Source organism: Trachurus japonicus, chromosome 14, assembly GCF_045865225.1.
Source record: "Trachurus japonicus isolate A0001 chromosome 14, Traja_1.0".
NCBI classification, from domain to species: Eukaryota; Metazoa; Chordata; class Actinopteri; order Carangiformes; family Carangidae; genus Trachurus; species Trachurus japonicus.
In genome coordinates, this window is record NC_140920.1 from 28,434,988 (window position 1) to 28,723,345 (window position 288,358).

Consider the following 288,358-nt stretch of genomic DNA (forward strand, 5'->3'; position numbering starts at 1 on the left):
CTTAACTAATGTGTACTTATTACTGTATAAAGTGTTACAGAGAAGTGAGCTGGAACAAGAAATAAAGGCAACTAAGTTTCAATAATAAACACATTTTAAAATTATAACATTATAAGAAAATGATTAAATTCAGTTTTTCTAAAATTAAGCAGAAAGATTATTGATTGCTGGTTGGTCTCTCTTTCACAAACCGTCTTTTTCTTCCCAGCTCTAAACCACAGAGAAAGACATAGATGACTTGTACCTCGTGGTCAGACATGTTGCCGTTGAGTCCCTCTGCGTCAGGGCCGTCCCAGGTGGAGATGTAGTTGTCAGTCAGAGCATCCCACACACTGTAAAAAAAAAAATACAAGTAACTTAACAGACATAAATGAAAAACAACAGCAAAAAGCCACTTTGGAGCTTTGAAGACAGTCCTGTTTTAAGTTGGTGTATCCACACATGATGTAATTAGACTGTTATATAACAGCATTAGACCAGAGTTTGGTGTGTTGTTTTATCCCCCTGCTTATAAAGGCGGTCTCCTCGGCCCCGTCTTCCTCAGCCTGCAACTCAGTCAATATTTCAATGTGACAAGTCAATGATGGTGGTCAATGTGCAGAGCTGGAGGCTGCAGAGGAACAATGCACAACAGAAAAAAAGCACAGCTTACTACTGGTTTAAAGGTATCCTTAGCAGAGATTTAGATAAAGCTTCTCACATCATTGTGCCAGTGGTCTCTGCCTGCAGCCGGAGCAAGTGTCCGACGTCTGAGTGGGAATGACATAAAACTGGAAGAGAGGCGGCCTTTGTCTGGGAGCTTTTGTGTTTTTTCCTCCTCCGGTCAGAGGTTGGCTCAGGCCGGCTGCCCTGCTCCCAGTGGCACTGCCCACACCCACTCACACAGTGGACACCATTGAGCCTGCAGCTTACCTCACCGGCCATGTCTGCGTGCCATGGATGCACAGAGCAGCACAACATTTCAATATGCTGCTTCCCTGTGGAAACTAAGCAAACTAAGAAGAGCTTATATAAGAGAATCAAAACTGTTCTAATACTGACAACAATCTGGGGACAACAGATGATTGTTTATCCACCATGAATATGTTTCATCTGTTATCTTTAAACTGCTCAACGCTGAACAAAAAAAAAAAGATGCTGAGTTTGAGGATGAATATATTTAGCAGCATAACCCACCAATTTACATTAGTCAGGGATGTGTCAAAAAATGAAATTGTGTAAAACACACTACAGCTGATAAGACAAAATAGCTGTGAAAGGCCCTGCACACTGTGTGCTTTACTTATCCTGTGTTATAGAGCTGCAGAGAGGTGGAGTTATGTTTGGATAGAGCTAGGCTAACAGTTTCCCCTTATTTCTAGTCTTTATGCTAAGCTAAGACAGCTAACACCTTGTTACATCTGTTCTATTTTGATATTTTGTTTTCATTTCATTTTTTTTTTTTTTTTTTTTTTTACTTGGTTCCTTTTAGGCTGCATAGGTACACAGTCTATGCTCAGTTCCTCAGTTAATAGGTTTGATTATAAAGACTTTTAACTCTCTTACTCTCTGTCCAGATAACGTTTTTTGTCTCTGTAAAAGAGAGACTGTCTACACACCATACAAACACATAGATATGCGACCATTCACATACACTGGACACTGGTATCAACAGGAAGCTATCCACAGAAAATGCTACAAGCAAGACAGATGTAGATGTAAATTAGAAGAACAGCTGCAAAGACAACAAGGACAACACACTTGTATTTCATTATCCTGGTTGTATTCACCACTGTAGTCAAGTCTGATAAGACCAAAATAGGGAGTGAACATCTACCATCATGACTTCCAGACTAGCACCTACAGTACCCACTGGTGAGTTTTCAAATGAAAACATGGTCAGGACAGGAGTGTTTCCAAAGTGGCCATCTACTGTAGCTCTCATCTGAAGCATCAAACCGTTCCATCATGTGAAGCTGAACCAAAACACCACAACAGAGCATGAACAGCTCAAGCTGCCAGCATGACACAGGGGAACCAGTCTGGTCATCTGGCCAGCAGGAGCCGGGACTCCATGTTACAAAGCCGTCCCGCTGTGTTTGCTGGCCTGCAGCCACCGAGGAGAAATCACTCTGTTTAATATTTTAGTTCCCCATCAGCTTGTTGGACTCACTTATATCTGGACTCTAATCAAGCAACTGCAGGGATTAGGCCAAAAAAAATGTGTGACAGACTGGTTTCTAGCTTAGAGTCAGACTAGGAGAGATGATTCTTCTCATATTCCACAGGAAATCACCAGGTTATGAAGATTAATAATATCTGACTTTATGCTTGTGTTGTCTGAGTAGCAGAGACTCTGTATTTGAAACCACAGCATGGGGGGCTGATGCAGGAATTATTATGAGGGAGGAACAATGAGAAGACATTGTTGACATTGATGAACAGTGACAAAGAAGCCAGAGGAGACTGGACCAGTTGGTTGGACTGGAATAACAGATCTATACTTGTCTCCTCACGTGTGCAATAACACATCAGCGGATGGCATTAGGTAGGTTTAACATGCAGATTAGTGTAGTGCTGTCAAATCCCATCCACGCACAAACCCTGCGTCACAGCGGGAATGCAAACGTGTTTTGACCGGCTATTTAATATCATGTGCTTCCCTTCCTAAAAGCTCTCCTTCTCTTACACCTACAATGAGGCTATTTTTAACCTGATTCATATCCACTCAGCGTGAGGACGTCTGTGTTTCCGCCTCAGAGCAAAAGGAGGAGGATCTGGCAGTCAGCTGGTGGAGAGGCAGAGACACAGCCGCCCAGGCAAAGCCAACTGAAGCATACAACTGCTGCACATTGAATAATTCAACACGCAGCCTGACTATTGAAGCTGGGGAGGGCGGCGTCACCCTGCTGATTGACTGCTTCTTTGGGATGTTGCGATCTGCTTGTGGAAAGATTTTGGCTTCTGGTTTTGTATATGTGTGTGTGTGTGTGTGTGTGTGTGTGTGTGTGTGTGTGTGTGTGTGTGTGTGTGTGTGTGTGTGTGTGTGTGTGTGTGTGTGTGTTGCCCCTGTTTGGATCCTGTCTTGGCTGCGAGTGTGTATCTGTTGTAAATGGCCAGGGTAGCAGCATGTTGACTGTGTTGGTGTGTAATTAACATAAAGAGCTGGAGGAACAGGCTCTGTTTTGTATATGCTTGAGAGCCTGGCTGTAATTAATCACTAGGCCTTAATATTTGTTTTCCTTCCTTACTATTATTCTGATGGCCCTGCAGGATGCACTACCAACCTCCAAGCCCTGAAATGTGACATTATGCAAGAGTTCAAACAGTCAAATGTAAATGTATTAGTTCTGTTTGTTATCTGTGTGTGAGTGAAATTGAAAAATATGAATATTTTCTTTCTTCTTTTTTCTTCGTCTCTCCTATCTATTTATCTATTTACTCACTTCCATTGCCTCTCTTTTTTATTATTACTAGAATCTGATATTGCCTTTAAAATCAAATCCAAGCACTGATAAACATCATACCTTATTAATAATAGTATCACACTTGGATTGAACAGCTTTCTCCTTTGCAAACTCAGAATTCCCATTGCAGCCACTGATAACTGCTGTATCGAGGAGACGTAGAACTGATCTTAAGTAATTAGTGTAGCATAAAGCATGTGTTAGCAAAATATCAGCAATGCAGCAACATGATCCACTGGAAGGTCCTAGTTAAAAGGCCAATGTGTAGCCTACACAGTGTGCAAGGCTTCAGTTTCAACTGGAGGTGTAAGTGTTGGGACAACGAGTGTAGGAAGTGTTATTTATTCTGACATTTATTTTCATGATGGACAGATATATCATTCATTCACTACACAACAGCTGGTGGTTGGGTTTTTTTAACGCAACAGTGTTGGATCAATACTCCGTTAAGGAATCAGAAGGACAAAATGATATAGCAACATTTCTACTGTTTACCTCCTCTCCTCCTCAGAGTAATGATGGCCTGAAGAGGAGCTGGTGTCACATGACTGACTTCAACTCATCCTCTACTGAACATGTCAGAGTTTAGACCTGTGAGGCCTCCTGAGGGTCTGGGGACATCCCATGGTACATCTATCAGGATGATGCTGATGATACAAGTGGCCAAACCAAGCCGTAGATTTAAGACTACGGCCCTGTTCGTTCTCAAACATGGCACTATTTGCTCTCTCTATTTCTCCCTCCAGCAAAAACACTGTACTAACACAGACACGGACCAAAGAGTAATAACCACTCACTCACTCACACATCTGTGCATGTGCACAAATCAGAAAACCTGCTGTGTCATTCCAGCCAAACACATGTTGTTTCAGCGCTGGAAGTGATAAGAGATATAATCATAGTTTTGGTTCTTCCTGTTGTTGTCTGTCTGCCATCTGTGATGTAATTTGTATTGCATTTATTTCTTGTTTCTGGTCTAGGTCTAAAAAGACATAAAGAAAAATAATGATGCTGATGTCCTTTTGCTTATTGAAGGATGAATACAAGCAAAAAGCAAAAGACAACTGAGCTTCATTTAAAGGAGACATATTATGCCCCCTTTCCACAAATTAAAATAGTTCCCAGGTGTCTTAAAGACATGTCTGTGACATGCTTCAGTCAAAATATCTCAAGGATCAAACATCACAGCTTTTTTCATCCTCATAAAACAGCCCTGTTCAGAATGGCTTGTTTTGGTGCCTGTTCCTTTAAATGTGGGTGGGATTATGCAATTTCGAAAAACTAGTTACATCACTGGAAGACAACTGAGGGAACAGCTCGTAAAACCACATGGATTTCAGCCTAAGGCGCCTAAAAATTACAGATTTTTTTGTCAATTCTCACATTCTGGGAGCCAGAGGGCAAGACAAATAAGTTAACGAGTCTTCAAATAGTGATATTTCCATAATATGCCCCCTTTAACAGCTACACAGTATCAACAGTGGTCACTCACTCTTCATCCTGCAGTCGCTCCTCATCCTCCTGGTTGTGTGACTGGTTGCGTATGGGGGCCAGGCCCTCCGTCTTGGTGTTGTAATTGTGGAAGCAGACGTTGAGCTTCTCATCAAACTCGTTGACCAGGTCCTCCATCGACTTGAAGCTCATCATCTCAGAGAAGTTCTCCAGCTCGGAGAAGTCCTCCCGGCTGATGGGAGCCAGTGGGATGGTGGTGGTGGTGGTGGTGGTGGAGTAGGAGGAGTGATCCAGCGCTGGATGGTCCAGCTCATCCATCCGACATGGCCGGAGATCCTCAAACTCCTCATCCAAACAGACCAGAGGGGCTTCCATGGTGTCCCCTCGTCAGGTTGAAGTCTGAGCCCTGAACACAACACAACACAACACAACACAGAGGCGGAGAAGAGTTGAAAGTTTTTGCTAAATCAGCGAAGCCTGTAAAACTGACTGTTTCACTTTCTCCTCAGACCACTGCTGCAGTGAATATGTTTAAGAACAAAGACCAGATCAGCACAAACGTCTCTCATGATTTTTCTTTTTTTCAATCTGTCCCCATCTGCTGGATTTACCAACATCCCAGAAGGGTTTATCCGGCGCCTCCTAAATCATGCCTGCTTTACCTCAGGTGGAGTGGCACCACGCTGTCTAGACAAAAAGGAGATGGAGGTAGATGTGCCAGAAGGGGACCAGGTCCCAGGGGAGGACCCAACCAGTTGGCTTTACTGGTAAACCACAGTTAATTAAGTAGCCTCTACTGGGAATGAAGTGATGAGGTTTGAGGATTCTGGGACATGAAATCAGAGGAAGATTTGTCAAAGTATGACATGTTTTACAGAGGGCAGGGGTTTCTTCTGGGGTTTAGATGTTACGTATCTGGTGTAAAGATGTATTTAACAACTTTAACAAATGGTGTCATAAATTGTGTCAGATAATTATACTGCTGCTCTGAGACCAGTGAGATAGACTCATGCTTCAATGTCAATCCAAGCCTTTCTATCAGTTTTTACACAAGGACCCACTTTACAGCATAAAATCACAGCCTCCTCACCAGCTCTGGGCTTCACACACACACTTGAGTTACTTCAAACTATTTGGATTAAATATAGCGTCTTCCTTCAGGAGGTCACGGGAGTTCCATGGTTTAATTTGTGCTCTTTCATCTTCATTTTATTATGATGTCCCTTGTGTATTTGGTTTAGCTTGTCACACAGGCAGCTGACACACCACTGAGAGAGATATAATCAAATCAAACTGCTCATAAGAGGAGGTAAATATGTTGTTGAGACTGAGAAAAACAGACAACAGTTCAACTTATTAACTGGAAGAAAAGCTTTGACATTTACAGCCTACAATATGTTTGATATACGTAGGTTCTTCTTCTTACTCTAGAATTAATATATTCAGTGTGTGTCTATAGCACCACAGAACGAACTTCACATGAAATATCTACCCAACACAGTGAGTACTATGATACATTTCAACTTGGGGTTGAGCTCTTACAAACAATTAACATCAGTCAAGTGCAGCCAAGTTTAGAAAAAACATTAAACTTCCTCCCAGAAACACTGATGATTAGATGTATTCAGAGTTCATTCCACTGCTCTGAGCAGCTTGTAGAGTTATATACTTGTGCATATTGTTATCAGGACTGGGTAGTAATAAAGTACATGTTTATTGTTAAATGGATCCCCAATAGTTGTCACAACGGTGACGACTATTCTTCCTGAGGTCCACAAGACAAACAAACAAACAAAATATTAGATTTTAAATGAACAGTTAAAGGGATAGTTCAACATTTTGGCAAATTGGCCCATTGCCATAATCCCTATAGTTTTAGGAGTAGGTTCAAATTGTCGGTGCAAGCTACTTTTAGAACGGCGGAGCAGAGACGCGAGCTGCTCAGAGCTACGCTACGGAGGCTAATGGAATTTCTTGGTTTCCCTCATCAAACTCATCAAATACACAATCCAAGGGACAAGTTGTGATCTGCACATTCTATATTAGCTATATTATAATAAAAATAATCTAATAATATATCATAACACATAGAGTCATGTTGAGTACTGTATATTAGTTATGTTAGTATCTGTATTTTACTTGAGTGTTATTTTTATTGAAAGCTCCTGATAGATTTTTACTCCACTACATTAAAAGATTTATTTATTTTGCTTAGTTATTGTGCTTAGTTCTTTCCTACTAGAATTCATCACATCATCTCAGAAGTTGACAAAAATTGAATATAATAAGAGAGAATAAATGTCAGTAACCATAGAAAATTGCTGCGGAATGACTATTAAGTTGTTCAAAGGGTGTAGTTCTGCAAAGAAAAAGAAGCATCCCTCATTCTCCAGGTGGATGAAACGCTGCAGTCAGACTTTTCAGAGAAGTTGTGCTGCGGTCAGGCCGACAGACACGGGGTAATTACAGTAGTGAGGACTACATTTTATCCTTTGTGCTTTGCTGGACCGTGGCCTGGCCTAAGTGGGTGAGCACAGAGGGACGAGCCTGTGCAAACCTCCTCCTCCTCCTCCTCCTCTTCCTCACCACACTACTCAGCAAAGTGCTGCTATACCGTCTACAGCCGGATATTGTTTTCCACAATCTCATCCTGGCTCCCTCTATAGCTTTCTTCTCTCTGTGTCCCGCTGCTGTGTTTGTCTTTGTTTGTGTTTTCATCTGAACTCTCGCTATTCCTGAGTTTCAGAGGGGTGAAGTAAAGTCCCTGCCTCCTTTCCATGACAGTGATTGACAGCTTGTGTCTGTCAACAGATCACTGACACCAGGTCGTCTGGGCTCCACCGTGACCGTGGCCCTCAGCAGCTGACTCTAACCTTGCCATAGGGACTTTTTGTGCTGCTGATGCACTGCTGCTTGAAAATTTGGCACCGTGAAAAAACAGCCAATCCAATTTCCTAAAAGCACTTTCCAGTCATCCGGCGCCCTTCCTGCTCGGAGAGACGGACCAGGAAAGTGCTGGAATATTTTTTTGGTTCTAACAGATGTGAGATGAGAAATCAAAGCAGCCGCACGGGAGCTGGCAGCAGTGTGGTGGAGCCCTGTGGAAAGTGTTACAGTACTTAGAGATGTGTGCAGGTATACTGCACTGTATGTGGTGTTGTGGTGGGATGTGTGTCAGCCTTTTTTTTGTTTGTTTTGTGTTATTTGTATGTGACCTTCACAGAGTGGTGGTGGTGGTAGTGGTCTCAGGTGTATCTCCCTCCTCCTCCACAAGGATACAGGTATGAAAAAAGAGCCGTTCATTCATGAGCTGATGTCATTTCATGCAGTGGAGCCAAATCTCATGCTCTGTTCACTGTGCATGAGGAGGGACACCATAATAATGTTATTGATTTTAAAGCATTTTTTTTTACTTTTATTCTAACAATTATTCGTCACATATCAGACTGTGTCTCTCTCTGATATTTACTATTTTTGTCAAATTCTTTATGAATGAAGCCTGATGTATGTCAACAATATGAAATGGAAATACATTTGTTTTGGCCTGTGGCTGATTATTCATTCAGATCTACATAAAAAAAACCGCTGTTAAATCGTCCTATGTGACTGTATCAGCGAGGCACATTTGCCTAAAAACATTACAGACTGGATACTGAGGCAGAAATGGAAATCATTCAATCAGCAGGTCCAGGTCATCGGCTCATCAGCGGAAGAAAGGAGAAGAGAGTGGGGGAGGGACAGAGGAGGAGAGAGTAGAGAGGACGGAGAGATGGAGGAAACCATGGTTACAAGGCAAAGGATGGGACGGGATGGGAAGGTGATGCACAAGCTAGGACCGGACCTCGCAGCGGGGTGGGGGGGTCAGGGCTGAGTGGGCGGAATACGGACGGACAGGTGGAAGGAAGAAGGAAGGATTTACCTGCAGTGGATGGATCCGCCGTTCGTTCCGTGCGAGGTGTGTGTGTAGGCAGCAGCCGCTTACACCAGGAGGATCTGCGTGTTCCTTCGCGGAGACGGAGGAGCAGTCATCCCAGGGTGGAAGAGAGGAGGAAATAAAGAGCTGGTGGAGGTGGAGGAGGAGGAAGAGGAAGAGAAGAGGGGGTTGGGGGGAGTAAAGATGGCAGCAGCGTGGTGTGTGAGCCTCGGTCTGTGTCCCTTCCCTCACCCGTTATCCCACAGCCACCCTTGTCCGTCCTCCCACAGCCCGTTGTTTTCCAATCAATAGGCATCCAGCCCTGCTCCCACTGCGCATGCGCAATGCCCAGGCCTCTGACGACATCACCCCCCTCCCTCCCTCCCTCCTTCTCCCCCTCCTTTCTCTCTTTCTTCCATCACTCTCCTCTCTCTTTGTCCCTGCCCCCCTCCCTCCCTCCTTGCTCGCATTAATTCCCCAATATTCATGAGGAGAGGGGGGGGGGGGGGAGCAGGAGGTCTGGTTCTGTAGCAAGGTAGCACATCTGCACACCTTGTTTACTGTGTCACCAGCTTCCCCCTCTGTTGTCTGCATAGAGCCCCCACCTCAATAATCTGTAGAATTCACTTGAACACAGAAAGAAAGAGGCTCGGTGGTGAGTCACTGATCTGCTTCAATCCAATAAACACACTATAGGCTTTATCTCCAGGAAGATACTCCCATGAAGAGATTTATCAAATTAATAATCAAATCATATCACATATTATCCCACGTCAACTTCCACAGTAAGATCAAGGCATCGCAAGAGAGAAGAGAAGGAGAGAGGCACTGTCTTGATAACAGCAGTGGCAACAGCAGTGTCATTTAATTAAATAAATACATTTTAGGCTGAGTGGTGGTGGTAATTATGTCGATCCTGATCCTTTAGGTCTGGAGTCAGTGGATGCTGCAGTATGGGGAGAGAGGGATGCACAGAGTTCATGGTATGCATGGGGAGAAAGAGAGGGAGAGAAGTGCTCAGTGCATCATGGGAGTTCCAGCAGCCTTGGTCTATAGTGGTGTAACTAAATGATGGCTCAGGCCTTTAGTTGGGATGATACGCTACAATACATTAGCTTTATAAGATATGATGGAGCTTTGTCTGTCAGGGCTTCATATGTTTGGAGAAGCAGATATTTAATATCGTCTGCATGGTTTTTACAGGGAGCCGCTTCAGTCAGTAGGTTATTCCTGCTGCAGCAGTGGATTATCTGGAGGCTTTTTACTGGGTTACTGGAACACCCTGATAATAAAGAGTTACAGTGTAAAGGTAACAAATGCATGGACTAGTTTTTCAATGTCCTCTTGAGACTGGATGTTTCCAACGCTTCTAACGTTGCACAGGTAGAGTAGGCTAATGACAGAACTGGGTTGCAACAGTTTTTTCAAGATTTTTAGAAATAAAGTGAAGGTTGAATATTGATATGTGTGTGACTATTATGTCTTAAAACATAGTTTGTTTTTGTTTTTTGTTTTTTTAAATAGAGGTTTAATTACTGCAGTCTTAAAAGCCTGTGGTGCATTTCCTGTTATTAAAGATAATTGTGTTAAATGAAGGGAATCTTGCTGACAAACAGATAGAAATACCCTCCTCAGTGGGGGGATACAAATTCCCACTTAGTTTTGGTGCACAACAAAAATTACATGGCATAATTACTATAGCATGTAAATGATAAATTGTCTCATTTCTGTGAACACAATCATCCTTGTCTAATGTTCATTATAGGCTCCATCATTCATAAGAAACAGAACATGTGTGTAATTCCTCACTTCCATATTAAGGCACTGAGAATTATCATTTATTATTAACAATACTGAACTTTTATACATATTCTCTGTTTGAGAAACGTCACAACATGAAACTTCAGACACATTTGGTGTATATTGTAATGTAATCATTGCACAAGTATTCAATCTCAGAGTTACTGACAATACTAATGGTCGTTATCTATAATGAAATTAAGGATTAAATCAGTTTAGACAATTAAGAACCAGAGCAATGCCAGTGACCTCTGTGTGATCTTTGAATGGGATTTAGAATAAAATGTAAACATCAGACAATATCTGAAAATTGAACCCGATATGAAATGATGATGATATGGAGACTGGCTCCAGCCATCACCATGGCCTCAACTCTAATATCTCCATAATCCCTGGTCTCAATCTGTGGTCGGGCTTTAGACCTGCTGCCTATAAGCTTCAGATGTACGAGCATGAACACATGTAATCACGTAACGGTTCACATGTCATTATCACACCCAGAGTGCACTCAGACAGGGACGTTTTAGAATATGTCTATATCTCAGAGGCCTGGGACATCAGCCTCAGCCTCGCAGATATGAGATTTGACAGATTTAGCTTTTTACACTGATGTTTTGGCTTTTAGAAAACGGAGGAAATAAGCAGCCAAAGAGGACACGCGTATTTAAAACCACATAGTGTACTTTGGGCTGTAGCTCTACCAATTCACTACCATATTTGGTTATATTTCCTGATGGTTAACTAATCACTGAAAATGATCAGAGTGTGTCCTCCCAAAATAGGAACCATCATTTTGGAAATTGGCAGCAGATACAATCAAGTGAAGACAGACTGCTGTAGAGTGGAGAGGAGGAGCTGCTCAGCACCATGGCACAGGAAACCACTAATTACTTAACATACTGTATTTACTCCAAAATGCATACAAAGTACAGAAAGTACATGCTCTTATGCAGTTAATGGATCTCTGAAAAAAAAAACTGTTTGGTTTGATAAATGCATGTAACGTTTAATTACCTCTAAAGTTATCATGAGGTCGTCCTAATGATTGTCGATCAGCGCTATCATTGTTCATCAGCTCATCCTTCATGAGATATCTAATCTAACATGTGGATCAACAAATCAAAGCCTGGTGTGTGTGTGTGTGTTAGTGTGTAAGCTACTGTCAGACATTGTATGGACGTTGGAATATGATTATAAACCTAAACAAAATGTGCAAATGTTCACCAGCATGAACAAGTGAACAATTGTGTTTGTGACTTCATGTCTGTGGGTGTCTTTGTGCGCCTGACTGTGTTTTTTTTTGTGTCTACTATCCAAAACGCTTGTTGCTGAATTTACAACAGATTAGCTCTGACAACTACTGTAGCATGGAAAAAATCTAATACTGAGGAGTTCAACCACAGATCAGACAGATTTATAGAAATAAAAGACGTGCAAATAAACTTTCTTACTTCATAATAAGTTTTGGCCTCTAAAAAAGGGGTCTTCAGTGTTTTTCAGGACAGAGAGATGGAACAGTGACCTGTACTATATTAAAAAAAAACTGTGTAAACTGGGCCCAGTAACATGTATAAACATAGTTTGTTATTATGCATTTAATACTAAGCTTTTCAAATAATGCACAAGTTCATATATTCATGTTTTTTTTCTAAACATGTACAAGGTACAGTGAGTAGAGTGGCCATGGCTCTGCCATTTATAAACAGACCCTGTTAACCTTTACTTTACTTTACTTTATTTTCTCACGACCACGCAAGTAGTATGGAGCACAAACAGTAAAACAGTACAAATAATCAGACCTATACAGTACCAATGCCAATATCAACAATGTCTGTCAATTGCATGATAATCATGCAGACAAGCTATTTAAATTTAAGTTTTTATTTTAAACATAATTGGAAAAAAAATGTCTAATCAACCAAAAATGTTGCGACCCCCCTGCTGTATCGCCGCAGACCCTCTAGGTGTCACGGACACCTAAAGACCTCTGCTCTAAAATAATCAGTGTTGGGGAAACTTAAACTACAGTTTTTTTTTGTTTGTTTGTTTTTTTTTGAAGAACTTTTTTATTGAACCACGGCGAGTGAGACATACAGCAACATCCGTACAACTTTTTAAAACATAATACCCCCCATCCACCAACTTAAACTACAGTTGAACTACATAGCTTGCTGTGACTTGCTGGTAGTTATATTCATATTTAGTACTGCATCAAGTATTTCACATTTTTTGTAGTTGAACTACTCAGTTTACAATTTTGGCCAATAACATGAAATATTTTTTATTTTTTAAAAAGACCTATATACATTTATATTAACTAATTGCTTGGATGTGTCTCTTGTCTACATACACCCTGAGGAAGGTGCAAGCCGACACACATTGGTGTTTTTTTATTTTTTTTACCCACTAAAATAAAGGATTTTTAACTTTTTCAAACCTACCTGAGTCCCTGCACTTTTTTTCTTTTTTTCTTTCATACATTTCACCAGAACTCTCTTTAAAAAAAGGAATGAGCAGCTTTTTTGTTTTGGCAAAAATGTTTTTACTGCCATACGGAACCGGCTGTCTCAGACTGCTCATGTGTCGTGTTAACAAGCGATTCTGCCCTGGCATCTAGTGCCTCTGAAGTTCCTGTCATGGTTTTAAACATTGTTGTTGAAGACACACTAGAATAGTCTACCTCTTTGTATTTTTTACATTTTGGTGAACCTACAGTACGTTGACCAAAAATGTCAGCTTTTTTTCTTCAAAAAAAATAAAACTAAGTTGAGAGCCATATTTCTGCTGGCATGTGATTTTTTTGGAGGCTATTATATTTTGTTTCATATAGCTACACCACATGTAGATGTATTTATTGTAAGTTCAATGAGTATAATGAGTATAAGTTGCTAAAGCTACTGTATGTTTTTTAGCTGTAGTTTTACAGACTACATTTCATCAGGGGTAGAAATGTAGTTTGTTCAAACTACTGCCAGGCTGAACTACATAAAGAAAGAAAGTAGCTTCCCCAACATGAAAATAATCTGTTTCCATCTCAAACTGCTGCTTTCTCACATGTGGATGAAGGACTAAACTGAGCAGGTATAGAGTGAATCATCGACACCATCCTCAGTCTCCCCTCTGAACACAGCCAGCCAACAAACACACTATCCCCTCACTGGTGTCTGAGAGCAGCTGCTTCCTCCTCACACAACACAAGGAAGAAAAGGACGGAGAAGGAAGAAAGGAGATGTGGCCCTGTCAGAGGCCTCCCATTACTACAGCAACACAGCTCACACAGCCCAGCATTGCATAGACTCTGGTTGCCATGGTTATGCTGTAATTGCACTGGCAAAGGAATTACTCAACAGGCAACAGGAGAGAATGGACTGTTTTCACACCCGTACTGTCCCTTTAAGTTTGGCCTAAACCCCAAAGGTTTATGAGCAGCTCTGGCTCTGCCTTTGTCTGGGAAGAATTAACAAAAGTTGGGACAGTTGTAGGAATCAATTTCATGAACGTTTCATTTATTTCTAGTGAAGCTTCAAGGTCACCTGTTTATTTGTCTGTGAAAAAGGAGATATTCTCTATGAGATTATATATTTTTATGTTTTTGAAAACTGTTGAAATACTTTCATTGGGCTGGTCGTGTATTTCCCTCCATGTGTTACTGTAAAGTAAACCAGTGGATGGAGAATACTTTAGTCTTGTCTGACCAGTGTGTATTTTGCTGACATCTAGTGGTGATCACTGTGACACTGCATCAACAAGCTGCTCAGCAGACAAATGGTTATTCATCATTATAGTAGATCATTTAGTCATTCATTACAAAAACACCACAGAAACCTTTATTCCTATAAACAGGCAACATACAAACAGGGAAAACTCTTTACTTTATTCAAATATGTGGTTTGCATCTCTTCATCCGACTGAGGAAATCTGCTGGTAGTTTTAACATTCAAAATAAAATCTGACGTCATCCATGATGATCACATTACGGTAAGTCCTTTAACAATAAATCTCACTGGTTAAAAAAGGAAGAACAGTCCATCAAAGTGCTGTCAATAAAAACAAACCAAAGAACATAAAAACATCAATAGCCAACCTAATGATTGAACAATGGACAACAACAAGCCCTGTCACATGACCCCAGAGATCATTAATAAATGAAAGTTTCATTTGGTCTGTTGTCTTTAGGGAATAATGAGTAAAATACCGATGATTTATTGACAGTAGAGCTGTTTTTACTTTAAACCAATGGAAACCGACATAATCAATAAACAGGCCAAATGTTTTTGTTGTGTGATAACTGGCAGAATGTCCTCTCAATTATTGTTTTCTTTTATAAATTCACTGTCTTTGCAGTAGGCGAATGAATAAACACCCTACATTTAAAACCTAAAGGGCTTACTATACTGTTCTTTTTCAAATCATGATTGTTTCACAGTATAGCACAGTGTCACAGGAAAAAAATTTTTTTTTTCAAATGATTTAAAAGGTGTTCCACAGATGAATTAGAAAACATTCTCTCACAGTCCGGTGTTATTTCCTCACAGGGTTGTCGATCCTGAAGCCTCCTCCAGTGAAGTGAGGTTTGTTGCTGAGCTGAGGCAGCAGCTCCAGCTGCTCCACTTTGGTCTTGGTCCGCTGCTCACTGTGGAAACACAGAGCAGCGAGTCATCAGAGTGAGCACACTGAGCACAGCTACTTCATCACTCTCTATCAATCTCCTGCCCCCTGCTCCACATTCATTCTGCAATTTTGTGTGATTTCAGAGACGTCACCTGAACAGCTTTTTCTGGCTCAGGTACTTCTTCTTGATGTTTGCCAGCTCATTGGACAGTCTCTGATTCTCACTCTTGTACTCATTCATATTTGAGTCGAGCATCCTCAGCTCTGCTATCAGCACCTGTGGAACAAGAACAGGTTGAAAGAAAGGCACAATTTCCTGCTTCTATTTATGGATATTTTCTTTAAATACTTACTGTACATGCACATTGTACAATATATTTGTATGGGTTTGCTGTTACAATCATATAAAAACATCTGCTGATGTGAACCAGGTCTCAAAGCAAAGACCTCAGAGTGGGGGTTAAGCACTGTTTAAAGTTTAAAGGGATAAGGGAATTGGCCCATTGCCATAATCCTGATGAGTAGGTTTGTTACCTGTAATTGTCGGTGGAAGGTATTTTTAGAACGGCAGAGCTGAAAACGCTCTTGTGGACAAGTTGTGAACTGCACATTCACCACGTTATGAGATAATAACGAAACGTTACGAGACAGAGTTATTTTCAAGGCAAATGCAGAGACGGGAACTCGCATGAGCAGTTTTGCATGAATTTCCCTCTAAAACAACTCTGTCTGGTAACGACGTGGTGTTATTATCTCATAGCGTAGTGAATGTGCAGGTCACAACTTGTCCACCAGAGCGTTTTGGAGCTGTTGGATTGTGTATTTGTTGAGTTTGATGAGGGAAACCAAGAAATACCATGAGCCTCCATAGCCTAGCTCTGAGCAGCTACTCCTAAAACTATAGGGATTATGGCAATGGGCCAATTTGCCAAAATGTTGAACTATCTTTTTAATGGGTACAATACAAAATAATGTAATGCAAATACTGTAATGTAAGCTTGACCACATTGCATTTGTGCATATAGTGACTTTTCTAACCAACTGCTCATTCCAAAGAATTTATTTGGAAACAGATGGAGTGAAAAACAGAGAATTAAAAAAAAAAACTGTAGAAAAACATATGAGAACCAAAACTAAAGAGCGGGATCCCTGCACTGTGGGATGATGGGTACTACATGGACCTTGAGCTTCTTGGTTCTCTCTCTGACAGTCCACTGACACAGTTGGAGCTGCTCGGCTGCTTCTGGACCAGGCTGCCGGGCCAGAATGTGCTTCAGCTCCATGTACAGCTTCTCCTTTTCCTTGATGGGGGAATGGGAAGATGAGTGAGAGGGATGCAGGAAAGAAGAGAGGAGTATGTGTGAGTTAAGTTTACATAGTTAAAACTTATAACAACTATTCTTGAAGGAAAATGTTCATAAAGGTTATTCAAAGTGTTGTATTATATGTTGTCTTATCAACACTGAGAAGTGTGTGTTTGTGTTCATAGTGTCCACCTGTAGGAGCAGCTCCTGTTCCTCCAGCTTTTGGGTCTTGGCAATGAGTCGTTTCTGTAAGGACTGAATCTTCTGCACCAGCTCATATTTTCCGGGGTCACTGCCCTGCAGGGGGGGAATCATTTACAAGCTGTTAGCACCTTGACCTTTCCCTCTCCTAACACTGAGGTTTACCTTACTCAAACAGTTTGTGAAGAACAAATGCCAGTGGATGGCTTCAGGCTCTTCCACACAGACTGTCCTTAACAAGTCCTTCACCTCCAGTCGTCTCCAGCGGTGAATATTAATGGGCTTGAGCTGTTCCTCCAGGACGCTGCTCCTCATCCTCTCTCTCAGCAGCTCCCTCTGCAGGTGGAACAGCTCCCGCCTGCAACACAGGAGAAGAGGTACATGTATGTACAGTATGCAGAGTATACACAGGAATTTTGAAGTTAATTTAAATACCTTTTTAAGACTTTTTCAAGACCTTCTCAATATTTTTTAATACCTCACCCGCCACTTCAAGCTGTAACCATTTACATCAGTGACACTTTTAACTTACTGTAACAGTTTTAATTTGTGATAAAGACTATAGACCACTATGACACAACAGAATTCAAAATAGGCTGGGATAATAAATCAAAGGCAAAGTTTATCAAAAAAACATTGCTCCACTCTCAAAAAACAAAAACAACAATCTTCTTTTCTTTTTCATACACCAGTTCATCTTTGTTTTTTAATAAAACAAATAAATTCCCATAGCTAATTCAGAAAAAACACCTTCAAATTGATAAAGTCATGAAAATACTTTACAGTAAAATAATTTTTAAGGGTCTTAATTTTCCCAAAATTGATTTATCACCTTTTAGTACTTTTCAAGACCCCGTGGGTACCCTGGTATGTATGTGTATATATGTATAATTACTGTATTAGGTGTCTATGTAAATTACATTTATGTTTTTGTAACATAATAGACAGGTTTAGACAAGGAATTCATTATTATTATTATTTCAGGGGTGGGAGTCTATAAGTTTTACTTCTTCTCACTCCTTTTCAAATATGTATTTCTGTGTGTTACGTATGTTTAAATGTTTTGTCTTATTTTCTTTTTTATTATTTTGTCTTTCATGTTCGAAATAAACACTTCAAAAATCCTACCTATCTGTCTCCACCTTGCTCCATCTTGCTACTATTCCTCCACTCTCTGTCGTAGGTCACCACACTCTCTCTCCATCCTGCTCTCCGCTCTCTTGCCTCCTCTCGTCTATTTCACATCCCTCTCTTTTCTCTTTACGCTGCTCAGCCCCTCTTCTCTGTTTTACCTCAGGTCTTCCGTGTTGGGCATGGTCTTGTCCAGGATGCTCTTCTTGTGTTGCAGCCTCTTGACCTCCAGCTTCAGCAGACGGACGTCCTCCATGCGCTGCTTGTAGTGGAAGTCTCCCTTGCTGAGGATGGACAGCTGGATCCTGATCTTCTCGTGCAGCAGGGCTCGCTCGTCGTTGCGGCGCAGCAGCTGTTTCCCCAGGGTGTCCCGCTCTCGGATCACCTTGAGAGAAGTTTCACGGACAAATAAATCAAACACTGGTCTCTGACGTCGTCCTTTCCTCTACCTCCTGCTTCTTCTTTACCTGTTCGAGTTGCTTCCTCTGCTGGATCTGCTCAGCATCGGCATCTGCTATGATCTTCTGCAGTTTTTGCTGTTCTGCTTTTTGACTGTCGACACGCTGCTTAGTTTCTTCCAGCTGCAGCTTGATCGTCTGCAGCTCTCCCTGTAGCAGAACACACAGGCTGAATTGCTGTTTCTCAGGGCTTTACCAGCTTGATCTGCTTTATTTTATTACATTTATTACATTCGATTTTCTTTCTCTTTTTCTCAAAAATACATTTATGGAAATTATTATATTCCCATTTTTGATATATGACTACCAATGTGGGTGCAATGCAAATGCATAAATTGTGCATCTATATGAATGAATGAATGAATGAATGATTTTTTTTGTGTGTCATGCCACCACTGTGGCCCATCCCATATGGGATTACAAAACACATTTACTATAGATAGATAGATAGATAGATAGATAGATAGATAGATAGATAGATAGATAGATAGATAGATAGATAGATAGATAGATAGATAGATAGATATAATATCCTAAACCTGTCTGTATGTGTATCCTTGCCCACCTGTGGGGGTGGGGTGGTTGTCTATTTGTTGGTTTTGTTTTTTTTGTTTGTTTTATGTCTGTTTTGTTTGTGTTTGTTTCATTTTTGGTTTTTGCTTTATGTTTTTTGGTGGAAACTCTAATATAAAAAAAATCATATCATATCAAAAAAAGTTTTATTAGCAGTAACAACTAAACTACTTCACCTTCCAGTGGAAGAACACACAGAGAAAGCACAAATTCAACTGATCACAGCTGTAGATGACTCAGCTTTATGAACCAAGTGACAGGCGACAGACTGCAGTACCTTGAGGGATTCATTATCCTTCTCCAGGCGCTTGTGCTCCTGCTGATCTTTGGCCAGGGCCAGCTCCTTCCCAGTGATCTCATCCCTCAGCCGCGTCACCTGGTTGTTCATGGTCTTTATCTTCCTCTTGATCTCTGTGATCTCTTCCTGAAGCAGAGAGAGACACTGGTGAATATAGAATGTAAACAGGAGAAGCTACAGAAAAGCAGCCTGCGTCACTCTCACCTGAGCCTCGATGAGGTTTTTGCTGTACAGGTTCCTTTCAGACACGACAGACTCCAGCAGGTTCTCCTGCTGCTTCAGCTTGCTCTCTGCCTCGGTGACCTTCTTCCTCCAGTCAAATATCTCCATCTCTCTCACTTCAACATCATTCATTTTTAGTTGCACCTGGTGAAAGGAGACAGGTTCAAATACAGGCCACAACAGGAGCTGATAGTAGCAGACTGAGAGGTAATAGTGCTGCAGCCTATAAGACAACACATGGAAATAAACAAATGTGCTGCAAATTCCAAAAACATCTTCATCAGTTTGACAGCGAATGCACTGATGATGAACCAGGCTGAATAACAAGTGTGTCTGAGCCGATACATCATCTTTTTTTCTTTTAGGTTATTGTGAGAGAGACATGAGAGTGATGGAAGACAGAGAGGATAACAAACTGCAGCACATTAATGTATTTGCACGTGTTTTCTTGTTTTGCAGGGTGTTGAGCTTTCAGGGCCACCATACTGTAAGTCAAGGTTGAGCACGTTTTCCAACCTCATCCATCAAAATCAGTTCTGTTAACTTGACCAGAGCCTGTACGGTAGCTCTTCTGTATGACCTGCCTTCTGCATGAGGCTGCTGGTCTCATTGATGTAGCGGTCTCGTTCTTTCTCCAGCTGCTGGATGATCTTGCGTTGCTTCTGAGCCTCTTGTCTGTATCCACTGATCTCGTGCTCCAGGGTCTTCTTGTCCTGCTCCAGGAGCTTCACGAGGTTCTCCTGTTTCTCTGTCGACTGTGCGGCTTTGATCATGTTCTATTGATGGAGAAAACAAACCATGAGTTGTAGTATTTGTGACAAAATATAAATGTGGCTGTGGTTTATATATGTTTCCATTTGTACCACTGTATCCCAGACAGGAGGTAGAAAGGGAAAACACACTGTAAGTCATGGTGCAGCATTTACCTTATGTATGATGTCTCTCTCTCGAATCAGCTCGTCCATGGCCTTCTTGTCTGCTTCCACTTGCTTTTGGGAGGATTCAAGCTCTGTGGGAAAAGACATGGGTGTTCTCCTTCAAATTAAAACTGTTTATTTGTCTTTTTAAAGAACAATTAATGATATAACACATTAGGATTGTTGTGGAACAAAATACATCAGTGTGTGATTCCTCCATATTGAAATAGTTACAGTACATACTGTAATCTATAGAGAACAGATTCAATGCTTAATATACTGGTTTCTGGTGCACCATCCTTATTTTTATTAGTGTCAATCTCCCTATTGTGATTTTTTTTTACTTAACTCTGCTGTGCTTTACTGTTTCTAAATAGCACCACATTTGAAAGCCTGCACCTCAATTTTGTTGTACTTGTGCAATGATAGAAAATATTTTCTGATTCTAATTCTGATATATTACACTGCAGCAGTATAATATAATTCTTGTGGCATTTGGTTTTGTTGTTCCAGCCCAAAATCAGAGAAATCTAGGAAGGGGAAGAATGATTACAACTAATATATATTTTACCAACATATAAGCATGTGAGAAGGGATCTGAGAAAAACTGTAAACTTGTGGATTTTCCTATGAATATACTATGTATGTAAAGGAATCTTAACAAATAAGATATTTTAGACATCCATTCATAAATATTCATACTTTTTTTAAATCAATATCATTAGCTCTTGTCCTGTATTCTTGTAAATTAGGATGAATGTTGAAAGTTAGGTTTCATCATCTTTTTAGTGAGACTGATAGAGGGCAGTGGTGAGAGAGGAACACAGTGGCAACTCAGACAATAATCAAGTCAGTGCATGTGTGTGTATTTGATACGATACCTTTCTCCAGACCAGTGATCTGAGCTTTCAGAGTCTCCCTCTGCACGTCTATATCAGCTTTCTGATCCTCCATCTGGTGCAGCTTCTTCTGGATGGCCTCTCTCGTCTTGGTTTGTTTGGCAATCTCCTGACGCATCTGAGTCACCTCCTCCTCTCTCATCTGACAGGTGGGGTTGTACAAAGCATTACTCAGACATAACAAGAATGAGGGAGGGTTTTAAGGGTTAATTCTGCTGCTGTGCACTGTGGGAAGTAACAAAAGCACATGACAAAGATGAAACAGTTTTTTTTCTTTTTTGCAGACTCTGGAGTGAGATGCAGTTGGAAGCAGTGGAACAAAAGTGTACCTTGAGCTCGTTTGCACTCTGCTGATTCTGCAGGGAGAGATGTTCTTTGACTGACGAGAGATGCTCACACTCCTGATTCAGCTTAGTGTTTTTAACCTGCATCTGCTCCAGCTCCTTGTTGGATCGTTCATTCAGGATCTGTCACAATCACAGGGAAAGAGGACTGTCATTGATCATCAGTGCCCCATTGCTGTGGGCATGTGTGTGTTGTGAACACACGCGGGTGATCCCAGCCCCAACCAGTGCGTCCAGTCGGTCGTTGTTTTAAAGAAACAGAGAAAACCATCACAGTGCCGGGCCCCTCTAGACCCTGGCCCGGGGGACTACCGCACTCCCAGCCCCCTCTGAACCTCCGCCCCTGCAGCTCAGTGTTATTAACCATACAAGTGCATGTAAATTGGTTTTATAACCATATTGTGTAAATAAATTAAAGTTTTAAATGTTTTTAAGACCTATGGTTTTCGTTTGCCATTCATCTATAAGTTTATTTGAATAGACTAAAGTTTATGCAAAATACCAAAAAGAACTTACATCTCATTTAAAATAGACCTAGATACACATAAATATATCCAGATCAATAAACCCATTACACATTTTAGCTGTATTATAATACAGCTAAAAACTTCATATGAGTCTATATTTCAAAACTAAGATAATAAATCGCTTTGTATGTGGTTTCAAAATAAAGACCTTCCATCCATGAACTGTTCACCTTTAGCTCTTTTAGCTGCTGCTCCAGTCTCTGCTGCTCCTCTTTGGCCTTTTGGCCCTGCAGATTCAGAGCCTTGATGTCCCCCATCTTGGTCTCCATGTCAGCGTGCAGCCGCTTCACCTCCTTGTCCAACTTTTCCTTCAGCCTCGTCTCTCGGGAAATCTCATTCTGTTGCACCTGGAGCTCCTGCTGGAGCTGTGTTGGGACATATCAAGAAGCAGAAAGTTAGCATCAGAGCTGGATTTAAATTCAGTTTCTCAGTGAGGGTCTCCACACTAAAGCACTCACTTTTCCCTGTATGGTTCAACTCAGTCACTTAGCATTAGTGGCACCCAAAAGAACAGTCCTACTGGAACGTCTTCATTATGCTGAAATACACTATGAGCAGAGTATTTCTTTCCCAGTTTAGTTTGTGTATGTGATGAAGTGCCAAAGTGTTGTATGAACAGTAAATACAGACATCTGCAGACAATAGTTAAAGATCTGATTTTACTCCTTTAATTGTTTTTAAATATGATCATACAATTCATGTCAGCAGAGTTTCAACACTGCTTGTATGCCTACTATTGATTTAACGTCAGATAATTAGAATAACATAAGAACGAATTGGAAAATTGTGATATGAAGTGTTTTGTTTTTCTAACAATTTTTTATAGGTTATCAAGCTTGTTTTATTGTGTGTTTTATTTCATTTATTCAGAGTCATCCTCTGTGAGGGAACATGAGATGTGGGGGTTTGAGTTTTATGTATGTAAACTTCGTAATCAAATATGAAAAAATATAATAAAAAAAAAGAATAACATCAGAACATTACATTGAATTTTATCCTCAGGCACTGCTGTATGTCCATTCTTTGCTGCTGTATTTAAGTTACTTGTGATTATCCTTCCTTTTATGTAATTGTCAGTCCTGTTTTGTCATAGCCTACCTACTTCTGTCCACATCCCATAAATTCTCTCACATTACTCCCGTCTAAGCATCCCTGCACTGGCTCCCTGTAAATTCCAGGATCCAATACAAGACCCCCACCCTTCCATACAGAGCAGATCTCCTCTCTTTCTACCACTCTGTGAGGTCACTGTGATTTGCTGAAAGCCTGCTACTTTGTGTCCTACATACAGTAGCAGGTTAAAAACCAAAGGTGATAGAGCCTTTCAGTCGTGAGTTGCCCAAAAATGGTGGAACTCTCTTCCTCTTGGGTTAAGAGCCGCCTCTTCTGCTGACACTTTTAAAAAAACAGTTAAAAACACATCTGTTTAGGCAGGTGAGGCATTTGAGCAAACCTAACAGTGTTTGTATTGTTTTTGCTGCATTTCATGAATTGTGTTGCTGATTTTTAGTTGTTATTTATCTTGTTAATTGTACAGTATGATGTCTGTGTTTTTATTATATGTATTTTATCTTGTGAAGCACTTTATGAGTCTTCTCTGTGAGGAGTGCTTTATAAATAACATTTAACTTACTTACTTATTATGCACCATGCACTTCATGCCTTGACAAATGTCCCTGAATGGAAAAACAAAGTTCATCTTATCTTATCTCACATTATCACTTACCTTAGAGATATTCTGTAAGGCACTCTGTCTTTGAGCCTCTATGTCTTGCTGGGTCACTGTGGCCTTGTTTAGTTTTTCTCTCAGAGCCCCCACAGTCGTCAGCAGCTGATCCCTCTCCTTAGTCAACTCCTCATTCATTTTTAGTAGTTCACTGAAAATCATCATTGCATCATGATTAGGTCCATTCACCTGACCTACAGTATCCATACAAACATCAAGCGGGTGGAAATAGGAATAAAACGGCTCACTTGAGTTTTTGGTCCATGGAGAGGTTGGTTTGTTGTTCTGCAGTTTTCATCAGGTTGGAAACTTCTTCTTTTAAGTTTCCGATGGTCTCTTTGTCCCTCTTCTCTTTATCATGAGCAGCGTCTACCATTTTCCAAGCTTTATCCAGTTCCTACATTGTGGACAAAGGAAAGCATGCTGAAATAACAGAATCTGAAGAGTTAGAAGAGAAAATATGACCAAAGCATAGATAGGTCATGCCATGCTGCAGTGTATCTTATCTGGTTGTGTCAGCGTACCCTCTTCAGTGAAGCTATTGTTGTCTCATCATCCTGGGACAGTTTCAGGGCAGCTGAGACTTTTGTCGAGGTGGATACAATCTCTGCATTCAGCTCCCTGCATTTGGACATGAGCCTCTTCTCATTCTCTCGGGACTTCCTCAGAGCATGAATCAGCTTCTCGTACTCCACCCGGACGGTGTCCAAGCTCTTGTCCCCGAGCAGCTCAGAGAGGACCATCTGGAACTCCTCCAGAGACTCAGTGGAGTCCCCTCCTGCCGGTCCCGTCTCCTGGAGGTAGAGCACAGAGAGATAGATTTTAATCACCATTCAAATCAGGCCTCAGTATTATAGTAATAAAATGAATAAACAATAAATAATAAATAACAAAGGCCTACTAAAATAGAAAAAGTCTATGTAAGCAGCATAAAAGTGAATAAGAATAATAATGAGTAGGTGAAAGTTTATACAAATGTGAGAGAAACGAAAGTAACATTGTCATTGATAGGCCTATTCATATTATCAAACAGTAGTTAATTGATTATTAATCATAGGTACTGTTAATTGATAACGTGCCATACGGTATTTCAACAACTTTAGGCGTTTTCTGCTGATTAGATACAGTTATAATAACTGTATGATACTCATGTAACATAAGGTGAAGTTGACCATGTTAGTCTGCTGAGGCCACAGTCTGAAGAAAAGCACTTACCTCCATTCTACGGAGTGAAACGTCGATATAAAAAACCTCACACCCCTCACAGCAAACCTAGCCCTTAGCTTTAGACCTGTTGACAAGTGTTGCTCAGCAACCGCTGATCTCGCGAGACAAGCCGCTGGCCTGGAGGTCGTCCTGTTTAGTGCCTTGAAGGCATCTGGTCCTGTTACACTGTAACAATGGGCACTAACGCGTCAATGTTTCTCCAACAGAGAATAAAAGATAATTCTGATTCACACACATGTTGTTGCCAGTGTTGCTGTGAGGTGGAAATGAAAAGGCCCAGGCAGCTTCCATTTCAGCTTAATGGATAATAAACAGTCACTGTAAGGAGCAGTGAGCTTGGCATTGTAGTGCTATAATAATAATAATAATAATAATAATAATAATACTATTGTTATTATAAAATTATTGTAAAAGGGCAACAAGCTTGGCCTTGCTGTCTTATAATAATACTCAATAATAATAATAATAATATATTATTATTATTATTATTATTATTATTATTATCATTATAAAATCATTGTAAGAGAGTAACAAGCTTGCCTTGCTGTCTTACAATAATAATAATATATTAATATTATTATTATAAAAACATTGTAAGAGAGTAACAAGCTTGGCCTTGTGTTATCTTGACTGACCTGGAGAAAGTGATAAGTCGGTGGATTTTTGACGGTCCATGTGTAGGACATAAACAGGCTTGTAACTCTGAAAAACCTTTGCAACGCACACCCACAAGTGTGATTCATAATAATAAACTATGGTGCTGTATTAGTGATAGTGTAGCTCTGATTTATTAGGTGTTCTGGTCCTGGAGCTTAACGATCTCATTAATGTTCCTGTGTGACTAGTCAAAAATGTTGAGCATGTTGTTTTTGTTGTCACTGGGATAAAATGAATACCAGTATTCCTTTGTCTTACTAAAACTAGATAGACTACTATTTGTATAGTTTCACCATTTAAGAGACACAAATTAGTATTTTTACTGGGTACTCCAGTTTATTGTGTTATAGTAGTATCCAGTCCTGCATGTGTATTGATTTATTTAGTCAAGTCTTTTTGGGGCTTTTTGTCAGAGTAATATACAGTATGTGATTGAGTTAGCACTTTATTTCATCAGGCATGGGCAACTCATTCCACAAAGGGCCGGTGCAGCAGGACACCAGACCTGACTCATTTAATCAACTGATCTCAGAAAGTTGATTGAAATTAGTTGTCCATGCCTACAGTATGTTTTATATGTAGGCTACACAAAGGAGCAGTCAGTAAAACAGCTCCACACCCTGTTGATGTTTGATCACGTTAATGACCAGTTTGCTCAATAACATGAAAAGTCATCTTAGAAAATTTAAACATTTTAATAAATAAAAACTGATGTAATATACACCATTATGAATATACAACTACAACAAGCATACCAAGACATCTGAAATACAAAAAAACCAACAGTTCAATTTACTTTGCTTTAAAAGCTTCAATCTTTAGGAAGAGCGGGGGTGAGCAGGAATTACAATAGCCATACATTCTTGTTTGAGATAGTGCCAACAAATATAAAAAGCATCATGAATAGTGACTTCTCAGAGATGGTCAACATAAAGAAAAAAGAAAAAAACCTAACAGTTACGTATCTGGATTTCAGATTTCCATGAAGAGACATTTTGAGGTACTGAGTTGTCTACGCCTGTAACTAACAGTGAACACACGTTTGTTGTTTTCCAGGTCACGATAGCAAAAACCTGTTAAAAATGAAAACACTAACTCAAACCAGGTCTGCTCAGGAAGGCTGAACAGTAAAGAGGAGACAATGAGTTCACTTTGTTCTTCTTCCACCTGTATTGCATTTGTGATTTGTTTAAAAAAAAGAAGAGATAATCAGCTGGATGTAGCTCGTACATCATGTTCATATACAGAAACTCCAAAAAAGTTGAGTTGAGTGTTTGCAGCAAACATTTTTAACAAGTTTAAGAGACAATATGTAGACGCTTTCTCTGGTCTTCAAACATAGTAACACTGCAGCTCCCTTGTGATCGGCAACCTCCATGAGCGCATGGAGGTTGCAGGGCGTGTTAGTATGTTGACGTGACCTGACAGAAAGACTGCAGGAGGATTAAATGTCTTTGATGAATACCGTATCAAAGGTCATGGTGAATATATCTGATCACTCAGCACCAAACACAACGTGTGGATACTTTTTGCAACCACAAATACACTTTTGAAGCACTGTGAAGTTCAACGAAATCAACTCAAAATGCTGTAAACTCAATCCCAAGAAAAACAAAAAAATCTTTATGACACATATATTCAAATTATCGTTCCTATTAAATTTCCCATGCTTTCCAATGTTTGCCGCTCAAAATGTAAATCCCATCTGATCTGCATATTCCCTGAAACAACAGCAGTCCTAGAAAACCCTCTAAAACACATGACCGGCACCGGATCGAACAACGATTTACTGGCCAAGCAGCAATCTACAGTACAGTACAGGATTGTGTAGCTACATTTTGTCTGAAGCAAGGAATTAACTAACTTAAAAAAAGCACCACAGATGTTATTAAATAGCACCAGTTGTCAGAATATATGATGTGTTTTTTTTTCTTCTTCATTTTTTGGCAATGTACAGCACTGAATTGAATGTAACCAATCAGGTCAGACGTAAGTTTTTAGCAGCTGCTGCAATGCTCATCTTTACCGTTCATTGCTTTTACTTGCACATGCTTCTGTTCCGAACCGAAAAACCAAAACCAATTGTTTTGGATTCTCCCTTTATGTAAGTTCAAAGTAGCATCAAGAAGCACTGTGTCTGTTACATAGGCCTACATAATGTAAATATATACGCTGTAAAACATCTCTATCTGCACAGTTTGTAAATTAGATGAATATACATATATATTTCTGTGCTCTGCTCTCATACAAATTGCAAGGGAGCACCGTAGTAGGGAAATAAATTCTCACAATTTATCGATAACAGGAAAGAAATAAAAAATAAAAATTGAAAAGATGAATGTGTGACCGCAGAGGCCAGCCTGGTGACTGACCACGGCATATCAATTAATGCACAACAAGCCAAATCAATGTAAGCTAAGGAAAAGAAACAATGATCATGGTGGCATGACGACGGCCCACATGATTACAAAAAATCACACCGAATGGACTCTGCTATAAAAACTAGTTTGCTGTATCCTTCTCTGAGAGTCTGTGAGTAATAGACATAGTGAGATATACAGTACAGTGACAGCCAGTTGGTGCACCATTGTCTTTTTTTTTTTTGTTTTTTTTTTTGTACATAGCTGGAAACCTCAGATACATTTCTCTACTCTGTGTAAGATTTAGCATTGCTACAATATAAAGCAACAAATGGATATAAAACTAATAGAATATAGACCTATACATTCTTGCATTCATTCTTCAACTAAGTTCTAACATTTAGAAGATTTCCATTACTCACATACAGTATACACATATACACATTGGTCTGTTATGCAATGTTATAATGTGTCACTGAAGCAGACCCTACACTACTCAGTTCCGACTCCATCTTCAATATAGATGATGTGCATCATATTTTTTTTCCCCCTACAAAAAATATATATATATGACAAGGTATGCTTATTTGAGATATTTACATGGTGTAACTAAACTTTTTTAAATCATTATTGTTTCATCTTTTAAATCTCAAATTTGTAATGCCATTTTGTACACTCATGTTTGGACAAAAGTTGGTAAGATGTCATGTTGCTGTGGCGACGGCAGGTACCAGAAAGGCTGATTTAGGCTTCTTCCTGCTGTGGTCTCTCAGTACAAGGTGATGCTACTGCAATTAGATCTGGGCTTTCTGGCCTTTAACTCCTAGTGGGTGTGTCTATTATAATAACCCCTCTGCTTTTCAAACATACAGTATTATTGTGTTATTTATCTCAGGACTATTTCAATCATTCAACATTTCTATTGGTCTGTGAACTATTCAAGACTGGACAAGACTGGTGATTTGTGATGACCTACACTGCTATGTGTCCTGCCAGGATAAAATTGTGAGCACTGTGATGTCACTACAGTATGATGATATCATTAAACTCTGTACCACAACATAAGTAAATTGTTTATTTGGGCTCAAATTTACTCAAAAACTTTCTTTTTTCTCTTTTTTTTCTTTGTATTCTTTGTTGTTGAGGAAAGGATATGGCAGTTTTAGGTTAAAAGAAAACAATAAACCTTTTTTTTTTTTCCTTTGTGTGGCATGTGTTAGCACCAGAGCTTCTTCATTCCTAGCATATGGCATAAAAAGCCTGTTCAACAGCACAACGTTGAAGTGAAAGAATGAAGCTTCTCTTAATGCATCTGAAAATATGTAAATCCAGAGCGGAAGGGCACCAGAGCCGGACTCTCTGGTTCTTCTCAACTGAGGAGTGTGAGTACAGTACTGAGATTTTTTTTTGTTTGTTTTTACAAATCGTCATTTTAATGAGTGATTAAAAAAATGTGTGATGTTTCTCTTTTTTTTCTTCTTTTTTCAACAGATACAAACACAGCTAATTAGAAACCATTTCAGAGTCAGATCATCACTGAATATAGAGTATAGTAGTGCCGGGGGTACATACGACAGAATGACAGTATATATGTGAATTATTATGCAAAGTTACCCTCACTGAGCTGTTGAATCCAACACTCTCTAAAGTCACATCTTCAAGTCTAGTCTGCAGTTTGACAAGCATCACAGCTGATTTTCCTTTGACTTTGACTCCACTTGTTTTTGAGGAAATACATACTACAAAAATATCAATGGATAGACATCACCAAAGTGGTAAGAGGCAAATCTACCTGCACCTACATCGTCTACAGACACGTCTGGGTTCTGCATCAGCTGCAGCCGCTGTATTTACCTGTGTGTGCTTTTATTGCATCCCAAACACTAACATAGAAAAACTGCCTTTTGTCTCAAACTGTTTAAAAAATCTCATCAATTTAGGTTTATTATACCTGTACAGACGTGTGATTTGTTGAATTTAACATTAGGATTGTGTCTTAAAGTGGTCGGTGGTGTTACTGGATTCTTTTTTTCTCTAGTGCACCTCTAGAAAAAGGCTTTTATAAATGCCTTACGCCTCACTTTGCTCTAGTAGTGGCAATTCCCCCATTATTTTGTTGGTGGCATCCAAATGTTCATACCATGCAAATGATACCTTTCACTAGACTATGTACATACTACGTTAAGAGGTATACTGTACTTCTTCATTGAGGCAGACCTGACCTCGCCCTTGTTCTGATGTCTCACACTGTCCTCCTCCCCTCACATAAGTCTCATTAAATCCCTATCGGTGGTGAAACAACTGTGCGAAGCACAAAGCTACAATTTCCCACCACCGGTTCTTAAAGAGCTCATCTCACGATTTTGAATTTGAAGTAATTCTCTCAGCATTCAATCAAAATATACGAAAAAACTAAATAATATCATTGAACTGTCAGTGTGTACAACGAACAACGATGCACATTGACCAATGTACATTTGAGTGCTTTAGTTCATTTATCATTTAAGATGTGTGTGTGTGTGTGTGTGTGTGTTTGTATGTATATATACGTATATGAAATAAAAAAGGAAATATATCTCATATATTTTTATGTTCATGCATATTATCGACCAATTGTAATAAAATATGCAATTCTTCTTTTTACATTTTACAATATATAGACTTATTATATCTATAAATTTTAATAAAGACTCTTCTGTATAATTTAAGTATTTATACATCTGTCAGTAGTGGTTTTCTTTAAATGTGGGATAATAAAACATGAAACAATATGTTGAGTATTAAACTGGAAAAGTGCATCAGTTATGATTTTTGCAGATATAATATAATATGTCATTGAATTTCTCAACAGAAACATAATAACAGGGGTTTATATTGGGACAATATTTGGTACAGTATATACAGGTTTAATAGAATTGATTTTGCTTTAAATTGTTGATTTGAGGTTCCAGGACATAAACGCCTCTTCTATTGATCGACATCTAATATTGATTCCATCCCATAATCTTTTATCACTGGTAGAAAGTCATTGTTAAAAATGCTCTGCCAAAAAACGCCTGATTCAGAAACATTATTATCTTTGTTCATTTCTTATCGGTATAAATATAATAATTTAAGTCCTAATTAGAGAATTAACTGATCACAATCACACCGCCCCGTTGGTTCTCTCCTCATACACAGTGTATGCACTTCTAGAACTTATCATGGCAAAGTCTTTCAACAAAACAAACCCAGGGCTGTCAGTCATTCATCTGAAAGGATCCGCAGCAGCACACACACATCAGTAGGTCTGCAGTGAAGCATCCAACAAACCAAAATAGCTTCTGAAAGGAAACTTTGGCTCTCCTCTTCTTCTTTGATCTAATTCACCCTCCTAAAGACTGCAGAAAAACAACGTTCAGCACTAACGGGGCACAATTCTACAGCAGATGCGTGATCTGTTGAATATTATGCATCAGGGCACCTGCGGGTGCTGTGCCGCTATAAAGGCCTTTATAGAGGAAGAGCTCCTTGTTTCTCTTTCAGTGTGATTTTGAATTCAACCACCACTCCAACAAGCTCCTTCTTTTAAAACAAGCAGCCTTGCTTTATATAAAAACAAAACAATGGTTGTGAAGATGTTAGTGGCGTTTGTAATTATTTAAGAAAGGAGTAATTCGGTGTCACCTTATTCTAGTCCTCTTTTATGCGTCAGATGTCAAATATCAGCGCGTTGACAGAGGTGGGCAGTATTCTCATTAATCAGATGTTGTTTAGGTAGAGGATCGTCAGTTATGATGCATTTACATGCCACTTCATTCTGACTGAAATGACTCATGCTGACTGTGTGTGATCTTTGGAAGAAGAGACTGTGGCTTCACTCAGTTTACAGATGTCGCTGTTCCATTTGAACAAATTGTATTTCAAAGTTATTTCCACAGTAAGTGCATGACACTAATTTGTTTTTTTTATTTAATTCCATCATAAACAAAGGCACTAGAGTCTTTACTAAAATGGTTGTTGTGTTGTTAACTACTGGGGTTGCTCTGCTGGATATGGTTGTGAGTCAGGACATTCTTCAAAAAAGATCAGAGGTGTAAACTGCTCTCAGGGGAATTGGGATTCTCGGTTTAATTGAATAGATGTGAATGAAAAGATGTAGGCCGCATCTCCTTTTGGGTTCCTACACTGTAAACTCAATGGAGAGAGGAGATGTCAGTTGTCAGAGCAGTGAAATACGAATTCTGCCCATTCTGCAAGCAAAATATCTTCAAGCAACCAATTGGATTGCCTTAGAAATAGTATTAATTTTAGAGGAGTGTGTTGGAGTTTCAGCTGTGTCGGAATCGGCTCAAAATCACAAATAAAGAATTTACCTAAATAAATCCATAAATACATAAAAACTGCTGAACGTGCCTCCAAGCAACACAACTCCAGCAGAGTCCAGAAAGGACTCTGTTGGAGTGTGGTGTTAGAGAGGGAAAGATATGTTAACACAACCTACACAACTGAATACACACTTTATAAAAAAAAAGAAAACACACAAGCACCTTCTTTGAGCTGAAAAAAAAAAATTAACACACTCATCTTTCATTGAATGTTTCAAATTCGACTGTGAGCTGCAAGTCACTTTGTGTTGCCTTCAGTGCCACGTGCTGTTTTTCTTAAAGCATGACTCAGCGTTTTCGTTCTTGTAAATGACAAAGCGTGTGAAGAAACAAAAGTACACAAGGCTGAGTGGGAAATGGCCAAAAGAGGCAAGTACTTACATACGTACTTACAGTACGTGCGCACAAACACACGAGTAAAAAATTTCAAATAGAAAAAAAAAAAAAAACTAGACACAAGTGAAGCAGGCAACCTACCAGAAGCTCCATTAAGGCCAAACTGTTGTTTTTTATACCCTCTAATGTGTACGAAAAAATACTATCATACTATGGCACAAAATCCTATCCTCCAATATGTGTGGTTTATTCTTTTCTCTAACTGGGTTGTTTTTGGCATGACTATAGTTTGAATAGGATTTGGAGCCCTCTAAATGACCTATAACTAGAGAAGGTGATGTGAAGGAACGGACACGTACAGTTTCTACTGAGACGTACAAGATTTTGCTCCAGTGCAAACAGTTCTGAGATATGAGAAGCTGAAGTGCTTAATTGGAGCAATCACATCACTTTATATCAAGCTGTCCAGTCCATCAAATGGTTTTCTCCATGTTTCTCCAGCCATTAAATGAAAAAGTGGATATTTCCTTTTTCATTGTGAAAAGTGGTTGCTGAATGTGAAACCCTGTGTGAGTCACTGCTGGATGACATCTGAGTCAAGACATTACTTTTACTGAGGATCAACAGAACCCTCTCTCATCTGTCATTTACAACAGAGCAGAGCAGATGTGAGGATAAATAAATGAAATGAATAAACGTATGTCATCTGTCAGACTAGAAGAAGCACATCCATAAATGGGAAAAAAAAAGAAAATCAAAGAGAACAAACTATGAGGACTACAGAGATGGGAAGAAAAAAAAAAGCTAGTTTGTTCTGACGGCTGATCCTGGTGGTTGTGTGGTCTCGTGTCCTGTGCTCTGAGGTATACTTGGTAGGAAGTGAGAACACCCATATTTGTGAGGCGAGTTTCTCGGCAGATAAGAGACGTTGCTGGCGGAGAGGATCCGGTGTGGGGGGGTGCTGTAAACAGAGACCTGCAGGGGGGTTTGTGGGGGGGAGGGGGGATTGGCTCAGCACAAGAAACATGACACCAGCCTGGACGACGTGTACGTCAAATGAAAAATGGTAACACTGGTGACTGAAATAAAAAAAAAAACGGGAAAAACAATGAGGGTCGGAGCTTGAGTGTTGCCTCTTTTTGACTTTGCACTGGAGTAAAACTTTGGAAAACTGTGGCAGCTATCGATTTGATTTGATTCGCTAGTTTTTCTAAACATACTTTTAAAAAGGGAATGCAGCTTCATTTGAGCGTTCACTGGACATTCTTGTGCCTTTGGGCGTCTCAGTCGGTAAAATAATCCAAACCAGGACATCACGCTGATAATGCTGCTGCCTCATTGATGGTGAGTTGAAAACAGCCTTGGGTTTTGGTTCCTCCAGATACATCTGGAGAACACAGACTGAACTGACCAATGGCAGTGAGAATATACCAAATCTGAATGCTGAAATCTTGTGCAATTCCCCTTTTTACATAATAAACTGCAAACATCTTTAACTGATAGTGTTGTTGTTTGTTTTTTTTACCAACTGGGTGTAGCTTTTGTTAGCTAGTGTTATTTTGGAATGGAGGCGTATTGCATGGTTGTGACCTTGTCCTCAAAGACTTTCAAAGCAGAGTGGCATGGTCTAGGTCTATGTTGTCCATGCAAGCCAAAATAGCCTTCTGGTCCTCCCGAGGTGGTCGGCGGTACAGCAGAGCAGAAAAGCGAGTGTATGGGTCATGAAGGATGGGCCGTTTCCTCTTCTTGCGGAGGTAGAGAGCTTCTTCGGGCTGGAGTACCTGAGAGGTGTAGGCCTGCTGGGTCTGGGTCTGAGAGGTGGAGACATCTGGAGGGAGGGGAGATGAAGTGAAGGTCACTGCTACCTGAACTCACAGTGACGTTTAAAACACTGTGCCATACTTTTGCAGAGCATTAGATGTGAGCTTTCATACAAGTCTCATCCTTGCAGAATCAGACTATACAACCTTAAACTATAGAGCCAGCGGGCCGTTAGCTTACCTTAGCCTATAGACTAGAAGCAGAGTGAAACAGCAAAGCACTGGCACATGTGAATGCAAGGCGTAAATGCGTAAACATTTCAGCCACATTCAGAAGAAAAACCTACGAAGAGCAGTAGCTAGCCAGGTCTCCCTTACACAAAGTCATTAAAATGGCTCTTGTCTCTTTTTATCTGGCAACTTAGATGCTGAAAATTGAGTCAGCCAGCAGTCATCAAACAAATACTGTATCTGAACAGTATCAAGGAACAGATCACCTTAAGGGGGACATACTGTATTATGGAAATACTTTTTGAAGCCTCTTTTACATGGCTTGCCTTCTGGCCCCCAAAATGTGAGAATTGACAAAAAAAAATCTGTAATGTTCAGGCTCCCTAGGTTGAAATCCATGTGGTTTTACAAGCTGTTCCCTCAGTTGTCTGACAATCAGTACGTTTACATGACACTTGAAAAAAACAAATTATTGCCTTAATCCGACTATAACTGGACAACTGAAGTGCATGTAAACACCTTAGTCCGACTGAAATCGGAGTTGAGAACTCCGATTAAGACACCCAGATAATGCGATTGGAATTCGATTATCTCCGTCATGTATACACCTTAGTCGGAGTAGAACTGGACAATGCATGTACGCATGCTCCACAACAGTAGAGACGGCACCAAGTGGAGCAGAGAAGCCGCCTGAACCCGGCAAAGTAAAGAAAAAAAACCAACGTCTGCGCAGATTCAATGCATTTCACATATACACAGCGCAACCAGCAAGAGTGTTTTATTAGAGAGAGAGAGAGAGAGAGAGAGAGAGAGAGAGATGAAAAAAGGAAGCCCGTATCCTATTCTCAGCGCGAATCCGGCCCAGACTGACGCGTCTGGTCGGGAACTGCAGTTGAAAATGTATTAATAAGCTTACTAAGTTGTTTATATTCAGTTTTTTACTAGGTGACAGAAAAGTCAACAGGACAGGAGGCGTATTAACCCGCTGAAACAACGGGTGACGCCCCATGAGGGGGCGGACCTCGTCAGTTATTCGATTTTCTCAGTTGCATGTATATTGAGACAAGGACAGAAGTCCGACTTGACGCCAAAATCGAATTTTGAGCATAGCTCGATTAAGCTCTGCATGTAAACGTACTGAATGATGTAACTAGTTTTCGAATTTGCATAATACCACCCCTACCTGGTAGCAGTAGAAGGGGCGGGGCAAGCAGTGGTTCATTTGCATTTAAAGGGACAGGCACTGAAACCAGCCGTTCTGAACAGGGCTGAAAAGAGCTGTGATGTTTGATCCTTGGGGGATTTTGACTGAAGCATGTCACAGACATGTCTTTAAGACACCTGGGACATAATATGTCTCCTTTAATACTAGGTGTAAATGTTGCTAAATAGTTCCTTAGCTGTTGAACAATCCCATTATATATAATACAAATACCAGTATTTGTCCATACCATAGTGTGACCTTGCTCCATGGTGGCTGTGGTCAGTGAGACTCCACACAGACACTGTTGCAGCAACACATGCAGCATTTGTGGAGGCTAACTGACTGACAAGAAAAATGCACACCAAAATGCAACTGTTGTGTGTGTGTGTCTGTCTGTCTACAGTGTAATGTTTCTGAGTGATGATAAAGTACACACTGAATACAGCTTTGGTTGGAGCAGTTTTTAGAAGCAGTTCTCCTCACCGAGGGAAAGCTGTCGGCTCAACCACTTCACACTGTTTGTTACCTGTCGGTTAAAAGCGACAAGGAGGACATGGCTCTGTTGTTAATCAGTGACTTTTGACTTATTCCTCCTCTTATAATGGCTACTGGCCTTGTAATTTTTCAGTTTACTTATCAACTGGTTTTGTCTCTTAACTTTTGGTCTCATTAAAGATCATCTTTGGTGCAGACTGCAGAGTTATCGACCCAGCTCAGATACTGTGATGCAGCTGTACATCAGCTTCATGTTTCTATGGTCACATTTTGCAAGAACATTGATGTTCCATTCTTATTGGTTATTCCGCCTGGCCAGTGAAAAGGATTGTTGCATTAGCATCAACATAGCAGCAACATTAGCATCATTTGCATTAGTGTTAGTGTAAGAATATTGAGCTGGTGTGAGTAAAGGGCTGGGAGAGTTGTACTCATATCCCAGCTGCTGTGAGGACAGGGGTAAGAGAAGATCACAGTTACAATAAAAAAACAACCATTGACAAGAATTGGGTTTACCAAGCGACTTATGTTATCCAAGTTATTTTCTTTTCTAAATGGCACGGGCCAAGGGCTTCAGTACAGAGGTGACCTAGAATGTGCCACATGCAGACAAGTGAATAGGGATGGTGCTGTTACAGTAAGAGTTCATAATGCTATTTTAGGGTCCTGAATGGGCTGTTCCAATGTGTATGCTGCTGAGCTGTTAAGATAAATAGAAGGATGTGAAAACATATGTTTGTACACGTAAATCTTTATATATGAGATGACAAAACCAGGATAGGGTCAGTCTGCTCTCAAAGGTGCAGCTTGGACCTTTGAAGGCAGCAGGTGCTAGATTTGAAGATAGGCAATGCTGCTTCCATTTTGACCATATAATATCATGTGGCAAATCAGCACTGACTTGATCATCTTGATTAAATGAGTTAAAATTGAGTTTTGCTCCTTTTACTGTAAGTATACTCTCTTCTGTGCTTAACTTTGTGAAATCACAGTTTATGTGTAATATTAATGTTAGTGTGGAAATACAGTAGCAGCTGCTTCGTTCTAAATAAGTTCGTAAATAACTGTGATAGAAAACTCTGCTCTAACTTTTCTGCCATGACAGAGACATCTGTTTACCAGCTATGTCTCAGTTAGTGTAAGTACTGATGCAGACTGAGACTAACCTGTAAGAAGTAAAAATGACAGTGTTTTCTGTAGTCATTTTGAAAAATACCACACAGCTTATAGAGAACAGAGAGATCCGGGTTCACACCTGCTTTCTTTCTGGTCTTGGAGTTATTGTTGTTCAATGTCATCTTCTTGGCCTTTTTAATACGTTGGTACCTCAGTGCATCAATCCTCTCAGACCCCGAAAGGGCACTCGGCGCACCTCGACGTTTTCTGAATAAAGAAGAGAGAAAGGGGACAACAGGTAACTCCAGGCCGGAGATCAGTCGGTGGACTGTTTCTGCACTACGGAGCGCAACAAAACCAGAAACCTGCACAATCTCAAAGAACAGCACCGCTCGTGCTAAGGAAGAGGTTCAGCACATTGCCAAAGGATCAATGTGAGATACCAAAAGAGCTATACTCTGAAATCCAGCAAATGTTGTTGTATGTGTTGTTGTTTTTCAAAGGTTTGAGAAACAATGTGGTTAGCTACAATTGCCATATTGTATGTACAAATTTTACAAGGTGAGTTCATAAATCCAGATGCATATTGTACACCTAGATATTTTGCTGCCCTTCAGAGGCATCTAAGCTATTTTGCTCAAATTGATCCAAACAATCTTTATACAAAAACAAAGTACCATACGGTCCCTGAAAACCATCTATTTACCTCTCGGCATAGATTAGGACAGGTGAGGAAGGTTTTTGAGAAGATACAACATTTAAAGGACTTGCAAAGTTGGTTTCAGAGAACAAAATTCAGCAAAATTTAACAACATGTTTCAACAGAAAGCAAGTAAGACTTTTTTACAATTGTTGACAGGTTGACAGATTGGATGTTTCTTCTCAAAATGAATCTGTCCCACTCTGAAAATAACAGATGCAAATGATTCCTCTGCGTGGAGAGTTTTGGTTTTTTTTCTCAGCCACTCATGATTGTATCTACAGACCTGCCTCACATTCGCGGAGGCACTCTAGAGACAGCAGCCGACAGGTTTCTGCCACAAACAGACACTTGGTTCTCTCAAGGCACAGAAAACAATTAGCATTACAGAGAAGACATCCCACCGCGGCTGCAGAGAGAAACCGAAGTTCATTAGTAGAAGGGGAGAATCACAGCTGAGCAACAAAGCATCATCAATATGTATTCATAGACATGGATACTGTCTACAATGGGCTTCACCATGCTGACAGGGGGAGAGATGGCGGGAGGGGAAAATGACTACTTGGGAACAGTCACATAATGAAAAATAAGCCAAAGAAAAGCGAAGCACTAGGACAACAAATGTAACAAGAATTTATCCATATAATTGTTTCTTTTTTTTTTCGAAACGGAAGAGCAATATTTAGCGATGGCATGCATGGCAGTTTGCACATGGAACACGACTTTAAAGGGGAATACATTCAAAAGCACTTCATTGGGCAGGTCTCTAAAACATGAGGGGGGCTCTCACCCTCGCTGGCCCTCCTCCCTCCCACTCTGCAAACCCTCGGCAAAAACAATTGTTCCTCAAGATAAAAGAAGTGCGTAAGGTTTCTTTTGTTTTGTTGTTTTACCAGGATCACTCATTTTATATGGTACTGTAGTAGGAACTGTTCTGCAGTCCAAACTTGCAAGAGCAATTTTATACTCAGAGTCAATGGTTTGCCTCATGCCACAGATGCTTCATACAGGGGATTAAGGCCATGTGTCCACCAGGAATCTCCTAAACTATGTGGGCTAAAGAGATCATTATGAGAAGTACTGGTCATGGCTCCTGCTTCTGCTATGTGGCTGTTCCTGTCTTGTGCATTTCTGTTACAGTAAGAGCTAGAATAGACACATACATACTGAGATACATATATATACAGTACATATATACGGACATGTGTGTATATATATATATGTTGCAAAATAAAGAACTCTATGCTTCCATCACTGCCCGGAATATACAACAGCATTTTCAATGCAAAAAAAATAATAGCTGTGGATGACAGCTCCCAGTGGACACACAGCTTAAAGGTGACGTCATAACGCCAATCTTACAAAATATTTCTTGGAGACTGGGGTCCAAAATATTTTTCTATTGGTGTCATTCAACATAAGCATCTGTAAAATATAAAATGGCAAAATGTGTCACGCTTGAGGAGAATGCTAAGAGTGGTGATGTCGGAGTAAAAGTGTCTGTGTGGAGGGAAGAACACAGAGACAAGCAGTTCATAGATGTGTCTATGTGCCTCACCTTGTAATGATCTGTATGGCAGAAAAAGACACAAGACCAAGACAGATAACACAAGAACAAGAAGTAATTGTGCCTTAGTAAAGCAATAATGACAAATAAACATGACACAAACGGCAGTTTCGATTACTGTGTGTGGCCGTCTGTTTTACTATGAAGGTAAACAAAACTAAGCATTTAATAGATATTAATGTTATTATTTAGCATGAGACTAACAGCAAACGCCACATCATCATCGGCCTAACTGTGGGTGCTCTCACAGATTACTTATTCTGCTGAGTCAGCTACAACTGCACACCCAACACAGAGCTTAGAATTTGGACCTGTGTACGCTCCCACTGTTTTCTTCACTTTTTCTCACTAGCAGGACTCTTTGCTGGATTCTGGTCAAGAAAGCAGATGACACTGATCTGTCAAACTCATACTGGGCACATATTGAGAGTGTGAATTACCTTGTGTGGCTGGATTTAAGTTTAACATCCTGCTAGGTAATGAAGCTCAATGATGAGTGGGAGAAACAGCAGAGACATCTAAGGCTGTCGCCTGAGTGTGGGCTTCATTGTGAGCTTTGATAAAAAAATCTTTGGCAATTAGCTCAGTCTTCTGTTGGGTGAGACGGGCACCCTGAGCAGCATTAGCATACTGTTAGTGAAACTGTGTGAGAGTGAGCAGCAACTGATTGCATCCCTAAGAAGATGGATGAACGGGGAAAGACGACTTGTGCTCTTGACCAGCAGTGAGCCACCATGACTGTGGCTTGGAGGTCAAGCAAGTGGTAAAATAATCCACTTTGTAGGAGGAATAGGGGTTACTCCTCAATAGCTGCCGCTTGAAGAATATAGTTGAGTGGGTAGTTCTACGTCAAGGATGGCGAGTGGGCCTCCACCTGACTGGAAGGCACTTAACTGGTGTGGTGGGAGGAGGACGAGTGAAAGCGGGGATCCAGGTCTTGTCCATGATAAGATCTTGATTGTTAAAGGGGAACTATGCAATTCCGGTCGCTTCCCCGCTGTTTTGCTAACCCTCCTCCTGGACATGTGCATTTGCTTTCAACGAAGCCGGCAAGAAATCAAACCATGGAGCTGTGGATATCGTTATGATGTGTATATTTCTGAAGTGTTATCTGTCATAAAAGAGAGATTATGGGTTACAGGGCGTGTTTGTGCCCGCAGAGACAAGAGCTGGGACACCGGGTCGGAGGCTCTGATCTTACAAGGTTGGCTTTCAGCTAAGAGACATTAGGTGGAAGGCAGAGAGCCTCAATTCATTTATTTAACCAGCACTATTGCTCCTAATTCAGGTTAAAATGTAGTATAGTTAAGATAAATATATTGCATAGTTCCTCTTTAAAGTCATTTTTGCTAAAAAGTGCTTTGCAATGATTCAAATGATTCAAAGGGAAATGAAGGAGAGAAACACCAATGACATACCGAACTCATATGAGATACAGTATGATCAACCACAGTAAAATGATCTTATCTCTAAATGTCTGTGTGTAAAAACTGTTGAAAAACTGTTTGATTTTGATTATGATCTGGTTGGAGTACAGACCAGCTACAGTAGATACATCAATAAATCAATAATATATTGGGGTATGTTTGTCTGTTGTGACATATTTTCATTACAGATTTTAAAAAAAAGTTGTATGTGAATGTGGTCAGTTAGCAAACTACTCAAGCATGAAGTCATGTTGGTGATACATCTCCGACCTTATCTATTAGCTAATAGATGGCATATGCATATCAGTCAGAATGCATAATGTAAAGACTGCAGAACTCAAAATGCATAGCCACTCCAAGAAAACGGAGAAAGGAAAGAACTGAAATGAACGGACACGTGTCGACTGAGGGAAAGAACAAATCAAAGAAAGACTCAAAGTCTTGTATTCCCCTTTAAAGGACGAGGTGATCAAAAAAGTCCCACCTGCTAACCCCCCCCTTTCAGACATGGATCCAACCCTTACCTATTGCGGTGTAGAGGACCTGGTCACAACAACGCTGCCCAGATAGCTGAGATCAATCAAAAACAAAGCAGGTAAGACTCCAGGAGCCATCAAGAACCACCAAAGTGCCCCTAATTCATAATGATGGAAACATTGCAGTACATGAGAAGCAGACAGGCCCTGTGACACACTTTGCCCAACAACCTTTCCTTGGTAGTCAGACCTGGGGGGAGTCCTGGGGGACAATTAAAGGAGTTGGGGAGAGGAGGGTTATAGAAAGGGAGAGGGGGAAGTGGGGTAGGAAAAATTGAATTGGTCATGCAGTCAGGTTACTAAGGCCGAGGATGAGCCGCAGGGCCTGCCAGGATGAACTCTTCTTAAAGCAACCCTCTGCATGATAAAGGCATCTTCAAAGGCTTGGAGCTTGACATAACAATGGGTGTTTGCTTTGTCTGGGGAATCAACTGAAAATTATGGGATTCCTCCTGTTAGGTGAAAGCAGGGTAACGCATGACACAGATGGAAAAAAACATAGACCCTGTGGTGATGTCTGCAGATTCCCAGGCTTTTAGGGGCTTGTGCCAAACAAATTACACACTGTAGTGGTTTTCATCCAGATTGACTGCAGCCCCAAAAGGCCTGAAATGTAATCTGTGAAGCTAACGTCTGTTCTTGTCAAATCAGAAATTGGAAATACTGTTATACTAAAATGTATACTTTGTGGTTACTTTTTTCAAATGTTTGAGGTATTTTTTTAAGTGATAATTTGGGAAAAACGCTTCACAGATACAGTGGGTGAAAACCTCTAACTTGATGTAGGACATGAAAAGCAGCATTGACGAAATTGAAACTAAACTGAAAACTTCCATAGTTTCGGCTGCCGAGTGAATCATCAGAACAAAGGGGTTTTTCTTTAGACACACGGCTTTCATTTTCATATAAAAGTAATAATTAATTAATTTTAAAAAAGGAACATAAACTAAACTATCAAACTAATTTGGCAAAGAGATGATAAAAAAAAAACTGATGGATATTAGACAGCACTCCAGTAACCAAAATGTCAGAGCAAATTCACACGTCAAAGCATTATGGGCTGGGGCAGATGACTCATATGGTATCCCTCTCTGCATGCCTAATGGACCTACCCTGAAGCTGACAACTGGGGTGGAGAGGGCTCAGATGGAAGGATCTCCTCCTCAGTCCTCCTCTGAGATGGCATCTGCCCAAATAGGTTGCTGCTTTCCATGGGGGGTGATGGGGACTGGGAGGCTGGGTAGCTGGTTGCAGAGGTGGCAAAGGCCATGTGGGGATGGTAGCTGGGGCTTGCTCTCCTGCTACCGTGGCCTAGAGCAGGTGAGGAGGAAGGGGAAGATCTCCTTGAGAAGCTGGCTGCGGAGGGAGGGAGGAGGGTAATCTCAGACATCTCTGGGGGTATGTGAGGTTGGACAAAGCTGGGACGTGGCCTGGGACGGACTACAATCTCTGGGGAGCCCTCGTGAGAGCTAAGGGGGCTTTGGGTGAGGGGCGAAAGTCGAGAAGGCTGAAGAACGACCTGATGCATACCAGGATCCATCCTACGAGCCTGTCTGGGACTGAAACGAGGGGTGGTTTCGAACCATCGTGTGTCCAGGCTACTGAATGTGCTAGGGACAATATGGGCCATTGGATCGGTGTAAGGCAAAACCGGCACACCCATTCCGTGGCCTGTGTGTCTTAGCTGCCCTAAATGTGCCTCTTGCATAGCTAAATGCTTGGCTGGGGAGCCATGAGGCCTGGCCTTGCTGGGAGACTTGCTTGCACGGCTCTTTGGGGCTTCCAGTGGCAGGACAGCTGGGTAGGTGGGCATCGGGAGGGGGGAAGGCTGGAAAGCACTGAGGGGAAGAACATGAGGTGGAGGAGGGTAGGGAGAGTCGTGGCGGAGGTGTAAAGGGTGATGTGGTGGGAAAATGAACTGGGGCCCTTCCAGGCTCGCAAAGGTGAAATCCAGTCCCTGCCAAATCTCCGGTGAGCGAGAGGAAGAGGTGAGAGTCAGAGGAAGAGGGAAACCAGAGACATACTGTGGGAAATCACTGTCCCCCATTTCTTCAGGAATCATGGGGTGACCAAAAGGACCTTCAGCAAGATAGGGAGGGGAGGACATGACAGAGCTGAGGGGGCTGGTGTCAGGCATGTAAAAAGGAGGTGGGGGATCGTGATCCCCAGGGTGGCCTAGGTAGCCATAGAAAGCCCTGTGGTGGAGAGCGCCTCGGATCTGCCCTGTGGCCTGGAGCCGACTGCTCTCCATGATGGTCATACCTTCGAAGGGCCTGTGGAAACGAGGGCTGTAGGCCGGAGGCTGCAGGTAGGATTCCTGACTGGAGATGGGGGAAAACTGGTGGGGCCGGAGAGGGGCCATGACTGGAGGCAGAGGCCTGGGGTCGTCATTCTCTTCATCCGACTGCCGGAATTCGGGGTAGAGGTCTGATTCTTCCACAAAGGGGAAGCCCTCAATTCGTCGGGGCTTCACGGACATCTCTATGTCACTGGGATCGATCACGAATCGTCCGTCCGGACCTCTGCTGATGAGTTCGATGGGCGTTGTTGCTTCAGCTTCATGCTTGGTAGTGCCGTATTTCTTACTTGTTATTGCTCTTTTGGTCTTCTTGTATAAAGACAATTCCTCTTTCTTCCCAGGACTCGGGGGTGGTTTCTTCCCACGCTGGTCATGACTGTCTTCAGATGATTCTGATGGGGATGCCTTTGAATGGATGCTCTCTGGGCTCTCCTTCTCTGAAGATGACCTACAAGACACAGCATGCAAGACAAGAGATGAATATTCAAAAATGTAAAAAATAAATAAATACATGAGTAATCTGTGAAACAAAGCAACATTGATGCTCAAGTCCAGCTACATTTGAAAAAAAAGGACAGAAAACCACATCCAAGGTTGTGAGAGATAAAAGCACAGGTGCAGGTCTACAGGTGTAGGTCTACTTTATAACACCTGTTGTGACCAAAAGGTATATCCTGCCTGCAAAATATCTTCATATCCAACCAGAACATGAATAACAGGTATGGATGCAGTAGTCTTTGGGAAGAAGAATGAGAACATTAACTTTATTGTTTTCTTTCATTAATTAGTAACTTAACCTGTGCTTTCTTTAAGTCAAGACGGTGCACACAAGGAGGACACATCACACATTGACTGACGCCCTGAATGAAACAGGGTGAAATCTCTTCATGCATAATTCCATTCATAGTAACAAGTAACTAGTTTGTTAGTTCCCACACAGTCCCCTGAGGGCAGAACAGTTTCAGTCATTGCAGTACACCACCAAGTTAATACATTTTCAATCATATGAGCTTTCAGTGCACATTGGATTTGATATCAAACAACTACAAACTACTTTTAAACCTTGTCCAAGAACTCCTCAGGAGAACCTTTTTAAATCAATGTGTTCACTTGGATTCAAGACAAACTAATTAGATTTTGGAAGTCAAGGTCAAAAAACACAAAACTGAACTTCACGCAAGGTCTTCAAGTGTTATTAATTAAGATCTGAACATTCAACGACTGAGCTGATATTCTGCAGGACTGTGTGTGTGTGTGTGGTTTGGTCATAGTTGGTTGACATACCATCTGTCATCTGATTGGGCCTCAAAAGTGGCTAATTCCTGATCAGTTCCCTGAAGTATGCCATTATATTTTCCTGACTTAAGCCTTGCCCAACAGTGAGAGGAACACAGGAAAGATAGAAACCAAGAACTCTTCGACTAAGAAAATGCTTTGTTCAAGAAGAACATCCTCAAGCTGGAGCTGAGAGCAACTCTATTTCTTTTTTTAACACAGTCTATAAAATAGACCTGTCTCTGTGTGTGTGGCACATATTTAATATCCAACATCTAACAATGCCTACCACGCTGTGCTAGAAAAAGCACAATCAGACACTATGCTACAGCCTCTCTGTTGGATAAATGTTAACATCAGCCATCAACCATTTCAGGGCAAAAAGTAGTAGTAGTCTATCATTGTGTCAAAAGAGGACTGAATCGGGTTTTGTATTAGATCTGAGCAACACTGCGTTAACAGGGTTAAGGTAGTTGAAATTGATAGCAATGTCACGCTGTGTTTTTAGCAGACAGGTGGAGAAGACGTGGTACTGATGTGAAAACCTGCTGTACTGGCCCCATTGAGGCAACTGTCTTTTCCCTTGAGGCTTTGATATGACAGCTCTGGAAGTATGATCGTCACTATAAGGTTTAATGAGCTCAGGAGTTACAGAACTTGTATTCACAATCAGTCAGTTAGTACATAACAGACATTAATATACATAATGTGAAGCTTAGTTTCCATTTGCATTTGATACTGTTGATATAAATGGCAATAACAAGTATTTTAATAACAGGGATGAAATAAAAACACACTTTGTTTTGAAGCCACAATCACTTTATTTAGTAGTAAAATGAAACATGTAGCCAATCCTCAATGGGATCACTAAATATTGTGCTTTTTGGTTTTATGAAACAACAATGACTTCTCATCCAACATGATCAATTAATCAAATCTTTTATTTTAATAATTTTTTTTGTAGATTTGACCATTGTTCCTACTGGTACAGTAAGATTTGAATCAATTCATTTACACCGCACAATTAAAGGTGGACCTGACCTGAGCTTTCTGACAAGTGAAAACATTTATAATATGTTGTTGAGCTATCTCAGATTAGATAATAAACTAGAACCATGAGGAATAGTGGCCAAAATGATCAAATACAAGCGGTATAAATCATAATCTGCTCATCATGTGCTTGGTACACACATCAAAAACTGCTGGTATTCTTCAACCCGGCTCAAGCATTTCAAAAGACAAAGTAAGGCAACACAGTTATTACGGCCTCATTAAATGGCCACTTTAAGATTCTGCAATCACTACTAACGCTGTAGAGATATTATACTGTAGCAATGTCTAAGTAAACAATGGTACACTTTATGTCAAAAGCAGCATCGGAGCTGAATGTTGCTGTTGTTACAAACTGCAGAATAAAAATCAGAACACAGGGTAGGTTAACAGACTGAATCACAGGTGTGGCTGTGACAGCAGCTGGGATGGGAGAGGAGCAGTGGTGAAGTCAGGAGTGTCAAAAACAAAATGTGGATTAGTGATTTCAAAGGTGTTAGTGGTAACAGTCACATAGGGCTCGGCAATAGTCACAATTTATGAGCAGTGTGCTGTGCAAAAAACAGGGATTATGTTATAAAGCTGGGTTTATTCACTTCATTACTGACAGTTTGGACAGATCTTGGCTAACAGCTGCTAACTGTATTGTCTATCTTCTAATTTAATACTGTCAGAGAGCAAGTAAGTTCATGTTTGTTCTTTTAACATTGAACATGCATCTCAATTAGAGTCTCAAGATTCAGATTTTAACTGCAGACGAAACATGTTGTTTATATTTAAAAAAAAAAAAAATTAATCATCTTAAACATACAGTGAAATGAATTTCATTTTACTGCAATAACCAATGGGATCTCTTCACATTTAAAGGAATAGTTCAACTGTTTGTTCAGGAAATAGACATATCTCTTTCATCCTAAGGGTTGGAAAGGAGGAATGATACCAGTCTTTCTTTGGGTCTGTACACTAAATATAAAGTCGGGGCTGGTCTGGCTCATTCAAAATAATAAAAGCTCCACATTCAATTTCAACTCCTTCATTTCAATCACCACACAAACTGAAGGTCAAAAAACATCAAACAACAAGTTGTAAGGCTTATGTGCCAAAACTTCTATGGATCATCCAAATTGTTTTGACTCAGCTGAGAATTGAAAATGCCTCATCACCAATGAGCATGCAGTCTGATTGGACCAGGCTCTAATGATGCTGGTGATAGGAGGTTTATTTACAGAAGTACGTACTTCATTTGGGTGTGTAAAATGCTCAATTAAAATGAAAACAAAAATATGTGTATTATGATTTTCTTTTGATAGGATATTTCTGATTAAATTGGCATCTGAAAAAGGATCAATATCAATATCAATACCAATGTCCAACATGTCTAAGTGACGCTTCTTGGCCGGGAGCAGTGAAGTCCTTGAGTTATTGTCAGGCGACCACTGTTCCTCTTTTTTCCAGATGTAATACTGAGCTCGGCTAACAGTCCTCACTGAACTTCACATTTAGAATACAGAGAGGAGCGTGGCATCAATTCTGATTCTCCTCATGCTGTTGAACAGGTCTGCAAATACTAATTTCAATCTGATTCCCTGTGTATTTGAGCTTGATGATCCTTCATTGTTCACGTATAAAAGATCATGACCAGTACTGTTGTTGCCTGAGAGGGGTGGGGGGGGGGTGACATTTGGCCAGAAGCATGCAGCCAGGTCAGGAGTCTTGGGGGGGCAGGGCCAAAAAAACAAATTACAAAGAGGAAGGGGTGCAATACAGTGTGCAGGAACAGGGGGACAATGGCTGGCACACTCACTGAGGACTGGCGGGTTGGGGGCTGTACCTGGTTGTGTCCAGCCCCTCCCAGTAGGGCTCAATGCTGGGAATGAAGCTAAGTGGACTCCTGCAGAAGTGGGGAGATCAGACAGTGAGAAGTGGGGATGATATGGAGTTAAACACGAAGCCTGTCAATAAGAAGCATCCTTCATTAAAAAAAGAAGAAGAGTTTGATATTATCACCGGGCTGAAAGAGACAGGAATGGGTTGAAACTGCAGAGAGAAAGAATTGTCAGGGGAGAGAAGGTAACGGTAAAATGAGAGGGAAGAAATTTAAGTAAAGATGTGTCCACTACACTTCGAGACCATTCTCCACTCATCGGCTCTAAGACTTTACGGTCAAGATTAGCTCCTTGCAGATAAAATGAGAAGGTGGAGAGGGGTGAGGAGGGAGGAATCAGCGAAGCATGCATTTTTCTTCTTCAGTGGCAGCATCTCTGCAGAGTGTTGAAATCTTCACCTACACATGTAACAATTCATAGTTAAGCATCCACACATGCACAGCAAACCTGTAACTGGATTGTACAGTGTTAAGTTCAAGCCCCTGTGAGTAGAAATAGGTATTGCAATATAACTGGTTACCACTGAGTTAGTCATATTTGAATATACCTCTCTGTACATACTTTTTTATACTCATTTTTTTAAACTGTTGTAATTTAAAACTGGTCTCTGTAGGATTGTAATGTAATGGATTATGTTCAGTCACTGTGAGTTAGCTCCTGTTTCTGCCAGCAGGACGGTTGATTTGAGATAAACTGGAAATAAATGACAGCGTGTAATTAGGCTAATGAAGACAGATATCACCTTTGGACAAAGGAGCTCTATGGCACAGAGGAATAAGATATGCTTTGGTACACACACAAACACACACACACGCACACACACACTAATGGGATTTGTGAAATAACACCAATATCATCCTTTCAACATCAAATGACATCAAAAATATTCATATTCCTTCTCTTATTCTGCATTGTAGACTGTATTTTTTATCATGCTCAGTAACCCAGAACAACAAGGGAAGACATGTTTTAAAAACTATACTATACTACAAATTTAAAAAAAAACTGAAATCTCTCACTGACAAAAGTTCTTCAGTGTTATATTTTGTGGAATCCTCTTTGACAGTGATTACAGCTTCAGTTCTTCTTGTGTAGGATTTACAAGTTTTTCATACCTGGATTTGAGCAGGTGTACCACAGGTGGCCTCAACTCAAGTTCTTAGTACATCCCAAAGATCATTAAAGGTCCTATTTAGTACAGGTAGATGCTGATGTGGATGATAAAGCAGGTCTATATACTTTACAGTATATGAGTACTGTGAAAGTATCAGAGCGTCAGTCCACAAAGAAATGCACACAACCTGTATTCAGAAATTGAGCCTTAAAACCAGCTGTCAGGACTTCTGTGACTTTGTGATGTCACAACAGAGCAGTCACCACTCTCAGCCATGTCCCAAGCACTGCCCACCAGGACTATGATCCAACCTTTCAGGTACATTTCAGTGTACCTGGAATTTGCTACATTTTTATTATATCATTCAGAAAACAGTCAGCCAATCAGGAGAGAGACTAAAAGCCTCTTCTCTTCTGATTCGCTCACTGACCTGTTGTTACTGGAGTTCCATACAGCAATCTGAGAAAGGAGATGTAAAACGACACTAAGATGTTTTTTTATTCCTAAAACACAACCTTTAATGTTCTCTTCTAATGGATCATGAGGTGGTCACACCTGCAGTCAACTTTGTTTTTTATTTGGTTACTGTGCATTCATCTGTGGGTTCGACATTTGCTGTAGAATCATACGATCATTTACTGCCAACTGTCTACAAACTAACTTTAACTCTGAGTGTTTGTGTTATTCTCCTCATGTGTACAGCTGGTCTGATCTGCCAGTATAAATGCTCCCTTGTGTTCTTTGTCTGTTAGATCAGGTGGTTTGTTACTTTGCTATCACAGCCTGAGTTTAACTCTGTTAAGGACAGTCTATGGCCTCTTCAGGCCACAGAACATTTGCTTGTTTTCGTAAATTCATTTGTCTCATTTGTTTTAATAAAAACCCTAATACCTTTGAGTTACACTGTGACTCCTTGTGCCTTTCAGCTCAGAATGAGGGATTTTTTACAGCCAAGAACAAAGACAGTGATCGATATGGGTGTGAAGACTTTTGAAAATCTGAGATTTCAGTTTTGGTTGTTTTTTGTAAAGTTTTTAGACATTTCTAAAAACATATTTTTTCTCTGTCATAATAGGACGCTGTGCATGAGTGAGTGATATAGTGCAGATATATTTGCAACTAAATCGATTATACTGTAGTATACAAATGTAGAAAATGTAATGAATGATATTATTTGTCACTGAAAAAACTGAAATGGCAGCACTCACAAAATTGTTCTCTGATATTATTTGTCCACAACAACCAGTGTGCAGTCATTTAAAAGGACACTAACTCAGAGCAGACTTTTCTCAATGCAAACATTCGGTCCTGTCTCAGACGGACACTTTGTATTCAGATGTAAAGGGAACATGTTTGACTCGAGCCACAATTAATGTTATTAGCTCCATATCTGCTCTTCCTGCTCTGGCGTGTAAAAACTGCTGCTGTGAAATAAAAGGTTTGGAGGGCATGAGGGGAAATGACTCTAAAGTGTCTCTGATATTCTTTTTATTCTCCTTCTTAGTGGGACAGTATAAATGGAAATGGAGACGTGAGGCCACAGGGTAGGAGCAAGACAAGAGCAATATGTTTTAGTTATGCTCAGTTCAAAGAAGACTATCTGTCACACTTATTTTCTGAATATAACATCAAAAGAAAACCCTTCCCTGACTTTCCCTCGAAGGCCTTGATTAGTCTTCTCTTATCAAAGAGATCAGCCCTGTCTGATGCCCCGACTACAAGTTCAGTTACATTCAACAAGATTTTCTTTACAGCATTTAACTTGATGAATTAGCCTCAAATACACTCTAACTCTGGGTGTGCAGTTTGTGTGTGCGGAGGCTAAATCTTCAAGTTCTTAACCTTCCTTTTATAAATGTGATTCTGTTTTGTTTTTTTGTTTGAATGAATGAAAATATTGATATTATGATAAATTCATGTTGCACATCTGCTGTTGTTCCCAGATTTTTCATTGCTGAATGCAGCTCAAACTAAATGACAGGTAACTAGTTATGATTATTGATCATTTATGATGGTTGGATTGTGGTTATTGTGTGGTGAATTTAATTATAAGTTATGTGCATAGGGGGGTTTTACTTACGGAGTTTCCACGCTTTTTCTGCAGTGGGTTATGGAAAGAGGGGGGTCTGGAGAATAAAGACAGAAAAAGACCATTAAACACATATTTAATTATTAGAATAAGTTAAGAATACTGTGAGTTTCATTATTAGAATAATATTTTTCAGTATGTAAACATAATAATCACAGGCAGCAAACATGCTCTTTTCCTGCAGGGAACCACTGGAGCTGTCCACAGTGTAAACACAGGGAGGTTGATGGTCTGTTTTCTAATACAGTGGTGGGTTTGATTTTGCATCAGCCCTTTAGTTCCCTGCACTTCATTGTTGTCTCTTGGTATTTAAGGTTCATAAGTTTCCTAAAAACACAACACTAATGTTTCTCAGGCAGGACCTCAGAGCCACTGACAGAGTAACAAGAACGTAAATGTCAAACAACTGAAACGGAACTTTTCCAATTTTAACGAAACAGTTAGTTCTGAAATGGCCCAACTAAAACAGCATGGTCGCAGTTAAAATACATCAATCGTATGGAGTCAAACACAGTTGAAGATTTTCCATGAATGCAACGATATGAAATAAATGAGTTGTCTTATGTCTGTTTTGTTCTAAAACAGTGTTTTTCAACCTTGGGGTCGGGACCCCACATGGGGTCTCCTGAAATTCAAATGAGGTCGCCTGAAATGTCTAGTAATTGAAACAAAAAATTACTGACAAAAACATTTTTTTTAACTAATTATTATTCTTTTTAAAATTATGATTAAAAACACCAGACACAATCTTAGACACAATTGTATTCTATACTTTCACTTTCGCAAATATAAATCGAGTTCAAATAAAATGTGCCATATAAAAATATCTGAGCTTGCGCATCTCGCTCGGTCGCTGGAAATTTGTGATGTCAAAATGGGATTTTCTCATCACCTCTTTTCCTCTTGAGCTTCCTCCGGCGTTGTTTGTTGACGAAGCAGGCAGCCATCGTGCTGAACAGGACGGCTGCTGCCAGGAAACAGATGGTGGCCACAATGCCCGCCACCACAGGCCGAGCCAGTCCGCGCTCCTCCACCAGCTCCGGAGGAGGGAAGAAATCTGTGAGGGGATGGGGGGAGAAAACAGTCAGACACATACAGTACAGTACAGGTGTGTGTGTGTGTGTGGGGGGGGGGGGGGGCATGACAATTAGAAACACAGCACGTAGGCACGGAGGAGGATTAATGTAGCACAAAGGAACATTAGTTTAATATAACAAACAGTGAAGAAAGAAATGTAAAACTCCACTTTGCTCACTAGACTTCTAATGCAGCGCTCCTGCAGATTAATGCCAGTGTCAACACTCATTTTCTGGCTCTGTAATAGGAGGTGATATTTACAGAGAGATTACTGTGCAGAACCCAGTCGACTGACAAAGAGCCCTCTCTCCTTTGCAAGAAAACACTGTGCTCTAAATTGGCAGGATTCATGAAGGCACCTTTGCCTTTTCCTCACTCAAGAAGCCCAGTGTTCCTGACTGTGCTCAAATATACCAGCGCTGACCTTTACTACCGCATGTGTCTTTGAAATGGGCGTTTCCTCAAGGTATATGTCATAATGACTTAGCAGAATGTGATTTTTTTTCTACGTGAAGAAATAAATAAATAGAAGCAAACATTGTTTCACTCTGTACTATAACTGAAAGGACCTCTACCTGAGCTGTATAAGGGCTGTGCATGCTGGACTGAGAGCTAAGGTGAGCTCAGAGAACATTTTCTTCTTCAGCATAGAGATGTGAAAACACGCATCATCCTGCACAGTGAAGCTAAAACACTAAAATATACTGTAGTAAATAACAGCTGTTACCTCAAGCCCATCTGACACTACAGCAGATACAGAGGGGCTCATACATACAGTATGTCCCTTGGTGGCAGCAACACTGTCTAATTAGTTACCTGAGCCATCATTCAGAAGTCTATATACACATATTGTTACTGTATATATTATACATGGCTGTCAGTTATAAAGATGAAGCAGCACGCAACTCAGACAAGAGGGGAATCTAAATGTTCACTTGTATCAGACACAGCTGGAAACAACATGACAGGCCACACAATATAACTCAACTCAAATTGTATTTATATACTGTAGCACATTTAAAAACCACCTCAGTTGCCCAAAGTGCTGCACAACATAAATATAGTCTAGTGCCAGCAATATAAAAAACAGCATAACTAACCAAAATAGATTAAATATAAAAAAATAGGGCAATAAAAACAATCAGTAAAATGAGGTAAAACAAATAAAAGCTATACTAATGATAAAATGAGAATAAAAATAAAAAGTCAGGGTGTCAAGGTGAGTTGAAGGCCAGTGAGAAGAGGTCGGTCTTTAAAAGTGATTTAAAATGAGCTTCTCTAATCTGAAGTGTTAAATTGTCACCCCTACTCTTCAATTAACTGCTGTTTTTATTAACCATAATAATTATAACAATTTAGAGATAACCTGATACATGCTGATACTTGATGCTTTAGTTTAGGAAACACAGCATGTGTTTGCTCTACAGGACTTTGTTGTGGTGCCCACTGATGACACGTGTTGACGTGCTGCACTGCAGTCAAACGATGGGATGTGTAACTCCATTAGTCTCTCTTCGTTAACTTGGGCATCACTTAAAATTTGAATTCCAACCTCTCCGGTACATCAGCAGTTCCAAATCTCAGAGCTGTCGCCCACTGCTGGCTCAGACAGGTATCACAGGATGGCAAATAATTCTAGTGATGGCTGGTTTGACAGTTCAGTTTCTGAATACAGGCTGTGTGCATCTCTCTGCAGACTGAGCACTTTGATGCTTTCAGTGTTAGTATAGAACCTAGAGCTGGTTTACAGTCATTTGTGTTGGCTCAGTTTACAAAAGAGAAAAGCAAATGAATTGAACTCCAAATCTCTGTTTGTCTGGTTTGTCATTCACAGCAGATCAATATTTCCCATTCATTTAAGCAAATTGTATTGGTCTGGTGCAGCTGTGCAAAAGGGTGAGTGCAATTCTATACAAATCCACAGAACAAACACAGTTTGAACAAAATAGTGTGTTTAGTTATCAAACTCTACCATACATACAGTACAGTATGTTCATAACGTGTTTGTCATGTCTGCTACAGTAAATTGTGAACATGGAACATGATCACTGCAGGGGATGGAGCTGTGCCAAAAATCTCTGGCCAGAACAACTAGACCTTTAGTTTTGTTTTGTTTTGATGTTTTTACAAAAAAAAATGTCATTGCTACGGGCTGTTTTTCGTTTTTGATATTGCTTTGTACACAAGGACGTACTTTTGTGTCAATCATAATGCAATTTGTGACTATCACAGTGAAAAATAATTTGTTTGTCTAAAATGGTACAACATCTCATTTTTGTGGCATCGGCCAATTATCTGACACAAACACAAACAGGTTTTGAATGAAATGTTCTGGATGATTTATGACCTTTTGCAAACATGCAGCAGAGTTTGAATGAACCGTCAAACTGTTGTGACAACTGCATGAAGACTGTTTGTTAAAATGAGCCAAAACAAATGAGAAAACTGTATAAACCAAGAGCACAATGACATCTAGTTGTATCCTGGGTAAATGGGTTAACCCATTTAATCCCATCAGTCACAAAAGTGACCGTAAAAAATATTTAATATTGCTCTCAACTTTTTAAGTTGTTGCAGGCTGAACTACATCATGTATTTGTTTTCTATGGCAGAAAGCAGAAGAAAGGAAACTGAGTCAAGAGGTAGGAGTTGGATTGAGGTGATTCTTTGCCTTCTATTTGGTCCTGAATGGTTTAATCATCATAGTTAAAGGGATAGTTGAACATTTTGGCAAATTGGCCCATTGCCATAATCCCTATAGTCATGGCAGTAGGTGCATTACCTTTATTCGTCGGTGCAAGCTATTCTTAGAACGGCCGAGCGGAGCGGCGAGCTGCTCAGAGCTACGCTACGGAGGGTAATGGGATTTTTTTCCTCATCAAACTCATCAAATACACAATCCAACAACTCCAAAACGCTCTGGTGGACAAGTTGTGACCTACTGTACACATTCATAGATAATAATGGAACGTTAACGAGGCAGAGTTGTTTGAGAGGTAAATGCAGAGACTGCTTGCTGAAGAACTGCCCCTGAAGGCAACGCGCATCAGCGGTTTTGCATGAATTTCCCTCTAAAACAACTCTGTGTGGTAACGTTGTGTTATTATCTCATAGCGTGGTGAATGTGCAGCTCACAACTTGTCCACCAGAGCATTTTGGAGTTGTTGGATTGTGTATTTGATGAGTTTGAAAAGGGAAACCAAGAAATCCCACTAGCATCTGTAGCTCTGAGCAGCTCTACTCTGCCGTTCTAAAAACAGCTTGCACCGACAAATAAATGTAACAAACCTACTGCTATGACTATAGGGATTATGGCAATGGGCCGATTTGCCAAAATGTTGAACTACAGTATCCCTTTAAAACAAGAGGAGAAGAAGATCGTAACATTTTGGCCTTTGGTCTCTGATCCTCAGTTCAACGTGACTGTGAGCTTCAGCTTGTTCCAGTCTGAGCTGCATCACAGCCAGACAGTCGTGTATGAACACCATCATCACAATAATAAAAGCTCAGCTGATGTTTCTACCTCTGTTTGTTTGAACTCTGCTACAGAGGCACCAAACTTCACATCCGACCCTCTTATCAACACCGGAGCTGTTTCACTGCTCCACATGATCGTGACTCATTCAGTGAGGACTTGGGGGCACAATGTGTCAAAAGTTGTTATGAACTAGTTTGTGTGTGTGTGTGTGTGTGTGTGTGTGTGTGTGTGCTGCAGAGGAGCATGATACAGCAAAATGCAAAGTGCTATAGTGATGTGAAACAGCTGATCAGCCAAATAAACAGCAGCTCTACCTGTGAAAGGACAGGGCGTTTCTGTGTCATATTTTTAGCATGATGTTCACACACAGCATGCACAGAGATAACAGTCAAACCATCACCAGTCAACAGAGAGATGATCAGCAGCCTTTCATCACCACACGGTGTCTATCTTCACCAGAGGGGGGCAGCAGAGTTCTTCCAGGGCTCTGATGCATGGGCTTCCTGAGCGAATCTTTTCTATAAATGTTACCAATAGCTGCTCTTATGAAATGATGTGTACTCAATGACCTTTGCAGGAGGGGGGTGGGTTGGAGGGTAGAGGGGGGTAGGGGGTCACTTTTTGAGGGGTTTAATTTCAGACATTTCAGTCTTTCATTTCCACCAAAGAAGACAAGCTTTAATGAGCACAGAGCCGCGCGACGCAATGCAATCTGCGGGAGACAGGCAGGGGGATGATGTCATACTTTTCAGGATGCTACAAAGCAGCGTGCATGTAAAGCAAGCTTAAATTTAATAGTGCTGAGTGGGCGAAATGTAAAGTTGGGAGCTGCTGCGTGTGCAATACATCCAGAGCCCCTCCTCAGCTCCGAACTGTTCAGATATCGCCCGAGGTTACAGAGGCAGGTTGCAGCCAGAGGTTGTCAGGATCAATCCCAGCGCCGATGTGTGAGAAAAAACTCCTCTGAATTCACATCAACATCTGTCTTTCTTACAGCTTTCCCGTGCGTGTTTATGTGATGATGTGACGGCTTACCTGTGCTGGACACGCCTACTACATTGCTGGGCTCGCTGATCATGTCGTCCATGACGGCCATGACGCGGAACTCGTACCAGGCCTCCTGTTAGGAGCAGAAGAACAGAGAGGTACGGCCATCAGAGGGAGAAGAGACAGGATCTACTGTGATGTCTGGTGGCAGGAAGGTTTGAACAGGCTGCAAGATCCTCCAAAGACCTGAAGCTGAGCCTCAGGGCTTTGTGGGGCAAAAAAAAATAGTGCAGCTGAGTCTAACAGTCACTATTAAGTCTTAGTGCCATCATTAACAGTACTGTATATGATGTGAAAGGTTGAAAATGAAGGTAAAGGAGGATTATTACTGGGCCAGAGCACGATGGAGTCACTTGTTACGGTTAAACTCAATCTGGTGTGATTCTGTTCTCTGATCCAAGGGCACACCAACGTTTTCACACACTTTACACACACACACAAAATTATGATAATGCCATAGAAATGTCATCAGGGTAGGGATGTCATGATTACAGATTTTCTTATACAATTATTGGCAGAGAAATAATCACGGTATTACGATTATTACGATTATTCTGCATAAATTAATTTCACAACACCATGAATGTGTAAAAATCAAATAAAATCAAAATGTAATTACATTACTATTTATATACAATATTTTAAGTACCGTATGTATTAAAGGGACAACGAGGAGTTTTGGAAAACAAAGTGTTCTCATACTACATTTACCATGAGTCTCCGCGCACACTGTGAAATTCTTGGACCGGTGCAACACGGCCGTCTTGTCAAGAATGTTTTCATTGATCAAGACTGAAAGTCGGAGGTTCGAAGACGATCAGATACAGTCGTAGTTCCGACCATAAACGGCGATTAGGCGGCGTTATTCCCATGACCCGCCGGGCAGCGTCCGTGAAACCGAAAGTAAGGAAACACTGGTCGGCTCGCCCAGCGTTTCCACCATTAATTAAAATAACAAAATAACGACAGAGACAGAACGATAGATTTATCGAAAATGGAGCCATTAACAAGTGTGGGTAGCGTAGATTCATCCACATTAACGTGAGACTTTTTTATAACCAAATAGAAACTCCTCGTTGTCCCTTTAATACAGGACCAATAATTAATCCCCCAGGGGAAATGTTTGAATTTACTTCAGTGATTATTTGTCATGTGTACCAAATGTTTAAAGGTCCAGTGTGTAAAATGGGAGGGGGGGGGCCGTGACATCTAGCGTCTAGATCGCAGCGCTTACTCGCTCGCACTCACCCGTCCCGTCGGCAAAGTGACGATGGCCTCAGAGGACAAAAACTTGTGGGACTGGGACGACTGGGAGTATTTCAGGAGCATGGAGCGATGAGGTGAAGATCTAAACCGTTTCACGGTATGTCTGCTGTTTCCTACTCCTTCTTCTTCCCTTCCGCTTACTTACTACTGAAATGTGATCTCTGACTGGCTGGATTTTCCAGGCGGCGCAAGATGGCGACATTCTCTAAAGCAAGACCCTTAGTATATATAAAAGAATAATTATAAGGCTACGAAAACAAAACAAATTTTATTTTATAGCAATCATACAAAGTATATTCAGATTTTGCCAATAAACCTTGCCAATTATTACACACTGGACCTTTACATGTAAGTTTATTTTTCATTCCATGTGAGTTGCGCTGATCTGCTGATACAGTTCTGACATAATCTTTTTTGGAAAGTTATGGTATTGAGGAATCTTTACGATTAATTGATTGTGCCGTTGAATATTGCGATTCATTGTGCAAACAAGTAATCGTGACATCCCTACATCAGGGTTATCCTGAACAGAGAGTTAGAGAGGCTTGAGCATTTACCATTTACCACACTATGGTCTTATAAAAGATGGCAACAATTTGCAGTATGAAATGTAGGATACAGCAATACTGTAACATGCTACTTCCATTAAGGCTGCATTTAATTATTTTTTTTTCATAAAGGTTTTTAGGTGTAGTGGGGGTATAGTGAGAATCCTTTATAATGAATACGCCATCAATATTGCACATCAGAGTGTGTCTGAACCAGTGGTATGGAGCCATACTGCATGTGTCTCCAGAGGGAGCTGTGTGAAGTCTGATGACAGTGATGTCACTTGAATCAGAGTCAGCTGACTCGGGAAAAAAAAAAAATCTGGAGGTGTGGAGTTGGAGAGAAGTGAGCTCACCAGAAGTATCTCTGCTACTAGAATAGCACACCTGAACCTGTGAACTGTCAACGACGGTGAGTGTGATGTACTGTATGTTGCACAAGGAAGAGGAATGTATACAATAAAAAAAAAGATGATATGAGTTTGATCCTTTCTTTTTTAACTGTGCAACACGAGCCTGCCTGTGTAACAGACGTGGAATAAGGGACATTCACTGATATCCAAGCAGCACAATGATGATGAACTTAAATAAATGGAAGCAAATGAGTTTCGAGTGGCTTTTCGACTTATGTGAAAACCATCAAGAGGTTGAGCGATAATGAGAACAACATGTAAAAGAGAGGGGGGGGAGAAAGAGCGCTTCAACAGCATGACAAGAATCTCAATAGAAAATGAATGTGCTGATTATGTGAATATCATAATGAAAGATTAATGTGGCTGAGATGGATAAAGCACCTATGACTAAGTCGTTATGAAAAGACACATTAAGCCTTTTAGGATCTCTCTTTCATTGATGTGCTGCCGCTTGATGTTGCTACGGCAGCTCAGTCGGCGGCTCGCTCAAGGGCACTCCGGCAGGCCGCAGCACCTACAACCGTATACGTTAATCCATACACGGTGACAACTGAACAGAGGGATCACTCGGCTGATGTGGCCAGAGATTTGCAGCAAAAGTTACACAAGCTAGGTAGCGCTAGGTGCAGCGTGTGCGTGCGTGTGGAGAGCTGTGGAGTGTGTGTGGGTGTTTGCTGTGCAGCGGAGAGAGAGAGAGAGATAAAAGCATCTGCATGGAGCTGAAAGTGGTGGTTAGATTAAAGAAAGAAGCTTTAACGTGTCATGGGAGGAGAATTAGCCGACAGGAGCGAGATGTGAAACGCCGAGACAGAGGCACAGTGTCAGAGCTCATGAATCAGTCATATGGACGATACAGTATGTTGGTTTTCCTTTGCTCCTGGCTTTGAGAAAATGATTGTCCCCTGAAAGGCAGATTGTGTTCATAATTAATATTTTAGCAGCATGTGTGTGTGTGTGTGTGTGTGTGTTGGACTTCATGTTTCAGCTGTGGCTTCAGTACATGCAGGTGTTCTGCAACGCCACACATGAAATAAACACGAGAGTTGCTAAGCAGTAAAATCCACCGAGATGGTCAGAAAAGTGAGCCTAGTCGGCGTGCACTGTTACTATGACAACCAAGGTGGAAAAGGCAGCACAGTATTATACATTATGCAAAAAATCTGATCTGGGTACTTTAGCGCATTAAGGAACAAATCAACTTTGCCTTTGGAGTGTGAACGTTGCCTCACGTTGACTAGTTCATTACACATACAGACACTACTGACTCTATTGACCACAGGTGTGAATGTGAGTGTGAGTTTGAGTGTGAATGGTTGTTTGGCTCTATATGATTGTCAACCCTGTGATAGACTGGTGACCTGTGCAGAGTGTTACCCACCTTATCTTGGTTTGTTGGCTTTTACTCAGTCTTGTCTCAGTCTCAGTCGAGCTGGACCAGTCAAAACCACAGCTGCAGTCACCTTTTGTTTTTAACTGTAAATGTCTCTCTGTCACTCACTCACTTTGGTTTATGTAAGGTAATTCAATAACTTTAAAGGGATAGTTCAACATTTTGGCAAATTGGCCCATTGCCATAATCTCTATAGTTATAGGAGTAGGTTCATTACCTTTAATTGTCGGTGCAAGCTATTTTTAGAATGGCAGAGCAGAGCTGCGAGCTGCTCAGAACTATGCTAAAGAGGCTTTCCACGTTTCCCTCATCAAACTCATCAAATACACAATCCAACAACTCCAAAACGCTCTGGTGGACAAGTTGTGACCTGCACATTCACCACGCTATGAGACAATAACGGAACGTTATGAGACAGAGTTGTTTTCGAGGTAAATTCATGCGAAACCGCTGATGCACCTTCCAGTTGGGGGCAGTTTTTCGGCAAGCAGTCTCTGCATTTTCCTCGAAAACAACTCCGTCTGGGGAAAAAAACCAAACTTGATCTTTAATCTGTGTATTTTCTGGTGTTATGGGGAAATCCTGATATTATTTTATTTTCATACTCTATGTTCAGTCTGACAACAACCCACCACTTCGGTGAAATGTTGTATGTTTCAGTCACTATGAGAATAATGTACCTTTATGTTATTAAAGGTCATTTTAGACACTTATCTTTGAGTCCAAATGAAAGTCAACAGACAATTAAGGGCTCCTGAATTATCTGTTGAAGCCACTCCACTTTGTTAACATAAGTAAGGCTGTGGGTTATTGTCACTTTAACGCGTGTATGTGGAAGTGAAGCTGTCCTCTAAGAGGCCTCTCAAAATCTTAGTGTCTTATCTGATTGCTTTGAGGAGATATCTATTTCAGAGGGTAAGACGAGGAGCTGAGATAAAGGATGGAGGCGGACTTGCAGCAGAAGACAACACACCTCAGTGAACAGAAAAGCCCCCTGCATAGAGGGGACGTGTTGACCTGGGACATCTTAATGAAAGTGATTTCATCTGTGCTATGGCATCTGTATAGGGTTTTATTATGATGTCGTCATACATATTTTAAAAGGATGAGTAACGCTTGGTTGTTACAGATGAATTGGCTGAGTGGGAGTTGGTTAACCAAACAGTAAGCCTGATTAACCAGCAACTTACCCGGGAAATACATCACTTCTCATTCAGCTTTAACGGCTAATTCAGGGCTCTACTTCCTGTTTCCAGTCAAGAGAGAAGCATTTGAGAAGATTTATGTCAAATGTGTGTTTGAGTGTTTAACACAGCCTGAGGAGGGTTTTGCTGCATGGTCCACATATACTGTCTGAGCTGTGTTTTTATATCATAGAGAATACAGCCTTGGTCTGGAGAGGTATGTAACATCTTTTCTGTGAGCCCTTTCTAGGGCACTTACAGAAATACTTGGACATTCATAATTTCAGCCCACGAGTGTTACTACTCTACTACTACTCTTGTGTCACTATTTTCAACATTTTTATATTTATATTGTAAATCAAGGTCAATGAAGTTACCATGTATGGTTACTCATCCGTCAAGGGTAACACATTTTCAGTATTTTTACATAATGTTCATTTACAGTACTTTTAGAGTATTTTCATTGACAGTATTTTCACAGTATTCATATTTACTGTATTTTACTGAATTGCTATTATCTGTATTCATTTGCAGTATTAGTACTGTTGTTCAATCATAGTATTGTGGTATAAGTGCTTTTTTCAATTAGTTAAGCTTCATTTACACTTCACTGTAAATGGGTTCACAGTGGGGGGAAGAATTAGAGTATGACCAAATATTTTCCCATAATCCTTTGCAATTTACAGTTATATATTGTATACATGCTTTACAGTATCTTGCTGCAAATCTTACAGTAAAATATGGTTCAATTAGAAATCAGTTATAGTTTATCAATATCAGCAATTTTGGAAAACGCTGAAGTTGTATGCTCCAGCTCACTGCTGATTGGACCAAATATGTTTTTTCGCCCACTAAAGGGTTAACGCACCACTATCCCAGATGTCTGTGTGGCCTCCTTTGCCTGCAGCAGTCAGATGTAGGTCTTGTGTAGTACCGTGTGTAAAGCCCACAGTACCTGTCCTGTCTGTTACCTGGATGAGGTCTCGAGCCAGCAGCTCCGTCTCCCCAGCAGGAATGCCGTCGTCCAGGACCTCCCATCGCTCCCCCAGGCGAAACTCCATGACATAATGCTGGATAGGTGCTGTGTGATTGGCAGGCGGGATCCAGGTGAGCAGGACTCCCTGCTGCGTGCGATTGGCTGTGAGGCACCGTGGTGGGGTAAGCAGCACCAATGGTTCAGGGGTACTTATAGGAAATACTGGAAGAGCACATCAGGGTCAGAGGTGGACAAAGCACACACATGTCAGAGCACAGATCCTTTGGTCAAACATTACTCCACTGTAGTACAAGTTAATGCTGTGTTTAAGTTTATTTACTGGAGAACTTTATTTTAGTTGTAGCAGAGTATTTAAAAGTATAGTACATTTTTATTTTATGTCAACACATTCCACAGCACTAATGAACCTGTACAGTAGGACATGCAGAATAAAAAAAAGTAGAATATGCTACAAAACTGATAGAAATACTAATAAAACCAGTAATTGTTGTGAGTTTTATTTTGTTTTGTTTTTTTGAGAAAGTAAGGACATTAAAGGAGACATAGTATGCCCATTTTCACAAATTAAAATAGTTCCCAGGTGTCTTAAAGACATGTCTGTGACATGCTTTGGTCAAAAGCAAGGATCAAACATCACAGCTCTTTTCATCCTCTCAGAACAGCCCTGTTCAGAACAGCTGGTTTCAGTGCCTGTCCCTTTAAATGCTAATGAACCACTGTTTGCTCTGCCCCTTCTACTGGTGCCAGGTAGGGGTGGTATTTTGCTAATTTGACAACTAGTTACATCACTGGAAGACAACTGAGGGAACAGCTCATAAAACCACATGGATTTCATCCTAGGGAGCCTGAAAATTACACATTTTTTCATCAATTCTCACATATTAGGGGCTGGAAGTTCAGACAAACACCCAAATCCTATGTTAAAGAGGCTTCAAAAAGTGATATTTCCATAATATGTCCACTTTAAAAACATAAGGAGTCTTTCTATATTTCAAAAATTTCAAAACTAAGCCTCCGATAATGACATGGTCTCTGGTGGAGGATCTTTTTGGTCTATTTCCTGTGAAGTCTGGTCTATCAAATTTTCAAAGTAAAAAAAAAAAAGTTAATTCCACAGACTAAAAGCTGCTAAGTGTTTAAAATTGTAGCGGAGTGAAAGCCAGAAGCTTTCAAATGAATAATTCCCAAGTAAAGTACAGATACTTGAAAAAACTACTTAAGTGCATTTGTCAAATGAATGTTACTGTCCAGGCCTGATCAGGGAGGATGTGATGTGTGTTAGAGACTTTGTGAGGGACACCAGCAGTATGGTGGGAATGAATCATTTCTCACTTTGACGCTGACATGTACAAGCATCTTGAACTGTGACTAGATGTGATTAAGGTTTTATTCCAAATGCATCTCTAACATGCATAAAATTCACACTTCATCTCGGAGCCCCTGAATCTTTTAAGACCATTTCATAAACATTTCATCTCTCCAGCTCCCGTCCCGGCCATATCTATCCTTAAAGTCCACTCCGTGCAGCCAGTCTTCTCAACTTTGTATTTTAAAGTTTGCTTTCACTTTCGTATGAGCTGCATAATGAGTATTATGACGGAACATATGAGCATTTCTTTTTTCAAAATAAAATTAAGCTCTAAAATACTGTATAGGTCAGGATATTTGACTTGCAAATGCATGGTGGGAGACTGTCAAAAGAACCACTGAAGGAGGATAAAATAACAAGCAGCCCCTGAGCCCAATGCTTTGTCTTCTTTGTTTCTGCTCCTTGGCTGACACAGAAGGTCACACAGTGTGGTTAGTTATCCCAATTTTCAGTGTGTCATTTATCTTTAAGTAATAATCTGTGACAGCTTCATTTACACTTCAAATAAATATATCTTTCTCTCCTATGTGAGGAAAGGAAATAGGGTCAGATCTGCTAAGATCACAGATAAGGGGCACTAAATTGCATGATCCTTGAAAAATGTTGCATGTTTGGTTAGTGCATGCATTATACTGTAGGTGATCTACTAAGAGTAACACGCGCAAACCGCAGCATTTAAATGAGTGTTTTGCGCATGGTAATCACTTCCTCCATGGAGCGTGTGGACAGAGAACTGGATGGCCGCAAACGCAGAATGAAAATTGGATCAGATGGATTAAAGAGATAGTTCACCCAAAATTCAAATTTCACTCATTATCTACTCACCCTCATGTCGACTAAGGGCTGTGAGAATTTTCAGAGTCCTCCGTGCCTTCTCTGAGTTACGGGGGGTCCGCGTAGCAGTATTTGTCCAGATAATGGTTGTCAATGGATACCAACTTTCTTCGTCCAAAAAGACACACCAAAAAACATCCAAATACCTCCATGCTGCTCGTCGGTAATGTCCCTCTTGTATTGAAGCCCCGACATGAGAAATTGTTCCGCCGGTCAGTGAAAATCACGCGAGATTTGCACTGACACAGGAAGAGCAGTGAGCCGAGACACTGGGAGCTTCCGCTACAAACAAGCTCAAAATATAGACTTATTTAATTTTTTTCAGAACAATTTCTCATGTCGGGGCTTCAATACAAGAGGGACATTACACACGAGCAGTATGGAGGTATTTGGATGTTTTTTGGTGTGTCTTTTTGGCAGAAGAAAGTTGGTATCCATTGACAACCATTATATGGACAAATACTGCTGCACTGACCCCCCCGTAACTCAGGGAAGGAAATTTGAATTTTGGGTGAACTATCCCTTTAATAGAGAGACAAATAAACATATTGTCAAGTTGTAGCAGAGGAAACGTGGGAGATTATCTATGAGAAAGTAAATGTGGTTCGTAAAAGAAAGGGGGAACGGATGAAGTGAGGAGAAGATGAGGAAATATATATATAGGACAAAACAAAGTTTGGTTTATCCTAAAACCTTTGCAAACGAGGAAGAGCTGCTGTGATCAGTGTTTGGCAGCGGGTGCAGCTCACTGTCTTAGCTGAGCAGGTAACTGGGATACCTGCTGTTATTCACTGAGCTGGAGGAGTGCACTATGACACAGAGCTCAGGTGGGACACACTTGGATCTAAACACCCTGACCAAAGGTACAGGTAGCAGGCAGTTCAGCATTCCAATAAATAAAGTATAATGCTGCTTTTGAATGTCATGGTTATGTCACACTAATAATGAATGACATCCACTATACTGATAATATAATATCACTTAATCTGAGTTTAACAGAGTCAGAATTTGGTGAAATCATGTCTTGTCTCAGGGAAATCCCAATTAGAGATCGAGTTTGGTCGGATAGTTTAAGACTTTATAAATTTTACAGCTGTCCTCTAATTTATTCCTATAGTGACTTAACAGGAGGGTTTATAACCTCGAAACCTGATCTAGAATCAGTCTCTCCTTTGCTATGACTGTGAGTGTTTTTCATTTTTGTTTCTAGTGTGATATTTTCTGAGGGAACACCTGTAGACATGAGGGTAAAATGTGAAAATGAAAGGTAATAAAACATCTGCTGCTACTGAATTCTTTAGCAGCTCTTTGATAGAGGGTGTTGTTTGGATTTTCCAGCACTGAAGGCACAAACCGTTAACGTGTCAGACTTCATTTACAGCACCGCGCCGCAGCACTAATCTCATCTGGAACATTAGCTTCATCAAATTTCATCACATTATTATTCCTATTATTAAAAATTCATCATGCAAATTCTTTACGCTTTTCACCGTCTTTCTGCGACTGAACATCATAATCCAAGAGATTTTAATTTAGACAGATGCTGATTTCTTCTTCGCCTGGAAAAGCGAGTGAAGCGTTTCTCACCTAATGTGTTCACAGTGACAACCTCGCTGAAGGGGCCCGTGCCGAGCTTGTTCGTGGCCAGGACGCTGAACTGGTACGTGGTCTCCGGCTCCAAACCGGGCACCAGCATCCAGTCGTGGCCTCCAGGCACAGGCACGGAAAGCCAGTCATGTGGACCCAGATGCTCCCTCTTCAGCCTGCGGGGGAGAGGAGAGGGGAGAGGACACGCAGGAAAGAATCACATCATACATGAGGGTGTGGAGAGGGAGGAAAAATTGGAGGTTTTAGATTCTGGTAAAAGTTCAGAGTTCAGAACCACCATCATCATCATCATCATCATCATCATCATCACACTGCACCGATCTCTGCAGCAGCTCTGGCCCCATCACTGATCTCACATTTAGAAATCATATAACACCAACTGTTGACTTCATTCACAACACAACTATCACTCAATGGTAATAAGCCCATGCTCCACTCAGCTTTGCAGTTTGCCCATGCCACACACACACACACACGCACGCACACACACTCCACTGCACCTGACCCCTAGATGTAGCACAAAACTGTTCTCATGCAACAGGGTATGGACTAGTTTCTTTATTATTTATGCCCAGGGACATGGTTTACTGAGAAAACTTCATAGTATTGTTTTAAAATATCATAAACTATGATATTAGAAACATTTGCACACCTGCATCAGATCACAGAATGAAACGTGATGCTGCTACATGGTTCAGTGTATCAGCACATGCATGTGTCTGTATCTGCTTATACAGTCTGGTGTTTATGTACTTTATGTTCCCAACAGCTGCACAGTGCTCACTCACTGCTATAACTAATACAGTTTAGTACAGTTAGACATCTAGCTCTCCATTAGTGAAATGTGTCACAGTTTGTTCTAAAACTAAAAGAGGTCTTCAACAGGGGGCCCGTGACCCCTAGGGGGTCCACGGAGGTGCTGCAGGGGGGTCATGGAAGTTTTGGCTGATGAAGCAGTGTTTTATATATTTTAGTTTCCACATTTATCACTCTTTTCTTGAAATCATTTTCCAGGATTTTTCCAAGAGATTTTCAGCTGCTACAGTATTGCATTATTATTATTATTAATATTTTTATTATTACATATTATTATATTTATGTACAGCCTATGGCTCTAAATAATCTCTTACATGCTCAGAAATTATATGATTGATGAACTCAAAGTCGCTAGTTTTCTTGCTAGGTACTTATTTGGAAAAGTCAAATAGAGCTCTGCTAGCTAATAATTTTCCAGGACATTTAATTTTTTCTTCTCATTTTCCATATGTTTTCCATGACTGGAACATTGGTCAATCGTTTTCCAGGTTTTCAAGGACATGTGGGAATCCTAAATCTTTCAAATAAAAACATCAATTTGAATAGCTTGTCTGCATGATAATTATATTATCATATCATATTATTGGAAAAGCTTAGTAATGAATGCACAATAACATGGTATGTCACATGGCATTGGGTCCAAATCAATTGGAAAACTGAAAAACGTACGCTGAAGACACCTGTTCCAAAAAGTCCTGGCAAACCTTGTGTTGTCAGTGTGTTTGGACAGTGTTTGGAGAGCCACTCTTCATCCGCAGCAAGATAAATTCATTTAAAAGTTAAAATCCTCTTTAAAATCACAGCAGGACTGCAGAGGCACGGCCCACCTGACAACTGACTCTGAGACGGATGCAGCCCAAAGCCGCTCCACTGACAGGTTTTTGGCATCAATATGAATATCATTAATTTGAGCTGTTTTTTTTTCTTAAAAGGAAAGAGTCAGACAGAGAATGAACAACAGACATGTGAAAAGAAAAGCTGAACTGTCCCTGCTCTCAGTTCAATCCTGTAGATATTAGTTGGCCTTTGTATTGTCACAGGGTCGGATGTGACATTCCGGGTCGCCAACGTTCTTCTTTTGCTTTTCAAGTGGGCCATGAGTTGGAAAAAGGTTCTGTTAGAGTGAGTCCTGGTGAAGTGCAAAGACGGGGAAGATGATCTAGAGCAAACTCAAGTCCAGTGGCAGAATTCACAGTAGTGGCAGCAAGTAAAATCACACACTCTTTGGGTCCCATCTTACTTCAGACTGATGTAGATGTCAGTTTCCTTTGCAGCAACAAATACACTTGTGCTCATCAATGTTGGCATTAATGTAGTGGTGTTAAAAGGAGTTGTGATCAGGTACACTGGGTCTGATGCTATCTTCAGGCAGCAAAAAGTGACTGCATGATTGATATTTCAACATTTTGGCAAATTCGCCTATAGCCATAATCCCTATAGTTTTAGGAGTAGGTACATTACCTTTGATTGTCGGTGCAAGCTGTTCCGCCTTTCCCTCATCAAATTCACAACTCCAAAACGCTCTTGTGGACAACTTGTGACCTGCACATTCACCACGCTATGAGATAATAACGGAACGTTACGAGACAGAGTTGTTTTCAAGGTAAATACGTAACTGGAACTACATTCCCGACACGGCTGCCTGGCGGAGTGATTTCAAAAGCGAAAATAGTTCCGGGTATTTGCTTCATGTGTTGTAATGTTACATAATTATACGTAATTATTTCATAGTGTGGTGAATGTGCAGGTCACAACTTGTCCACGAGAGCATTTTGGGGTTGTTGGATTGTGAATTAAGTTTGATGAGGGAAACCTAGAAATACCATGAGCCTCCATTGCGTCCATCGCATCTCTGCACCGCCGATCTAAAAACAGCTTGCACTGACAATTAAAGGTAATGAACCTACAGCTAAAACTATAGGGATTATAGCAATAGGTGAATCTGCTAAAATGTTGAAATATCCCTTTAAGGGGAAATTGTATAGAGAGTAATATTTGCTACACTGCTTGTTACACACAAACAGCGTGTGTTGTAACTGCACTTAGACGCTGCGATGAGTCAGGTGGAGCAATACAGCCTGAGAAGGTCAGAGCTCCTTGGTGACATGTTGTGTGTTGTGTAACATGGTGTGTCATTATGTCTCCTGTATGAAGCTCTGCAGAGAAACATCTTTCTCACCACCTGTAACCCCCCCCCAAGTTTTATCCACTCTTCACCTGAATTTGTCAACAGTTTCCTAGTGAATCGAAGATATATTCACACGTAACTTCACATGTTTCTAACGTTATTTGTGCCGTCACTTCACTGCAGAGCTGTGAGCACTGCAATGTTCACTCAGACCTTCCTCTACCCGTCACTGGTCGGTGACAATACAACTGTCTTTATACAGTACTACAGGCCTTGATGCCCAACTCAGATTTGTTGCCTACTATATCAGATTTTTTTGACTGCCTATTTATATGCTCTGTCAGATGTGACCCATATCTGATATCTGCTTTTACACCTGCTTTGCTTGCGTGAAACAACCCGCTGACGAGGAAATAAACTAGTGAACCTTTTTTAAAGACTGGAGATTTATTAGGTCACGTTATAATACACACACGAGTCTGGTTCTCTGAGTTTATATCCACATACATCTAGTCTGTCCTTACAAAATAAAGTTAGTGAAGTGCCTGTGTGGAGCCGACCTGTTGTGAGATGTGCATGATTGTGTGGAGATGACAGTGACAGTGACAGTTGTGCCACCATCCGTCACCATCATCTCTTTTGCCCTCGATCCGCATATAAATGAATGTTATATGAAAACAAGAACTAGTGATGGAAAAAAAACAGACGCAGACACCACGAAAATGAAACAGTGTAATAATTCCTGTGACAGTGACCACAGCTGGCCACAGCTCACAATGGTAGTCCAGGTCAGACCCACGTGTTAATCACAGGTTACAGAGGTTCAGCGAAATGTGTCGGCACGGGAATTAATATTAGTTAGATCCGATCTGTCTGTTTAGACAACGGATGTACTGGCAGATATCCAATTTGTATCTGTATTTGTATGTATTTGTATTTCCACATATGACAGGGGCCTGATATTGTCCAATCTGACAATATCCGATTCCATGTGTTTTTTTCCCGTTTACACGTTCGTGTTACAGATCCGATCTGTGCCACTTGAAAGGAAAAAATCGGAGTTGGGCCACTTGAACCATGTAGTGTAAAGACAGCCTAAGGGATCAACTGGCCACAACTCTGTGAAACATTGCACCATTATAATAGCTACAAGAGCCATAATGTGTAGATGTAAATCACAGTTTATATATTCAGCCTTTTATATAAGACTGGGTTGTATAAATGCACACAAATAATGTATGTATATTTGATGTTCATGCTCCTTTGGTCAGTGTAGTGAGCGACGTCACATGCAGCTACAGTAGTCTGGATGAGAGCTGTGTTAGGAGCAGAAGCACATAGTTTTTCTACTGTATGACCAATGTAATTAGATTTTTTGTTAAAGTATAAACTTTTAAAAAAAAAAACAGAATTACATCTCCTTTTCATTCATGTACGATTAAATATTGTTCCCACAGCTCCTTAGTGGCGTATTTGACTTCCAGAAGGAAAGCTACCACAATAGCAATACATCAATGTGTATTTGTGCTACTTCTAGTGCACTAGCTGGGAGACGGCACTGTGGTTGGTTGATTGGATGACTCTCCTAAAACTCTCCCATGAATAGGAGAGATTAAGTACAATTCCTCACACATCACATCACACCATTCACAGCGCTGTGTTTTCCGCTGTTAAAACAAAACAAAAGATATTACATGGCTTTGTGCCACACACTTCAGACAGAGCTGTGGATCATTATAATAGAGCTGTTTCTCCTTTTTGACATTACTTGCTCACAAACACACACACACACACCTATCAGCCCTAAGTGTATTTAGGTGAATCATTCCCACATAAATAAAGTGATAGATGCTTACAGTATACTAACTGTACTTTTTACTATTTGTATGATTGTAGTCATTTCTTTTCTATCTGTTTTTGATGATGTCCTCTTAGCTCTAGAATAGACGTGGCACCGCAAACCTCGTTGCATGTTGTTTGTTGCAATGGCAATAATGGCTATTTGATTTGATAATGAGCCAGTGATGGCTAAAATCTCAATTTATCTGATGAATGACACTTTACAGCTCAGGCCTTTTCCTCAGTTAAGCAGCAGCAAAGCAGCAGCAGCAGCAGCGGCGGCGGCAGCAGCAACAACAACAGCAGGAAAGAGAGGTCTGGGTCATGTTCAGTTTAGTTGCAACAGGTTCGAAGCGTTCCAGAAATCCCAAAGATTACAAGCGAAAAACTCACTCACACTGGACCCGCCACGATTTTCCATCTCAACTGTTCTGAACACAACCCTGGAAAAGACATTTTTAAGAAACAACACAGGAGGTATTGGAGGAAGAAGAAGAAGAAGAAGAAGAAGAAGAAAAAAAAGCAGGAAGCAAAGCATGCTGGGATGACTCACACATGGCCATACCAGACTGAGAATGTCTGTTGGAAGCCGCCATCGTAGCCCACCTCCCAGGACACATTAGCCCAGGTGGAGGATGCCACCACGTGGACGCCGGTGGGGGCATGGGGGCTTGTGCCTGTGGGGAGGGGAAACAGAGAGAGAGAAAGGAGCCGTTAAAAGGGCGCATTAGTCACCGAGCAGCCCTGCTGTGGTGCAGAGCATTCATTTTACTTGTCAAAGAAATTTACTGGGAGCTCAACCTATAATGTATTTCTCAGCAGCCTGTAGCCCAGCGCAACGCTGAGCTGAGAAAAAAATAACTGAAAATAACTGGGATATAAAAAGTTTGCTTGATGTCATCTAAAAAATGTTCATTTACTGTAACGTTAGCAGATGCAGGTCACCTGGGTGATACAGACTAGAAAAGCTGCTGGCATCCGTCTATTCTGATATCACCTTCCTTCTACACCTCCAAAACACACACACACTCTTCCATGTGCTGCTTAGCTACCTGCCTTAAACTGCTGACGTCCACACCCCACTAAGTCTTAGCTTAGTTATATACTATTGTTTGTTTCTAGTACAACCTCCCTTCTTCTCACTCTCCCTGAGTCACCAAATGTCTAGTAAAGCAATTTAGTGTTTACTAGTGTTGTGGCCAAGACCACCTAACCAGAGACCGAGTCAAGACCAAGACCAGAGCACACCAAGACCAAGACCAAGATTTTAAGGGGGTCGAGACCAAGATATTTACATTATTCCTCAACTAAAAAGAAAAGATCATTCATTCATTCATTTTCTATACCGCTTATCCTGCACTAGGGTCACGGGTGAGCTGGAGCCTATCTCAGCTGACTTTGGGCGAGAGGCGGGGTACACCCTGGACAGGTCGCCAGTCTATCGCAGGGCTAACACACATATAGACAGACAGCCATTCACACTCTCATTCACACCTATGGGCAATTTAGAGTCACCAATTAACCTAACCTGCATGTCTTTGGACTGTGGGAGGAAGCCGGAGTACCCGGAGAGAACCCACGCATGCACGGGGAGAACATGCAAACTCCACACAGAAGGGCCCCAGCCAGCCGGCGGGTTCGAACCCAGAACCCTCTTGCTGTGAGGCGACAGTGCTAACCACTGCACCACCGTGCACCGTGCAAGATCATTTTAAATGAAATCTAAACCATATTTAATGTAAACAAAGTTTGGATTGGACAGAAGAACACAGCACAGAAGCTGCTGAAGTCTCCTCCACTGTTGACTCTGGTACAACCAAGTTTTCAGATGGTTACACAAGCAGATACTTTAGAACAGTTTTAATTATCTTAAAGTTATTGAATTATTTTACATAAACCAAAGTGAGCGAGCGACAGAGAGACATTTGTGGTTAAGCTCAACCGAGACTGAGACAAGACCGAATAAAAGTGTAGTCGATTCCGAGACAAGACCAGGACTGGTCTTGAGACCACAACACCACTTCTGCCCATACACGTCCAAAACACACATGCACTCATCCATGTGCTGCTTACCTGGCTAAAACTGCTGACTTCCAAACTCCACTAAGTCTTACCTTTCAGTTATAGACTATGTTGTTTAGTTATATACTATATTGTTTGTCTTTAGTGCAGCCTCCCTTCTTCTCACTCTCCCTGAGCCACTCTGTGACCACATGTCTGGAATAGCAATTAAGTGTCTACAATTCTAAACCAGAGTTACTCACAAGACTAAGGAGTGTGCCACAGTGGACTCATTTGTGGGGTTACAGGTTACATATTTGCTTAATTAGCGAGGTAGCTACAGTGGGTGAAATCTGATGCTAGATTACAATTTTGATGGCAAATGAACCAGAAACTCTTTTGTCTACTCTGCATGTGTCTGAAATGAAGCACACACCTTTTGAAATGCTATAGTACTGTATGTGCTCTCAGTAAATGTAGGACTGGGCAGGTGGAGCAACAGCTAGGCCTGTCACAATCATGATATTTACTTGAGATTTACTTTTTTTGATCATTTTATGCCACTAATATAGTGTATAAAACTAATACACATGCAACTTATGAAGAAGAGATATTTTTGGCATAAAACATCAGAACATATAAATAAAAACTGCATTTCTGTTTTACTTTAGGCTTTGTAACTAAATCCATGATGCTAATGTCAATAGATGTTCATCAAAATGCAGTTGTCGAATATTAGAAATGAAGCTCCTTGAGATAAACAGTGTATGGCTCCACTCACGTGTCATTAAACCATAGCAGCAGAATAAGGGGGCACAACGTGATGATGTCATTAAAAGAGGACCAGTCAAACCTCAAACGGTGGAAAACAACAAGGAAACAGTGATGGAAATAGTTTCATCCAGCTGTTATATACAGATTATGGAGAATAATTGCTGTTGGCTCAAATAATTGTGATCAGGCAACTATGTAATAATTGTGACAGTCCTACCAACAGCAGCAGCAAAGTGACAGCACTTCCTAAATGAAGAGAATCTAATGCTATGTACATCATACCTTTGCATCTACATGTGTGTGTGTGTGTGTGTGTGTGTGCATCCGTGTACATGTTTTGTACCTATGACTTGGACGTGCGTGCTGGCAGTGATGCTCGTGGCAACATTGGTGGCGACACACTCCCACTCCCCGTGGTCCTCCTTGGTGAGTGACTTGAACTGTAAGCTGCCTCGGGGCAGAACATTGTGCTTACTTTTACTGGGCTTCCCGACCTGCAGTCAACCCAGGAACACAGACAGAGTCACAGGGAGAGAGACAGAGAGGCAGAGATAGACAGACAGAGAGAGACAGAGAGAGACAGAGAGAGACAGACAGAGAGAGACAGAGATAGACAGACAGAGATAGACAGAGAGGCAGAGATAGACAGAGAGAGACAGAGGTGCACAATGAAAGATTCACAACTTTGAAGTGGCCACAATAAAACAACACAAGACAATAGTTTAGCTGTCACTCAGAAATAACATTCTTCATTCTGAAATCTACTGCAGTAATATTGCTTTCAATATTTAACTGAAGTACGCAATTATACAGAATGATGAGTTCTGGATTTGGTAAGTGGGTGACAGGAACAATAGCTCATCACAGAGTAGTGAGTGAGCAAGATTAAAGATGCCTTATAATCAGGCAGACAATTGAGAGAATCTAATATGTTCCCTTGATTGTGTATTTTACAGACGTCATTAAAATGTGATTAAAATGGCACACAGAAGTTTGAGTAATTCCGATCTGAGAAAGCAATGGAAAACGCAGGAACGTAGTGTTGATGATAAAATAGCTTGATACAGAACAGTGGACAAATTATGTGCAGAGCGTGGAGAGACGGAGGAGGAGGAGGAGGAGGAGGAGGAGGTCTGACCTTCCTCCATGTGATGTTGGGGAAAGGGTCTCCCTCCGCCTCACAGGGGATGACCAGCTCTCTCCCGGCCTCCTGCCTGTACTCCCCTCCAGGAACCACTGAGAATTTGGGAGGGTCCTGTCCAGAGGGAAAGTGAAAAATTGATGAGGCGGGCATTCTCCTGCAGAGTGGTTTTTGCTAGTTTAGGAATCATTTATGACCGAGCATTTACCTTTAGCACCAGGGGAGCGGGAGTGGACCATCCCATGGAACCCAGGGCGTTGTAAGGCATGCAGGTATAGGTGCCGAGGGAGTCCTCTGTCACCTCTGCCACACGGATGCTCCCATCCTCCATTTGGCTCCAACCAGGGTACTGTGGATGGAGGAGACACGGACAGTTTGTATCAGGTGTTGTTCAGGCCGACAACTGTCGTGGAAATTCTCTGCTGCTGGTGAAAAATGAAATAGAGACTTGCCGACCGACAAAGTTTTATTTCCTTTGCAAAGAAAAGGTCAAGCAACATGCGAGTGGTTCAGAATGAAGAGAGACCCCGAACATGGGGAAAACCTAAACACTTATAGCTGAGGGAAGGTCCACTTCTGGGGTGTGTTTGTGTCCTTTGGCCGGCCCCTTCTCTGATTGTGTTTTCACATGTCACCGGTCTCCCGAGGTATGGAGTTAAGAGATACAATTTAAAATACAAAAGGGTTTGAGTGTGAATTAGGAAGTGGGAAGTTGGGCATCACAGATGGTTAAGTGTAAAGGAACTTGAATTTACAATTGCAGAAGGAAGTCTGGGAAAGCAGAAGGTTAGGTGTCTTAGGCGGTTTAAACGCAAAATAACTTGATTTTATAATTACAATAGAAAGTATCTCACAAAGGAGGTAAAAAAAAAATGCTATTACACAATAAACAACTGCTCCTCGGATTTGGAAATGAAAAAAAAAAGTGGTACTGAAGAAAAAAACACAGTAAATGAAGATGTGAACCAAAGACACGCTGCACTTGTTCGGACTCACCGCCACGCTGCACAGGCTCACCTTCTCTATCCGCAGGGGGAGACCATCTTTCTTCCACTTAACCAGTGTTACAGGGGGGTTGGCATCGACAGGACAGCGGATGAAGCCGGACAGACCAATGGCCACGTAGATGACAGATGGCATGTTTACCACGCGGGCAGGATCTGGTAACAAACACAGAGAGAGAGAAAAAACATGAGTGGTAAAATATGTCTGCAGCTTTGGGAGGTCTGGTGGCCTGGTGATTCTAATAGCTGTGTAGAGAAGATTGGGAAATCACACTTTATGGGATGTGGGCTCGACATAAAACGATAAATGAATTTATGTGGAGCACAGCTGGTCTCAGAGCAGCGTTTGTGTGTTTGTGGAGACACAAACAAACCCCCAGCACATCAGGTTTATTCGGCGACTGCAATTAAACGAGCAGCGTGGTGTACATGACGACACGCGGCAGAGCAGACAAGATTTTAACATGATCGAATCTCACTGCAATCTGTTCTCGTGCATGTGTGATACACTCAGCGTTCAGCATACACAGCTGCGATAGTTAAAAAGCATCAAACTTTCTTTATGCAACTTGAATGTAGAAAAAAATCACACAACTGCAGAGAGCTGTTAAAGTCTACAGCAATGCAAACTTTGAGATAATGCCAGGATGCTAACATGCTGTGTATGTATCTGTGTCTCAGGGACAGTGATGAGCAACACTAGGCTCCACAGGGAACTGTTCCCACTCCTGTTCCTGTTCACTCTGTATATGGCTGACTTTAAAGGAGACATATTATGCCACTTTTCCACAAATTAGAATAGTTCCCAGGTGTCTTAAAGACATGTCTGTGACCAATACCCCAGAGATCAAACATCACAGCTCTTTTCATCCTCTCAAAACAGCCCTGTTCAGAACAGCTGGTTTCAGTGCCTGTCCTTTTAAATGTAAATGAACCACTGCTTGCCCCGCCCCTTCTACTGGTACCAGGTAGGGGTGGTATTATGCAAATTCCAAAACTAGTTACATCACTGGAAGACAACTGAGGGAACAGCTCATAAAACCACATGGATTTCAACCTAGGGAGCCTGAACATTACAGAGTTTCTTGGCAATTCTCGCATTTTAGGGGCCGAAAGGCAAGACAAACACCCAATGAACGATCGTTCATGAACTCATTCATATTTTGGGTGAACGTGAACTGAATGTACTGAATTTCCGCTTGATGAACGTTCTGGCATTTGTGAACAGCGCTCTCTGACAGTGTGACTTCAAGAGTTTGCCAGATTTCCATAGAGCCTTCCAGGTGAAAACACAGCTAAGGCAACACCAGACACCACAGTGTCACACCGCTAATGTAAACCCTGGTTGAATAAGGATTTAAAAATGGATATGAAGATGAAATCTGACACATGTTTTCAGTGTTAAAACTGATCAAATAAATGCTGTCTGTGGTTCTATATGGGCTGTGGCAATATTTTTTTTAAATAAGCTCGCAGCAACGTATTGAAACATAAATCAAAAAAGAACTATGAACTAGTTCATTTTTGAAACTGTGAACTATGAACTGAACTAGTTCATTTAAAAATTTGTGAACTGAACTTTGAACTAGTTCATGTAGAAAGTGAACTTTCCCAACACTGTCTGACTCTGACCACATCCAGAAATACCCGACGATACAGCCGTTACGTCATGAATCAGTAACAAGGCAGAAAGAGGAGTTCAGGGATCTGACCATGGCCTTATTGAATGGAGCGATAAGAACAGAACACCTCCAAGACCGAGGAGATGGACTGATGTCCTCCACCAGAAGAAACACAGCTGACTCTTTTCCCTCAGGAGGCGCAGGTCCTTTGAGGTCTTCAGTGAAATGCTGCTCATGTTCTATCAGTCAGCGGTGGATGTCATGTGGTCAAACATGTGGGCTCTGTGGTTGGCAGGAGTCTGGACTCAGTCAGGACTGTTGCTGAGAGATGCATGCAGCACCAGCTACCGTCTCCAAGGGTCGGGGCAATGACTATCATTTAATGTCACCGTGGTATTTGACTTGCATGTGGTAACTTCTTATTTGTAGCATGAAATTAATAGTAGATCTAATTTGCCTGTTAGTTTAAAGTATGTAACTGCCATGCAGCTGCTGCTTGTAACACACACACACACACAGAAAAATTGTCAAATTTTTTGGTCACTCCCTGCACATGCACTGAAGCAAACATCCCACCTCAAAATTCCACCCACCCTCCTTCATCAACGCTTGTATGTATCTATCTATACATCAGTCTATGCTCACAGTGACAGTGCTAACAATTGCTAATTAACACTAAGCAAAGTGTGCAGCATGACAAATAGTGTTACATTTGCAGATATCCGACTATAATTTTCAAATTTAGAGAGGAGACGCTCAAAGCATCACAGCTGAAGACCTAACTGTCAGGTTGTGAAAAATCACATGATATTCCATCATACTGCAACACCTCAATCAGACCCATTGGATCAGCTGTGATAAGTTTACCTGCTCTACATTGCTCACTCTCCTTTCATATTTTTAAAGTCTTAAATAATTGGAATTGGACATGGTTGTGCTGCAGCCTTTGGGCAAACGCAGGCACACCAGCAAAAGTCCATCCATCCATCTGATAGAGTAAAGAGGTAGAAAAGAAAAGAGAGGGGGGGGAAGGAGGGAGGGGGGGGGTTAACCAAAGCTCTTTCCTCTTCTTAAATCCTGAATTCTGGGGAAGGGCGAGAACCGCATGGTGCCTAAATGAGGTCAAGGAGGAGAGCTTCAAAGCAGGCACTGAGTGATAAGGGGAAGAAATGGTCGGAGTGAGAGGAGGAGGAGGAGGAGGAGGAGGAGGAGGAGGGGCGGGCGCTATCAGCGGAGCAATAGAGGAAGGATGAGCGAGGCTGTGCATGAGCGTGGGAAAGAGGACAGGTGAGAGATAGAGAGAGAGAGAGAGAGAGAAGGGGAGATGTGACTAGATGACGTAAGGTAGAGAGGAGCCGGCGGAGGAGAGAGGGAGCTGAGACAGCCTGACAGGGAACAGGTGTTACAAAGGAGAGATGAAAGGGGTGAACGAGTGGCCGTGCCACGACGTGGTGGTGATGGAGGGACCGGCACACGGAGAGACGAGTCTGGAGCAGGACCGGTGTCCTCTGAAGTCCTATAACCACTGGCCCAGCTGGACACAGAGAAAACACTGCCACCAGCACCACAGACAAGAATATCAGCCAAGTTTCTAAATATAACCCTCAGACAGCGCTATCGCTCACGACATGCTGGTTCACACTGCAAGATGCTTTAGGGAAGTTATTCACTGGCAAGCACTTCAGGGAAATAGACAGAGGGAGGACGGAGAGAGAGAAAAGAAAAGAAAGAGAGTGTGGGAGAGAGATTTAGGCAGGACGAGGCAGAAGTGTGAAGAAAAGGGCACGGAACAAATGGAGGAGAAAAGATGTCGAGGACTGAGAGAAAGAGATGGAGGGAGAAAGAGGGAACAAAAGGAGAAGATGAGGAAGAATGGAGTAGAAAGACAGAGAGAAAGAGGGAGAGTGAGAGAGAGAGAGAGAGCGCTGCAGTCTGACAGAGCAAAGTCCCCGGTCTTACAGCAATGATGTAATCCTCCTCCTGCTCTCTTCTCCCTCCCTCTCACAACTGGTGTTGCCTGCCTCTGTTTGTCACACAGACATGCGAGCACACACACACACACACACACACACTCTAATGTATAGCCATCGATGGAAGTGGGAGAGCGAGGGAATGTGAAACGTCTGTTGCCTTGACTACTGCCAGCGGCCGGTCACCGGTCGACGAGGCTGGAATCTCAAAGCCTGCTCCGGCTCCAGATGCTTCTGTGAGGTGACTGGTTCACCCAGCCTGGCGGTTCTACAGCCTGGCGGTTCTACAGCCTGGCGGTTCTACAGCCCGGCGGTTCTACAGCCTGGCGGTTCTACAGCCCGGCGGTTCTACAGCCTGGCGGTTCTACAGCCGGGAGTGACGGATGAGAGGGGCCAGTGTTTTATCGGTGGAAAGAACGAGGAGGGAGCGACCCGTAATGAAGACAGAGGCGGGGAGTGGGGAGGGGGGAGTCAGAGATGTGACGGTGTGAATATGAATATATACATGAAGGATTACATAGGAGAAATGAAGACAGGGAGGGGGGAGAGAGAGGAGGAGGAGGAGGAGGAGGGAGAGTCAGGGAACAAACCTATGAAGAAGAAAAGTGTGGTGCGTTTGTCTCCAGATCAGAATGTGAGCAACCAGTGTCTGTCACATTTAACAGGAAATGAACAAATGCATTTTTATTAGAGGTTCTATAAAAGAGACTGAAAATAATAACACAGCAGCAATCTGCTAAGTTCTATATACAGATACTGTTGAGGAATGGTGTCCTGAGCAGAGAATGAATCACACTCCCCTGTGTGTGTGTGTGTGTGTGTGTGTGTGTGTGTGTGTGTGTGTGTGTGTGTGTGTGTGTGTGTGTGTGTGTGTGTGTGTGTGTGTGTGTGTGTGTGTGTGCTCCTCCAGTGTTTCCCCTACACTCACTCAGGGTCTGAGCACCTCTACTAAAATATCACACCATCATTAGGAGCAACAGGTCGAAGATTTTCACTCGTGGTGCAGCTCACAGGGCGACGAGACGGTGAGAAAGTGAGACATGAAAGAGCCTCATTCTGGTGTCTATTAAAAATTAGGGGATGGTACAGTATATACTCACTACATTTGCACAGAATGTATTCCATATATCTCCTCCCCCACCTGAGAGTCCAGTGTAAAGTAATTACAGCAATCAGTGGCTCCACAGGCTGAGGAGAGCTACTTGACTTGGCTGCATCGAAATTAATAGGTCACCGCATCTGTAAAAGAAGGACTGACTAATCAAAAAGCAGTAGTAACACAGAATAATAACCTATGGTTTTCTAAACTAGAACAAAAAAATACCATGTCTGTCAACGTGGGAATCAAACCCACAACCCTAAGGTCAAGGCAGAGCTGATTAGACAGACACGTGATCATCTTTCACTGAGCTGTAACCACATAACATGTATCACATGTGCGTTATGTATAGATAGATGTGTGTGTGTGTGTGTGTGTGTTTATAAACATGTTAACGAGCTCCAGGTGGACTGTTTATAAAACTTAACGAGCTCTGGCCTGAGGCTCAGAGGTTACCACGGCAACTTGAGGTAGTTGCCAATGACGATAGGGCCCCCCAGGCTGAGGCAGACAGAAACGTGGAGAAAAAGAGCGATTTTCTGCTTTTCAGGCTTACTGTGACAAAACAGTAACTCCTATCAGAAAAAAACACAGACCATCATCACTGTAAAGACTTCCTGAACGATTTGGAACGATTTTGGTGTTTCTGCAGTAATAATCTCTACAATTTGTCCTTTCCTTCCTGTTGAACTCACACAGGGATCAGTCAGATGAAGGTGTGGATGATGATGGAGGAAATAGACTTTTTAGACTTTTTTAGCATCAGGATGAAGATTTACGTTGAACACATGAAAATTTAGAGTTCAGCCATCATCACAAAAATAAAGCTGTGACACTCACATTGCACTGATAGGTAGGCAGAGGCAGTCGGTGGTTGGCCCAGGCTGTTGCTTGGTGCACAGGTGTATTTCCCAGCATCCTCTGGTTTGACTTGGGCGATGATGAGGGATCCGTCGATGAGAATACTGACTCTGCGCTTCAGGTCACTGAGAAGATGAAGAGATAAGAGGCGTGAGATTCAGAAACCAAGGTGTGCTTGCTGAGGAAAAACATCTGCTTGATTTTTTAAATAGGATTCAGAAAGAGCGGGGAACACTTAGCAGCAGCGATCTTTCAGAGTTGTCTCAGTTTTACTTGGTTTAGATTCGTTTCTGAGAAAATGTTTCAACAGATTTTGTCATCTGCTGGAGATACACATGTTATACTGTCACTGCCGTGTGATGCAATAGTCCTGCGGGGGTGACGACAGCGTGTTTGGCCAGCGCCACAATTTTCTCGCTCTTTTTCGCTGGTATCCCAGAGGATGTGTGGCGCTGACTTTCATTTGAATGGCGTGATTCAGTGCAGAGCAGCTGGCTGCAGAGTCTGCAGCTTGAAAACCAGCTGAAAATCACACTATTCCCCCACGGATTAGTTACTGCTATATAGCACAAAATCATTAGAGTATGCCAGAGTGTGGGCCAGAGATTTATTGATAACAATGCCAATGGAACTTGTGGAAGATTTCAGACTTTCACACCCACACAGCTCCGTGTTAGCACAGCAGTGCTACAGATCCCGGTTCATGGTTGACTGAAAAACACTGTGCAGAGTTTTCAGGTACACTGCTGCTGTGAGATCTGAGGTGTGAAGTCTCCATCACCAGCTTCAGGTTCAGCGTTGAAATACACAATACACATTTAAATTGAATAGGATAATAAACTGCTACTGAGAATTTACTGACAACCGTTTTTTACTACTTCTGCTTCACTGATGGTTTTAATCTGCAATGGTCTATACATCACAGCTAGAGCTAAAGTCTATTTTGCAGATTGTGGTTCTTCAGAAAAACATATGAACTTGTAATGGGGCAGCAGTGGTGCAGGAGGTAGAGTGGGTTGGCCAATAACAGGAGGGTTGGCAGTTTATAATCCTGATCCAACTCAGTCTCTCTTGTGTCTTTAAGAGCCATAATTGCTAATAATGGTTCCGTAGTTATCCTTTAAAATATTGAAATGCGACCAGGAAATGGCTTAGGAAAGACAAACCAAAAATAAATAAGTGGATTGATATCATTTATAACAGATACATGATGGAGAGAATTACTTTCAAACAAAGGAACCAAACTGATATTTTTAAACAAAACCGGTCAAAATGGCTCAGCTATGCGTCAACTGTAAAAGCTAAGCTAAGTTGAAACCCTTTAATAGAAAATGTTTTTCCCTATTTCCAAGTAGGATCTTTATGTTTACAATGTATGATGTGCTTACAGTATGTTGACATGCTGTCCCTGTGACGGTGGATGGCCCCTTTAACATTCTATATGAGTATGAAAGTATGAAATTAAAGGTTATTCAGTGATGTAAATCTCCTGGTGTTACTATCCTTTTTCTAAATGTACGTCTGTGATGGGATCAAACCCTGAGATCTAGGTCTGCTGACTGATGACAGGCCACGTGTAGTCGTCAAGGCAACCGGTATTCTGAATTCCTTCACTTTGGTCTCTCCGCCATTTATTTCAGACTGTGTGCAAAGAAGGATGACATCCATGACAAAGACAACACGTGCTCATGACTGACAGTACTGCGAGGGCCTTAATGGACAAAAAGTCTAAACTGAGAACATTTGCAAAGTTGATCACGGCGGCTGCTTCTCATGCAAACTAACAGGAAGACTGAAAAAGATTTGGAGAATCCACTGTTGGAAAAACAGAAACATGTCAGAGAGCTGTTAATGCTGCTCTGATGGAAACACAGATGTCACATTTCAGGGATTTGTCAAATCTTTTGTCAAACTACACCATTTAGTTGCCAGACAGTTATTGTCATTAGGGAAATTAAGACTAAAGAATTTCTTTAAAGAAGACATTTTATGCCCCCTTTTCCACAAATTAAAATAGTTCCCAGGTGTCTTAAAGACATGTCTGTGACATGCTGTGGTCAAAATCCCCCAAGGATCAAACATCACAGCTCTTTTCATCCTCTCAAAACAGCCCTGTTCAGAACGACTGGTTTCAGTGCCTGTCCCTTTAAATGCAAATCAGCCACTGCTTGCCCCACCCCTTCTACCGGTCCAGGTAGGGGTGGTATTATGCAAATTTGAAAACTAATTACATCATTGTCAGACAACTGAGGGATTTCAACTCAAGCCTGCAAATTACAGATTTGTTTTGTCAAGTCTCACATTTTGGGGGCCGGAAGGCAAGACAAGAGCCTTCAGAAAGTGATATTTCCATAATATGTCCCCTTTAATACCACATAATATGTAATCAATAACTTTTTCAGGGTTAAAATGATCAAAGAATGACAGAATGAACAGTAAGACTTACAATTATTTATCATGCACATGGATTTACTGGCAGAACGTCTTTACTTTCTAGCAAGATATGGATATAATGTAACATAAGATATAACAATGAAGAGACGGTTGACTTCATGTTCCTTCCTAGTATCTAAATGTGTTGTAGTTGTGTAGGTAGATTTAGCAGATGAGTGGTTCTGCTGAAGTTCAGCTTTCTGCTAACAGAAGCTACAGACTCCCAGCTGCAGATGTGTTACTTGTGTTGCCTGCACTGGTGAAGCACGTGCTTATACCAAACACTGAAGAACAAGTTCTACTGACCACTTGAAGCTGACTCAAAAGGTTAGTCAATCCCTACAGACTCTATTTTTTACTTTCATTTACGTATTTTGTGTTTCAACTTTCTGATTGGACCTTACTGGTCAGTACAACAGTATTATGCTGTATTTGATATTTCCATTATATGCAAATGAGTAATAGTTTTGAACTAACTTGGAATGACAATACCTGTAAAAGAGGAGGAACTCTGTTTTGTTCTGCAGATGCAGAAGAGTTCATCCCTGTCTGCAGTACTGAGGCAGACGTTGATGTAATGTGATGCATTGTGACTGTGCATCATAAAGTTAACTTCAAGCTTTGGTGGCTGCAGGGCCCTTTATGGTTAAGCAGAATAGACAAGTGCATTGTCTCTGTCTGAACAGCTGCCAAGCGTCAGCAGTAGAAATTTCAACCCAGGCCACAGCGGGGGGACGTGACTGCTGGTGAACACGTCTGAAGATCCAGCGCACAAGAGAAACAATGCAGTTTATTTACTGACACAGTTTATTTACTTGAATGGATCTTCAGCCTGAACTCAGTCTTTTCTCTATGTCATCATTTGTCTAGTTTTCAGACTTTAACAACCTGTGACCTGGTTTAGGTGGGCAACAACACTTGTGCTGCAATTGTGTTTCATTTCTGCAACCTACTGTTTAGCTACTATCATTACATCAAAGGTGCATCAGTGCACAATAGTGTTTTTGTGAATGAAATGTGTTTAGAGGTTTGCAAAAAAAGGTGAAATGAGATCTGCAGCCTGTGGTTTCTACATAGGAGTGACTGATTCAATAAAAGGGTTCAGGTCACAGAGGAATTGCTTTGGAAAGAAGCAAGAAAGTTTAATCTTTACTTTTTATTTACAGTTAATATTGAGGTTTCGTTTCCTTGAGTCTGTTTACGTGTTTATACTCAAAGTTCGACACTTTTCTTTGGGTTATGAAAAAGCTATGTCACTTCTGTTCAGTGTGTACCCACCACAGAAACAGTGCTATAAATACAAAGAACTATTGACGGTGGAAAGAACGTGACAGGTGACATGATATTACAGACAATAATGAACCCGATCATAACTTTACTTCTTGAAGAAGACGTTGTCCTCCTCCCAGAACCAGGTGTAGGTCAGGTTGCGAGGGTAGGCCTCCGCCTGGCAGGTGAAGAAGGCGTCCTGTGAGATGTTCACTGTGATGTTCCCCGGTGGTGATACAATAAACGGAGGGCCTGGTGGAAGGAAAGACAGACAGACAGACAGACAGACAGACAGACAGACAGACAGACAGACAGACAGACAGACAGACAGACAGACAGACAGACAGGTAGACAGACAGACAGACAGACAGACAGACAGACAGGAGGACAGTCTTCAAAAGCAGGATCATACTCATTAGAACCAGTGGTGGGAAATGAATAACGTGTTATAATTGCGAGCGCTACTTTTTTCAGTAACGAGTAATCAAAAAAGTTAAAGTTTTCCCTGTTCTTATGCCTTTAACGTTACTGACAATAAAATGTGCCATTACTTGACTAAAGAAGTCATAATGCACCTGTTAAAGTGTGTGGTGGCCTGGGAAAACCCGTCGGAAGTTACTGACGTTCTGTTGTGGCAAATAGCCACAATAGGTGGAAAAGTACTATATCTACGATTTTGATATTTTGTGTGATTCTGGTACTTTGAACTCCCTACTACTACTACTACTACTACTACTTATGTTTTGTAAAACACCCATCTTTAGAGGGTTAAAGCAGAGACGTTCTAGTTAAAGCCAATTTTCTTACTTTTCAGTTTTTTGGTCATAATAGATTAAAATGCCCATAACTTTTGATCTGAAAATGGAATGAATGAATGAATGGAAATATCAAAAAATGAAAGAAAAAAAATCCCAGGCCACCACAATCTTTTCTGTCCATCAACTAGTTGGAAAAAAGCCCTTTATCTGCAACTAGATAAACGGTAAGTTAGGGTTATGGTTATATGGGAGGAGTCCAAGCAATTTAACATATTTGAACATTTTATTAAAAAAATTAAGCAATAGTCACTTTTCCTGAGAAGTTGTTACTTTCATAATGTAGTAATTCAGCAACTCAGTTGCTTTTAGGGGGAAAGTAACTATTAACTATAACTAATTACTTTTTAAAAGTAACATGCCCAACACTGATTAGGACAAATACCAAATGTCACATGAGGACAGACTGACAGTTCAGTCTTCTTGTGTTGTAGGACAGGCAACAGTTTATGTCCATTTCATTCAAAGAGCAGCAGTGTTTAAGACAACTGCACATTCAGCGCTGCATGAAAATACATTTTGTTCACACACTCTTTTGATCCGTTTGTTATCTGTCTGGCCACAACCCTGCTCCCTCCCACCCTCCACCCCCCTCTCTCTGATATCCACTAATGTCAGAACTGGAGGTTAGATCCTCCCTGGTTTGTTCTTTTACCAGCACCATGTAAAAACACAAAATACAAAATATATATTAATAGTATATTTAATTTAACCTATTTATTAAAGGTCCAGTGTGTAATATTTGTCCAGGTTTATTGGCAAAATTTGAATATACTACCAATTAATATATTTGTATAATTTGTAATTTAAATAATCACTATAAAATAAAATCAGTTTGGTTTTCATAGCCTCATAATTCTTCTTTTATACATATAGCAAGAGTCTTGCTTAGAGAGTGTCGCCATCTTGCGCCGCCATGTTTGTATGGAATGGAAAATCCAGCCAACCAGAGAGCACGTTTCAAGAGTTTCATGTTCATAAATAAACAATATAATTATTTAATAGATTAATAATAGAATCGGAATGCAAGACGTCACTGTTTTCCCCTCATTTTACACACTGGACCTTTAATGTACATTTTCTTAAAGTTGTACTATCCTGAAACCATATTGCCCACAAGGGGAAAATGGGTCAGCCAGCCTGACATCCCACAGAGATCATGACACAGGAATTAGTGCACGTACCAAACAAGGGTCATGTGTACAATTCCTGGCCATACTGTTTAGACAGGGATCAACACCAGCACATCCACTCTAAATTCTTTGTTCGACCCGTCACAGACCTCAGAGTCATATCACACACTTACTCTGCACTCAGTCAAGGATTATGAGAATTTATGGAGTGATCCGTTCCGTGCCAGATGGACAATCCCCCAGACACACATGGATATATTTATACCATGATCCTTGATTTATAGTCATCTCCTCCCTCTGACCATCACCATGTCTGTAACAATGCCAGTAGTCGAGCAACTATAAACAACCTTTTCTTTCTTAATGTGCTCTGAGTTCCAGCGCCTACCAGAGTGCTGTGTTTATCTGACACATTAGTAGCAGCAGCAGCTATAAAAGATGGAAGACCTCATCTGAATGTGTCTAATCCTGCATGACAAGATGAGTGTAAGCATCACACTCACACAAAGTACAGCGGGAAATTGAAAAGGGTTCAATGATGGAAATGGTGGTAGATGTCAGTGAGACTGCTGCAGAGGGAGCATGTACCAATGGACCTGAACACCACTGAGATCCTACATGAGGACATGAGGTCCTGAGTGAAGAGATTTACAAAGCTTAAACTCAGGACAGAGGGACGGTCAGGAAAAAGATAAGCTGGCCCCAGATGAGGAGATTGACAAGAGAATTGGTGATGGAGAAACTGATCAAATGAAAGGATGGCTGAGGAGTCAGCCGTTAAACCTTGCTGATCTAGGAGCAGTGGAAGAAAAAGCTGACAGGCAAACATGGAAGAGGGGAACCTGTTGTTTCAGGGACTGCTGTTTTTTTTGTTTTTTTACAATTAAAAAGAAAAACATAAACTATATGCTTGTCAATTCAGGACAATCTTACATTATGCCTGCTCACTCTTCAAACAGATTCTTAACAACACAATGGCTTTAGCTGTGTGAGCCAACCTGGGACATTGTCAGCCAGTCACATGTTAAACCATGTGGATTTCAACCTATGGAGCCTGAAAATTACAGATTTTTTTGTCAGTTCTCACATTTTGGGGTTATGGAAAGACAAATATGTTAAAGAGCCTTCAAAAAGTGATATTTCCATAATATGTCCCCTTTAATATGCGTCTCCAGTGTCCACATAGAGATCTAATCACATATCTACGTGGGTTAATTAAAAAAGAAAAAAGAAAATAAATAGCATAAGTGTTTGGCCAATCAGATCACAATCCGTCCTCCATGTGTGTTTACACCTGTACTTCCATGTGGTCAAGCACTATCAGATTGCCATCCGCTCACTGAGTGAAAACACATGTTCATGCCAGGTGTAAATGGGGTGTGATGGCCAGATGGAGACTGTTGTGTTGCTGTTCTCATCCAGGAACTGATTAACCTGGCAGCTGATGTACTTTGTTCTTTTATCTGATAATATTTTGAATGTGGTCATTTACTTCATGTCTCAGTAATAGGGCTGTTCACTTGTCTCACCTCCAGTCTGTGCAGTTTCCTGCTGCTCAGTCTGAACACAGTTAACGCTGCTGTTTTCTTCATAACAGTGACTAACTACCTGCTGTTCACTGAAACTTCCACTAGTTCTGCTCCAGCACAGCTCTCTGTTGCTTTCAACAGGCTTTGACTGATACTGCAGTTGTTTAAACGATGTTCAGATCTGTTAGTTACTTTAGCTCAGCAGGTGCTGTCTCTTCTAACTTCAGATTGTGATGTTTCAACTTCAGTGATGTCTGCTACCATCTGTGCACACAGAAGCCTTCAGCGATGACAGACAATTACTACTACTAGTCAGAGAAGAATCTTTTTATATTGTACACACACACACACACACACACACACCACTGTTTCTTGCCATATTAAAGTGACAACATGGCCTTACACAGATTTAAACTAGTTAGTTAAACACATAAGGCGTTTAAAACGTGACACTATGTTGTTTAATCACTTCATAGGTGAAATGTGAGGGCCTGCAACTTTTCCCGTTAAAGGGATATTTCAACATTTTGGAAAATTTACCTATTGGCATTATCTCTATAGTCTTAGCAGTAGTTCATTAACTTTAACTGTTGGTGCAAGCTGTTTTTAGATCAGCAGAGCAGAGACGCGAGATGCTCAGCTAACGCAACGGAGGCGCACGGTATTTCCACGTTTCCCTCTTCAAACTCATCAAATACACAATCCAACAACTCCAAAACGCTCTCGTGGACAAGTTGTGACCTGCACATTCACCACGCTATGAGATAATAACGTATAATTATTAAAAGAGGAAGTAAGCAGGAATTCCCCCGTGTTTATGTTATATTTTTACCTTAATTAACCAGAGTAATTGTGATAGTTAACTACATGACTTCTGACTTGTTACGAGTGAGAATGGAGGCTCTCTACCTTCCACCTAGCGTCTCTTGGCTGAAAACCAACCATCAGTGTGTAGTTATTCAGTCGCCGCCCCGGTGTCCCAGCTCTTGGTGCATGCACCCCGCAACACAAACGCGCTCCGTAACCCGTAATCTTTTGTTTATGACAGTTAAGATTACACAAACACGTCGTAACATCTTATGTGTTATGTCATTATCCACCACTCTGATTTTTTGCGGGCTTGCACATGGGCAAGAGGAGCGTAATCAAAACAGCTGAAAAGCGACTGGACTTGCATAGTTCCCCTTTAACATTACAACACATTAAGCAAATACTCGGAACTACTTGCACTTTTGAAGTCACTCTGCCCAGCAGCCGTGTAGGTCATGTACAGCAGTTCCGGCTTCACATTTGCCTCGAAATCAACTCATATCAACAATTCATAGTGTGGTGAATGTTCAGGTCCCAACTTGTCCACCAGAGCGTTTTGGAGTTGTTGGAATGTGTATTTGATGAGTTTGATGAGGGAAAGGCAGAAATACTGTGCACCGTGCAAAGCTCACGTTTCTGCCCCGGCAATCTCAAAACAGCTTGCACCTACAATTAAAGGTGATAAACCTACTGCTATTCCTAAAACCATAGGGATTATGGCAATAGATGAATTTGCCAAAATGTTGAAATATCCCTTTAGGAACTCAAATAGTTTTGAACTAGACAAAAACTTATTTTCTAAATGTTTTCTACATTTTCTACATTTTTATCATGGCACTAGTATTATTAGTTGCCTTAGTTATATAAAATATCTAAGAATATACTGGTCATGGTGATCTATAGATTCAAATGCCTACATTAAGTGTTGAAACAGAACTGTACCTATCACCTCTTCTCTTTACTATCCCTGTCACCCCGCCAACACCTCTGCACACCAGTGGGCCATAAACACAGACACCCTGTACTCTGGTTGCTACACTATGACCATTAAATTGAGTACTTCCTCCTGTTGATGGAGCTACACAAACAAACACCGGTGCATTTATTCTCATATTTCCTCTAATTTGTTCTTAGCACAGTCACAGACACAGACACACACACACACACACACACAAGCACAGCTGAGCTGAGCCAGTGTTGCAACTATAAACTGCTAGTCCCATATGTTAGTCCTGATCTGTAGCCCACGGCCTGATCCTTTAACAGGCAGCCCGTTACCATCTGCCAGCCCCATAGCAGGACAACCAGGACTAGGTCTGTGCTGGATGACTGTGTTGTTGGTGTTTTGAGTGGGTGTGTGCGTGTGTGTGAGCGTCTGTATGTGTGTGTGTGTGTCGTGTGTGCCAACCCGCTCAATTTGGGACCAGCTGAGTGCTGGAGATTTGTTGGCACTGTAGTCTCTGAGCTGATCTGCTGCTCAGTGGCTTTCCAGGAGGGCCTCTATTAATCTGCCTCACCCGTAAATTATACAAGACAGGTCAAACAACCACTCTGGCTCAGTCCTGCTTTGTAGTCGCGCGCAAAAAGAAATATGTGTATGCGTTCACTGTCTGTTCTCTGATGAATGAACGCAACTTGCAAGTGACACAAACACACACACACACACACACACACACACACACACACACACACACACACACACACACACACACTACACCAGGGAAGCGTCTGTTATTTGATTAGAACTAATGGCTCTGCTTTTTCGCTTTCATGAAAGATTTCTGACTGCAAAGTCATGTCATCTACAGTAGAGCCTTAACTTAGAGATATGGAAGCCAACACAATAATATTAGATAATATATGCATTCAAGTATATATTTATAAAATACAATACTACATAGTATAGAATTCATACCAACTAACAAACCAATATCAAAACCATGTACCATTGGGTGCGTCATAGACATCTTAATCCCATTTCTCTTTTTTACCCCTACCCCTTCCCCTACCCCTTCCCCCTCGCCTCTTGAAACGGAGCTACAAGGGGTAGGGGTAGAAAGTCAACCCCTACGAATTGTTAATTACTGATCGTCTTTTCTCCCGGGACGAGGACGTAGTTTGGCCGGCGGAGCAGCGCTGCAGACCGGCTGCTGCCTCTGTGAGGAGCCGTTCCTCCTGGAGCTTCACTTCTCCGAAAAAACGTCGGAGCAAACTTCTAACCCGCCGTCATTTGGATAAACCGCACATTTGGGACCTAAACAGTTACTTTCTCGCATGAAAAAATATTAAAACTTAATCAAGTGACGTAATAACAGCGCTACAGTGAGAAATAAAACAGCTGCCGGCTGCCGCAAGATGCATTCTGGGAAACTTTTCATACCCCTCCGTTTGGAGTGTGCCTCTGAAAAATCTCTGTTTGAAGGGGTATATAGCCCTATACCACTCCCCCCTACCCCTCTGTCCTAACGGGAATTGGGACACCCCTACCCCTACATGTGAACGCGCAAAACGGAGGGGTAGGGGTAAGTGGTAGGGCCATTGCAACCACAATGTAATACAGGATAAACACTTTTTTTTGTATTGCTGTAATCATGTTTCCTTATGCATGAAAACATTACACAAGCTATTGAGAAATAGTACAAGCATGGGGTCTTTGTAACATCAGCCTTCATGTACATAGTTTACAGAGATTTGTTTCTTCTTATAATCCATTAAAGGGACAACGAGGAGTTTCTATTCGGTTATAAAAAAGTCTCACGTTAATGTGGATGAATCTCCGCTACCCACACTTGTTAATGGGCCCATTTTTGATAAATATATCGTTCTGTCTCTATCGTTATTTTGTTATTATTAGTGGTGGCGGAAATGCTGGTCGAGCCGACCAGCGTTTCCTTCGTGGCGAGTCATGAGAATAACGCAGCTGAATCACCGTTTATGGTCGGAACTACGGCGGTATGTGAACCACTTTGAACCTCTGACTTTAATTATTGATGAATGAAAACATGAGTCCGTCTTGCGCCGGTCAAAGAATTTTACGGTGGCTCATAAGTCTGAAAACGCTTCACTTTTCCAAAACTCCTCGTTGTCCCTTTAAAGCTATCGCCTCTCACATTTTAGCAAGAAATGGATAGGATTTTTATAATACTATGAACAGTGCGGGGTTAAAAAGGTCAGAGCCGTCAACCAGCGATTATGGATGCATACAACTCTGGGAATATTAAAGGACTTATAAGCAAGTTATACCACAGCATCACCTCATTGAAGAAGGACTACAGACTATGTGAAACAACGATGGGAAAAAGAGTTGAACATTGTGAGAACAGAGGACATGTGGCTGAACGCTCCACAGTCATCCTCCACCAACTCTTGGAGAATATGCCAGATGGGTTGAGTAAATCTGATATGTACCTTCTTAGAGTCATGCTGGCTGCAAGTAAAAAGGCCATCACAAAATGTTGGCTCCAGAAAAATGCTCCCACTGCAGATTATTTTGTTAATATTGTAAATCGACATGTACTAGAGCAAATGACTTACTCAGTCAGACTCCAAAAAGAGCTAGGATGGCAAACGATGGCAAAAATGGCAAGCCTATGGCCAATGAGTGAGACTGTATGCCCGTACTGGGTATAATACTTTGTCTTTTGGATTTAGTGATCACCTATGGTAATTGTTCAATGTTTTGTATTTGTCTTTTGTTTTACCTTTCTGTACTAAAAGACGAAAATGATCTACGTATTAATAAACATTGAATCCCAACATTTAGAGCTGAGGTTGATGGGAATGTTGGTCATTTTACAGGTGACAAATTCAAGAAGTCACCTGCCAAAGCTTGTTGATACACTCCTAACTCATGTTTCTACACTGTGCTATTACAAACCTGCTATTACAAGTGTGTAAACATTTCACAATTAAAATGTTGAAATAAAAAACTGTAGAGGGCATGTTTGGTGAAATGCATGCAGACAGGGGGCATTGGATATGTTTCCATTAGCTTTCATAACAGGAAATCAGTGGTGTCATCAGGACTCTATAATGTTTTCTATAATGATGTAAACATGTCTTAACTGGTTTATCGACTCCCCACAAGAATGACAGCAACTGATGGAGTGAACTCAGTGAAAGTGTTTGGGTTTAGATGAGGTCATGACCACAGCTGTGTTCATCTGGGGCCGCAATCTTTAAATTACACAATCTCCAATCCCATGTTTGCCGCACTCATCATTTATCCTCTGGTGAGGCATATCAAATCTATGGCCGCTGCACAGACATAGTGTGTTTACTTTCAATTGAAGAAAAAAAAACTAAAACTACTGACTTTGAGCACTGATGTGTACATGTTGTGGCAGATCGTGGACGATAAATGATTCATTTGCTAAATGTGTCTTGATTTTGTAGCGAAGTGTGGACTGATACAGACAGATTGCTTTACTTACAGAAGCTGACATTTCATTTAGAGCTGGAGGCAAAAAGCTTTCCCATCCTTTTGATTCTTTTTTTTTTCCTCCCCAGGCCTCTATAAATAATATGATGTCTGGAGTCTAAGTAAAGTAAATAGCTAATGTCTAATAGCTAAATGGCTGTAAACCAACTACATCACAGTCACATGACTGCAACAACACCATCGTTAAACTTCAACTTGTAGTTTGCTTTAGCTCTGACTTCTTCTACTAACTGATTTTCAAGCCTGCAGGTTTCACAAACCTCCAAATTAACTTTTCCACTGGTTGCACTGCTGCACCAGAACGTTATTGCTCACACCTTACAGTATGTAAACAGACTATGGTGTATTTCCTCATGAAGCAGACTCAGAGGCTTCCTTTTTAATTATTCTAAACAAAAATGTCACTAGATTTTGGCCCTCACATCTAGGGATGGGTTCTTTTCACATTTGAATCGATACGATACCTGTACATAGTAAAATATTTGAATATCTATTTCTCAGCAGCATCACAACTCCTCAGCCTTTAAGAGTATTTCATGTTTTAGGGATTGGAAATGATTTTCTAATAATAAAATAGTCATTCAATGAAAAAATAAATAAAAAATAGTTCATGAGACTATCATCTTGTCTGAAAAATGGAAATGTTCCCTTTTTACTGTGGCAGAAGGGCAAATGGAAAGACTCCAGTTCACTTCACATGAATCAATACTCAGTACTTTAGTGGGAATTTGGTCTGTGCTAATAAAAATACCGAATTCAGTACCCATCCCTACTCACATCACACATCATGAAGACCCTGGAGTTGCCCCTTCTCCATCTTCTGAAGTCAACAGTTTATCTACAAGGAACAATGAAGTCTGTGATGCCGCCCTTACTGTATCTGCTCCAACAAACTCATTCTTACTTGTATGAGCCAGGTGGTTACGTGAGGGTTATATGTTTTTGACAGTACATTCAACACTACCCAGCCTCATATACTTAAAGACATGATCTCAGGTTTGGAGGCAGTGCAAGACCAAGGAGATGGTCATTGACTTTTGGAGTTGCAGTGGACATAATGGGCCTAACATAAGCTAAAAACCACTGAAGAAGTTATAAGGACAAGGAGAACAACCAGACCATGGGTCACATGGTCGGCTCCAGATGCTCAGTGAATGGACACCAGGAGAATTGGAGAAAACAGTTTCAAAAATTCATTTTGTAACAGTACAACTCTGTATATTGACATTTTACTGTGGCAAAAGTAAAAGGACAGTGATTATGACTGTGTGTGTGAATCCTGAACTCTGTGTTCTCATGAAGATACACAACCTAGAGTATCCCTCATTTAGATAAAGGGGTTGTAGGCCTACCTACACTACAATGCACATCCCAATCCTGAGTATAGACCAGCACAACACTCTTCACATACACAGCTCCAAAGGAGTATTACATAACCAACTAATCTGCAGCATATGTGATGTTTCTATGTAATAAATCAATTTCCAGATTTCTATTATCTACAGCAGAATGGCTAGGGATGTACCTGAACCCAAATACGTTATTCGGAAGTACACAAATAATGCTTTGATCCAGAATAGTTTTTCTGTCTGAAGTTTCTCCTCATTGCTCTGGAGCTTTTTTGTAAAGAAAAAGAAACGTTTGGATGTGTGTTTTGAGCATGCTTTTGAGGCAACTACAAGAGATTAAAACAAAACGGAACAAAAAAAACATGTTGGTGCGCACGTTACGGCAGGCCCACTTCCAGTTTCTTCCTGAATACGAATAACGAATCCAAAGTTGTTTTTTTTAAAGCCCGAATACGAACCCAAATACAAATAGTGCACTGGCTGTACACCCCTACTACAATATATAACATACAGTTTCCAAAACTATCCAAATCTTTCATGTGACCATACAGTCAGCATCCTTCACACAACAGATACATGTGTCTAAGTACTGTATGTACGTAGTCGCCAGTATGAGTATGTATGAGGCAGAGAAGTCAAGTCCATCGGAGGTCTAGCAATACAAATTCTACTTGACAAAGTTTGTTCTTCTCCAGGCAGAGGGCGGGATCAGCTGATTTGGCGAGTGGAATAAAGTGTCTATTGAAGCCTGGGATTTGAAGCAAGATGATCAAACTTTTGATTTGCTTGCTTCCCTCAGAGTGATGGATAAAAAGCCTGAAGTAGCTAAGTGTAGCTCTAAGTAACAACAATGGAGTGCAGGGATTTCTGGGGATTCTGTGGGATTCCAGCGAGTCTCGTCCGACGAGAAGCCGAAGTTTGAATTAAACAGAACTTCACACATCTGTTAGATCGGTGAGGGATTTGACGCTCTTTTTCTAACAGCTGTAACTACATGGATTTTTGGACACACTGTATATTTCACTTATGTTGCAGCTACACGAGCACTTTCACTGGCTTCCAGTCTAACCTATGAAATTGCTAACCACTTTGAAAACATCTGTTAAACAAGACATGGTGTTAACATCCTTTACACCTGCTTAACATCACCATGTTAGCACAGCTTTGTCAGCCATTTTCATGATGTTCTTGTTCCTATCATTTTATTTCCATCTGCTTATTCAATCTGCTTGACCTGGACACTATAACCCATTTTCACTAAACTTGATTAAGTACAAGAAGGAAATAGGTGGTGTGAGGCCTCTGTTGCTGCACTTAGATAAATCTTACTCTATGTCCTTGCTGTTTCACAGGTCTGATGGTTTGTTGTGTATTGTATTGATTTCTGTGAAACATCTCCCTGTGGTGAATAGCACATCCAGAAATTCTCTCCATTCTTCTTAATTATATACAGAAACTGATGCTCTTTGTTTGTTTTTTCTCTCTCTTTCTTCACTGCTTCTCTCCCACTCTGGCATCCTCCTATAACTCTTCCCGACAGTTCTTTAATTATGCTGCACATGCATACTCCAGCTAACACAAGAGACAGTAATAGTGGAAGTATAACTGTATTTACATAATGACTGTTGTAGCCTATTGTATACTCCAGTCTTTTATACGTGTTTCATTTCATTAGTAAGTGTAGTACCACCCTGTTAGGTATTGATGTGATGTGAAGGAGTAGTGTTCTAACAGAAAACTGATTATTCTAGGGTAATAGTGCTACTGTGCCTATTTAGGGAATTTTTATTTTGGTCTGTTTTATGTGACTTTCCCTTCATCAGGATACGATTCTCTGCTTTTGTTCCTGTCACCATGTATCTTTTCATGTTGTGCTGACTGCTACTTTGAAGTTTGTTGTTTTTTGGCATCAGCTTCTCATCAAAAGTCAAATCCTCTGCACGGATGATGTGGGTGAAGAACTTGACCTGGTGAGAGTGTGACTTCTGTTATAAACTTCAGTTGTGACTCAAACTGATATCGGAGCTGTTTTCTGTTTCACAGGGCTGCAGAAAATCAAGTGAGTAATAGGATTGGGTAATTAATGGAAATCTGTGTGTATATCAGTGCTGTGAGACTTCCTCAGATAACCGATGAGGCTCTAACACACCATCCATCCATCTGTTAGCTTTACCGCTGTGCACAGGGAGATCAAGGCTGCAGGCCTGAGGTTGGACCCCAGGAGCTTCTTGCTGTGAGGTAACAGGGCTAATAACCACTATAACCACTGCACCACTGTGCCACACTTCTTACAGACCAAAACATCATAATACATACAATAAATACTGGATGAGGGTGAGATGATGGAGATTATAAAATCAATTTTGCCTGCTGAAATGCCAATCAAATCTCACCAAATTATTTCTCTATGAATAAGTAAATACAGAAGCACAGATATGTTTTCTCTCTCCTTCAGCCAGCATCACATTTAAAGTTTTAAAGTTTTACATTTTTAATCTCTGAAAACAAACCGTAAGGACAAGTGATATATTTTTTTAGTTTGTGCCATAAGACAATATAAAAATCCTACACAGACCTTGTACTAGCAGCCGTGTGGTGTGGATGGCCTCTCCCTGGGGACTGAAGGCTCGACATGTGTAGGCCCCACGATCCTCCCGGGTGATGGATAGCACCGTCAAACTCCCATCAGACACCTGAACAACCAACGAACATTCTCTTTATCCACTGAGTCTCTTGTACATGCAGCATATACATATACATACACACGGGAGGTGAAAGTTTAAGTCAACTGAATGTTTTGGAAAGAAAAATAAAAAGATGTGCATATATTGAAACCTTGAAACAGAAAAATGATAGAACAAGTCAAATCACCAGAGGGCAGGCAGCACACTCCTGCAGGGGAAACTTTCATGTTTGGCTGTTTAATATCAGTAGGGGACTTTTTCTGTGCTGCACAGGAACTAAAAGTTCAGTTTGACTTGGCTCAACCAGCTTAGTCTTGAAAATCTACTTTTTGATAGTGTCAAAGAATGTTTCTCGTGACAAAACAAGACCTGTGTTGGCACTTATCTGCAAAAGCTTTTAAATAGCAAGTCCATACTTCCAAAGAAAGCATAAAGACTCATCCAGCCTTTGTCTCTCCCGCCCCACAAACTTTCGACTCTCAGCATTAAATGTAAATTAATTTTTCAATCCACATCCTCCAAGTAGAAAACCATTTCCTCTGACAGCAGAGACTAGAACATGATGCAGCAGCTAAATGTTAAATGTGACTGCACATTTATTTTCTCTTTAAGAAGTCAAAAAGTTGAATTTGCTGTGGTTTCACATTCATCCAAAGTCAATACAGATTTATATAACATATAACATATATAACACATAAATATTTATATTTCTTCTCATAAAAGACACCAGAGTTCAGACTGTCATATTAAAACCAAAACCAAACCAAGAACCAAAGAAAACACTAGAATTACTTTGCCTCCACCACTAGTTTCAAGTTACATTACTGTTTATCCAGAGTCATAGAAAATAGCCTATTAACCATTTCTGCGTGAAGTCCTGTAATAATGGCTAAAAAGACTTTTCTTTTGACCATCAAAATCAATTCAGTTCATCTTTGAATCCAAGTGTAAACGTTTGAGATATTACATTCACAATGATGTCAGTGTGACCTTGTGTCTAAGCATCTCATCCTTGAGTCTGAGTCAGCCTTTGTGCCAAATTTGTAGCAATTTGACAGTATTTCCATCAAGGCGTTAGAGACACACAGAACAGATGGACAACTTGAAATCAACATGGCTCTGGCTCTGGCTGTCACTAGTGTGAATGCATACCACAATGAGCACTTAATGTTAGCAGATGTACAGTTTGCACAAATTCAACCCAGTCTGAAGACAAAGACTGTATTGGTAGGGCACACTGCTAAATGATTGATCTAATGGGGCAGAGGCATTTCCTTTTAGTTGTCAATGTGAAGCTACAATACAAACCCAAATGTTCCATTTTTATTTATATATTTGCTAAAAATGAAAATACACATGAAAATACAAAATGTTCTGTAATCTAAGCAGACTAATTTTTAACTAAGTATATATTTTTGGGGCTTTTTCACCCTTAATGGACAGCACAGTCAAGAGAGAGACAGGAAATGGGGGTAATGAGAGAAGGGGGTAATGACATGCAGGAAAAGGGCCACTCAATGCAGGATCTGAACCAGGGCCCCATGCAGTGAGGACTAAAGCCTCAACACAGGTGGCTGCTTTACCAACTGAGCTAAACACCGCCCCAGCAGACATTTGTTTGTTTGTTTGTTTGGACAGCAACAGTAAGACTCGTCCTTCTGGCGACCCCGCGATCATGTGACTGCACGTAAGTTTGTGTCAATTAAGATATTTTTGACGCATTTTATTTGAACTCGATTTATATTCGAGAAAGTAAAAGTATAGAATACAGTTGCTGAAGATCGTGTGTGGTGTTTTAATCATAATAATAAAAAGAATAGAGCCTTGGTGAGAGAGGTAAAGAAGAACCCAAAGATCACTGTGGCTGAGCTCCAGAGATGCAGTGGGGAGATGGGAGAAAGTTCCACAAAGTCAACTATCACTGCAGCCCTTTGTATTGGGCAGGTGATGAGCAGTGCCTGGTTTTCTCCACACATACCGCTTAGAATTAATGCCAAAAAGTTCAATCTTCGTCTCATCAGACCAGAGAATCCTATTTCTCATAGTCTGGGAGTCCTTCATGTGTTTTTTGGCAAACTCTATGCAGGCTTTCATATGTCTTGCACTGAGGAGAGGCTTCCGTCGGGCCACTCTGCCATACGGCCCCGACTGGTGGAGGGCTGCAGTGATAGTTGACTCTGTGGAACTTTCTCCCATCTCCCCACTGCATCTCTGGAGCTCAGCCACAGTGATCTTTGGGTTCTTCTTTACCTCTCTCACCAAGGCTCTTCTCCCACGATTGCTCAGTTTGGCTGGACGGCCAGGTCTAGGAAGAGTTCTGGTCGTCCCAAACGTCTTCCATTTAAGGATTATGGAGGCCACTGTGCTCTTAGGAACCTTGAGTGCTGCAGAAATTCTTTTGTAACCTCCAATGAAGGAGTATAACCATCTCAAGGAGGATCAGAAGAAATGGACAGCATGCCAGTTAAATATGAGTGTCACAGCAAAGGGTTACTTATGACCATGTGATATTTCAGTTTTTCTTTTTTAATAAATTTGCAAACATTTCTACATTTCTGTTTTTTTGTGTCAAGATGGGGTGCTGAGTGTACATTAATGAGAAATAAAATGAACTTTTTTGATTTTAGCAAATGGCTGCAATGAAATAAAGAGTGAAAAATTTAAAGGGGTCTGAATACTTTCCGTACCCACTGTATGTCTACTAAAAGCCTGTTACGATCTGGATTTGAAGTAAAAAGACTAAATTATTGAAAATGTTTAATGTGAGACAAAATAAGAAGTGTAGTCTGTCTCATGGTGTCCCAGCTGCTTACCCTGTGGAGCAAGTGTTGGGGGTTTTGTTTTTTGGGGTTCAGGTTTAGCCTGTGACACTTCGCTGTGGGTCATACTCTTCCCACAAAGACTGAAATCTGTCTCTTCCAAGTTTCTCAGTTCATCTTTGGAAAACTGAACTTAGATGAGACATGACTCCAGACGACTGTCTTGTGGCACCATGTTTGCTGGATGTGTAAAAGGAGAAAATGTTTGGCACGAGAGTTTGCCTCATTATGCAGTGTTGTGTGTAAGGATCACAATAAACCAGTGGTGCGCTGGAGTGAGTTGTGCAGATCATTGAATATTTATCACAAGCTGAAACTGCTGTAAGGCAGAAAACTGCAAGAGCAAGTCAAAGACTTCAGAGTCTGCAGTGGCCAACTGAAACCTTCTGTCCATGTATGACAAAGACCCAGCACCTGAAGCTGATCTCTGCTTCCTTAACACTGAGGACAGATTTCTTCCAAATCCATTGGTGTTGTCACTGTACCATTACCCTGCTGTAAATACAGACTCAAAACTTACTTTTTATCCTTAATAGATAAATCTAAACCACCTTGGCAGTTGTAATGAACTCTACTGCCTCCTCCTTCATAAGATGTGATGTTTGGTGTCCACTGCTCTGTATTCAGACACTTTTCATTAATTGTTTTCGATTCAACTCCCTCTTCTCTGGATTCTATTTGCCTTGTTTGCTTGAAATTCCTGTCAAACCCCCGGCTGACCTCTGCCGGCCTGCTGTCAACTGACAACTTGAATTTTAGCACAGTGATTTATGTGTTGGAGAGTTCCTCTAGGACTTGACAAACAATGCTGGCCTCAGTCACCTCAAAGACAGGTGAGAGGATGATGTATTATTCAAAGTGAAGGTATGAGAGTTGAGTTGTTGTGAGTCATCTTTTGAGAACGACAGCACCGGACCTTATTATTGCTGTTGCTGTTGTCAATCTGGAAAAGACGTACCTTATACTTGGCACTGCTGACCATGAGGTTGCCTTCCCGCAGCCAGCTCACAGAGGGTTTGGGGTTGCCGAAGGCCATACAGGTCAAAGTGATCTCCCCCCCTTCCTTGGCCTCCACGTACTGAGGTGGTGTATCTGTGAATGTGGGGGGTGCTGAGGGGTCAGAGGGGAGGAAGGAGAAAGAAGATGGTTGGTTAATATGGGTTTTCTTTAGACTTCTTGGAACTACAAGCTAAAACAGAAACCGACTGAATCTATATGATGATGATAACTCCTAGTTCAGGGTGTAGTGACTCATTTGACCTACACATGTTTGGCCTTAACAAACATTAATCTCCAGGACAGGTCAAAGAAGCCAAAAACTGCAGTTCCTCTCCTGACCACTAGAGGGTGTCCCTAACAGTGAGCAAATGTTAAAGGGATAGTTCAATATTTTAGCAAATTGGCCCATTGCCATGATCCCTATAGTTTTAGGAGTAGGTTCGTTACCTTTAATTGTCGGTGGAAGCAGTTTTTAGAACAGTGGAGCAGAGCCGCGAGCTGCTCAGAGCTACGCTAGGTTAATGGAATTCCTTGGTTTCCCTCATCAAACTCATCAAATACACAATCCAACAACTCCAAAACGCTCTGGTGGACAAGTTGTGACCTGCACATTCACCACGCTATGAGATAATACAAGACAGAGTTGTTTTCCAGGCAAATGCAGAGACTGCTTGCTGAAAAACTGCCCCCGACGGATATGTACATCAGCAGTTTTGCATGAATTTACCTTGAAAACAACTCTGTCTCGTATTGTTCCGTTATTATCTCATAGCGTGGTGAATGTGCAGGTCACAACTTGTCCACAAGAGTGTTTTGGAGTTGTTGGATTGTGTATTTGATGAGTTTGATGAGGGAAACCAAGAAATCCCATTAGGCTCCGTAGTGTAGCTCTGAGCAGCTCGCAGCTCTGCTCCGCCGTTCTAAAAAATAGCTTGCACTGACAATTAAAGGTAACAAACCTACTGCTATGACTATAGGGATAATGGCAATGGGCGAATTTGCCAAAATGTTGAACTATCCCTTTAAAATGTTCAACTTTACAGCACAAAAATACATGTTTACAGCCTGTTTTGGTCTTGTGGCTAATTTCCTGTACAGGAGGTGAAGGGTGCAATTACACTCCAGTGTATTGATACAGTACGGGTTGATTAGCCTCGGCCGCTGTCACCACACTTCACAGTGAGTCAGCGTTACTCAGTGCTTTCAAAGCCCCAGGCAAAACTCCACAGATGAACACAAAACTGCACACAGCTACAGTAGTTTAATGTAACTGCATCGACATACCATAATATCACAGAGGCCTACCGGTCCATTGTGGTTGCCAGGAGACTGAGAGCTGAGTGATCAACTGTCACACGTTTGGTACTTGATGAACATGCAGTGGGAGTATGGGAATAAAACTCCTTGAAGTTAATTACATTTTCAATAATAAGTTTCCATTACTTTTTATCTACATACACACAGTGTTCTCAGTGCAGCGCTGATGTGTCTGCTGAGTTCATTTGTAAAACTCATCAGGTCTTTCACTGTAATGGGGGCAACAACCTGGATGACTGTGTCATTATGCATTATAATTTTTCACTTCTCCAGTGTTTACAACAGAATCCAGAATCATATTTTCTAGACAGATCAGACTTACAGATCATGGTTTCTGATACTATATAGCTTAAATGATTCTTGGAACATCTGTAAGAAACTTGTACTGTACCCTGAGATGTTTGCATTGTTCTGATGATGAATCCCAAAATGTTAAGTTATCTACTTTATACCTTTGCAGTTTAAAGTAATATTTACTTGAGTACAGGACTTCAGTATATTTTTGAGTATCTGTACTTGACATTTATTTTTAGTCCGCTAGTTTTTCTCCATTGTATTTACATTGGCTACTGTACAAATCTGTCTGAACAATAGGGACGTGAATCTTTGGGGGATTCGAATCCGATTCTTAGGGGTCACGATTCGATATATTCTCATATGCACATGCTCATAAATGTGCATCACCTGTGACAATGGCGCTGCTGAAAAAAAAAAAAAAGAAGGACGGCAGGCTCCGCTCTCCAGCCGGTTCACCTGTCGCTCAAGATCTAACCTCCATCTGAGCGCTGATCAGCTGATCTGGAGCACAGTGGATGTTTGCTGCTCAGCTGTAGCAGCTGTGTGTGTGTGTGTGTGTGTTATAACGGCAAAAAAACAAAACAAACATTGGTCTCGAGCGTCCTCCCAGTCGACACAGACATTCAATAGAGCATTTTAATCTTATCAGTTTATGGTTAATAATCGGTTAACCAGCGTCTTAAGAGTTTTGGCTTGCTGCAACAGCGTGTATGGAAGCCTGTGAGGGCGCGTAGAGCAACGGAGGAAACGTTAATAAAAAATTTTTTTTTTGAAGATTATGAATCGATCCAGAATCATAGTGGATAAGAATTGCGATTCTTACATGACTCGATTGTTTTCCCCCACCCCTACTGAACAATATTCACTTGTATTGGAGTCATATCTGAGCAGCAGGGTCTGTAGTCTGACTGCAGTAATGGAGCTGTAGACGTTGTCCACCTCTGGACCTCGCTGAACGGTTACCTGAAATGTATCCTGCGAGCCAGTCAACAGATGAATAAATAAAACCAGCGAAATGCCTCAATCATTGCAAAGATCTCATGAAAGATTTAAGCGCTTTTTCAAGGAGAAGACATTTAAATCTTTAAAGGTTTTTCTTTTTTTTTTTTCCTCTGTAGGATAAAAAAACTTCTCATTGGCCCGTTGAGGGACCGGCCGGCCATGTGTACGTAACAGCAGGGGACCGGTCGATCAAAAGACTCACCCAGACACTCCTCAATACTGCATGTTTGTGTAAACCTTCATAGCTTTGCCTTCTGCTCTCCGCTCGGCTGAACACGTCTGATGATTTTAAATGTGTAACTGTACAGAGAGCCAAAGTGCTTGTCACAACAGGAGAATGAGCCGCTCTCACACACGCACCAGCGGAACATGCTGGTAAACTCCAGTGCAAAGAGACTGCAAGCATCATTTCAATAAATAGGAGAAGTTGTTCTTGTCCTTTTCAAAGAGAAGACTTCCTTGAAGTCGGAGCTCAAATGTTGTGTTTATATGCTTCTCCAAGCGCCAGGCCTCAAATTAAATATATATGATAATGGCTGATAAATTAATTTCTCATCACTAATTCATTTGAGATTTTTTATTTTTTTATTTTTTTAAAAGTTGTTCACCGTCTTTTTCGGGGCTTTTACTCTTGGATCGAGAGTGAAGATGAAGAGAGATGAGCCAGCATTTTGTAAAACCATTTTACTAAATCCTCTTCAGCTCATAGGCTCTAGATTATACGGAGGGATGATCATAAAAGACAATTGGCGTGTCCTCCTACCCAAACATGTTTAAGCTGTGCTTTCTGACTTCCGCCTCCCCGTTTAACCCCATCTGACTCTGTTCAATCCACACACACACACACACACACACAGACACACACACACAGACAAACAGATACTGTCGGCGATTCAATACAGATTTTGTTTGCTCATAATTCCTGTTTTGATATTCTCAATCTAATCACTTTAGGACTGAAGCTGATCTGCTTACACTTGTAATCCTGTAGTCTCTCAATTGCTAACATGCCATTCCATCTGCAGCCATAAGCCAGGCCATAGTGCTAATTCTATGCCACACACCACAGAGACTGGAACAATGGGGGTCCTCCGACCACGCAGCCTTACATTTATCTATTCATCTCAACCGTTGAGTATATTGGAATTATTTGCTCCCCGACTCAACGCTGGTCTCAGAGGGCTTGTGTCTATTTTGCTATTTTCATTTACCTGCAGTGGTTGGAGGCAGCAACCGTCATCAATTTTCAGGCCACCATAAGATGTGTATGTAGCTGATATGTAAATGATGCACATGGAAATGTGAACATCTTCAAATTAAAATACGAACAGATAAACGTTGGGCTGGGAACACTGTGGGATCCCCCAGGTGGAGCTGGAAAGTGTTGCCATGGAGAGGGACGTCTGGAGCCCGCTACTTAACCTGCTGCCATCATGACCTGACCCCGGATAAGCAGAAGAAGATGGATGGATGGATGGATAGATGGATACACTGTATGAAATGATACATATTACCACAAGAGAGTAGATTATATCTTTTGTTACTGTATTATTGTAATACAATGATACAGTTTAGATCCAGTTTACACGCATCTAAAAATGTAGTTTATGCTTCCAGTAGTGAAGGCTTTTCGTATTTAATCCTTTAGCTATAAAAATAAAAACAATATTTCAAATAATTTCCCACCACACAACTCATTCACTTCAGCTTTTGCCAAGAGTTAGATCAGTCATGTGAGCTGCAGTTAAAAGCAGGTACTGTACAATGCCCTATAAGTATATATATATTAGTCCTTAGTGATGCTTGAATCACAATTGATTCCCAGTAACTGATTGGAAGCTTCAAATGCTTCAAGGTATTATCCTAAAGTTTGACACTAGAAGGTTGTCTAGCTGCCTTTTGTCCCACAACAGTCTGACTGACAATTCATCAAGTACAACTGTTTGTTCATTGTTAGTAATTCTTAGAAAGCTTCATATTTTCCTCTTCTCCTGTGATTCATTTGAACTGTTGGTTTATATATTTTGTGGTTTTAAGAACCAAAAAAAACATCTCACCATTGTTCTCCTAGGCTTCTCTCTGGAGCTTTAGTAACAACATGATGAGCCAATCAGAGGAAATAAGGCTCTGCTTCTCTCTTGTAATTGGCTGACATTCTTCTGAGTGACTCAAGAAACATAAAGCAGATAAACATCCAGGAAAACCAAATCCTGTAAGGTTGAATGGTGGGGTCCAGAGGTGGATTTCTCAATCTTTTACATTTTCATTGTAGTAACATGGAACCTAGACCTGCCTTATAATCACATATTATCAAAGGGATAGTTCAACATTTTGGCAAATTGGCCAACTGCCATAATCCCTATAGTCTGAGGAGTAGGTTCGTTACCTGTAAGTGTCAGTGCAAGCTATTTGTAGAACAGCGGGGCAGAGCCGTGAGCTGCTCAGAGCTATGCTACGGAGGTTCATGGAATTTCTTGGTATCCCTCATCAAACTCATCAAATACACAATCAACAACAATCAACAACTCCAATAACGTTCTGTTATTATCTCATAGTGTGGTGAATATGCAGGTCACAACTTGTCCACGAGAGCGTTTTGGAGTTATGGCAATGGGCCACTTTGCGAAAATGTTGAACTATCCCTTTAAGGTGAATGTGTTCTTTGGAGTCTGTAAAGAGGACAATAACTGAAGTCAGGATAAAGTGGATTATTCTACAACATAAAGAAAACCCTATTGCAAACCAAACCTTTGCTACCAAATAAGTGTGTGCATGTGTTATCCAGAGGGGATGCTACAGTACCACATTTCTCTTTTTTCTTTTTTTATCACATTATGACAGCATTATGAGCCGTGCTGAGATTTCTCTGGCAGAGAAATCTCAATCCTGTGTCCAGACAGCTCCCACCCAGACACATGGAGCAGTGGAGCTGCTGCTGAGCTGAGCTGCTCACACTTTGATTACCTGTGTCTGTGATTAACTATATACTGAGCATTAACCATACAGAGCATCCGTAACGAGCTTTGCTCTCCTGGATGAGACACTGCGAAGGAGCCAGAGCGGTTGGCTCTTTAAAGACATGCATGTCTGGCAAAGATGTCTCTGTTCACTCAGCGAGCAGCTCTCAGTGGCACGATACAGGGATAAATATTTATCTGCTGTGAAAATCACCTCGCCTTCCTGAGATTCCTCTACTCCACCAGCTCGTTACTGTTATTGTTCAGTAAACCAGATCGAGAATGTCTGTATTCCCTTTGGCCATTATTTGATAAGGTTGGGAATGTTCGGGCCCAGCTGTGCAGTCAGCAACCACCACTGTTGGAGCTGCTCTGACACGGTGCCAGTTCTTTCCCACATCACTGTGTGGCAGGTAAAAAGCGATGGAGGTGTAGTAACTGGTTGTTTTTCCTCTAATAGCTCACTTGCAATGCATTCCCCGTAGCTGTTTCACAATAAAAGCCTCCAAGCAGCAGCGAATGTTTGGTTTTACGATCAGTATAGTAAAACAGGGCTGATGCCTTAGAGAGCAGGAAGGTTAGTTATCATATCATAGGTCTGACTCTGAGTAAATATCCATCGACGTGTCCACAACTCATGGAACCACTCACTTTTGATAAATGTTTTATAAGCCGTAGTTATGGTGATAGACTCCCTTTTCACTGCTGAGCGATGTCATTACATGGAGACAAAGCATCTGGACAGATGCAGAGGAGAAAGCGTGAGCTGTTAGCGCCGAACATCTGTGTAGGACACTTTGATTTGTGGTTGTGTGTTTTTGAAACTTATGTATGGGGCTGGGCTGTAGCTCACTGTCAAACCTCAGCACAGATTAGCTGCTTTAAAGGGAAAGTTCAGGTTTTTCAAAATATGGCTATATGAGATCGTCCAGCCCAGAGACAGAGCTGCATGTTGCTGTTGCCCAGACATGACCCAGTGCACTGATGCTCCCTGCTGCCTCATCTAACCGACAGCACTCTTCCACGATGCATGAGTACCTGACACAACCCCACCTCAAATAACCCAGCTGTCATTTAATTCATTCACTTGGTGAAATAATTTCAGGTGTCTAATTACTTTTATTTAATTAATTATTAACTGTCATAACTTTGGTCACTATACGTATAAACAATAAAACCTGTCTGACAGACAATTAGTTTCATGTGTCATAAAATACAAATTGATTTGAGTTCATTAAAGGGACAACGAGGAGTTCCTATTTGGTTATAAAAAAGTCTCACGTTAATGTGGATGAATCTCCGCTACCCACACTTGTTAATGGGCCCATTTTCGATCAATATATCGTTTTGTCTCTATCGTTATTTTGTTATTATTAGTGGTGGTGGAAATGCTGGTCGAGCCGACCAGCGTTTCCTTACTTTTGGTTTTGCGGTGAGTCATGAGAATAACGCCGCAGAATCGCCGTTTATGGTGGGAACTACGACGGTATGTGAACCTCTTTGAACCTCTGACTTTAATTCTTGATGAATGAAAACATGAGTCTGTCTTGGCTCATAAATGTAGTGTGAAAATGCTTTGCTTTTCCAAAACTCCTCGTTGTCCCTTTAAGTATTTAAAAAGTTAATAAATAGGAATAAAAAGAATACAATGAATAAGATATTGAAAGGGTCTGCATTTATAAATAATTTGATTAAAACATGTCATAGTAAAAGTCTTAGTTGTGATATCTTGATCATTTTATTTTGAAAGTACAGTATGGTCACATGACTGAGGTCTGCTGGATGCTGAACTGTGGGACTGTGGGTCAGGAGCAGATCCACATCATGGAGGTCAAAGTCATGTTGCATGGACAGAGTTTGTCTACACTGTTTTCAATTAATTATGCTGTTTCACTTGTTTTTCATTTTCGGTTGTTGACCATATGCTTCAGACGTACAATAGTGTTTATTCAGTCCTGTCATATAAGCATAACCCCCATTTTCACAGGACTCATATGAAGCCCTATGTTTTTACTTTTGTAGTTTTCACTGTGTCTTATGATTTCATGATGTTGGTGTTACAGAAACATTTTATATAGTTCCATCTCTAGTGGTGTTATGTAAGGGATAATGTATAGTTCGGAGGTTGTTATGGAGAAATACACCCCGACAGGAAGTATGGAACCCCAACGCAAAGTCAAGTAATTTATCTAACATCACTATTAGTCCCAAGCTGTTTAATGACGGTAAAAATGAAACACAAGGTAAATATCCTCTATAGTTTCTCTTTTCTGTGCTGCGCTGATCAGAGCGGCGTCCCTAGCAACGGTCTGATATACTTGACGACAATCATTATACAGAAATAGGACAGCAGAACGCAGCGATGGACCAATCAGAGAGCAGCATTCAATAGAGCCGTGTAATAATACTGGTTAACAAACAATTTACTGATGTTTTATGGAGTCATTATAAAGAAAATGGTTTTGTTTCAAGCCACCTCTATAATTCATTAGTGTGGCCTCTCCAGTGGACTGGAGAAATGCTACAAGGCATCAAAATTAATTCATAAATTATATTCTTAGTCCAAAACCTCAATAGGAAAAATGAAGAGATACTAATAAATCAATTGTGGCATGTTGATGGCATAATTATACTTAATGTCTCATTCAGTGTCACACAGTACGTCTCTGTGGCAGCACAGTCAGCACAACCTCTGGTCACACATATAACAGACATCCCATCATTGAGAACATATCAACACAAAGCACCGATGAAGAAGCAGTTATTATTATTCTGTCCTCTTTGTCTACCTACTGTAGGCTCACTGTCCAGTAATAAGTCTTATAAAATATGTGCATAACAGGATGATTTTTCTAATGCAGCGTTTTGTGTTAGTGGTTTGGACACAGTGTATTAATCCGGTGTGGGATAAGCAGTGGCCGGTGGTCATGTGTAAAATCTATTTTTAGGCTGTGACGAGGAGGGAACACAGTGACATTATTATCACATTTTCCTTAAACACCTCAACCTGCACGGAGGTAACGTTATGTGTGTGCAAAAGCAGCTCATTAGAGGGAGGGAGAGAGATGAAATAAGAAGAAGGGGGTAGATAGAGAAACACAGAGGTAAAAGGGGGGGAGAGACCATGAGAAAGGAAGAAGAGAGAGAGGGGGACTATTGTGCAGCACTGCAGAGTTCTGCTGCAGAATACAGGGATGCACGCGGGAGGGTGTGTTGAGGCTATTTTGGGAGGAGCAGCCGAAGACTAACCCTGGGAGATACGAACCTTCGCCTCTCTGGCATCACCTCGCGCTGGACGGGGACTGAACTGTGAGCGAGGACATCAGCCTAAATCATCCGAGGAAAAACAAAGTGGACGGAGTTGTCCCCAAGAAGACGGAAAACTGGGATACTTCCCTCTGGACTGTGAGAGGTCACTCTGATCCTCCTCGTACTCTCATCTAGTATGTGTGTACCCTGCACGTATCTGAGAATTGCAAACATTAACCACTCAATTCTCTGCACATAAGTTCACACAATCATTCTGATTTGCAGAATAATGACATCACTTCCTGTGTCTGTGCTCCGCTCGCTCCAGTCTGAGGGCGATGTAAGTTCACAGGAGCAGAGACAGAGGTGTCAAAGTGTGGAGCAGCAGCAGCAGCAGCAGCAGCAGCAGCAGGGTACAGCACTCTCACCCACGGCCCATATGCATCTCACGCAGAATCTATATGCATCACTTACTCCCTCAACAAGGCTGACAGCTAAAGTGCACAGAGTAATCACTGACAGCCGCTGATGTTTGACAATGATAGGGGAGAGGTGGATTGCAAATGCAGAAGGGTGGGGGGGGGGGGGGGCATGGGGGAGGGGGGGGGGCTATAAATAGAGGACCGCACTGCTGCTGGAGCTCCATCCAGCATGGGGATGTGTAGACCTGTTAGATGTGTGGATGTGTAGCTCAGGTGGATCATTTTCACAAAGGCTTCTCTGCCTGGAGTTTGGGCCTTTAAAGGGATAGTTTGACATTTCGGCAAATCTGCCTATTGCCATAATCCCTAAAGTTTTAGGAGTAGGCTCGTTACCTTTAATTGTCGGGGCAAGCTGTTTTCCAATCGGCGGGGTAGAGATACACGTTCCGTTATTATCTCATAGCGTGGTGAATGTGCAGGTCACAACTTACTGTAGGGGTAGGTTCATTACCACTAATTTTCAGTGCAAGCTGTTTTGAGAACGGCGGGGCAGAGACGTGAGCTCTGTACGGCATGCAGTATTTCCGGGCTTTCCCTCATCAAACTCATCAAATACACAATCCAACAACTCCAAAATGCTCTCATGGACAAGTTGTAACCTGCACATTCACCACACTATGAGATAATAATGGAACGTTACGAGACAGAGTTGTTTTCAAGGTAAATACGTAACCGGAACTACATTCCCGACACGGCTGCTATGACAGAGTGACTTCAATAGCGAAAGTAGTTCAGAGTATTTGCCATTTGCAAACTGTTGAAATATAACTTTAAGCTTAATATCCTCTGCTGTAAATGGAAACCTACCTCCTGCCTGGACAATATACTTTATTTTCTGATCCTACCTATGACTTTGATATTAAGATAATATGTCTGATGAGACAGGGGCAAAAAGGTGAAATGCTGCATCATGTGCATGCAGAACAAATAGCATGATTTTACACATTATACCTTTAAAAGAGACATAAAACTATAATACACATTCAAATGTCTAAAAACAATTTAGATTATAGGTTATATTGAGTATATTGTTGACTTCTGTTATTACATAATCATAAACACTGACTTTAAATGTGAAACTGTTTTATTGTCTTGTCTGTTCTGTCTTTTTACTGGTTTAAGATGAAAATAATGATAACTCAATTTCATTGCACAACATGACCCACTGCTTCACCTAGAGGCAGAAGCTACAGGCTGTTTGTTTATGAAAGCTACAGAGGTCCCCTATATGACACACACACACACACACACACACACACACTGATGACTCATGTTATCCTGTACACACCCATGTAACAGAATAACATAACAGGCAACATATTCAATTTCTACACAGCCCCAGTGCAGAGCCAACCAGCGCTGCCATCAGTCTGGACATCCTGTCCTCCTTCCTGTCAGACAGCCAGAGGTGGGATCTGAATCAGGATGACATCTGCAGCCAGTAGCAGCATCAGGGACTCCCCTGAGCCCTGGTCACATGACCCCTGCCACCACTTGAGTGCTCCACGAGGAACACTCCCTTCATCTTTATTTCATAGAGCGGGCGTCACTGGGTTCAGCCACCTCGCATTCCCTGTCCGAGACTCAGGTGCAGGGACAGTCAGGAGGGACGCTCCCCTAGTTGCCTCCTCCTGTCCTCCATCAGGACATACACGTCCTCAAACAGGAGGACGACTGCACTGCTGAACGGTCACCAGCCACCTCCCACCAGCTATGAACATATTCAGTGCAACACTCAGCAAAGATGAGTCAGTTCCACACCTCATGTACAGTATAGCCTACCATCTTATAGGCTGCTATTTTTAAACCAAGCCGGCTCTTACTTTACAAAGAGTTTATTCTAACACTGACTTTCTCACTTTGTCTTCATTATCTTAGTAAAAACACGTGAAACCCTAGAAACCCACAGATTCAATAAAACGTATCTATCTCATCATGTAAACATTCCCTGCTTTAAAAAAAAAAAAAAAAAAGACCTGCAGGGCATCAACTTTGTGAAGTTGTTGTGGGATCGTGTTTCAAAGCTGGCTGCAGACCAACTGCTCTCAGTAGTTTGTGATTTGGTTCGACAACAAACTGTTTTCTCTCTATTTTTGGTAAATCACTGACCGCAGTTCAGCTGTGGTCAGCTGTATATGAACAACACCACGAGGGACGGTCCAAGCGATGGCTCCAGCGCCCGGTACGGACCAGCATGATGTTGCCGTGGTAATGGAAATGAAAGGATCAAAGATCGCTCTGCAACATTTGCAGCTACTTCACTTCTTTGGAAACCGAGGTCACTGTGAACACTGCTACACTATGACCTGAAGGAAGTTGGTATTTGTTTTAGAGACAATTTAACATCCAATGATGAGTTTGTGTAGATGTGTGTCTTTGTGTGTGTTACTTCAGCAGCACAGACAGCACCATGGATTTATTAGCGCACAGCACAGTGAGGCTGTAGGAGAGGGAGGATGGAGGTTAACAACAGTTTAAGCTGATGTACATCAATAAAATGGAGAAAAAACATTCAAATCAGCAGGAAGATTCTCAGAGTCTACAAACTTCTACAGTTGTCATTAAATATAAATAACATGAAAATGTCAAATATGGGGAAAAATATAATTATATCTCATAATCAGGGATGGAAATAAGGGCATTGTAAAATAACGCGTTACTAACTTCTTTCAGCAAAAGTATACTGTTTCCCTCGTTATAATATCGTTACCATTACTGACAATAAAATATGGCGTAACTTGACTAAAGAAGTTCCATCACAAAATAATACACCCCCCCACCCCCCGGTCACCCCGCCTCATGGCCCAACTGATGAAAAACACATGCTAAAATGCCCTCTTGGGAGCCAAAATGTGTGTTAAAGTTCCCTCTTCAGTGGCAAGGACGCACTGTATGTGCCTTTTTTTTCGCCCATGCCCTTCAAAAAGTCTGTGCACGCCACTGTCCGTGTGTACGTTATACAGTTATACACTTTTTTTTTCATCCATCAACTTGACCAAAAAAAGCTGTTTATTTTGAACTAACCAACTACAATACTGAGTGAGTTGGTTAGTTCAAGATAAACAGGAGATTAAAGGGACATTGTGTAACTTCTCCTGTTCTCTATTCACGGAGACACCGGAGTTGTCAGCTCACCAGAGCTGTTGGCTTACACTGATGCTGCATTCACGTGCAGACGGGCAGACGGCCGTCAGTAACAAACCAGATGTCATCACAGAAGTCAAGAGAAAGTCGATAAAACGTTTACATAGAGGCTTGTTTATGCCGTTACGTGCAGTGGCTGTTGTCCGTCTGCCGTCTGCCCAATTTCACGTGAATGCAGCATGAAAAATACGATTGAGTTGCTTAACTGCTTAACACTAGATGGGAGTAATTCCTACACAATGTACCTTTAAGGTTATGGTTAAGGGTTTAGGGGGGGCAACTCATATATTTGAGCATTTTATAAAAAAGTAAAACAATAGTTACTTTTCCTGGTAATCAGTTACTTTCATAATGTAGTAATTCAGTTACTAACTCAGTTACGTTTTGGGGAAAGCAACTAGTAACTATAACTAATTACTTTTTAAAAGTAGCGTGCCCAACACTGCTCATAGATGGGCTGCAACATGAGGAAATTTATACATAGACACTGCATCATCACATCACACCGTGGCCGTCCCTTCAGCCCTGTCTGACTGCTACAACGTGAAAGAAGTGCCGTGGCTCATTCCCTAATGTGGCGATGAGGCATTAAAGGCCGGCGGAGGAGGAGGAGGAGGAGGAGGAGGAGGAGGAGGAGGAGTGATGAACACACAGACAGAGACAGAGGAGAGGCAGACAGAGCCTGGGCCTTCAGGAGAGAGGAGAGGGGAAGTGAAACAGAACAAGAGCAGCACTGATGAAACTGAGCTAATGTGCCATGACCAGAGAGGAGGAGGCGGGGTCTTTTGGTGCGTCTGTTACCACAGCAACGCGTGTCATCATTAGCTGTCCGACTAAATGATTTGATAAATACAGGCGCTACCGTACCGAGAAGGTGAGAACACGTGTGTCTGAGAGAGAGTCCTGTGAGAGTCCCCCTCCACATCAAGGTGTTTTTCCTGCTGCTCCTCTCAGTGACACAGAGGTTTCCTCAGGGAACACTCCCTCCTTTCACTTCTTCATATGACAACTGTTAACTTTTACAACAGCAGCCCTGCCCGGTTCAAAACTGTATGAAATGTGGCTTTATATTCAGCTCTTTCTCTCGCTTCTGTTAACAAACATACTTTCTAGCCCAATCACTCCCAACTCAACCGGTTCGAGGCAGATGGCCACCGTTGCCGAGTCTGGTTCTGCTCCAGGTTTCTGCCAGTGCTGATCTCAGAGGGAACTGTAGACAATATCATCAGGACAAAGTCTCTACAGTTGCTCTGTTTGAAAAGTGCCCTGAGATGATTGGTACTTTACAAAGTAAAGCTCTTAAAATGAATAAATGGTTTTATATTCACAAAAGTGAGGATTTGCTGCTCAGCATATTTGGACAGCCAGTTAGACAAATCATCACCTTGAACTCAGAAATATAAAGATTTTTTTTCTCATTATTATTAGCAGTAGAGACAGTGAGCTGAACAATATGCGAAAAAAATTACATTATGAGAATTTTGGCAGATATTGTGATATGAAAAATTGCTTCTGCCAGAGTTGTCAATTTTGCACTTAATTTCCAACATATAAAAACGATGATGATGTGATTTTTGCTGGGGTTAATTAGCATGTTCCTTTACACCCAGACAGTATGGGAGCATACTGTATAGCAGCATGATGTTTAATTTATGGTCCATTGCGATCTGCAGCTCCTGCAGTCTGGATATTGCACTTGGCCATATTGTGATTTCAATCACTGTATATTTCAATTAAATGTCCAGACCTTGTAGAAAGATGTCAGGAAATGAGAGAAACAGAGCAACAAAGGAGTCAAAGCAGCAAAGCTGTGATTCATGGTCAGCTACTTAACCTCCGAGCTACAGGCCCCTGATAGCAGAGCTGTTAATTAGGAGACTGGACAAATAATCAACAGATTATTGTCAGCACTTGTTGTTTGCAGCTAAAAGTGCACGATACAGCCAGTGCAGCTGTGCAAAAAGCCACGGGCCTCCGAGGACACCCTCACCGAATCCTACATGTATGAGCTCTGATTGGTCCCATTTTAAAAGCTTAAAAGTTCAACATATTCACCCAGGGCATATCTGCCGCTCTAGGCAAAAAAACAACTATACTGCCTCTGAGCCTTACATTTGCAACATACTGGGCCAGACCAGCAACAAAACACATTGCAAAGAGTCTAGTGCAACACTAGTGTACTTCAAGTGTTAGCACCTGCTGTTTCTTCCATTGATGTGTTTTCTTCTTGTGGAGACACGCATGCCGGTATTGTTCTGACGGTCTCTTGGTTTGGTGGTGGACTTGAAGCCTGTCATCCTTACTAACAATCCCAGGAGATTGTACAGTATTTTAACAATGTACCTCTGACAACCAGACAGTTTTGGTCTTTTAGACACCAAACAGGACAGACACAGACTGAAAAGGACAATCAGGACTGCAGAGAGAATCACTGGTGTCAAACTGCCCTAGTCAAGAAAACGAACAGCAAACATCACCGCTGACCCATCACACCCTGGACACAACTTGTAGTACACACTTTTCCCGTCTGGTAGGCGCGACAGAACTCTGTGCAGTACACCAACACAACGAGACACAAGAACAGTTTCTCCCCACAGGCTGTCACTCTGTTGAACACCTGATTCTGTCATACATTGTCAACAACCACCTATATCATATCACCCATTTCCTCATCACTGAATAATTTAATGTCCCACTGTCACTACCATATCCAATACAACCCTGCTGTAAATAACATACAGTTGGTAGGGCAAATAAACAATGAGGTAGTAGTGCAATGAGAGATAGAGCGCTTCTCCCCATGTCGTGCTGCGCAGCGTTCTAAGGTTGGACAACCCTGGGATGAAACCATATGAAACAAGCTAAGTAGACAGCAATTTTTTCCAGCAAAAACTCCTTTTTAATTTTTCAATATGGTTAAAATGTCTACCTGGGGTACCTGCAATAGCGACTCAGGATATCTGGAACGTATTCCCGGAGTCATTTTTATCCCATTCCCCAAACCCAATACATCAATAAACATATTTATGTATACAACATACATTACTTTAACCTTCAAAGTTATCTAGCAAACGTAACATTACCGTTGTCTTTTGAACTTTGTGAAGGAGAAACAGGAAAAATCTGTGGAGATTAAGCGTTAGCTTGTAGCTAGCGTCGTTAGCTACTAGCTAGTGAGTGACCAAAACAATGGGCCTCATTCACCAATATCTTCTTAAGCACCTTCTTACGCCGGGATTCCACTGGATGCGGAACGATTCAGAAACGGGTCCGCTACGGAACGGCTGCGTACTCCGACTCCGTCAACTCACAACGGTTCCGTCCGTGGTGTTGATTGTTGCGGCTCCGCCGCACAGCGGGAACACGTGATCTCGCGATAAAGCAGGTTGTAGTTTCCATAAAGTGAACCACAAAATCAAAAACAATTAATTTAATCCAGAGGAGTTGTAGAGAAACAACTCGGTGCTGACCTGACTTGATTTTACAATCACTATTTCCTTGTCCATGGTGTAAAAACCTCCGAGCTGCTGACTTCAGGCCGGTCGCTGCCCATTACAACGTTTTCAAGGTGTAAAGCAGGAAATATGCTCCGCTGTAAACATGGTGTATTTTATTTTGAAAATTAACCGGGTGTTTTATTTTGTATTTTGCCCGCGATTTCCTGTCATACACGACCTGCTCTGTGCTGATTGATGCGCCGTGCTCCGGCGCCTGGCAAAAATAGAAGCTCTGCGTATCTTTTGCGAGGGCTGCCGGATGCCGGTGCCGTTCCGGACCCACCACGCAGCGGACCCGGAGTCGGTGGACGCTCACACGGTGATTATAATTAATACGTATCGGCTCCGCCGCCGTACCGGAGCGGATCTGCAGCCGTTCCGCATCCAGTGGAATTTAGGCGTTAGATTCTTTCTTAAGTTGTTCTTAACTCATTGAGTGCCGCGCTCCTTTCCAAAGTTTTAGTCAAGTGTACCGGCAAATTAGACCATATTTGACTTTTTATTTTAGAGCCATAGTGTATTCTATATTATTGCCACCAACACATACTGTGGCTCATTTGAAAGGTTTAACTTTATCCTTCAAATGGCCACAAACCGTTTGTTTCTACGTGCCTCCGTTCCTGAGAAAAGTCAAGCTAAACATGGCTGGGTTTCACCAAAATCCCTCCTTTTTTTCTAGAAAAGGAGATAGAGCGTCTTTTATGAAAGGTGCTCTGTTTGTGTCTGTCGCTCTTCTCACACTCGCATTTCTGGATCAAAGGGCTCGTATAAGATAAATATACACAACAATTGTTGTTCTATTCACAAAACCACCATCGGGGGCGGGGGGGGCGCCACTAAACAGCAATAACACAGACGCACCGTGCCGTGTCACAGCCTCTCGCCGCGGAACGTGAGGGTCTGCCGGCCACAGCGGCTCGCGAACACCGGTCCCGCCGGTGGTCGCGGTCCTTCTGTGGTACGGGTCGGTGGTGCCGGTCTGCTTTGGTCCAGAGACCATCAGATTTTACCGCGGGAGGACTTTGGGGAGGACACGGTGTTGCTCCAGATGAAGACCGGGCGGGACTGTCGGCTGAGAGCTTCCTGGTTCAGCTCCCAGCTGCTGCAGCCTCGCGGGTGAGAGCGGAGCAGCAGCGGAGCAGCTGCTCTGCATCTGCATGCAGAACTCCGTTTGCAGAAGCTGAGTTATGATAAAAACTTCCAGATCATGAGCTGTCATGTGACTTTGATCGTCATCTATTTCAGTTCTCCTCGTCGTAGAGTCCCCAAATTTACATATAATGTGTATTAAAGTGTCTATTTTCATAATTTAAAAAAAAAGCAAAAAACGAAAAATTTCGTTTTTGGCACTCAACGCATGGGAACGAAAAACGAGAAATTACGTGGTTGGCACTCAATGAGTTAAGAGGTTCCTTAAGAAAACCCTACGTCAGATTCATCAACGCGTTCGTAAGCCTCAGAATTGTTCGCAGCTGTGTTCTTATGCCATCTCCTCGTAAGTTGAGGGCGTGTGCCAGGTGAGTCTAATTAACATAGGATTAGCATAGGTAACCACCCCATCAATGCCCGTAAAAGGGCATGAGACTGCAGGGCCGTGTGCACACAGCACCCACCGGCACTGAGCAGAGGAGGTGAAGTGAGAAAGAAAGTTGAAATGCTCAAATGAAAATCTGGGAGGGAGCACCAGACTGCAAACGTAAAAAGAACTTTAGAAGTAAAGTGGCGCTACTGCAGCAGGAATGAAACAAAGAAACAAACAAAAGGCTTAGCCTATATTTAGTTTATATTTTTATATTTATATTTAGTAGCGTCAGCAGTGGATGCAGCTCTTCGGTTGTTATCAGAGAGACCACACTCTCACGTGTGCCATCATAAATATCATCATATTATCACATATGAAAAAAAAAAACAGTTGTGTGAACACATACAGTAAGTGCACTGTTGCAGCCAAAAAAAAATCATATATATATATGTGAGGCGGCCACAGGTGCATCATGACTGACACATTTCTCAGCAAATACAGAACATGTACTAGTCTAGTGCACTCACGGTTTCCGTTGGTTTTGCTCATAAGTTGGCCACATTACACCGCCCTCCCCATAGTGCCTAGTTTGCCTATATGGACGAGCTGGCTGTGCATGCACCTTCAAACAAGCAAGCGTTCATCATTACCACTGTAACAGCTCTAATCCATGTGTGAATAACACCGAGTGTCTGTGTTTCGAAATCCACTGCTGTTTTCTGTCATCTCTATCTTTGTAATCTTTGTTTTGCTTTGCTCTAATAATTGGTAATTAATCATTGGTTATTAAGTTGTGTGTACCAGCCTGACAAACCTTTGTCGTATAATTGGATTTACTAAATTAACACTCTATTAATTTGGAACTTTAATCATCCTCTAAAATCCTGCAGAAGGACACAGTCTATCTGATCTGATCTTTTTGTGCATTAGAACTAGTGTTGGGAGAGTCTGACCTTTAAAGTCCCAGTTGACTGCAACATTGTGTGTGTGTGCATGCCCGTGTTTGCACCAAGTGTGTGCACATCTCAAAGTTAACAAGGCCCTTAAAAATCTTTAGTGCCCACTGCTGCTGTAGCTAGTAGTGACACTAATAATGATGATTATTACAACATCCACACGCCTGTAGAATCAGACACAAAACATTCAAGAGCTGTCCACATTGTACTACACTCCCCCACCCCACCCCCACTGGTCTGCCTGGTGTTTATGTTGGAATAACATATGCTGATGGTTCTTACCATTGACGGTTAGATGCACCCAGCTGCCGTTGTGGAAGGTGTCATATTGCTGTTCCAGCATCAGCACCTTACACTCGTACCAGCCCTGGTCGTCTGAGCGCACGTTGTCTATCCGCAGGGAGGACTTGCCATGCAGACTGGCCCGGCCTGGCCGAGAGCAACGGAGGTGCGTTGTCAGCAGGAGGAGGAGGAGGAGGGGGGGGTGGCACAGAGGTGAGAGGGATGGATGGATTGAATTTAATGAAGGAAATAAAGGGGAAGGAAGAGACAGGTGGAAGAGGTGAGGGAACAAAGAGGAGAGACAAGAGAAACACCGGATGAATTTTAAAAAGAGAATCAACCTTTGAACAGTTTGTGATGTACGGTAAATATGCAGGGATCACAGAGCGCAACCGGGCCGCGGAACATCACTTTACATAAGACGGAGCCGCTGCAGCACTGTATACACACAGGGAAATGTGTCACTTAAGCCTCAACGCGGCGGAGACGTCCTCATCTCCATGTCTATTTTGGAGATGCACTGAGGCAAGGACAGGTCATTACTTCCTGTGAGGAGTGGGAAGTGGCCAACGAGACAACATGACACAACGGGACCCTCGGGGTTAAAAAGGAACTCACGGTCTGTCACAACTGATATCGCTGTGACCGGCGTCAGGAATAGCCGTGTTTTTTTCTTTAAAGATCAAAAGCTGAAAGAGGGGGATTGATGATGTTGCTCCGGGCAAATCTGGCAACTAGATCAGAACAGATGGCAACTGGCAATAAGGGCTAAACAAAGTGCTTTCAGGGAGCAGGGGCTGGCTCAAAACATCAGCATTATCAAAGCCTGGCTATCCCTCATTAATCCCCTCACTGTCTCCGATCTGCTCCACTTTGTGGCTATTCATGACTCATTTCTTGTTTGTCTCCCCAAATCCTCTCTTTAGCATGACCCCCCCCCCCCCCCCAGGTGAATATATCAGCTGCACTGGTGTCTCTGGGTGAAGGTAGATGGTCAACAAGGGGTTTGTTCCCCTGCTTCTGTGTGTCTCTATGTGTGTGTGTGTGTGTGTGTACATGTGTGTGTGTGTGTGTGTGTGTGTGTGTGTGTGTGTGTGTGTGTGTGTGTGTGTGTGTCCTGGTTACATGCACTATTTATATATCAGATTATATTTGTCCAGCTTCCCACCATGTCTGTCTCCTCTCTTGGCCGACTGTAAGGAACTGTGAGAGTGAGTCCATGTAATTGTGACCTGTGTGTTTAATACTGTATCCGCGGAGCCCTCACTGTCAGATACAGATACAGTATTGGATACAGTACTGTCACTGTCTATCTGCTCTTGTCTACAAGTCAACTTTGCTTTAAAGGGGACATATTATGGAAATACCACTTTTTGAAGGCTCTTTAACATAAATTTGGGTGTTTGTCTTGCCTTCTGGCCCCCAAAATGTGAGAAATGACAAATAAATCTGTAATGTTCAGGCTCCCTAGGTTGAAATGCATGTGGTTTTATGAGCTGTTCCCTCAGTTGTCTTCCAGTGATGTAACTAGGTTTTTAATTTGCATAATACCACCCCTACCTGGGACCGGTAGAATGAGTGGGGTGGGCAAGCAGTGGTTCATTTGCATTTAAAGGGACAGACACTGAAACCAGCTGTTCTGAACAGGGCTGTTTTGAGAGGATGAAAAGTACTGTGATGTTTGATCCTTGAGGTATTTTGACCAAAGCATGTCAAAGACATGTCTTTAAGACACCTGGGAACTATTTTAATTTGTGGTATATATGTATAAGTATATTATAATATGTCTCCTTTATGGGACACTACAGATGAATAGGGTAAACATTTTAACTAACACCGATCACCATGAAACTTCACAAGTTTATCACTTATCACTAAGTCAAATATTTTTTGTATTACAAGTTTTGTCCTATTTTTTGTTTAAATATGTAAATTAGGTAACATCTAATGAAATATGCGCTCATTTGCATACATTTCCTGAACCGAAATCTGAGCAATGGATAAAGCCACTTTCAAAATTCTTGTTTTATTTTGTAGACATATTAGAGTCAGAGGGGATTTTGGATATCTCTTTTTGTCACTCTGTAAATGAGAAAATACTGTCACCAGCCCTAAAAAAAAATCATACTTTAGCCTGTTTTTAGGAATAAAACATTGTATAAATCAGGCTTTGAATGATATATCAACAAGCCCCTCTGTAAAAACCTTCAGAATATAGAAAGGGATCAAACTGGAAGGTCTGGTGTCGGTAAGTGCTGCTGAAGTGGAGATTTCTAGCTCAGAGTCTGAGGAAAAATTCATTTTGAGAAAACGGCCTTTAAAGACTTGTACTGAAAAATTCCATACATTGTTAATGTAAATCATTGGTTGCGGAAACGGAAGAAATTACCATTTTTGGAGCCTACATCACCGTTCAGGAGAGAGAGAGCTTTACAATGATCCCTGACATGACATGGGTCAGACACAGCAGTTTGTCACAGTGCCAAATTTAGTGAATTTAGGAGAAATCTATGGACGAAAGAGACCAAATAAAGTAAAATAACCACCTTAATAAATAATAGCCCAAAATCTCAAAATTGATCAGTGCATGAAAAAACAGTGTTTTTGCCTGTAGTGTCTTGCATACTGCAGTCACCCTGTGTGAATCTTCACTGTTATTTTTTTAAAGAACATAGTCACAGTGGCTTCAGAAAGTAATCAGACCCTTTCATTTTGAGCTTGTCAGCGTTATGGAGGTTTAATTGTAAATGGATAAATCTGCCATTTTTACTCCACGCTCTATGACCCATAATAATGAGGTGAAAACAGGTTTTTTTTTAACTTTTGCAAATTTATTGAAAATCAATTTGAGCTGATTGGGCATTTTAAAAGAGGCGGCCCATTGGCCATAATTTGGAGAATATGTTTTTTCTAATAATGTCCAAACACAGCAATTCTACGTGCCAAGAAGTTTTGGGGCTGACGCAGTCTCACACAAACCTAATGAAAGCATGTCCCTCACACTGTCCTGTGTGTTACTATGTCCTATGTGTCACTACATAAACACAGGTGTTGTTAAGTGGGACAGATCAATGGCAGAGCATGAGGAGCATTTCTCTCTACGGTGAATGTGTTGTTCAACCTTTGCTTGAAAACATATTAATGGAAACACATATACTATAGTTGATATTAAGGCTAAAAACTTTAACTTTACTCTGCATGTGTTTCAAATGGACAACGTTTTCAGAATTCAGTGGAGCTAACATGCTGAAATGGTTGGATGAATTCTTAAACCTTGTAAGCATGGAAAAGGCTGCTTCCGCCTTGTTGGACCTTCACAGGAGGGAGGACGGCTTATGGGACATAATTAGAGACTTTATGACAGCACAGCACCTTGCCCTCACCCCACCATAATGTTGTCCCATTGATTCAAGACTGACTATTTTGTACTGCACTAAAAGCCCATTCAGTCCACAGTCGGGCTGTACAGTAGGCTACAGTAGGCTATATAGTAAATGGTATATAGCGTAGAGTGAGTGTCCAGCTTGTTAGAAGTGAACAGCAGAGTTTCCCTGAGGCAGAAGCAGCACCCAGCAGGACGTCTGCTCTTTGCAGTAATTATGACACAAGTCCAGCAGTTGTGCCTTGTTCTGTTCAGCGTGTGCGGCCTCTCTTCTCAGGCTGACGCCGAGCTTTTGCTCCTCGTCGCCGCTGTGATAACATCAGAGGCCGCGCGTCTTCTGTGGGTTCACTTCCCACCGCCGCAACGGCGCTCATCAAAGCCAGCGCCAGTGATAAACTGCAGGCTGTCCAGGCTCTCACCAGAACGTCACATATTTACTTGTCCTTTTTAAGAAACAGACTGACTTGTTTGACTACATTGGTTTTATAACAAGTTTTGCAGCAGGCGAGCTAATTTAAGTGTGAGCCCAAAATATTCTGCATTACGCTGACAGAAGAAGGCCAGAGCCGATTAAATAGCTTCAGAAAATGTCTGCGGGGGTAAGTCGTTTTCAAATGTCGCCATCCTTCTGGCCCGGCTCACAGATTTTCTGTGATGATTGGAAAGATTCAACAATGCAATCTGGGTACTTCCTTCCACTTCCTCTTTGATTCTCCTTTCTTCCATTTCCAGTATCATCTTCATTTCCTTTTGCTCTCTTTTTACGTGACTTATCAGTTTGTATCTGTCTCTTCCTGTCTGCACTTTCTCATGGAAATGTTTTATATTTGGTCTGCCCCTCCCCTTCTGATAAAAAATAAGACAAAGGCTCATTTCAGACCAGGGCCATACAGATATCTAGGAAACAGTGTCTCTGTGGTTGGCTCCTCTTATTAACCCTTGACATCAAAAGAGTGCACAATGTCAGCCTCTATGTATCCTAGCAGGTCCTGACCGGAGATTTTACTCCATGATGTCATGTCATGTTCACAGTGAAGCACTGTGAGAGGTTGGCGTCAGCCTGCATCCGGCTGCAGAACTACAGACATTTCTTTGAAACAAAGGCATAACTTATGGACTCAGTAAAAAGGCTGAAGTCTGTGATGAGTCTGCTAGGACGGGAAAATGGAAAATATGGGAAGAGAAGATAAAAACAGTGAGACCAAGCAGAGGGGGAGCGTGTTGTACAGTAGTATGCAGTATTTACCGGACATTTATGATGTTTCACAACTTCAGTACCATCTACAGTACTACCATGTCTCAGTGATGGTAGTTCTGCCCAAAGAGAGAATAAATGCTGGCTGGTGGATTCCAGACAGTCATGTCTATTTTATTTAAACTATGGAGTGTTTTTTTTTCTTTTATAACCACTCTACCATAAAGCCTTGGGGCCAGTTGCACAAAACAACACAACTTTTCTACTAAACCATAATACTTAAAGTTTAATTTCTCTTTAGTTGAGGAAGTTACATAAGGGTGTTGTACAGAGTCCCCTTTGTTTCCTCAGTAAAGACAAAAGCTCAGTAATTTACAGCAGTAAAAGAGATTTCTGCTGTATGTTATCACTGGAGAGAAGCTGGAAAGAGTAAAGGAGTGCATAACGAGTCAATGCTTCATTGTTGAGGGTGTCCAAAGTGACCAAGTAACTTTAAGGCATTCCTTAAAAGGATAGTTCAACATTTTGGCAAATTGGCCCATTGCCATAATCCCTATATTTTTAGCAGTAGGTTTGTTACCTTTAATTGTTGGTGCAAGTTTTTGGAACGGCAGAGCAGAGCTGTGAGCTGCTCAGAGCTACACTATACGGAGTCCAATGGGATTTCTTGGTTTCCCTCATCAAACTCATTAAATACACAATCCAACAACTCCAAAACGTTTTCGTGGACAAGTTGTGACCTGCACATTCACCACACTATGAGATAATAACAGAATGTTACGAGACAGAGTTGTTTTAGAGGTACATTCATGCAAAACCACTGATGTGTGTTCCCGTCGGGGGCATTTTTCAGCAAGCAGTCTCTGCATTTGCCTCGAAAACAACTCTGTCTCGATAGTATGGTGAATGTGCAGGTCACAACTTATCGTTTTGGAGTTGTTGGATTGTGTATTTGATGAGGGAAACCAAGAAATTGCTCTGAGCAGCTCACGGCTCTGATCCGCCATTCTAAAAACAGCTTGCACCGACAATTAAAGGAAACAAACCTACTGCTAAAACTATATGGATTATAGTTAAGGAGAAACTTTAAAGAGAATACTTAAGGGGGGTTGTACAAGTGGTCCCAGATTAATAAAACAATTAATAAATCTCTGCTCTGATTCTCTGTTACAATGTTGACCTCTAGACTTCCTTTCAGAAATCACTCAAATGATAAAAACTGATATTGGCTACATGTGTTCAGGTTTCCCCAGGTTGAACTGTAAAAACTTGTGAGTGTTGGCTTTTCCTCTGTACTCCCAGTTAGTCTAATTGAGTTTATGACTGTATCTTCAGTGCTAATGTTAACATTCCAACATGTTGGCGATGGGGAGCACTAAGGTTATCAGCAGGCTATACACGTAAGTTAACATGTCGGCACTGTAACTGAGCATAATGAGCACAGCATTTAAGTAAAAGCAACTTCTGAGTGCCTTAGAGCCGTTGCTGTAGACTCTTAGTGCAGTTTATTACAGTAGATTGGGTCTGTTATCTCTAACTGTGGTCCATTCCATGATGGCTGAAGGTAACCTGGTCTGATGCTCAGAAGTAGCTGCTGTCTGAGGAATGAGAATGACATAAATGACGGAGCTGCATCACTTCAAGTCTTAGGACAGTCTCCCAGTTAAGTGTTTGTACTGGAGCTACAGGTGGTGATTATTAGGCTGGCTGACATTGAATTCATAATAGTTTTTGGGTGATTACACATAATTTATTTGAATTGATAAGTTTTAATTATGTATAACTTCAGCAGCATGCAAATATTGACGCTAATAAGACTAAATAAGGGGCTCAAAAATATTTGATATCAGATGAAGGTTGTGCTCAGTGACAACACAGTGTGTGAGGAGGATGCAGAGATGATACATTTCTGTATTTTTACCAGCGTCCTCTGGTCTGTCAGACTATTTCTTCTTGCTGTGTGAGGCAGTTGGGATAAGCAGTGTAAAAAAAAAAAAAGGAACCTATTCCTGTATCTGATGTAGACGGTGGCAGATCAATCAGCTGGCTTTCAAACAGATGTGGAGATTAGTTAACACCCTGTTAATGGAACAGTTTCTAATTAGAGTAAACCTGCTATATTTGCAGCCTGTCACACAAGCACAAAATGTGAGCACCACATCACTCACTGGTGATCAGTTCAATTTAAACAATGAGACTTGGGGTTTGATCAGTTCAGAAAATTCCACCTTACAGTCCAATCATGTTTTCTGCATTTTATAAACATCTCAAAGGTTGGACATTAAAGGGATAGTTCAACATTTTGGCAAATTGGCCCATTGCCACAATCCCTATAGTTTTAGGAGTAGGTTTGTTACCTTAAGCTATTTTTAGAATGGTGGAGCAGAGCCGCGAGCTGCTCAGAGCTACGCTACAGAGGCTAATGGGATTTCTTGGTTTCCCTCATCAAACTCTCGTTACAAGAAAGAGTTCTTTTCCAGGCAAATACACAATCCAACAACTCCAAAACGCTCTGGTGGACAAGTTGTGACCTGCACATTCACCACACTGAGATAATAACGGAACGTTACGAGTCAGAGTTTTTTTCGAGGCAAATACAGAGACTGCTTGCTGAAAAACTGCCCCCATCAGGAACGCGCATCAGAGGTTTTGCATGAATTTCTCGTAATGTTCCGTTATTAACTCATAACGTGGTGAATGTGTGTGTTCTAAAAATAGCTTGCATCCCAATGGGCCAATATGCCGAAATGTTGAACTACTGTATCCCTTTTTCTGGACCTCCCTGCTATCACCACCAGCTGGTTATCAAATTGATGACAAAATCTAAAGGCCACATCCACAATGGTGTCTCTTTTACTTGAAAGACAGTGTGGCAAAATGAATAGAATAACTGATGAGTGATTGAGATAGTCTGAGATACATCTTTGTTTGTCCAGTGTCATATAGAGCCAGTATTGTAGTTGTGGCTAAACAGAGTTTTGTGGAGTTACCATGACCTTGATCTTTGACCTATAGACACAAAAATCTAATCAGTTCATCCTCAAGTCCACTTTGATGTTTTCATCAAATTTGAAGAAATCCCCTCAGGGTGTTAGTGAGATTTTAATTTCACAAGGCCAAAACCATGTTTTGTGAGAAAACCATGACCTTTAAAATCTAATCAGTTCAGCGTTGTTCAACAGTCTGAGTGAACATCTGAGTTAAATTAAGACGTTTCTTCAAGACAGAACTGAGATTTTGTGTTCATGAGATTGAGATGAACAGACACACTGCATGAACAAGAGGACAGCTGGAAAACAATATGCATCTGGCTCTGGCTGATGCAGACAAAAACTATAACAATAACTCATCAGTGGTTTCTTATAAGTTTTGTCTAGTTTTGCTGAAAAGTATTTTGCAACTTTGTCTTTCTTTTTAATCATTACGGTTCAGTAGCTAATTAGCTGATTGTGTGGAGTTTTATTTTCATTGTTTGCAACTGGTTGAATGAAATTTTGAGCGCCGTGTGTCTGAGGCTTCTGAAGTTTACTTGTGTGAGATCTACTGAGACAACAACAACACTGTGGGATCTTTGGTTCTTGTTTCTTCAGAACTAAAGGTAGCATAGATGTTGAAGGCACTGGAAATGTGACTGACAAGGACGGTACATTTATTTATTTGGTCTGACATCTAAGCCCAAAGCACATTCCCAGGTGAACCAAATAAGAGCCTGTATGAAAACTGTGCCAGGTGAGGAAACCTAACTTCTCCAAGCCGCTCAGAGACAGACATCAGATCTGAAGTGAGTTTCAGTTGTTCACTGTTAAAAAAACATATCATCATGTTCAAATCCTGAAATGCTGCTGTTACTGTTTGTGAACGGTAACAGGTTCATAAAGGCCAAAACCAGCTTGTCACAAAGTGAGCTGTGTGCTTACAACATTAACCACTACAGTCATGACCAGTCTGTTAAAAAAATATGACACCACATTTACAATGAATATTTTCACGCCTTGAAGTGAATTTAAACTATGACTTGGACACTCACTATACTGTATCTGGTTTTGAGAATCACTGAATGGTGCTGTAAATCTCCATTCTGGTATCACAGCATCCATGATCACTTTCATAATCTCACATAATCAATTCATTAAAGCCTCCAGGGGTCAAGGAGAACAATTAAAACAATACAACATCACCTCTCATGATGATGAAATCCCTGGCATCATCTTAATGCTCAGAGCAGTGATACAGTTGCAATATTTAGATGATCCAAAATGTAGCCTATATATTTGCTACTCCTCCTCACAATGGGGAAACTCACTTTTAATTTGTTATGACATGAATGAATGCCTGATAAAAGCTCCTTTGAATCAAACACATACTGTACCAGAAGGGGGGGATTAGCTCCACAATTCAATGATCAGAGGAGAGAAAATCAAACGCAGGCAAAGGGGAAAATCCCTCTCACCTCTTCAGCAAAACTTCACACCGAACACAACACGTAAATAATCTGTGGTGGAAAAAGGCTTCTCCCTCCCAACCAAATATGTGATGTCATTAATCCTTCTGTATTCGTTTGCAAACATTTATCACAAACTTTACGCTGGTAACCACGGCACTGATCAAAGGAAGCAATGTCTTTGTCTACCAAAAGCAAGGTGCCGGGAAAAATGAGTCTATGAAGCAGCATGTACAGACAGCTGTGAAATGCCCATGATAAATATCATGTATAAAATAAATCTCATTTGGGAACATTTTATTGTTATTGTTGCAGCAATTGGACAAATTACAGCTTTAGATTTGTCATAAAATGTTCTGGTGCTCCTCATTACAATACCTAAATAAATCCACATAATACGTCCAGTAAATGACATGCAGCTCAAATTAGAGCCCAGCAGACACAATATTACTGAGATAAGGCATGTGTGTAATGCAGAGGGAAGAAGATGCCATTATGGTGTGTGGTTAATAAGAAAGCAGAACAGATGGGTGCTGGGTGTTGAGGGAGAAATCAGCATCAACAGAAATAACAGTGGCCGCGCGAACAAACCGAGTCTGTTGCCCTGTGTAAATTAAACAGAGTCACTCCCAATTCACCGGTGTGATGATCAGCTCATAACACAGCAAGTGAAATGAAAACTGGGGCTCATCTGCTCCGACTTCCTAAAAAAAAGTTGGCGTAGTTAGCCTCTCTTATTAGCCTATATTATTTCATGTTGTTTGTTAGCTTGTAAGTCCAGTGGCTGACACAGTTTTAGCGGTTGTGCTAATGCTAACTTTCTCTCTCTCTCTCTCTGCACTGAAAGGCCTCAGGTTTATTTAGCTCCGGCCCATTTCCACACGAGTTGACAGGATTAGTTCTTTAGGATCGTAACAGATGAAACAGTGGCTGTCTGACTGTGATGTGCCATGACACTGTTTATTATTCCACTAACGATCTGACTTGTGATCAGTTCTACTACTTTTATCATGTATTGATCCAATACTTTGACAGGACTTTTATCTGTGTTCTTGTAATTTTATAAGAGAAATGGTGTGAGTGACCTAAACCTTATTTTCTACATGACAGTTCAGATGATCGGGCTACATGAATCACACATCACATCACCCTAATGGTTATTTCATCATTAAACCAAAGGCAGTTAACCCTGTGTGGGCTCCAGGCTGCAGTAGATACAGCATGCCTGATGCCACAGGTCACTGTGTTAAAGGGATATTTCGGATCTTTTGACATGAAGCTGCATGACATTCTTATTAGCAGTGTTGTGCATCAACAGTGACTTCCCCCCCTACTGCGTCCTGTGAGCACAGTTCCGGCCAAAATCGTTGTCCACGAGAAAGTCAGACCTCCCAGTCGCTAGGCGCTATTTTCACTCCCTTCATATCACTGCGCTGCAGCCTGTCGACAGCTGTGCACGTTTCCATCACCTGTTTCACGGTGTTTACATGCTCGGATAGTTAACCTAAACATGTCTGACTGTGATACAAGTGATGAAGACATCCCTTTTAGCGCAGAGCCAAAGGGATACCTTTATGGAGTGGTTCTCAAAGTGGGGTCCGGGGACCCCTTGGGGTCATTGGGCGGGTTCAAGGGGGTCCCCAACCTTTTCACACAATTTTACCACATTTTCTTCCCAGAAATATAAAAAAAAAATTCCAGAAACTTATTGAAATTTTTCCAAAAATTGATGCCATTGACAGTAATTTGAATATACATTGATTAAAAAGAGCAACATTATTCAGTCTCAGAACAAATATTTGTGTATTTCTGGTGTTTGTTTTAAAATTTTGTCCACTGGGGGGTCCGTGGTCTAATTTGTGTCAGTTTAGGGGTCCTTAATGAAAAAAAAGTTTGAGAACCACTGCCTTTATGGACCTGAATACAGATGTCGAACTTCGTCAGATTGAGATAGAACGGGCAGAGAGAGAGAGGAGGGATAGAGAAGTGGTCCAAGCTGAAGTTGGACTCACAGCTGTAGCTGTGAGAGACAGGGTGACCGGGTGATCAGGGTGATGGAAGGTCAGACAGACAAACAGACATCTGCGCGTGCATCACCTGCAAGGACGGTGCCGCAAAAAAAAAGAAAAAAGGACAAAAGAGAAAAAGAAAAGGAGGCCGCTGCGCTCTCCAGCCGCTTCACCTGCAGCTGTCAGAGGAGCATCTGCCAGTTCTCTCTCTTCAGCCTGACGTTTGGCTGCACTTTGTTTTGTATAAAAAGAGTTCAACATGTGAAGATCTAACCGCCATCTGATCATCTGATCATCTCTGCTGATCGGTGCAGCGGAGCCAGAGCATAGTAGATGGGCTGGTGTGTAGCCTATGTGCAAATGTATTACTCTTTTGAACGCTATTCATTTTTGTGATCCTACACAGGACACAGTAGGTGGAAAGTCACTGTTGATGCACGACACTGCTAATAAGGATGTCATACAGCTTCATGTCAAAGATCTGAACTATCCCTTTAATTGCCAATAATAACAATGAAAATGTGATTTATTGGCCGGTGCTAGCAGACTAGAGAAAGCAGCTACAGCCTGGTGGTCCAGTAAGCTCCTATTCAAACTGTGAATGTGACAGCAGTCACTATCTTACCAGCATAGTCTGGGTCCACATGAGGAGGGTAGAAGCGAAAGTTGATGAAGAAGGGGATGGGCATTCCATACTTGAACCACTCCACCACATAGGGCTGGCCGTTCAGGGGGTGGGACACGTCGCATCCCAGGATGACGTTCTCTCCTGCACGTGCCGTCACAAACTGGGGCTCCTCTCGCACACCGTGGGCACCTGGGAAGACAGGCACACACAGGTCAACAAACCAGGTCATCCAGAATCTGATGGAAAACTGATGCTTTGCTTTAAGAAATACAGATTGATGACTTTGATGTTACATTCATAGTACATCGAGTACATATTTTATGAGGATGTGTATTATTGTTGACAAAACATTTTCATTTGTTCATCTTTGGATTACACTTCTTTTTTCAATTTTTTCACTGTGGTTGATTGTTTATATATCTAAATTGTCCTGTGTTGCTAGATTTGTCTAATCTAATCTACCAAACATGTGACCTGCACATTCACCCTCAAAGGCACATCAGCGACAACTCAGAGATAACTCTGTCTCGTAACGTTCTGTTATTATCTCAGCGTGGTGAATGTGCAGGTCACAAATTGTCCACCTGAGCGTTTTGGAGTTGTTGGATTGTGTATTTGATGAGTTTGATGAGGAAAACCAAGAAATCCCATTGCCCTCCGTAGTGTAGCTCTGAGCAGCTTGCGGCTCTGCTCTGCTGTTCTAAAAACAGCTTGCACCGACAATTAAAAGTAATGAACCTACTCCTACGACTATAGGGATTATGGCAATGGGCCAAATTCCCAAAATGTTGAACTATCCCTTTAAAGAGAAAGATATTTAGAGCTGCCTATCCACATGTACAACTTCCCAACTTAGTGATTCAAGCATTGCAAAATAACACCTGCTCCCACCTGTTCACTCCACCCCCCACCTTTCATTCACTAGCTGCTTCTTTAATCTTTCAACTATCGCCACATCAGTCAATTACACAGAAACAACAACACAGGCTTGCAGTGAGCTGATTCCACTAGTTTAACAGATATGTCATGTCAGAGTTGGTTCTGATTAGAGAGAAGTATAGAAAGAGCATCTTTAGAAAGCAACAGTATTTCACTTAGGAAGTGAGTGTCTGTGTGTGATAACACAAACATGCTACAAGTTCCATCAGTGAAGATAGCAAAGATTGCAAGTGACAAATCCATTTCCAAGCCAGAGTCAATAAGTTGTGAAAAGCACGACGAACGGTGTTTGCAGGCACCAAGAGTGTGACCTCATCAGAAGCTTATCTGACAGAATGTGGGCAGACAGAAACACGACAGTAATGTTTTATGATGTTCAATAACATCTGGACCTGTAACCTTCTCCTAAAAGAGCCGCACTCTGTCTCCTGAGCGATGGAGCGGGACCACAGGAACCCTGTATCTGTGGGATGGCTGCTGAACGGCCACATTGATCGCAGGCTAATTACTGTGTAGTTCGGCTTAATGAGCGGAAACCCGGTGTGGTAACATTTTACCAGTCCATATAGCTAATCAAATGTACTCACTGCTCATCCCTCTGCGGGCTGTGAGGGAGCCAGGCAGGCAGACAGGTTCTTCTGCACATAGATGAAAGTCTACTGGCTGCCTTGGCTCTCATTAGTGAAAGGAAGCAGTGGAAGGCAACGTATCAGGTTGTGTCTATCGACAGCACTTTGTCTATTACATCTGCAAATACTCAAGAGAGGGATAAAGTTTTAGATTTGTTCTGTTAAAAAGTCGAGCAGAAATGGGCATGGGTGTCATAAAGCATGACTAATTCTGCTTTGAAAACTAGAATCATACAGTGCTGAGCAAAAGTTTAGGCACTTAAAGTAAAGTGAGAATTCAAGATGAATGAATGCAAAGTTTATCACTCAAGTCCATAGAAAGTGCAGTGAACAAATCAATAGTTGCTGCTCTCAGTGTATTAAAGGTCTAGTGTGTAAAATTGGGGTAAAACCGTGATATCTAGCATTCAGATTCTAGATTGCAGCGCTCATTCACTCGTTCATACTCACCCCTCCCGTCGGCAAAGTGACGGTGGCCTCCAAGGACAAAAAAACTTACCGTGACTGAGAGTATTTAAGGAGCATGGAGCGATGAGGTGAAGATCTAAACCATTTTACGATACGTCTGCTGTTTCCATTGGTTTATTTATGAACGCGAAACTTTTGAAACACGCTCTCTGGCTGGCTGGATTTTCCATGGCGGCACAAGGTGGCGACACAGTGTTTTTCAACCTTGGGGTCGGGACCCCACGTGTGGTCGCCTGGAATTTGAATGGAGTCGCCTGAAACGTCTAGTAATTGATTTAAAAAATATATATTTTAACTACTTGTTATTCTTTTTAAAATTATGATTAAAAACACCACACACAATCTTCAAAAACTGTATTATATACTTTCACTTTCTCTAATATAATTCAAGTAAAAAGCAACATATAAAAATATCTGAGCTGACGGATCTTGATTGACGGCTCGTCACCAGAAATTTGTGATGTCAAAATGGGGTCGCGAGCCAAAAAAGGTTGGGAACCACTGCTCTAAAGCAAGACCCTTGCCCTATGTATAAAATAATAATTATAAGTTTATGAAAACCAAATAGATTTTATTTTATAGCGATTATACACTTATACAAATATCAGCAGTATATTCAGATTTTGCCAATAAATCTTGCCAATTATTACACACTGGACCTTTCAGTCTCTTCATGTGATACCAGATACTCAAGGTGCTGGCATCAGCATGATCAAGACAGCATACAACAGCCTTGATTATGGATTACTATGACGAGGCGACTGTAGAGAAAACACATGGGGACTACAAGAGCTGCTATTGGTTGGCTTGGATGGCTCCTTTTTTCTACTACAACCTCCTAGCGCTACTGGAGGTGACTGAGAATCAAGACCACATGGACCAAACTGACACTGACACTGTCACTTTCAGTAACACACATCTAGCAAAGCCATCTCCACTGCAACAGGACATTGCACACAAAATATCCCACCATTGCTTGCATCACAAGGGACATAAAAATATATCTATCTGCAGCTATAGTGACGTTAGTCCCAAACTGTCTCATTACCGTCAACTGAAAGACTGAGTAGTCAAACTTTACTCGTGTGAAAACTCCGAAAAAACATTTTCTTAAGATTTTTTAAAGTGGTTTAAAGGTGGGAGATCATGGCGGCACACCAGCATATCCAACATGAACAAAAAAAAAATGGAGGAGTGGTTATACCAGCGATGATTCGTACCCGTGCAGGGAAGTTACATAGTGCAGTTTCAGCCGACGCGACCTGGCTCAGGCTGCAGCGGCAGCACCATTCATCCTATTAACCATTTTTCTACCATTGCAATGAGTCTGGAAACATTATTTTAAGGCCAAAAAACTCCGCAATGTTACTTTAAATGTAGCAACATATGACACACTGGACTTTTTTTCCCACTATATTAGCAAAATTAAGCCAAGATAAGATCAGAACAATTTGATATTTATACATACCAAAAGACAAATATAGCAGATAAATACTGCACAGTGTGTTTAGTTTTTGCACTGATTTGTTAGTCAAGCCTCAGGTAGCTTGATATATTAAAAATGGTTGTTATGTCAAGAGACTACTCTTAATGGTCATGAATAATAAGACATGCATTAAAGGGATAGTTCAACATTTTGGCAAATTGGCCCATTGCCATAATTGCTATAGTCATAGCAGTAGGTTCGTTACCTTTAATTGTAGGTGTAAGCTATTTTTAGTACAGCGGAGCGCAGCAGGCAGGCTGCTCAGAGCTACGCTATGGAGGCTAAGGGAATTTCTTGGTTTCCCTCATTAAACTCATCAAATACAAAATCCCAAAACTCCACAGCGCTTTTGTAGACAAGTTGTGAGCTGCACAACCACCACGCTATGAGATAATGACGGAACGATACGAAACCGTTTTCGAGGTAAATTCATACAAAACCGCTGATGCGCGTTGCGTTCAGGGACAGTTTTTCAGCAAGCAGTCTCCGTATTTACCCTGTATTTACCTCGAAAACGGCTCCGTTTCGTATCGTTCCGTCATTATCTCATAGCGTGGTGGTTGTGCAGGTCACAACTTGTCTACAAAAGTGCTGTGGAGTTTTGGGATGTTGAATTTGATGAGTTTAATGAGGGAAACCAAGAAATTCCCTTAGCCTCCATAGCGTAGCTCTGAGCAGCCAGCTGCTGCGCTCCGCCGTACTGAAAATAGCTTACACCTACAATTAAAGGTAATGAACCTACTGCTATGACTATAGCGATTATGGCAATGGGCCAATTTGCCAAAATGTTGAACTATCCCTTTAACTCTTAATGCATTAACTTTCTAACATAATATAATAATAATTGCAGAATTTAGCCATATGTGCATGAACCTCCAACATCTAAAAGTCATTTTTTTCCTTTTTCTCTATAATGGGGAAAAGGGGTGATGCAACAACATGAGCCAAAGCAGATCATGGAGTCGGAGGAGGAAAAACAGCAGCATGAGGCAGTGATGTGTAGGGCTCTTGGTCTACATTTCCTTCAGCAGAGGTGCTGCATGTAAAAGCAAGAAAAAGGTCAGGGGGAAAAACAGCTTCCTAAAAACACAATTACTCAGTGGATGGCATTATGCTGAGTCCCAACACTCAGTGTTGCTCCATCTGCAATTACGCTCGCTGTAGAACAGACCAAACAAATTACATTGTTGTTATAAGTGAATATCCATTCAAGGCCACACGTTAATTCCCAACAGTGTTAACCCAAATTATCCGTCTTGACTTGACAGCCCGAGCTTTCAAATGCATATTAAGGCTGCGGCAAACAAAGCATGAAAAGCCTCCACAGTCACCTTGAGCTGAGGTCAGTCTAAAAGCTGCTGATTGTTTGGGTTTTGTACTAAACACAAGACTTTTATCACACAATTAGGTTTAATTGTGATCGTGCATCTAATGGAATAAAAGCAGATACCAGGAGCTGCATGTATGAACCATTGGAGCGCTGCAGTGAATATGTTATATGGTAGAGCACATCAGTCCCTCTACAGGTCTATAGTGTCTACACGACATGCACTATAGCTTTCTCATGCACCATGTATAGAATCCTACATATTACATCATGTATCAGAGGAAGCCTGTGGATTCGTCATTTGATGTGTGTGTGTGTGTGTGTGTGTGTGTGTGTGTGTGTGTGCGCTCTCATGTTTGCCGGCAGAACAAGATAATAACTGAGCTTTTCCCACTGGTGAATCCCCCCGCCCCTACCCTCCTCACACACACACACACGCACACACACACACGCACACACTACCTCGAGCAGCAGCAGCGCTACACGTTGATTGGCTGCCGGTGACATCATCGCAGATCCCACAAAAACAGGCCCTTTGGAAGGTATGACTACACTGTTTATGGCTGATGAGATGGTGAGGGAGCGAGAGAGTGGCAGACAGAGAGGAGAAGCTGGATCTGATTCGCTCCCATTCACCCCCCCTCACCTCAACCTCCCCCTCCATAAGGGTTTAGCTCATTTACAATCAAAGACCCAGGGGAAGGCATCATCGCAAGGTATAACCACTGAGGAGCACTCACACACACACACACTCACTTAACACACACACACACACAAAAGAGTGCATGGTGGAAGAGAGGAGGCAGCTGAGTATTTGAGGTTGTTACCAGGAGTATACTGCAACACTGAGGACTCCTCCATTAATAACATTACATCATCTCTCTCAATCTGTAGCACACAGTCTCCAACTACTTTGCTGTTTTATCATCGGTGAGATCCATTTATAAGTCAACAAAATCAGCACCTTGACGACAGGGAGTTAAAGCAGCGACGGTTGAAGTGACAGCTAATGTGTTCCAACACGCTGCCATGGTAATGGAAATCAAAGATCGCTCTGCAGCATCCACGGCTACTTCACTTCTTCACCAAACCGAGGTCGTTTTGAACATTTCTACAGTTTTGTGAACAGAGAGAACTTGGTATTGATTTGATTTTATATTAAATGAGGATTTTTTTTATATCAGTCAGCACCACAGACCACTTAATGTTTTTTTTTGTTTGTTTGTTTCATCAGTATGCTGCACAGTGAGGCTGTAGCAGAGGGAGGATGGAGGTAGTTTGTGCTAACATGTCCATCAATAAACTGAAAAAGAATTGGCCAAATTTAACAAATATGCTGCTGATCCGAAAACTAGCAGTTAAATATAACTGACAGCATCAAAGACTGTGACTACTACTGAGTATTCCTGTAGTTTTCCTAAACCTAGAATCTACTTAATAGATAAAACAAGGGTGAGCTAAGTAGAAGAACGGACAAGACATATGTAATTTTAAATCCATGAGAAATGGTGACAATCTAGATTTTGGTGACCAATAGCATCTTAACATTTCTTATCTATTCGGTGCACCTATTCAACTGCTCATCATCACAGAAATCTAACAGGTCGATCGCAGCAACTGTCAAACCTTGAAGCAGATGGGCTACAGCAGCAGAAGACCACACAGGGTGACGCTTCTGTCAGCAGAGAACAGGAAAACCAAAGGCTGTATACAGTTCACATGGGCACCAACACTAGACAATAGAAGATGAACAATGAACAATGCTGTCTGCTCTGATGAGTCCAGATTCTTCCTGAGACATTCAGATGGCAGGCTGTGAGTTTGGCATAAACAACTTTATAGGTGGAAGGGGAAATTCAAATCATGGATTAACAAAACTCCTTGTTGAATCGATGACAGGTCCAACATGTCACCAGCAATGTGTACTTAAAGGGATAGTTCACTCAAAATTGGAAGAAGAAGTTTCAGAGTTATCCATGGCTTCTCTCAGTTACAGGGGGTCGTACCAGTGCATGTCCATATAACGGTTGCAAATGGATATCACTTTTCTTCATAACAAAAAGACACACCAAAAAACATCCAAATACCTCCATGCTGCTCGTATGTGATGTTCGTCTTCTTGTATTGAAGCCCCGAAATGCAAAATTGTTCCGAAAAAAATTAAATAAGTCTATATTTCAAGCTTGTTTTGTAGCAGAAGCTCCTCTTCCGTCCTCTCCCTGGTCCGTCCAATTTGGACGAACTCTGAAACTTCTCCCAGCCCTTAGTCCACATGAGGGTGAGTAGATAATGAGTGCAATTTGAATTTTGGGAGAACTATCCCTTTAACAAAGTGGCCAGTGAGTGGATACCCATACTGGTCCATTTACTACTCTGGGAAACGTACTATGTTCTACTCATCATATTTTCCTTGGCACCAAGCTTACAGAAAATATTTATCGTATATACTGTATATCTGATGTGTTTTCACACATACTGGTGCAGACCACTGGACCAGGAGCAGAAATGATACATTGTTTCATTTTTCAGCTAGAATGGTCCGCGTTTACACAAATGTTTGTTTTCACTCTGGTCCAAACGCCACACCAGGGCGTCATGTTTCCATTGTGACTGACCAGAAAAGACACACGGTGCGTCATGTTTACATGACTCCTGATCGTAAAATTAAACTCCTTTTTAGTGTAAACTTGTGGCGCACATCAGGCAGTTGGTGTGGACCAGGGGACCACACCATATAGGAATATATCTCCAGCTCACAAGAATTTAAGTCACAATGACAAGTTTTACCCATTAACTTTTAAACCTATCACAGCAAGGCACAAAGCAAAGTAGTCTTTCTCCATAGTAGACAGTTAGGCCGGTGTGATGACACCAAAGAGATGTAAAAGGTGGTTTTTAGTGTGTGTATAAACAGGAACGATAGCATCTGTGCACTCACTCGTGCTATTGAATAACACATGGGATGAGTATTGGGACAGGAGTGCTTTTGTTTTTCTAGTTTTCCAATAAAAATGAAGAGGATGTGATGTTTGAGTGTTCAGACTTTCCTGCTTCAAAATTCTTTAGTGCAACATATTCAAAAAATCCAGAGTGATTTACAAATGGTGTTTGTTTCCAGGTTCTGGGGTGTCAGAGATAAACTCTTCCTCTCTTATAGGACAGTAAATACTAGGTGACAGTACAAACAGGCTCACTGTCACTTTGAAGCCTCAAAGAAAACATAATATCTGTATTTATTCATGGTGACAAATGAAACCGTGCATGAAGATTCAGTGAGATGCACGAAATAAACTATTCAAGTATGGCTCAACACAGCAAACCATTTCATCTGAGACTGTGTGTTGGCTCTCAAAACAGCTGGTCCCCTGGCCCGTCCCTGGCGCTGACTAACAGTGACAACTGGCCCACTCTGATAAGTGCCGGCCAAAATGAAAAATAAATGAGATTTTTACACAATACAATATAAAATATAGCCACAAGGAGCAATTACTGGGGTCCAAGCAGGCACATATTTAATTACCATATGTTGCCATTGAATATCTGCCGAAGCAGGACTTTGGCCATCTGGGGTTTTGCACCCCCTGATCTTGGCATCACCAGAACAGTTGACTTACGAGTTGCACCACTGGGTAACTATGTTCTGCACACACCTTCATACAAGTTTTATTCACATCACACGCACAACACTGGAGGGTAAAAATGTTTGCATAAAAGTAAAGTAGTGAAAAGATGTCACGCACTGGTTTCAGGAATGGGAACATTTGTGTTCTAAAAACTTCCTTTTTAATAGCCAAACATCAAAGTTCACCAGGCTGCTGCAGCTCTCCAATCCAGTCCAATCCACAGTGGAGCATTGTTAGGTTGTTATTAATTTTCAGACAAAGTTTGGGGCAGATTGGACAACGTACTAGAGTTATAATAACTCTTGTGAAATTCACTGGACACACTACGTAGTGTCGATCTGAATAGTGCTCCATTTTCATGCACCAGTACAAGGGGAAAAGAGCTTGGGGACACTTTGTTGAAATTTTGTATGGCGTGCCCTTGAGTCTTTTTGCCATGCCCGTGACTAACACCCACATCAGAAAGCGAAGTTAAGCCATATTTGATGCATGTGCCAAATTTGATGAATTTTCAAGGACCCCTTCCCCTTCGAAAATTCCAAACGGCGGGAAGGGAGCCACAGGGCCAACGTGCCACATCCATGCCCAAATCCCATGTTTTGTGAGTTTTTGAAGATCATAAAGGCTTCACAAATATGTTCATGAAATTAAAATTGCCACAGGAAATTGAAAATGGCCTACTTTATATGTGGCAATTTTGGGGGGAAATGACATATGACAAATGCCAGTTATCCAGCGTGATAAAGTGAACACTGAAGGACCTACAGTAGATCTAAAGATGGATGGTAAGGCCTAGTAGAAGAAGTAGTAGAAGGTTCCTTACACCTCCAACGCCAGGGACCACTGGGCTGGAAATATCAAAGGATCACCAAACTAATTACTATAAATTTATCATGATGAAGACATAATGTCTGCACCAAGTTTCATGACAATCCATCCAATAGTTGACGAACCATTTTGCTCCAAAACACAAATCAGCCTCATGGTGCAGGAGGGAGTAAGCAAGAGGATTAGCAAAGTCAGCAGGACTCTCCTGTCTGTTCCAATATTTACAGTATGCTGATCCATCAAACCTCCTGCTTGGGTCAAGTGGACCAACTTACAGGTACTCACAAGTTAAACTAATTTTCAGTCTATAGAAGAGTGTTGCCTCTCAACCCTATCACCGTCTGCAGGGAAAATCTCACAGCTTAAACTCTTGGGGACTCACAGTTATTCAGTGGCTTCAAAGAAAAAACATTTTACAGTAAGTTGCATAGATGTATTTCCTTTGTTTGAGTGTGATAAAATTATTTACTCATAAATAATCATTTATTTCAGTTCATTTAGCCTGCATCCTTTAATGTACTGCACTGATCAGCTGCAATACAACACATCCTACTAAACACAAGAAAATAAAGACATAATTAAACACAATGGTAATAAGACAACTGAGCGCAAACACACAGATTTATGTGAGTGTCTGTACACACACACTAATAAGTCCGTAGAGGGAATTAAGAAATTTGCATCAAAATAGTTTCCTCACCGAAAAGCATTAAAAGAGGCTTCTATTCTGTTGTGGGAGATCAAAGACAACTACATTACAGATTTAGATCAATAAAGCAAAATGTGCAAAGTAGGCAGACTCCAGTATATTCACTAGTCTGTGCAGTTAATGCAGGGAGGAGGAATCCATGTAAATGTGCCGTGTGTTTGAAACCCGGAGGATAAAATACAGGAAACAACATCCAAAAAGTCTAAACATTTTGCCTTTAAGCTCAGGGAAACTGCATTGCACATTCGTGTTTGTCAGCTTGTGCTACAATCCTCAAAATATACCAGGGTGGCTTTAAACACTAATACGACACCAAAGGGTGGGAGACTTGACCTAATTCTGGTTTCCTACTCTCAAGCAAGCGTCCCTCATTATTTGGAATTCAAAGGAGATCTTTCCAGGGTGCCGCATCTGATCCCTCCTGCATCGTGTGGATTGAGGGGGAAAAAGTTAGGATGTTGCTTGCCTTATTATGAATACGGTGCAGAATTTAGGCAGTCGCCTCGGCGGCAAGACAACAAAGTAACAGTCCCAAAAAAGTGCAATCCAAACAGCTGCTGCTCCTTCAGGTGAACCGATTATTCCTCCTGACCTGTGCAACACCTATGCAAGCAGTTTTGTCTCATTGATATTGCTGCAGACGGCTCTTTTAATAACCTCTCTTTGACCTGAGGTTGTACCCTGCACTTCACCGCACCTCCTTTCCCCACCAGGGAGGTCCAACAATTGAAATTCATAGTCTGTGATATTCTACTGTGGCTGCAGGGAATTCAGACAGAGCAGATGATCCAGACAAGAAAAGGTGGAAAGAGAGAAAAGTCCTAAATCTGTCTTAGTCAGTTTTATGATGTCATCAGCAAACGTATCAATGTTTTGGCAGAAGTAAGGTAAAATAAGTTACCCCCGATGATTTGCTTTCACAAAGAGTTCCATAAATCATCTCCCTCTAGGTGAGAGCACAGGTACAAATCCTAACAGTAGATGGTTCACATTAGGGCTGGATGATAAAATGATAATAACTATTGAAATAAATTTTTCCTCAATAAAAATGTTAGAAATATTTGATAAATGTTCAGTATAATTATTTTTCCATGTTTGATAGCACAGAAAAGAATATCACTAACTATCAATCATGTCGTAAGAATAGGTCCTTTGGTGTATTCGTAACTTAAAGGAGACATATTATGCCCCTTTCCACAAATTGAAATAGTTCCCAGGTGTCTTAAAGACATGTCTGTGACATGCTTCGGTCCAAATACCCTGAGGATCAAACATCACAGCTCTCAGTCCTGTTCAGAACGGCTGGTTTCAGTGTCTGTCCCTTTAAATGCAAATCAGCCACTGCTCACCCCGCCCCGCCCCTTCAACAGGTACCAGGTAGGGGTGGGGTTATGCAAATTCAAAACTAGTTACATCACTGGAAGACAACTGATGGAACAGCTCATAAAACCACATGGATTTCAACCTAGGGAGCCTGAACATTACAGATCTCTTTGTCAATTCTCACATTTTGGGGGCCGGAAGACAAGACAAACACCCAAATATATGTTAAAGAGCCTTCCAAAAGTGATGTTTCCATAATATGTCCCCTTTAAGATAGCCAGCAGGGAGTATCTATGGCTACCTTTAAGTGGTCATAGTGAGAATGTTCTGAGTTTGAAGGCTGCAAGGATTTGTCATGTTCTTTCCTTAACAGGTTGTGTGTCCACATGTAAGCGCTATGATAGACTGACAACCTGTCAAGGGTGAATCCTGCCTTCACCCTGATCGGCTGGGATTGGCTTCACCCAGAGTTACGTCTGATGCTGCTGCTGCTTGGTGGTGGAACATGTGAACAACATGTCCTTATGTGTCAGACATGGTCTTCTCATATTCTCTAGCAATGTGTTTTCTCATGCAACACATCTTTCCTGAGCAGGCAGATATTTCCAGACTGTCGCTGTGATGTGAGGTTTAAAGGTTTCTATATAAAAAAGTTTGTTTTTCTGATAAATAAGCACATGATATAATAATAATCCCATCCCTCAAAGAATTGGAATCATTTTTCCAGTGCTTCCTTCAGAAAAAAATAAACAAAGAGAACACAAATGCAAATGCAGACATGTATCCCAGTGGCACTGTTGAAAATGAGGTATTCAAGAGGCTTATCAGGGGTCAAAGATAGTAAAGTCCACTTCACTCAACAAATGGACCTGGATTCAGTGTATCAGTTTTCTGACATCTGCTTAGATAATGCTATTTGGGCCATCAATGCAATTCAGTTGAACGTAGCTTTACGGAAGTAAAGTCGCAGTGTTCCATTTCCACAGCTGTCATGATGATAATGACATTGGAGAATTTTAAAAATAACTGAATCAATTATTTGTTCTCCTCCTTTGTTCTTAAGTGTGACCCAGGCTTCATGCAGAGCAAGGAGGAAGGAAGGGCTGCAGCTCTACTAGTCAAGAAGAGTAGAAGTCACTGGGCAGCTTTTATGAGAAGCCACGTGCCCACAGCACAGCATGCACTGATACCGTCAATGGAAGGGGAGCTGGAGAACTACATGGTTCCCAATGATAAACTGTATCATGTTGTGAGAATGATGATGATTATTTTCTCTTAAGATATTTGTTTTGCTGAAGACAATGGATTGGGAAACGATTCTGCTCATGCATATTTTAATTACTTATTATTTAAATGTGTCATGAAATTATAATTAACCAGCTGATTTCCACAACTTTCACCCAACAGCAAATGTCAGCTTTTGAAGGAGCAATCTCTAAGTTTCCCAGCTGCTGTAGCTGTTTACTGGCCCGTGTAGAAGTTGAGCATCAATTCCTGATCCTGGAGGGGTGGGTTCATTTCCACACCAGGTTTCTTACAGCATCGGGGATTAGAATATTTCAAAATAAATAACTTGTCTAGCAGTCTAGATCATGACCCAATAAATTGCTAGAAGGAGTGCACTTTAAAAAAGGGTGGATTTTGGTACTTCCACTTTTGAACCTGTTGTAGACCTCCACCTACAGTAAGAGTCTTAGATTTTGCCACGGACCATTTGTGAGTGGGACAAAGAAGTGTGTTTGAGCCTCTTACCTCCTGCTGACTGGCTGGAATTAGGGTCAGATGGCTGAGAGTGGATCAGCAGACACTCAAGAATGCTCCCAAAGAGCGGGATGGGTGTTGTTAAGATTTTGGTGGTACCTAATGCTTATCGATCGAATACTTGAGCAGTATCCTTGTCAGTACTTTTTGTTATTTTGTAACAAATTAAACAAAGAAGAGTTCTCGCACACATAGCCGAGACCATACTGTATGTAAGTGATGGACTTTCACTAATGTTTGTGCGCATGTGACTGTGAGAGACAGAGAGAGGGAAAGAGAGGTGAAAATGCATCATTCAAAGATGAATGCTTTCCCCAGAAATGATGTTTGTGAGAACAGGTAGTCCATTTACCAATAACATCAAAGCTTATCGATACTCCAGCCATTAAAAATTAAACCCTGGGTTCCATTTAATATTGTGTGTCAGTGCCCAGCTCACCACAAAGGAGGAAGAAACACTGACTGAAATTAAACCAGTGTGTGTGTACCTCTGTACATTGTGAGTGTTTGATGAATAAGTCTCTCTTTCACAATCATTCTCAATCTTACATCATTTAATACTACTGTACAGCTATAGGTTTATTTAGTTTGCTAAGGGAAAGTTTGCAATGACATTAATCATTTGCAGAAAATGAAGAGATGATTGCACCAGATTTAGCTCGCAGCTCATTTCTATCTAGTACCAACATATAATACACAGAGGACACAGACCACAAACTAAAAGAGAAACCCTGATACATAGAATGACATAAATAGACAATGGACTGCACAGAGACAATACAGAAACACAGCTTCCACATTTAAAAAGACCAAGTCAAGTGCAATGTGAAAGTGGACACTATGCTGTAAGGTCAGTGAAAAGAATAGCAGAAAGAAAAACTCATCTAGCTAAGTTATTACAAAAGATCTTAGAATAATTCCTTAGATTTAATGCATTAAAAGGTACTAAGATACATTTTTTTAAGAAACTAACTGAGTTACAAGTGTCCTGCTTTTAAGAGTGCATACAACTTTGGTTATCCAATAGCCATTGTTTTAAATTATGAGAGAAATTTAAAAAGTTTGTTCTGCTTTTCAGGGTTTCAGGCAGCCTGTTCCATTCTTTGATGGCTGTCCATGAAAAAGTGCATTGCATTGTGCAGGAAATACGTCTTAACCTGAACAACCTGCTGCAACTGAGTCAAACTCAAATCTGCTGCACGTCCACAGTTGATCTGAGGAGGGGAGAGCGCCCAGACTCTGGGCTGCCACAGAGAGCTGATCTTGAAGCATTGCTGAGTGAAGCCTGGGGCATTATAAAGAGGGAGAACTAATGGGAATAAATGCTGCACATGATAGGCTGACTGCGTGCTGATGCGTTCTTGTCAGGAATGGTGCACGCAGACATTTTGACGTTCTGTCCGGTTGTCAGCGTGCATCACAAACTGCAGCTTGCCTCACTTGCTTTCCCCCTGAAGAAAATGAGAACAGCTCATGATGATAACATTACATCTTTCCTAGTACCTCTTCTGCATACTGACGTGGGTCAGCTGCAGAACAGAAGTAGAAATACATAGCGACTCTTCCCCTATTTGGTCACTAACTGTGTAAAATACCGTGTTTTCCTCACTTTAACAGTACTGTAAAATCAAACACAGTCAACAATGCCTTGAGTTCTTTGAATTCAGAGAGAACCTGAGGTAAAGTCAGCTGATAGGACATGATTTGGACAAGACAAAGTCCTGTCTTTCATATGTCTCACAGCTCACGATGCAGATCAGAGCTGGAGGAATTGGCTGGAAAACTGTTTCTGCTGAAGTTTCCCAACAGCAAAGTGGTCTCCATCACCCTGACAAGAAAGAGTGAGGAACAACTAAAACTCGTCTGGAGCTCCACTCCACACAGGGATTGAGTGAAACATCGGTCCAGACACAGCCTCTCCTCAGTGAAACATGAAAGCTGCTTGGAGTTACAAAAAAAAAAGCAACTTATAGACTCTAAGGATGAGACCAAAATTGTTCAGCCTCAGGCCTAAGCATCGTGCCTGGAGGAAACACTGTCCTGACAGTGAAGAGTGGAGACTGAACAGTTGCAACAGTAAGAGATTCTCTTAGAATGAGAATATCACTGGTTTCATTTATGGTATTTTAGTCAAGGAACCATTCACAACCATCGCTTTAAGATTTTTAACTTTATGTGATATTTCACAAATGAATTAATCAAATACCCTTGGCTCACACATTGGCCAACAGTCAGTTTTCCTGAAATATCTGCTGGTCTGGGGACTTTCTCCACATCAGCACCATCTACAGAGCGGGTAGGAGATATTCTGCAGTTGTTCAGAACTCCCACTCCTTTCTAAAAAATCAATACCATTGTTACTGAGCAGCCTCTAAGCCATGGCATCAGTCCTCATGACTTATACTGTTTTCATAGATAAAGTGAAGAGCATTCTTTATCTTGTATTATTGAGCTTCTTGGACTCGAGCACAGGCCCTCGTCTGGGTATCCCTGCCAAGATTCAGTGGCTTCACACACTTCAGCTACATACTGATTCTACTGATTCCAGCCACATCTGATGTTATGTGTCTTTTTGTGCCTGTAGCAGGAGTTGCTGCCTTCACACAAGGTGCTTTTTGAGGGTTCTATCTTTATAGTTAGCATTACTACAAATTATACCTTCCTTTGGTACTTAAAGGGACAACGAGGAGTTTCTATTCGGTTATAAAAAAGTCTCACGTTAATGTGGATGAATCTCCACTACCCACACTTGTTAATGGGCCCATTTTCCATAAATATATTGTTCTGTCTCTATCGTTATTTTGTTATTATTAGTGGTGGCGGAAATGCTGGTTGAGCCGACCAGCGTTTCCTTCGTGGCGAGTCATGAGAATAACGCAGCCGAATCGCCGTTTATGGTCGAGACTACGACGGTAACTGAACCTCTTTGAACCTCTGACTTTAATTATTGATGAATGAAAACATGAGTCCGTCTTGCGCCGGTCAAAGAATTTTACGGTGAACGCGGAGGCTCATAAATGTAGTGTGAAAACGCTTCGCTTTTCCAAAACTCCTCGTTGTCCCTTTAAAAGTCAGTATAATATCTGTAGAAGCGGCTAGGCACAGGTAGCCCCAGTTCCTGTTCATTTATTGTCATAGCGACATGTATATTATCATAAACATTAGGCCTGCATGATAGCAGCAAAATGTCTTATGAGCGATGACACCGTTCAACATGGTGATAATGATAGGCCTATTACTTGCAATATATAAGCAAATATTCAGGTGTGTACTGTATATTAGCCATAGAGTTCCTGTGTCTTCCTGAAAATGACTCAATACGCTGTAGTACATATTCCAGGCCTGTAGCCGCGCTGTAACACTGCCACACAAATACACCAATATAGAGAAGAAGAGTAAAAAGTTAGTGCTCTGATGACAAGCTCCAAACATTAGAGGTCAACTAAACATGAGAAGTCCTACCAGAACAAATTTGCTGATCGATGCCGCGTGGACGCGTTTCAGGCGTGGTACAATGGTGGACTTCCATTGGGTCCCAATGGAAGTCCACCATTGTTGTTGTTGGTAGCCTGCGTTATGTTAGGTCTAGCAGATAGCTCAGGTTACAGATATGAGGTATATGAGAATGAAGGCATGGTGCCTGTAACATACACATCACATTTCAGGCAACCTTTTGCGATGTGTTCATCGTGCATGTTGATATCGCAATGACGATAAAAAGCCCCAATACAAATCAGCTATACCAACACAATGGTCCAGCCAGGATGTAGCACACCAGGCCTCACTAGATCATCCATAACAAAAGGAAATTTTTTGAAATTCTAACATTTTTTAATTGACTAAACTGAACTAGGATTAATGAGTTCACATCATATTCCCATTCAGGTCCCTACTGATACACTGGAGGACAAACTGAACTGATGAAGTCAAGCCTATTGTAGATAGTCCTTCTCATTCTGATGTCTTTCAACAGTGTGTAAACACATTCATTGTAGCTGTGAGTAAACTGGGTTGTAACTCTCCTACCTCTGACCCAGGCCAGTATAGCTGTCCAATAAAAGCTGAATGGTCATTTGGAGACTCTCGAGCACCAACAGCAGCAGCAGGTGCACTCGTTGCCTCTGCAGCACGTGCAATGTTTGACCTGATAACTCATTCTTATACTCGTGCCACACAAATGCCCCTCGTGGCCTGAGCTGCCCACTGTAGCCTACATTTCATAAACCTCCTTGTATTCAGCAAATACTTTGAATGGGCTGCATCTGCTATGTACAGTACAGTGTCAGTGTTTTGACAGGATTGACAGGTCTCTATGCCGATACATAACTCCTTACTTAGCTGGAATGGATTTTTACTTGTTTTACCTTCAGCTGGTGTCCTGTATTATCAGTAAAAACCAGTGGCTGAAGATCACGTTAAAGCCAAATATGAGCTTTGATCAGAAGCCCCCATTAAACTGATTGTAGATGTAGCCTACCTAGTTACACATAAGTGGTGTTTACTTCAGTGATGGTCAATGAGTCTGAGCACTTTCCTTTTCATCATTAATCTGCCTCATGTTTTCTCATAATGATATAAAGTCTTTAATGTGAGCACATCGTTTAGCGTTGGGCCACAGTTAAAGGTCAGGCATGAGGCGGGCCAGAAGCAAAGACATCATTAGAGCTCCTTTTTTTGCAGCAACCAGCCAAGGAATGAGTGCTGCAGACACACACACAATTAACCTACATCTAATGCAGACGGGAGGACAGTCAGTGCTCCGCTCTGATAGTTGTAGTTTTTCTTTTGGAGACAGCAGCAAGAAGTTCAGTAGAACAGCTCAGGGAATCTTCTGGTCAACGCGGATCACTGGAGGTGGTGCCATGAAAATGTTCTTAATCTTGAACCTACACCTGGATCATAATCAGGCCTTGTCCACACCAGCCTGGGTTATTTTGCAACCAAAGTTTTGTTAAATAAAATGATGCATCCACAAGAGTGGTGTAATAAAAATACTCCGTAGGCACATGCAACCATAAAATCTGCTACCAAGTGATGCAATGTATGTGTAATACATATACCACAGCAATAGGTGGCGATGTAAGGTAAAATGGTGAAGTTTTACCAATCAAAATTAGGGAAGCATCAACAGTAAACCAACAAGCCAGCAACAATGGCGACTTGCAGGGGGGAATTGTTAGTTTGGACTGACAGTGAGGTAGAACTACTCCTAAAGATAGCAAACAGAAAATTCAGGAAAATATAGTAGACTGGGATACTGTTCATTCACATTATGTGGATATCTTGGCTCTCTTCATAGCGCAGTACCGTGAAAAATCTGCTGACTTTCCTCACAGAAAAGAGGACATACCATTTTAGCTAGCAAGCTAACATTAACTCTAGCTAACAACCTCTACGTAGAGGTGCGTAGAGGAGCTGAGCGCAGTAGCTACAATGCCAAATCTCAACTCTGATGTAAACAAGGGAAATAATCATGGACTCCACCCTGGACTCCAGTTTCAAAAGACTATGGCTTCCAAAAACATGATTGCTTGTGGACAGAAAAGTAAAACCGGGAACACATGTTCACGGTTGCAAACTAACCCAGGCTGGTGTGGGGAAGGCCTCAGAAACACACAGACATCTACAGTACTTCTAAACAATGTGACATATTACCAGCTGGTGTGGTCCAAACCATTCCAGTCTCTCCAGAGGATCATAATTAAGTCTACAAACAGGGAGAATCTCTGTCCGATGAATATTGTAATGTTTCCGGTAAGATGGGATAAATGACAACCAACCAGTGGCCCTCATCACACATCATGAAGACACTGGAGTAGCTACTATTCTCCCTGCTGAAGCAGCAGGTTGAACGTGAACTAGATCCATCCAGAAATACTCAGATAACACATGCGTTTTCTAGTTCCAGTGTCTGACAATGGCCTTCAGTGAATGGAACGACAAGAGCTGCCTCCTTCTGAATACCTGAAGACCAAGGAGATGCTCATTGACTTTCAGAGGTCTAGGCCCAGTCTTCAGTCAGTCATCATCTGAGGGACGATCACTGAGAAGGTGCCCAGGTGTCCACCTGGACAGTAAACTGGACTGTCATGGTCCCTGACACAGATGTCCTCTACCAGAAGAAACAGAGACAACTATTTTTCCTCAGGAGGAAAGTCTGCAGTGAAATGCTGCTCATGTGTATTGTCATGCTGCAGTCTGACACCAATGGGCAAAGTGAATTTCCCCTACAGCTGATATATAAAGTATCCATCCATCCATCCATCCATCCATCCATCTATCTAAATAACAGTCATTAGCAAGATCATTTAAAATAAACACCTCTTACATTATTGGTGTTTTACACTGCAGATCAACAGCCGTGTAAAAATACTGCTCAAACCAAATAAATGACAGTTCATCTAAACTTGAAGTACTGTGTTTCAAACACAGTACAATGCCAAAGCTTCTGTCCTAGAATCTACGATTTAGCAGCAGTGGCCTTCAAAAAAAAGATGTTTAATCAATCCAGGAAATGCAGCCTTTGCGGTGTGTAGTTGACATCTGGCAGAAAGCAGGGGGAACACTTGCTCTGAAATAAATCTCTCTCTAGTTATATGAGCTATCACTCCGATTAGTCACCATCTGTCTCCTCAGACCTGACCTGTGTTTTCTAACCACAATCAATAAACAAATGTCCAATCGAGATTCGACAAAGGAAAAAGGCTGTGGAGCCAACTGCCATCTCAACACCCACATGCTCACGGCCGCTTACTGAGGGATAATGTGTGGCTGTCACTGCTCTGACAAGGTCATGGCATCAAGGCACAACCAGATGAGATTGGACACCATGTAACTACTATAGATGAGCCTACAGTTTATACTGCCACAAATGGCACAAAGTGACCTTTGCTAATAAAGTTATGACTTGATGTTTCATTATTTGCCAGCAGAAGAAGACAGGGAGGGGATGTGCAAACACCATCTGTAGCAGATACTGAATTACATGCCTGACGAGATTATAAAAGAGGATTCATGGAATTTGCAAAAACGCTTTTGGCTAAAATCTGCTTATTTCACAATAGGGTTCCACTACCATATCATCACTGTGTAAAAATGCCAATAGCTGCTGTAATGAGAGGTGGGAGGGGGGGAGTGCATTTCTCTCTGCTGGTCAACATCCGATTTCACACCAATTTTATCAACAGTTTCCTTATGAACGGATGATAAATGAAAGAATGAATTAACTATTTAATTCACTGACCAGCTTAGAGGCTACCGACAGCTACCAGACACTTTTTTAAGGTGGAATGGTTTCTGGCATACGCATGTGCGGCATCAATCAATACACCTTAAATGTCAATGAGTTGGCACTATACTTACAGGCACATGAAATGTCTCTGACTGTCAGCAGTTCTATTAACCACCATGAGAAGCAGCACAACAAGAAACAGAGATAACTATCTCTGTCCTACAAATAAGAAGTTATTAAATAATGGGAAAACAAGTCAAATATCACCTGGACTTTGCAAGAGGATAAGTTATTAGTGTTTTTGTTTTTCCACCCCCCCCATTTTAATCTAACTCTTCTTGTCCATTGTTGGGGAAAAAGCACTGAGCACTGGAAAGAACCTAGAACACGGCCATAGAAAGCACCTAACGCACCAGGCACAGTCAAGAGCGTATGCCAAGGATATGTAAATCTGCCAAGAGGTTGTAAAACACCAAAGCACTAATGTTTGCTGTGTGCATCCACCAGGACGTTGGACTATATTTTAAACTGACGTTTAGATTAAATTTTTTAAAATACAGCCTACGGGTGGTTGGGAAATAATGCAGTCAGCACAAGGCCACTGAACTGAAGTTGAACCCTGCACGTAGAGAGAACGTGACACAGTTACTGTAGAACTAAAGGTAAGCTTCACCTGGCCAGGGCAGGGATTGAATAAAAGAAAGATTAAACCCTTGTTTTTAGACAAATCATATTGGATATGAGAGAAAAAGGGGATTTTTGAACTACTGAGAGTTGGAACTAAAAGATCCCCGATCACAACTGGCCTTGTTTTGGATCTTCATTTTTCCACCATTTACATCCCATCCCCCTCCAAGCTGCTGTCTATTTACTATGTAGCTACTGTACTGCAGGCAGGCTGGACTGCTGTTCATTGATGTTGCATGTGTCTGCACTGTTTCTCAGGTTGGATAGAAGTGATCTGACCTGAAGAACAGTTCATGTCAGCAATACTCTCAGTAAGTTGTTACCCGACACCTTGGACAACCATGGAGACCAGCAGGCTGCTCCATCTGCCCCATACTGCTGAGGACACATGGTGCATAGTACAGTATGTCCCATACATACAGAATTTTTTTCTTTTTTTTTTGCAAAAGATAGAACAGCTTGGCTCATTTAAGTTGGTGGTTTCTGTGTTTTTGTGGTTCATCAGCAGGAGGAGGGGGGCATATGGGTAGACTGTGTAAACTGTTGTGGAGCTGCGATAAACAACAACTTTAATGCAAAGTAGCTAAAACTGGTTGAAAAGTTGCTTGATGCCACCAGATGAGTCATTACATGTATTACATATTCATTACATCATATTTACTTCAGGCTGGAGTCAGCAGGTTTCAGCTCTGTCTCATTCTCAGTGTTTTAATACTGGTGAATTCACAATTAAGTTGTAGGTGCAGTCAAAGAGTGACATCACATACCGAAATTATGTTGCATATTACTATCATGATTTTTTTTCCTTTGATATGATAAGTTCTTTAATTCCATAATGTCAAAATCCTCACTGGTTCACCCAAAATATAGATGATCTAGAATTCATCAGTGCATGGAATCTCTATAGGGCTGATTATCTGGATCTATCAACACTGAAGTTCCATAATTATACAGCATCATGTTTTTGGTTTATAGATGTTGACATGGTTGTTAGTTTGTGATGTGGCCTCAGTCACTTCCTCAAATAAATGAAAAGGAAACACCCTGGTGAACATTCGCTGCTTCTATTTCATACTTATTTACTGCTAATCACATCAGTCATTTATCTGTGGCATCCAGTGCAAGTTGAATGAGTCCATGTACTCTAACCCTGCTGCCATACAGGGCAGTGGGGAGATCATGTGTCATCCGCCGTGGCACAAAGGCCAAACACCATCATAATCAGTTTGCCTCCTGCATGTATTTCCTGCTTTGTCTCTTCCATTCAGCCGCGCCTCCAGAATCTGTCTCACTATCAGGGTTATAGGATGTAAAGCTAAAGATCCTGGGCTGAATTTAAAGCAGCAGCAGCAGCAGCAGCAGCAGCAGCAGGGCTCAGGCCATGTTGAGGTATCTTATGGCCCGATCCAATGAATGTTTAATGGGTCTGGAGAAGTCGGCGTGGAGGGAGCTGACTGTGCTGTATCAGTGGGCCGGGCTGTAAAATGAGACAGGGGAGGGTGGCAGCCAGCTTAGGATGGGTAGAGGAGAGAAGAGGGGAGGGGAGGGGAGGGGAGGGGAGGGGAGGGGAGGGGGAGTATTCAGAGAAAGCATACTGTACAGGACAGAGCAACCAAGACGTTTGTTAGCAGGAAGCACACTGCTGCACTGAAAACCCTCCATATGAACACTCTATTATTCACTACCTGCTCTGACTTCAGCCTCATATGAGCCACACAGCTCTCTACCTGGTAAAATGAAAAACACTTTATCCATTCATGTCTCTGCCCATGTGTGTAACAGCGGCAGTGGGTGAGTACAGCGGTAAAGCGGCGCTGTGCTGTGGACACACTGTCAACTTGAGGGAAGGACACACTTTGAGCGCCGTGGATGGACCCGACTGCAGACACAGACCGGGAGCAGAGCGCTTTGCCACTGTCTGCAAACAATGCCGGGATCACTTCAGAGGTTTACCGCCATGTCAGAGGAGCAAAGTTAAAACTCCAAAGGATATGCCAGTGTCGTGGCTCGATGGCTGCGGGAGCTCGGGATTACTGGAGGCTGAAAGAGGAGAAGAGGGGAGCTGACAGACACCAGCTCCCCGTGGCCCTGCAGCAAAATTCTGCTGAGGACCCCTACTGACCCAGGGGCCATGTAAACCAACTTCATATATAGCAATGCTTTAAAGTAGACATATTTTTGCCCCTTTTCCATGAATTAAAATAGTTCCCATGACGTGCTTTGGTGAAAAAACCCCAAGGATCAAACATCACAGCTCTTTTCATCCGTTCAAAACAGCCCTGTCCAGAACGGCTGCTTTCAGTGCCTGTCCCTTTAAATGCAAATGAACCACTGCTTGCCCTGCCCCACTCCTTCTACTGGTACCAGGGAGGGGTGGTATTATGCAAATTTGGAAACTAATTACATCATTGTCAGACAACTGAGAGAACAGCTAAAACCAAAATGACATGGATTTCAACCTGAAGGGAGCCTGAACATTATGGATTTTTTTTGGTAAATTCTCACATTCTGGGGGTCAGAAGGCAAGACAAACAGCCAAATATATGTTAGAGAGCCTTTAAAAAAAAGTGATATTTCCACAATATCTCCTCTTTTAGATAGCCAGCAGTGAGTATCTATGGCTATCTTTAATATATTACATCAATATATTACATCATCTATTACTGGGTTGAGAGGAACTGACAGCTGAAAATATTGAATATTCTTAAGTGCTTTTTTAAAAACCATTGTTTATAAAATTAAATATAGAAAGGAATAGTTTAGAATGAGACACACATATGAGGTTTTTGAAATACTGGATGTAGGGAGCAGTACTCCACCTTAAAAGGTGTACAGAAATGGCCGTTTGTCCTGTTTGTCGCGCCAAGTTTCCACGAGTTGCCGCACGAGTTTACCCGAGTAAGGAAAATTAATTTGATTGGTCGTTATGCTCGGGGCGAGACCGAGTTCAGCGTGTGTGTGTGTGTGTGTGTCTCAGACGTTTGATTGACGGATGACGGATCCAATATCAGTGGCTGATGAATCGTGAGCAGGGTGATGCATAATTCGTGTGCCTGCATTATCCAATGCAAAAAATAAAAACACACTTTCATCCGAAAATAGAATTTTGCACTTTGAAAGTTTGGGCTACATCGTCTGATAGATGAGTTATTACACTAATGTTAGGACCCACAGTGGGCTCAAATTCAATTTCTTTTTCTGTACAGCTTTAAAAAAAAAACTTGAGTTTGAAAAAAAGTTATAGTCAGAGGACTTCTCAGGATCTCAGGGTTCACACACCATCAGGACTGGACAAAGCAAAGTACACCCGAGTACTTAATTGTAATTTTTCCTGGTATTGTTAGTGGAATGACTAATATTATAGGACAATGTACTGTACATAGTAGTACTGAGTGTTTATAAATGGCAACTACAGCCGAGCAAACAGGTGCCTCTAGGAAAAATGCCACTGTGTGTTTTATTTTTTAGAACTTGAACATGCCAGCTGTCATTATATGCTTAAGTAGGGTTTGAACTATGTAGTTAATGAGCTGTGTCACCGACCCTGTGGGCCAGCAGTGATAAAACTCAGCAAAGTGTCTCTAATAAAGGAGGTTTCTCATCCACATCAGCTGGTCCGTTACATGCAGCACCCTGCAGGCGGGTAGGAGGACGGACCTCCTGCTGCAGCCGGGGAAATCTAAGTCCTGCTTAGGGTCTTATTCACTCTGCATCTTTGTAGATCCACAACCACACATCCAAGTCTGCCACCATCATGTTTTCTGTAACTCAACAGCAGTGATGACCACGTCAAGCTTTACACTGATGTTGACAGGTTTTCGATGCAGTGGGAAATTCAATAGGTCCCCAGTCATTTTTTTGTTCCTTGAGGAATCAAGTGTTTAACTTCTGTCTGATGCTGGTATGAAATGGTGTGTGTAAATGAAGGATGCTAAGCAGCACTGGCTCTGCAAATTGTAGACATTATACTATATTAGTATTATTATGCTATTTTATATAATTAACAAATATATTCATGTATGTTTAAAATGTATAAATCAAACAAATTAAATCTTGTTTATGAGAAAACTGTCACATCGGCACGACATAATGCCATCAGAGGATGTTCATTACAGCCAGTCAAACCATTGTTAACATGAGTGGACTATGAAGTGTGTTTGTTGAAAGGAAACATGTGGTGACTGAGTAGATGTTGTAGTGGCTGATATGCTAGGCCAGACTGTGCACTGTGCATTCACTCAGTCAAACAGCTGCTGCCTGGTCTGCTGATAGCCAGGTTTATTTTACTAGAATACTGGTTACTGCAGGGCTCCAACTTTATCACTGGTTCCTCTGCTGCAGCCAACTTTCTCAGCTGGAAACTCTGGCACATGATTTGGTGGCACCTTTCTTTAACCAGTGTGTCGGCTATTAACGAGTCACCATTGCCATCACCTCTCTGCCCTGATCATGTTAACAGAAAATGTAAAATTATAATCACTAACCTATCGGTCGTGGTTTCTGTAAAAGCATATTGAGGTAACAATGTGTTGTTGAGTCGTGAGGCCGTTGCAGAGCAGCAGAAACGCAGAGTATCACAGAAACCATAGTAACTCATTCACACACCTGTTGGCATGCACACAGATACAGAGAAGCAGCAGAACGGCAATAAATGGCAATTACAGATTTATGGATATTCCTCAAAAAATAATACTAGTGTGAGTCCAGCTGTGAAATCTGACTATTCCATTGACCCGCCTGAACATTAGAGGCTGTCAGATACTTAAACTGCAGGAGTTGGGAGCTGAAACTGCATTGACTGGATAACAAGTTTAGAGTTGTCTGCAATGAACCGGCCACTCTGCTAACACAATGCATGCAACTCATTTATAGTTTATGTTCCCAACTGAAGCATGAGTGACAAGTAAAGCAGTGCAAAAGCGGCTACGCTACATCAATTACATTTACATTCATTCATGCAGCACTTTGTGGCTCAACAAAGTCTCTTTTTTTTGGTTTTTGACTTTTCTCAATTGTACAAATTACTAGTGCTCTCTGTGACCAGTTGGTTTTGCCATAGAGCAGCAGCCCGCTTAGAATTTCAACATCTTGCTAATTGATCTTATGTGATCCCCAACTCATAGTCTGTGTTGTTGGGCTTTTCTTTTTGTTCTCTCTTCTTCTGTTATTGGGAAAGACTTGTACTTTTTTGTCTTGTTTTACTAACACCTACCTGCCAATGGGACAAGAGATGGAAATGAACCATATGGCTATAATCTCATTCATATTTACATTACAAATATCCATTAATATGTACTGTTCCATTTCTTAAATAAAAATCAAATGGATATCAAAGTCAAAATCTGCCATTGTTATATTCTGTGGCCCCCAACACTATTCAGCAGGGGTGCTAGTGGACTATCCTAAACTGTAGGCCCCCCAAGGATTATTGTGATTAGTTCAAAGAGCTGCACACAAACCAGAGTATTTTCCCCATCAGCAGAGTGACATTAGGTGCAGCCAAACCATCCTCCACAGCCTCGTATTAATGTTGACGTTAACCAGTGAATACAACGGTTGGCACATTAAACACAGAGGCTGCTACATGAATGCCTTGTGCACTGAAACACTCAGCGAGTAGTAAATATTGTAAAGTTATTTTTGCCAATGAAGACATCAGCATTCAGCAGTCAGATGCATGAGTACGCCAAAATATATTCACATTCACGCACTCCAACTCTTACTCACATACAAAGTGATACGCTGCAGTGCAGAGCCTGACTGGAGGAGAACAGCACTGCAACGTTAACAGGCAGAGACACAGCGGAGCACAGGGAAGACGGGGGACGGATGAGGATCAGCTTTATTTTAGCCGATACGATCCATCAGAATATTCCAAAGACTGGCCCCGTTACTAATCCTCAGGATCAGCTGCAGGCATCTCCGCTGAACAGAGAAAATTACAACCAGAAAAGTCAAAAAAGACAATATCACCCTCTCCAAATCCAAGATAAGAAATGGACTCATGGTCTAAACCAAGCCAAGAAATAAAACTTAAATAGAATCTTCAATACAGCTAAAGTAGGAGACACTAATACACCTGGATGGAAGGACGGGTGGTGAGCACACTCACACAGAAGAGCAACATCAGTTAGTAGCTGAGCAGCTTTAAAATAAGTCAATGAAGAGGGAAGACCTGTGCTGCTTCCAGTCAATAGGTGGGTTTTACTCTTTACTTTCTGCTTGAATTCATTCCGAATGAGTCTTTCAGGTTAACTGTTTACATCTAATCTGATTGGGTGTTTACATGTGCCAGTGTATTTATTCAGAACGGACGTTTAACAGCGCCAAGTGTTCTTAACAGGCGTGTCCGACCCCAACAACCCAACGGGGCGCGCTGGTTCGGGACTAACTTATATAGAAATGTATTTGTAGAATTTGTAGATGTAGGCTATTATCCACGGTTCAGGCTGAGAATTAATGCTAGTGAACCGTGTCGAGTCCGGGCTTCAACAACCGTGGGTCCAGTCAGATTTTAATTTTCAGGCCCAATGAGAACTCAGTAAATCAAAACATCCTGCAACTGATCAAAGATTGTTAGCTGGCCTCGAGTTCAGTGGTCGGGTTCTCGGCTGGCTAACCACCGCATCTCCTCCAAATATGGAAAGTAGGCTATACTCTCCCACTAAAATCCAAGATAGCGCAGTTCAAATTCTTTTTACAGTCTATGGTTTTGACACTTTCATTCAAGCATTTGCAAGTGAAGAAACATGCACAGAAACAACATAACCAGACAACATTCTGTCTCACCGTTTACGTGACACAATCTTAATTTCTTTCGGTTTAAGAAAAGGTCTATTCCACCTCAATGAAACCAAATTTTATTTAATTTGATTTGGGCTTGTTAATTCTGATTGCGCTGTTTACAGTATATGGAGCATTTTCATTCGGTTTGGACATGTAAACCGATTCTAATTGGAATATTTTGCTCCTTGTAAAGCCAGCTACAGACCATCGTTATCAGTGCACTGTGCACACACACAGAAACACCACAAGCTCTCTGCACACTTGCGGTTAAGAATCTGAAGGAAGCAAGTTGTGGATAAAACAGAGCAGCTGTGTTTACACGAGTCAAGAGACAGCTCAACAAAGCGTCCTCTCTCATCCTCAACTACACCAGTGGACCCACAAACCCGTCTCTGCTGGCTGCCTGCTCCTTTCCAGAGTGGTATATAATAGAGGTTACACAGGAGGGCTGTATAGGTAAGAAGCCAAAACGCAGCTTTTCCTCCTTCTTGTCAAACAAGTGGAGTGACAGTCACAGTGCTGTGATTGTTGCTGTCGGCTCCAGTTCGGTCCACTGCCAGCCACCCACAGTGTGTGTGTGTGTGTGTGTGTGTGTGTGTGTGTGTGTGTGTGTGTGTGTGTGTGTGTGTGTGTGTGTGTGTGTGTGTGATCAGACAGAGCTTTGACAACAGCATCACTGCATCTGCATGTGTAAATAAGAACATTCTTTTGTTATTCATCCCATTGTTGCACATGTTTATCTCACAATTACAATGAAAATATGATTTATCTGTCTTAGCGATTGTCTCTAATCTCATCCATGAGCTCTAGCGCTGACCAATAAAATGAATCGGCATGCCATCACAATAGGTGCAGGCAATAAACACAAAGCAGAAGTCATTCATCACCATGCCGTCACCATGGACCTTCAGGGTACAGAGACAATGAGCCAGATACAACCTGCCCTGTCAGGCTGCACTCACCTCTTCAACAACATTTAAACTAATTATCACAACACTTGTGTCTTGATACAATACTATTGCAACATAATTTTCGAACTGCAAATGATGTCTCCAAATGAACATCTGTTTTTTTTTCTAATAAGATAAACTTCTTTGTCTGTTCAGATTGATACTTGCAGCAGAGGGAGGAGGAGCTGACCAATAGTGACCTTTGTACTGTATGTGTTCTCCAGCTTCACTCAAGAAAACTTGATATGAATTGTATTGTTTCTGTATTCTATGCGTGGGCAGATCCAGCTGTTTCCAGCCCATGAGCCTCAAGAATCATGTACTGTAGTCACTGTGAGACCTCACCGAAACACCAAAGCTCATCATCTCATCCAACATGAAGCATCTCTTGCTGATGAATCCATCCAACCCCCTCTCCTCCTTCACAGACTGGTTCAAGTGAACCAAAACGGAGGCTGCTGGGAGCTCGGGGCTCTGACAGCAGCCGCCACTCACTGTTCCTTGGCCCAAATACCAGCTTGATTGACATCTAAAGGTTGGTGACTTTTATGAATGTGTGCCATTTGCCCCGGGCAGCTGGGTGCTACTTTTTTTCCCCTCCTACACACACAGAGAGGGAACCGTTCAGAGAACTGTTCACAGATCAGATTTTAAAGAAAAGCCGGCATAGAAAAGGACAACTCAACAGTAACAGCAACCTCCAAGCCGCCAAGCGGTGGAGATGGCCCCTTAGTGTCCAATTAGAAACAGTAACCTGTTAATCTGCTTAATAACTTCCCTGCAATATGTGCAGCTCTACATGAGGGACACAAAGCACTGCCAGGTGTGCGTATGTGAAAATGATCTGACTGAAAATTAGTGTCGGAGATACTTAAACTACATCTAGTTGGACTACTACAATTTGCTGTAACTTGCTGGTAGTTAAACTACATTCATATTTTGCACTGCGTCAAGTATTTCAACTACTTTTGGGATGATTTTTTGTAGTTTAACTACTCGATTTACAAAATACAATTTTGGCCAATAAAATTAATTTATTTTCTTTTTTTTAAAAGACCTATATAAATTTTATTTTACCATTATTATGTTCCAGAAGTCTATTTCAAAAAAGGCATTGTTGTTCTAGACACACCGATCTAGATGAATATGTCGACCTCTTTGTATTTTTTCTTACATATTTTGTTAACTGATTTACCAGTGGGTATTGGGGTAGGATTTTCATTTTCTCTTTATATTACCCAACATGTCTATGGTGGTGAACCTACAGGATGTTAACCAACAATGTCAGCTTGAGAGGCATATTTCTGCTGGCATGTCAATTTTTGTAGGCTATTATATTTTGTTTCATATACACCACATGTTGATTTATTTAACACTGAGTTAAATTAGTATAATGAGTATATAAGTAGTTGCTAAAGCTACTTTTTTTAGCTGCAGTTTTACAAACTACTGCCAAGCTGAACTACATGTAGTTTTACAAGCTGAGCTTGCAAAGTAGCTTCCCCAACACTGTTTAAATTACAAAAACGATCACGTGTCAATGGCATGTAATGGTTGTACAACATGAAGGTGAAAATAAGTCTAAAAATATCTGCCAGCTGTTTTTTCTGTTTTCCCAGCTCTGTGTGTAGGAAGCTTTAAGATGAGATGCATGGTCTGATCTGAACAGGGGGTGTGACCTCAATCCAGGAAGTTGAATGCTGGAATTAGAGAAACACTTTATCTAAAGCCACTGGGCTCAGTGCGTGCCATCTTACTCTGATGTAAGTTTAAACTTTGGTCTGCAACTAGAAGCACACACACACACTCCATACACACTCAGAGGAGAACATATAGTAGGCACTACACCAAGGAAACAAGACCAAGCCTCTCAATCCCCTGGGAGCCTCCACGCGCCCTGGAGATTCTCCCTGGTCATCCTGACACCACATTACCTTCATTTGAAGGTAATGTAAATGGCTTAAAACGTCCATAGAGGAGTAATGTGCTGTTATATAATATGTCAGTGTGTTAATACATGTGGGGCTTTTTGGCACTTAAAGAGCTCTGGAGGACAGATAGCTGTAGTCATAAATGCCAAAGAATGAAATCAACACTGACACCTTTTTAAGTAAACATAACAGAAATACATCATGTGACCTCAGTGAGCCTGGATGGGTTTTCAGGCTCATCAAAAGCACCACTTGTGCCTAAGTATGTACCTCAGGTTAGAATTAGAATTTCAATATTTCTTTCTTTCTCTTTTTTAATGAATCATTATATTTTTAACTTCCGGCCTCAGCATCACATTAACGTCCAAATGGCTCTCAAGCGGTGACTCATCATTTGTGGAAGCAAAACAAACATCTAGCTTCATTAAATGTCATGTTATTATTGTGATGTGTAATGTTCAGTCACAGGCTTCACACGTCAGATGAGTCAGTAGCCTTTGGAGTCATCCGTCATAAATGCTGTGCCGACATAATAGGACTAGGATAAAAAAAACAACCATCTATCCATCTGATCAATAAAAGCCCAGACTGGCAGATTCCTAATTAGAAGACACACAGGTCCTTCAGTGGGAAAATGCTGAACCCCCCACAGGATTTAAATCCACACTGTGAATGAGAAACTAGTTTCCCTTTTCTTGGTCAGCAGCTTTGTTTCTGCCAGGCAGCCACCCACTTACAACAGTAATCACACTGCAGGGATCATCAGAAAACAAGGATGCCAAGAAAAGTATCTGGGAATAAAATTAATTAGGCATCAGCGCTCCTCAAACACACACACACACACACATACATACAGTTTACCCAAAAATACACACTCTCCGAGTTGGGACACACAGCGTCGCTGAATCATAAGCACAAGCTGAGAAGTTTGAAAGCTCGAAATGAATCTCATTTCACAGAAACAAACAGATGCCCCCTGAAGGATCAGACTGTAATCAGTCAGAGCAAGAAGCATATGCAGGTAGAAATACAGCCCAGAGCCACTTAGGAGGCCATCACTCATCAGTGCAAATACTTCAGTTCAGTTTAGAGCTGGGCTTTAGTCTGTGGGAAACTGGGAACATAAAGACAACACGGCCCCTGTGGACTCTTTTCTGTTCGAAGTTTCTATTTCATTCATCTAAACATGAGGTGTATCTGCAGCCCACTGTGTGTGTGTGTGTGTGTGTGTGTGTGTGATAGGCAGGGTGTTAGCATGTTGTGTGTGACAGCCTGAGTAAGTAACATGTTACTTTCTAGATAATACATCCTCAAAATAACTGTTAAAACTGTTCCACTGACCTCAGACCAGGTTTTACTGGTCAACCTCATGACATCATTTTGCCTTTCTCAGTCACAACACTTCCTTAGCCAACGTGACTGATGATGCCAGTACTGTACGGTAATGTATACCCCTATGCATACATACAGTACCAACATCATCAGTCACACTGCCTAAGTGAATGTTGAAGCTGGCACTGTATGTGTGTATAGGGGTATGAATGTGTGAATGCATGTATATGTTTGTGGGTATGTGTGAATGTATGGAGACCTGCACGGTATTGGAAAAAAAACAACATTGCGATATTAAGAAATACAAAACTTTTACATATTTACATGACTCCCAATTGTAAAAAATAAAACTCTGAAAACTAAAACTTTAATGATGCCTATATGTAAGCACCCTAGATCTTCCCTTCCCGTTTCTTTATCTTGCTCATTTTCAGAGTTTGTGACTGACAGTGAGTGGAGGGCATAATGCTAGTGAGTTAGGCCACGTCGGGTCCAGGTTTCAACACTAGTGGGTCAGGCCGGGATGGGTTCTAATTTTCATGCCTGTTGAGAACTGTAGGCAGAGAATGGAACTGGTTCAGAGATGCTTTTCTGAAGTAAAACTAAAGTTAACATGTAAAAAAATAAATAAATGGAAAACATTATCCTGAGATGCTCAAACAATATATTGTGCAGCCCTAATGGAGATGAGTGCATGATGCACATCTGCACATCTTGCTGTCTTAACCTATTGATTATTTGTTCTTGCAGTATATGTTTTTGTTTTTTGCACTAGAGCATTGCCCTTTTTCTCCGAGACAAGTTTCTACCAGAGGAGACAAATAAAGAAACTTTATTCCACACCACAACCCACCACCGCGTACCTCCACTTTTTTTGCTGATGGTCCGTTACTCTCTGCCCTATTCACTACAGCTGCTATAATTTGAAAGAATGAGACGTCTCGGGCAAATTTCATGCACATTAGTACCCCATCGATAGAAATGAGCATGAGAGAGTTTAGCCGCAGCAGACCTCATAATCTAACAGCAGCAGCACACGGCTACTCAATGGTTGCAGGGGAAACACTGGATCCAGTCCATCATTGCATTGTACAGCAGCATTCGCTCAAAACTACCATCACAACTGAAAACCTGTATGGGTCTATTTTTCTTTCAATTCAGAAAATCTACAGGAATCTATTAGAGAATTTAAAAAGAATTAGATCAATAAGCAGAATTGGTAATGAAATTGGTCTCAATAAAATCTTATAAATTCCCATCCTTATGTTGGAGCCCTATGTCTTTGATGCACACACCAAGAATCCATCCATTTTACTGGAGTTTAGCAAATCAGATATTTAAACTTATTTTCCTGGTTTATTTTTTCCCCACACTGCACCTCCTCTCAAGTTCTCTAGAGCCTTCCTGGAAATAGCGCTGCTTTAGAGACTCAACACAAACACAGACTGCATCACACGGATGGAACTGACAGTTGTCTCTGTGACGTTCTCCTCGGCTGCAGAAACCGTGTCAGAGGAGGAATTACCATGCGTGGGGGAATGTAAAATCTAAGTTTTAGCTGCACAGATGCGTCTCAGTGCTGGCTGTAACTAATCTTGGTAAATCCAATTTGGGGAGACAATGCAGATGTCAAGGTGCTTTTTCAGGCAGTAGAAGCGCGACGCCAGCCAAGGCAGCAGTGAGCGCAGAGGACAGCTGTGGCCCGGGAGTGTGCGTGTGTGTTCAAGTCGGCGTCTGCAGACAGTCCTACTTCTTTACCACAGAAACAATACATGAGGACAGAGGACAGTTGCTCATGTCCAGATGTGCAGCTCTTCTCTCACTTTCATTTCACATCAGTGCTGTATTGGCCTCAGCTCTGTCTTGATTTCTTTTCACACTGGTTCTCACACACGTTGCCACCTATAGGCTAACTCTGGTCACACCTGTAGAGCAGTATCTCCTTGGTTACAATCATCACACCAGTTTCTGGCCACTGGCACCAAGACAAATGACTAAAAAGAGGAAAACATGGCTCCTGATGAGCGGCTGCTGACAGTGTTGTGGAGTGAGTACTGAGAACAGTAACCTAAAGAATCTACACAAGTGACAATGCTGTCATGGTTTTACTTTGAAAAGTTTTGATTCGTGGCATATGATTCATATTAACAATAGTCAAGAACTAGACTTCTTGGAAGTGTTTCAGTCTGACTTGTTCATCTCATATCATTTAACACTAAGCTGCAGGAGTTTCTGACGTTGATGATTAGAGGTCAGCTGATTTTTTTTAAGGTTAGAGGAGGGTTAGCAGTCAGCAATAGAGGAGGGTTAGCAACACAGAGGAGAATAGACCGGACTTGCATAGTTCCCCTTTAAGTCTTGCTGTAACATGGGGGTAAATAGATTGCAGTAGAAGTAGGGAAAAACAGACATATCATCACTAAGGCTTTCTGGTATAAGGCCTATATTTATAGTGTATAATGTTACACATAACACTGCAGAGACATCTATAGCATTCACTGATCACGCCTCACACAATGACCACTGACAGGTGAAGTGAATAACAGTGAATAACACTTCATCACGCCACCTGTTACTGGGTGGGATATAGGCTATTAGGCAGCAAGTAAACATGTTTTCCTCAAAGTTGATGTGTTAGAAGCAGGAAAAATGTTCAGTGTAAGGATCTGGTCCAGTTCTCCAAGGACGACTGGGTCTCTCATGCTGCTGTTGCAGCTCTTGTGGGCTGTTCCCAGGTCTGCAGTGGTCAGGATCTATCAAAAGATGGTCCAAGGAAGGAACAGTGGTGAAGCGGCCACAGGCTCATTGTTACACGTGGGGAGAGAAGGCTGCATGGCCGGGTGCTCCTATCCAACAGACCAGATACTGCTGAACAAGTTCATGCTGCTTCTGATCAGAACACACAGTGCATCAGTTTGTTGTGTATTTGGCAACAAAAGGGACCAGCAGGTGGTCATCATATTAGGCCTGATCGGTGTATAAGAAGCCTATGTAGCAAATAAGAAGCTGCTATAATCCTATTTAAATCACAGTGACATCTGTCAGAGTTTGTCTGTATACAGTATGTGTCTTTATTAAAAAGGCCATGTAGCCTACAGAAGTAGCTGGCTTGGCTAAAGGAAGGCTACGGCAGTTTTCTGTCACTCTGGTTTTAATTATTAGCAACAGAATATCCTGAAGTGAGATCTGGAAGATTACATCATTGTAATGCGTCACATTTACAGTGTGCGATGAACTTTTCTGCTTCTGTTGCTCATCCTGTTACACTGTTAAATGCCACAAACCATTAACATACAGTCATACTCTCAGGGTAAGAGTGATCTCAGTTACACAGTGACATTAAAGGAGACATATTATGCCCCCTTTCCACAAATAAACAAACAAACAAAATAGTTCCCAGGTGTCTTAAAGACATGTCTGTCACATGCTGTAGTGATTTGGTCAAAATACTAAAAGGATCAAACATCACAGCTCTTTTCATCCGCTCAAAACAGCCCTGTTCAGAACGGCTGGTTTCAGTGCCTGTCCCTTTAAATGCAAATGAGCCCCTGCTAGCCCCGCCCCTTCTACCAGTCCCAGGTAGGGGTGGAGTTATGCAAATTCTAACCTAGTTACATCACCAGAAGACAACAGAGAACAGCTCATAAAACCACATGGATTTCAACCTCTGGAGCCTGAAAATTACAGATTTTTTGTCAGTTGTCACATTTTGGGGGCTGGAAGGCAAGACAAACACCCAGATATATGTTAAAGAGCCTTCACAAAGTGATATTTCCATCAATATGTCCCCTTTAAGTTGACATTGTGGGTGGAGCCTCCACGCAAAAACGGTGATCAGGTTTTCTAATAGTTGCTAAAAGCATACAGTACCATCTCCTCCAGTTAATCAGCTAAATGAATCGACATCTTAATGGGGGGAAAGAAAAGGCACAGACACATCAGCAAACTGTTTGAACAGACAGAATGCGACGCCAGCTCTGCTGTGATCCCATTGGAATAACACACCGTTGTGTTCTCCTGCTCTGGATACAGCATCACCGATGACCTGAGCAGGAAGGCACCATGCAGGCTAACCAGTCAAAGCCCCCACAGTTCATCTGAACTGGAAAATCAGATGGTTCAACACTTTCTATCCACAAATACACCAAACAACATTCCCTTTGCATATGCACCCCCCATCCACCCTTCCTCCTCCTCCTCCTCCTCCTCCATCAGCCCCCCAGTCCTCTTGGCATGGCATGGCACATGTATTTATCAAGCAACCAAGTGGCATTTATCTCACAGCTTAGTCATAATTAGTCCAACTTAGTCTGGGGCAGGCAGCCTGTTAGTGGGCATATGTTCAGATCCTGGTTAAAGACACACTGCTCCCCGAGGGGATGGCTGCGTGTTGACATGTGTGTGTATGACGTGTGCGCGCGTGTGTTTGTGTGTGTGTGTGTGCGCATGAGTAACAAGTGTGCCCGTGTACGGCAACAGACGGTTGCTGTGGAGCTCGCCCTGAGCCTCGATTAACACAACCCACCATGTTCCCTTCCCTGGGCTACCCAGCCATGCTGATAGGGGGCCACTTGAAAACCTGGAGGGAAGCAAGTTCATCCAAGTGTGTGGGAGGAGGTAGACGGGAGGAGGAGGAGGAGGAGGAGGAGGAGGAGGAGGAGGAGGAGGAGGGGAGGGCGACGGGCTCTTCAGTCGGGTTTTTTGGGGAAGAGGGGACAGAAAGGAAGGAGAGAAGGAAACGAGGAAACCGAGAGGAGGAGACGGAGAAAAAGGCAGCCTGGCTCCGGTCCAGGGTTATCACTGGCAAAAGTCGAGCCATTTGCCAGCTGCCAGCCGGAGACAGCGGCACTCAGCCAGAAGGATGCCACCTTGTGCAGCTTTCTGCCGGCTGATGTGTTTGCCCGTGTTTGTGTTTCTCTGTGTGCTCACGCATCAGTGCTGCAGCAGCGCCGAGAGCTCAGCTGATGTGTAAAAGCTCAGGACAAGGACCGGCCGGTAGAGAGAAAAAAACACAGACAGGTCCGGTCACAGCAGAGGCTCCTCCATCCTTCCATCCTTCCTCCCCTCGCCCATCCAGCTGGCACTCCACTGGAGGAGAAGCTGCTTACAAACATCTCCCTAAGACTGGACGATGCTTAAAGTGTATCCTCTTTAGGCGGGACGTTACATAAGTGTTTTGTCACACACGCCAGAGGGGTGTCAACCAAAATAAATACACACAAACCGGTGAAGAGTCAAAAGTTTAACACACGGTGATGGGGGGAGGGGGGGGGGGGACTTGCTCATATCACACAGAGATGTCTGCTGCTGCTGCTTCTTCTTCTTCATCTAAATCAGTGATGCTGAAGCACAGATGTCGTCCCACTTTCTCCATCCCAGCTCTCTCCTGAAGCAGAGTGGTAGAGGAGGCAGCACTGGAGGGAGCAGGAGCTGCAGGGATTCAGTTTTGTGTAAGGGAAGCCTACAGTGTGCAGTGTGATGCTGCTGCTGCTGCGGCTGCACTCGCTCACCTCATCTCCTTGTCATCGTGGATGCAAGACCAGCTCACATGGATACTACACACACACACACACAGACATCTTGAGGATGATGTCATCTATATACAGCTGGCTTTATGGTTCAATAATAGAGTCAATCTTCTTTTTAGCTTTCTCTTTTTCTTACCACTCTCAGGCAGCAATTTAAACCTCTGCATCCACTATTATGAACTTCTGACAACAGCTTCCAATAAACCACATGAATAATTAATTGATGGAGAAGATATTTCTGCAAGCTCCTCTCTGAATGACACACAGGTTCTGCCATCAAGTGACACAGCACAGGCAAGAAAGTTGTATCCCACACTGCATGCTGGCTGATGGAGGGGTAACCTGAAGAGTGCTGCCTGCCTGCCTGCCTGCCTGGCTGGGAGCCGGTTTTTACATGCACCTGAATGCAACGCCGGCTCGGGGAAACGCTCCCTCTCGCGGACAGAGCCGGGAACAGCTTTCCCCTAGGAAGAGGTTAATCCACTCACAGCATTTTAATGACATCTACATCAGCGCACCATTCTAATCACATTTGCCTTCACATTTTTTGGACGGAGCGCCGGCGGGAGCGCGGCTCGGTGAGGCCGGCGGCTGCAGAGGCAGAGCCGAAAAGAGCCAAAAAGCAAAGATGAAAAAAATAAAATAAAATAAAATAAAAGCGTCCTGGAAGCTGGAGCTCCCACGTCCTGGGAGGAATATGTCAACCCAGATCGGCTGCAGAATGTATCACTCCAGAGCCGAGCACGTCACAACTCCGGTTATCAGTGACAAGCACACACACACACACACACACACACACACACACACACACATCTCCATGATGAAGCACAGGGGGCAACGAGCAGCTTGTCCTCCTCTGAAAACAGCTGGAACCCGAATCGACTTATTTCTAATATATAAGCTGCTAGAATTAACACAAGCGGTCCGTGCGCCTCAGCATCTGGCCGGCTGCGCTCAGGTGCTGCCATCAACAACACACACACACACACACACACACACATTATGAACTTCATGACGCAAAGTGTGACATTGTAAACATTGCAATATATTTCCATGCAGAAACTTATGAGAAGAGGCGGGTCGGGTGGGACAGAGAGAGGACAGAGGACAGGCTCAAAGTTGGAGCGGGAGGCGCCGGAGGAGAGAGATGCTGCACTTCGACTCACCTTGAGCGGCCGTTCCTCGGGTGCTGAATACACTTGCTATCAAAGTGGCCACATACCAAATCATAGTACTATTGCCGGCCAGAAATAAACCTCATCATATCTCAAAGTGCCCCTTTCGGTGAATCTGTCATCTCCGAGCGGTCCAGGACAAACTGCAGCAGGGAGGGGGCCGGGAATCCTGTTTTTCCTTGTTAACCGAGCCCTGGACACTTTTCCTTCGGCGCTTTCCCCTCTCTCTTCCACTCTCCTCCGCTCCCCTCTCGCATCCTGAGACGGATCACCTGCGCCAATGGGACGAGAGCAGACGACGCTATGAAAACCAAGCCCCGGCCTTTACACGGCCCTGCTCCCGCCCCCGTCCTCGTTTCATTGATGGGCGTGGGGCGGCTCGGCGCGCCGATTGGTTACCTGCGCTGTCTGTTTCCACGCGGGAGTGATGCGTTCAGGGCATGCGGTAATACTCGGAATTGTTCAGTGTCAAGAGGGGATTTCAATGTAATCACTGAAACAGACTTTTTTTGCAAAAATATTATCAATTTTTACCCCTAAGACACACAAATGTGCAATAATATAAATTATATCATATGAAGTTATGTTTTACAAGCACTACTTTTTCATAATGGAAAGAAAGTTGTAAGTAGTGATGGCCTTGGGCAGAGCAAGTTGATGCAGGCTAAATAAAAGTACAAATCTTAAAACAAGGGGAGGACGGGTCATTGCATGAAAACATAATTGCATGAACACAATGATTATTAAAAGTTCATATTTGAAGTTTAATCTTGAACTTCCTGTTGCAATGACAGGAGGCCCCACAATGCAACACAGGTGGCAGAATCCAACAGGTGGTCGCCCTATTTCATAAATGGGAGGAGAGGTGACACTTGATTTTTTTTTTCAGACAGTAGCCTATATATTAATTTAACTAGCTGTGTGTGTGACGTCATGTAGAGGGAGTCCCAGGAGCCAGACTGTTAAAAGTTTCTAAACTTCTGAGATGTCAGATTTTGAAAAGAAAAAAATCCGTCTTTCTCGGAGGGATGTGAACGCAACAGTAGGGGGGGGAGGTTCAAGGTGGGTTGGAGTGTGAAACCGTAGCGGAGCTGCAGTATCATCCTGCGCAATAAGACGAGAGAGGGATCCTCCAGCAGCACAGCACCGCCGACCACACACACTCACACACACTCACAGAGCATCAGAGTGGGTCTGGTGACGCGCTGGTGGGCGGGTTACATGAGGAACAGATTTGTAATAGAGACCAGTGTCACTAACCAAACACTGACTAATCTCAATTGTGATGATGCTTCCACCGTCTGAATGCAGCACGATTTTACTGCTGCGGTGATTCAGTCAGTGAGAGTTTAAAAGTCAACTGACTCAGCAGCCTGCCCCGTCACATCTATAGTTCACCTCCGCGTCTGTGGCCCCCTGCTGCTCCTGCTCCATCCACACAGTCCCTCCAAGAAACAAGGCACGTTTTACCTCAGAGCAGAGGAGTTGATTCAGCCTAAGTATGAGTCTGATATACTTCAACATTACACACAGGCTGACTAACTAACTCAGTCTCAGCCCAGAGTGGGAGAATGCGGGCAAGTCTGACGGATGCTACAAGCCTCAGTCTTCTCAACAGTAGAAGACAGTAGGAACTGAGAAGGTTTATGGCAGTGTTTTTCAACCTTGGGGTCTGGACCCCACGTGGGGTCGCCTGGAATTCAAATGGGATCGCCTGTAATTGATAAAAGAAATTACTGATACTTTTTTTTAAAGGGATAGTTCACCCAAAATTCAAATTTCACTCATTATCTACTTACCCTCATGTCAACTAAGAGCTGTGAGAATTTTCAGAGTCATCCGTGGCATCTCTGAGTTACGGGGGGGTCCGCGCAGCAGTATTTGTCCATATAATGGTTGTGAATGGATACAACTTTTCTTTGTCCAAAAAGACACACCAAAAAACATACAAATACCTCCATACTGCTCGTCTGTAATGTCCCTCTTGTATTGAAGCTCCGACATGAGAAATTGTTCCGCCGGTCAGTGCAAATCACGCGAGATTTGCACTGACACAGGAAGAGCAGTGAACTGAGACACTGGGAGCTTCTGCTACAAACAAGCTTAATTTTTTTCGGAACAATTTCTCATGTCGGGGCTTCAATACAAGAGGGACATTGTAGCTGTGTGACGAGCAGTATGGAGCAGTATGGAGGTATTTGGATGTTTTTTGATGTGTCTTTTTGGACGAAGAAATCCATTCACGGAAGAAAAGAAATCCATTCACAACCATTATATGGTATACGGAGGACTCTGAAAATTCTCACAGCTCTTAGTCAACATGAGGGTGAGTAGATAATGAGAAATTTGAATTTTGGGTGAACTATCCCTTTAAACTAATTATTATTATTTTTAAAGTTATGATTAAAAACACCACACACAATCTTAAACAACTGTTCTATACTTTCACTTTCTCGAATATAAATTGAGTTCAAATAAAATGCAGCATATAAAAATATCTGAGCTGGCGCATCTTAATTGACAGCTGAGATTACGTGACTGCACGTGGTCGCCAGAAATTTGTGATCTCAAAATGGGGTCACAAGCCAAAAAAGGTTGAAAACCACTGGTTTATGGTGTTCATGAAACAGGTGCCAGCACAGACTGTGTAGCTTTTACATTGAAGAACTTAACTGTGATAGAAATCTATACGGTAAACAGTGGCATGCATAAGTTTGGGCGCCCCTGGTCAAAAATTCTGTTAATGTGAACAGTTAAGTGGAAGATGCAATGGATCTCCAAAAGGCATTATGACACATTCTCTTTACATTTTAAACAATATTTTTTTTCATCTTTTACATTTTCAAAATGACAGAAAAGGAAAAGGTTTGGCCACCCTGCATAGTTAGTATAGTAGCCCCCCCTTTGGAAACTATCACAGCAAGTAAATATCTTGTCTGATACCTTGGTCAAAGTTAAGAGCTCCAGTCTCCTGGGTTTCCCATTCTTTTGCAGGCTGCTGCTTGTTTCTTTTTCATTCTAAAACTGCAGAAAACAAAAACAATACACTGATACTGCTTACAATATTGCAAAAGAGTGTTTCATGTTTAACTTTATGTCTTTTAGAAATTGTTTCATCTTCCACTTGCTGAACTGTTCACATTAACAGAAATTTTGACCAGGGATGTCCAAACTTTTGCATGCCGCTGTATAGCCTACATGACAGGTTTACTTTGATGCGGTTCTCCTCATATTAGAAACATCAGTCTCAGAACTATTAGTGCAGGGCGCGGCACAGCACGTTAAACTGACTGTCGCTTCTTTTCTTTTTTTTCCAATCGTTTTTGGTCAGTGTTCTTTGATCTTTTGATCCCAGTCTCGAATGCGAGCAGAGCTTTGTTTTGGTACGTGATATGAGACGCGACTGGCGCGATGACGTGGCGTCATGTAACGCTCAGCGTCATCACGTAAATTAGCGGGTTGACCCACTGCAAGCCGATCGGAGCTGAGCCGATTGAAGCCGATTTTAACCCGCGTCGCTTGATGAGTCGTTTGACACGGGTCGATGCGGATCGGTGTGCCTTCCTCACTGCCACCAAAAGCCGATTTTAGCAGGTTTAAATGGGTTTTTTGGCCAGTGGGAAAGGGGTAAGAGATGAGCATTTCTCGTCATATTTGTACAGACTTTCACCGTATCCACAGGTTCTCAAGTTGTTTTCTTGTTGTGTTGATGTGTTTCTCATCTGACTCTGACAACTCATGAAATCGGTATGTACCTTCATCAGACAGAATAACAGACTTCTCACTTTCTGACACAGTCCTACATTGCATTAGTGTTTTAAATCATAATCTGTGAGAGAGCAAGGCCAGTCTCTTTCACGCTCTCTCTCTCTCTCTCTCTCACACACACACACACACGTAATGGTATCCCTGCTCTTCTTCTAGATAATACATCACTTTCAGAAAATTGCTCCAACCACAAATGCTTTGTATTCAGATGTTTATTCCTTTTGTTTACACTGGAACACAAAGTCATTATCAGTGTCAATATCATTTGACACTGACCTCAGAACAAAATTATTGACACCTATTGTTGACACAATCCTGACTCGTTCCCCTGCACCACGACAATTTGTGGTTTTAACTTTTAAAGGGACAACAAGGAGTTTCTATTCGGTTATAAAAAAGTCTCACGTTAATGTGGATGAATCTCCGCTACCCACACTTGTTAATGAGCCCATTTTCGATAAATATATCGTTTTGTCTCCATCGTTATTTCGTTATTATTAGTGGTGGTGCTTCCTTACTTTCGGTTCCGTGGCGAGTCATGAGAATAATGCAGCTGAATCGCCGTTTATGGTCGGAACTACGACGGTATGTGAACCTCTTTGAACCTCTGACTTGAATTATTGATGAATGAAAACATGAGTCTGTCTTGCGCCGGTCAAAGAATTTTACGGGGTGCGCAGAGGCTCATAAATGTAGTGTGAAGACACTTTGCTTTTCCAAAACTCCTCGTTGTGCCTTTAAGTTAAGTATTGCAGAAGTACTGCAGAGATCACCATGTAAATGGTATTCATTAGATTCACATGACGTCACTGTGTTTCTGCGCCGCCATATTTGTGTCCGAATCAGGGCAACCTGGGCACAGATCACAGCGTCACATTACCAGAACAAGTGGAGTAGTAGGAGGAAATCAGCAAGAGACCGAAAATTGACGTTATTTTAAAGATGCCAGGATTATATTGTGCTGTTGACTGTGATAGCAGTCGCCAAAGAAACCCCGGACTGCAGTTTTATTCCATCCCAAAAGACGTAAAGTTATAGGCGGAATAAATAGTTGACTGCAGGCAGTCTATCAGTGGCCGCATGGGCTGTGACAAGTCTCACAAAAAGAGGGGATTCACTTTTTTTTAAATAACATGGATATATTGAATTCTGCATTTTGATTACTTTCTTATTAATTACTCACTGATTCTGCATTCAGTCTTTTATTTCTGTATAACAGACCGTTGCTAAGTAAAACGGGCCGTTGCTAGGGACGCCGCCCTGATCAGCGGAGCAGGGCAGAAGAACTATCAAGGATTTTTACCTTGTGTTTCATTTTTACCAGCTTCAGACTAACTTAATTGTGACGTTAGAAAAATGACTTGTAGCTTGTTAGAGGGAGAGTGGAGGCTCTCTGCCTCCCTCACCGCTGCTGGAAACCAAACCTGCGATCAGAGCGGACAGAGCGGACGGGCCAGCGCAGTGTCACAGCTGTGACCAGCTGTGTCTGTGCCACCCCGAGTCCGTGACACAAACGTGTCCCAAACCGTCATCTCTTATGACAGACAGCACTACATAAATGCGCACATCGTAACATTTACATGATAATTCATCAATCTACTGATTGATTATCAAAAAACAACTACACACGAGTCGACCGAGAGGAGGGTGAGGAGCAAACAGCGGAGAAGTGACCGGACTAAGGACTTTGATCAACAGTACGTCTCAAATTAATTAATTAATTCATAAACTGTGTAATAAGTAGGATAATATAGAGTTTGTCTGTTGTTATAGAGATATAAACCCAGACAGGATGTATGAAACCCTGTCATTTTGTTAAGAAACTGTCATTTCCATCCTGCGGTTTGCATGCTGTCATATGAGGAGACCTGTCAAAATCGGACACAAATATGGCGGCGGTCCCTTCGACGTGACGTCACTGCTGTCATGTTCGTGTTCGAAGGATGAGGCCGTGTTGATAGCAAGTAACTTAGTTTAATGTCTCATGTTCTCAACAACATACATGTGGCTCCATGCAGTCTTGCTCTACTGTGTTATATGGTACGGTAAGCTGACTACTAACCAGTACTGCCGCCTAGCGGTCAAACATGTAATAACATCTAATCATAACATCCCCCCTTTTCTAAGGTAAAATGCATTAACATGAATTATCACATTAGCTGTGTCAGTTATTTCAACCATTTTACATTCAGCATAACTCTGCAACATATAAGCAGTATAGACAGTTTATATCAGATTGCATAACTCATCTCTAAGCCACTACTAGACCATTTAGAACACATTCACAACATCAATCAATATACATTTTGTTCAACATCTTTAACATGCATATTGAATTTTCTTTGTTTATAAGTTCAGTCTATCAGGCTTTCTGATTTCTCTTGTGGACCTTCTTAACTCAGGTTCGCTTGGAGTAGGTGTGTGAGAGTCAGTGTTACAGTCCATAGCAGGTGTGGGAGTTACCTGAGATTCACCACAGGTTACACTGAGCTCACCAACAGTCCCTTGAGGAGTCTTTAATAGACTGCGACGATTGCGTCTGAGGATTTGTCCATCATCAGTTTTCACTGTGTACGATCGTGGAGCAACTTCTTGCAGGACAGCTGCTTTTGTACTCCATCCATCAGCATCCTCAATCCTGACTGTGTCGTTGGTAGTCAGTGGAGGGAGATGCTTGGTTGTTCTGTCATAGAATGACTTTTGCATCATTTTCTGATGTCGTAGCTTATGTTCAATCTTTGAGTGATTCTTTTGCTTTAATTTGTCGTTTTGATGACTCGGCAAAGTTGTTCGTAGCTTCCTCTTCATCAGCAGTTCAGCTGGTGATAGGCCGCACTGAAGAGGTGATGCTCTGTAGCTCAATAAAGCCAGATAGGGATCCGAGTCACTGTCAGCTGCTTTCTTTAGGAGTTGCTTGAGAATGTGAACTCCTTTTTCAGCTTGCCCGTTTGACTGTGCATAGTGTGGGCTTGACGTCACGTGCTTGAAATCATATTGCACTGCAAACTTCTGCCATTCTTTGCTGCTGAAGCAGGGGCCATTGTCGCTCACCACGATGTGTGGGATGCCATGCCTGGCGAAGATAGATTTAGCATGTGTTATGACACAAGTTGACGTTGAGCTTGCTAGTAGCGCCATCTCAGGGAAGTTTGAGTAGTAATCCATTACCACTAAATAGTCTTTACCTCTGAGATGAAACAAGTCCATTCCTACTTTGTGCCATGGTGCTGTTGGCACCTCAGCTACCACCATAGGCTCTTTGCTCTGCTTGTTCCTGTGTTTCTGGCATGTTTCACATTTACTTATAAGTGTTTCAATGTCTTTGTTCAGTCCGGGCCAGAAAACCGTGTCTCTCGCCCTCCTTTTGCACTTTTCGATGCCGAGATGGCCTTCATGTATCCTGTGCAACATGTCCATTCTCAAAGCCCGTGGAATAACAATCCTGCCCTTTTTCAACAGCAGACCGTCCACAGTACTAAGCTCACCTCTGACATGGTAAAATTGTGGACATGAACCAGCTGGCCATCCCTCATCCATGTTCTTCATGACATGCTGTAGCTCAGCATCCGTTGCTGTAGCCTCAGCTATTTGTCTTGACTTTGTGTCAGACACAGGCAGTGTAGCCGACACCATGTTCACGTGACACTGTATGTCTTCGTCTGTTGCACTCACACTGTCGCCTGTAGTTGCTCTGGATAGGGCATCAGCAAGGACTAGGTGTTTACCTGGAGTATATATCAGTTCAAAATCGTACCTTTGCATCTTCATCATTAACCGCTGAATCCGTGGAGACATTTCATTCAGATTCTTTTTGATGATGGCGACCAGCGGTCGATGATCAGTTTCGACTGTGAAAGATGGCAGGCCGTACACGTAGCTATGAAACCGCTCCAAACCATACGCCAGTCCCAAACATTCTTTTTCGATCTGAGCGTATCGGCATTCAGTTTTTGTCATAGCCCGAGATGCATAGGCTACCGGTTTCCAGTGCTCACCCTCAGCCTGGAGTAGAACGGCACCAATACCATCTTTGGAAGCATCTGTAGACACTTTTATCCTCTTCGTGTGGTCATAAAATGCCAACACAGGTGCTGTGCTCAGTGTGTCCTTGAGTTTTTGCCACTCATGCTCATGTTTCACTGTCCATTTAAACTCACAGTCCCTGTGCAGAAGCTCTCGTATGCATGATGTCTTTGCTGTCAGATTGGGAATGAATTTACCTATGAAATTCACCATCCCCATGATGCGCAGCACCCCTGTCTTGTCTGTGGGCCTTGGCATGTTCTGTATTGCATGTATTTTGTCTTTATCTGGCTCGACACCACGTGCAGACAGCTTGTCTCCCAGGAAGAGGATCTCTTGAACGCCAAACTCACATTTACTCTTGTTGAGTTTCAGTCCATACTTTTGTATGCGCTCCATAACTCTGTTCAGCCTCTCGTTGTGCTCTTGGGCTGTGGACCCCCATATGATGATGTCATCAATGTAGACTCGAACTCCATCCAAGCCCTCGATGATCTGCTCCATCGCTCTGTGAAATATTTCAGGTGCTGACTTGATTCCAAAAGGCAGTCTGAGAAAGCAGTATCTGCCGAAGGGCGTATTAAAGGTACAGTACTTGGTGCTGCTTTCATCCAGTTTCAGCTGCCAGAAGCCTTGTGAGGCGTCAAGCTTTGTGAAGTATTTGGCACCTGACATTTCACTGAGGATCTCTTCACGTGTAGGTATTTGATAATGTTCACGCTTTATGCTCTCATTTAGGTCTTTAGGGTCCATACATATTCTCAACTCACCATTCTTTTTCTTTGTGATGACCAGTGAGTTGACCCAGTCTGTAGGCTCATTAACCTTTTTGATCACTCCTAGCATGATCATTCTGTCGAGCTCTTTCTTTAGGCAGTCTTTCAGTGGAGCAGGAACTCTGCGTGCTGCATGCACAACTGGTTGGGCTCCTTCTCTCAACTGTATTTTATATGTGAAGGGCAAAACACCAAAACCCTTGAAAACATCTGAAAAGTTCTGAACAATTGTGTCCATAGAGTCAGTTGTTGGGTTTATGGTTGGAACGATGCGATGCACTCTTTTCACAAGCCCAGTTCTTCACAGGCTCTGTCACCAAGAAGTGATTCACGTCCCTCATTCACAACAAAGAAGAATAGGTGGTGCACTTTTCCTTTAACTGTGACACTCAACCTGCATGTGCCCAAACATTTGATTGGCCGCCCATTGTAGTCTTTCAGTCCAGATTCTTTTCTTTTTATTTGTGGCTTATTTTTCATTGCCTTCACATCACATATGCTTATGAGGTTTGCTTTGGCACCAGTGTCCAATCTCATGGTGACTACAGTCCCATTTATCATTAGAGGAGCTATCCACTTATCTTCTGTAGTGACATCATTTACATTGTCTGGCTTATTTATTTGTTCACTTTCACAATTTACCATTCCAACAAAGAACGTGTCACTGAGATCAGGCTCGTCTATTAAGTTTACAGTTTTTTCTTTTTTCCACTCTTTCCGTTTGGAGAAGCATTGTTTAGCAAAATGATTCTTGCCTTGGCAAGTGGAGCATTGCTTACCAAACGCTGGACACTGTCTAGGCTTGTGCTGTGAGCCGCAGCGCTTGCAGTTTGTCATCACGTCCTCCTGCTGCTGTGCAGGCCGGGTCTGTGTGCGCCGTCTCCGCTGATAGGACACTGCTCCAACCGCTGCCGCGCTGTCGCTCTGCGCCGAGGCGACTGCAGACATCTCGCTGAACGTCCTCACGTGCCTCTGGGACAGCTCACTGGCCTGGCAGATCTTAATGGCTCCTGCCAGCGTCAGCTCCATCTCCCGTAGTAGCCTCTCTCTGACCTTTTTATCCTCCACGCCGTACACGATCTGGTCCCGGACCATGGAGTCACTCAGCGTTCCGAAGTTGCAGGACTGCGCCTTTAGCCGCAAGTCCGTCAGGAAGCTATCAAAGGGCTCATGCTGCCGCTGTGTACGAGACTGAAACACGTACCTCTCGTACGTCTCGTTCTTCTTCGGAGAACAGTGAGTATCAAACTTGCTAAGCACTACATCCAACTTTTCATTATCTACAGGACTGTCAAACACGAACGTGTTAAATACTTCTATGGCCTGTGGCCCTGCTATTGTTAGCAGCAGCGCTACCTTTCTTGCCTCCGGCTTTGCCTCGAGTCCCTTAGCAGCAACATACAGGTGAAACCGCTGTTTGAAGGTGCGCCAGTTCTCGTCGACGTTCCCCGTTAGTTTCAAACTTTCCGGTGGTTTTAAATCCATGTCGCCCATTCGACCCCACTCCTGGTACCATGTCATGTTCGTGTTCGAAGGATGAGGCCGTGTTGATAGCAAGTAACTTAGTTTAATGTCTCATGTTCTCAACAACATACATGTGGCTCCATGCAGTCTTGCTCTACTGTGTTATATGGTACGGTAAGCTGACTACTAACCAGTACTGCCGCCTAGCGGTCAAACATGTAATAACATCTAATCATAACAACTGCAACCTATGAATATTGACGATATACTAATTACATCAATTACATTCTTCGTTTACCTTTGGTGAACGCAGCTTTGACCAGGAGGATTTGATTGATGTTGACTCGTGGTGTCTGTCTATCATCAGGTGTTTGGATGATGGTGGGTCGACACTGGTGACCAGATCACTGCCCATCTCCTCCTCCTGGTTTCCAGCTTAGCTGATCTCACCTTCTCCATAACCAGCAGCAGGCTCTCTCTACTGCCTCCCCCAACCTGTCAAATTTGGATGAACCAGGGTCCGTCCTCTTCCCGGTTCGTCCAAATTTGACGAACCGGGAAGAGGAGCTTTGAGAAGCTTCCACTACAAAACAAGCTTGAAAAATAGACTTATTTAATTTTTTTCGGGACAATTTTGCATTTTGGGGCTTCAATACAAGACGGACATTACATACGAGCAGCATGGAGGTATTTGGATGTTTTTTGGTGTGTCTTTTTGTTACGAAGACAATTGGTATCCATTTGCAACCGTTATATGGACATGCACTGCTACGCCGAGACCCCCTGTAACTCAGTGGGTTTAGAAAGTCGCCAGATTTAGCGAGAAAGTCACCAAGTTGGCAGCACGGTATAGCCGACAGCCGTACAGCACGCTGCACTTTGTCCCCAGAGCAGGCATTCAAGGAGACCGATTACTCAGACAAAACCAAGATCACACAGTTTATAAAAACTATTATATTATGTTTTGGTTGTAGTTTAAAACAGTTTTTACATATCAGAGGACTACCATATTCACAGGGGGTTACATGCTGCTATTCCAACATGCCGCTATTTCGACATTGACTTCTAATTGTCGGAATAGCGGCATTAACATTATTTTTCGAGCGTCCCACTATTCCGACATTTTTTTTTTTCATTGTCTGAGTAGTGGCACTTTACTAATTTTCAAACATTCCGCTTTTCCGACATTGATTGATTACGTTATAGTCAGACGTGTCCTTCTGATTTTTTTTTTTTTTCATCTGAGACACTGTTTCTCATACACAAATACATAGGCCTATAAGAGAGAAGAAAAAACAAACCCGCCAAGTTTAAAAACACACCGGCAGCAGCGCCCACTGATCTGCAGCTACTGAGACTGTTATTATTCTGTCACCTGAGTTAACGAGGTGCACGTGTGTTTGGAGCTGAAGAGAGAATAAAGAGCGAGACAACGCGGCCCTGAGGAGGAACTGTGAAGGACTCAGCTGTAATGGAAAATGACCTAAACTGAGTCCAGTAGAGCTGTAACTGTGTAGTGGAAAGGCGTTCAAAGTAATGGTAACTATCGTCCTGCTTTACATTGTTTTAACATAGGTAAAAGAAAAAAAAAAATATTTTCTCGGATAAAGGGGCAGATTACATACGATTATTCTTCTTTCTGCTCCCTTTGTTTTTGTTTTTATTGTAGCTTATTAAAATGCAAGATCATTTTTCTGACTGATTTATTGCCCGATGCCATGTATCTCGCTTTCTTTCCCCCGCCCTCCACCCGTTGTCACTTTGTCACTTTGTAGCCGCTCCACAGAGCACACATGGCTAATTAATATGCACGTGCTGACCATATATGGTTGTGTCTAGACATTCCGGGGGCGGAATATGAGGTGTGTTCACCGCACCATTCTTGGATCCAGTTTGATTTATCATAGAGAAATTGCGGAGAGTTGTGCACGCACAGTTTGATAGATCTGAAAAAGGTGTAAATATTTTGGGTGTCTTTTCGCCGTAGGCCTAAGCAAAAAATTTAGTAGCAGCAGTTTTACACTGCTTACTTACAGTTTTGATAAATGAGGCCCCAGGCCATAAGCCCAGAGCCCAGACGCTCACAGATGCAGCTCCGCGGCTCATCCGCGGCGCTGTCCGTGGTGCTGAAGGTCACAGGTTAACTTGACAAACAAACTGCAGCATAGTTCCGTTTATCATGTGTGTCAGTTTTGTTTGCGACTTGATAGTTTAGTTGTTGAGTTTAAGAACATCACTCCCTCATCAAACCAGTGATAGGCATGCTGAAAAGAAAAAAAGAGAGAGAGACACACTTGGGTATCGCAGCTGTGTAAAAAAAAAAAAGATCACGTGTCGGAGTAGCGATACCAGAGTGTCGGAATAGCGGCATGTCTAGATAGAGGGATGTCGTAATAGCGGGATGTCTAAATAGAGACATGTCGGAATAGCGGGATGTCTGAATAGCGGCCGGACCCCTTCACAGGGTACCTGAGAGTGTCTATTATCATAATCTGTAAAAAAAAAAAAACGGTTTTGAGGAGTTAACTCGTCAACGGTCCTGAACGTTCGGCACGCTGTGACGAGTTTACTCGTCAAAGGTCGCGAAGGGTTAAGCGCCAGCAGTTACAAGTTGTAAACAATGGTAGAAATGGTGAATCTATAACTTCGTCTGTCTAATCAGTGACAATTCTCAGTCTAAACGCGGCTCAAAAAAATAAAAAAGAAGCCATCTTCGTCGTAATCGCCGCGACCGGCAACTACGTTTTGACGGCGATATGTTGATATGCTTTAGCAGCTGTTTGCCAAGCTAACAGCAGCCAACGCTTACTTAGCTAGCTTTAACTGTGTTTACATCGATTAGCAGATAAACTATAGGGATTATGGCAATAGGCAAATTTGCCAAAATGTTGAACTATGCCTTTGAGGCTTCAGCTGTTCACTATGTGCAGAAAACCTCTCTATAAAACAATGATCCATGAACGATACTTTGTCAGCCCTCTTTCTGTTTTCACGATGCACTAGGAGCTAATATGAAGCAACACTTTGAGGCAAACATCCAGGTAGGCTACAGAACATCTACTCTGACTCCCTCACACTATCTTCCTCTTTTTCCTGGGGCCATCGTGATCACAAGAGCCTGCAAGACCTCAGTCACTTGTGTCGGCTTGTCTCTGCAAGCAGTAGCCAGGAGAGTGTACGTCAAGCCCTGGCATGTCAGCGGCTCTGACAGAGACATCGCCGGCTACAGATGCAGCTGAAGGCCATTCTCCTGATGCTCAGCAGCCACTCTGAGCTCTGTGGTGATGTCTCACAGCGTACTGTCACAGGGACCGCTGTGCTTTAAAAGAGCTGTGTGAAGTGCAAGTCTATTCAAATTCAGCTTTCATCAGGCTCTGTGATCTGCAGCATCACTCAGCTTCAATCAGGTTTCTCTTCCCCCCCACTCGGTCTTAAATGAGCCGATCTCAGTGGAAAATGTTCGGTGAAAAGTTGCCTAAAATTTACTCTGTGTCCTCTCGGGGGTAAATATTAGCTTTAAGAAAGATTAAACTGAATATCCATGGGTTTCCACCCCACAGCAGCATCCAGTTTAACATCATGACATCTTCAGTGAAATCAAAATTAACCACACTGTACTGAAATGACTTGTATAAAGATTGAAACACATGTCTGGCCTCCAGCTTCTTGAACACTGTAGAATATTGGGTGTAAGGAGTTACTGGTTCTGGTTTAAAGGTTAAAGGGTGTTGATCAACTCAGTGGTTTATTTGTAAGAAAAACAAATAGCACAAAGCAGGAGGTCCAGTCCAATGTTTCATTATATAATGAAACAATGAGGGGAATACAATTAAACCTTATTGACTTAATGGGTTTTCAAGTTCTAAGATCTCAAGGTTTCACATTCCTTTCTGAGATGTGAAAACATTAAAGGAGACATATTATGCCCCCTTTCTGTGACATGCTTTGGTCAAAATACCTCAAGGATCAAACATCACAGCTCTTTTCATCCTCTCAAAACAGCCCTGTTCAGAACGGCTGGTTTCAGTGCCTGTCCCTTTAAATACAAATTAACCACTGCTTGCCCCGCCCCTTCTACCGGTCCCAGGTAAGAGTGGTATTATGCAAATTCAAATCCTAGTTACATCACTGGAAGACAGGTGTGATCAGCTCATAAAACCACATTGATTTAAATCAAGGGAGCCTCAAAAAAGGAAAAAGTCACACGCACATCCGTGCCAAAAACTTAGGGCAGGTGCTGAGCCAAAGACGTACAAGAATTAAAAAGAAAGTAGAAAGGCTCGCACACCGCAGGGCTCCAAAGTGCAGTCCATTTATTATCAGGAACAATGTAACGTTTCGAGCAGCTGCTCTTCGTCAGACATACAAAATCCACATAGACGCCATCTTAAGTATCATGGTAGTCATGTGACAACTAGAAAACAGGAAGCAGATACCGGTACATACACAAAAACTAACATTTAACATGAAAAAATGTTAGAAAGTGCTAAAGAAAAAATATATACTATAACAGCATCCACTAGTAATACAAAGTCCTGTTATATTCTAGTGTTTTTAAACATCAATATAATCAATTCCTGAGAAACAACAAAAGCATGGGTGCAGGAGCACACACACACACACAAGTAAATGAACTGTGTAATGTAAGTACACATGCGCCCATACCAATGAAAACACCATAAATGTAGGTCATACCAGCCACAACGTAGAAATCTCATAACATTTTTCAAATAGCATACATAGTAGAAAAATACATAAATAGTAGAAAAATATATTAAAGTATATATCAAAATCTGAGTGTATTAAACACTAGTGCGAGAGACACAAAGGGAAGCTACACTCAGTAGGATATGCAAACAGTGATCAGGCCGTCATGAAGTTGGTACATGCTACTGAGGCTACACCTAAGTACTAAAGCACAGTCATAACTAGTCACATTAAAGCACAGCTCCCCACAGAGCAACACACAGATGAAAACAATAGTGTGTGACATGTTCACAATAATTACAGGAATGGACGAATGTCCATTTCTTCGTTCATGCCCCTGGGTGACATAGTATCTAAAGTATAAATCCAGAAAAGTTCACGTCTGAGAAGCAATTTGTTGATATCACCTCCCCTCCTCGGTGGACATACTTGTTCTATACCAATGTAGCTGAGAGAAGCAACACTATGTTTCATCTGGTTAAAGTGATTAGCTACAGGGCTCTTAGGATCAGAGTTTCTTATATCACATCTTATGTTCAGAGATTCTATTTTTAAGGGGTCTGGATGTCTTACCAATATATGCAAGCCCACAGGGGCACTTAAGCATATATATATATATATAACATTGTTAGTTTTGCAAGAAATTACACCCTTAACAGAAAACACTTTACTCGTGGATGATGAAAGGTTTTGGTTTTGCGTGTAAAATTACACTGTTGACAATTACCACACTTATAGTTACCTGCTTCCACAGGGGGAAGAAAAGAAACACGAGGAGGTGGAGGGCTAGGGTTATCCGCCCTGACCAGCATATTTCTAAGATTAGGGGGTCTTCTAAAGGCAACACGACGGGGGTCTTCAAATCGTCGTCTCAGAGAAGGATCGGAGGAGATATGCAATATGCCAATGTTTATGTATAATCGAGGACATATTCTTAGCAAGAGGTGAATAAGGAACAACACATGTAATTCTGTCATTAACAGTTTCAGTTCTAGTAGAAAAAAGACAGTCAGATTGTGTTACATTGGAGAAGCGGTCGGAGGCCTGCGTCACCCACTCTTTTTTATACCCTCTTTGAAGGAATCTATTTGCAAGATCCTGCCTTTGTATGTTAAAATCAGAGTCTGAACTGCATATCCGACGAATGCGGTTCATCTGTGCAATAGGCAGGTTCCTTTTCAAAGGGGAGGGGTGATATGATTGGGATCAAGGGAATCAAGGGAGCCTGCAAATTACAGATTTTCTTTGTCAATTCTCACATTTTGGGGGCTGGAAGGCAAAACAAACACCAATATACATGTGAAAGAGCCTTCAAAAAGTGATATTTCCATAATAAGGGAAACTATGCAAGTCACTTTGGGTCACTTTTTCACTGTTTTAGTCTCTTTTTTCCTCTACGGAGCTCCCCCTACAGTTTCAGAGTGCATATTTTACAACACTGTCATAAAAACTCACCGCGCCCCCCCCAGCCAGCCATGAGCATTTGTTTTCAACAAAGCCAGCAAGTAGGCAACCCGTGGAGTGATGTCTTTCAATAAAAGTCACAGCACCTAAATGTCTGTGTTCCATCCAGCATTAAGACCTGTAGGACAATGATTTGTAATTTTGTCCAAAATAAATAAAAATAAATGTGTTTGCAGAGACTCAAGAGTGCCTTGCTGTGCACACTGGTTTTAGTTGTCTGGTGTGTGGCGCCCCACAAAGGGACAGCTGTCTGATGTGACAGGTTTACCCTGTGCCTGGGAGCACACAGTCTGGAACAGGGAGGGGATCAATGCCCCCCCTTGTAGCAGTTTGTCAATAAAGCTTTGAATTGCAACAACCCAGGACTGAGAGTCTCTACATTTTCACAGCCTCACTAGAGCCCTAAGTTTTATAATGTGAGGCAGCCAAATATTCTACCTTCAGAGTGTTGACATTTACCAATTACGGCTGACTGATCAATCTCTATAGACATGTTTGGACTGACTGATTGATTCATTGATTGGATGAAATTTCCTGAAAGACACTGATAAGTCCCAGTGAGTGAAATGGTTGGTCACGCATGTTGGTGCAGATATTCATGGTCCTCCGGTGATAAGCACTACTGACTTTGGTGACTTTCCCTCTAGTGCCACCAGGAGGCTCAGGCCTCGTCCACACAGAAACGAAGCTTCCCCCAATTAAGAGGATCTTTGTCTTGTTCTCCATAAACACAACATCATTTCAATATACGATCCACTGAAAACGACTCAAATTGCTGTAGTAGATACATACAGTATGCCAGGCCTGTATCTGTGTGGACGGTCTGTCAGAATTATGGGATTAACAACACTTCTATGGATTCAGACAGTAGCAGTTTTTGGGAATATTGGAGCTCTTTCCAATTTTGGTCAAAACTTTGGTCAAGTTTGGTCAAAACTCTTGTCAAGTCCTCAGAGAGTGCTCAGAGATGAAAACCAATTCGAAAGATATTATTCACTCCATAAATAATTCCTCACAGGTGTCTCACTTGGAGCTTACAAATAAACTAAATAAACCCCAGTGCTCACAACAAAATGTTCTATTCTGAAAATGATTTCTAAAACCAACTTCTACTGTATACAATTGTCCATTTCACCACAACTGCTTAACATCTAAACCTCATTTATTTTTCAACTTCATATCTTCAGTCTGCGTTTAGTGTGTCCTCTTGTCTTTACAGTGAACTACTAGCTGGCTGTAAACTCTTTGTGTCATGATCTTGTGACTTAATGAGACAATTAATTTGCATGAGGGTTAAAAGAAGCTAATTATTCCAGAAAACACTGCTGAAAAATGCATTTTTTTATTTTTATGTTTTAATTTGTTGTTTTTATCTACTTCATCAATGCCTGCAGGCTCTTTTCTCCTGCTGGTCACTCCAGGTACAAACCTGTCTGAGGCTGACAGCCCATCAAGATGAATAACAGGTGTTTGAGGGTATGAACAGCTCAGGGCTGCAAGGACAGAGTTGACAGACAAGCTGCAGTTTGGGTTTGTATGAGGGCATCATCCTATCTGTCTGTACAATAGGAGGTAATGAAAGTGAAAATGGAATAAAGCACTGTGAATGAGACTTCACACATTAACAGCACAAAGTAACAGTAGATCCTGAAAACAAAATCCTTATTTTTATGAATGTGTCAGGAAGAATAAAAAAAGGTGTGAATGATACAGTATATGTTGGAGTCAGTGCAGAGGAGTTTTCAATGACAGGCTGACAGCAGGTGGTAGGATGCTGCTCAGAGCCTGATTCAGAGAATGGATGTGGGTCTGTTTACAGGCAGCGATGATTAAACTGCTCTGGGACGGAGGTTTCATGTTGCTCAAAACCACAAAACATTTTTCTGATTAATTTGTTTCTGATATAAATTTCAAAAATGGCAAATGATGTAAAAGCCTGAAATAATCTCTCAAAGGTCTGGTCTTCATCATGGTGCTGAAGTGGTAACAAGAACATGGGAAAGAGGCTCTGTCCATATCTTATCTAACATTGAGCATAAAGCTGTGGAGCCTGCTCTGTAAAGATAAAAATTGTCAACTTACATAACAAAACAAACATCCATACACATGTGCATATATACACCTGCTCATTCATCACAAACATTCAGGTACCGTACAAAACATATTTCATAACAGAAGGGAACAGGAACATACAGTTATTATAATACTTCATACTTTGACAAAGTTAAAAAAAATAATTTAGGTTTAAGATTAATGCTGACATGACTGGTTTCTTTGGATCCATTTTTTGACTTCCCGGGAAAAAACGTTGAAGTCTGTACAAAGTTTCAGATTTTTTAAAAGAAAAAGCAGATTGAACAAAGACAGAGCTACACGTAGGGATGCTATCATCTCCACTTTAGACAGATCTTGAGGCTCTGATGGTGTGTTCAGAACGGAGTATAACAAATAGGAGCAACATTATGGATTGTTTTGTACACTAAATGGACATCAAAAGTCCTCAAAAGTAGCATTAGAATCAGGTTTGACCAGAATATAGCCCTAGACAAAAGATCTAAATATGTTTCTATTAGGTGACTTTGCAGCCCTACAATTACGTCGACACCCTGGGTGGGAATGCCTATGAGCCTGACTTTGATGCTTATATCAGATACAGTCTTTTGGTCTCTACCCAAAGCTCCTGACCAAAGGTGAGGGTCAAAAATGAAGACTGACTAATTTAGAGCTACCTCAGCTCCATCTTCACCAAATGATCCAGTACAAAGCCCATTTTACTGCTGACGTTGCACTGACTCTGCCTGTCGGTCTCCTACTTTCAAGATCACAAAATACTTGAACCCCTTCAAACTGTGCTCCCTTAAAACCAAGCACTGCCTTAAATTAGATCAGTACTTACATAATGTACTACCAGTCAAAAGTTTGGACGCACCTTCTCATTCAATGTTTGTTTTTTTCTGTATTTGTATTACTTTCTACATTGTGGATTCAAACTGAAGACATCAAAACTATGAAAGAACACAAGGAACTAGAAAATTTCCTCTGGGAAATTTTGATAGGACCACGGGGGAGCTACTGCCGGGCATACCATCTCTGTCAACATGGGAATCTGATCAGACGGACACATGATCAACTTTCACTGAGCACTGATATGGAGGAGCTGTAATCACATTAAGTCTGTGTGTATCTCTTTAATCACATGAAGTTACCTGTGTGTGTTTGTGTGTGTGGGAGAGAAGTGCACGCATACACGCACATGTGTATGTTACCTGTGTGTTTTGGTGTGTGTGTCTGTAACTGTAATCACATGGAGCTACCTGTATGTGTTGGTGTGTATGGCTCCAGGTGGATTGTTTATGAAACTTAACGAGCTTTGGCCTGAGGCTCAGAGGTTACCACGGCAACTTGAGGCGGTTGCCAATGATGATAGGGGCCCCTCAGGCTGAGGCAGACAGAAACGTCGAGAAAAAGAGCGATTTTCTGCTTTTCAGGCTTACTGTGACAAAACGGTAATTCCTATCAGAAAAAACCCAGACCATCAGCACTGTTAAGGACTTCCTGAACAATTTGGTATGATTTGGTGTTTCTACAGTAAATATTTTGAAGACACTTGCGATTTTAAAACAGGGGTCCGCTCTGCTTCTCTCAGAAAATCTTTGTATTGGAGTCAATGTGGAGCAGAGACAGACGTGGCCACACTTAGAGGCTGACAATTCAAATTCTGTAAGTCTCTCTGATATTTTGAGCACATTGTGAGAGAAAGAACAAGATTGTCTACAAATTTGGAAAAAATCATGTGTGTAGAGCGTAAATTGTGGCCGGGAGGAATGTGGAAAGAGAAAAATTCTGGAATTCTGGAATTTTTCTCGGCTCTCTCCCACTCTAACCGATGATGTCACGCACTCTGACACGAACATTCTGTGCAATATACACCCACTATAATCTCAAAATTTCTCCAAAAATTATCATGGTCATTGAACAGTGATTGATCAAAAACTGTAATACCTATCAAAACGTGGATTAATACACTAGACTTGTTTAAAGTTCAAATGAAGTCTCTAGGTGAAAGTATGCCTGAGCAGTAGACGTTTGAAAAACTCCAATGATTATTCTTTTTCACTCTTTTTTTTCCCGCCCGTCCCATTGGCTTCAATGCAAAATTTTGCGCAGCTTTTTGCGACTTACATTGCAAAAAATTTGTAAACTGTTGAGAAAAGTAATAGCACACCGATCCCGATCAAACCGCATGTTTTGATATATAATTTGTTGTCCTACAAAGCGAATCGAAATTGTGTCCAGAAGAGGAATAATAAAGATAAGAAAAAATCACACAATAACAAGTGCCCGGGGCAAAGCCAACAAAGACGTGTTAAACAAAGCAGAATATGTTTTAGATTTTAGACTTTTTGAAGTAGCCATCTTCCAACACATTCCAAACCACCTCAGTTGGGTTTAGGTCAGGTGACAGATATCAGTTTGGTTTTAATTACACTTTTAACTTTTGTGAAATCCCATATGTGTTCCTTCATAGTTTTGATGCATTCGGTATGAATCTATGATGTAGGAAGTAATAAAAAATAAAGAAAGACTTTTGACTGGATAAACTAGAGTGGTAAAGTAGAGTTTCAGAACAATGGTCTTACTGTATATGAACATTTGACAAATGTAACATCTGACTCTCATGAGAGTGCAGCTACAGCTTGGATATTTGCATGACCTCACCTGGTTCAAGTTGTTTCCCTTTGGCGCAGTAAAGTCAATATAATGTGTTCAAATATGATGACGGTGCAGGGACGGGTTCAGCTCCGCCACAGAGACTCACAACATTTGGGCCACAGCTCAGGCAACATTTGGTCACTTGTAATGAATCAGCCATCACATTCCTCAGTGTGTGTCATCTGGGTCTGCACTGCACACGATGATGTGGAGAGGATCATTAGGGTTGGCTGCCCCATACCCCCCTTGTCTTTCTCTCTCATACACACACAAACACACGCATACGCATGTTTTTTCCAACTCTCACATATTGTGTCTCCTGAAAACCAGGAGAGCTGAAGGTCCAGCTGGCAGGCAGCCCGGGCCGTGCCTCCTCCCCTCAGACCACCACCATGGGGAGTGGACCGAAACCCAGAAAACACAATGTTATCCAGGTCACTGCACAACTGTGGCAAGATATGAAAGACCCACTCTCACGCACACACGTTAATTGATATTACACCACGAACTGGGACTAATGTTATATCAATGAACATCTGAAACATATTTCCCCTTGGAAACAATAAAGTATGAATCTGAGTCTGAAACTCTAGCTCTACAGAAAAGAATGTAACCATGGCAGTCAGTGCTACAAAATTAAAAGAAATACCAAATAGTGTCAGGAAATGCTATATCATATCAAATAACTCACAGAGGGGCTGCATCTGGTAAAATCCCAAAGTTAATATCCACAAGTGCACTGAACCACTTAATGATACATTCTGGGCATGCCTGTTTAGGATTTTGTGATGTAATATGTTACATTAAAATGAAGCAAGACTAAAATAGGTATTACTGCTTGAATTAATAATGTTTTAGATTTAAATCCTGGTGGATTTGGTATGATCTGTACTGTAGACCCTAGTGATAATGCAGTTCAGTATATTGAATTGCTGGTGTGCAGAGGTCTATTGAATTCAATATCATTAACAGACTGGATGGTATATGTTTTCTCTAAATGAGGAAAAAACTGCATCTGCAATGATTGTTCATTAGGAAAATTGTGTTTGCCCATCCACTGATTTGGTAAAAGTTTGATTTACCATCTGGCCCCACTCTGTGAGTTGTCACACATTTTGTTGCTTTGATTGGTTCTAGGTCCAGAGGCGGTTTCGTCTGCACCCCATGGAAATCAAAAATGAACCGCTGATTCCCGACCCATGTGCAAATGCTTATTGGTCCAGCAATACCTGGCCTTATTCCATCATTCTGGATCAGCAGCAGGGCACAGTGAGAGGAGCTGGTTACCTGGCTGAGAGGCTGGAGATGAGCAGCCTGTTGCCTGCAGCTCTTCATCCAGCAGCTCACTGTGATGACTGCTCCTTCTTCTTCAGTCGCTCCATGAGATAGATTTGAGCTTGATCCACTGTCAAAAATGTAGAACACACATAATGTAAACATTTTCATTCAAAATTGTTTCCATGTCATTCTTTCTCTCATTTTTCCTGTTTGCACTACACCTGCTGCTGTAACACAATAATTTATTTTATTCAATCACGTATCTTATCTTATTTCCTGTTACTACTTCATAATAAAAGCCAACATGTGTTTTGCCAGTTAAATGATTTGAATATGATGCTGCAGTAGCAGGATAGCCTTGGTTTGCACTAGCGTAAGACACCCTGTCAGAACACTGTATAAATACTGCAGTACTTCCATCAGATGGCCTTACAGTACAGTCAATCACTATTGTGCTACCTAATGCAGCTACTGTATAGATTGGTGACTGATTGGTAAATGAAAACCATTGAGGATATCATTTTGAACCCAAGCCAAAAAGTCTAAGCCAAATACAACATTAAGGTGTCATGAAGAGTCAGGACCAGACAGGAAGATCAAGACAAGTGGACCAAATAAGAGGAAACTCAGCCTCTGATGAATGAGCTGTTTTTGATGCCAAGAATAACTGGGCCAGAGGAGCTGGCCTCTTTTAGTACAGTAGTTGTGTATAAGAAATGAATTAAATATCTGTACAATTTGTTCCTCATCAGTTGATCAAAAACATTCACATGAGGAGTAAGAACTTTCATCGTTAGGTTGGTCTACAGTAGCTTTGACTGTCAGATTTTGCTTGAGGCCTAGGGAAGACATCATACATTACTTTATCAACTTGTAATTTCATGAATTTTACCAGTTTCCCACTTCCTGTAATTTTTCCTTTAGGAGTGTCTCCTAAATTGGAAAATGACTTAAAGCAGATATCAGTAGGTGCGTTTCCATCAGCTGTTTAGATGCGCATCGAGATGTATCGCATCGGAAAATGATGATGGAAACGCCGTGATTCGCATTAAAATCCTCTGATTCGCACAAAATGAAATACGCTCGCTATGGCCGGGTTTTGGTTGATTCGAATGGGATGGAAACAGCTGTATGCGAATCAAGTGTGACGTAGCGCACTTTCACCCCATCTGCTCCCGTGTTGCAGTTCACTCACAAGACAACATCAGGGTTTCCGCTGTCACACAACAATTAATTAATTGTGGCGCATCGCCACGGCAAAATAAAAGCCCCCACACACCTTCATATGTGATTACTGCACAGTTCTTCATAGTTCCTCCTCAGTAAAAACCAAACTTATCAACCAGCGAATCCAGCGTTTATCATTAATAAAGTCTGGGGCGGCGCAACTCTCTCTCTCTCTCTCTCTCTCTCTCTCCCACACACACACACACACACACACACACACACACACACACACACACACACACGGGTCGCGTTATGACGGTATATGCGCTAAATCGCGCTAATGTGTTCAAATCAGACCGTCCGTCCGTCCGTCCGTCCGGCGGGGGGGGGGGGGGGGGGGGTGCAGTCCGTAGATGGAAACACACATGATTCGAATTTCTTTTAATGCGCATTTCCCAGTAATTCGAATCACTTTGGATGGAAACATGGCTACTGGCACGGCCGTTTCGGCTAATGCTGTGTTCAAGGCAGGCTTTTGAAACCGTAAGTTACAGCTTCAAGTCACAACTACGACTTGGTAGCGTTCCAGGTAACCCGTAGCTCGTGTTTTTACCGTCCTGTTGTCTGTGAAAGTTCCCTATAACGGCCACTCGTAACTTCCGACCCGTGAACTCGTACCAGATCGAACTGGTATGACTTCACAGGAAGGAAAAACACAAAGTACGAGTTTCCTTGAACGCACCATGAGTTAGCAGCCCCCGCCCTTGTCAGGCATCAATTGGTCCTCGTGCTACGTCACCACATTCACACGCATCCCTTGGCTGCACACACAGCCCTTCATGCCGTTCTCTCCCCTCATTGGATAACACTTGTATCCCACAAGGAAAATTTTCTCCTCGGGTTACAGCAGAGCAGAGTGACGGAGAGACTCGTGTTTAGGCTGAAATACTTCATGTAAGTGATTGCTGACGGAAAATAGGACTATTTAGGACTTATATTAACAAAAACATTCCACTGATATCTGCTTTAAAGCCTTCAGATGTTTTGTGAACACAGAGCCTGCTAATAAGACATGGTATCTACCTGTCACGGTGGTAGTTTGTTGCCAAGTAACGTCCTTATTTTTGGTCCATGATGTTTTGGGTTAAATTTGAAGCATAATGTTCTTTGGATTATAGGAAAGGTAAATCCTTCCAAGTCAACAGCTCAGTTTGATTCCTGGTGATCTGCTTTTCACACACCCCTGACTCAAGCTGCTCAGAGCCCAACATTTATACTTAACAAGTGCTGCTGCTGCTGCTGCTGCTCATGTTGCACCTGCTATTTGACGTGAGAAACACGGTGATGTGTGCCATCCTTTCTTGTTCTTTGAATAACCAAAACACATTTAAAAATTCTGTCTGGTGTATGCCTGTTTCTATTCCCTTACTCACACGATCCAGCTATAGGTTACTGTAGTAGCCTACATTTTGAATAGAACTTTTACTGCACAGATGTGACTGATCTGACAGGTCATCAATGATTTACCATTAATTCAGGATACATCCCAGCATGGTCCATGTAGAAGATGTAGAACATTAAATTCATATTCATAAATGAATTGGAGGTCAACTCAGATGAAACTGGAGGAGAGCAGATCTCCTTCAGCTCAGTGATGTGAAGAATGACAGTTGTGCCTTTATAGAGGGCTCTATTTTTCATAAGGCTCATGTATCTATTAAGAAGATGGCATTGTACACTCACCCTACTCCTTCCAAGGTTTAAGTATAGGAGAACAACCATCTTTCATATCCTTCAAACTCCTCAGTATACTGTAGAGTTGTACCTAACACCTGTATTATTCATCCGGCAGTCAAAGTCTTTTGCAATCTTGGTAAAAAAAAAAAAAAAACAGTCTTATCTGGGATACAACAATACATGGAAATATAACAACCTTCCACATTCATACATTTCTAAACAATAATGAATTTAGCCTTCTAGGTCAACTGCAACACTGCCCTGTCATCATGACAACCTGTCCTGTTCTACTTTACTGTCGACTTATGTTCAGCTGTTTCTTTGATGAAGTACAAGAGGAGGAAATTACATGCAACTCAGTTTTTTAGGCAGATTTGAATCAGAAATGTGGCACATCTGTGGCAATGTACGGTATGTGGCCTTCTAAGAGACCTGGATATCCTGGTCTCCAAGCTGATATCACAGGAAGAAGTCACAAACAGCAGATTGCTACAACCCATAGACTGTATGGCAAAAATAGTCTGAATGTTGCACGAAGAAAGGAGCAGAGTGGACCAGACTGTGTAAAGCCAAATGATGTGTGACTAATAAAGTTTGGTTAAATATACAGTATTCACTAGAACAAATACCATGATGGAAATAAAAATTTAAGTGGGTGGTTATAAGCTCTGTAAAGTAGCTCTCAAGTGATTACATGATTTATTTGGGTGTGCAAGGAATAGAAACAGTGAGTAAGCAACAAGGATTTTTAAAACACCAACATTGATAAGTTTTAATGAGTCTTCAATCCTTACAGTGATAGTTGGGGTTATTTTAATGTGAGGTTGTGCAGTCATTAGGCTACTTGTGATTCTAGGGGTGCCAGCTGCAGCTCCCTCTGATAATTTGAGTTTAGAGACAGGTTAATCCTCACAAGGACACACAATTCAGCAACCTGTGACCCTTCAATCAAACCACCAAGAACCAGCATGAGAGGAGACAAGACACAGAAACAGTTACCTCCATATGCTATTAACGTCCAAACATAAACATAAATGTCCCTTGCAGGCATAACCACCAGAATGTTCAAAATGTCCCACAGCAGTAATAACAACAAAAGCAGCTCAATTTGGTCAACACAAAGAGCCCTCTCCTCCTCTTCCCAAAACAAACGCATAGAGGATCTCTACTTTCCTACAGTTTTCTTAGTTATTTACCTTGAAGGTAGATTGGCTAGCTTGCTGCTGCTCAGGTGCTTTATGGCTCCAATAATCCTTAGTTGGTCCAGGTTTATGATCCATGGTCAACACAACTCGACCACGGACTTTGTTTAAAGTCAGAGATTGGTTCGGTGCTCCATAGAGGAGAGACACTGGCCTACTGCTGCAGTATGATGAGCGGCCATCTTGCCTCTTAGGCACAGGTTGTAATAAAAGGGTGTGGACTATTGAGGAGACGCCATTGGGTAGAAGTGGAGGTGTGTCGGGGGCGTGAATTAACGGCATAGGTGTATTATTATTATTTCCCATAAGGATCCCACAGTAGCCTAGCTATACAGTGGCATGCAAAGGTTTGGGCACACCTGGTCATCATTTCTGTTAATATGACCAGTGATGCAAGTGGAAGATGTAATGATCAACAAAAGACATAAAGTTACACATGGAACATTCCCTTTACATTTTTAAATTTTACTGTATTTTGTGGCCCTTCAATCAAACCACCAACACCCAGCATGAGAGGAGACAAGACACAAATTTTATATAGGTCCATATAATAAAGGTCCAGCAACAAAGGTTGGGCCACCCTGCATAGCCTACTTAGTAGCTAAAATATCTGGAAGTAGAGCTGCAACAATTAATCAATTAATCACACAATACTCGATTGTTAAATTAATTGTCAACTATTTTGATAATCGAATAATTAGTTAAATGTGAATATTTCTGGTTTATTTGTTCCTTTATGACAATAAACTGAGTATCTCTTTGGTTTGTGGACAAAACAAGACATTTGAGGATGTCGTCTTGTGGTTTGGGAAACACTGAGTGACATTTTTCAACATTAAAAAAAAAAATTGACCAAGCAACTAATCGATTAAGTGTTTAAATGATAAACATATTAATCGATAATGAAAATAATTGTTAGTTGCAGCCAGCTAGAAGTTTAAAATATTGCAAAAGAGAGTTTCATGTTTAACTTACCTTTTGGAGATCATTTCATCTTCCACTTGCTTAACAGAGAGTTTGACCAGGGGTGCCCAAACTTGTGCATGCCACTGTATGGCCTTATATACTGTAGCTCATATAGCTATATTATCCTGCAGTAGATTCAGAGCAGCTCCCAGTTTAGATAAGCAGCAGGAGCACTGGCTCAGAAGCTGAGTGATGTTGTAAATTACAATTTCCATTGACTAAATACTGAGCTACTTACCCTGAGCTCTGTCTGATAAACACTGAAGAACTGCCTGCCTGCCGTGTAGCTGTGTGGCAGCTGCCATCACCATCGGCTGCTGAGAAGCACACGTATGTTTGCACCAGGTCTGATGGACAGGGCTGATGGATTTCTTGTCATTTAAGTGCCACCATCCTGCCACGTACCTGCAAAAATGGTTGGATAATATCCATATAATATAATATATTTTCAAGTCGTGGTCATATTTAGATCCGGCCTAGACAGAGGAATCAGCAGGTGTTTCCTGTCACTATTTTTGAGGGACACATCCCACGGGAAAAAAAACAAGTAACATTCAAACTCTCTACACCACATGATGCAACTGACATGAGGTCTGATTTAAGCCGTGAATACTGTAGTTGTACATTGAACAACCAGCGTTTCACACAGATAAAGTAGTGGTGAGAGTATATTCAAAATAAAGCTTATACCTCAACTAACTTTTTCTCATGTGCATGTTTGGCTCAAATCTGATTTTTGCTGACATCATTCACAGCAGCTGATCACTGGTCCTGTTGTTTCTCCAATCAAATAGAGGCCAGTTAATGTGTATTTGAGAGGCATTTACCTCATACAGAGTTTATTATGTCAATGTTCTGGCTGAAAGTGTCAGAATATCATAATTGACAAGTTGTCAGTATGAGGTGATACATGCAGTGCACCCATCCTGTCAGAACATATATAAATAAATGATCACATTATAATGTTACCATGCTGGGCGACATTTTCTCTTTTTTCAAATGGGGTACTGTCAAAGTTGTTTCGATGGCAATGATGATTGTGACCTTGGATTATTGTACAAAATAAAACTATGCATTGCATTATACACATACTTTTATTCCTACAATGCTAATTATAAAATATACAATTTACACACTGTTCTTGAAGTTGTTTAATCTCATGTTCACCCATTTTCAGGTTTTCACTGTGTTGGACACTTGTACTCTGAAGATGACATGAAAGTATCACACACAGCCAGCACAGGAGTAGAGTGCCCCATAATATTTCTGTGTTCAGTGATAGACTGTATTTACCTTTTCTCTAATTATCCAGAGACATCCATATACAGTACAATTTTAATTTACTATTTACAGACATTAAATTGTCATTTGTGCAAATCCAGGCCATGTGCCCCAGAGAATGTAACCAAACAGTTGCACTTGCAGTTACCTCTGCAGTCTGCACTCACTTTTATTAGACAGCAAATTTTCACAATGTCAGCTGAAAACCATTATTGATCCAGATCCTAAATACTGGCTAGACTGAAAATGTTCCACTTGACTGTCTAGTGCAGGGACCGTCAAATGGTGCTCCTTCTGCTCTCTCTTACTAGATGTGGAAGTGCATGGACTGTCCCAGCTAAAAGGAATATGCCATATCTACACATGGATTACAAACATGGAGCAACAGACCACATCCTCACTCAAACAGGACAAGAGCAGGAACACAACATGGCCATTTTATCATTTAGTACAGTAAACATGTTTTTCATATTTTTCCTGTAATGTCTCCAATAGCAATTTGAGAACTGTCTCATTCTATTGTATCCCCTCCCCTTATATTATATTTTATATATTTATTTATTCTTTCTTACTCTTATATTATCTTGATTTACTGCTATGTTCTACTGATTATGAATGGGAGTGCCCCAGTGTACATATTTATCATACAATGACAATAAAGTTATCGTCTTCTTTCTCCTAATTTATTGGCTGTGATATATTTGTAGAATAGAATGTGTAACATGGAGGAAACAGGATGATCAGACACAGACAGCTTGTTTTGTCTTTCTCCACAGCTTCTCATGTACACACTAACAGAGCCTGGACTTTTCCCACAAAGCCCCACTTTCTCCAGTGCAGCGGAGAATACTACAGTAGTAGCAAGTTGTCTCATTTTAAATTAATGGACTGACACTGGAGTGCAATGCAATCAAGGCATGAAGTGTCATCCTGGTTGTAAGAGCCACTCCAGTCCTCCACAGGGACCAGGGGCTACCCACGCTGTACCTTACATCCCATGGCAGAGTAGTGTAATGAATCCACTGCTACTATTAATTATTCTGTACCCTCCTGTATGATGGTCTGATGTCAGAGCGGTCGGGGCCCTCGTGAGGACTGCTGGAGATGTTTAATCTATGTGACTTTTGAAAGACTGAAAGGCTTCACTGAAGCAGAAACATCATTAGCACGGTCGATGCCCTGCACCTCCATCTGAGCGGAGGGGAAGACTTGAAAGCGGAGCATGACATACAGCAGACCTGTCACACACGGTGCACGGTCTCTGCAGTTACTGTATCATTACCCACGCCTGTCTCTCTGAGGTGGGACACATCTGGACCTCCAGGTTGTCACTCAATTTGTCTGCTACAAACTGCTCAGCTGCCCTTTGCCCCCAAGTGGTTGTGTTGCCATCAAACAGGAGGCAACTGAAACAATTATCCTGATAACTTCACACAGGAGGACAGGTTCATGTTCTTTTTGTTTTTTTTTTCAAGTCTAATTCACTGACAGTCTGTATGTGCAGAAAGTTCATCATTTCCCCTTTTGGTTGTGAAGGGATCCCCTTCGACTTGGATTTTTTTTTTAAAACAACAAAAAAAAACGCACAATTAACAATTTATGCTGGTGTACAGAGCAATGCAAGAATGGAATCCAATGCCCAACTTTATTAAATAACTAAATAATATCTAAGCACTAAATAGAAAAAAAGAAGAAACTTCATCAATTCAAATATTTCCTTTGATTTATAAGAGTTATATGGGTTATATTTTATGTTCTATATAGTTGATATTTTAATAATCATATTTATTTATAAGATTGTCATAGACTCAAGTAGTAGAAACAATCTGAGCTGTCTTGTCTTGTACATTTCAATCGTAGTTGTTGTTTTGTCAGAGTTTGTTAGTCGTACTTTTACAACTGTATGCACTGTTTCATGTCAGTGTGTTGTCTAATGTGACGGTGTAGGTGATAGGGGACAAATCTACAGCCCTTCCTCTGATCTGAATCCAGTGTGCCAGCATGCATGTCTTTGGACTGTAGAAGGAAGCTGACGTTCCCAGAGAGACCCATGGCTGTAACCAAACTGCAGAAAGAAACCCTCTTATTTTGCTTTTATTTCTTTCGCTTCTTTACTTCTGCTGAAATTAGTCAAGGTCAGTATATTTGTATAGCCCATTTTAATGAACAGTTTCTCTCAAAGGGCCTACACAGCATCATAACAACATCCTCAGCCCTCAGACCCTCACATCATCACACATCTGAGCAACAGAGGAAGGATCCCTTACCTAGGACGGGCAGACGTGCAGTAGATGGTGTGTGGGCAGGAAGAGCAGGCCAGCTTAATGGGAATACTGGTGGGCAGGCTGATTCATAAGCAGGGAGGGCAGACGACAGGTTTGGGAGCAGAGGAAAGCAGATGTTTTAAATTGTTTGAAAATGTATTGGAGGATAACCCCTTGAGATGTTTCATCCCATCTTCCAAGGGGTAGTTGGTGCAGATGAGGGATTGAGCGCTGGAGAAAAAGAGTGCAGGGGAGGAAAAGACCTTGTGCCCCCCAGCAGTCCGAGCCTACTAACCAGCTAGCCCAGCTCATAATACAACTTTCTGTTTGTCAGTCAGTGAATGAGGATGGAGACGTACTGTAGCTTATCAAAAGATGTATTGTCTTGAAAGCAACAGCGGTGGAAGCTCTTGGCAAGAAACCATGGAAACGTACATGTAACACCTTTAGAGACAAATTTATCACAATAGGTTTTTTTCTCCATCCTTTAGGCAGAAGATTTATTTCTCACTCTCCTCGTGTACAGATGACTGTTTTTTAACACTGTGCTCTTTTCAGGGCATTTCTGGAGCCAGGACACAAATTTCCCCAGAGTGCCTTAACAATGACACATTCAATCATATCCTGATGAGCCTGACCCCACTTGGGGCCATTGAATGCAGATGAGATGATTAAATCTCAAAAGCTGTTAAGTGTTCTCAAATTGGGTGCAGAGCAGATATCCACTATTATCACTTTAGAGAAAGCCTACAGGACATGCAGTTTTCTTGTGGAATGAGATGAGCAGTATACTGGATATACTGATCCACCCTATCAGAGGGAGCTTTATGATGTAATCCAAGGGGACTGGGACAACCAAACATGTCCTCAGAGCTGGCAGAAAATGCAACCACCTGGTTGCATGTCACAAAGGCAAGGCAAGGCAAGGCAAGGCAAGGCAATTTTATTTGTATAGCCCGTTTTTACAAACAGTTTGTCTCAAAGGGCTTTACATGGCATCGTAACAACATCCTCTGTCCTTAGACCCTCACATCGACTGAGGAAAAACTCCATGGAAAACCCTTTTAACAGGGAAAAATTGGAGAAACCTCAGGGTGAGCAACAGAGGAGGGATCCCTCACCCAGGACGGACAGACGTGCAATAGATGTTGTTACAGACAAGAAAACAGTTTACAGTTTGTCACAGAATGTGCGAAATATGGAAATGTTAGCAGGAGTTGATGAAGGCAGTCTCTGGTGAGGGGAGGGGGCAGGGAGAGCCGGTCAGCTGGCCTGAATCCATGCCAAAGGTATACACAAACTCTGTTCAGAGGACATGTGATTACTTGGCTGATGATAAAAGAGACAGGGGGGGAAAAAAGCATACAACATCTGGATATCTGGAGTCTTCCACTATTGTAAACAAACCAGACATTGTTAGACTGTCATATTAAAGGGATACTTCACCCAAAATCGATAATTCACCAATTTTCTCCTCACCGGAGTTATCAAAACGCTTTTGGAGTTCCAGGGGGGGTCCAGCTGGCAACGGATTTTCACATAATGGAGGCGGAGAGTGCTCATTTTTGAATCGTCCAAAACATTCACTATGAAATATCCAAGTAAACATGGAAGAACATCTCGCAGCAAATCTCACACATTTCATGCAGCCACTGGGAGCTACTACTACAACAAGGCTAAAAACAGAGATCACATTATTTTTTTACGAACAACTTTTTCATGTGGCGGCTTCAGGACACTTGGGTCAATACAGACGAGCAGTATGGAGGTATCTGGATGTTTCAGTGTGTGTTTTGGACGATTCAAAAGTGAGCTCTATCCGCCGCCATTATATGAAAATCTGTTGCCAGCCGGACCCCCAAAAGCGTTTTGATAACTCTGGAAGTTCCCCAAACCCTTCCTCAGCATGACGGTGAGTAGAAAATTGGTGAATTATTAATTTTGGGTTAACTATCCCTTTAACCAGAATATGAAGAGGCTTTCAGAACAACGAACAGAAAACAACGTAGAAACTATAGCCCTCACTGTGGAGCATCATCAATATGAAACACTGGGAAGAATCAATAGGCCAAAGAGATAAACAGAGTGAACTGGGCTGATGAGCTGGCCAGCTGTGTCCCTCAGGACTGGTTCTGCTCTCTCTCTGCTCCAGAGTCAAACTGGGTCAGAGGATGGGAGGTGGTGGTTAAGAATCTGGTGGAGATGAAGCATTTAACAATTTCTTCCTTTAACAAAATGCTAAAATTCAGTGATGTAGTATTTGGCCAATTTCACTAATCTCCTCATCACAGTCTATTGCACTAAACACATTTCCTGTGTATTGTACAATTGTACAAAATGTCCTTTATGCAAAGAAGGATTCATCACATTTTTCTGAATTATAAATTACTGATTTCCTCTCAGGCAGAGAATTCACTTGAACACGAGCAGAGATGTATTCTTACAAGAAAAGGAAAGCTGCATCCCAGACAGAATGATTACATGTGTTAGGAAACATCTTGAGAATCCATACAACACTTGAAAAGAATGCCACTGTCTCTGAGATGACAATACCTCTTATTATGAAATTCCTTTACAAAATCAATAAGCAATAAGTGAGAGCATTCTCCTCCTGTACAAAACCCTTGTGTAACATGGTGCATCGCTCCAGACCAGACACATGGATCAGACTCACTCAACATTATTTTTTATTTTTGTTAAATGCAACAATGCTTTGGTCCTGGACATTTTAAAGGGATAGTAGCATTTTTTTTAAAGTGGGGTTGTATGATCTACAAATAGCCCCTAAGTACTCTAATTTCAGTAGCAGACTCTCTACACTCCTCCTGTTAGCAACGCCAGCCCATAGCCCTGCCCAGAGGTTTACAACATACATTGTTCTGAATGGACCCAAAGAAACGGCCTATTTACGTGGCCTGAAAGAGGTTTTACCTGAAAAAAAATACACAGTTCCATTGTTCACTATAATACAATTTTTCCAGCCCTTCAAAGTGCAGGAAAAACACAGTTTTTATTTGGAGCTAACCAACTGCTGATCGGCGGGCGCTAACCCTGGGCGGAGAGATACGTGAGTTGGTTAGGTCCAAATAAAAACTGCGTTTTTCCTGCACTTTGAGGGGCTGGAAAAAATTGTATTATAGTGAACAATGGAACTGTGTATTTTTTTTTCAGGTAAAACCTCTTTCAGGCCACGTAAATAGGCCGTTTCTTTGGGTCCATTCACAACAATGTTGTAAACCTCTGGGCAGGGCTATGGGCTGGCGTTGCTAACGGGAGGAGTGTAGAGAGTCTGCTACTGCAATTAGAGTACTTAGGGGCTATTTGTAGATCATACAACCCCACTTTAAAAAAAATGCTACTATCCCTTTAACATGGCAGATGTGAAAGGGTCAAGTGGAATGAAGAAATCATTTATCAACTTACAGGGAACGCAAGAGAGCACAGGAGATCGCAGGAACACACAGGCAACACCAAGAAAAGAACACAGACAAATCAACAAAGGGCAATGGGAAAACACTAAGGTCAAACGCACAGGAAGACAAGACACAGGGAATTTCACAATAAAATAGAATAAACAGGAAACAAGAGAAAAATGTGACATTTTATCCAACATTCAAAGGAAACAACAGCCAGAGCTCATGTTTGTGTTTGGTTGTAGAGGCTTTATAGGATCCATATACACCACCTATGTATATGCTGACTGAGTAGAGACCTCTCTGACCTTCAGTGCATGTAAGTGGTCTTGGCGTGGCAAGCACTGCTCTTTCCCATCTGCTCCTAGATCTGCTGCTGCTTTGTTGTCATGAGAACCGAGAAGCTCCCACATGTATGTTGTATGTGTTTTCAGTTACACTGACATGCAAACTTTGCCTGTCTCTTTTTTTCTTTCAGAAGCAGCAGCGACACTCCAGCAGTGAACCAAACAGAGACAATGTGTCAATGTGTTACAGACTTGACGTCGCACACTGTGTTAGCCACAACACTGCTGTGAAACCGTGGTCATCATCAAAGCAAACGTCATCCTTAATGGACACAGTGTTGGCATTGGACATAGCTACTGTATATTATATAGTTACAGTTGATTGATGAAGTTGAAGTCAACAGTTTGAGAGATGTTGTGAAGTGACATTGGCCTAGATTTCTGCAGTGAGCGTGGAAACGTCTCTGCAGCCTGTTTAGTTGTGTATTCTGTTTGTTGTTGTATTTTTCTGTATTTGTATCCAGTTTATATTTTTCATGTTCTATGCTGTTTTATTTGTTTGTGTTTTCTCTTTTTGGCATCTTATGATGTGAAAGCTGTACCTGTGCTGTCAGACCGTAGAGGATGTTGTTGCTTGTATTTTGTCTATTTTTAAACGTGTTTTTTGTGTGTTTTGCTGTCAGGGCTCTGGTTATAGTCAGATATTTACCCAAGTTCCCTCTAGTTGATTTTTTTTTTTGCAGGGAAGCACAACAAGTTATCAACACAACACTAGCATGTTGTTATACCGTGGCTCATCTATCAGTTCTGTCTGCGGTTATGTCCGGCTTATGAATGGTCAGTTTTCACTTTTGGTTTGGTCTCCAACGTTCTTCATCTACTCTGTTCGTCTCTCTGCTGTTTGTTACTTGACAGTCTGTTGACGCAGGATCTCTGTTCTTTTGTTTGAACAAAACCTCAAAGCCAAAAAGCTGTAGAGCTGAGGTGACCTGCAGTTCATCATCCTCCTCATTACTCATTTGATCCATCGATGTAAAATGTATTGATTAGTACTTAAAAATGGCTCAGCTACCAACACAAAAAATACATAACCCTCCACTTCTATGGACCAAGTGTTTCTTTATTTAACTTGCAACTTGGCTCTTTGAGTGCAAATGGAGAGCCCATAATGGCAGCGAGCCTCAGACAAGTATTGCCAAACACACTCAAGGAGAACAGATGTCTCTCGCTACACTCCTGGGGACAGCACCACTTTGTCACTCCCATATGCAGCGCTGCACTGCATCCTCTTATCCAGCTCCTGCACCTAACAGCACAACTTTGCATACCAATGAGAAACCAAAAGAGTGGAGTAAGAGGAGTGGGATGACGGGCAGTTTTTTCCAAATCATTTCCATTTGGGGCAATGCAGTGATGCAGTGGTGGACGTTCACGCTCCCCATGTGTCTGTATGGGTTTTCTCCAGCTTCCTCCCAAAGTCCAAAGACATGCACACTAGATTGACTGGTGACCAAATTTTGTCATAGATGTGAATGTGAGTGTGTCTGCCTTGGTTGGATTTGAAAGGAGAACGAGTGGGAGGAGAGAAAGCAGTATAAATAGCACTAATATTAATGAGTGTTGTAGTGGCAGATCTGGATCCAGCTGCTCCAGAAAACACCTCAACTGGTTCCTTTTGATGAGAAGGAGCAGTGACTCTTCTCCAAGCTTCCTCCACCACATCTCCTCCCTCCATCTCCAAAGCCGAGCTCAGCTTCCTACAGAGGAGACCAGTCACTACCCAGAGCTCAGTGTCAGTCAGTACGTTTACATGCAGAGCTTAATCCAGCTATGCTCAAAATTCGATTTTGGCGTCAAGTCGGACTTCTGTCCTTGTCTCAATATACATGCAACTGAGAAAACCGAATAACTGACGAGGTCCGCCCCCGCATGCGGCGTCACCCGTTGTTTCAGCGGGTTAATACGCCTCCTGTCCTGTTGACTTTACTGTCACCTCGTAAAAAATTGAATATAAACAACTTAGTAAGCTTAATAATAAATTCTCAACTGCAGTTCCCGACCAGACGCGTCAGTCTGGGCCGGATTCGCACTGAGAATAGGATACGGGCTTCCGTTTTTCATCTATCTCTCTCTCTCTCTCTCTTTTTTTTTTAAAAAATAAAACACTCTTGCTGGTCGCGCTGTGTGAAATGCATCGAATCAGCGCTGTTGTTTGTTTTTTTTTCTTTACTTTGCCGGGTTCGGGCGGCTTCTCTGCTCCACTTTGTGCCATCTCTACGGTGTATACATGACGGAGAAAATCGAATTCCAATCGCATTATCTGGGTGTCTTAATCTGAGTTCTCCAACTCCGATTTCAGTCGGATTAAGGTGTTTACATGCACTTCAGTTGTCCAGTTATAGTCGGATTAAGGCAATAATTTGGTTTTTTCAAGTGTCATGTAAACGTACTGAGTGGTGATGATTGGAACAAAGATCAGAGGGTACATTTAGAGCTCTGCATCTGGGTTTAACTGGGTCTAAACTGGAGTGGGGACAAGGGACAGCATTAGTGGAGTCCAACATTCACTGAAACCATGTTTGACTTTGTGCCTGCAATGTAGACACAGCTCTCACTTTGATTGTGGCCTACAGCGACTGGATGGCAACAGTCCAGTACCCCCCACTGAGTCCCCTTGGGAACATGGTCACAAGCCTTTTCCATATCCACAAAACACATGTAAAATGGCTGGTCAAACTACCATGTCCTTAAGTAATCAAAATCCACATTGCTCCTCTGAGGTTTGCTTCCTTCGAGTGAACTTGGCTGTGATGGTGATCCCCAGATGATTGTAGCAACTGCAATTCCCCCTTTTAAAGGGACAACGAGGAGTTTCTATTCGGTTATAAAAAAGTCTCACGTTAATGTGGATGAATCTCCACTACCCACACTTGTTAATGGGCCCATTTTCGATAAATATATCGTTTTGTCTCTATCGTTATTTTGTTATTATTAGTGGTGGCGGAAATGCTGGTCGAGCCGACCAGCGTTTCCTTCGTGGCGAGTTATGAGAATAACGCCGCCAAATCGCCGCTTATGGTCGGAACTACGACGGAATGTGATCGTCTTTGAACCTCTGACTTTAATTCTTGATGAATGTAAACATGAGTCTGTCTTGCGCCGGTCAAAGAATTTTACGGTGCGGAGGCTCATAAATGTAGTGTGAAAACGCTTCGCTTTTCCAAAACTCCTCGTTGTCCCTTTAAAGGAGACATATTATGTCCCTTTTCCAAAGATTAAAATAGTTCCCAGGTGTCTTAAAGACATGTCTGTGACATGCTTTGATCAAAATCCCCCAAGGATCAAACATCACAGCTCTTTTCATCCGTTCAAAACAGTCCTGTTCAGAACGGCTGGTTTCAGTGCCTGTCCCTTTAAATGCAAATGAGCCACTGCTCCACCCCCCTGTCCCCTTCTCCAGTACTCACAGGTAGGCGTGGTATTATGCAAATTCAAAAACTAGCCTGAACATTACGATTCTCACATTTTGGGGGTCGGAAGGCAAACACCCAAAGAGCCTTCAAAAAGTGATATTTCCATAATATGTCCCTCTTAAAGGGATAGTTCACCCTAGAATGATATTTCGCTCATTATCTACTCACCCTCATGTTGACTAAGGGCTGGAAGAAGTTTCAGATTCCTCCGTGGCTTCTCTGAGTTACAGGGGGTCTTGGCGTAGCAGTGCATGTCCATATAACGGTTGCAAAGGGACACCGGAGCTCTTCGTAAAAAAACACACACAAAAAAACATCCAAATACCTCCATGATGCTCGTATGTAATGTCCGTCTTGTGCTGAAGCCCCAAATTGCGTAATTGTCCCGAAAAAAATTAAATAAGTCTATATTTTAAGCTTGTTTGTAGCGGAAGCTTCTCGAAGCTCCTCTTCCTGGTCCGTCCAAATCTCGCGTGATTTGCGCCGGCGTCAGTATGCGTCAGTGCGGTTACTGCGAATCACGCGAGATTTGGACGGACCAGGAAGAGGAGCTTCAAGAAGCTTCCGCTACAAACAAGCTTAAAATATAGACTTATTTAATTTTTTTCGGGACAATTACGCAATTTGGGGCTTCAGCACAAGACGGACATTACATACGAGCATCATGGAGGTATTTGGATGTTTTTTTGTGTGTGTTTTTTTACGAAGAGCTCCGGTGTCCCTTTGCAAGCGTTATATGGACATGCACTGCTACGCCAAGACCCCCTGTAACTCAGAGAAGCCACGGAGGAATCTGAAACTTCTTCCAGCCCTTAGTCAACATGAGGGTGAGTAGATAATGAGCGAAATATCATTCTAGCGTGAACTATCCCTTTAAAGATGGGAACAACCCCATTTTGACTCACAGGTACTGTACCCAACCTCCACACCTGACAATGTCCAGAGACCACAGCAGAGATGGAACGGATTGGAATGGAATAGATAGATATCACAATAAAAGTCATGTGGATTGAAACTCTTTTGCTCGTGGCTTTATTTTACAAAACCTGTAAACATACTGTATCAGCTGAACTTACTCTTGAGCACACGGTGCAACACTGACTGAGGCCAGATGGTAACTGCTGCTTAATTGCTGAATAATCTTCCCAAACACTGGATTGTGTTGTTTTTTTTAAGTGTAAGCCAGCATTTCCGGACTGCATGCTGTCTGATCAGAGTTTAAGTCTCATCTGCAGGGGAAATTTTGCAGCGAGGCCTCGACTGTTTAAAAGCGGATTACGGCCGTGAGACTGTCAGTCTGCTGCCGCGCTGCCTCGTCATCTCTGTTTTTACTATTGTTTACAGGGACATGTGTACTGAACAGTCATGGAGAGCAGCCAGACACATTTTCTTAAGTACTTAAGTACAATTTTACGGAAGCCAAGAACGGCTTATTTGTATTTATTTTTCATTTCATTGCTGTTTTCTCATGATAACTACTTAGAATTTTGTTATCTTGATATAAATAGGTCTGCCCCTTAAACAACCCAGCCCAGTAAACTAACTAACTAACTAATTAAGTGTAACTTGCCGGTAGATCATTGTTGACAGCTCAGTACAGCAGAACAGACAGCTAGTAGCAGCTCTTAAAGGCTGAAATCAGGACGATGTGATCACATGAACCAGTTCTGAGTTCTGCAAATGTTTCTGGATAATTATGCCAAGAAAACAAAAGTCTTTTGTTATTTCTTGTGAGAAAACAGACATTATTAAATTAACATAATGAAATAATAAGTATATAAGTAAATACAAGGACATTCTCAGCTTCCGTACAATTTTGTTCACTTGAGTATTGCACTTTGCAATTTATTTTTCAAATCCAAATCTTACAGATACAGCGAGAGCCATCATCTGCACTCACAGTTTGCATAAACACAACTAACATCTATTGGATGAATTGCTTTTAAATCCAGATCAGACTTTTCTTGTTTCCTTCAGGCAATCATCCAAAAACTTTCATTTATCACACAGTTTTAGATTTGATGAAATGTCTGCAAAACTACTAAACCTACTGTACGTCACACTTAAGCTTTTGTGCTGTAACAAGTGTTAGCATAGTAGCACAATAAACTCAGATGGTGAACATGTCAGCATGCTGACATTCTTTTAAAGGGATAGTTCAAAATTTTGGCAAATTGGCCCATTGCCATAATCCCTGTAATTTAGTAGGTTTGTTACCTTTAATTGTCAATATAAGCTGTTCTTAGAATGGCAGAGCCAAGCCGCAAGCTACACTACGGAAGCTAACTAACTCATCAAATACACAATCCAACAACTCCAAAATGCTGTTGTGGACAAGTTGTGACCTGCACATTCACCACGTTATGAAATAATAACGGAACATTATACAAGACACAGTTGTTTTTGAGGCAAATACAGAGACTGCTTGCTGAAAATCTGCCCCCGACAGGAACACGCATCAGAGGTTTTGCATGAATTTACCTCCAAAACAACTCTGTCTCATAACATTCTGTTATTATCTCATAGCGTGGTGAATGTGCAGGTCACAACTTGTCCACCAGAGCGTTTTGGAGTTGTTGGATTGTGTATTTGATGAGTTTGATGAGGGAAACCAAGAAATCCCATTAGCCTCCGTAGCGTAGCTCTGAGCAGCTCACGGCTCCGCTCCGCCGTTCTAAACCGACAATTAAAGGTAACAATTAACCTACTCCTATGGGGATTATGGCAATGGACCAATTTGCCAAAATGTTGAACTATCCCTTTTAAGGGTTTTCAGAAGGACCTAAAATGCAAACAGAGACTATGAACCAGGTACTATGGGACAAAGAAATTATTTATTGACTTGATTGACAAATGAAATGAAGGAACTCACTGGGAACAGATAGGAGCATTGAGGAACCAACAAAGGGCCACTAACTGAGGTACAAACACATGAGGAAATGAGACACAGGCGGCGCAATCACACACAGGTGAGACACATGAGGTAATCACAGGAGGGCGAGCACAGGAAACAAGACAGGAACTTCACAATAAAACAGGACAAACAGGAAACAAGACACAAATCAAGTTCAGAGCGCTGCTGATATAGAGTTACTTTCATGGATGTGAACTATTTGCTCCTGTCTGATTGCCCTCATTAGATTCTGATTATGAATGTGTTTAGTGTACGCTGTCTTTTAATAGGTTCTTAATAAGAACTAAACTGTTTAAAGCTCCTGCTCAGCCCCAGTCCACCCCCACAGGTATTTTCACTAGATTGCATCATTAGAGCTTTTCTGGGGACTATGTGGGAGCATCTCTCTCAGCCTTATGTTATATTTATTGTCGGACAGGTTCGGTCAGATAAGATCACTTAAGTTTTACTTTGAAATAGCAAAGTAGTTAGAAGTTCACAGCTCTGTGACTCAAGTCAGAGCATCAGTGCTCCTGGTTAAATGTTACTCTGATACAAGTCAAAGTCGTTCAGTCAGACTTAAAGTCCTGTAGCGGATACTGAAGCTAGGCTACTAATAGTGGGTCTGACATCTCAGAAGTTCACTGTGAGGACAAATATTTCAGGCATCATACATGTTGATGTTGTCTACAGGCTTCTTTTAGGTGTAATATTCCTCCTAACGAGTGGCTGCTCATCTTAACTGTGCAGTAAGAGCTTTGGATACATACACTGTGCAGTACCTCACCATTTCAGTTTGCTTATGTACCTGATGTGAAGGACATACAGTAGCTGTAGCTTTGCAGAGCAGATGCTATTTGACACTCACTTCAGGTAAGGGTAGCCCTCCACTCTGACACATCTCAGGTAAGTGGCATTGATTTATCGAACACCTCGGCTTCCCCCCTGCATACCAATGACCCCAGCAGAACCGGACCATGAAGGGCACTGATAACTAGAGAGCAGGGTGGAAGGAATTTACAGTGAGAGGTCAACACACTGCACCAAGACCGCACATGCAAAAACACAAATGTGCTACACATTTAGAAAACATCTTCATCAACTGGAGTCATGCACAACATGAAAAAAGCGATGAACCTGGCTGGGACTTCAGTGAGGATGACAGTTTGGACACTTTGTCACAGTTTGTCTTTGTGTTTCCAGTTCATGTCCTGTTTTATTTTGAAACTACCCGTGTCTTGTCTTCTTGTATTCTCCCGCTTACCCACTCTCACCTGTGTGAGAGCCTCACCTGTCCCTCAGTCAGTTGGTTCATATGAGTACCCCTCTGTTAGTTCCTATGTTCCTGCTGCATTTTGACTACTCCTTAGTTCTTTAGCTATTTTTAGCCGTTTTGTTAACATTATCAAAGTTATCATTTGTGTATTCCCACCTGTGTGTCTGCTGTCCTACTGAAAACCCTTTGATATTTTAAGTTCTCTTTCCCTTAGTTCCAGTGAGACAGTAAGTACAGTCAGTTTAGGAATCTGCCTTCATACTTTTGGTGAAATTAATATGCAGCAGCATTTCATTTGCATGTGTAATAATTTTATTTCCCATGCAAGTTTTGTCAACTTAATGTTTTTTGGGTTTGTTTGCAGCACACCTGTGTAGGGCCACCATAGAACTATTTCGGTCTGACTCACTGCCACTCAGCTCTGTGACTACATACTGTAACTGTATTCCTCCATTCCACTCGATATGATATGATTTTCCTTGGTCTCAGTCCTGGATGTGTGAGAGTGGGTGTCTGATGTTGAAGCTCAAGGTTCAATCCTTTTATTGCACTCATCCCTGACCTGGGCACTGGTATCAGAACAGTCACTACATAACCATTCATACGACATATCCATTGACCTTTTCGATATCTAACTGTGCCACTCTCTCAGGTGTGGGTGTTTAAGTGACTGGTGAGATGGACCAGCCTGCAGGTTGGTGACTGCTGTTGCTGATATTTGACTGCAGCTTCAGATGATATAATGACATCATCACCTCTGTTCATACAGTTTTTCTTCTTCCTCACGTTTCACTTCAGGAGAAAGTCATCTTTCCAGTCCCCTGGCTTCTCTGAGCTCACCTGAGCCTGCATGGCTTTGGTCCATCCGTCACATCCCAGGTGACGTCTCCTCTCACTTCCCTCACTAGTTGTTTGGATGACTTGTGCTTAGGGATTCATCTGTAACAGGTGGCTCTGGCAGAAGCAAGTTTAAAGGGATAGTTCACCCAAAATTGAAATTTCACTCATACTACTCACCCTCATGTCGACTAAGGGTTGGGAGAAGTTTCAGAGTTATCTGTGGCTTCTCTGAGTTACAGGGGGTCTCGGTGTAGCAGTGCATGTCTATATAATAGTTGCAAATGGATACCAACTGTCTTTGTAACAAAAAGACACACCAAAAAACATCCAAATACCTCCATGCTGCTGGTATGTGTCTTGTATTGAAGCCCTGAAATGCGAAATTGTACCGAAAAAAAATCAAATATGTCTATTTTTCAAGCTTGTTTTAGCGGAAGCTTCTCTTCCCAGTTCGTCCAAATTTGACGAACCGGGAAGAGGAACTTCGAGAAGCTTCCGCTACAAAACAAGCTTGAAATATAGACTTATTTAATTTTTTTCGGGACAATTTCGCATTTCGGGGCTTCAATACAAGACGGACATTACATACGAGCAGCATGGAGGTATTTGGATGTTTTTTGGTGTGTCTTTTTGTTACGAAGACAGTTGGTATCCATTTGCAACCGTTATATGGACATGCACTGCTACGCCGAGACCCCCTGTAACTCAGAGAAGCCACGGAGGACTCTGAAAATTCTCCCAGCCCTTAGTCGACATGAGGGTGAGTAGATAATGAGTGAAATTTCAATTTTGGGTGAACTATCCCTTTAACTCTTTCCTAATGCTATCATGCTTCCGTTTACTCTCTGGTAAACCATGAACATTTTGCACAATCTCTGCCTCCTACTTAACTGAAGGAGGCAACTGAACTAAAAACTGAACTGGGTCGATACACAAAACACACAAGAAAACCTTGAGGAAAGGTTGCTGGACTGCTTACTGAGGAATCAGACAGATCAGCTTAAATACACAAGATGTTTGGGAGACAATGAGACACAAACACATTCATATCCAGTCAGACTGAACCCAACATCACACTCATCACAGATCTCAGATCTCTGGCTTCTCTCTTTCCATCCTTCAGACAACCAAGCAGTGTCTAAATCCAGGGACGTTTCCTACTGTATACTTTGCAGAGCTTACTGTGTAACCATTTTTCTTTATTTATCTGGCATATTTCATCATTTATATCATTTCAAATCGAGGGGCATTCTTAGGTTTTAAGGATGAGGGGAACTTGGTACCTCAGAGTCAGCCTGCAGCATTGTTATTGAGTTAATATGAGTATGACTATAGACCCTAGAACAGAAATGTTTGGAATCTGAATAATCAATAATTCAGTATTGATCTGCACACCACTATTTCTTTCCTCATGGTGGTTGCCCCACAGAACACATTTGGAAATGTTAAAAGGATAGTTCAACATTTTACAACTTCGCCTATTGCCATAATCTCTATAGTCAATGGAGTAGGTTTATTACCTTTAATTATCGGTGCATGTTGTTTTGAGATCGGCGTGGCAGGGACATGAGCTGCTCAGCGAACACAATGGAGGTGAACGGTACAGGTCCCCTCTCTCTCAAATACACAATCCAACAACTCCAAAATGCTCTCATTGACCTGCACATTCACCACTCTATGGAATAATCATGTAACTTTACGAGAGTTGTTTTTGAAGCAAATGCGTAGCCAGAACTACATTCCAGACACGGCTGCTGGGCAAAGTGATTTCAAAAGCGCAAGTAGTTCTGAGTATTTGCTTCGTGGCTCGTAATGTTACATAATTACATGGTTATTTCTTAGCGTGGCAAATCAGCAGGTCACAACATCTCCACGAGAACGTTTTAGAGTTGTTGGATTGTGTATTTGATGAGGGACAGGGGACCGGTGCCATTCACCTCCATTGTGTTCGCTGAGCAGCTCACGTCTCTGCCCCGCTGATCTCAAAACAACATGCACCGATAATTAAAGGAAATGAACCTACTGCTATGACTATAGGGATTATGGCAATTGGCAAATTTGCCAAAATGTTGAACTATCCCTTTAAGCTTCTCACTATACCTGTGTAGTCCCTCTGCTCCAACAACATTAGCAGTCTGTAGGTTCAGTGATCACTGGGCGACAGCCGCTGGTGTCCTGGAGGCATCAGTCCTGGAGTTTGAATGGAAACATACTGTAACAGCGCTCAACAGAGTTTGATTTCAATGGAACATCAAGACAAGTTACTGTAGCATCAATGAGCACAACAAGACACTGTGAAACTGCTTGAAAAGCTGCTTCACCACCAGGAAACCCTCCCGTCTTGAACCTAGAGCACCATGTTACAATTAAACACCCTGTTCACTGATGACAAGTGACAAGTCTGATCTCAAGCTTGTTTGAAGGCTCAGTAAACTGATTTTGAAAATAAATAAATAAATAAAAATAAAATGAAAATACACCAAACATGCAATGTCCAGTTCAAATTCTGATTGACCTACAACATACAGTGTCCTGAAACCGTCTTATGTTTCCACCTCTGGGTCTACAACTTTACCAAACCTCCTGGACCCTCGCTTCCATCCCAGCTCCATGCCGACTAGTGGGCAGTGTGAAACTTACCGTGACTCAGCGGTTGATATTTCCATGTGTGGGCTCTAACTGTGAGTAATCATGACTAACGTTAATGACCTTTCTTGTCCGGCCAGCGCCACGTAGCGTACAGCATTATTCCCTCTGACATCATCCGTTCAGCAGCCGCCCACCAACACCTGATGCAGGCGAGCAGCCTGTCGCTGTCGTCCTTGGAGCGCCGTCATCAGAGTACATGAGGCCTTCACACACCTCATACTCCATGTCTGCTGTGTTGTGTTGTGTTGTGTGTGTGGTGATCTGGGGGAGAACATGAATGAGTCACCCACCTTTCTGCCCCCCCTCCTCTGCTCCTGCATGTTCTGTTTTTCTTCTTCTCGTGGACGGTGTGTACCATGGAAGGGGAGATGGGCTTTCACACGGTGACTCACTGCTGAACCCGCAGGTTCTGACTCCCATTGGGTCTCTGAGTGAGGCAGTGTTTGCGTTCAAGAAGCAAGACTCATTCAAATTCACTGGAGGCTAATTTCACACCAGAAAATGAATTAACACCCTGCCTTTCAAATAAAGTCACTTACTGGCTGTATTATGTGACATTACAATTCTGGATGTGAACATCAATAATCTATGGAAGCTACATTAGCAGTCTTAGCCTATTCCTATTTAACAACTTGCCTGTTCTTCTTATTTTCCTTTTTTTTTTTTTTTTTTTTTTTTTTTTACATTTGTCCCTTGTCCTTCCTTTTATCCCTAAAAATCAATCCATCAATGAGGACCAGCTTTCTTACTGCTCTAATAGTAGAAGTTTGCTGCCAGGGAGGATGATGTTTTTGCCTCCTGGTGTTGTTAGGCTTCCTGCCTTATTATATTGTGTTGATGTTCTGTTTCTCCGCCTCTCTGTGTGTTTTTCAGTATATTAAACTGACTGTTATGTCAAACTGCTGAGGTTTGTGTACTTTGTAGTCGACACATTTTTAATTTTGAGATGAGAAAACCAAACTGGGAAATTCCCCATTAGTAAGAGGGAATCAAGGAACAGAAAACAACAAACATTTATTATAGTGACGTTTATACAGAAGCAGCAGACATAAAGCAGTGATGAGGTGCTTTACTATAGAGATATTAATAAAACTGCAGACGGGTCTCCTCTCAGTGAGGAATGTCGTAATCAAACCAGGTCCAACACACACTGATGTAAAAGTGCAAATGAGTGAGGGAACCACTCTGGGTTTAGTTTTCAAATCTGACCCCTATTTATATCAATTCTAAATGAGGGAATTAACAATTCATCGTCTCAAACAATTTGCTGCTTCATAATTTGGTGGTGGGGTATAATTCAGCGGTGTAATATTGTTTTGGGCTGAGCCAGCTGAGCTTGGATTGACCCTCATGTTAATTCATTAGCTGTTGTTGGTGGCGCTGACTGCAGGCTGCTGCCATGCCCGGGAGGCAGCCACAACACAGAGAGGAAAGGCTGCAAACACAAACACACACACAGGACCGTTTCAAAGCCTCGCATCAGGACGCAGGCGGCTGCATCTGCTGCAGTCTGGTGTGAGTCTGGTTTACAGGTGGCTGGAGTCAAGTGTGAGGATGCGTTCACTGTTACCTGTGCACTCTGAGTCATGTCAGGTGGGAGATGACGATGCAGGGAACGTCATGGTTCTCAGAGCTCAGTTGTCTGATGTTCTTCAGTGTGTGAGCTTTTACAGAGTCTATAAAGTCTAAAAAGGTTTGTGAATTAATATTTTTTTTAATGAATGAATTTGAATGAATGAATGACCAGGTAGTGGGCATTTAACTCCAAAGGCGTGCATGTGTTGACATATTGAAAATCACCTTATCTCCTTAGTTCCAGTTTGCTGTAGTAGTTTGAGTTTCTTGGTTTTCCAGAACACACTGTGAGTCTGAACACACTGACCCAGAGGAGTCAACACACTGTACACTCAGGATACCCAGTCAAAATCTGTTTCAGTTTTGAATAAGATGTGTTTTCCCCTCCTCATTTGGAATATGTGGAGGCTCATGTGGACTGATCATGGGAATGAGATATGAGGAATTCATTTTACTAGTTAGTACAGCAGTTTTGTAGCAGGAGAGGTGTCAACTGGTTTTTATTAGAGGGTTTACCTGCATTCTGAAATACCCCAAAAATTGTACAGAAACATTTTGAAAAATTGTTATCAGTGGCCATGCTTCTGTAAGTTTAGTTTTAACTGGCTCTGCTGCTGCTGATGCTCACCTGCTACAGCAGTTGTTAATAGGGGTGGGGGGTGGGGAGGGAATGGATACAGCATTGTATCGCGTTATTTTGCATGGCAACATTGAATCGATTTACATACGCCAAGTATCGATCTGAACAGACTAAGAAGTTTTTCTTTAAAAAAGAAAAAGTATATTCTTTGGAGCTTTTTTTGCCTGTAACTGATGGGATAGTTGAGAGAGACAGGAAACGGTGAGTCAGAGAGGGAGAATGACATGCAGCAAAGGGCCACCTGCAGGATCAGCTGCAGGGGGGACTGTAGCCTCTATGGGACGCCTGCTCAACCCACTGAGCTATATGGTGTCCCTAAGACATTACTCTTATTAGAAAAAACAGATGTTGATAAAGATTTCATTTGGAGACATCATTTGCAGTTGAAAAAAGCTAATAAAACACAATTGGAAAACATTTTGAATATCAAAATAATATCATCAGGACTCAAGTATGGTGATAATGTCGTAGTACGTGCAATATACTGTGCAAATAATTTATTTCTATATTTTTATTTTTATACTATTGAAATGTTTTTATATTGTATTTTTATTGTATTGCTTGTTTTGCACTTAAGGGGGGCTCTAATTTCGTTATACTGCGAGTATAATGACAAATAAAGGCATTCTGATTCTGGTTCTGTATTGCAGGGCCTCTGGTGATTCCCACTCCAAGTTCCTAACTCTGTGTGCCTGCTGTGCGGTGCTGTAGGCTACAGATAGTTGACAGGGTTATCAAGCAGCTGCCACTCTGAGCACTGAGACGTTGGCTCTTACACCAGATGAATGAGCTCAAAGCTTAATAAAGTATATGTGTTCATCAATACAAGCAACAGTTCTAAAGTAAATATCAGTATGGATTATTGATTATAACTGCTGTAATGGAACAATAATTGAACACTCAAGTGATTAATCAACTTTGATTCATGGTTAACTGTATGTAATGTCTCAAGGGAAACAATAATGAGCCAATACACTAATTATGATGTTCTGTACCTATATAGAGTCCAGAGAAACACTAGAGAGAGAGAGAGAGCATGAACAGCTTCATCAAATTGACACAGCTCTCTGTGTTCACAGTCAGAATAAGGAGAGGGCTGCTCCACATCACTTTCTATCAGCTGACCTGCTAAAAAGTGATGTGGGTGCAGGAGTTCACACAGCGCTGGCAGCAGAGAGTCCATGAAGCCCGGCTCTGATTGGTTTGTAGTGGAGCACAGATTAGTGTGGAATTAGCTGTGAGAGAGAGTCGTTCATCTAATGACCTGACTCACAGCAGCAGCAGGTGATGCTGGAGGTTTGGCTGTTCACAGGGAAAAGGTCTGCATCAAAAACAGACACAACTTTTCAGTTCACGCAACCTGACGTGACATTACATGTGTTCATTCTTGGTTAATTAATAGCTTGATTTGGTTTTGTTTTTGTGTGTTGATGTATACACCATCTGACTGTTGGTCTCCTGCTGATGAATATTTCAAACACTCTGCCTTTTTCATTAACGTCTATTGGCAGCCTCATGATTAACACACAGCTGCAGTTAATTTATTTAAACAATCTATGTGGAGCCAGTAAAAGACGGGTGTTTTTCATTTGCACTGTTTAACACAATTTTATCGAGATATGGATTCAGTGTGTGTGTGAGAGAGCGAGAGAGAGAAAGAGAGAGACCTAATTATATCGACAAATAGTCCTGAGCATAAAGCCGTGGTAGCTGCCCAGGGCAGAGGGAATAAAAATGAAATCAGCAGCAGAGTCCAGAGCAGAGATGTTCACAGACTGGACAGTAGAATTGTCAGATCAGCATCCCACTTTCAAACCCAAACTTCCTACACTGTACATTATCCAGACATGTCATCTCATCTTATAAACTCGTATCAAACCTCTGACCAGTCAAACTAAAGCCACTCACTTTTATTGTAACTGCAGCTGGTATGTGTTGCGATTTGGTTTTATTGTCACAGGGGGCGTTGTTGCTTCTCTTTTGTTCACTAAACCAATGCTCTGATAACTCTCCAACAACAACACCATTAATCTAATAAGAAAATGAGACCAGTAGAGATCATGGTTACACCTTTTAGTGCTGAGTTGCTGTTTGTCCTTTAACACTGAAGAACATGTCTGAGGATCACACAGCTTATAGCAAATTCACAAAGTCAGGGCGAAGTGATGGGAACAAAAGCAGAAGTGTGACAACAAAACGAGTGTAGAGGAGAAAGGGTTACGCTGTATCAGCCACAAACGTCCTATCTTAGTTCTTTTTTTTTTTTTAATCATCACCTATATGCAACTATTTGTACTGTGTTATTTATTAGCCTATGTGTTGACATGATTTTGTTATAAAAGGAATAAAAATTCAAACAGAACAAGCAAATCATGGTGACCATATTTATGAGATAATCATGTGATATAATGGGTAAAGAGACAGATGTGGTCTACAGTGCAGGATTAGATGTTAAACCTCATGTAGTTGGGACGTTGCAGTGGCAGACTGTGACCACAGGGGGGCAGCAGGTCATTACAAACAACACTAACATCAGCACCACACTGACAGCTGGACACATGCTTTATGAGTGAAACGCACATTTGTAAAAGAAAAGAGAAACATCATGTTACATAATGTTACTATGCATTTGTATAAGATCATTTATTATAAATGTGCACAATGATAACAATCCATTCAAAAATTGAGAATCATAAAATCCATGTGTATCCAGAAGTTTCCTTTATTTCTAAGTTTTATAAAGCACTGGCTACTCTGTTGTCCTTCCACACAGAGGTGAGTGTGTGTATATGTGTATGTGTGCCTCTGTACACACCGGGAGGGCTGGTTGAGCAGAGGGAATACACCCTCCCACCACCCTCTCATCACCCCTTCACTTCATCCAGAGCAGGCTGCAGTGATGTGGCTGTGGGCAGGTGGATTGTCTAACAGGTAGCCTCTGAGCTTCCACTGACCTGACAGAGCAATTAAATCACTTTCACAGGGCTTTTGTTGCGAGCAGCCCGTGGGCTACCACTGTCATTCCAGCATTTAGCAATGGAGAGGGTGTGTATTGTGTTGTGCTGAGTGGAGGGGGGGAGGTGAGAGAGGAGGGGAGGGAAGGGGAGGGGCCGGTCTGCTGCAGCTCTCTGGCGTTCCGGCTGCGAGTGGCTGAAAACAGTGGATTAAGCGAAGGGGTCACGGCCTTGCTGCCGGGATTTTTCTGAAAATATAGCCATGCCTCACAGCAGTGTTTTCCCTTTAAAATATATAAATAATGTTTGACATCACGGGTGCATTATTAACAGAGGAGGAAGCCACTGTTTGAAACACATTAAAACCCACTTTAGGGGAGATGTTCCCTCTGTTCCACTACTAGACCTCCTGATGTGTGGAACGTTTTAAAATCGAGATTACAACAGAACAAATGGATTATTCAGTAACAAAATCTAAATGACAACTGAATAATTAGAGCAGAAATTGTGACATGGGGAATAAATGCAAAAATAAAAATGTCTCCAGTGCTGCATTGCACACAGTCAATGGGAATAAACAGTGACGATCAGTGTGTGTGTGTGTGTGTGTGTGTGTGTGTGTGTGTGTGTGTGTGTGAAGACAATCAGCCTCCAGCCACCTGTGAATAAAATGAGCCGTAAACAGAGCTGAAGGCTTCAGTGCACTGGATGCAGTGCAGCTGTACCTCTTGATCTATATCTATATTTAATACTGTAGTGAGATGTAAAGCTGGAGCAATGAAGCACGTGACAGCAGATAATCCACAGATCCTATAGATGTGTTGTGTTGACGTGGAAACAGCCACAAACCTGTCTGAATGGTTTTCTTTGTGTTTTATCCTTTGACACGGTGACTGATATAGATGTCAGGAAGCTGTGTGATAAAGAGGAAATTATTCTTTTCTTTTTTAAATTAAATTATAAAATCAGGCTGAAAATGTTTGAAATCTCGATTTTATTTTACTCAGTCGTTTTCTTTTATGCTACAGTTACACTGCAGTGAATTTCAAAATAAAATATTTTGCCTTTAACTCCAGGACATTCATCTAAAAGCTGTTACTAGAACATTAAGTCAACTTCACATAGACACATACTGTAGCTTTCATATTCATGCACTGGAAATGTTTATTCAAATCATATACATGAACAAACAGAGCCATTCTGTACAATGTGCTTTTTTTTCTTCATACAAACTGTATAATCTGCTTATAATAAATAATTAGGCAGTGTGTTAGAATAGTTCCACTATGATTATATGCAACACATACTGTCTACATAAAACATGTAGTAATACAGTAATACAAAAACCTGAAAACCTCAGTAAACCAGTGAACAAATATATAATAATACATATATATATTGTTGTTTTCCAATGGATTCTCAAAGACTGAATATTGTCAGTTTAATGTCAAATTCATTCATGGACCAGTGTGTGTGTGTGTGTGTGTGTGTGTGTGTGTGAGAGAGAGAGAGAGAGAGAGAGAGAGAGAGAGAGAGAGAGAGAGAGAGAGAGAGAGAGAGAGAGAGAGAGAGAGAGAGAGAGAGAGAGAAGTCTATAAAGATTTCATTCAGTCAAAAGGTTTCTCACGTACCACTGTACTCAGCATGGACTATGTGTCAGATAATTATTTTAACTATGATTACATTTCAATTATGTAAAATAGATGGAATGATAATCAAAGTGAAATAAATAAATCATTATTTGGTCTAGTTAAAAATGGAAAGAGTACATGAAATCAGTAGGACATCAGCACAGAAATATGTGTGAATTATGTGTGGAACAAACTTTAAGAGTTTTAACTTTCTCTAAAAAAAAACACTATCTGATGTGGACATTATATGTATCTATCTAATTCTTAAATCAAATACATGCTATTTTAAAAAAATATATATGAAAATGATCATATAAATTAAACTCTATAAACACTCTGAATGAAAATCCTGACAGAAACATTGACATTAATCTCTCATCATTTCACAAACACATACAGTATGTACCTGTTGCAAACAAGTCAACACAGGGACGGAGTCTGTGCACATCGATCATGGAGCCTCTGGTCAAATTGTCTGCAGCTAAAAATTGTGCAGAAAATCCTCTGAAGATCCACAATGGAGACTGTCGTGGCCCGCCAGCATTCCTCCATAATCTCAGCCCGCACACACCCTCAACATTTGTTCACATTCACTCTTCCTTTTCTTCCCCCGATCACACGTCTCTGACCTCCCGTCGGCTGCAGCATAACACCCAGTGAAATAAAACACAGGCCCCTCTCGGGCTCTGCTTTATCTTACTGCTCTGCCAGAGATGTTATATGCTGTAAAAGTGAATGAGTGAGTGAGTGAGTAAGAACAGTTTGGCCATGGATGAGATCAGATACGTGCGGACAGAAATAGAAAGGAATGAGGGAGGTTGGTGTTTAAAGGAAAAGGCCTGAGGGAAGAGAAGAGGATTTCACTGGAACTGTAACACTTCAGAGAACTGACACAGTCTTTAAACAGACCTCATGGTGTTGTTGTTTTGGTTCGCTACAACTCAGAGTCAAGCATCATGGGATGTTCTGTGGAGCCACTGAGCTCAAAATCTAAGTACTCAGTTTGTGAACTTAGAGGTTTTATACTGTACTGTATGTCCGTGGCTCTTTCAGGTGTGGTGTGTTCACTGTCCAGGTTTCTGCACTGTATTTTAATCAGCAGGGTGATGTGGATTTAAGTTATTTGTACCAGCCTTTAGTTAATTCATACATTAACACTGAATCCAGGACAATGTTAGCACTTTTATGAGTCTGAGTGCAAATGTAAAATATGGTTCTAACTGTGAATATGAAAGTACAAGCAAATAAAAGAGATGAACCTTCGCTAATTCTCATCTTAGCGTCTCAGTTACACCATTATGACAAGGTTCACAGATCCACCTCATGATTTTTTTTTTCCAAACTTTGTGATGCTCTTTATAAAGCTGCCATTTTAAAACTTTCACCACACACATTCAGAATCAGCAGTGTACACATGTCCATTAATAAAGGCTTCTCCAGTGTAATAGTGGTCTACTGCCCATAAAACAAAATAAACAAAACAGACCTTGATTTTGCCCCCTTATATTTATAGATAAAAGCTGTGTAGACTATACAGACTATACAGTATACATTTTAAGTTCCTATTGTTATCTGTTCATGACTTTGTTTAATTTTCCACAGTAGGATTTATGAGAATATTTCGTCTGCTCTTTAAAAAAACAAACAAAACAAAAAAACAGCTGCAAACCCTGTGCTGTGATAGATATGGCTGACTTCATCCTTCAGTCTGTTTTCTGTCACTACAACAACCTCAAGCCAACGTCTCCTCACTGAGCCAAGGCAGGTCAAGCCTCTGTATCTGACACTTGGCGGTGATAGCACCAACAGGAATGTTGAATGGACTGATGTGAATCTAGAAGTCACCTGCAAAGATGGAGGAGGAGAATCTAGCAGGAGCAGGCGGACAGGCATGAAACTCAGTAGAGGAATGGTAAAAACGTTATCAAATCTCCGCTAATTTATAATGTCTATCCTGAAGACAAAAAGCACTGATTGTTTGGTTTACACAATTAAATAATGATAATAATATTCCTAATGAATCAATACAAACTCAGGAATAGAGTTAAATTGAAGCATCTGAAATTATGGTATTAAAATACAACAACTCAAAGGCACCGCATACCAACAACAACACACATATTGTTGTAGACCATTGATCTAAAAACAATGAGTTTCGGTCAAACACTAGAGGCCCCAGGTCTGAGATGTCTGATGATGAATCTGGCCCATGTTGTGCTTCAGCCATAGGAACCAAAATGGCCAAAAGACGGAGGAACAGAAACCAGGTTTCAACCTCTGCACTAATAATCTAATAATCACCTGGTTAGATGTGTGACTGAAGCAGCTGCACTGACTGATGACAAACATTTGTCCAGGAGGTGTGGTGAACTTCACCTGCAACTCTCCAACAGGTCAGTCAGACCTCGAAACATCAAGATACGCTCTGTGCTTTAAAGGGGAGCTATGGAAGTCTGTGTTGCTAACCCTCCTCTCGGTCATGTGCATTTGTTTTCAACAAAGCCGACGAGAAATCAATCCACGGAGCGGTGGATAACGTTATTTATCATGTTGCAATGTGTATATTTGTGTAGTCTTATCTGTCATAAACAAGAGATTATGGGTTACGAGGCGCGTTTGTGTGGCGGTGCCACAGAGACGAGAGCTGGGACACCGGGTTGGAGGCTCTGATTTTACAAGGTTGGTTTTCAGCCAAGAGACACTAGGTGGAAGACAGAGAGCCTCCATTCTCCCTGGAACAAGTTACAAGTCATTTAACCAGCACTATTACTCTGAAGCTTTTTAATTAAGGTCCAAATGTAGCATATTTGAGCTAAAAATCCTGCGTTGTCTTTAAAGTAATTAAAATAAACAGACCACGGACGGGAGCAGCATTAATATCTTCCATCAGTCTAGGGAGAGTAAAACCTCAGGAGTCTTTAAGGTATAACATTCCAAGTTACAAGTTAAACAGTTTTCAAACTATTAATAAACTATATTTAACCACATTATCCTATCAATATCAAGCTGTTATTATAAAATGTATGAGTGATTTAACTCGTAGTGAGGAGGACCGTGAGGTGACACCCACAGCGGTCCCTGTTGTAGCCTGTGTCCTGTCAGGGAGCTACATGTGTTTGGACAGAGTGAACATGTTGAAAGAATCTGGGCCAATAATATTATAAAACATCTTATGTAACCAGCACTTTTAATTAGAAATCAGTGTGAATGGCTTCCATCAGCTCCACATGCACATGTGGACTGTAACCTGGAGGTTCACACTGAAATTCTCAAAGTATATAATAATTGATTATCACTCTATTTCTCTGTGATTTGAACTAATTTTGAGGAACAGCACAGAGATATTGAACATGAAACAGATGGTGTGTAGAATAAACAAAGTTCTCCAGGTACAATAGTTAAAAAAAAAAAAAATCTGTCCCACTCATGAACCCCACTCTTAATGTAACATTTACATTGGCCTAAGAGCATGTGTTAGTGATGGACAAGTAACCTCCCTGTGCAGTATGTGGAGCTCCTCATATTCAGCACTTGAGATGTAAAGCAACATGCTGCAGAAATGGTTCAGTCTTGTGATCCTAAGTAACATCATTAAATATGTACTTTCATGATGGTTCATCTCTGTGAGAGACACACAGTTCACAGTCTCCCAGGCCTGAAGAATTAATGCAATCTGAACACACCCACCGCAGAGAGAGAGAGAGAGTTACACTGGCATTTTAAATACGTCTGTGGTTTTTAATTAGGCCACAGATCAGTTGGGCTGCTTTGGTTTATTTATTTATTTGTACACATGAGATAGTTTCAGATGAATGATGTTCCTCTCTCATTACTGTAAACATCCATATGGTCCTTGTCGCTGTCTCGAAAAAAAAGAAAAAAGAATCTGCTCTACTTTTATCTCATGGAAAGTTCAGATTCATCACGTTGGTATTTGCTGTTAGACATAAGGCCGAGGAAGCAGACAGAGGCGGAGAGGAGCAGTGTTAACATACCTGCTGTATCCCTGCTCCTAAATCACTTCCAGTTGTAGAAGACACACTGTGATCTTTTACTTACTAAGTGTGTCGCACCACTGGGTATATTTTCTGATATCTTACGGTATATGACTCAGCGGCTGAAGGTAAAATGACTTCAGGATCTTTCCATATGTTCACCCTGATATCTCACTGACACCTTGATAGAACACGGATATTCACTTGGACTTAAGGATGAACTGTCTGGATTTAGTTGGTCAAAGGTCAAAGGTCAAGGTCAGTCTTACATCAGAAAACACTTTCAGCTTTAAATGGATAGTTCAACATTTTGGCAAATTTGCCTATTACCACAATCCCTATAGTCATAGCAGTAGGTTCATTACCTTTAATTATAGGTGCATGTTGTTTTGAGATCAGCGGGGCAGAGACACAAGCTGCTTAGTGAACACAATGGAGGTGAATGGTACAGGTCACCTGTCCCTCATCAATCTAATCAAATACACAATTCAATAACTCCAAAACTTGTGGACAAGTTGTGACCTGCACATTCACCACGCTATGAGATAATAATGTAACATTATGAGACTGAGTTGTTTTCATGGCAAATGTATAGCTGGAACTACATTCCAGACACGGCTGCTGGGCAGAGTGATTTCAAAAACGCAAGTAGTTCTGAATATTTGCTTCATGTGATGTAATGTTACATAATTATACATTATTATTTCATAGTGTGGTGAATATGCAGGTCACAACTTGTCCATGAGAGTGTTTTAGAGTTGTTGGATTGTGTATTTGATGAGTTTGATGAGGGACAGGGGACATGTACCATTCACCTCCATTGTGTTTGCTGTGTAGCTCACGTCTCTGCCCCGCAGATCTCAAAACAGCATGCACCAATAATTAAAGGTAATGAACCTACCCTTATGACAATATGGATTATGGCAATAGGCAAATTTGCCAAAATGTTGAACTATCCCTTTAACTAAAATACAGCGGATTATGACAAAAATTCCCAGATTTTGTTCACATCATATCACTGGGTGAGCAGGGCTGTGACCTGAAACTAGTCTGAGTGGTGGAAATTCCATGCTGTACATTTTAATCTGCATAATGTGTCCTGCATCTTTAAGTTACAGGGTCATGACTTTTGGTCTCAAAGTCTTTACCATCACGTCTGACACTGAGATCAAGCAAATCTCCTACAAATTATTATATCATCATATTATAATCTGTTTTATCTCTACAGCTGATGATGGAAAGATCAAGAAGCATCTCACACATTATCTGTTCAGGACACCTTGGAGGAAAGGGTGAGATTCCCTGATGAAATCAAGAGCGGTGGTACAAGCCAGATGCAATCGAGTCCCGGTCCACGTTAATTAGCATTAGCTCAGTGAGCGCCGCCGCCTCGCCTCATCAGGAGTAAACAGAGCTGAAGCAGTGGAGCACGCTGAGGTGATACTGAGCCCAGTGCGCTGGGGCAAAGCATCTGGAAGGATGGCGCAGGGCCAGTCCGTCTTTCCTCTTTTTCTGCATGTTTGAAGCTGACTCACGTTTCTGTACAGATGTTGAAACACATAAGGGAAGGTCAACGAGCAGAAGTATATGGGGACCAAATCGGTCCTGAGTCTAGCATCATGCCAAATTGGAGGCGCCAAGGGAGCACTCGTCGCTGAGATGTGCTCCCTCTGACCCAACCAACCGGGCAATTTGTTGGCCTGAGCATCCTGAGCATCCTGTGCACCGTGCACGCCAGGCATGCCCAGATTTGTGACAGCTGTGGGCACAGAATAGAGACATTCGCTCAGTCTTGGCAACTGGAAAGGAGGGACAGGTGGAGCAGGGCTCATCCGATTGAGTCTTGCATTGCGTGAGGGGGCCGACTGAGCCAAAGCCTCATATTATCATCATAATGCAGAAAATCCAGCACATGACCCTTCTCGGGGCTGCACGCTGATGCCTGAAAAGAGTAAACGCACTGGAAAAACACTGACCAACCAGGACACATGGCACATTTACCGTCAACCCCAGACCTCCAGTGGCCCGCTTATTTGATGAATTATTTCATGACAATTAAAAATTTAGCAACGGAAGAGCTGCACGATATAACCTGAAGAGGTAACATCCACATGGATACACAAAATAATAACACAATAAGAATTTCATGAAGTGGCACCATGAGTCACACTTTCACCTCTACAGTAAACACACATTATTTAAGTACATGTTGAACTACTGTATTGTTGCTGTACAAGCACATGTACTATATTTGCTTTTTCATATGAATGAAATAATGTAGTGCCAAAAGAAAGTTCACACATATATTAGATTTATTGTTTTATTTTATTTTTATTTTTTTTTACTGGCATGTTTTAAATGCATTTTTATCTGGTGGCCTCCTGTACAGCACCATATGGCTCTGCTGGTCTGCTGGTGTTCTGTCGATTTCTACTCATCAAGAACTGCTACTTTGTGGTTTTATATAAATTTCATTACACTTTTTGTACATGAGACACATGAGAGGAGAAAACACTTACTTTATACCTTTATTTGATATATAGAGGTAGAAAACCATCAGTATTCTTTGATAGGGTAGCTACAGAAATCAACAGAACACAGGTGCTTCCAGTCCGAACGACTAACTTAACGGAGCGCTATCGCCAACAATTGACAGCGCTTTTTGCCGATCAAAACAAGCTATTAAGTTGTGTTTTATTATTGTTGTGGTGTTTTGAGTGTTTTTTTAAGACATTTACGCCGGTGTCAGCTCCGTCGCTGCTCAAAGCAACTGCCGCCATTTGAAAAGTAGTGACATGCTTCCGCTACGTCACTAAGATGGCGGCTGTTGAGGGTGGAAAGTGTCCAACGATCCACACTCAATTTTCTGGCCGTTTGAGTGCACATAGCGCACTACATTTTCGCACACTGCTCAGTGTGAACCCACTTATGTACACAAAATATTAAGCGTAAGTGCAGAAGTGCATGATTTGGGACACACCATATGAGTACAGATAAAATTACAAAATAAAAAATAAAAAATGTTAATTGATTTCCAGACATACAGCTGGTAAGGTCATAAGCTGGTTTTTCTCCAGATGTTCAGTATCTGGTTGAACTGACTGGTTTTGTATCTTTTTAGTGAAGTGAAGGTTGGCATTGTTTGTTTTGTTTTTCTTATAATTTCACACCACAGCTCTGTTATAGATCTCCCTTTCTTTCGTTTCTTTAGGTTAGGCTGATTCACAACAGTATTTATAAAGGCTATCCCACCACTGGGTGTTTTACTGTGGCTCTCACAGGCTCTGGCCTTGGTCAGCTGAGATTGCTGACACTGACAGGATTGACACAGCGCTGGATGCAGGATGAAATATAGGAGGACCATACTAGAGAGAGAGAGATGGTTCCACTGTAACAGCATGATGCTAACAAATTGGACAAGATGCACAGATGACAGATGTGCAAAATTCGCCTAGACTGGATGACTTAAATTATGAGCAGATTAGCAGGGTTCATGCAGTCTGTCAGTTTAGGGTTATGTGTGCTAGCGTGTATGTGCATGTGTGTGTGTGTGTGTGTGTGTGAGAGAGAGAGAGAGAGGCTTGTCAGTAGGATGACTGATATTTTATCCATGACACTGAATGTATGAATAAACACATTCAGAAGTGTAGTTTGGGCCAGGCCTCTGGACTCAGGTGGACCTGAGAGGAACTCTTCTGACACGTGGCCTCGTTTGGTCCAACTTTGAACAAAATGGTAGAAATCAGCCTGTGTCACGCCATCCCCGCTCGCTCTGACAATCAGTTTCCTTTCGCGCTCGCTGCGGCTTCCTCTCCGTCGGTCACAGACTCTCATGCGTAATCTTTTCCATGCCTTTCTAAACGCTCACATACTTCTCATTCCACCTGACCCGACTCACCGCTATTCATTTTTTATTGTGGTGTAACCACCCTCCTTCATCTTCCAGAGACCAAGGGGTCAAGGATCCTATGAATTGCGACTTGTAAAGATCCATCCGGCCGTCCGGCCTTCCCCTCTGGCTCCGAGTCCACGTGTGGCTCGCTCATGCCTGCTGTCAGCTCCCATTACCTAATTGGAATTGAGATGCATCTGGCCGGGGTTTTTGTCTGCACCGCACTCCTAGTGGAGATCCTCTTCCTCCTCCTCCTCCTCCTCCTCCTCTCAGCAACTCAGCCTCCTCTAGGACTCTTTTTCCATGCCGTCTCAGTGGGAGAGACCTCCTTCCCCCTGATGTGTGGTCAAACAGCCATTCACATGGCTAAAATAAAAATGAGAGATGGCAGCGAGCAGATCACAGCTGACTGCAGGCAGCCGGCTCCTGTGGTTCTCTGCAGTTAATAAGAGCACTGTTTAATTCATGAGATCTGTCATGCTACAGTGGCTTCATCTTCACTGTTGGAATAAAAAAAAAAAAAAAAATTACAGCAGCTTCTGTGCTTCAAACTCTTCATCCGTCAGAATCAGTGACCTGGCACATCAGGTCTGAGATCCATGACAACGATTCCACATCCACGCAGCGCTAAGCAACATGAAGCTGCGTATGATACATCACCAGGCATGAAAAAGCTTCAGATTACACTATTGACAGTAATTTTCTCTTCAACATTGCCCCAGCAGTATGATCCCTCCCTCCATCAGAGGGAACTATAAGTAGCCTGTCACATCAAATGGATTATGGCTCATTAACATCCATTAACTTAGCAGAGAAAACTACTGGCAAATGACCCAAATTTGAAATTATCTGAGAACGGCCTTTGTGAAGAAACGGGGGCTCAGAAACAAAAGGAGGAGTGTTAATTGTAAGAGACACCTTTGTTCCACTCCTCGGCTCGTCACTCATATCAAGTACTTTCATTATTCTGCGTGTTCTTCGCTAAAATGCAAATGATGGGATGTGAAAGAGATTTGTTAATAGCTAGGAGGGAAACCATTTATTGCTCTAAAGTCTTTGTTACTCCAGAAATGCTGCAGGAGCTGCTGATTAGAAGAGTTTGGATCTGAGGTGAGAGAGTTTGTCCTCTGCGTCGCGCTCCTTTACTTTCCTAAACTTTCCTAATCTTTTCTGTCTGTAAGGTCTGAGACAAGTAAAGGTCGCGTAAAAAAGCAGACTGTTAGATCTTTCCACATCCTTGGAGCGGCGCTCTGAGCTGTTTTTCTTAACATAAAGGAGCCTAAAATACTCTCACAAAGAGCGCGCGTGATACAGCCAGCTTTAGCGAGATTTACTGCCTCGCCTTGAACACTGAAGGGTCTTCAGCTGCGAGAGTGATATACAGGAGCAGCAGAGGAGGGGTAGCAGATATCTGACTTTCATTTTCCCTGAGAACAAATGTGTAGCCTTTCTGTGATGAGACCAAAAGACCAACATAATTTGTCCAACACAAAAGACTGAAAGGCTTTCAATCTGGCCCTGAGGGAAGCTCAGTGTTTCTCCGTTCGCGATTTTTGTACTAATCTGAGATAATGCACATCAAAGCACTGGACTATAAGACAATGACATTTATCACTGGTACCTCAGCCATGCAGGCTGGATGACAAAACTGGAACCACTCTGCTGCACAAATGAAATGTTTAATTGCTGTTCCTGTTTAATGTTAACACATATGAGGAGCGGCAGGAGCCCACAGATGATTTAAGAGCCACGTAAAGCAGATTTCACAAGAGTTAATTGGCAGAATATGGGAAAAGCTCGTGTTCTGCCAATTAGCGGCACAACAATTATTATTAGTCTTGGATGAGAATCTTCCATGAGGCACACACACCATAAATCACTGAAACAGTCTGTGTTACAACTTACAAACATTCATTTCTGCTGAGGCGTTGGGAGTCTATGGGGACTGACTCGTAGTTGGAGGCAGTCTAGTGGCCATTAGAGGAACTGCACGTTTTGATTCTTCAGAGCTTGCTGCAGCCTCTTGAGCTAAACATTTGTTGCACTACTGTTGTACAGTTGCATGTTTAAAATGATAACCATACAGAAAATACCACTGCTCATAAGGAGTTGTAATGGTTGATCAGATTGGACGACTAGAGACTTACTATGACAAAGACTTAAAGGGGTAGTTCAACATTTTGACAACTTGGCCCATTGCCATAATCCCTAGTCTTATCAGTAGGTTCGTTACCTTTCATTGTCGGTGCAAGCTGTTTTTAGAACGGCAGAGCAGAGCCGCGAGCTGCTCAGAGCTACGCTACGAAGACTAATGGGATTTCTTGGTTTCCCTCATCAAACTCATCAAATACACAATCCAACAACCGTTATTATCAGAGCTCACGGCTCTGCTCTGCCGTTCTTAAAATAGCTTGCGCCGACAATTAAGGTAACAAACGTATACTGCTAAAACTATAGGGATTATGGCAATCGGCCAAATTGCCAAAATGTTGAACTATCCCTTTAAATGTGCAAAAGTTTTTCCATTTCACTTTTGCAAAGTATTGCTTTGTGGAATAGTTTCATAAACCACCTCATTTGAGCACGTTGCTATGTCTTGTATTTTCATTCTTCTTTTAATTTCCAAATAACACCATAACAGCTGTTTGCTGTTCTATATTGTTGAAAGTCTTGCACATAACCTTTCAGCTTTGCTTGGACACATACCTGTAAGTGGTCGCAATTGGAGGAAAAACATAAATCAGATTAGCAATGTCAATCACTATTATTAATGTTAATAATATTGCCTTTGAACAGAATCTAATACTCATATGAATCATGAGTCGAGATATACGTATCTATTCTTTTCATATGCTTTTTATTAAATGAATCAAAGTTCAGCTGAGCTTGTGCAGGTTATTTTGAGAGCCTCTCCACCTCTGTTAGTGTCAGAGAAATCCATTTATCCAGGGCTGAGGGCTGAGTTTCCATTTTCTCACTGGTCATCACTGTGATGTGGGCAGCTCAGTGGACGGCAGCGGCTGTACATCATTACCTGAGGCCTGACTCAGTTACTACCAGCAGGAAGATTTACACAGCCTTGACTTTTCCCTCTGTGGTGCGCGTGGCAGTACTTTGTTTGAAACACACATCTGATTAGACTCTGTGTGTATGTGAGAGAGAGAGGGAAGGAGATGTTCCGTTCTTGTGTTTGTGCTATAAAGATAATCAAGTACTTGTGAGAAAATATTTTACATTTTATGTTCAACGTTCATTGCATGACCTCACAAATCTCGTACCTGACTTCCCGTTATTTGATACTGATGGTGTGTTCTGAACCATTTGCACTGCGGCAACTGCAGTTTTCTTAATTTGTAATTTGTGAAATAGGATTTGTGCACCTGCAGTCAATACTCTCAGCAGGTGTAGCTGTTGTGTTTGTGGAAAAGAGAAAAACAAATCTAATCTCCTAAAGCCTTTTTCCTCTGTTTTATTCAACTACAAGCTCCACCGTCACAGGTGCTCAGTTGGTTTGCACCAGAAATACCTTCATAGGTTTGAAATATATGAGTCACAGTGTAGCTAATATTTACTATTTTCCAGCCTCACTTCCATGAACGCGGTTGCGGTCTCTGTGTGAGTGTCTCAGAAAAAAATGTAACCTGATTAAAGACTTAACGATTTAAACACTAGGCGCTTCCTGAAAATGGCAGCTGTGCCTCACTTTAGCGCTCCTTGTTCTTCCTCTGCCGTAATGACTTGTCTTGTGCGAGAGAGGGGTAAAATGTGTGTGTGCATGGATGATCTCACGTAAGCTCACCGAGGGGGTTTCACCCGCTTCATCCTCGCTGACCACCTCCCACAGTGCCATCTGGCACCCTGTTCCACATGACGGAGACCTACTCTCTCTCTGCTCACTTGTTTATCTGTGTGTGTGTGTGTGTGTGTGTGTGTGTGTGTTTGCCCTGAACCCAGCAGGGCAGCAGTTCTCCAGCACTACACGTGTAAACATTGCTTTTCTGACATTTATTGACCTCACCTATTATTTCCCAGCATGACCTGGGCGCTCCGACAGCACAGATTACAAATCCTTCCACACCCTCTATTTGTCCCTTTTGTTGATTTATTTTGACAAGTAAACAAATGCGAGGAAAGCTTCCACCCCGAGAGAAGCAGCATTTCTATTTGTTCGCCATGTCAACAAATCACAGATGTACGGTATTGAATATTTCATAGAGCTATAAATATTCACTGACGATTATCTAGGATCACGCCTTGATGATAAATATGAAAAATTCCCCGCTACGTCTACGTTTGAATCTATTTTCCAAGCACTAAGAACCCCCGTTGTGCTTTGGTTTGTGGGTGTAGTTGTAATCCAGCATGAAAATAACCTTTACACAATACAGGCCTGGTTGTTGTGTTAAGGTCTACCACTTCACACTCAGTTTGCAGTTCTAATTTTAGCCCTGACTTGCTTTTTTCCCCCTCAAGGATCAAGGTTTTTGCCTCAGGGGGCGGAGGTGGTGATGGTTGTATAGAAGACAGTGAGAAAAATCATCCTGCGTCTAAGAAGTGAACTTATTCACTGCTTTCTATTCATTCTTTTTGGATTTTGATTCTCCTGAGCGTGACATCACGGGGCTTGAGTGGGAGTTTACCGAAACTATTATTAACCCAAAGCAATCTAAAAAGTCCCCTGTACATGCTTGAGATTATTTTTCTGTTTTTCACTCTGGGGGGAAGGGGGCATGGGGCAAGATGCTGCCATGGAGAATTTTGTGTGACAGAAGCTTTCAGTTTGCCTGTCTATCACTTTGTAAGATGTGAGACATGAGGGATATAAATACACTGCCTAGATACCCTTGTCTCCATCCTTCTCCAATCCGCTCTCACGTGGTCCCTGCGATTGCACACTGTTTCCCTCCCTCATGGCCCCTCATGGAGGCTGGATGTCCATCTGAGTGCTGGAAGTGCTTCGCCCTCCATAACTCTGATAATGACCTCAAAATAGCAAAAGAAAAGCCTCCGTCATTCTCAAATTGGCCCGGCTGCTGCAAAGCAATGAGCGGAGCCACTGACAGGACGGACCCTGTGCTTTTATTGCATTAGCCCCGTCTTCTTTTCTGTCTTCATCTGTGTGTCGGGGGGACGTATGCGCCCAGACAACTGAGATGAATCTGTGAACTAGCAGGCCGACTGGTGCACTGACAGATTATTTTGATTGATCATAGGAATGAAACGTTTCAGGAGATACATGACCCCGCAGCGCAGCGTTGTTCAGCTCAGTCTCTGACTCTATGTCTACGTTATGGCTGCACATGATCCGATGACCCAGATCAAACACCTGGGGCTGGGGGGGAGAAGCCTGCACATAGGAACTCTTTAATCAAAGGTGAAGGGGATGGTTTTTAATTTTTGAGTAACCAAAATCATCCAAAACTTGGTGAATCAGACATTTCGTCCCCTTGGAATTATAAGGTTCTATCTGCATTCTGACTAGATTTGAGATATATGCTGCGTTCAAGACAACTCGGAAGTCGGAAAAAAACGAGCTGCGAGTTGTAAAAAATGAATTGAACGGCGTCGAACTCGGAAATTACAGGTCGGAAACTCGGGTATCATATCAGAGCTCTTTCGGACTTGACGTCACAACAACATCAAAACATGGCAGCCCTCGTCTTAAACGGTTAGAATTTAGTCATTTTATGTTCTTTGTTGAGGTTTTAATGCATATTTTTGTGTATTATTGCAGTAGCCTCTATGAAATACGTTTATATTAAGCTGTGATTGTTGTATGATGTGAAATTATGGTCCTCGTATGTGACGGAAATAACGTTTAACTGTTATCAAGGCTATAACATTATATCTCCTCTCCTCCAAAATAAACATAATTTACTGCTGCATATATTTTTCATATTCAGCTATGAGCCACAATATGCCAAACTTCCTTCAGGTATCCATGATTTTTTTCATCTGAGTTCCTGCAGCGTGAACGCAATGATGTCGGATGTCGGAAATTTCCGAGTTGGGAATTACGACCTCCGAGTTGTTATAAACGCAGCAATAGAGGTTTAGAACCTTAAGACCAAGATAGAGTTTGAGTTTGTAGATAGAATCTTTTTGTTTTCCAGATTAAATGACCAAAAATGCATACAACTTGAAAAAACACCTCCTATTATGTTAATAAGTAGTACCAGAACTGGAATATGTGAATAACTCAATTTTGACAAAAATGTCAGATAGAAACATATAATTCCAAGGCAGGGGATGATTTTACTGTAACAACACTCACCAGAAGATGCTAATTCAGTGAATATTCCTCCCTTTTAAAAACAGACTGAGCTGAATCTAAACCAGAACGAGCAGTGTTACAGTCTGGTGAAATGCAAAGCTGGATGTAGGCGTATGCACGTCAGGAGGTGTGACTGCAGTTAACCTGTACAGCTACAGTACCAACAGAAGAACCAGATGAATGTGGCAGAAATAGAAGAAGAAATACAAGGTGTATTTAATGAGGAATATCATACATATAGATACAGACTGTAGGCCACAGCGGTGACTAATGGTTTTGAGACTGAAAATAATAAATTATGTGAATCATTATACCGTGACCTTCACAGTCACCCTACCTGCGTTATGCAGTGCTTGTTAAGGCAGGCTGCATAATTTATTCAAAACCTCAACCAGCAGATCGCAATGACAGGACACTGGTGGAGGGGTGTGAGTCAAATACTAACAGAAGCACAAGAAGCAGTTGTTAAATATTAATACTTTAATATTAATTAATTAATATTAATCAAATGGTGAATAAACATCTGTGCCATTTTACTGATGGTCAGGATCAACAAAGTTGCCCTTTACCAATACTACCACATTTTATACACAACATATTTGCTGTTGTTTTCCTGTTGGACATTGGATGCAGACATTCATTTCAGGAAATAGGTTTTCTTTGTATTTCTGCCACTTTCGCTTTTGAAATCACTCTGCCGAGCAGCCGTGTCTGGAATGTAGTTCCAGATATGCATTTGCCTTGAAAACAACTCCGTCTCGTAATGTTCCATTACTATCTCATAGCATGATGAATGTGCAGGTCACAACTTGTCCACAAAAGCGTTTTGGAGTTGTTGGATTGTGTATTTGATTTTGATTTGAGTTTGATGAGGGAAAGGCAGAAATACCACGTGTCGTGCAGGGCTCACGTCTCTGCACCGCTGATCTAAAAGATAGCTTGCACCGACAATGAACCTACTCCTAAGACTATAGGGATTGTGGCAGTAGTCGAATATGCCAAACTGTTGAAATAGCCCTTTAAAGAAAACACCATCAGTGATATAAATTATTAGAGAAAGTCCAGACCTGAAAGTTCTGGTTTGATCTGAGTTCCTGCTGTTTAAACCTTTATACACTTCCTCATGCTGGTCTACGGGGAGGTTAAGTAAAACTAAACCTTGTCACTGAAGCTTGTTTTACCCATAAAGTTAAATGTTTTCACTTGTCACGGTTCTCGCTCAGCTGTCTTGAGGGCTGTCGCTCCCATTGTCGTGCTATGCACCTGCCTTTAGTCAAATTACTTCAAAACATCATGACACAACACAAGGAGGAAAAAAGAGACAAATTAAAATGTGTACAATTATCAATTTTTCAGCACACTTTGCAATGCAATCTCCATCAAAACCACAAGGGAGGCAATAAATGAAAGTGAGACAGCTGGAAGACTGACAACTTCATTCCCTCTGGCTGAAACCTGGAGGAAAGGTTTCACTTTTCACAAAAAAATATGCTTGCTGAGTGCAAAAAGTCCTGCAGTATTAATGTGGGCGACGGGAAAAAAGAAAGAAAGTCTGCTCTCAGAGACAGAGCAGTAAGCCAAACGTTTGGAGAATGAATCAGGGCCAGCTCGCTTGTTGACTGGCACATGGGGTGTCGGACTGCGGAGTACACGCCTCATCCTCTATACCTCTGAGGACCGGAGACTGCGCGGTGTGAAAGAGCATGTCATCCCGAGTTAACATATGACTGAATCACTCAGCTGCTGAGTCTTTATCAATCAGGGGCCCTCTCTCTGGCCGCGAGGAGCTGGATCAGCAGAGTCCACAGGGCTTTGACGGTGGCACTGCTCCTTTATTAGCACTGTAAAGGCTTCGCAGTGGAGCCGATCAATAATAGCTAAACTTTAGGTGGCTGTATTACTCTCTGAGCCTGTTCCTCAGCTTCACTCAGCCATGCGAGGCTGCTTATATCTGTAGAAAATACATTTTTTATATTCACATCGCGTTGCAGAGAGACGCCGGAGCCTGAATCAATTATTTTCCATCAGCGCAGATGAAATGAGAAGTTAAATATTAAACATAACAAAACTTTATTTTTGTATCATGAGATCTAAAACAAGGTGACTTTAGAAATCAGGTTTCTATTCTAACACTTTAGAGATGTGTCGACGTGAAGCCTTGGAACAATTATCCGTCTTTGATATGAATATGGGCAACAGAGGTCTGATGTGTTTCAGATGGAGGTCAGCTGAGATTTACTGTCTGGTACTGAACATCACCTTTCTTGCACATGTCTGACCAGGTGCTTCCTGACGTGGGCGGAAAAAAAGGAACAAAAACAACAACCCATCTGGCTCCATAGTGTCCAGAGTCACAGTGTGGCTGAGAGGTGTTGGTGTCAGAAACTCCCCGCAGGATCTTCTTTATGAATCTGTTTCGGCTCCTGGTTATACCGTCCTTCTGTGCTCATGATCTTTCTAGTGTCCATGTTTGGTCCTGCCTCACCTGTGAGTTTATCTAGTACATTCTCCTGTACCTACGCCTGTTTTTTTTGCTTATCATTAAAAAGGGACATATCACTTTTTGAAGGCTCTTTAACATATATTTGGGTGTTTGTCTTGTCTTCTTAACCCCAAAATATGAGAACTGACGAAAAAAATCTGTAATGTTCAGGCTCCCTAGGTTGAAATCCATGTGATTTTACAAGCTGTTCCCTCAGTTGTCTTCCAGTGATGTAACTAGGATTCAAATTTGCATAACACCACCCCTACAGGTAGAAGGGGTGGGGCAAGCAGTGGTTCATTTGCATTTAAAGGGACAGGGACAGAAACCAGCTGTTCTGAACAGTTCTGTTTAGAGAGGATGAAAAGAGCTGTGATGTTTGATCTTTGGTCTATTTTGAACAAAACATGTCACAGACATGTCTTTAAGACATCTGGGAACTATTTTCATTTGTGGAAAGGGGGTATAATATGTCTCCTTTAAAGTATTTTAAGCACAATATTTTATAGTTTCCTGATGACGTATTGGGTGACTTTTCCTATGTGACCTCACCATGCTCAACATGACCTTTTGCGATTCTGACTGTAATGACATCTTCTGAACATAGACATTTGGCTCACGTCCCATACAATGAACTGAATCTCTTGCCTTACAAATTCCTACAACACTAATGACATCTCCGTCAGCCTCCGTGCTCGGGGTCAATTAGTGAATGGTGTGCTGACAGATTAATGCTCATTAATGGATGTGCTCATCTCCTTAGCTGTTCTCCTGACTACAGCGTATTATCGTGCATTTAAGTGGAAATATTTGAAAAAACATGGAGATAAATATTTTTTCCATTTGCGGAAAGTGCTGTGTGGTGTAGAGACTCTTCAAACACCCAGAATGAAAATGCTGAATGCAATCTGAGATAGACCTATGAATAAATATACCATATTAATATAAATGTACTTTCATACTATAGCCTATATAAAAAATAAATGGATATGATGATGAGAGCATCCTTCACTATGAAAGAAGGATGCATCTAAATTCCGTGATCTTGTGGAAACATAGTGTAAATGTTTGCTGCAGATACTGGGCTGAACGGAGCTGTTGAATGTTGACTCTCATTCAGGCCAAGCCAACAGAGGGGATTTCACTTCTCTCCTTGCAAACGGACCAACTCGTACATCTGGTATTTGAAAAGCTGTACTACCAAACTGGCGTCTCCAATCAAAACACTGCAATGTGTTCAATCACTGTGGGAACTTCTAGACGTGAGATCATGTAGGCGGGTGTGAGAGGAGAAACAAATGGTTTGCCCGAGGTGAGAGAGCAGCAGAAGGCTTGGCTTGTGAGCAGTCTGGTGGGACACGTGCCTGGGTTCGGCTGCAGCCAGAACACAGAGTCACAGACTGAAGTGTTTACAGAGACTGACGCACCTCAAGGTCGCTAAGAGCCAAGGCACACAACTGGAAGCTCCACATGTAAATGTTTTGTCTTGATCTACTTAAATTTACATCAATTGCATTTGAATTTCTACAATGACATTCATCATCTATTATAATCATCTATTATATATGCATTCTGCCCCCACACAAACGTTACGCATATTCAGTTTCCTTATAGGAAACATATGTATTATGCAATAAAAACACATGTAAAAAATAAGCCCAATTATAATTTTCATATCATTCATATTTTGACATGTATGTCTCGCTCATTCAAATATGTTCTACTGTAGACATTCTGTATGTTAAGTTAAAGGGATACTTCACCCCAAATCGATAATTCACCAATCATCTACACACCGTCATGCCAAGGAAGGGTTTGGAGAACTTTCGGAGTAGATAGAGTTCACTTTTGAATCGTCCAAATCACACACTATGAAACATCCAAATACCTCCATACTGCTCGTCTGTACTGACCCAGGTGTCCTGAAGCCGCCACATGAAAAAGTTGTTCGGAAAAAATGAATTTGATCTCTGTTTTTAGCCATGTTGTAGTAGTAGCTCCCAGTGGCTGCGCGAGATTTGCTGCGAGATGTTCTTCCGTGTTTACATCAGACATCCAATGGTTTACAACGACGAACAAACATCTCACAGCAAAAGTCACGCATGCGCACAAACATCAACAGAGCCACTGGGAGCTGCTGCTACAACAAGGCTAAAAACAGACACAACTTTTTCATGTGGAAGCTTCAGGACACTTGGGTCAGTACGGACGAGCAGTATGGAGGTATCTGGATGTTTCATAGTGATTCAAAAGTGAGCACAATCCGCCGCCATTATATGAAAATCCGTTGCCAGCCCGACACCCCCTGGAACTCCAAAAATGACTGATTACGAAAATTAGCTGAACCCTTTCTTGCATGACAGTGAGTAGATGATTGGTGAATTATTGATTTTGGGGTAAGTATCTCTTTAATATAAATTTGATAGTGCATTATGTTTTAAGACCACTTTCCATGAATGGGAAAATAGACAAGTTCAAAAAACAGATAGGCCGAATTCCGATTCTCCCCTTAGCCCTAGCCCGTGGCCCTAACCCTTCGTTTTGCGCGTTCACGTGAAGTGGTAGGGGTGTCCCAATTCTGGTCCAGACGAGGGTTAGGGGGAAGGGGTAGGGCTATCTCGCCCTCGAAACGGAGATTTTTCAGGGGCACACTACGGACCGAGGGCTATGGCAAGTTTCCCAGAATGCATCTTGCGGCAACCGGCATCTGATTTATTTCTCACTGTAGCGCTGTTATTACGTCATTTTGTTAAGTTTTAATATTTTTTCATGCGAGAAAGTAGCTGTTTAGATCCCAATGTGCGGCTGGTTTATCCACATGAGGCTGTTTAGACGTTTGCTCCGATGTTTTTCGGAGAAGTGAAGCTCCACCTGTGGAGCAGATCAACGGCTTGTCACAGAGACACCACCCCGTCCGGAGAGCTCGTCAGCCGGCCAACGTCCCGACCTCGTCCCGGTAGAAAAGACGACCGCTAATTAACTTACCCGCAGGGTTTTAAAGGTTTACCGCCGTGTAGTTACATTCTTTTTAGAAGATAAATGCTCGTCTCATTGATGAAATGTAACAATTGTCGCATTAATTTGTTTGAATTAAAAGTGAAGCTTCATGTGTTTTGGACACAGAAGCAGCACTGCCTGGGGGATCTGTAGCCTACATACAGAAATCACCACATTTACATCAATAAATAAATGTTTTACAATGAACCGATCAGTCTTCATTAAATTTAATTTAATTTTATTAAGTTAACGTGGTTCTGAATAGAGGATTTGTGGCAAAAGCTCGTCACGTCTGCTTATGTGAAAGCCAGCAGAGACGACTGATGACGCATGTGATTGTTGAAGTGGTGTCCCAATTCGTAGGGGTTGACTTTCAACCCTACTCCTTGTAGCTCCGTTTCAAGGGCAAGGGTTAAGGGCTAGGGGTAGGGGTAGGGATGAAAAAATAGAATCGGAATTGGGCCATAGAGGCCAGTAGAATTGTATGTGCAATGCATGTTGATTTGTTAAAGCAGAAGTAAGCGATCCGGTGGTTTTGTCTAACTTCCTGTCAGCCGATGGAGTTAGCAGTCCCCGCCCTCGTCCCTACGTCACCACATTCACGCGCATCCCTTGGCTGCACACACAGAGAGGACTGCCCCTTTATGCCGTTCTCTCTCCTCATTGGATAAAGGTTGTAGGATACAAGGAAAGTTTTCTCCTGGGCTCAGAGCAGAGCAGAGTGACTGACAGACCCGTGTTTCAGACCAAACACTCTATAGAAGTGATTGCTGTCGGAAGATACAACTATTTAAGACTTAGATTAACACAAACATTCTGCTTACTTCTGCTTTAATATCATAGATATTTTACATTTCACTATAGATACTTATACCTTCATATATCCAGTGGATGTGTATGGTGACATATCCCCTTACTGCTCGTACAGCTGTACTACTCTTGATATACTGTAGTGTCATTTATGTACAGTAATGTAATCCTATCTGGCAATGGATGAAGCCAGGGTACACCCTGGTCAGTCGATCACAGTACTGACATGTACACTGTATAGTGACAAACAACCTCACACACTTACATTCACACCTGTGCACTCATTACCATTACCACCCACACAGGGCGACATGCACACCCCACAAAGAAATGTAAAGATCAAACCTTGAACGCTGTGAGGGGGAGAGCTAACCACTGCTCCACCATGCCACGCTGTCAATGTCATCTGAAGGGTAAACACACAAATGTTTAAAATAATGCTAGAGAAAATCTGTTCTTGTGAAGGGAAATATTAAATATTTATAGTAAAACTGAAATAAAAAGATGTAAGTAAAACATTTGTTATGTCTGACCTTTTAAAACCTGCTCCGCTTGCATCAAGAGAATGTCATTTACTGTGTGTTTATTGAAAATGTGCAGGATATTTTCTCAAATACTGTTGTTTTAGTAATTCCCAGGTGAATTGGTTGTTTAACATCTCCTACTCCCTCCGTCCATCCAATTCTCTGGTGATAGAAGAGAAAGCTCACAACGGTGAGAAGGGAAAAAGATGATTTGTGAATACTATCAAGGTCCAGCGCCAGCAGCTGGAGTTCTGACTGAGAGGGAAGAGGAGGGGATGTTGTTCTAAGTGCTGGAAGTAAATCTGAGAATTCAATAAGTCTCTAGTCGCTTGTATTATTCAGAAGGAACCAGGCACACAATGAAAACAAAAGAAGCAATGTAGTGTGTATGTGTGAGAGGGGGTCTCTAGCTCTACTTCCCTCCATCCACATCACACTGGTAAATTTGATACATTTGGTGCATAATTCAGCCACATTGTATCTGTAAGGGCTACATGTGCTCCTGTGCTGTTTGTGTAGTGGGGAGATGTCTCGTTGTCTTCCTGCTCCCCTGGCTACGCTGGTGAAGTTTACATCTCAATCTTCCTCATCCTTTTCTGAAGAAAATCCCATGTCTCACTTAGGCCAGAGCAGAACTTTTTTTTTTCTGGATTTTCTTTTCTACAAGTGGTGGTCTTGCTTTCAGGTTACAAAGCTGTCGGCTTACCTATGTTATTATTTTCTTGAGTTAACTATTTTTCTTCCCTTAACATGTGATATTTGACTTGACAGTTTCCAAATCATAACTGAAAGAATGTTATTGTTCGCAAATTCATAAGACTTGAAAATTATTTATATAAAATACAGTATGGATGTGACTATTGATCTTGTTTAAATTCACTTTGTTGTGTATTCCTCTTCAGATTAAAAGAGAATAGTTCCAACAAATTTCAAATTTCAATGACGAGTCCTCTCACTGAGGCAATGATGAATCCTTATCTGTAGGAACATAATGCAGGTTTGGCTCAGCCTCTTATTTTTCACACTTATTTATTTCATTTTATGTGGGTGTCACATGACCTCTTTGAGTGACAGTTGGGTCAGCATCAGGGATTCTCTTATTGATCCTTATTGATTATGCTTCAGTCACTGATCACAGTAAAAGCGATGAGCTGTGGTTAATACACTGGCAGAGGTGTAGTCCCATCTCGACATCAGTGCACCAACAGAAGACAGGACACCAAAACAACACATCAAGTCTGCAACTCAGAGCTCCAGACCAATTGTTTTCTCTTGCCAACCTGTGACAAAGGCTTTTTTCCTATGAGTGTACATACATTTTACTATTTTACCCTATTTTCCCTCTCGTTTTGTAAAGCTTCAATAACTTTGCTGCATATAAATTCTCCCCACTTATTCTTCATTCAGAGGAAAATGCTCTTTGAAGGCTACCTCAGCCCTACACTGTCTATCCTGATTAAATGGTTAGTCAATGTCAGTCTTCATTGGGCAGTGCTGATAACATCCATTCTGAATAACAGCATAGTCAACTGTTGCACAGTGGAATGTGAAAAATATTTTTAGCTGCTTTGAAGACAAAACAAGCGTTTTGTGTATGCTGAATTGTAATGTGGATATACTTAAGGTGACATGTTGATAGTGCAGGATTATCTCAGTGAGGCAGCGATAGAAGACTATAAGGCTTACGTTTCAGATCCTTAGGGATGACATCAGATATTACCATCTGGCTGCTTGATCCTGGGATGACTGTCCCAAGAGGCACCTGCAATTACCGGGGCTATGATCACAAAAGGGCCTTATCAGAGCTAAATAAGAGCTTCTTCATATTCTTAAGAGCTTTTAAGAATTTTAAACTTTATCTATTTTATTTTCTCTCTCTCTTCTTCGCTCTTGCTTTAAACGCTATGTTTAATGTTTACTTTTTTTTTTTTTTTTCATTTTTAAAAAATTGTTTGTTTTATGCTGTTTTATGCTGTTCTTTTGTCTTTATGTAAAGCACACTGAGTTGCCCTGGTATGAAATGCGCTATATAAATAAAGATGCCTTGCCTTGCCTTGCCTAATATGACCATCCAAAAAGCACACAAACCAGAACATTTCATTGATAAGAGAACAGATCATTAGGTGATATCCTACTTTCCTCAGCTATCTCAATCTGAAAATGTCCTGTCTGCAGATCGGTAGTGATGTAGAGTCACTCCACACCTTCTCGTGGTTTCCAGCTCAACTCCTGTTGCCACCTGTTCCCTGCCTCCCACACCTGTGATCAGCAGCCGTCCTTCTCTCCTGCTATTCCCAGATCTGTCAGCATCTTCTACAAAGACTGCGTATTGCAAACCTCAACTGGAAATACCCAACAGCACTGTCACCCTTCCACTGTGTTGTACCAGGTCCTGGTACTCTGTGCCCTCTTTGCATGCATCCTCTCACAGGGCCGTCAGTTCAATTAGGATGAGTCCTTTCTAGATTTTAGTCATTTCTGGGGGATGACAAACTCTGCTCAGACTGTTTGGCCCCGCCACAACAGCAGAGACAAAGCCATATGGATGAAGCTGACCAAGCTGATCAGGTTATACCATTGGTCAGCTGAATGCCATCGGAAAGAGTGATTAAATTACACCATTGGTGACGGCACTTTCAAAATGATTCAGCAAAACTATTTTTAAAAAAGAGCCTCCAATGACAAGACCAGTATTGCCGCAGTAAAAGCAAGATTGGACTTTCCCTCCCCACACACACACACACACACACACACTTATATCATGCTGCCAACGCAACAGCTGATGTGATTGACTGCCTAATTTTATCTCTGAGTGATCGTTTATAAACTGAAATCACTGGATTTTACTAACAGCAGCAGCAGCAGCTTGGAAACGTCTTGGCAGTAACTGCTTGTTAGTCTTACTGAGTCATGTTTCATATTGTTCCATTGTCTGACAATGGGAACCGAAAAACAAGTGAATGAGAACAGCTTTAGTTGTATTGAAATACTGTCATGGTTTTTGTCTTTCCTCGTGTTTGGTTTTCCCCATGATCGTCTGCATTCGTGCTTGTGCTCTGTCTACCTGTGTTTTGCTGATTCCTGCCGTGTCTGCAACGATCCAACACGGGGCAAAGGTTAAATACAAGAGGGAGAGATGAGACACAGGTGGTGCAATCAGACACAGGTGAGACACATGAGGTGATGACAGGAGGGAGAGCACAGGAAGACTTCAAAATGAAACGGGAACCAAACAGGAAAACACAACCATGACAGCCCTGTCCCATTTCTCCACACTCGGCTGAGTGCGCTTGGTTAAACGCACACACTTTGGTGATGTTTTGCTGGTGGAACGTACATTTGCATATAGTGTGCAAGCATGTATTAAGTGGGCAAGCGCGCAGGGATATTTAAAAGCAATCAGGATAAACTTGACAAGCGTGGTCTGTCATCTGAGTGCCATTGTGCACACTACAACTCTGACACACATACATAGCACAGCAACAGTTTTAATAAACAATGCTGCTGGATCACAGTCTCATCTACTCCAAAAGTGTCTCTATGCCAGTGTTTTTCAACCATGGGGTCAACTGGAATTCCAATGGGGTCACCTGAAATGTCTAATCGATATAAAAAACATTCAGATAAAGATGTTGTTTTAAATAATATTTTTTATAAAATTATGATTAAAAACACCACAGACAATCGTAAACAACTATATTCGATACTTTCACTTTCTCGAAAATATATATCGAGTTCAAATAAAATGCAGCATATCTGAGCCTGCACATCTTGATTGAGGGGTCACCAGAAATTTGTGATGTCAAAATGGGGTCATGAGCCAAAAAAGGATGGAAACCACTGCTCTATGCGCAAGATTCAAATCGTACGTTTAAAAAAAAGCAAAGAAAAAAAGATAGTGTGATGAAAAATATTCACAGAAGTTATAATCAATAGAGAACTCATAATTAGGTGATAACAGGTCAAAAATGGTCAGATGTAAAAGTAAATATGAGATAAAAGAATATAAAATATGGGATTAAAAAGTCATAATTATGAGCTAGAGAGTCAAATTCATCTTATCTATTTTATTCAATGGCATTTCCTAAACGTGGCTTGTGGCTCCCCGTGATGGCAGACTTCACCAGCTGGTGCATTGTGGGATTTATACTTGGCCAAATACCGCTCCGATGCGGTGTAAGTGCAAATCAAGCGCGCTGCACTTTTGGTCGGTGGAGAAATGGGACACACTTGCGCACTTACACTAAGCCCATGAACGTGCACGCCAAGTGCCCAAGCGTGTAATCGCGTGATCGAGTGTGCATATTGAGACAGGCCCAATACTGTATTAAAGATTACTTAGGCTATACATAGCACAAAAGTCAAATAAATAAATACAGTTGAAACAGATGACATTGATACATATAACCAGCAATATTTTAGGGTTGCAACTAGTCTTAAACCTTGGCCAAGAAACAAGAACCGTCAGCTCGGTTGTGTGCACTTTCTGTAACACAATGACAAAAATTTTGAGCACAAGCACAATTTAAGCCACATATAAGTAAATGCATGCAATAGATTTAAAGAATGTCTTAGTCTCACATTCAATTTGCATTGACATCCTTCATATCATTTTAAACTTGCACTCAACTGGCTTCTGCACTTTCACATCATCCATCTCCCTGTGGGTTGTGGGAGCAGAGTACATGAAAGCCCTTTGGTCTAATTCTGTTTGCCTCAGCAAGATGAACAAAAAAAACAAACATTTTCATGATCATACACAGTTATTTTCTACCAGGTTTTCCAGGCAAACGTCATAGAGAGGCAGACCCAGCCTTCCACAGAAGTCTGCAAGTTTATGAGGAACAACGATGGTTGAGATGTTCGGTAATAAACCTCAGTGCACAATGAGACTGAGAGGAATGTGTTTTCCAAACAATGTTTTAATGAACAGCAGATGTGAAGGTCTCTCATGGATCCACAACAAAAAACACATGTTGCTGAAGTGAAGATCTAAATTCATCTTCTGTATTCGTCTTTTAGAGTTTTTGAAAGGAAAGGTAAAGGTGTGGGTCACTTGTGTGTCATCAGTTACATGACAAATCAACAACAATTTTTGCACACTTAATAATATTCAATCTTTTATTCTAATTCACATTATTTTTATATTCTATATTGTGAGTCTATTATCTTAGTCTATTATTATTAACAAGACAATATGATTCTGATTCGGATGTGTGCAGTGATACAGTGACAGATAATCTCACTTTAGGATCTTATTGAGGATTATATTGTATATGTCATATGTCATACTGAGCTACCCTAAAATTGTATTTCCATATTGTGGTGGATTATTAAACTGTGCCACTATCAAGATTTGAAGTCAAATCATTCAAGTAATGACGTGTAGGACTATGATTTGATATGTTTAGTTTATTAAAATTTAGCAGGGTAGATTTTGTTCATTGCTGCGATGACAGGATAAAGCTTTCAAATAAATTAATAATAGCCTAAAAGTAAAAATTAACAGCACACTGTGGAACTGAAACAGCCAAAGCTAAACTCTACTTTATGTTGTCAACTGCTAATATGGTAGAATAATGTCTGATTGATAATGTTACTCCATTAGACAAACTTTATACACTCATTCTATCCAAGAGTGTACTTTAAGAGCTGAGTGGTAAAATTCTCTATTGTTAATGCATGAAGATGGTATTTTCTGTTGTTTTATGTAACTCTGCAACAGTGAGATGCTTTTAAGAAAAGTGCCTTGAAGAGAACACCACATCCAGTTACTGGATTAATTAAATAATAGAATATTCAGAATTAAATTGCAATTAATTATTTGGTGTTATGTGGGTGTCTGAACATATTGCATATGTTTCCCTCAGTTAGACTAAGTTTAGATTACCAATTAAAAAAGAGATGGATTTTTTGAAAACTTCATAAACTTGGTATTCATTGTTATCTTTACATTATAAAGGTAAATATATTATATATTTTAATGTAACAAACTGTCACACACTGACTTCAAATACAGGCTTGAAAAGCAGAGTCTCAAGGCAGCAGTGGTGGTGAAAACAACCACACCTGATTCACATTAGAATCTCTTGTGTTACATATTTACATGTGTTACGTAACACATTCATATACATGCCAGCATAATTAGACATACTTCTATATTTAGACATAATTACTGTATTAATTAAGTATGCAGTGAGTGGCGCAATCATGTCAGAATAGACTTTTACAGATGTAGTGCTTGATACACTAAGGTAAAACCTTATGTGGAGCTGTTTGGCCAGCATGTCACAGGCATGGTTTGAGTAGCATTTATATTCCAGGCTGCATTGCTGTCATCACAGAGTTATAACAGGGCTCCAGAGGGAGAAAACTGCTTGATGTAAGCAATGAATGTCAGTAGAACTGGAGGCATGCAGCGCAAACCATATCTGCTGTGACAAAGACGGGACTCGGCGGTCATTCTATCAGGTGAATACGGCAGGAGAGCTGTGGGCTGATGTGGCGGGAGCGCCTGTCACCAGGACCCGACATATGAGCAGACCTATACACTCCTCCACATGGCCATGATTTACAGTCGGTGAAAAAATAGTAAGTGAATATTTTATTGAAAGAGGGACGTGTGCTATTGGTCTCAGTAGACAGGCAGGGGGCCCAGCTTTACTTGTACCGTATTACATATTTCTATGGAGGCTGAAATGGCCTATGGTGCATGACAAGAATAAAGTACATGTGGATGGTTTATGTGCTGTGCAAGAGCCCCAAACCTTTCTGCAGTTATTTTACTGTATAGGAGCCGACAACTTGGATCTATAGCAGGGGTGTCGGTAACACTTTATAATAAGTACACACTATTAGGCATTAGTTAAGCATCAAATACTGAATTCATCATTTATAACACATGAATACTCATTAGTATATAGTTTATAAACACAGTAAAAAATTGATGAAAAATGATAAGCACAAACTGTATTTATTAACTATATAATAATGAGTATTCATGCATTATAAATGAAGAATTCAGTATTTATTCATGCTTAACTAATACTTAATAGTGAGTACTTATTATAAAGTGTTACCGTGGCATCAAACATACGGCCCATGGGCCAAAACAGGCTCACCAGAAGGTCCAATTCGGCCCACAGGATGAATTTGTCAAGTGTGAAAATTACAAAATAGGCATAATATTAGTGCAATTATACATATTTTTCTCAATAAATCTTAGGTTGTTCATAATGTTTTGTAAAAGTAAAACATGTTAATAACGCACAGGCTTAGGCTACCTCTTTGCACTAAAAAAAATTGGAAAAAATGTAAGAGTTCTTGTTATTTATAGGTTATTATGCTGTTATTTCACTGGTCCGCCCACTTCAGATCAAATTGCACTGTATGTGGCCCCTGAACTAAAATGAGTTTGACACCCCTGACCTAGCAATATTCTTACTGACAAAGCTTGCATCTTGTTTTCCACTTATTCAGCTCACCTATAGACTGTCATACTGCGTTTTGACAATTCACCCCCCCACTCCATAGCCTGTTACTGAGGGAAACTGGGGAATGTGGTGTGTGTGTTAACAGGCTGCACTTTGTTGCTCACCTCTTCCACCCCACAGCACACACACACCGTCAGACTGGAGGCTGCTGGTTTCCCTATCTCAGCTCCCAGCTGCTCCCCACCTATAGTCTAAGGCCACGGAGTAAAAAGCCTCCCACACCGTGTCAACTATAAATTACTGTCCGTGTGAGTGATGCTTTCGGTAGCTATGGAAACCCAATATAATGGACACCCCTCCCTCTCTCCCTCGCTCCCCCTCTCTCTCCCAGTGTCTGCCTACGTCTCTCTCCCTCTCTCCATCGACACCAAAGCTCTTTAAGCTACTTTGCGCATGTACGGCCAGTCACACCGAGCATTGCATCGACTCCAAGATGGCGAAAGCACGTCTGGCTTGCCTCCTGACTCTCCTCTCAACTCACTGTAAGTACAAAAATCATTTTTAACCGGCTGCTGCTTGCCTGCTCTTTCCCTGAGGTCCGTGGCTATCAAATATTTCTCTCTTTTTTCTACTTCTGTATCGGTCGAGGTTTTACACCAACGTGTGGTGGAAATGAGACTGGGGCTGTGAAGTAGCTCTGTGTGGACGCAACTCGCGGTAAACTCCTGACGGACTGACAGTCCAGTCCTCCCGACGTGAAGTCAATACTCTCATTACTTCTCTTAATGAAGTGAAAAACATAGTCGCCATTTTTGACACAAATTGTTGCCAGTGTGACTGGCGGGTCGAGCGATGGATTCAAACAGCTACCGCGGACCAGATTCACGGCTCCGCTGATGTTTTTAACGATATAATGTTGTTGTATGGAAAACAAACTGCCTCATAGACCACGGCAAGTTGTATTTTCCGCTCCTGCTTCAGTTCAGTCAGCGGCACATCTGTGAATCCACTGGTGAAGCCACCACGTTTTTGACGGGGGCTCACTTTGGGAAAAAGTTTCAGCCTGTCTAGTTCAGCAAGAGAAACTCTACTTTGTCAGGGTGTATTAAATATAAATAACGGCAGTTTTCAAGCCGCTGCCGTTAACTATTTAACGCGGGTTTGGAGGCGCGGTGGTGGCAGAGATGTTGGAAGTAGTGATGCGAGATAACGGTTTTTCTTTGCTGCGGTGGAACAGAGCAGGCTGCCCGCGGGAGGAGCCAGCAGCCCGGCCAGCGAGAGCGTCCTCTGCCCCCTCCTCCCTCCCTCTCCTCCTCCCTCCCCTCCCTCTCCTCCTCCTCCCGCTGCTGCTGCTGCTGGACCCTTTCTAACCGAGCTGATAAACAGAAACAGCCATTGGAAAATCGATTCGCCTCAGTGCCCCCTCCACTCCACACATACACACACACACACACAGCACCGCGTGGAAGGACTCGATGTGGTTTCAGGCGGTGGGGGAGCACACCTGTAAGAGCCAGGCTGTGAAAAACTTACACATTTATTCACGGGGTGGAAAACTGGAAATCCCTCCGCGCACTGTTAATGTCGAGTCAATTCATTTTGGCGGAAGGGCAAAGATAAATCAGACTGCGACATGTGGTTAAGAATTGTAGTAATTTGTTTTTATTATAGCTACTAGTACCTGTTAAACCATACTGTAGGAGGCTATGTGATGTATTGGTACTTTTATTTTGATAAACATTCTTCAACTGCTCCCAAACTTTATTTAAATGTCATCTATTATTAGCTATAAAATGTCAAGTTATAATTTACACACATGGAATTTAGTAGCCTATTGCTTCAGGTTAAAAAGTAGGTTAATGATATAATGAAGCAATGGTTGTTTAGTATTTTTGTTGTAATGGTCTGAGCCCCAGCTTTATTTCATGAAGTCATTAAAAAAAACTTGATTTAGTGATTCAAGATTCAAGTTATCTTCACCACAAAGTAGGCTACTTTATAGGCCTGGTAGTTTTTTCTGGCTGCATGAATAAGTGAGTTTTGGGTGCAGCAGCTTGACATGATTAGAGGTGGACTGTGTTTTTCTCTCATTCCCCCTTGGACATAGATTAAGCAAAGGTGTGAGAGGAGAGACATGCAGATCAAAAGGAAGCACATGCATAAGAACCTCGTGTGATCTCTCAGATGTGTGAATTGGCCTTTTTCTCTCTCTTTGCTTTAATTAGGAATAGCAGTGGAGCTTGTTTGAAATCTGCTGCTGTCTCTCTCAGGATTGTGTTCAGTTTTTTTTTTTGCTTTCCCCTTCTGAACGATAGGCTACATTTCAAAGTCAGTAGCCTATACTCTTTATGATGTTCCCCTGAGTGAATTTGTAACAGGGCATGATAGAAGCACAATTGACATTTTCAGGAGGGGGCAGTGAAATGGCAAAGATTTAAGAATTTCTTTTGTCTTGGCTGGACAGGGCTTAGCCATGTGGCCGACTGGCTCCCAGCCAGCGCTACCGCCGTCTTTAGAAACAGGACAGATCTGGCCTGACTGAAGCTGGCCACAAGCTGTGTCATGAATTACTAATTTGTGCTGATAGGCTGTGGTTACTAATAGGCACTGACTGTAATTTGAATGTTTCTTGTATTTTGGAATAGGTCTGCTTCCCGATTTAGCGTTTGAAGTTTCATGGAGCGGTGTGAGAGTCTCAGAGAGGAGTGAGTGAGTGAGTTCTCATTCTGCAGGTCACACTCTTGTGTTATTTCTGTCCGTGAAAGGTGCTTGTTATTTTCAATTCATGGCATTCTTCGGGTGGCTATCATCTTAATGGCCGCGGAGCTCCAGCCATTCCAAGTGAAGGGCTAAACACAGCGCGACTCAACTTAGCCGCAGATATCAGCCCAGTCATCTGTCAGCGCGGCCAAAGACGAGAGCCATTGTTATTTTAAGTGCACATGCTTACAGCGGGGGCCTTCCAATCTGATCTAATGGAATGCATTGACATTTTTCATTGTTGGCCTCACCTGAGCCATTTCACTTAAAAATGTTCCAAAGAAAGCAGTACGGTATACTGTTTTTTAAGAGGACATCTGCCAGAAGCCTCCTGCCAAGAGCACGGCGGAGATATGCGAGAGCTTGGAAGATGCTCAAAGTGGATTAGTGCTGAGAAAATATAAACGTTGAGATCACGGCTTTGACATTTATAAGAAACACCTGCAGACATCTGCGCATTCTGAGACCTTATTACTGGATTTCTTTCTTTTTTTTCCCAATCACAATTAATCAGCTGTCACGCTTCCTGACATTTTCATGACTTTGACGTCGTCATTGTTTCCTCTCATGGACGTCTAATCCAATTGGAGGCCCCGCTTCATCTGAATGGATAAGATATGGAAGAGATCCTTCCACTGGCTTGTTGTTGAGCCTCCCCTTCTGCTGATCCCCCCCTAACTCACACATAGTTGCCATGCTCATGCGGAGAGGCCATATTTGTCTAAACTCAAGCCGAGCATCGGTCCTTTTTCACGTGGTTGGTCGGCGGAGTCAACCCGAGATGACTGCTGGTAATGGCTCCCCTCGGAAGGTGCTGCATGTCGTGGTGGGATGTTTCCCTCTACCCACCCAGTGCTTTGCGAGCAAATGTTTGAAGCACTCTCTGAATGGCATGTACAGCCCCCACGGGCAAATCACATACAGTCTGACTGTGGAGACAGTAAACGGCAGAATGAAACAAGGACAGATGAACACAGGAAGGAGTCTCTCGCCGCTCAGAATTTGTTGTCTAACATGTCAGGACTTTTTCACCCCTCGGTGAGAGGTGTTAGTGGCGAAACACATATCATGGCTGTCATTCTCAGCTCAAATGTGACGGCAGGAAGGAATCCAGCGCTCGCTCATGTTTTGCGGCCTAACAGGGAGTTGTGTAATTACCGGTGCTCCCTATGAAATCAAAATTTTGTAATCATCTTTAAATCCACGTGGATGTCTGTGCGACAACAGTCCCTCCAATGGGATAAAGTCAAAAGCGGCACATGCCCTCCTCCCCCCCACCCTCGCTGTGGAATGATCCCAAACAGCTGAGCAGGAGTGGGTGGTGGTGTTTGCAGTGGCGTTGCAGCAGGCGTCACCAGAAATATCCGCCCGCGTCCCTCCCCAAAAAACCTGAGCGAGCACGTCGGCAAATGCGGCATTCCAGATAGAAAACACATGGAGGGAGAATCCTTCTCATCGTATGCGCCTGTGACTCATAACCACCTGTTTTCCTCGAAGATAAAAGGGACCCCTGTTGATGAGTTGGCTGAAGTCAGAGGCGAGAGGGAGGGGGGCGGGGCGGGGGGGGGGTAGTGAAGAAAACTGCAGCAGTGTTGCTATAGTTTAAAAAAGCTGGGTGTGACGACACATCTCCCCAGACAGAAATCCATTTCAACTCGACACACAGAAGGATTCAGCGCCGGCTTTAAAAAAAAAAAAAAAAAAAAAAATTCATGGCAGGAACCCACAACAGTGGCTGAGGTTGAAAGGCAAACACTAATATATTCACATTCCAGAAATGGTAACGGCATGTGCGTGCTTCAAATGTCAATAAGAGAGCCATGTGCAGGAGCCGTGAACTAGAGCCGCCATCCAGGCAGTAGGCCTACACGCCTACACGCCAGCTACAAACTATGTAGGAAAACATCATAATGATTCTTGTGAGGCCGTGGTTCAACATTAGACCAGTAGCCAGAGGTCTGGATGGGAGGCTGCACATGAAAATGGGTTAATTGTCATCCTGTTTAAGATAATGTACTTTTGGAAATGATGGCTCCTCACCAATTGTGGAGCAACTAAAGTGGTTGTTTGCTTTGACGAGATATTATTATTGTGTGTTTAGACTCCTCTAGATCAACAGGATAAGTCCTAAGAGCCCTCGGTGCAGGGTGCCGTAGCTCAGGGCAGCACATGAATCGTTTCCTGTTTGATGATCTTTATCTGTGGCGGTCACATGGTGCCCAGAGGGAGAGAGAGACAGAGAACCATAACGCCCCCCCCCCCTTCTCTCTCTCCCTGCTTGTGTGTTCACTGGATACTGACGGAGTGGAGCGATAGGTCAAAAGAGACCGCCATCGATCAAACATCGGGATGCTGTCAGCTTAGCAAAATAATTAGGGGGGTTTCTTTAACGACATGGCACACAGGCAGCGAACTACATGTGGCTGAGCCGCTGTCGGTCAGAGAGGAAAAAGCCGGAGGCTGCGCTCCCACTGAGAGTCATAACCAGATAATCGCTCTGGATTCATCTTTTGTTTACCAGGCTGAAACAAAGGGGCAATTACCGTCTAAAAATAGCCACAAGGCAGAGTCATCGGACAACCTCAGGTGTCTGATCATAGCTCAGTCTGAAGCACACCCCCCGACCCATCAAAAACATACTATGACAACGATTGGGAGCAAAACTTATATAAAGCAGATTAAGTTTGTTCTTTTGAGATTTTTTTTTTTTTGGTATCAAATGTGAATTAATATGACAACACCATCACAGTGCAGCCTGTCAGGTCACATAGGGATTTCCTGGACTAATAAATGGCAGGAACCAGACCCAAAGTAAAGCCCTGATATCAAACTAAAATATTAAAATCAACTCCAAATGTGTCTAAAAGCTTCTCAGCGTGGGGACAGCAGACAGGCTTTTAAGTTTCAGTGATGGAGCAGAAATAAAAGCAGCGAGACTGTATAAAGTTCTCACTGGGTAAAAACAACAACATTAAAGATGATTGTCGAAGAGGAGTGACTGTACGATCCGTCTGATCTGTTCTTCTGAAATGAGATGTGGAGTTTGTTGTTTTCCTCTTTAATCTTCGTCTATTCTAAATCTCAGTGTGTGGATTATATTGAAGAAGCAGCGAAGTGGAATTCGACTCATCTGATGACACATCGGCATGATAATAAGAAGATATTAGGGCGAGCTGCACAGCGGTGTTTGTATATGCGTTGCCTTGGAGACAAGACCCCAGGTCCAGCACATACGGTGAACATATAGTATAGCCTCTCAAGCAGGTAGAGGAAAATAGAGTAAATGCCTTTTGGCTGATGTCAGTATAGATTGTTTTATTTTTTTGCAGTGTCCTGGTCTGATGATGTTTATGAAAATAGTCATTTCATTTCAGTCAGGAGATAAGAGAACAGCTCACACAGCCTGGATGAGAGCAGATCTTATCTAGACTGTGTGTGAGTGAGTGATCAACAGTGATGCTGCAAATAAGACACTGCTATTATTACCACAAGAACGCCCGTCCTCCCTGTTAATCAGGAGCAGTTGTGCTCGGAGCTGATTTCAGTTTCTTACATCTGGTAGCATGTCATTATGAGGGGGTTTCCACACCTCCTCCTGCCCCCTCCGGGCTCCTGCCAGCCGTGCTACTGTGGAGATAGTAGAGATGTCAGACAAAATAAAAAGCATGGAACAGCTGATTTCTTGAAACTAGGGATGCACAGAAATGAAACCGAAAATGAGAGGCCGAAAACCGAAACACCGAAAGAAATGATTATGCCAATTTTTAATACAATTGTGTTTATGGCTTTGACTGTGTACTTACCTCACTATAATTTACATAAATTATAATTTAAATTACAAAATTATGAAAATATTTATTAAGCACTGACATTCCATCAATGCAAAATATAAAATTCTAAATAAAATGTTTTACTTGACTCCACTCATGAATAACCTATAGGTCTAGAACTGACTGGCCTATTACTGGCTGCCGAAATGTATATAAATATTATATACAGATAACAATTACTTTAAAAACTAAAGTTCAGGAGCTCATGCTTTTTGTTTGGGGGTAAATCCAGACTTCTCCAAGGACGAGGACACTAAATGTGAGCAGAGATGTGATGGATGGACAGGGCTCGGTCAGCGAGCAAGACCTGGACCTTCATGTTCCCGACTTAAAAAATGAATAAAATGAGGAAATTATTCATTACATGCTGGAGAGCCTGGCGGTTTTTAGACTGCGCAAGGGCCGAGGGGCGAGGGCTGCTGAGTATAAGTTCTGAAACTACATCTCTAACATGCTTTCAATTGGAAAAACCCTGATCATTTTCTTTCGAGGTTAAAAGTCCACATCAAAGCCTGGGCCCAGTCTTGGTTTCCATACTTGGCACTAGGATGGTTTGCAGAGAAGGGATTTCAGAGAGCTCGGGGTAAGACGTGACACAGAAATCTTGGTGCTCATCCAGACGAGTTATTAGTGATGATTAACTCCTCTCTCTCTCTATGTGTGTGTGTGTGTGTAGGAGAGACGGAGAGCAGCGCTGATGCAGCATGTTTCTTGTTGTTCACATATTGTATGTGTGGGTATAGCTTCAGCACATCACAGGTTTGAATCAAATTAGTTTGGAGATGTGAGTTTGAGCCTGATGTCAGTCAGATGTCACTTTGACTGTTTGTGAGACGACACATCACAGAACAGGAGGCTTTTCCTGTTTCAACTAAAAATATATTTTGTCTTCCCTTGTTCCTTTTATCTGCACAAAAAACAAAGCGTTAAAAACAACAATTCTCCGTTGGAGGCTGTTTGGTGGAATATTTCATTGCTACCGTGTTAAATTCCTAGAAAATGTACTTTGACACCTCACCCCGTAGTAAAATGACAAATTGTACAGATTCATCAAACGTGTTAATTAATGAGCCTCAGAGGTGTTGGTAACCTCATTAGCTTTGACAGTGGTTTCCTGTCTTAATGTTAAAATAATCTGCTGGCTGTGGCTTCATTCGATCTTCTCACCTAACTTATGGAGGACCAGTCACAGAAAATGGAATTCCATAGAGGACTTGGATAAAATAAATTAACTGCAATGATATAACAGTATAATTAACTTTTCATCTGTGAATAAAGTCATATAAATGAACTACTGATCCATTAACACATACTTTAGATTAAATAAAAATAGAACACCCATTTCATTCGTTATCATTTAATTGAATAGTCATCCATGTATAAATATTCTTTTTTTAATATGAAATTGCTGGTTTTCCTGTGACTAACATAAACTAACGAACCATCCATTAACAGCACAGACCATCATACATGTTGTGTCTATGACCAACAGCTCTGCTGCTGTAGAGACCAGTACCATGAGGCGCTCAGTGTCTATTCATTCAGCTGACTGGACAGATAGAGTAGGCAGATTGTAACCAGACTGCGGCCATATGGTGTGGGGCCTGTCCCTCATGGGCTTATTTAGTGGTAAATATGTTGAGATTGAACGGGAATTGGTAGCTCTTTTGGCAGAAAGTCATCCAAACGGCATAGATCCCATCTCAATGGTATTGATCTCATAGAAGAGCGGCTTTCTGCCAAAAATAACGAGGTAAAAGTCCAAATAACAAGATGATCATGAAGAGCTACAGCTGAGAGCTCTTCGTCTATGTGAGGGTCTACCGTTACACAAAGAGTCGTCGGATGGAACGGGAATAAATCCTTAAAGAGAGCTGACATTGTTGATAACTGGGAAGCATTAATGGAATTTCCTGATTCTGTCAGAAAAGATCAGGAGTACCTGCACTGTCCGTGCTTTTTAGGCTCTGCCGGTGATCCAGACCAGAGCATGAGCTCCACACACACACACACACAGCTCTGTTGCCACATGTGTGTGAGGGCATACTCTGGATAAGTGAGTGCCTCAGATATTTGTCAGGATGCCAGACATAGGCGACGAGTTTGTAACATGGTGGCTGGCCCCTGTCTGAGCTCCAATTGGGGGCTTTGCATGTGCGCCTGCTCGATTTACAGTACGTGTCATAGAGAGCAACAGAGGGGAAGGAAGGAGGAAGCAATTTGGGTGGATTTCACCGTGACTCAGTGGTTTGTCCAGACTCCTGCCATCATTTTAACTGGTCACTCTAAATGGCCAGGCCAGATCCTCAAAGATGATCACTGACTGCAAGTATTAAGTTGAGGCTGTCCTATAATTTTAGCCACAGACCCTCCAAGGAGAGCTAAATGAACTGTTGACATTACCAAGGCTGTCAGGCACAGTATTTAGATATATATACACAAATACTGACCTGGACTAAATGATGGAAAACGAGAAAGTGGCCAGTAAAGTGAGTCAAAACAGGATGAGTCTGTGAATATTCCACAGCCCAACTGTGTTCTGGGATTTCCTGATTTTTTTTCCCCATTCAGGTTGTAATTGTACTTAATTGTCAGTTTGTCAAAATTAAACCTAACATCCTCATGCCCAAAATGACCATGTTATCTACTCCACCATTTCCTTTCACAAGACTGGTCCCATTCCACAGTCAGATTAACATATTTCTACAATGGTCACAATCATACCTTAAAAGGTAACCTTAAAAGAACCCGCTGTTATCAAATGGCTTTGTTATGAGGGATTTTCCAGGACATAAATGGCTGTCATTGTAATGAGCCATGAATGCTGTTGGAGACATTATAATGAAATCCACAGTCAGGCTGCATTCTCTTGTTTTTTTATTTTATCCCGTGACTTTTCACAGTGAAGTCACATAAAAGCTCAAATCAGAATTATTTAAAGAACACCTTATTGGAGTCACACTCCATGTGTAAAGCTTCAGTTTAACACTGATCATTTTTGAAATGTCTCCACCAGTTTAGCATGACTGCTGTTGATGAACAGAAAAAAAGAAGAAAATCTAGAGAGCAGAGACACCATCTTTCATTCCTGTTTACAAACTAAACCTGATGCCTATGTTACCCACAAACCAGTTTGTTCCATTTAAGAGTGGACCTGAGAGATAGATAGTATCAAAGATTCTGGACAATCTTGGCATGTGCATTTGTTTACAACAAAGCCGTCTAAAGATCAATACCTGGAGCAGTGGAGAAGTTGTTTAACATATACGATGTTACGACGTGTATGTTTGTGTGGTCTTAACACTGGGGCGGTGGCCAGGTACTACACTGATGTTGCAAGGTTGGTTTTCAGCCATGAGACGCCAGGTGAAGGCAGAGAGCCTCCATTCTCACTCGTAACAAGTCACAAGTCGTGTAGTTAACTATCACAATTACTCCAGACCTTTTTAATTAAGCTAAAAATGTAGCATAACCACGGGAATAATCCTGCATGGTTTCTCTTTAAAGGGGAACTATGCAGGTCCGGACGCTTTTTCTCTGTTTTGGTCTCTTTTTTCTCTACGGAGCTACCTACCTACCTACCTACCTACTCACCCCTTACACTTTGTGCATATTTTCACTGTTAACTCACCGCTAACCCTCCTCCCTCCCCCCTCGGCCACATGCATTTCTTTTTCTGGCGAGACCAGATCTGGGACAGCGGGTCGGAGGCTCTGATCTTGGTTTTTGGCCAAGAGACGCTAGGTAGAAGACAGAGAGCCTCCATTCTCCCTGTAACAAGTCATGTAACCATCACAATTACTGTGAAGCTGTTAGATTAAGGTAAAAATCTTGCATAGTTCCTCTTTAAATGAACCTGTTGGAGATGTCTTGCCTTTATACATCAGAAAAACACTTTGCTAAGAGGAAAGGTGTGAGGCTTAGGCTACTTCTTGATTAGTTTGAGTCTGCTGCTTGTCCTCTGGCCCGAGTCTAAAAACAGAGTTATTCTCTTGGACTCAGAGAATACAGAGAGCGCAGATGTGCAGTTCCTAAAATATTCAACATACAAAAGCAAAGAGTCAACAAATAATTTATAGAGAAAATAAAAAACAACAGCAGAAAACACAAGAACAAAAGCCATTTAGTAGGCGGCGGTAAAGTTTATGGTGCACACACACACACACACACATGGGCCTGGAAATGCGTGTGTGCTTTGGGAGAGGTGAACAAGAAGAAAAACATACAACAGACTAGCAACCCCTACATCCCCACCCTAGAGCTGAACCGGCAGCTCCCTCGCAGCCGCTCATTCTGGCACAGTCTGGTCTGAGCTAGAACAATGATCTTATGGTTTTATGAGCTTTTCCCCCTCACACTTTCAGAGGGACCCTGTATCTCTGAGCAGCCTCGGTCCACCCGCCGCTCAGTGTAACCAACCACCCCTCCGTCCTCCCCCTCTCTCCCAGAGCCACTCATGCAGAACTGAGCGACTGTACAGTTTTATCTCTGATCATCAACGCTCAAGATCATCAGTGTTCACATCTGTGGGCGGCTTCCTTTGGGGCGATTGTTAGCGTGGTGATGTTGTGCAGTGAGAAGCTTAGCTCGGCGGTCAGGGATGAGCTCTGCTGTGATGTGCTGGTATTCTAGTTGGAGTCACATCTGAGTCAGATCCAAGTATAACAGTTATTACCAACAGGACAAACCCTTTCAGCGCTGACACTAGGGCTGTCCATCTTCCCCCCAAATCAGATTCCAATTTCTAATGCTTCTTATGTTAAATATTCACATTATATTCAAATGTTTAATGTTTTTCTTTTTTTAGCTCATCATACCAGCTTAATATTACGTCCCACATCCTCTAAAGGGCATTCCAACCAAATCTGTTATGTAACATTTGCAACACACTTAAGTTTTACCAGCTCAATATAAAACAAGGGAAATCAAAATATTATAAGTAGGGGTGCAACGGATCGCAGTAAATTTGTGTTGTTGCGGAAGGCACGCATTCGAATGTCAGTTTCCACCTTCAAATGTTCTCATTTATTAAAATAATTTGAATTCTGTCCGAATAGCGAAGTTGGTTCTGACAGCCCATAGCAGACTGAGCCTGGTGTGTGTTAATCAGTGGTTTTCTGGGTGGACTAGTTCTAGGTTGACTCTTCAGTACTGGATATTCCAGGGGCAAAAGCTGGCCAGTGAAGGCAGCAGAAGAGATAGAATCCCCAGCCTGCACTGGGCGTTAATGTACATCAGTGAACGACTCCGACATTAGACAGATGTTAAACTTTGGTTCTAAATTTAAAAAATCAGGTTAATGTCAAAAGCCAACATTGGCGACTAGACATAATGACATTAAGCAAATGATGGGCTTTATCCGTGGACAGAATGTATTATTATATGTATTTTTAATGTATCCAGATGGCGTCGGTGTAACACATTTGATGGCTCTTAACAGGATTTAAAAATAACAAACTGTCAACGTCTGACATCACATTCAGCCACGTATCAAGAACGTCTGACGAACTGGTGTCCAGCAACCTGCTATAGGGAGTTATCAGTGATTTACACTACATGCAGCTTAACAGTGTGTAGAGTAAAGCACATGAAAACATTCCTGCATTCAAAGCAAACATGTTTACATCCCCCGGTGTCGGTGTGGTGTAATGAACGTGATATTGAACAGTGAGAGCACATGTACGCCGGGGCACACAGACGGCCACCGGGCAGCTATGTGTGACGTAAGCAGAGCCAGCAGGTGACCGCGGCTGCCAGCTGTCTGCTATTCTTACCACGAAAGCTCTTTGGATCTCAGCCATTGTTTCCCCGGGACGAGGAGGTTCGCGCTGGAACTCGGCACAGTCAGCTACACACCTTTACTTCCTGTGCGGCCGTGGTCATGGCGACCCAGGTTACGTAACAGCCTGGGAAACAAAATGGGTGGCAAACGGGCGGGCGGTCGTCGGTGCCGTCTAAGACCTTTGTCCGGTATTTCCCACGGAAACCCATCAAGGATTCCTCCCCTAAGCAGGTGATGGCAGGGTGGCTTCAGCAGGGAGGGTGGGGGTCGGTGGTGGGGTGGTGGTGGGGCGGTGGGGTGGTGGGGGTCTCCTGCTGCTCAGATGGTTTCCCTGCTCCCAGCTGTTGTTGAAGTGACATTCCTGGTTCCACGGTTCAGCCTGCCTGTGCAAACTATTTGAGTCTAGAGTGCCTTTATGCACATTTGTTGTCTGAGGAGGCTGCTTGTTGGCAAATTCCAATTTGAAAACTGCATACTTGGATGTCTCAATATTTGTTTTGGGTATTTCTTTTTTTCAAACGGCTGGTTCATACACAACTGTCTCTTAAATGAGTATAGAGTCATGATTTATTCCCATTTATGTATTTGTTTTCAGTGTATGAGAGCAGCGTCTCCACCCTTTTTAATGAGGTTACTGGGTTTATTTTAGAGATTGAAATAAACAAAAACCTTCTTATTAACTTGTGTGAAGTCATGCAGTTTGCCATTTCAGCTCTTTCCAATACAAACTCCCATAAGTTTGCACAGAAACCAGAAAAAGGCTTCTAAACAAACACACAGGAGAAAGTTATGTGTCGTAGTAAACGATGATGTCCCGGTAGCAGCACTTTCTCCATTTAAAGTCCTGTGTTGAAAAGACGGGGGCATCAAGTGACCTCCAACCCCCCCCCCCCCCCCAAGGCCCCTCCACCCCTGCAGCCTGTCAAAGCTCAGGTCACCTGTGACCAGTCGTCCCCCACATACCCGACCTCACCCTCCTCACCCACCCACTCCTCCTCATGTACTCCACAGTTAGTGCTTAGTAAGGAACAATGAGACAGTCAGAATTGCTTTCCACAGCATTATACAACATGCAGGCCAGTTGCCATAGTTTGCGAGGGGCTCGTTTAAAGGAAATCTTTGTCAAAGAGTAAATCTTTTTGCTGCGGCCGTGTTTGACCCTGGACTCTCTGCAGGACCACACACACCCACAGCATCAGCTAGACTTCTCTGAAACTCTCCTGTAGATTGTATTTCCTAAAACAGCATGCGTTTGTTCGCTGAGCACTGTACTTAAACTACAGACTCCTACTGATCTCTGTGCAGCCTCCAGCTCGTGGAAAACAGTTAACTGGAATGGCATGTGGATGTCAACAGATTTGTTATGAGTCATCAGTTCATAATAACAATGATTATAACTTGTTTTTATATAGCGCCTTTCAAAATACCCAAGGCGCTTGGTAAACAAAAAGCTGTGTGAAGCGCTGTGAAATCTGGAGCCTTCTGAAGTTGCTGTCTCCATCAGTGATCAGACACATCGTGTGTGTCAATATTCAGCTAACTGACCCCTCCTGCCCAACATGCACAGTATGGTTTTTGTTCTATAAAACAAAGGCTACTTATTAGCAGGGAACAGCAATAGACTTGGTGCTGGTTTCCGTCCTGGGCCTGCTGTTTGACAGCTGATAGCATCTCCTCGCTGCTGGGAGCTTCGATCATCAGGACTTTATGAGCTTCCCACTGGCGCAAACCTGAAGCCACACAGTCCAGGTCCCGAGTGCTTTTGACCTACACTCTTGTTGTGTGTGTTTAATGCACAGTTACATTGGTCGGTTGAAGTTCGTGTTTAGTTCTTTGGTGTAATTTCTAAGAAAATATCAATTCGATATACTGAAATATCGCAATATTTCATTTCGCAATACTGTACCGATATTCAAAGCACTATTTACATTGGAGCTGGAATAATTTATCGATTAATCACACAATAGGCTAATCGATCATTAAATTAATAGTCAACTATTTTGATAATCGAATAATCGGTTTGGAAAGTTTTTTTTAAGAAAAAAAGTCCAAATTCTCTGATTTCAGCTTCTTCAATGTGAATATTTCTGAGTTGCAGACAGAAAACCGAGGCACTCGTGAGGGTACGACCAATTAAAATGCCTTTATTGGTACATGGCTAATCTATTAAAAGCGAGTCAACGCGTTTCAGCCAAACTGGCCTTCGTCAGGACAAAAGTGAAATGTTTGTCAGTCTCAGTTCACAGTTAAGTAATTGCAGACAGCTGCTCAGTGTGAGCAGGTAGGAGGTCACATGACCTGAACAGCAAGACCTGCCAATGACAAGCAGACTCTGTACAAAAAGAAAGAAATAATAAAATCACAGAGTCAATAAATCAGCATTGCACATTACATAATCAATTAAACAAATCAGAAATGCATAGCTACAATATAAATATTGAGCCTAATAAGAGACTGAGGAGCCGTCATCAGAGTCAGTCTTAAAGAACAACAAAACACACCAATAGTCACAAAATGCACTCACAGAAAAGGAGAAAAATCGAGTTCTCCATTCAACCCTGGATACTGAGTGGCGTTCCTGTGTGAATATTTCTGGTTTCTTTGTTCCTTTATGACAATATACTGAGTATCTCTTTGGTTCGTGGACAAAATAAGATGATTGACATTTTTTTAAAACATTTTTTAACGTTTTACTGACCAAACGAATTTGTTCCTAAATCCAATTTAGACAGTTTTTACGAAGATTGTGGCACACAATAATTATACCGTTGCCTGTGTGGTGATACATACCGTATAGCCAGATTCTTGCCCGAGTAATTTCATCACAATGAAGCCAGTGCAGACTCGGAGGCATTAAGGCATACTGTAGCTGGGTTGTTTAATGTGCAGTTGTGTGAGGTCATGCATAGTCATGGATGTATGAGATCTGGATGGCATCCAGCCAGTTCTAACAGAGTGGCATACGCGCCAAAAACAAGTCTGTGGCTTCCGGGTTACTTCCACGTCACGCGGCCAACTGTGCCGTAGTGTCACTACCATCATGTATCAGCTGCACGTTCATGAATGCTATGCCACAGACTTCATGGAGAGTCATGAGGCTTCTATAAGACTTGAAACATGGAGTTGTAGAAATGGCAACACCAACAAACATGATGATAATGTTAAAGCTAAGATGGTTCTAACCCTGGTCATATTGTGGTTAATTCATGGTGAGAGTTCAGTTAAGAAAATTAGTTCAGTTCAAAACTCCAGTGCTTCAAATCATTGGATTCCACACAATGCATCATAATCTGGTGGGAATTAAGTTTCTGTCATGTGCATTTTTAATAAGAAATGAATGTTGCATGTGACAGATTAGAACTTGTCAGATAAAATTATCCTGAAGGCTTTATGAGGCCTTTACTTTTTATATTTAAAACTATATTCACACAGCATGTCAGTTAAAAAATACAAATCATGTATTCATTTATGTAGTCACAGTTAAACACTTAATGGTATTTAATATTAAATAAAATTGGCATGAATTAGTGAAAGTGAATTTCTTTTATTTCAGCCAAACTCAGCCACATGTAGTTTGTCACAGACACACTAACTGGACTGAAGGACACTCACTGTGATGTGTGTTTATCATGGAGCATCCTCACACACATCACAGAGAGCAGAATGACAAGTTAAAGGACATACCATAGTAAGTCCATAAATGCATAGTTATGAAAATTCACCAAGTGTCATATCAGTGAATCCAGACATTATAATAATAAGTACCAAGATACCTCTTGGAGTCAAAACAAAAAATCCTGAAGTAAAATGTCTCTGTTGTGGGTCTTTTCTGAGCCTTGGGAAACTTTTACAAAGATTAAAACTCCTTGGCTCAAAACAGCACAAACACTACAATACAAAGATTAACAGCTGGAGGTGTCTGTCACTTTCACAGGCGTCTCTTTCACTGCTGTGCTCGGTGGGGAAAGTTCTTTTTAGGCCACTGGGGATTTTTCATTGCAATACTGTGAGTGGCCACGGGGAGAAATTCCACTGCAAGGCAGAGCAGAGGCATCAATGATTTAAATCAGTGTGCTGCCAGTCAATAGAAGCAGCACAACACAGTATTACACTAACAGAGCAGTGTGCTGATGTGGGCCAGCAGAAGAAAACATGTTTTAGACTCTTGAAAAACACCCACTGAAACAATCCAATATCTGTTGGAGGGTGTATTCAGATGTGGCTCGTTTGCTGCAGTTGTTCTGAAACAGGGAGCGTTTAACCCCAAAGATCCGTTTGTTTCGTTGTGAACACAGCAGTCATGCTCGGATGGTGAATAAAACAAACAGGCTGAGACCGCCAAGAGGGGGTGGTCTTCCATCAACGTATGTATGTAATCAGATAAACAAGCTATAGCCACCCACGCTGCTGATGTTCCATGGTTTTCCTCAGGTTAACTTTCTGACCAATGAGAGGACAGCTGGTTCGCACATGTCATTTGTTTACAGTTTTGGACCGCTTGGGTTTGTCACCTTGATAACACAAACTATCCAAAAGAAAAATGCAACAATCATATGGTTTTAGCCCACAAATGAGCCACAGATCTGAATACATACCATAGAAAAACTTTAAAGGGATAGTTCATGTTTTTTGATGTGGGGTTGTATGAGGTACAAATTGGCACTAAGTATAATATCTGGAGTAGAAAGTTCTCTTGAACTTCTCATAGGCGGCTAAAACACAATGATTCTACTGCAGATATTATACTTAGTGGCCATTTGTACCTCATACAACCCCACTTCAAAAAAACTGAACTATCCCTTTAAGCACTATTTTCAGTACAACCCAACATGACATAACCTGAACTATCCCTTCAAAACACACGGAGCTTCTGCCCTTGCTGTAGATGCGTGCAGGGGGAAGCGTACACCAAACCTAAAAGTTAGCAGAGCGGTGTGTGAGGTGAACGTCCCTAAAGGCCGCGCGGTGAAAAGCAGCCTATCAGCGGAGCTCTTTTCAGCTCTGCGGCCCGCCATCCTTGGAGCATGCAGGAAGTGAGGCAGATTAAACATTTTGGACCTGTTGAGTCAACACGTCTGTGCTGTGTGCTGTTGTGTTATTGTTCGGTTGTCAGTTAAGCCTTAGCTCATCGTGGTCAGCTACGCTCACCGTCCACGCACTCAACAATGAGCGCTTATCTCTGCAGGCTGTGGCAGCGTGGCTCAGCTGCACCCCCCAACCCCCCCATATCTCTCTGTCAGTGGCCCGGCCAAACAGGGCATTATTAGGTAAAGGAAGTGCTGGCTGGTCAAAAAAACACCCACGTCGGTGTCCCAGCAACCAGATTAGCCCGATATCTGAAGATGTGACCATATCCATATCTTTACATGATGTAGAGGCATTATTGGTTAATCCTTGTGTCATGCTAATGGGAAGACTGATTTTTCTGCTGAGAATCCAAATGTGTGTGTGAGTGTGAGTGCATTGGGTGGGGGAGGTTTTGGTGTCTGTGGCAGAGGGGACAGGCAGCAGAGTGTTATCCAGGGATTTACCACCATGCATTATTATGTGACCAGTTCATTGTGGACAGAGGGGGGGATATAGGTTAGAGCACAGTAGCTGTAGTCCTTTATAAACCCCGCTCCAGTGATCACTTTAAGGCGAGAAACTACAGGCAAAAACATTGTTTTTTTCCTGCACTGATTGATCGATTTTGAGATTTTGCTTCCTTAACATGTCTTCCTTCAGAATAGTTGAAAGAAATGGTAGAAAATCCACATTAAACTTCATTTTGTCTTCTTTTGTCAAGTGTCGTTGTAAAGCTCTCTCTCACTTCCGTGATCTGGGCTCCAAAAATGATCATTTTCAATCAATTACGATTGACAATTACAATCTATGGAATTTTAAGCCTTTTGGCCGTTTTCTCAATGAGTTTTTCCTCAGACTCTGAGCCAGAAATCTCCACTTCAGCAGCACTTACAGACACCAAACCTTCCAGTTTTATTCCTTTCTATATTCTCAAGGTTTTTGCAGAGGGGATTGTTGATATATCATTCACAAACTGATATATACAACATTTTATCCCTAAAAACATGGTGAAATTTGATTTTTTTTTCAGGGCTAGGGACAGTGTTTTCTCATTTACAGAGTGATAAAAAGAGATATCCAAAATCCCCTCTGTAAAAATTTCTGACTCAAATACGTCAACAAAATAAAACAAGAATTTTGAAAGTAGCTTTATCCATTGTTCAGATTTCTGTTCAGGAAGTATATGCAAATTAGTGCATATTTCATTAGATATTGCCTCATTTACGTATTTAAACATCAAATTTGACAAAACTTGTAATACAAGAAATAATTGTCTTATGTAAGTGATAAACTTGAGAAGTTTCATGGTGATATCTGTAGCCTTTTCACCTGTAGTGTCTCACCTTAAAACGCTGTCAGGACAGGAGTCAGGTAATAACACTGTCTTACAACCCAGAGCCGCACTCACACAAATGTTTATTTTCATCATGCTTCAAAAACGCCCCGTGTGGAAATTGCATTCCTAATTAGGATTAAGGAAGGGGTCAGGCAGCCTGGACTAGAATGTGAAGCATTTGCAACGAGTGCCGCTGATGCCATCTGTGCAGAGTGTGGCGAGGAGCTAATTCTGGCACTGACTGTGGCGCGATTTAACACAGATTTTTTTTTTCTTTTGCGGTAGCAGCTCCAATTCGAGCATTTGAGTCCCCCCCCCCCCAAAAAAAAGAGAAAAAAAAAAAACAGCAGAGCGAGTGAATTAGCCCCCGCTGCCATCCTATTAGAGCTCCTTTAAGCTGACGCCACGGCGCTCGCTCCGATTCATCTGGACATCCAGCATGTGTGGCATGTCAGACAAACAGATAACAGAGATGCTGCGCCAGGGGAGGCCCATGCAGCTCACCCTCTTGGCCTCGTGTTTCCATCTGTTTTGACAAGGCGCCCTCACTGCCTCCCTCAACAGGCCGACCTGGGCTGGAGAAATGAGCAGCCAGTTTCTTTTTCAATGGGCTCCATGCACAGCTCTACTACTTCCTGAACTTAAAGCCCCTGTATGTAACTTATTTGGCTTTTTATTAGCAAAAATAAAATATTGCTTTCATAAATACGTATTTCACTGAAGTCGAATCACACCCGCATACAAATGAAAGCTTTCTGGTACCTTAGAATGAGTTGTTACAAGTCGTTACAAATACATAAGTGGGCGACGCACTGAACCTTGGCTGCCATGTTGCATCGCCATGTTTTACGTCGAGTGGCAGCGTGACCGTAGGTAACCATAGAAACTGAGCGGAGCTGTGGGCTCGGCCTGTTAAAACTGTCACCACTGTGTAGTGTGAGGAAGGACGGAGGCACTGGTGTTGCATTCAGGTGCAGTCAGGCAGACGGCCGTCGGCGAACCAACCGGATGTCATTTTACTCGACGAGAGAAAGACGGTAAAACAATACGACATCACCATGACAACACATTGTCACGCCTGCCTGCTGGCGGACCACTTGTTTACATAGACGCTTGTTTATCCTGTTACATGCAGCGTCTGTTGTCTGTCTGACGTCTGCCCGATTTCACGTGAATGCAACATCAAGAATACGTTCAGATATGCAACCGCACCGCTAGATGAGGGGAATTCCTACACATTATACCTTTAATGCTGCTCCTTTGTTTCCTGTCTTACATTATTGGACAAGCTGATTAATCCAGGTGTGTCTGAGTAGTCACAATGGTCAGACACACCTGGATTAATCAGCTTGTCCAATAATGTAAGACAGGAAACAAAGGAGCAGCATGAAGTTGAGGAAGTAGTGGAGCTGTGCATAGAGCCCATTGCATTCCAGCAGGTGTAGGCAGGGAGAAGAGCCAGCACTGCCTACACCTGTCACCTGGAGGAATTCCTGATCAGCCGATCCCAGCCGGTGCTGACAGCCACTGTGAATAGGATGCTAACCTGTTAGCAGGATGTTACATGTGATGGTTGACATCATCACTGAGTGCAGTCTGTCTTGTATCTCCACTTGTAGGTTGATTATTTCCCTCCCTGGCGCTTGTTTTAGATGTTGTATTAATGCTGACACAGTGAGCGTTACAAGCCACTGTACATTTTAGCGATGCTTAATTTTTTATATTTATACAACAAACTGAACACGGCTGCACGGTTGACAGACGTCGTCATGTTGCTAATAATTCAGGAGGAGGGGCGAGGGCGCAGTCTTTCAGCGGAGAGCGCAATCCTGGAATTACACCGCATCTCAAATATAACTCTGTGATGTATCAAGTTTTCCGTGAGGGGTCCCATGACTGGATTTTTTCAGTCAATAGGCTCAGGTCCGTGCTTTTCACATTGTGCACGATGGCCATTGTGTCCCATTGTATCGCTGCAGTTACCCACAGACTATCAGTCTGTTAAATTAAGCATTCATTCACTCCTACGGCCTAGAGAAACTGTGTCACCAAACAAAGGTCTCCATTGGCATGCACGGCTGCTGGGACCATGTGAAGCTGCAGTGTGATACGGAACAACAGCACTATTTTTACACAGCCAGGATCTGATTATCTGAGGGCCGACAACGTGCATCACATGACTGGATGAATGAGTAATGTTATCGTTGAGGATCATTCAGGGGATATCAGCTCCGTGTTAACGTCTAATTGGGAAGGACAACTCTGACAGCTTGTGAGCACCAACAACACTCCTGTGTGGAGGTGTCTGCACCAAGTGTCCACCTGACATGTTCGCTATAGTCTAACATTAATACAGAATATAATGTGCAGTCAGACCATGCAGAACCAGACATGATACTAATGGATTAAAAGAATTATCTGACATGGAGAGGAGGATATTCTGCAGTCATTTGGATTCTATTATCTGACCATACATAGACCCATTAGGCCTGTCAATCTCCCCCAAATCAGATCCCAATTTCTAATGCTACTTATGGTAAATACTGAAATTATATTCAAATTTTTAATGTTTTTTTTGCTCATTACACATACCAGCTTATTATTACATCCCATGTCCATTAAAGGGCATTCCAACCAAATCTGTTACTGTATGTAACATTTTCAAAATACTTAAAGGTCCAGTGTGTAAAATGGGGGGAAACCGTGATATCCAGGGTTCAGATTCTAGATTGCAGCGCTCACTCGCTCACACTCACCCCTCCAGCGGCAAAGATGGTGGCCTCCAAGGACAAAAAAAACTTGTTCACCGTACAAACATGGCGCCGCAAGATGGCAATACTCTCTAAAGCAAGACCCGCTATATGTATATATAAATGAATAATTATAAGGCTATGAAAACCAAACAAATCTTATTTTATAGCGACTATACACTTAAAGTAAATATAGTCATGGGTAGTATATTCAGATTTTGCCAATAAACCTTTCCAGTTATTACACAGTGGACCTTTAATGTAATGATTTTGTGAAAATAGCATAGGAAGATAAAATCACATCAATTTGACATAAAAACAACAAGTCTTAAAGATGTTGTTACTGCAGATTACTGTTGTAGCTGACCCAGGAATGGAAGGTCTAAATGAGAAATAGATATATAGAGTATTTTTAGATGTGCATGTTTCCTAAACAGCCGTTTAAGTGAGTGAGGACTCCTCCTGTGATGTGAAGCGAGGGCTGGAAGCAGCGATGGGCATCGCGGCAACCGGAGCTGCGTGTAAGGTGGAAGATTAAAAGTTGCTTTTCCTGCTCTGTGGTCCAGTCCTGTGAGCTAGTCGTACTTAGCTGGAGGTCAGAGTGAGAGCAGGCCAGATGCAGACGCTAACGCTGACATAAAGTGACAGGTTCCCAGGCATTCAGTGACACCATCGGCTCCTCCGCTCCCCTCCGTCCTCCCATTGGCTCAGGCCAAGTCTTTGACCCTGCCCAGATCAGAGGGTTCACCGGCAGTAAGGCGCATGGGTGGCCCCGGCCTGACCGGGCTCACAGATCAGGGGCCTACAGCGGCCGCATATGTAAATGTGGAATAAATGAATACGCAATGAGGCCTCGTGGGGAGAGCTGAACCATGTTTGAGTACACCTGGAAAAGAGGAATGCATCTGAATGAGCTCCTGATATCAGGATACAACTTTTAGTCAGACAGAATGAGTTTATCCACCAGAGGTAAAAACCGTGTGGAGTTGAGGATAAACATGAGAACAGGGCGACTAAGTTCAACTGCTTTTATACACAGCCTTTCAGATGCATGGGGATGCATGTATGTCCTCTACCTGCACCTCCTGCTGCGTGTCTTCACCTACAGTACAACTCTGCTTGTTGATGATATGATTTTATAATGAACACATTAGGGATGTCACAATTACTTGTTTTCACAATCAATTGCAGTATTACACGTCACAATTAATTAATCGTAAAGATTTCCTAAGTAATTTCCGAAAAATATGAAGTCGGAACCACAGAGTGAGTGGTAAAGCTTGAAGACTCGTTCCCTCCACTGGGTTAAATTACTTTAATGTCAGTTTTCCAAACATAACACTGAATAATTTTTTTATGTAATCTTAGATATTCTTATTTATTTTTTTATTTTACTTTAAAAAAAACTGCTGCTGTCTCTTCTTTAGAATTATTGTCGTGTTTTAAATGTGTTTCCTTTTTATCTTTGCAAACAACATGACAGGGAGAACGACTTCTCGCTCCCACGTTGAACAGAGGTTTTTCATGAAAGTGACAAATAAACTGAATTTAAATGGGTAAGAATTTTAATGTTAGCGTGTCATTTGTAATTTAAAATGAAAGGTTAAAATAACGTTTACACATAAAATCAATTAGAATCAGCCTTTATTGTCACTATACAGAAGTAGTACAGCGAAATTACAGCAATCAACAGACAGACATAACAGGATGACTTATTTTATTATGCATAATAATTGTGATAATCATAACACCGTCTTTATTTCTCTGACAGTAATCCAAGAAAATCTATAATGGTGACATAAGTTACATGGCCACAGAAGGAGGCACTCTGAGTTAACGCGTCCACCTACGCCTTTAGGTCAAGGAATACATTTGCTGTGTCGCTGAGAGACAGATACGGCTCTAATGTTAGCCAGCCAGTTAGCTTAGCTCCAGACTATAAACAGGGAAAGAGATGAAGGTGCTAGTAAGCAAAGCCAGGCTAACCGTCCCCCTGTTTAAAGGCTGTAAGTCTGAGCTAAGCTAACCAGCTGCCGGCTGGAGCTTTATATTTAGCATGCGGACATGAGAGGGCCGTCAATCTTCACATCTAACTTTACACTGGAAGGTGAATACGTAGATTTCCCCGAAACTGAGGTTGAACTATTTCTCTGACGTTTTTTATGTGATAGCTCTATTAAATACAGACAGACCCAGACAGGAATAGGAAGTCTGGGAAGCTGCTCGCCATCCTGCTCTTACAGGAAACACATCAAACTATGACCCACATACCTACGCGCTGCTCGTAGCAATACATGAATTTAGTAAGTGGACCGCTCCAGCTGTGATCAGCATGTGTCACATTTATATGTAGGTTTTAATATAGAGGCATAGTGTGTGACACAGACACACGCTTTGCAGTCTGCTGCTTCCTTCAGCGCCACGCTCCAGATCCATCAGGAGCGTCTGATGCTGTTTCAACTTCTCCGCACGAGTCTTTTCCTTCAGACACAGTTTTGGCAGTTTTCAGCACGTGTGATGCTCAGACTGACAGCTCTGCAAAAAGGCTCTTCGATTCATGTAACCGATAACGTGAATGTAGGCGTCCAGCGCGTCCACAGCAGGGGAGAAGAGGGGGGCTTGAATAAATATGTAGTTCATGTCAAAGCTCAGAGCAACAAAAAGTCTGTTGTCCAAAGCTTCAGTGTGTAATGAAAAAATGTTTTTGTCCTGCCAGGAGAAGGTGATTTCCCCAGTCGCCCTAAGAGATGAAAGATTACTGATCTACAACATGTTTTATGTTGACCGGGCCCTCCGTGGTAATCTGTCATGTTCGACACAGCCATCGTAACACGCAGAGGTAAAAGTAGGTGCAAGCAGGAAGAGGAAAAGTCGACTGTAGAGCAGACTGGGCACCGAGTGTGACGGCCACAGCTGTGACAATACAACCTGGGGGTCACCCTGCTGCCCCCCCCCCTGTGGCCCTAAAACCTCCCTCCCCCTCATTGTCATCATGTCAAGAGGTTACTATTTTCTGAGATCTGCTTAGTCACTTTCTCCAGAAACAGGTGGGATCCTGTCTGGCTCTGGTCACCCGCGGGAGGGTGGGACGTTGGGAGGGAGGGGGGGCAAATAAGACAGAAAGAGAATCCAGTTACTATGGAAATATCACCAATAATATTGCTATGGGAACTGGAGCGCCAGAGCACGCTTTGTCTCGGAATCAAGCCGTAATCGTCTCTCAGAAAGAAGCTTATGGTAATATGTGATGCTCTTATGAATTAATTTGTCAGGCTTTGTGTCCCGGCTGACATCATAGACTTTTATCAAATGGAAATTAGCATCTCCTCAGGGGTAAAAACATGCAAGACATGAGAGCGCTTCAGCAATACGCTGTTCAACTTTTCACTCGCCTCCAGTGGAGCAGCGCAGGGTTTAAAGATCTATAATTAAAGGCCCATTCACTAGGGATTCACCGCCAGTAGTCGTTTGTTTTGTAACTGGGCTTGACGTGATATTTCACTTAAAGGGATAGTTCAACATCTTGGCAGATTTGCCTATTGCCATAATCCCTATGGTTTTAGGGGTATGTTCATATCCTGTAACTGTCAGTGCAAGCTGTTTTTAGATCGGTGGGGCAGAGACGCTCAGCCAACGCAACAGAGAAGAACGGTTCTTTCGCTTTTTCCTCATCAAACTCATCAAATACACAATCCAACAACTCCAACTGTGCACATTGACCACACTATAAAATAATAATGTAATGTTAAGAGACAGAGTTGTTTTCAAGGCAAATGGATAGCTGGAACTACATGGCTGCTGTGCAGAGTGACTTCAAAAGTGCACGTAGTTCTGAGTATTTGCTTCATGTGTCGTAATGTTACATAATGCTATGTTATTATCTCATAGTGTGGTGAATGTGCAGGTCACAACTTGTCCACAAGTTGTTGGGTTGTGTATTTGATGAGGAAAAAGCGAAAGTACTCCATTGTGTTCACTGAACAGCTCACGTCTCTGCCCCGCCGATCTAAAAACAGCTTGCACTGGCAATTAAAGGTATTGAACCATCTCCTAAAACTATAGGGATTATGGCAGTAGGCGAATTTTGCCAAAATGTTGAACTATCCCTTTAAACATACTTGATCAGTTTTACACCGAATGACCTGTACTCCCATGCAGATTTTTTTGTTTAACTGTGCTCACCATGACATAATTTTAACACAACTCTCTAAATCTCTCACCGCATTTTGTTCTCTCAACACTTTTCCCGTAAACCCCCCCCCCAACCACCACCACCACCCGTACTCCCCCTCCCCTCTCTCCCTCTCTCTCCTGGTTCGACCGGATTCTGCTCAGGGCTCCCGATGAACTTTTGTGCAAGTTAGCTGTCGTGTGTGTAGCTGCCAAAAACAGTAACCTAGTTTGTGCGAGAACATAAACATTTACACCCTTTAAAAGCGCCTCCGTTTGCTCTCAGTAGGAAAAAAAATTCCAACGCGGACTCCTCAAGGAGGTGGTGGGGGGGGGTGGCACATGTGAAGCCCCCACAGGAGAGCTGGCAGCGCCTGAAGACTGCAGGCCCGGGCTGTGAAAGGGCAGGTCTTGAGCCAGATGTCTGAGCTTCCTAAAGAGCCCAGTCACACAGTCATTCATAGAGACTTATTAACAGGACTTATCTATTAATATGAGGTTGTTAAATAAGTGTGTCACACCCAGCCCAGTGTTAGACTTCTCATTAATTATAGAAGTGGGAAATGATGCAGTTATCTAATTACCCCTAATGATCCTGCTCTTGTTTATTGTCCTTGTGCAGAATGTGTGTGAAAACACTGAAGAGGAGTTTAAACTGCGGAGCTCGATCCTGAATGTGATTTGATTTTGGTGGTGACGGACAGGACCTATAGTTGGGACCTGGTCCGTTCTAATCTGGTTCAGTTCTGGTTCATATGAAACCATATAGCGTGTGAAGATCTTCAGACCCAGTCACAACATGACCACGTTTGACATTTGCGGCCGACCTCGGTGACTGGCGATGACGGCGAACGGCTTTGAATCACCTCGAGTCATTTTATAAGTTCACTTGGCTCAGTTTCCCCATGGAGGTTCTTCAGCCGTCCACACCTCTACATCCACCCCCCAAACACTCAGCCCGAACCCTTTCCTCTTTTTTTTTTTGGCCTTTTCAGCACAAATGTCGCTGCGTATAAACAACACGAGCTGCTGGCTGCCGTCCATGTTTGTTTTACAGCCATGGCTGCGTGGTGTTTTCACAGGATTTGCAGGGTCATCTACCTCCAGAGATCCAGTCATTACGGCGCAGTGCTTAGTCTGTCACACTTTTTTTTAAATAAAAGAACTATTCATTTATTAGTGACGGTATGTGGTCTGTCCAGGTTCCTCTGAGACGTTTTGTAGTAGTTTGATCAGCCATCAAAAACTGTTTTATGATTTACTGATAGGAGATGGAGAGGAGAGGATTCACAGCTTCTCCCTGTTGGAGATCAGAGTGAGCAGGGCCGGCCCTACCATTAAGGTGGCCTTAAACAACATTTTGTATGTGGCCCCCAAAACACCCATAGGGCAAACACCAAATCACACACACTGCATACAACTGAATTAACACACACACACACACAAACACACACACATAAACACACACACATATATATATATAATAGAGATGGACAAATGAATTGACTATAAATCTCTCAGATTTATTGCTGCAGTAGTAATTGGAGTCGCTTGGTTTCTGCAGCAGCCAAACGCTGCACATCAAAGTGGAGGTGCGCTGGCTGCGCTGCGTTACTACGGCAACACACTGAGTTTTCTACACAGGAGTGAACTTAATATCCTTCATTATTAAGTATATTTGAATTAACTCTTGTAGGGAAAAGTGCGTGGGAGATGTTTAGGCCTATGTGTTTAATGAATTGAGTTGAGGATGTTGGGGCTGTTTCTGATCATGTGGCCCTACACAACCACATAGTGTTTAGTAAGTCCTCCGAATTTGGAAGTAACTTGTAACGTGATTTTTTCTTTGTCTGTTTGTTTTTCATAAATCAATTCATTGATGAAACAATCGGATTTGATACATTTGTTACTCCAGCCCTATATCAAAGTGAAGCCCCTGCACTGGAGACGTCTTGGGAACATGTTTGTAAAGACGCAGCACACTGGGTCTAGTTGTCACCTGTACCTTTAACAGAATGAAAATACTCTTTCAGCTGTACATAAGATTCAGACTCAGCAGAGCACATGTCCAGTCCTGTGTTAAAGGTCAGATGACGTGTCTGTGTAAACCTTGTTGTGGACTTGTGGTGTCTGTTGTGGTTTTGTGAACAACTCATCTTCACATCATTGTGAGTCTCACACATTTACATTGCTAATCACCTCTTTGTTTGCTTGCCGGGTGTTTTTCCTGTTGACTTTGCTCGGCGTTTGATGTGATGATGAACATGTTTCTCATTCAGGGGGCGGAGGAGGGAAAAAGCAGCGCAGGGTGGTGTGTTTATGTACCCGCGGGATAATTGGAGAACGATGAAGGGTCCGACGGAGAGACAGAAGTTTCTCTCGCTCCTCCTCGTTGTCTCAAACTGAGGGGTTTGCTTGTTTTCTGATGTTTAAACCGGGCAGCACGGCGCATATCGGGGGGGTATCTAGGCCATGTTATTCATGTAACATTAGCCGTGCGTACTGTATGTTCTCATATTCATGCACCAGCCTCTACACGTGTGTTTGGATGCACATGCTCACTCTGCATTGCCTGTGGAAAGGTGTTAAAGCCATGGCTGCATTTTGATGTCCTTAATGTAGCACAGGAAGCACGTGACGCAGTGTTTTTATAGACGCGTCATCGTTTGATAGATGGAGATGTTAGTTTCTGAAGTGACAGGCTGGTCAGGGAGCAGCTGGGGTTTGGCTTGTTGTTTTTTTTTAAGATGACCAGAAGGAAATCTGTTTCCCATACTTCTTTTTTTTCTGTAAAGACATTTAGATGGCCCTTTTTTTATATACATATTTGTGTTTATTTTATTTTTTTCTAAACAAACATACAGAAGATAGGACCAGACAAAACAACAACAAGGTGGGAATAACAACACAAAAACCTAAACTGGTTCCAGGTAAATGTTTCAGGTATAGAGTGAAATACGATGGGAGCTGAATACAATACAACACAATACAATACATATTTATTTATATAGCGCATTTAGAAATACAACCCAAGTTGTCCAAAGTGCTGTACAATAAAACACACAAGCAAAACTAGTAACAATAAAACTAAATGGGATACAGATAATGTACAGTAAAACATGCAATAAAACAAAAGTGAAGACATATAGTACCAAACTAAAATTCCAAGGAAAATAGATGAATGAATAAAGAAAAGAAAACAGAAATAAATAATACAGTTTTTTATACTATTATCAGTATAGCAGAAATATTTACGGTAATATAGTCAAGAAATGGTTTCCATATTCTTATAAAGGCATTAGTTTTGGAGTGAAGAAGACAGGTGAGAAAGTCCTGCCATTAATAAAAACACATATTTAAGAAACAGCATTTTACAGACCTATGGTCGTCCACGTCAACCTGGCTCTGTGCAGCCCAGATACGTGAAGAGTTTCCAAACAGCAACTGTTTGATAGTTAGTGAAAACTGGGTGTGTGTGTGTGTATGTGTGTGTACTTTGATGTCTGAGCTTCTAAAAGGGCGTGGGAATATTCTCCACAGGCACCAGGCAGAGATGTTCCACAGGGGAATATCACCGGTTGCTTAATTGAACCTTTCTATTTATGATAGCGGCTTCACCTCTCTGGATTCAAGCGAGCGCGCACGCAGAGCGGCACAGGAAACAAGACAGTGCCATGTCCCAGGGGGAACGACGGAAAAAGAGGGAGGGATTCATTACACAGCGCATGCAGGCAGGCATCAAGAAATACCCAGCTCCTTCTGTGCTTATTGTGTTATTCCGAGATGTAAAACCTGAGGGGGGGTGGGGGGGTGGAGGGGGTTATGAGGGCATTACACCGAGATTATAGAGAAAACCCTGCACCCATCATGTGGGGAAGCAAGGAAGATTAAAAAACAACAACTTTGATGCAGATTTGCAGATTTGCCAGATCTCAACACACAGCTGTGTCCAGGCAAGAAGGAAAGAACAGAGAAAAAGAAAATGATGGGGTATGTAGGTCACCGAGCACCTTCATCACGCCAAAGCTAATAATCTACATCACACATCCTACATACAGTACATGCTGCTTCTCTCCTCACTAATAAAAGAACCGACGAGAAGTTATCAGGGGGTCAGAGCCGAGGGCGAGACCTGGGAGGCTATTCAAGGAGAGCAGGATGTGTCAGACACACTGGAGGAGAGATGGGGAAACGCCGCTCTAATATCACTCAGTCAGCACTTCTCCAGCTTTCACCCAGCTCAGATGCTTCTCTGGACGGGTCCAGCTGTTTCTTGTTGTTTCCCAGACGCAAACCCGCGCTGAAAGGAAACCCAGGAGGAAGCAGCCGTTAAGTGGATCACCCAAGTACGTGGGAAGCCGTCGGATTCATCATCACCGCCCCAAACGTTTGGGCTATTGGCTTCGGTCGGTGTTGCTATGTTCACACTGTCAGAAACACTGCTCAGAAGCAACCAATAAATGGTTTGTGTTCATTCATCTGCCAGTTTCTTGTTTAGGTCTGATTAGGTAAAAATTGTTTGTTTTTAATACAGGGCTCTAAATGGGGGAATTTTCCCCTAAAATTTGAGACAGTAAATTTGCCATTTTTTAAAACACTGGTGAAATGTAGAAGGGGCGACTCAAAGAATCTGGAATCTATCATCACAGGTGTCAGGCCAATGTGTGTGAGGATCATGAATTAAAAGGAAATGCGAATATTTGCTTTGAAAATAGATTTACGGTGTGCACCTCTAAATTGTTCTGCTTGCACTCATAATATTTTAGAGTGAAGTTAGTCTTGAGCCCTGTAATGTGTCACAAAATCCTGAAAAGTCACAATCACACTGACAGAAAGAAAGAAAGAAAGAAAGAAAGAAAGAAAGAAAGAAAGAAAGAAAGAAAGAAAGAAAGAAAGAAAGAAAGAAAGAAAGAAAGAAAGAAAGAACCTGTGTTCAGATTGTTTATTAGCTGGCAGTGAAGCGCAGATGAAGCTTCTTTCTGAACGGGGGGTTTCATGTCTTTTCCTGGACAGCTGTTTCCACGGCAGACCTCTCAAGCTTTTTATCTGCACGTCAAGCTCACTTAGGCGCCTAATCTGCACTAATACTCTGAGAATTAAGATGGAGCGCAGGGACAGGGGGTGAACTCCATCAGCTCCGCCGGACCAAAGAGATGAAACCGAGCGCCGCGATTAATGGAAAGTCGCAGCAGCGCCGGATCCACCTGGAATGATTCATTGTCGGTTTTAGGATTTGATTTCAGAACAACATATTCTGATACCTCGGACTCTTGGCATACTTGGCCCAGTTAGATTCGGTGTTGAGTTGCACAGTATGTGCAGCGCATCTGAAACCTAAACCCACAAGTAAAGCGCTGACATGCCTCGCATACACAAGCTTTGTGTTTGCGTGAATGAAGGAAGCTTTGAGTGAAGAGCAGGTAGAGGAGAAATTTACCATTCAGTTCCGACTTCCATTTGTACTGAGGTGTAGCTGCACAACAAGGAGCTGGGAGCTTTTATTCCTGCCACAGCTGTGCTTTTTCTGCACGAGGCGCCGCAGAGAGGAGGTTGAATGAGTAGGTGACAGGTTTCCATCTGCTGGTGTTGACTTTCAGTAATGAGTGAGAAGAAGTGAAGAGTCTCCTCCTCACTCCTCTGCTATTCTTTGTATAACTTCTTACTAGAAAACACTGTTTTTTCTTTTGTCATGTAGTGCTGTAAAACTAAACCCTATCCACTTGGGACCAGACTGTGTTGTCTCACAGCAGAGCGGGAGAAGTGACTTGTGGAGATGCCGGGGCTGAGATTGCTTGACATTTGGCTGTCATCCTCAGCTGTTGGACTGCTTAGCTGCTTCCCCGCAAGTAGCTCCAGATATGATGTTACAATACTCCTGATCCCTGCGGAGAAAATATCCTTTATTTATTTGTTTATATAGTTCTCCCTATGGGAGGTCAGGGGTGCACCACAGGGCAGCACCCTGGGCCCGGTCGCGATCCAGAGTCTTGCTCCTAGACTTGTGTGGAGACAGTTTCTTGGAGCAGGACTTCTTTTTTTTTTTCTTTTTCTTTTTTTTTTCTTCATCCACCAATAGTGTGAAAAAAAAGTGCAGTTTCATGCTGGATTGTCCATGATGCGGTCTAGCTCTGCAGATGCTCTGCAGTGTTTTCACATCTCTGTAAATACCAGATGCAGTCCAAACAAAGTGAGTGTAAACACTAAACTTTTCATGAGGCCGGCTTCTTGTATTGTAATGATGGTGACCTACTTCTGACCCCCGCGCACAGTCGTTAAGTGTCGGCGGCAGCGGCTAAAAACAAGCTGCCATCTTGACATGATCTTCAGAAAGACTGTGGGCTAATCAGCTTAGCCTGTCTGCTTTAGCAGGTGACCCCCCCCCCCCCAGACACTGCTGTGGGTCCACATGACAGTTGGTGGAGGTCAGGTTATCCCTCCAACTTTGAATGAGAGGCACCAACTCCTCCACTAATTAGTGTCAGACCACACCCATGTACTGTAGCCAGCACTGAGAGGCCGTGTCAGGACCCACTGAACAGAGGAGCAGCGGGGGCAGATTTAAAAGAACAAAGGAGGGGGTGGGTTTGTTTTTTTATCTCTTTGTATTTAATTCATATCTATTTTTAGTGTTTTTCTATTATGGACTTGTGCCTCTTTAATCATTTAATCCACTTTTCAACATAAAGCTTTCGCATTTAGCCTTTAGCATCTCCTCGTACACAGACTTCAGTCCAGGACCTGTAGCCTACTATTTAGTTGAGATTCAGTTACAGATCCATGATACTAGTAAGCTACAGTAAATGCCACCCTTTTGTTGTGGTGATGCTACTCCACAAGAATATTCGTGCAGAAATAAGAATCAGGACAACGGTTCGTATTATAATCATATGATAATTCCTCACTGCTCCTTTACAGTAATGTTCAGTAGCAGAGGTTGTGGACATGGAGGGAGATTTTCAGTGAGTGATTCTGAAACTGTGGACGCGTTCATAAGCCCGTTCCCTCATTAACATTCATGTGGAAGTGACTTTGTGGGGGGATTTGTTTGTGGACCATAGGCTGTCAGGATGATTCAGCAAGTGCCCCCTCCCAAGGCCCTATCCCCCTCCACCACATACCAACACAGATCTTTCCAGGGTGCTTTTGCACCATTAGTCCCACACGGGAAACAGCATCAGGCTCAGGGAAAGAGAGAAACAGAGGGAGGGAGGGAGAGAGAGAGAGGGAGGGAGGGAGAGAGAGAAGGGCTCGGCAGGCGGTTGAACTACTGGCATGGTGAGCTTGCCCTGAAAAGGGCACATGCCTCCCTGCGCAATTATCCACTGTGCATAGAAACAGCACCCCCACCCTCATCACACACACTCTCACACACACACACACACACACACACACACAATGGTTTGACCGACACAACTAAAAATGGACATGAGGGACGGCGAGGGAGAACGGGATGTTAAGATGATCACGCTGATGTGAGATTTATATTTTCGTTCACTTAAAATGTGTTGGTGAAACGAAGATGCAGGAACGGGGGGGTCCAAATGCGCCGGGGATGTTTAAACAAATGGACGGGCCTGTGTGTGTGTGTTTAGCGTGAGATCATCAGTGTATCATTAGAGTTTCTGCTCTGGAGAGTCTCACGCAGCGTCCTCTCTCCTCTTTTCTGTTTTACAGGCTTCTTGAACGCGTCGGCGGTGGTGCTGAAGACGGACGAAGAATCGCCGTGGACCAATGAGTTTGACAGTAAGAGCCCGCGAACACACGCCCCACACTTTGTCTTTTATTCTTTTTTCACATCAGTCTGGGATGTACTGTAGGCCTCACCGCTGCTTCCTCCTTCCCTCCGCCCCGCAGGAATCGAGCTGTCGTGTTTGATCGAGTCCATTTCCACGATCAACCCCAGGATCGAGTGGAAGAAGATCACCAACGACGGGCCCAGCTACGTGTACTTCGACAAGAAGGTCTCAGGTACGGCGGAGGGCCCGCTCGCAAAACAGGCCGCAACCTCGGCGTCTTCTCCTCCTCCGTTTCGTCACTGAACCCCCTCGCTGTGTTTCCCCTCAGGTGACCTGGAGAACAGAGCGGTGATCAGAGAACCCGCCAACCTGCTCATAACCAACGCCACCAGGTCGGACACGGCCAAATACCGCTGCGAGGTCACGGCCGCCGACGACCAGAAGTCCTTCGATGAGATTGTGATCGACCTGGTCGTGAGAGGTACGGTAACGTCCGAATCGACCAAAGATAGACCAGGATGTAGCTGCGATCAGGGTTCTTCTAAATGCAGGAAACAAGATTGTTATTGTGCCCTTAAAGAGGGCCCTCAGAGATTCACACTTTAGATGCTGTAAGATGAAACCGTGTTGTAGGTCGCACCAACCCTTTGGCATACATGCGAGGATGCGTTATGGCCAGACCTGCCCAGCTGCAAAGGCGTGTTCTAGGCTATAAGAGGAAAGCTCTGAAACTGCATCTGCTCCGAATTGCAGTTCTAAAGAAAGCAGGCGCGTGTTTTGGTGGCGTTTTTTGGCACAGGTCAAAAAACGTGTACCCGTCGGGTCTCGTCAACGCAGGCGGTCCAGTCGACCAGACGGGGTCAGGGTGACATTGTTTTGTTTTGTTTTTTTAAAAGCGTCCGAGTCGATGACAGTGTCAGTGTTTGTCTCAGTGATGCTTGCTGAATATCAAAACTGTGAAAAAGTCTGCACCGCGCTGACTCGGCTCATATGTTCTGTGTCAACTGCAGTGAAGCCCGTGGTGCCGAAATGCAGCGTCCCCAAATCGGTGCCTTTCGGGAAGTCGGCGGAGCTGAGCTGCGTGGAGGAGGAGGGGTTCCCCAAGTCCGAGTACCAGTGGTTCAAGAACAGGGAGGAGATCCCCGACGACCCCAAGACCAGCCTCAAGTTCTTCAACTCCTCGTACACGCTGGACGCGGGGACGGGAACACTGGTGAGCGCGCGGAGGGGTTGGGGGGTTGGGGGGGGGGCTGTGTGTCTTTGGACAAGGACACGCATGAGTGGCAAGGGTGGGGCAAGCAGGGGACGGTGGCCCGACGCCCAAGGGCGGGGAGCGGATATTTTGGGGAGACAGTTGATGGTGCGAGAGGGCTCGAGCCACGAGGGGAATCTGCTGTCCTCGTTTTCACATTCCTCAATTCTGGGATGTGCTCCGCCTGCAGCACTGCTGCTGCTGCTGCTGCTAAGACGCCACCGCGCTGGGCTTCATGATAAGGGTTTTCTCTCCACTGCTCACTGCTGTTGGAAGTAGACTGATCCCAGATAACAGCTCAAGTATGAGCTGCATTATTTCTGGAAATTTGATTCCAGATTTTTTTTTTATATGACCTGTTAATATTTTATGAGCTTTTCTCTTAGATATGCATCATTAAAATGTAGACATTACTGTTTGAACACATGGGTTAAAACAAACAACAACTTCATTACTTTACAGTAAATATTTATTTTACAGTATTATATGATAGTATTCCCGCTTTTAGTCCTAACTTTGGACAAGCTATTCTGAGTTCATCTATAAGTAGAAAGAAAGAAAGAAAGAAAGAAAGAAAGAAAGAAAGAAAGAAATAAAGACTCAGAGAGGGGGATGGATAGATAGGAAGAGTTACATAGATAGCGATAGAGAGGGGTAGAAAGAAAGAAAGAAAGAAGTAAAAAGACGCAGAGAATGTAGAAAGAAAGAAAGATGTAAGTAAAAAGACAGAGAGAGGGGTAGAAAGAAAGAAAGAAAGAAAGAAAGAAAGAAAGAAAGAAAGAAAGAAAGAAAGAAAGAAAGAAAGAAAGAAAGAAAGAAAGAAAGAAAGAGCAACATGGTAGATATACAGAAAGAGAGAAAGAAAGAAAGAAAGAGACAGAGGGGATAGATAGATAGATAGATAGATAGATAGATAGATAGATAGATAGATAGATAGATAGATAGATAGATAGATAGATAGATAGATAGATAGATAGATAGATAGATAGATAGATAGATAGATAGATAGATAGATAGATAGATAGATAGATAGATAGATAGATCTGCTCAGGGTTTAGAGCTGAAGTCCTCTGACATTTGGTGTGTTATCACAATGAAGTGGTATGAATGTCACTCTAGAGTCTCGTTCCCCTCCACGCGGCCTCTGAGACTTCCCACTGCTTTCATCTGTTATCTGATTTGTTGTTGCTGCCCATTGAATAAACAGCTTCCGATGTAATCGTCCTGTGATTTTTTTTTTTTTTTTCACTCGTGCAGAAGTTCATCTCAGTCAGAAAAGAAGACGCAGGAGAATACTTCTGTCGAGCGAGGAACGACGCAGGATACTCAGAGTGTCCTCCGCAGAAGATGGAAGTTTGTAAGTGTCAAACAGAACATGAACATGTGATGATGGACTAAATCAGGGCAGATGTCAGTGTTGAAGTGCTGCTTTTCTCTCCAGACGACATTGACGTGGTGGGGATCATACTGGGAGTGCTGGTGGTGGTGG

At 42.0% G+C, this 288,358-nt stretch overlaps 4 protein-coding genes across 9 annotated transcripts in view; 1 reads left to right on the forward strand and 3 right to left on the reverse strand.

Annotated features, from left to right (window-relative positions):
- The window catches only part of fez1 (fasciculation and elongation protein zeta 1 (zygin I)), a 29,560-nt gene extending 20,414 nt beyond the window's left edge, over positions 1–9,146 (reverse strand). The window contains exons 1-3 of one of the 2 annotated variants that reach the window (XM_085798720.1): positions 8,818–9,146; positions 4,939–5,304; positions 245–332 (exon numbers count right to left, since the gene is read on the reverse strand). In XM_085798720.1, the coding sequence (XP_085654846.1) occupies positions 245–332; positions 4,939–5,273 (423 nt within the window). In that variant the 5' untranslated portion in view covers positions 5,274–5,304; positions 8,818–9,146. Of the gene's footprint in view, positions 1–244; positions 333–700; positions 962–4,938; positions 5,305–8,817 lie in introns of those variants that run through there. The other variant, XM_085798721.1, reaches the window with a different exon arrangement.
- A 5,758-nt stretch (positions 9,147–14,904) lies between these two features.
- cfap58 (cilia and flagella associated protein 58) lies at positions 14,905–25,130 on the reverse strand. The gene is made up of 18 exons (XM_085796888.1): positions 25,038–25,130; positions 24,347–24,616; positions 24,071–24,219; positions 23,823–23,973; positions 22,267–22,461; positions 21,555–21,692; positions 21,208–21,367; positions 20,336–20,418; positions 19,994–20,185; positions 19,392–19,553; positions 19,167–19,313; positions 18,326–18,466; positions 18,020–18,243; positions 16,977–17,085; positions 16,719–16,823; positions 16,404–16,523; positions 15,375–15,499; positions 14,905–15,244 (listed from the first exon to the last, which is right to left on the reverse strand). Exons 1-18 carry the CDS (start codon positions 25,041–25,043, stop codon positions 15,133–15,135), a joined length of 2,589 nt encoding a protein of 862 aa, XP_085653014.1. The 5' UTR covers positions 25,044–25,130; the 3' UTR covers positions 14,905–15,132.
- A 6,918-nt stretch (positions 25,131–32,048) lies between these two features.
- Positions 32,049–171,654, reverse strand: igsf9bb (immunoglobulin superfamily, member 9Bb). 5 transcript variants are annotated; one of them, XR_015037644.1, is made up of 21 exons: positions 171,330–171,635; positions 132,623–132,814; positions 120,971–121,117; positions 102,225–102,376; positions 98,339–98,456; positions 85,797–85,938; positions 81,964–82,109; positions 76,446–76,588; positions 75,637–75,777; positions 75,426–75,542; positions 74,631–74,781; positions 72,078–72,189; positions 66,709–66,884; positions 62,893–63,119; positions 57,109–57,193; positions 52,411–52,575; positions 51,510–51,555; positions 42,918–44,552; positions 41,794–41,839; positions 37,715–37,842; positions 33,045–34,597 (listed from the first exon to the last, which is right to left on the reverse strand). XR_015037644.1 is itself a non-coding variant. In XM_085798725.1 (21 exons), exons 1-21 carry the CDS (start codon positions 171,391–171,393, stop codon positions 34,377–34,379), a joined length of 4,407 nt encoding a protein of 1,468 aa, XP_085654851.1. In that variant the 5' UTR covers positions 171,394–171,617; the 3' UTR covers positions 33,045–34,376. The 5 variants fall into 5 exon arrangements, 3 of the variants coding, with proteins under 3 accessions (XP_085654848.1, XP_085654851.1, XP_085654849.1); XR_015037643.1 differs by having other exon boundaries at positions 72,066–72,189; positions 171,330–171,617; XM_085798725.1 differs by lacking the exon at positions 41,794–41,839 and adding an exon at positions 48,234–48,320 and having other exon boundaries at positions 72,066–72,189; positions 171,330–171,617.
- Positions 171,655–252,555: 80,901 nt separating this feature from the next.
- jam3b (junctional adhesion molecule 3b) overlaps positions 252,556–288,358 on the forward strand; it is a 39,189-nt gene continuing 3,386 nt past the window's right edge. The window contains exons 1-7 of the mRNA XM_085798726.1: positions 252,556–252,728; positions 285,556–285,624; positions 285,736–285,849; positions 285,946–286,098; positions 286,628–286,830; positions 288,127–288,226; positions 288,311–288,358. The exon at positions 288,311–288,358 is cut by the window's right edge and continues 82 nt beyond it. Of these exons, the coding sequence (XP_085654852.1) occupies positions 252,680–252,728; positions 285,556–285,624; positions 285,736–285,849; positions 285,946–286,098; positions 286,628–286,830; positions 288,127–288,226; positions 288,311–288,358 (736 nt within the window). The 5' untranslated portion in view covers positions 252,556–252,679. The remainder of the gene's footprint in view (positions 252,729–285,555; positions 285,625–285,735; positions 285,850–285,945; positions 286,099–286,627; positions 286,831–288,126; positions 288,227–288,310) is intronic.

Bases quoted from the DNA above. Each gene is read 5' to 3' on its own strand.
- igsf9bb (XM_085798725.1), bottom strand. From the start codon at position 171,393: ATGATTTGGTATGTGGCCACTTTGATAGCAAGTGTATTCAGCACCCGA. The intron at 76,589-81,963 runs GTGAGTGTCACA...GTTTGTTACCAG, and splicing joins TGCCTACCTATCAGTGCAAT to ATCCTGCCCGCGTGGTAAAC. The intron at 44,553-48,233 runs GTGAGTGTGCCA...TGTGTCTTGTAG, and splicing joins CCCCAACCCGCCAGTCCTCA to GTCATCTTCAGAGAAGGAGA.
- cfap58 (XM_085796888.1), bottom strand. The intron at 23,974-24,070 runs GTGAGCCGTTTT...GATGATTTTCAG, and splicing joins TCCATGGACCAAAAACTCAA to TGAACTACTAAAAATGAATG. The intron at 20,186-20,335 runs GTAAATGCTGCA...CTCCATCAATAG, and splicing joins AGAGAGACATCATACATAAG to AACATGATCAAAGCCGCACA.